The sequence below is a fragment of the Gallinula chloropus genome (assembly GCF_964237585.1).
Source record: "Gallinula chloropus genome assembly, chromosome: 4".
NCBI classification, from domain to species: domain Eukaryota; kingdom Metazoa; phylum Chordata; class Aves; order Gruiformes; family Rallidae; genus Gallinula; species Gallinula chloropus.
In genome coordinates, this window is record NC_140088.1 from 91,399,232 (window position 1) to 91,673,337 (window position 274,106).

Below are 274,106 nucleotides of genomic sequence, written 5' to 3' on the forward strand. Positions count from 1 at the left end.
GAGCCCCGTTTTTACCTCATGGTTTTGCTGGCGGCTGCCGGGAGCCCTCTGCGGAGCGGCAGCCGCGGAGGCGATCGGCATGCGGAGGGCCGGCGGCCTGCGGGGCCGCAGGGGCCGTGGCTCAGGTTGGGGGGAGACCTCAGGGGTGCTGCTTGCCCTGCAAGTCGCGGTGAAGAGGAGGTGAGTAAGGGGCTGGGAGGGCGGGAGAGGGAGGTGGCTCCTGGCGAGGCCGGGGGGCTGCGGGGCAGAGCTCCGTGCGTGGCTGGAGCTGCAGCCTCTCCTCACCGGGTCACCCTTGTTTCTCCGCAGGCAGCAGCGCCTTTTCTGGGGAAGCTTTCGGGGAAAAGCCCCCCCCCCCCCATGTGTGTGAGACAGGGGATATGCTGCTGGGCAGCTGAAGCAAGGGTACACAGGTAAATGTCACAAAATGACAGGGTTGGGAAAGCCCTTTAAGCCCCTGGAGTCCAACCGTCCCTGTCCTGTGCTGACCCAGCTCCCTGAGCACCTCATCTCCCCTCTGTTAAACACACCCAGGGGTGGGGACTCAGCCCCTCCCTGGGCAGCCTGTGCCACAGCCCCACAACTCTGCCAGGGAAGAGCTTTTCCCTCCCATCTGAGCTGACCCTGCCCTGGGGCAGCTTGAGCCCATTGCCCCTTGTCCCATCTCCTGTCCCCTGGCTGCAGAGACCATCGCCCACCTCTCTGCACCCTCCAAATGCTGTCAGTCCAGCATTAAAGCCCATCTTCCCTCACACACACCAAAACTCTTCCTGTGCCTGTCCCTGTGTTCGATGGGGAGCAACATGGGACTACCATAAGGGAAAGGTGGATCAGAAAAATGAGCTTTAGATTGGAAGTGGGCTTCGGAGCCATTGAGTCATGGGAACTGGGGTGTGTGTTCCCCACGAGCCTGTATGTCCTTCCCAGGGCCAAAATCCCTGATCCGCAAGCAGCAACCTTGTCTAACAAGCCAGAGGTTCTCAAGGGGAGTCACAGAGGAAGACTGAAAAAGATGCAGGTCCTGACCAGCCCAGACAGAGCAGTCTCGTGGTGAGTCTTGTGTTACATCTGCCACTGCTGTAGGACACATACGTGGCTAATGCCCACCCAAAAAGAACACCTTCCCCAAACCTGCTCTGCCTCTGTGTTTTAAATTCATACTCTTTCAGTCCTCACTGAAACCTTTTAACCAAGGAGGGCTGTTTTAATAGATTCACAGAATGCTTTGGCTTGGAAGGGACCTTAGAAATCACCTTGTTCAAACCCCCTGCCATGGCAGGGACAGCTCTCACCAGCCCAGGTTGCTCAAGGCCCCATACAGCCTGGTCACGAACACTTCCGCAGAGGGGGCAGCCACCACTTGCTTGGGCAGCCTGGAAGGTTTACTGATCCAACCACTGTCTCAGGATAAAATTTCTTCTTTGTATCTAGTCTAAATTTACAGGCATTGCACCTCATCCTGTTATTACATGCCCTTGTAAAAAGGTTTTTTCCCCCTCCTGTCACCCTCACACCTCCCTGAATCAATCCTTTCCTGGGACACTGATGGTACAGCTCTGTTACATGAACACGGTTGCTTGTTGTATGTATTCACTTAGGTCTGATTTACAAATGATGATTCCTTGCTGGGGGGGGGGAATGCCAGGTGAGATTTAAACATCCAGGAGCCGCCCCTGGGCCCTACGCAGGCCCCACACCACCAAATCATCGCACAAACACGCAGCAGCATGGCGAGTTGGGGGGATTTTATAAATATTTGCAGGGAAGCCAACAGTTTTGGAGTGGGAAGGACTTGGTTGAATTTGAGAGAGTATTCTTGGGCTGGGATTCATCGGGGAGGGGGAGAGCGCTGCAGGAGCCAGCGTGTTTCTTGGCAAGAGCACGTCGGTGTGGAACAAACAGGCCCCAGTGAACGGGTGTTCAGCAGCCTTGGGACAGGGAGGCTGCTCCCCGGGCCTGTGGAGCAGGCGGCCTTTCCCCAGCCCGTCTGCAGGGGAACCATAGTGACAGGGAGCAAAAGGGTGGGCAGCCAGGGCTTTCTTCAATTACCTGGGGCTCGCAGCAAAAAATAACCCCCAACCAACGGCCCAAACCACCCCCAACCCACCCCCCAACCCACCCCCCAAACCAGCCCCAACACCAGCCCCCAACCCACCCCCAAAACCAGCCCCCAACCCACCCCCCAACCCACCCCCAAACCAGCCCCCAACCCACCCCCAAAACCAGCCCCCAACCCACCCCAAACCAGCCCCCAAAACCAGCCCCCAACCCACCCCCGCCGTGAGCAAAGCCCAAAGCAGGGCGCGGAACGGCCGAGGTTCGCGCAGGGGGTGTCCCCCCAGCCCGGCCGCTGCCAGCTCTGTTTGGGGGCTGCGGGCACAGCCCGGGTCGCACCGGGCTAGAGGCGACCCCTCAGCCCCGGGCACCCCCGGAGCGGCGGGGGGACGGCGGTACGGGGACACCGCGCGCTGCTTCCGGCCGCTGCCGGACGTACCCGGGCCTGTCCGCTGCCGGAACCTTCCCGCGCGGCCGGAACCTTCTTCCCTGGCCGCCGCGGGAACCTTCCCGCCGGGGAACGCTGCCCGTGCTCGCCGCGGCGGCTCCGCAAGATGGCGGCGCCCGCTGGCCGCTGCCTGTGGAGAGGTGATGAGCCCTCGCCGTCTCTCCCCTGCCCCCGCTGGGGACGCGCGGGGCTTGCCTGCCGGTTGTTCTTTGCCTTCCCCCGCTGAGTTCTCCCTGGTGGGGGGCAGAGGGGGGCCCTGAGGGGCGGGGGGGCCTGGCCGGGAGGCCGGGCGCCTGCCTGAGGCGGTGTCTGCTCTCTCCCTCGCAGCCTTGGCTCCGCGTCGCGGGTGGGTCTTGCCCGGGATCGATCAGCGCCTCGCCGCCGCCCCCACGCTGGTGAGCGCCGTGCCGCCCGCTCGACACTACGCCGAGAAGTGAGTGGTTGAACCGGGTTTGTCCAGCCTGGAGAAGAGGAGGCTGAGGGGAGACCTCATGGGGTCTGTGGCTGCCAGCCCAGGGGAGCGAAGGGGCAGCGCCGATCTCTCTCCTCTCTTTGGGGACCAGGGACAGAACCCCAGGGAACAGCGTGAAGCTGCCAGGGGAGGGTCAGGCTGGGTGTCAGGAAGAGGTTCTGTGCTGAGAGGGGGGTCGGTGCTGGCACAGGCTCCCCAGGGAAGGGGTCCCAGCCCCGAGCTGGGCTGAGGGCAAGAAGCACCTGGACGATGCCCTCAGTGCCACCTCTGACTGGGCTGGGCTGTGTGGAGCCGGGAGTTGGGCTCCATGGCCTGGTGGGGCCCTGCCAGCTCAGGAGGTTCTAGAGTTCTAAGATTCTACAGCTGGGGGAACAGTGGCAGCAGGTGAGCTTATGGAATCGGCTTCAAACCCTCCTTGCCTCAGGTTGCTTTTTGTGGCTAGTGTTTAACTGTGTGCTAAACAATAGAGAGAAGGGAGAGTAAACCCAGTTAGAAAGGTGGGATTGCCCTGTTCCCCTAGAAGGAAAACCATGCAGATATGTGCCCTGATAACCAGGAAGGTGTGTGGGATTGGCTTGATTTAGAAGCAACTCTGGCATGTTACCCACTGCCAGCCCATATGAAGGCAAGAAGGTGGTCTGTTACATTAAACTGATTGTGCTTTGATACAGGAGGAGGTGATTAACTTGATTCCACACTTCACAAAAGCGTTTATGTTGTTTGAGGACCTTAATTGCCTTCAGAGCTTTTGCCTTCTGAGTGTTTGATTTCTGCCTTGGCCATCTGAGACAGTGCAGTTGGGATGAGTTTAAGTGATGCTGTTCATCTTTAGGCATAGAACCTTCCTCGTTAACTAATCGTTACTTAATAACTGACAGATGACAGTATCCATATCTTTCTCCTGGAATATGTGCTGAACATCAGCTGATCTAACAATTTAGAGGCCTTTTTTCTTTTTTTTGGTCTTAGAACTGCAAAAAAAGGTTCACAAAAGACCAAGAAAGAAGAAACAAAGAAGAAACAAGCGCCCAGGAGGCGGCCGCTGCTGAGCAAGCCGGTGGATGATGTGTACCTGACGTGGCTTTACGAGCGGCCAGTCTACAACGTGGAAGAGGCTGTGGGTATGCTGAAGAAATTCCAGCAGCTGGACTTCACCTACCCCAAGCAGTATGTCTATATCAACGTGTTCCTGGATATGGCTCTAGAGAAGAAGGTGGGTTGGGAGCCTGTACATGTTTTGATCCTCCTTTTGTTTTCACCAGGGTAAAAGCACGTGTTGACTGCGGAGCAGGTGCTGCTCTCAGCCTTCTCAGCTGCCTCTTGCAGCTCCTCTGACCATCAGAATAACGTGTGCTTTTCTGGGTGGCTTTGGCTTTTAGACATGTGTGATTATTAAACATCCCTCAGAGTCCTGAGGTGAAGGTAGCTCCATCAAGGATTCTGAAAACAGGCTGTTAGGTGACATGAAATTCATACCTGGACAGAGCTGTTCAAACTCAGCTTCACCTCTGGCCTGGCTTCCCACTTAAAGATGTGTTACCAAAACTGCATGTTTCGTTCTGGACTCATGGTTACAGGCAGAAGTGTTAGAGACGAGCTTCTTCCTGCCTCTGTCTTTCACCTTGGTTTGGCTCACTTTTGGAAGTGAGCTGTTGCTTGTTTGCCTACAGCCTTTGGGTTTAAAGGTGTCTACCCTAGTTTAGTCTTTTCCTTAAAGCCCCCATAAGTAGATAACAGGCCAATTGAGAGTTGGTTTCTTCACATGTGTAACTCGATATCCCTTTAGCATATCAGGGGTCCCTTAGAGCTAGACAGTAAGTTCCTGCTTAAAGACATGCAGAGCTCTTGCCCCTGCTTTCAGAGCCTGGGGGCAGTCTCCAGGCTTGGTGACAGACACGCTCCGTGCTGATGTTGTGCACTGGCTGCTCAGATGAGCGGCAGCACCTCAGTCTGTTGCTGACTGTGCCAGAGCGTGGCAGCAATCCTGCAGTTGCTGAGCCCAGCCCCTTTCTCGTGGGCAAACTGCAGCATCGTTAATTCATGTCTTTTAATTTTAGGTGTGAGTGTGTCCTGGGCATGAGGAAGCAGTCAGAGTTTGTGCATTGTGCTTGTTTGTTACGACCTCAGTGCATGGAAATTGTGGGCAAGGCTACTCCTTAGGGGGCCAGCTCCAAGCAACAGAACAGAACTTACTCTTAAGTCCTGATTTCACGTTTTTGTTTCAATATTTTTCTTTCTTTTCAGAAAAAAGTGGAACCATTTGCAAGCACCGTTCTTCTACCACATCGCTTTACAGAGGAAACAAACAAGGTCTTGGTTTTCACAGAGGTGGGTAGCCTGAATGACTGGCTTTGTGCACGCTGTGTGTCTAGCATGTTCTTACACCACCACCTGTTCCACACCTTTTACTGAGGAGACTGCAAATGCTTTGTACAACTCTTAAGTCTGTCTAGGATTTGTCTTCAGCAGCTTTATCTATCAACACTTCAAGCTTAGAGCAAGACGTGTGCTCCATCCAGTGGATGGTTCGTTGTAGTTTCCAGGGGATGGAGAGAGGAGTGAAAAGGCTTTTGGTAATGCTGCTCAGCAAATGGGATGGGCTGTTTTCCAGTAGAAGTCGACTAAAGACTTGACTGCTGCTTCTTGGGACCTGGAGTGCTCTATATTAAATTACCAGCTGTAGATACCTGTGATCTCAAATTGCCTTAAATGATTCATGTTAGCCTGTAGGTTAATACACAGATACACCATCCATTCGGTGCTGCTGGCAGAGACTGATTGGTAGCACAGATGGTACTAAATTCTTATTTTTTTCTCTCAACAGAATGAACAAGAAGCTGAAATAGCTCGAGAGAGTGGAGCTGCTGTTGTGGGAGGAGTCGAATTAGTCAAATGGGTATTTATTTTTTAATTATTTATGTAGATATCCTAACTTAAACAGTGACTGAGGTGGAGGGAGCGAAAAGCCTCGTGTCCAGTAAACTCCAGCTTGAAGTTAGCAGCCAGTGTAAAGAGTGAGAGGTGGGTTTCTGTGCTCAGAGGTGCTTGTGGGTCAGCTTGTGTGCTGAGGTTATTTATTGTATTACCAAATGTATTAAAACGTTTTTATTGCAGATTTTGGAGGATGAAATCCAAGCAGACTTCTATGTAGCTGTTCCTGCAATAATACCTAAGCTAATACCACTGAGGAACAAACTAAAGCGGAAATACCCAAGCACAAAAAGAAGTAAGAAGCAATTCTTTCTTACAAATCTTGAGTACTGAACAAGACTTAACTCTGGAAGTGTTTTTCTCCTACAAAAGGCAAATGTGGGATTAGAATCACAGTAAGTTTGCCTGCCAGTTGTCCCTGTGCTTGTTAGTGCTGATGAACCATAATAGTTCTGCCAGGTTACCCAGGAAAATGGAAAGAACTTGAAAAAAATGCACTCATTACATTGACTTGCTACTCAACAAGGGAGTTGATTGTGCTTTCCCTTAGTACAGCCTGCTGCCTTACCTGCCCCTCTTTCACAGTGCTGAAGACGTTTTGCCTTCAGGCTGGGTTTTTACAGCAGCAAACCTCAGTCTCTCAAGACTTGTGTTCTCCCTTCCTGGCTTAGTTTGTCTTAGCTATGTGCCAGAAGTCTATCTCAGATGCCAATGAAAGAAGGGAGGCCAGTTACTCAAGCAGGGAGTCTGTGTGGGCTGTGTGAAGCTCTGGGTCTTGAAACAGATCTCTTCCTTCCCTGCCCCAGCTGTCCTAATGTTCCACAAGCTGCCTACAGTGCTTTTAGGCTCCTAAACATCGAAGACAAACCCATTAACCTGTCCAAAGCATTGCAACAAAGAGTACCCCAGCTGCTTTTTGAGACAAATGAGAGCTGTATTACGCTATTAATAGCTCAGTTGCTTTGTAGCTCACCCAGGGCTGACTTTTCCTGGAGCCATCAAAAGCTGTGTGGGAGAAGTAACACTCTCATTTAACGCAGTTGAGCGACGAGTGAGTGTTTGCAGATAGGGAACAGCAGCCTGGGCTTGTGGCAGTGGCTGGGTTGTGTCAGCGTGGCCCAGGTTGTGTGTAACCACTCTGCTATTACGCTCTTGAAGACTTTGTTTTCAAGGAAGACTTGGAGCTTGTTATAAACCTAACTCATTAGGCCTTGGCCTTTCAAGCTGCTTTAATTATATCAGGTAATAAAGCTGTGTTTTACATATACATAAACACTGTCTCTATTTGAAGTGAAGCTTTTGTTACCTTTCCCACTGTAGTACCTGCTTATGTCTGCTGATTAATGAGGAGGAAGGGAAGACAGCAGTGATTTTTACACTCTGTGAGGACACCATTGTCTTGTCCATGAAACTGTGTTTTTCACTGGTGTTTAACTGCCTTGATTGCAAGATCCCGTTCTGTTTTCTAACACTACACTTGGCCACAGTAATAACCATTACCCAGACTAATATTTTGCCTTTTTTTCTTTTTAAATTAGAATCCCTGGGCCATGATATTTCCAAAATGGTGCAACACTTCAGAGAAGGTCTTGAGTACTCGGTAGAAGATGAGTGTGTAATCAAGACAAGAATAGCAAGAGTAAGTTGTATATAGAGTTCTTAAGTTGTTTGTGGCTTTTTCCCGCTGAGCAGAGCTGGAGTTGGTATCAAAAGAGAGTGAAAAACATGTTTTTAATCTGTGATTTCCCAAGATCTTTAATCATGTTCCTTAACTGACCTGTGAACTGAAAGGAACTCTTGCTCTTTGTTGTGTGACATCTTCAGCTGATGGGAGTGAGCCCTGTATGTTGTTAATGGTGATGACAGGAAAATTTAGTTCCACTAAAACCAAGAGTAAGGCATACCTGATGCTAAAAAAATGCAGGGATGTCCATGATGGGATCTGTATTTGACACTATATTGGTGAGGAATCTTAAAGATCAACAAAATAGGATGAAAAAGATGGTATTTCTAGTAATCTCCTTGTGAGTTGACATCTCGACATAGGCTTTACTTTCCTCTTGCCTTTCCTGGCATGCTTCTTTGAGTAAAATAAAGCTTTTTTGATTTTTCTTTTCTTTAAAGTAAATAAACTATGGGGTTTAAGTCCATGGTCAATATGCACAGGTGGATCAAAACCTGTTAACTTTAATTAACTGGTTAAAGAGTCACTTAAGTGTGTTAGCTCTAGTTCTGGACTGGAGCAAGAAGCCAGAACTATTTGCATTGCACCTCAAAAGAAAAAATTAAGCTGTGCTTTGCCATCCTATAAGACATTGGCTTATACAAGAGTATCTTCTTTCTTTTTTAAAACCTTTAATGCTTGCCTTAATTATTTTTTTTAACATGACTATTATTTTTCCTGCTCCAAACTGTGCTTTTGTTATCACTCTGTTTTGTCTTTGGTCTACACGTAGTCCTGCCTGAGTTTGTTTCCCTGCACTAGTGGCACAGGAGGGGAGTGTAGGAGATACCTACCCCTGGAGCTTTGTCTGGCGGTGTTGGTGATAAGGAGCTTTATTGATTCTGGCTAGCTGCTTTGGCTTGTGTGTGCAGATTGCAAGGGCTCGCTCCTCTGTGGCCAGAATGGAGGTTCTTGGGATTATTTTGCTAAAGAGCATTGTACATTACACTTTGATACAGCCAAGGTGTGTCTCTAGCTGTTAGTAAGTCCAGTGGACTGTGGGGAACAGCTGAAATACATACATCAGTTTAAGTGTTGGACTGTATTCTTTAGTTTTTGCTTTGGACTGCTTAAACTTCAGTCGTTTTATACTGTGAATCAGCCTAAAAAATACTTGCCAATTAAACTTGCTCTCAAGTTGTTTGTCTAGTAAAGAAGGAAAATTGTATTTGTATTAAAGGTGAACGAAGAGCTTTGCTGGCTCAGCAGTAGTCAGTGCAGTTGCACTTGGTTCAGCTTAGCCTGGTGTCCTGCAGCTGTGGCTGGAGCTTCTGAAGTTAAAACCATGGCCTGGCACTGGAGTCAGGCGGTGTCAGCAACACCTTCAGTCGCTGCAGTTTGTGTGTGCAGGCTGCTCAGCCCCGCGGTTTCACAGCACTTCAGAGGATGTGCTGCAGCCAGAGGTGGCACTCTGCCGGTAGCTGGTAGTTCCTTCTAATGAACTCTTCCTCTTGGTGAGGGCTTCCTGGCAGGTGGAGTGCATGAAGGTAATGGCCAGTCCGAGGCAGAGGTGCTCCCTCGCTGCACGCACAGGGTGATGTCCTCTGGCAGGCTCCTGTGCGTCGGGTTGTGCGCGGAGGAGCAGCTCGGTGGTTGTGGGTTCTGTGAAGTGTCTCCACCCTCAGTAGCTCCCGCCCTTCAGCTGGCCTAGTTTTCCTGTCCGCATGGTGGTGCTGGAGGGAAATCAGGGAGGCCATGGGAGGCTGAGCACGCCGTGAGTGTTCAGGTGCTATCAGCTCACACCTAAACGAAGGGCTTTTTTGATTTAAATCTTGTCAGGGAGAAAATAATAATAATAATGTACGAATTACAAAGAAGCGTGAAGATCCGTTGCTGTATTCCAAGCGGAATAGATGTTTCTGGGAGTTTGCCAGGCTGGGTTTTGTTCCCTGCAGCACTGCTGCCCCCTCATGTTGCCTGTTAGTTCAGGTACAGCCAGTGGCTCGGTGTAGTGCTGCACAGCCACGTAAACCAGCAGCCTCGGTGGTGTTTCCTTAGTAGTCACTGGGATGGCTTGGAAAAGCTGGAAAAGCTTAGAAGTTGGCAGCAGTTAAGTTTAATTAGTAGATCTCGAGTTGTGAAACTGAGCATATGACATGTTCTTTTAGGACACAGAGATAGTGAGGACGCTTGGGAGAGCTCCTTCAGAACCGGGCTGTCTGCAGAGGGCGGTGCTGGTTTTGACATGAGCCTTGACTGCAGACAGGGTGTGCTGCATGTGACAGCAGGAGGGAATTCCTGGTGCATCTTCCTGCCTTCACACGGCTCTCCGTGGAAAAGAATAAGGTGTTCAGGAGGTGAGACTTCAAGGTTTGTTCAGAAGGATTTAGTTTTTGGGAAGGGATGTGTTTAGAGGAGCAGGGCCAAAGCACTGCATGAGCAGCTGAAGTGTGGTTCTTGGTTAGCTTGCATCAGCATGGCTTTTGTCCTTTGTGTAGCATGTAGCAGAAGTCACTCTTTGGATTTGTCCAGTGGCAAAGTCACTTGCAGCTTGCAGTGGGTGTGTGTGTGTATGGGTTAGTCAATGCATGGCTGAACTTAAGAGCTGTCAGCTTTGGGGTTGGGGTTTTTCTGTTGGTGTTTTGTTTGGTGTTTTTAGGTAGTGAATCCATTTTAAACAGGCTACGAGCTGAAGGAATTGATAGACAAAGCTTTCTTGATAGAAATTTCTATTATCTCGATTTTGATTCTGTCCATTTTTGCAGTCCTCCTTTTTCCTTGTGTAAGTCTCTTATTTGCTCATTCTCAGACCATTGGCGCTTAGTAACCATCCATGTCTCAATCCCACCTCTCACCTGCACCCAGGAACAGGTTTTGGGGTTTGTTTTCTGTTGTAGTGTAGACCTTAGCTTCGTTCTCAAGAGACTTTGCATCTGCAGGGCTTTGCTGTTCTGGAGGAAGCATGTTTGCACTCTTGAATTTGACTGACTGAAGTGCTGGGTTCCTTCCTCTGCATATCCTACTTTACCCCCCATGGTACACATGTTCCATGCCGCTTCTGGAGCTTTGCCATGTCTCCTGTGGGTTTTACTGGCTGGTACCTGGCTTTATTTTCCTGCCTTCTGATTCTTAAAGCATGGAGGTAAACAGCTGGCAGTGATCTTGTTTTCTCAGAGTATTGATAATTTCTCATCTTCTACCAAGTATTTCTGCCCCACGTGACTGCCGTTCACTCCGGGTGTGTTGTGTTGGAACTGCATGGTGGTAGTCCTGATGTCCTCACGTTCTGAAATGGGTCTCGTCTCCTGTTTTGTTGTACTTGTGAATCCTTGTAAGAGGTTGTAACTTGCTTGGAGTAGCTTGCAAATTCTGTGCCTTAGACTTTGTGCCAATAGCTCCCTGAAATTGTACAATTGCAGGTTCGTTCTGAGACCTGAACTGAGCGTGAGGTTTGGAGACAGATGTCATTGAAACCTTACCATGAGGTGTAGTTTCTAGCTCCTTTTATTAGCAGTGAATTACTTCATTTCAGTGGTTCCAGGCTTGCCTTTACTTTGAGTTCAGTACAGCGTGGTGAGTCTCTCAGCCAAGTGGAAGGCTTAGCAGTAACAAGCAGGTTTTTACATCTGTTAATTTACGAATGATTAAGTGCTCTGCAATTGGTGTAACGATAATAAAGACAAATGTGTTCTGCCTGCGTAGCAGAGGAACCACACTTGGATTGTACGTCTGCCAGAAGGGCATAAACAGGTATTAATGGACCAGATCTGGGAGGAGAGTAGTTGGATATAACAGTAATTTGACTGGGGTGTAATGGGTGTGCTGACAGATTAGTGGGATATTAATAAAATGGGAACCAGGGTGTTCAAAAAGGGTAGAGCTGGAACTGGTATATATGTTTAGCGCTCAGTGCTTCCATGTACTTTATGTAAAATGTAGAAACTCCATTAATAGATTATAAAATAACTTTTTTCTCTGAGTCTTTCAGGTAATGCTGTTAATGGGATTTGTAACTCCTTTACAGGGAACACAGAAAAATACCATCTACCCAAACTTAGGATAAATGCACAGCGAGCGTGCTCACGCTGGTTAATCTAGGCTTGAGTAGCACTGTGACTAACCTTGCTTTATCCTTTTTCAGCTGGATATGCCTGCTGAGCAGATAATTGCCAATCTAAAAGCAGTTATCAATGATATGTGCACCTTCAAGCCACTGACTTACGGTAAGTAGCCGTTCTGATGTGGTAGCTGAAGTTACAGCAAACAAAATTAAGAAATGAGCACTTTTTACCAGGTTTCCATTAAATGTCCTCTCTGTTTTGTTGGTCTTGGGACAGGAGGAGGGTGCTGTTGGGCAGCTCTGTAAAATCAAGAACTTGGCAGCCTGTGAGGGTATGAGTAGGATCTGCATCCAGCATCTCAGCTGGAGCATGTCCAGAGGAGGGCGATGAAGCTGGTCTGGAGCACAGGTCCTGTGAGGAATCGCTGAGGAGCTGGGGCTCTTTAGCCTTGAGAAAAGGCGGCTGAGGGGAGACCTCATCACTCTGCAACTACCTGCAAGGTGGCTGTAGTGATGTCGGGGTCGGTCTCTTCTCTTGGGTGACAAAAGGAGGAGAGGGAATGGCTGCAAATTGCCCCAGGGGAGATTCAGGTCGGATATCGGGAAGAATTTCTGCCCTGAAAGGGCTGTCAGGCCCTGGCACAGGCTGCCCAGGGAGGTGGTGCAGTCACCATCCCTGGAGGGGTTCCAAAGCCGTGTGGATGCAGTGCTGAAGGACAGGATCTAGAGGTGGGCTGGGCAGGGTCAGCCTGTGGTTGGACTGATGATCTAAAGGGTCTCTTCCAGCCCAGGCGATTCTGTGATTCCATGTCAGCTGCCCTGTTGGCAGCAATACTGCCACTTGCTTTTATATTATCAAAATACTTTTAAAATTTCTGCTGTTCCAAGGGTTAAAACTGTTTGGTCTTGTTGTTGCTGGTTTCATTCCTTAGTGAAAGGAACAGGTTACAAAGGAGTAAAGGTGTGAATTGTACATGTTGTGCCTGTGGGCTCTGCTGGTCATGCTGAGCAAAGAACAGGAACAGCTAATGTGCAATCTGCTCTTTGTCACAACAAAGTAAACACTGAACAAGTGTCATCTGCTTAGCTGGAGTGGATTAGGAGCAGAGCACGATGGAAGAATAGTCTAGTTAAAGCTAAGAAAACTTATGATGTTTACATCAGCTTAACATCCACAAAAAGAATCATCTTGTGTCTCTTCCAGCGATGCTGTTAACAGTAACCACCATCAGACAGAGAATAGGCTGTCAAAAGCCAAGTACACATGCCCTGTGAAGTGTTTTGTCCCAAGTCAAAAGTATAAGGGCTCCTTTGACTCAAAATAGGAATAGGTAACTATCAGCCAGTCAGACCAGCTAGTTACAGATACCTGTTCCTCAGTTCCTTTCATACTTTCCATATCACAGACTCACAGAGCTGTAGGGGTTGGAAGGGCCCCCCAGAGCCCATGGGGTCCAACCCCCTGCCCAAGCAGGGTCCCTAGGACAGGCCACAGGTCGGTGTCCAGACGGGGCTGGAATCTCTCCAGAGAAGGAGACTCCACACCCCCTGGGCAGCCTGTCCCAGGGCTCCCTGACTGGGAAGAAGTTCTTCTGCATGTGACAGCACGTCTTCTTGCAGTTATGTAGTTACCACTACAGTGGCTTTCCTCTTCAGGTCACTCCATCTAATGCAAGACTAAAAATACCAGCAGGCAAAGATTCTCAGATCTATTTATTTTTCCATAAAGAAATCAGACTATTTCTGTAGTGCTTGTTGTTAGCAGGTTCCCTCAGCATTTCCTGGTAGGATCCTGAATTAGGAATGGTTCTTTTGGTGCCCCTAGTAGGAATACTGGAAGCTTTTCAATAAGGACCATTTCCCAAAGTGAGTTCAGCTGTATTTCAGTTTTTGGAGGAGTGTGTGTAGCTTCACTTGTATGTTCTAAGGCTCGGGGGCCCCAAAGGTCTAAGGTAGCAAGTTAGTAACTTCTATGGCACTGGAGTGTGACCTGTGTTTTGAACCCTGTTGGCCAAGGCAGATGGTGAACTCTCTGTGTGAAGTAGTAAAGTGACTGAATCGGTGGTGGTCTTTGCTTTCTAGGTCCTATTGTGAAGAGGTTGGTTATTAGATCTTCAACCAGTGAAGGCTTGCTGTTGAAGCTTGATGGACTTCTGCCTCAGGTGGAGGAAGCAGAAGAAATAAAAAATGCAGATGATGAAGAAAAAAATGCAGAGGATGAAGAAAAAAATGCAGATGATGAAGAAAAACGTGCCCAAGAATCTGTTAGTACCTGATGGGTTTGGGTTTTTTTGGTAGATATGATGATGATGCTTGAAAAGCAAATGGTGTAATTGAAATCATACCTTATGGAAATAAATCTAACCTGGATTTCGCTGGTGAAGTCTGTGTAACAGGAAACACTGTCACAAAGAGGAGCCTGTTGGCAGAACTGTAAGCACTTACAATTCCCCTTGTTGGGAGCCAACAGCTCCCTAGTTTGAGTGGTGGTTCCTTTGGGTTTCTCCTGTGCATGTAGTAATAGTTCTTCCTTGAGTACAGTTCTGCCCTCTGATTGCCACCGTTGCAGCCGAAAGGCCAGCACATGCTGTACGCCTAGTGCTGGGCTTTTCACTGTTGAAGTGGCAGAGCGTTGATGCTTTTGTTCCCTTGCCTTGGCTTCCCTCAGAGCAACTAACACAGTTACTTGTGGAAAAGCTGCTGTTTCACTCCCTGAGGAAGGAAGCTAGTTTTTATTTGCCATTCTGCTCTGCTGCCGAGTCAGAGGTGGTGTTGCTTGGGGGTTGGTGGGAGGAACGTCTGCATGGTGCTCCTGGTACCTCACTTCCCATTTCAGCTGCTGGAGGGGTGTAAGGATATCTGCTCCATGCCTTGGAGCCCCTGAGTGCCGGTCAGTCTGTGTGACAGACTGTCACTGGTGAGGTGATTTCTGAGGGGAAATGGGGTGTGTTCTGTAGGTGGAGCCTTACGTGCCCTACCTTCCCAGTGCAATGATCTGAACAGGTGAGACGATGCCCCTCAGAGAGTCCAGCCTGTGCTTGGTGTCCACTACCCTTAAAAGAACACCTGCTTAACTTTGTTGCTCTGACTCTTAGTAGCTGTATGCCTCTTAGATTCGGTAGAAAATCTGGAAAACAACCTCTAACTGAAACAGCAGACTCTCTCAGCAATAGCACAGTGCACTATTGCCAGGAAATGCCTTGTACTCCTGTTGGGCTTTGAGCTCTTACACACATCAGAAGGCTCAGCTTGGCTACAGTTCCCTTCTTGGCATGGTTAGTGTTTCCTTCTTTGGGACTGGCTGGTGTGGGTTAAACAGGTGAGAACTGGAACACCAACCCTACTGGCAGCTTCAGTTGTGCTTTCTTGGAATCACTGAATTGGGAAGGGTGGAAAAGACCCAAGATCCTCCTGTCCAACCGCCCCCCTGCCACCCATATGCCTCACTAACCCACGTCCCCAAGTCCCTCCTCCAACCTCTCCTTGAACACCCCGAGGGACGGTGACTCCCCCACCTCCCTGGGCAACCCCTTCCAATGCCCAACTGCTCTTTGGGAGAAGAAATGTCTCCTCATTCCTGACCTGACCCTCCCCTGGCACAGCTCACAGCCATTCCCTCTGTCCTGTCACTGGGTATCTGTGAGAAGGGGCTGAGCCCCAGCTCCCCACAGCCTCCTCTCAGGGAGCTGGAGAGAGCAAGGAGGTCTCCCCTGAGCCTCCCCTCCTCCAGACTGAGCAGTCCCAGCTCCCTCAGTCTCTCCTTATCACTCTTGTGTGCGAGACCCTATCACCACTGTCCCAAGGAGCGTTATCACGAGGTCTCCTCCCCTTCTCCTCAGAGTGTGACACCCTGATACACACAGCCAGGAGCTTTGCCTACTTGGTTTTCCTCCAGTGTGGTTCTTAAACATAAACTGGAGACCAGCAGAAGTTGCCATGCGTCTTTTAACTGGCTGTTGAAAAACAGATGATCAGCTCGGGCTGTTCTTGCTTTGTATCGAGTGAGTGTTTCCCCAGCGCTGGTTCCAGCAGGTGGCATTCTCGTTCCCTTCTGGAGCGCTGTTAGGAGACGGCTCTCACTTGGGCTTGTTTCTGTACCCCGTTGCTGTATGGATGGTTCCGAAAAGGTTGTGGCTATTTACAGAAGGGCTGACCACATCCGGAAGGGTGCTTTGCCTTTGGCCACATCCGGAAGGGTGCTTTGCCTTTGGCCACATCCAGAAGGGTGCTTTGCCTTTGGGGCTTTCAGTCATTCCTGTCTCTGGAGGCAAACCTCCCTTTCCAAAGAGGTTCCCCATCCGTGTCTGCGTGGGGCCTCTTGTATCTCCTGCCTGAGGCATGTGGCTGCTGTCAGGGTGTTGGATGGGTCACTGTTGGGTGCTGCCACCGTGGGTTCTGATTGTGCAGCTGAATCAGGAAATTCCCTCTGGGGTAAGAGAGGCTTTACACTGACTTGGAGGTCACGTGTAGACAGGGCGATGCCATCACAGCATCTTGGTTAGTGCCTCATGGAAAAAAAGGAGATGGAATGTTGCTTTTCAAAGCAACAAGTGGGGCCCTGTGGGGAGTGGGAGAGGGGCTGTCACCAGAGAGTGCAGGGGCAGGACAGGGGCAATGGCTTCAAGCTGGCAGAGGGCAGGGTTGGGTTAGACGTTAGGAAGGAATTCTTCCCTCTGAGGGTGGGGAGGCCCTGGCACAGGGTGCCCAGAGAGGCTGTGGGAGCCCCTGGATCCCTGGCAGGGCTCAAGGCCGGGTTGGATGGGGCTTTGGGCACCCTGGGCTGGTGAGGGTGTCCCTGCCCATGGCAGGGGCTGGAACTAGATGGGCTTTGAGGTTCCTTCCAGCCCAAAGCATCCTGTGATTCTATGTGACTGGCAAAAATACTGTCCAATGTGTTGATTGATGTTAACAGCCCTAAATATCATGTTTGGTCCACATCTGGCAACAACAGGAATTGGTGAGGAGGGGGCTGGCAATGGCAGACAGTTGTGAGTATCTTTAGAGCTGCTGATGTCTCTTTTCTCCTTCCTCTGTTCTGCAGAAGCTCGAGGTGCAGAGTTAGGCTGCTTCAGCACCCTGACACTGATGTCTGTTAATTTCTGGTCTGGAGCACCAGGCAAGTTTCAGAAGAAAGCTGAGCATAGGTAATCAAGAGGAAACAGGGTTTTTTCTCCTCCATCCTGTGCTGTGAGTAATTTGCTTGTAGTGATACCTGACAGTTGTGTCCTGGCTAGTCTAGTCTGTGCCAACATAGACTGGGGTGGCAGCTTAATCAGCCTGCACTTAAAGGCTTGTTTGATTACGACCAGTTTTACCAGGATGGCAAAGAGTGCTTTTATTCCTAAGGAATTACATACACCAAGGCTGTTATAGCAAGGAATGAATTACATATAGAAGGGCTGTTATACCAAGGATTTACATGCCCAAGGGATATTATGAGATACAGTAACAGTTCCGCGCTGTTTGCGACCCGCAAGGAGCACTGTGAAGGTAAGTTACCTGTTGGTGCAGAAACGCAAGGCTGAAGATGCCATATGCCTGAGTTTCTTGGTCTCCTGTATTTATTGTGTTTTCCTTGGCTTTTTTGAGGACATTTTTGTGGGAAAAAGTAGACCCCTGCCTTGCTGAAGATGGGTGGCTTTTGAAAGAAGCCATGCTTAAGCGTGAATAGATGGGTGAACTTAAATCCCAAGCTCCCAGGCTGCTGAGTGTACTTTTGAAAGGTGAACGTGGGGAATAACACGTGTTCCTGCAGAAATCTGTCCTTTGAAATCCTGAGCAGTCAGAACCAGGCAAGGGGGGGGGAAAGGTAGCTCATGTACTTAGAACCTTTTCAGCTGGATTTGTTTGGGTGCAGTGCTGCTGCTGTTGCATGCCTATTAGAAAGCTATTAATTAATGAAGTAAATATGCCCCTGGTCTGGGTAATACCCAAATGCCATCATAGAAGCTGTTGAGTATATTGTGATTCTTATTTTTTATCTTGAAATGTTTAACCGACACGCAGAAGAGATGAAAGGGAGGAAGAGAACATGAGATTATTCCCCTTTAATAAGCTTACTCCCCAAACCTGCAGAGTGGGAATTGTTGGATACGTGGTGTTTGTGCCCATGTGCCTCAGACACACGTCTAATTGTTACACTGAGCATAACTAAAGTGGCAGTGCTGCCTTCTAGAAATGAATACTCGTGTACTCATTGCCAAGCACGGGCTTGTAATGCTTTAGTGGTTTCTGATTAGCTGGAGGAGTTTATAAATAGGTTATTTGTCCTGAATTTGTTCTTGCAATCCTGTAGGGTGAGAGGCACCCATTTTGGCAGAGTTTCTGTTAATCTTTCCTACTCCTTTGGGTGCTAAATGAAGTGCACCTAGTCACCCAGATAGATGGGGAAGTAAGAAAACACATGTTAGCAGGCATTGACTGCTCTGTGTTATTAGCTGCTTTGTGTGGTGATACCTCACTGAGTGGAGACTGGGAATCAGGTAAGTTACTTCATAACTGTCTACTTGCCAGGGTTTATTAATTGTCCCAGAGAGCAGCTGGCTTGGTACAAGTGCAGGACTACAGCTGAGCCCACTTCTACCTGGGAAGGTCCTCTGGGAAGGTCGCTGTCTTCCTTGGAAGGCTTAACCCACAGGTGGCTGAGCACGGGCCACAGGGGCTGAAGTGCAAGGAATTGAGAAGGTCCTGAGAAGAGACATCAGCCAGCAGAGCTGGACTGGGACAGATGCTTTTCAGGAACAGGTTTCTTCAGCTACCTGGTGTAAATCTGTGCCAGCACATGCCCAGCTTTCAGTGAACATAACACACATCACGAGCTCGACTCGCACAAACCCATGACTACTATGCCAATATGAGGAGCGCATCCTTACTTGCCTGGATGATCAACCTCTGCCTAGAGATGGCATAACAGGATGGTTAAGATGGTTTGTTCCTACAGCCTCGGTGACTTTTTGTGGCCACGGGTTCCAGGGCACATGGCTGCAGTTGACAGTTGGATCTCTGCTTTGCAAGATGCACCCTTTGAGCTTTCAGTCGTAGAACCACGGAGCTATAGGGGTCAGAAGGGACCCCCAGAGCCCATGGGGTCCAACCCCCTGCCAGAGCAGGGTCCCTAGGACAGGGCACACAGGGCGATGTCCAGACGGGGCTGGAATCTCTCCAGAGAAGGAGACTCCACACCCCCTGGGCAGCCTGTCCCAGGGCTCCCTCACCCTCACTGGGAAGAAGTTCTTCCCCAGATTGGTGGGGAACTCCCTGTGCTCCAACTTGAGCCCATCACCCCTTGTCCTGTCCCCACAGACACTGAGCAGAGGCTGCCCATGTCCCCCTGGGTCCCACCCTTCAGCTATTGATCCCCATGGATCAGATCCCCTCTCAGGCTGCTTCTCTGCAGGCTGAACAGCCCCAGCTCACTCAGCCTTAGGACAATCTCATATTTCATGAGACAATCTGAAGCTTATTCTGTTATTTCTTCCGCTGCTGTAAATTGACCCAAAATGGTAATGCTGGTTTTGTATTGAATTAGAGAAGCATAAAGAAGGAACTGACTTCAAGCTTTGCTGTTCCTCTGTGTTTGGAGAACATTTGTGTTATGGTCTGAAGTCGCTTTGGGTAGGAACGGATTCCCTCAGGGATCACATGGAATGGCAAAGGCAAGACAACGGCCGAGGGAGTCGGAGCCCATGTATTTATTCCTGTCATAATTCCGGCTGTGTTGAAGTATTTGTTTAGCAAGTGTGTGCACAGAGTAGTTGTTATGTGTCTCTGCTCCTATTTTTATTAAAAGTACCTCCTGCTAATAGCCAATGAGTAATAACTCGGGAAGGCAAATCGCTGTCTGAGTCTTGGATCGGGGCTGTGCTGCACGTTCTGCTTCTCCCATTTATCACTGGATTTATGGCCCAGTAATTATTTAATGGCATATAATCCTGGGGTTGGGGGGGAGAATAAAAAATTGGGAGTTCATCGTGGTAGTGTTCATTAGACAGTGAATCAGAATTGAATAGATTGAGGTACGGTGAGGAATGGCCGTTGTGTTTACTCAGGCAGGCTTTGTCTAAAGCAGATGGGCGAAGGCGGCTGCGGCGTCAGCCTCACACACCTGGCTGGCTGCTGTGTGCCCTTTGGGGTGCTGCTGTGTGCCCTTTGGGGTGCTGCTGTGACGCTGGGGATTTGAAATCAGCTCTAAAAATATAGAAATATTTTGCTCATAGACAGGTTTCATTTGGTGAGCAGCTGTTTTCCACAGTGGTGCCTGGTTGCCTCTATCCTACACAGTGAAGTAACCCCGTTTCTGGCCCAGGGAAGCACAGAGACGTTGGCTCTGGCATCTCCCAGCCAGCGAGCAGCACTGGAGGCAGCAGAGGAGCTTTTAACGACCACCCAGGAGCTGGGAAGCGCCTGAAGCAGGAAAATCTCAGTAATGGGGAGAGCTGAACCCAGACCTCCCCCTGTGCTGGGGTAGTTTTTGGGTGGGTTCTCCCTAGTCCGAGCTGTCCTTGGCAGAGGAAACATACCCAATGCAGGAAGAGCAAGGGAAAGGGACCCGAGGGAAGAAAGGGGAAGACACCTCCCACCACGGACCTGTGGCACAAGAAACCCCTTCTCTCCTGGAACAGAGAGTTCCTTGGATAGTTTTGGGGTTTTTTAGTCTTGCAAAGAGAAGTGCTACCCAAGGAGGAGGCTCAGCATCCCCTCCAGCTCATGACATCTCCCGGGCTGGGGCGCAGGGGGTTGCGATGGGGGTGAAGCTCCCCCCGCTCCCGGTGCCGCCACCGCGGCGGCCTCGCCTCGCGGCAGGACAAGCCCCCCGCCCCATCCAGCACCGGCGGGCGGCAGGTTCACCGCGGGCTGCGCCTTCAGCGGGGCGCGGAGGAGGAGGAGAAGGGGGCGGAGGCGGAGGCTGGGCTCGGCTCCCCTCGTGCCCACCCCCGGGCCGGGCCGCGGCCGGGCGCTGCTGGGACCAGCGCTCGTCTTCCACACCCGCGCTCCGGGAGAGGTGCCGGGGGAGGAGGAGGAGGAGGAGGGCGGCACCGCCCGAGGCGGGGCCGGGCGGGGCGGGGGAGGGCGGGTTGCGGCACGTTTCTTGCGGGACCGCCGCCGCTTTGTCTGCGGGCAAAGTTTGGCGGCGGGGCGGGCGTGAGGTGCTGCCCCGGCACATGCCGAGCGGGCGGCGGGCCGGCCCCGTTCCTCCCGGTGCCCCCGGCGCGGCGCCTCTCCCTCTGTCCCCCTGCGGCCGCCGGAGGGGCGGCGCGGCGGGGCCATGGGCGCCTGGGCGCCGCTGTGTCTCCTCAGCGCGGCGCTGGCCGCCGCCGCCGCCTCAGGTGAGTCCTCGCGCCGGACCCCGGCCCCGGCCCCGGCCCCGTCCCGCGGGCGGTCGGTGCCCCGCGGAGCAGCTGAGCTCCCCCGCCGAGGAGAAATCACCCTCTCGCGGGGGGTTCAGGGGCATCTCCCCCCCCTCCTCCCTCTGCTTTTCCCCGGCCCGGGCGGGGGTCCGCCTCCCGCCATTTTGGCGGCCTCTGCACAGGCGGGGCGAGAGGGAGCGGGGCGAAGCCGCAGCCGCGCCCGGCCCCTCAGCCCTTCCCGCTCGGTGCCGGTGCCCGCGGGCGGCTGAGGGCCGGGGACGGAGGAGCGGGGAAGAGGCGGGAGGGGCGGCCGCGGTGCCGCCGGCCGGGCTGTGGCGCGGGGTTTCCCTCACGCCCGGCACCTTTGCGAGCCAGCGGGCGGGGATGGGGCGGCCCGGGGCGGTGCACAGCCCCGCTGCGAGGCGGGGTCCGGCGCTGCCCACAGCGGCTCTTGCGGGACTTGGTTCCCCAAAGCCACTCGGTGCCGGCCTGTGAGCTGGGCTGAGCTGGCTGGGCGGCGGGGCTGGCTCGCTGTTCCGCGGGTGCTGGGGCCGTGGGGAGGCCGAAGCCACTTGCCGGAGGGGCCGGGAAGCGCTGTGGGTGCGCGGGAGGGCGGCTGGCACGGCGCCCTGAGCGCTCTGGCAGGTGTGGAGCGTTGGGCTCCTTCCCCATGGAAGAGGGGCTCTGGGCAGGCTCCTGAGAGGCGCCAGGTCGTGATCTTACCGGTGCTGTGAGCCCTGAAGTTACTGGTGTTTCCAGCTGGGGAGCGCAGGCCGGCTTCGCTTGCGTGCTGAGGTGGTTCTCCTGCGTTTCTTCTGACCCTCAGACCCCAGGCTGCCAGTTCCCAGAGCGGCAGGTTCCCCGGGTCCTGCTCCCCGGGTCCTGCTCCCCACTCCTGCTCCCCGGGTCCTGCTCCCACCGCAGCCCTGATTCCCCTTTCAGGGAGCAGCCTTACTGAATAGTGGTAGCTAGAAATAGCTCTGTACATGCCAGTTGAGGGATTGTTAGATAGGAATCTGGGGGTATTAAGTTCTTAGGCAGTACTCAGAGGGACTTCTACCAAAAACCCCCCACCCTACAACAGCCAAAAGCCCCCAAACCAGGAAACCACCCTACCAGCCTCCTCCTTCCCAAAAATACTGAGGCAGAAGGTTTGGGACGTACTTCCCAACCTTCTTCCACGTGTGAAAAGCAGTGTGCTGGTTTGAGGAAAGCCTGTTGGGTGAGCCCTGCCAACAGCCCGTGATCCACCCGAGTGACCTGGAGCTGCGTGCGAAGCCGGGGCCCCGCCAGCCTGAGCGATGGCGCTTGATGCGCATCAGGCCACGTCTGGGGCACACGCAGAACCCGGAGTGAAAAGTAACGGGAAGGTGTTTGTAGCTTAAGGGTTTTCCTAATCCTGTAAAGAAGCGCAGCAGAGGCAGTAAATAGTCTGTAGAGACAAGAGAGGTGTTTCTGAAGGCCTGTCTCGTTCCTGGCGTTGCCTTGCCTGGGCTATTCCAGGCAGCTGCTCTGGCCCTGCTGCCCTGGTCCGTACTCTGTGCTCTGGCCCTGAGCTCTGATACTCGACTGTTCTTTTACCATGTGTCTGTAGCGCCTGTCACAAAGGGCTCTGGGTGTAATTACAGCCTCTTGGAGCAACAGTAGGAAACACTGATGTTGTTTTCTCGCTGTTTGTAGATTTCCCCTGCCTCTTTCAAGGTTTTTAAATCCTCACTGGGGGCTCTGATGCCTGTTTCACGTTGTAGGGTGTCTGTGGGGACAGGACAAGGGGCGATGGGCTCAAGTTGGAGCCCAGGGAGTTCCCCACCAATCTGGGGAAGAACTTCTTCCCAGTGAGGGTGAGGGAGCCCTGGGACAGGCTGCCCAGGGGGTGTGGAGTCTCCTTCTCTGGAGAGAGAGATTCCAGCCCCATCTGGACACTGACCTGTGTGCCCTGTCCCAGGGACCCTGCTCTGGCAGGGGGTTGGACCCCATGGGCTCTGGAGGGCCCTTCCAGCCCCTACAGCTCTGTGACTCTGTGAAACCTTAGTTTTAAGGAACTGCAGCTGTTAGTGAGCCAAATAAAGTGCTGCTTTTTTTCAGGAGTAGAACAGTTGAGCCATGCTGGTCTTAACTAACAGGCATTAAGTTGTTTAGATTTTTTCCCACATGCCTTCCAACAATATGTGAGCTTGTGTTTGGCACTGGGTCTTGAGGTGCAGCTGGAATGATCAACCTTGAAATTACCCTCTCTTGCCTATAGGAGAGCGAGCTGTGGGGGGCAGGAGGATAATCAATGTTTGCAAATCAATACAGCAACAGGGAGTCAAGGTATGGGCAAGTGTTTGTGTGGTTTTTCTTGCTGTAAACACAAGTTGCTGTGAAAGTCAAGTAAATAAATGAACAGGTACTTGCTGAGAGTCTGATCTTTGTGGTATTTGAGTAGCACAACATCCCTCTCTCTAAACTGGAGAGATGTGGATTCGATGAGTGGTCTGTTGGGTGGATGGTCACACCCAGAGAATAGTCAGTCAATGGCTCGATGTCCAGATGGAGATCTGTGACAAGTGCTGTCCCTCAGGGGTCCCTGAGGGACCGGTATTATTTAATATCTTCATCAGTGATATCAGTGATGAGGTTGAGTGCGCCCTCAGCAAGTCTGCAGGTGGCACCAAGCTGAGTGGCTGTCCTGGCTCTGGCCAGGCCAGAGGTAACCTCTCCCCAAGCAGCCAGCCCAGGTGAGCTGAGTTACCCTGGGCTGTTTCCACACCCCCTGACACCACTGCCCCATAAAAGCAGCTGGCTGGGGAGGGGCAGGGGCTGGTTGCCTCCAGGACAGTCTGAGCGTGGCTGGGATGTCGGGTCAGTCAGTCAGTCTGTCCTTGCTGTCGGGCAGCACTCTGTCAGGTCAGTAAGGCTCCCTGTGTGAGCACTGGGTGTGAGTTGAACTGGCTGTTCTTGTTCTACATTCACAGTGATTTTTGTCAGTATCTGTCCTTACCCCGCCCCATGGAGGCTCTGTCTGTCTGTCTGTCTGTCTGTCTCCCGTGGGAGGGAGTGAGCAGTGTGTGGTGCTCAGCCACTGTCTGGGGCTGAACCACCACAGCTGACACACCAAAGGATGGGATGTCATCCGGAGGGACCTGGGGCAGTGGGGCCACATGAACCTCACGAGGTCCAGCAAGGACCAGCACAAGGTCCTGCACCAGCTCTTCACTGTGAGGGGGGTGAGGCCCTGGCACAGGGTGCCCAGGGGGGTGGTGGCTGCCCCCTCCCTGGAGGTGTCCCAGGCCGGGTTGGATGGGGCCTTGAGCAGCCTGGGCTGGTGAGAGGTGTCCCTGCCCATGACTTGATGGTCTTTGAGGTCCCTTCCAGCCCTGCCCACGCTGTGACTCTCTGGTTCTGTGATCCCAGTGTGAACGGGCAGAGCTGGCTCGTTAATGTGATTAACCCTGGGGTCATGGGGGTGATGCAGGTGTGGGAGCCAAAGCCAGTGTTAGGACTCTTGGACACTCAGTCTGTGTGTGTGATGGGTCTTGATCTGTTCGCTGCCAGTAGGAGTAGAAAGGTGTCTGCTGAATTGGAGAGAAACACGATTGGGCTCCTGTGGCTCATCTCTGCAAGAGAAAGGAATTCCTGGCGGTGCCTCTGCACTGAAGACTGGCTCCAAGGAGGAGCTTTTGACTCCGAGCAGTGTAGCTCCAAGGGTTGCTGCACAAATTTGTCTAATCGGCATTTTCTGGGAAACACCACTCTTGGATGAGGAAATTCTTCCTTCTCTGGGTGGTCCCTTGAGGCAGCTTTTCCTGTGTCCTCGTTTCATCTTTGGCTTGCTTTGGGTTTCCCATTCTCGTCACGTTCTCAGTGATCAGATATGTGTAGTTGGTGGAGGGTGGCTGTTTCCCAGAAAATCAATGAAAGAACTGCCACTCAACTGATTTGTGGTTTTATTTTCTGACCTCTCCCTTGATCTATTGAAGTAGAGTCTGGAAAGTATGTGTGGATGGGTGTGTGGCTCTCCTGCTTGCTTGGAGAACCTTTCACCTGGCAGTGTCAGGAGTGGGGACTGAGGAGACCCAAGCAGGAGGAGTTGTGTGGGATGGAATGTCACCTGTTGCCCACAGAGGAGCAGCTTAGGAGTGGGGAAGCACACTGGCTCTTCTTGCCATGATTGGCATTTTCATCTGTATATTCCTGTGCTGATTTGTTTCTCTTGTAAACAGCAGGAGGATTTATAGGAGCACCCCCAAGAGACTGCTCCTCAGCCTGCAATTGGCATTTAAATTGTACAGTTTAAATGCAGTGCCAGTGCTGTGTAAGGCTGTGTTCCTAAGGGCCACCTTTTGCCCCTGTGTAGCTGTGGCTTCCCTTTACTTCAGCAGGAGCTCGGGCTGTTGTTTGAAGTTGGAACACAGTTCAGAGCTTCATCTTGGGTGTATGTTGTGAGAATCACTGTCTGATCTGGGGCAACCGTTGTGTCAGCGAGGGGGAGGGTGCCTGTCCCTTGCACGAGTGGCACCAACCTGTCACTTGTCTGGGAGAGGGTGAAGTGGTGGTGGGAGTGGGTTATGATACCAGCCCCCTTCAGAAGTGGGTGGTTGCTGGGGATGGCTCAGTCAGGCCTTTGTGAGGGTGCTGCCCACCCCGTTGTACTCCCTTGCGTTCCCCCAGCCCACTGAGTGCTGTCTGAGAGGGACCTTCTTGCAGGTGCAAGGCTGGGAGGCTTTATCAGTGAGGTGCTGGGGTGCTGCAGAGGCGTGTGCTCACCCTTCTTGAAGACCAGCAGGGCTGTCTTGGCAGGTATCCCCTGTGGGCTCTGCCTTGCTGGTGCCACTCCCCAAGCTCCCAGCCCGTCCTGGCCACAGCCCCTGACACCAGCCCACGGGTTGCCCTGCTAAGCCAAGCCCAAAGCGGCTTGTGAGGCCCTGGCTCGCTGAGGAACGTGCTGGTATCACTCACTTCTCATCTGTTTAATGCTTGCTTTGCTTTCTTTTGTCCCACAGGTGCCTGCATCTACCAGGGCTCCTTGTTTGAGGTAGGTGAGCCTCCATGTCTTTATGCTGGGGAAGGGTTTGAGGAGGTGCTGTTGCGTTTGACTCTAGCTGGTCTTGTACAGGTCACAGAGCTGTGAACCTGCAGCCTGCTGGAAAACAGCAGCAAAATAAACACTGCCCTTGGAGTGGCTAAAAATTCTCCTGGGCCCTTGAACCCAAGCGCTCTCCTTCTGAGCACAGCTCTGCTTGCTTCTAACCGGGGCTCCTCTGTCCAGTGTGTGAAGAGACCTGAGAGATTTCAAGGCTCCTGGAAGCCATATGAATCCCAAACGTGTGGCCCCAGTCAGGATAGGGAGTATGGTTTGTAAAGCATTGCTGTGACACCAGTGGTAATGCTCTGTGGGGTTTTTTCTTGAATTAACTGAACACCTGTTCTTCTCAGTACTGTGTACCCTGACTCATCTTTACAAGCCCCAAGGATTTCTGTTATTGTCCCTCTCTTCACGTGCATGTCATCCATGAGTAGCTTTGCACAAGAATCACAGTTTTTAACCATTTGTAAAGAGTGTTTTGCTCTTGGATGCTTGTCCACCTTGCTGGGGGTACTTTGGGCTGAGCAACTGCAGGTTTCTGGAGTCCTTCCATGGATCCCAGGGCAGACTGGCTCAGGGGGAGCAGCTGGTGGGGAAAGCCTACTGCTTTCTGTCCCTTGGAGCTCTGGAGAAGTGCTCTGGCCTGTGAGCACAGGCTGTCCTGGAAATAACTGCTGGCAGGAGGCTCCTTTGGCTTTCCCATGGGGACTGAGGCCCTCAGAAGGGTTGTCCCTCCAAGAAGGGGACGTGAGGGGAATGGCTGGAGGTGAATGTTTTCAGTGGGTGGCTTGAGAGGAACCTGGAGCAGGTGAAACGTGTTTGCTCCTCTTAGTACCACGCTGTGGAGTATCAGGGTCTTCACAGCTGCTGGGAAGCTGTCTGGAGAAGCTGTCTGGGCTCCAGCTTCAGTGACCTGAGTGACAGGTCACTCTGCACTGAGCCTTGCAGCTCGAGCTGCAGTGAGGGGCTCCATCTCTCACTGATCACTGCTGCCGTGTCACCCACATCTGTTGGGTTTGGGGGGGTTCTTGGCACTCGTGCTGTGCATTTGAAATGCTGGTGCAGGTGTTGATGACACCTTGCTGGAGTATTTGTACTTAAAGGCTGTGGAATATTCTATGTCAGGTGCTTCTTGTTGAAAGAACTTGCTCCTGGTGTCCTTGATTGTTGCCTTTATCCCTGTATTTAGTGCAATTGTTGTGTGTCTATTGACAACTGGCCTGTGTAACTGTAGTAGTTTCCTTTAGCTTTACCAGAGGATTGCTCTGCAGTACAACTGGGAGCAGACACAAAGCTGATGCAGGTGTGCAGCTGGTGTTTGGGATCACGTAACACTTGACCAACTTGACCTTGTTGCTCTCAGAGCAAGGACTTGTCTTCTCTCTTGTTCACTGTCATGTCTGAAGATGTGCCTGCTGTTCCTGTCTGAGGGAAGTTTGGGATGGGAATGTGCTTTTCTGGGAGCGTTTCAGGGTTAGCGCGGCAGAGGGGCTGCATCTCACCTCACTGCTGCAGCTGCTGGGGCACCGGGCTCAGCTTGTGCTCAGGGGGGTCCCCTGAGGGAAAACCCATCCCTGCCTTTGGCTTCCAGCTGTGCTGAGGAGATTTGTGTTCCTCCCTCTGCCTTCGCCTCTCAGGGAGCTTTCAGATCCACACAGCCAGCACAGCGGTTCAACAAGGCCTGGGTGTGCCTGGGTGGGCAGGAAGGCCAAGGGCAGCCTGGCCTGTGCCAGCAATAGTGTGGCCAGCAGATCTGGGGAGGGGATTGTGCCCCTGGACTGGGCACTGGTGAGGCTGCACCTCGAGTGCTGGGTCCAGTTCTGGGCTCCTCACCATCAGAAGGACATGGAGGTCCTGGAGCGAGTGCAGAGAAGGGCAACCAGGCTGGGGAAGGGGCTGGAGGGCAAATCCTCTGAGGAGCAGCTGAGGGAGCTGGGGGTGTTGAGCCTGGAGAAGAGGAGGCTGAGGGGAGACCTTCTCCCCACCTCCCCTGCCCTGCCAGGAGGGTGCAGAGAGGTGGGCGATGGTCTCTGCAGCCAGGGGACAGGAGATGGGACAAGGGGCAATGGGCTCAAGCTGCCCCAGGGCAGGGTCAGCTCAGCTGGGAGGGCAAAGTTCTTCCCTGGCAGAGTTGTGGGGCTGTGGCACAGGCTGCCCAGGGAGGGGCTGAGTCCCCAGCCCTGGGTGTGTTTAACAGAGGGGAGATGAGGTGCTCAGGGATCTGGGTCAGCACAGGACAGGGACAGTTGGACTCCAGGGGCTTAAGGGGCTTTTCCAACCTGGTCACTCTGTGTTTCTTTATATAACAAAGAGGAAAATACATCATTTTTTCTTTCTTTCCTTAGCTGGAGGGTAGCGTGGGTGGGGGTGAGGAGACTTGTGCCACCACAGCACTGAATGTGTGAGAGGTATTGATCAGGTCCATGGCTGCATCTTCCTTCCTGCTGGCTTGTGCCAAGGAGAGCTTTCCTGCCTGGGAGGAAGGAAGCACAGGGCTGTGAAGCAAGGTGGGAGTTGTTTAAATGGAGAGTGTGACTTGATAAATGACAGTTGGTGTCTGGTAGATGCTGCAGTAGGGAAGGACGTGTCCAGCTGAGCCATCTCCATGAAGGTTTTATCTGTGGGAAAGCCTGGAGGCTGGCTGTTGCACCAGCTGCTGGTAATCCATCTGAGGGTCAGTTTCTGGGCTGGCAGATTCCTTGGGAGGCTTCATGAGACCCATATGGGGCTTTAACATTCTAAAGCACCAAACAAGCCAAGGGGCTTGTTTTTAATCTTGGAGCTGGAACAAAAAATTATGAATTGAATAAAAAGTCCTGATTTAATACCCAGTGAAGGGTGTTCTGCTTGTACTTCTACCAAAAGTCTTAGGTTGCTTCCCTTTTTCCTTCTGAAACAGCTTGAAAAAGGATTCAAGTTAATTAAAATGCTTAGTGGACTTGAACATCTTGTTCAGGTTGACTTGAACCAGCTGTTCTTCCAGTTGATTTGAACCTCTGCTGTGAAGCCAGGCTGGGAGAGCTGGGCTGGTTCAGCCTGGAGGGGAGAAGGCTCTGGGGGCACCTTACAGCCCCTTCCAGTCCCTGAAAGGTGCCTGTAGGAAGCTGGGGAAGAACTGTTCCCAAGGGCATGGAGCGACAGGATGAGGGGTGATGGTTTAAACTGGAGAAGGGGAGATTTAGGTTGGGTGTCAGGAAAAAGCTCTTCACTCTGAGGGTGGTGGGTCACTGGCCCAGGGTGCCCAGAGAGGTGGTGGAGGCCCCATCCCTGGAGACATCCAAGGTCAGGCTTGCTGGGGCTCTGAGTGACCTGCTCTAGTGAAGATGTCCCTGCTCACTGCAGGGTGGGACTAGATGGCCTCTGAAGGTCCCTTCCCACCCAATGCATTCTATGATCTTAAAAGGAGAGCCTTTGTGTTTAACAGTCCAGAGCAGCATGCCTCTTCCAGAAAAGGGGGGAAGAGGAACTGTAGTTCTTTGGATAGCTCAGCTCTTCATCCTCCTCTTTGTGCTCTGCAGTCAGTCATGGTAAAAATCACAAAATACTACTAAACAGAGTAACAAATCCTCCTGTTGACAGATAACCACAGCATAATGCACTTTGCATTGGCTGATAGATGTCTGATCACCAGCTTCATGTGTGCACTGCCTGTGGGGTTTATAAGCACTTGCAAGGGGCTGGAGTGGTAGGGCAGAAGGTCAGCCAAAGAGGAGGAGATGGAATGGTGGGGCACGGGGCTGTGTCCTGCTGGAGGGAGCTGCTTGCTCAGCTGCAGAGGTGGTGGGTGCTCAGCTGCAGTGGTGAAGGTGATGACATCCTGCAGTGTTTCCTCTCCATCCTCTGTGCTGGCTGGTGAAGATGAGTGCTTCAGTCACCGCTGTGTGATGTGGCCTCAGCCCTGCTGGGAGATCAGGGTCTTGAGGAGAGCTGCCCTGTTCCACATGTTCCGACTCGGTGCCCCTCCTGGATGGAGGCTGTTCATCCACAGGCACTCACCTAGGTAGATGATTAACACTTAATAACACAGTTATGGGAGCTACGTGCCAGAGCCCTGGCAGGAGAGGTTGGATTGCTCATGGCTTCATTCACCAGGACAACAGTTTAACAATTACCCAGCGTTTATCTAGTTCACAAGTCACCAGCTGCATTTAAAGAGCCTTGCTTGGGAAATAATGCCTGGTAATTCATCACTTACTTTCCCTTTTTAAATTCCCAGCATGGAAAATTCCTTTTTCCTTTGCTAGCTTGCTTCCTCATTCCTTGCCTTTCCTCAGCCCTTCATCAGGCTTCCCATTTGCATGTTCTCTTGAGGGCAGGGGTTGCAGTGCCTGGTTAGTTGGTAAGAGAAATGATCCAAGTCAGACTTTGGCAGGGGGCAGAGCCTCTAACCCATTAAAAGTGGAGACCCATGGGCAGCACAAGGTAATGTAGCTACAGAAAGGGGACAGCTTGTATCACCTGGGCTGGACCTGGCAACAAACCATTGTCACACTGGTGTGTAAAGCAAAGCCCAGGTTAAACTTTCCAGCCCTTGGTTTGGGAGCAAGAGGACTAGCTTGGGGTTGGAAGCAGCGTCCTACGGCCAGTGAAAACAGGAGACAAGAAGATAGCTGTCTCCTTAGTGGCTTAGGTGATAAAAGGAGAAATGGAGCTTGTTGCTCGTGGGATTTGTAGGGTTATTACATTCTGCTGGTGCTGATGAAGGCACAAGCCCACACTGGGCTCTGTGGAGTGGTGAAGTACGTCTGCAGCCTTGGCAAGAGGAGATTTTGGTTGGTAGGGTTAGTCAGGGCAGGTCTGTGGGGGTGTGTGTGTATAGGAGAGCGGCTCCTCACCTGGAGTGCTGGGTCCAGCTCTGGGGTCCCCAGTGCAGGAAAGATGTAGAGCTGTTGGTGAGAGGCCAGAGGAGACATGAAGATGATCAGAGGGCTGGAGCAGCTCTGCTGTGAAGCCAGGATGAGAGGTGGGCTTGTTCAGCCTGGAGAGGAGAAGGCCCCAGGGAGACCTAATGTTGGCCCACCAGTACTTCAAGGGGTCCTAGAGGAGAGTGGGAGAGGGGCTGTCACCAGGGAGTGCAGGGACAGGACAGGGGCAATGGCTTCAAGCTGGCAGAGGGCAGGGTTGGGTTAGACATCAGGAAGGAATTCTTCTCTCTGAGGGTGGGGAGGCCCTGGCACAGGGTGCCCAGAGAGGCTGTGGGAGCCCCTGGATCCCTGGCAGGGTTCAGGGCCGGGTTGGATGGGGCTTTGGGCACCCTGGGCTGGTGAGGGTGTCCCTGCCCATGGCCATGGAACTAGAGGGGCTTTGAGGTCCCTTCCAGCCCAAAGCACTCTGACTCTATGGTGATAAATCATAAACCTTGGGCAAAAATACTGTGTCTGGACACAGGTCCCATGTGGAATTTCTTATCTTCCAGGCTGGCTGGTTTCATGTGTTTCTTTTCCTGTCCCCCTGCCCCAATACCTGCATAACTCACGTTCCCCTCAGAAGTGCCAGTGTGTCACACAGCTGTGGTGGTTGCACAGGCTTGTTAAGTGATTCAGAGCTGCCCAGGGTAAATCATTCTCTGGCCTTTTCAGGAAACATCAGCTCTCCAGTTGTTGCTGTTGGAACTGCTGACTTTCACAAGGAGCACAAGGTACTCCTTGGTGCTTTCAGGAAGACCCATAATAGCTGGGAAATATCCCAAATCTGAAGCTCTTGCAGATGGGTGCATTGATTTTGTGTCGCTGCTCAGATCTGCCAGCCTTGAATGCGGCTGTACAGAGCCATGTGATGCTGTGATGCTCTCAAGCTGGCCATGCCAGGGTGTCTGTGTGTCTGCCATGCATGTTAAATAGCTTCTGGTGGGAACACCTACAGCAGGCTGCCAGGGGAACACTGATTTATTGGGGAGCTGTAGATTAAGGAGACCTGTTAGGATAAAGTCCTGGGTGCTCACTTGATTCTGTAATCGTTGTAGCTACGTCACATCATTCAGTGATGATTCCTTTAACAAGCCCTGTGAGCTCACCACCAGAGGTGTTTATAAACACCAGCTGGGATGCTACTGCTGGGGGAGAGTCCTGGGTGTTTGCAGACAGCCTTACCTGTGTTTCTGAGGATGAGGGAAGGGAAAAAGCTCTCCCTCTCCCCCAAAGGATAAATCACCAGCGTGGCTTCTTCCTGTATTCATTTGATGGATTTTAAACCAGATGTTTCATTCCTCAAGAAAAAGTGAAGAACTGTGATTAACTGCTTCCTGGGAGTTTTTGGGAGTCAGAATTGAACCTTCTGCAGGTTCCAAATGGGGAAATCTTCAGCTTCACACTGAGCCTGGATTTTCAGTGGCATCAACGGGGCTGAGAGGTAGGGTGTTGTGTGAGGGGGGAGAGGTGAGGAATCTTGGACCTTGCAGCTATATACAAACCCTTTTGTTTCTCTGGGTTAGCAAATGAGAACTCTTGTCCCTCAGGGAATGCCACCTGCCTGAGAATTTTACCCTCTTCAGAGTTAAACCCCAGCTGGGCTCAGGGCTGGAGCCGCTGCTGGCCAAGGCCGAGCCCATCAGCACCAGTCACAGGCACTGGGAATCACCCTGAGGAGAAACAACCACAAGCCAGTGAGCCTCTGCCTTGAGGGGTGGCTGTGTGGGTAGGCTGCTCTTCCTGCTGGGGTTAGCACCCTTTGTATTGTCTGCTTACCTGCTTGGCATGGCCCTTCAGCCTGGGAATAGCTGGCTGTGGGTACCTGCTGTGCACCCCTGTCCAGGCTGCCAGAAGCGTTGATTGGTGGTGTGAAGCCCTCTCATCAGCACTTTATAATTAGTGCTGTGCTGTCCATTCCCCTGGTAAAAAATAGGAAGTATTAGTATCAAAAGCAAATTGGGAATGAGTCTTCCTAAGCAGAGTATGTTTTGTGGGGCTTGGACTCCTTGTTGTGAGGTGTCAGTGAGCAGCGCTCGGTGCCTCTGAGAACACGCAGAGTGCTGGTGGCTCTGGCCTAGGGCATGGGCTCTAGCAGTTCTTTGGTAGGTGGAGTGTGCTTTGTTGAGGGCACTGAGGATGGGGAAGGTCTGGAGGGGAAGGCTTAGAAGGAGAGGCTGAAGGCCCTGGGTTTGTCCAGCCTGGAGAAGAGGAGGCTGAGGGGAGACCTCATGGGGTCTGTGGCTGCCAGCCGAGGGGAGCGAAGGGGCAGCGCCGATCTCTCTCCTCTCTTTGGGGACCAGGGACAGAACCCCAGGGAACAGCGTGAAGCTGCCAGGGGAGGGTCAGGCTGGGTGTCAGGAAGAGGTTCTGTGCTGAGAGGGGGGTCGGTGCTGGCACAGGCTCCCCAGGGAAGGGGTCCCAGCCCCGAGCTGGGCTGAGGGCAAGAAGCACCTGGACGATGCCCTCAGTGCAGCTCTGACTGGGCTGGGCTGTTGGTGTTGAACTCAATGGTCCTTATGGGTCAGGAGTTGGACTCGATGGACTTTATGGGTCCTTCCAACTCAGGAGATTCTAGGATTGTAGGATGTTTAGACTCTCCTTGAACACTGAAGCCCAGCACGGTGGGCTGCCTGGAGCAGTTTGTTCAGACGTGATCATTTCCCTGGTCAGGTTTGCACGTGGAGACGTGTTTTGTTCTGCAGGTACCAGCAAGGGGACTGAGCTGATCTTCACGATCCTCTCTTTTACTGGGTGGCCTGGTTAGACAGTTGCCTTCTTTAGCCTCTGCAAACGGGTGATAAATCCACGTGTCCAGACTGAGGAGGTAATTTCTCACATGGCAGCCTCAATAAGTAACCTCCTTGTTAAAATCAGCAGCAGTGCTGTCTGCTAAGAGCTCTGACGGGGTCTCTGCATTTAATCTTTCTAGTGCATTCTGTGCGATGCCAGCACGTTTTTAACCTCACTGAAGTCATTTCATGCTGCTGTAATTCACTGGCTTCTTGGGTATTTATAGAAGCTGTTTTTTCCCAGGCACTGTGATAGAAACGATGAGAGCATCTGGTTAAATCCATCATATCTTGTACAACAGCCTCTCAGTGGTTATTCCCAGGGAGGTGCAATAGGAAAAACCAACCTTGGTAATTGAGCCTTTCCCCCTTTAGATGGCCAGACCAATATGTTCAAGGCCCTAGATGGTTAATATAATTAGAGTGCCGTTAGTGGCACCGCTGCCATGGAGCTGCCCAAGTTAGCTAGGAGAGCTGTGAAGAGAGAGATGGGTTTCAGCTCATGCTCAGTTCCAGGGCCCTCTGCTTATAACCTTCTCTTTTACTCTGACATAATAAAGAAGGCATCTGGGAGCTTGAATTTTCTGCAGGCAGTTTTCTTTCTCTCCTGGAGCTGTCTGGTTTCTGTGGCGTTCCAGGTCAGCCCGTGCGAGAGGATCCACGTGCAGACTGAAGTTAGCACTGCTGTCCAGATGCCTCAGGGGGTCACAGGGGAGGAAAGCAGGTGCCTTTGGGAAGAAAGGGACTTCCCTGCATTTAGGTTAGAGCCATCTAAGGGTCCTACACTAAGCTGAGAGCTGGGGAAGAATTCCTTTCCCCTCCCCGTCTTCATGATATCCCCCCTCCTGCTGCAGCAGCGAATGGGTTGATGCAGATGCTGGCTTCACATTGAAGAACTTGCTGAAGAACAAGGAAATCCCTGAGCTGAGGGGTAGCTGATTCACTGGGAATGTGTCCTTTCCCAATATCCTTGACCAGGAGTTCCCAGATAGTCAGGTTGTAGATGTCAGGTGTTGTTCATAGCCCTGGAAATGAGCGATGCTGGGACTGCATCACTGACCAGAGGGCAGCTGGGGGAACACCATCCTTGCTGCTACGCTTGCAGCAGGAAGCCCATGGTGGGGTAGTGCTGCCTTGTAAGAGGGTAATTTGTAAGGATTTGATTAGCTTAATCCATACAACTCACCTGTTAGAGGTTTGGGTGCCAGATGCCTTTGCAGTGCTGTGTGCGGGGGATGCTGCTGCTATCCGCTCTCCTGGCAGCAGGGAAGCGGTCTGCTCTTGCTACAGCCTTACCCTGCCTCTTGCCTGCAGGCTGAGGTGAGAGCCAGAAAGCTGAGATGTGTTGACATTCGTGTTTGGAAACCTCCCTGGGATGGTGTTGACAAGCAGCATCAGTCCGGAGCGAGAAGCGGGGTTGTGTGAGGATCGCTGGGGCAGGTCTGAACTCTGGGGAGTAACCCACCCTGTGCTGGCATGCAGAGCTGGTGTCTGTCTCTGGAAAGCCATGCTGGAGTGATACACACAGTGACTGTAGCCTTGCCAGGCTGTGGTGCTGCAGAGAAACTGAGGCCAGGGTCGCTTATGGGAATGGGGTGGGTGGATTTCTATTTAGGGAGCCCACATTCCAAACTCTTCAGCTGGAGAGGGCTGGGTCTCAGCTGCTGCAAATGGCTTCAGCTGCTTTGGTGTGGGGAGCTGGGTGTTTGACCCCAGTGCTGCCAGTCAGCCTTCGAGCCACTGGGCTGATTTAACACGGGAAGCAAGGCTCCAGGGTGGCACTGGGTTACCAGTTGGTGTTTTCCAAGGAGAGCACAGGTTTACCTTTCACCTTTGCTTCCAGGAAACTTGTGGTAAACCCAGCTGCTGCTCTATCTCATCCCTCCCTCCCCAGCCCTGGAGCTTTGGCTCCTTTGAACCACACTCACCTGTAGGCATATAAAGAAATAATTTCACTTTGGGTATGAGTAAGGGGTTGTCAAGGAATCTGGCTTTGGAAATGTGCTCAAGTAGATGGTGGAAGTGAGGTACCTGTTCAGCCTGGAGAAGAGGAGGCTGAGGGGAGACCTTCTCCCCACCTCCCCTGCCCTGCCAGGAGGGTGCAGAGAGGTGGGTGATGGTCTCTTCAGCCAGGGGACAGGAGATGGGACAAGGGGCAATGGGCTCAAGCTGCCCCAGGGCAGGGTCAGCTCCAACCCTGTGACTCAGAGATTCACTTGGCCCTCTTCAGCTTCCCCCTAACCTGCTGATACCCCTGTTGGGTTGGGAATGGCAGTTCCCTGTGTTACTCTAGTGCTTATTAACCTTTTTTTGTGGGCTGGTTTGAATTGAGGGATGGTGGCAACTGTTTAGGATTCTTGTGGGGTTTGGTGGGGGTTTTGCCCCAAACAATTATATTTTTATATATATATATATGTTCTATTCATATATGCATATATAAGCACCCTTACTTGGGGGCAGCCAGAGCGACAAGTCCATGAGAGCTGCCCTAGCATGCAGCTGGTGGGAAGAATGAAGTAAGTTACACACTGGCTTGTGCCTTCTCTCTCTGTGCTGTTTGCTGTGCCTGTCCCCAGGGTGAAGCTGCCAGGGGAGGGTCAGGCTGGGTGTCAGGAAGAGGTTCTGTGCTGAGAGGGGGGTCGGTGCTGGCACAGGCTCCCCAGGGAAGGGGTCCCAGCCCCGAGCTGGGCTGAGGGCAAGAAGCGCCTGGACGATGCCCTCAGTGCCACCTCTGACTGGGCTGGGCTGTGTGGAGCCAGGAGTTGGGCTCCATGGGCTGGTGGGGCCCTGCCAGCTCAGGGGGGTCTGTGACCCTGTGACATCCACTGCCTGATGGGCACGAACACTGTGAGGCTGGATTGCCGGAGCTGCAGGGTGCGGTGGCTGTCAGGGGGTGCTAGCACAGCTCAGAGTTCAGGAGCACCAGAGCTGATTCCTGTTCCCAGCTCCTTCGTTGCAACGTGGGATTAGTCCCCAGATAAGCCCTGTCAGAGGGGAGGAGACGTGGAACTCAGCTGTGGGAAAGCTTTCTGACAGGACATGATTTGCAAAACCTCTGCCACGTCTGGACAGCATCACACTCTCAGGGAGGGACCCTGAGCTCTGAGAGTGTGGGTGCTGCCTCTCATCCAGCTTTTACAGGAGGCTCTGGGAAGCTTTTTGCCTGCTTAAAGCTCGATGCAGTTGCCCTCTGTGCACAGGATAAACCTGAGGCCTGTGTGTCCCTTGGGTCTGGAGCCCCGTTCTGGAGATGTGAAGGGCACAGAAAGGTTTCTCATCCTCTGAGCTCCTGGTGTGGCTCCCATCTGGCTGGGTCTGCTGTGAACAAAAGCTCAGGGATAGCCACACCAGCTGGCTTGGGTGGGGGAGAGCACGCACCCCACCCCTCTGAAGTGTTTCAGCAGGTATGTGCACCCTGTGCCAGGTTTTTGAGGTGTGTGTACCCTTTAAAAAGCCCACTTGGAAGCTGATCAGAACGGTGGTCGATGGTGGTTTTGTGCCTGTAGGTTTACTAGAGGTTTCTTTTCTAACAGAGGGCTGACAGAATTTATCAGTCCAAACAAAAGAGGCTGTGTATGAAAGCTTTTGATTTCAAAATGGTTTTTATTTGAAAGGTTTTTGGCTCAAGATTACAGACCAGCTCTGGTAAACACACCACCGGTGCTGGGGCTGCTGGTGAACATACTCCCATGAGAAGCAAACCCTCCTGCTGCCTCCCTGGCTCTGCCATTGCCACCCCCAGTAGCAGAGCAAAGTCCCTGCTCCTCTCCCAGCTCCTTCCTCAGCTTTGGGTTACCTTGGCAGCAGCGATACTGCAAACTGCTCCCTCTGTCTGTGCAGAGCACTGTGGCCGAGGGGACCCTGAGCCAGACTCTGTGACACTGAAGTGATGAGTGAAGGTTGCCCAGGGCACGGTGGGGAGCAGAGCTCTCAGTTTTGTTACTCTCACTTGGAAAGTTTTATTGGAGCTCAGGTTGTCTCTCCACACTTGGAAACGTGTTTGGTTTTGGCTCCCATCGCTGTCTGTGACAGGCAACACCAAGACCCTGAGCTGGGCAAGCCCCTTAGGTGCTTCCCAGCCTTCCAGCCCCTTGCAGGGCTTTCAGAGGGCAGCAGCGTCCCTCTCGGATGGGTCTAGAGAGTCCTGCTCCTCTGTGTAGGAGGGACTGTGCACATAAAGTCAGCTTGCCTCTCAGCCTTCAGGGCTCATTCACAACGAGGATTTATCTGGCCTGGGATCATTTGCCAGCCCCAAGGAGAGGAAATCTCATTTGTTTGAGCAAACAAACTGTGGAGAGGTTCAGAAGCTTCAGGGTTGCTCCACATTATTTGCCTCAAGCAACTGTGTGAACTAGAGATGCAAAGCTGGGTTTGCTCTGGAGAGCAGTGATTTATTGTGTGAGCCAATAAACATGTTTGCACAGGGCTCCTTTGGGCAGGCAGGGTGGTTTATCTTGGGAGCCTACCAGAAAAGCATTCATCTCTTCTGATCTTGCACCAGGGGCCAGGGCCCGTTGCACGGTTCTGTTCCTGTTGCCAAAGACCTGGCTTTGGGCAGAGGTGAGTGAGAGGAGGAGTGCTGGGGGTCTGCAGGCATTCAGCATGTGGCTCTTCCCTCCCTGGACACAAACTCCTCCAGCTTTTTCCTGTAGTTGTTCCCTGGTGAAGGAAGGTAACAACTTCAGGGCCACGTTCATTTTCATTCATTCTGTGGCTTAGGGAGTTCAAGTGCTGCTCAAGAGAAGAGCCTGTGAAAGTGGCCTTGGTAAACCTGCCTCTAAGCCACAGGAGAGAGCAGACTGGAGGAATCCAGGTTTTCAGTGCTTTCTCTTTGCACTTCTGGAGTGGTAAGGGGGGGGATGTAATTCCTCTGTGAATATTCCTGGCTTCCAGCTCAGGAGGAACAGCGTTACTTCAACAGGGTACTTGGCATTGCTCTGATGGCTGTAGGAACACTAGTTCTGGTTTTTCACTCTTCAGTGCCACCAGTTTGAAGGGCCAGGGATGTGGGGTGATGCTTAAGGATGGGGGCATCTGGAGGAGCATTCATCTCACCTGCTTTTTAACAGAGAGGAGGCTGAAGGGCTGTAATTTTGTCTCCACTTTGCTAATGCTCCTGGGCACGAGTGAGTGGCAGGTGAGCCCCAGCCCAGTTCCACCTCTTGCTGATGGAGCTCTGCACAGAGCATATGGAAACAGCCTGCAAAAGTGGGCAAAGCCTTTGTGTGCTGCTTTACTTCTTGCTCTGGGGAAAGAAAAAGGGAAAAGGGGGAAAGGCCTCCTTCCTGCCTGCATCACTGGTAACACCCGAGCTGGTTTCCAGCCTTTTCCTGGGGGTCGTGTTCTCTGTTGGCTGGTGGGACTGGGATGAACCCAGGGAAGTTAATGATGGCACAAACCTGATGTGAGAGCAGAGTTGTGGAGCTTGGAAGCTCGTACCACATTAGAAACACAGCTTGTGGTAACGAGCTGTGCAGCGTTCTAGCTCCTGGGAGGATTAATTACAGATGGGAGCTGTGGCAGCTAAATCAAGCACCTATAATGTTGTGTAAACGTCATTAAACAACTGGGGAGCGGTGCTCTGATCTGTGAGAAATGGGGTGGGGTGATGAGGCTGGGAAAGGAAAATACTCTCTAGGAAGTTAAAAAAAATAAAATCTTGAGGATCTAAATCCACTGCAGCAATATCTTTACCTCTTTAATGGTAGAATTTTAAACCACAAGCTTTTAAACTTCTTATCTGGGAAAGCCTTGCTAGCCTGAATTAATAACAACTCCATGCTAATGGCTGCAGAGCTCCTCTTCAGTCAGCAAGTCCCGTTTTATCTGATACAGTAAATCCTTCCAGATGCTCTGCAGCCACAGAGATTGGATCAATTCTTCCCCACTTGTGGAATTGCAGAGGGAGGAAGCACAGGAGGGGAGCTGCAGCGTGGCTGCTGCTGCGGTTGATCGTGGGACGGAGTTTGTAGGGGGTTGTTTTCAGCTACAAGGTGAGTGTTTCTGTCTGGTGGTACCAGAAGTGATGTTGTCTGATTCAAAGAGCAGTCCCACAAGTGGAAGCCCACCACGTGCCAGCTGTCACCAGAGATGTGAGGATGTATCAGACCCAGCATGGCCAACAGGCACAGGGAGGGGGTTGTGCCCCTGGACTGGGCACTGGTGAGGCTGCACCCCGAGTGCTGGATCCAGTTCTGGGCCCCTCACTCCAAGAAGGACATGGAGGTCCTGGAGCGAGTGCAGAGAAGGGCAACCAGGCTGGGGAAGGAGCTGGAGGGCAAATCCTCTGAGGAGCAGCTGAGGGAGCTGGGGGTGTTCAGCCTGGAGAAGAGGAGGCTGAGGGGAGACCTTCTCCCCACCTCCCCTGCCCTGCCAGGAGGGTGCAGAGAGGTGGGCGATGGTTTCTTCAGCCAGGGGACAGGAGATGGGACAAGGGGCAATGGGAACAGGGCAAAAGGGCCTTTTTCCTTTCCTCTCAAAGACTCTGCTCAAGGGAACCTTCAGTCCTGCTCAAAAAATGCTCTGTGGCCAGCTGCTGTCAGTGGGAAACCAGACAACCACCAAACGGTGCCCGTTCCACCCGTCCCTTGCGCTCTTCTCCTTGGGAAGAGGAGCCCAGGAAACCCATGTGTGTTTTGTTCCTGTGTAGGATTGAACTTCAGTAGTTTTACCGAGCTGAGGAGTTGGAGTAGCAGCAGGATCTCTGTTAGCTGGTTTTTCAGCAGGGAAGTTCTGTCCCGTGGCCCTTTCCCTGGCTCTCTTGCTGTTCTCTGCTTACAGAGCTGTCTGTGTGCTCTGATAGTGTATGGCACGATGGGCTGTGAGACCAGCACGTGGTGTCTCGGTGTGACTGGAGGGACGGGTTGCTCCTGAACAAGGCTCTTACCTGGTGGGGATGGTCCCTTTGTAACCATCACTTCTTGTAAAGCTGCCACAAGATGGGTAACATGCTCCTGAGAGTAACACACAGTAAAATCCTCATTGGCCAGTGCAGGAGATGATAATCATGTCTGAACTCCTGTCTCTTCCCTTTAACTGCTCGCTAGCGCTCGACTTCAGTAGGCATCAATGATGTGAGAGAGAGTGTAAACCTGGCCTCACATCACAGGTGACAGGGGATGGCAAGCTCTGGGAGCGAGACTGCCACGGTAGATGCTTCTTAAACCGCGGCTGTCGCTGCTGTGGGGACATGAAAGTGTGGCTTTCAAGTTCTGAGCTGTTTCTGCAGAGGCTGTAACCCTGGAAAGGTCTTTATCCCGTTAGATTTTACAGAAATACACCCTTCTGGTCACAAAGAGGTACAAGCTGCTGGTCACTGCAGGGGCAGCGGGCGGTTTGCTGCCGAGCTGCAGCCAAGACATCACCCTTTGTGTTAGAGGGTGATGCTGGGTGAGGGTGCCCAGCGGGGTTTACAGGGTCACGGTGTCAGCCTGGGTTAACCTGCTGAACAGAATCTTTTTGGAGAGCCTGTGTGACCCCTGTCCTGTGTGGTGGGAACCCTACGCTGATGGTTCCTAGCTGGAGGAGACTGAGGAGTCTCGGGACCTGTTCTTTCCTCTGTCTGTTGCTCAGGGAGCCAGCAGGAATCCCACCTGGGAGCCTCCTGCTCTCCTCCTGCTCCAGGTTTTCTTCTGGCTCTTGGAGCCAGGTATGTTCACTGCAGGGTGGCCCCAGGAGCAAAGCCCAGCCTTCCCCAGCATTCTGGGTGGTGTATTTTCGTCACGGTTGCAGACCCGGTGTGGGAGTGCAGCTGTAATCACGTATGGGTGACTCTTCTGCTGGGGTAACTGAGCCTCTGTATTTTACAGACTCACCCCCTTTATTTTTCAAACCCCCTTTGTGGGATGCACACTGTGGGGTTGGGGCAGGTAGACACAGTACAGCCTGAGCACGTAACTGGGGTGGGGGCTTTACCAGTGACACCCTGTGTCTGCAGGCGTGGGAGTGGTGCCTGAACTAATCACATGGGGAAGAGTAGTAAAAGAAGGAGTGAAATACCCTGTGTGTTGGCTTGCTTTCAAGCCCAGCGTGCGCCGAGCTAGGCTGCACAGTGCTGCATCTCTGGGGAGGCTCTGCAGATGGTAATGGGATAGGAGGCAGGTTTTCCTCCTGTGGTACATCCCTGTTCCCAAGCACAGGGGGGTTCAGCTGTCTTAATGTCCCAGCCTGGTGCCGGTTGGGGTGGGGAATTTGGGATTTGCCTTGAGCAGTCTGCTTTTTGCAGGGAGAGCCCTGCCTTCCCCCAGGTCTCCATCGCGCATCTTTCATCGGCCGAAGGAAGCTGTGTTGTGTGCAGGCATCCTCCCTTCCCTCAGCTGCACGCTGGGCTTTGTAGACTTCAAAGAGACTTGGGAAGTGTCATGGTTCTGCCCAGGCAGGAGCTGGGCACCAGGCAGCCACTGGCTCTGGGGGGTGGAAGAAGGGGAAGGGGAAAGGCAAACCCAAGGCAAACCTCCCGGGCTGGGCTAAGGACAGGTCACTGGGCTGGCAGAGAAATAACAATGACAGGAATTTATAGCAAAATGTGTGAAACTGGTGATGCACAGTGAGTGTCTCACTGACCCACACAGCTCAGAGCTGCCCCAAAGCTGCACCAGCCCCAAAAACTGTGTGTGTGTGTGTGTGTGTGTGTGTGTCCCCACCATCCCCCCTTTATGCTGAGCATGAGGTAACTGGCATGGGATACCCCATTTGGCCAGTTGGGGTCACCTGTCCTGGCTGGGTCCCCTCCCATCTCCCTGGCTGCCCCCCACCTTCTCATTAGCAGGGCAGGATGAGCAATTGAAAAGCCCTTGTCTGCTGGGCAGCAACTGACCCATCCCTGTGTTACCAGCACAGCTCCCATCCCAGCTCCCAGCCACGGCACCCACCTGCTGTGAGAGAGAACAGGAACCCAGGAGAGGAAGCCAAAGAACTTCTAGTGTGCTGTGTTGGGAAGAGCTGGGTCTGCTTTTGGTTCTGCTTTGCTCCCTGGTTTTTAGGAGCCCCTTGTCAGTCCGGAGCCGCCTGATGTGTGTGTCCAAGGGGACTGTGCTGGATTGGTGCTCCTCAGGCTTCACAGGGGCAGCTCCCACGTGGCCTCCCCTCTGTTTTAACACCTTTGTCCTGGGAAGGTGCTAATGGAACCGCTTCCCCCTCGCCTGTCGCAGTCCTGGTGTGAGGAGGGTTGTGTGTATTCCCACAGCCCCTTGTAACTGCCTGTGCCAGGCTGCTCCATCCTTGCAGCTTTCCTTGTGCAGAGGCAGAGAGGCTTACAGTAAATCCAACCCCTAGGATGCTACGTGGTGGGCTTTGGGGGATTTGTGTAGACAGAGACTGTTGCTGCAGCAAAGGGCTGGTGGTGGGGAGAGTGCCCTGCCCAGGAACGCCCTTGTTCAGGGCGCTGCTGGGTGTTGGGTGGGGGCTGTGTTTACCATCGTTTCTTTCAGGCTTTCTTGGCTGGCAGAATAAACCCATAAACCTGTTCTTTGGGCCCCAGAACTTGAAAGGGAGATGAATAGCAGGACTTAAACACCTATCAGGTGGATTTAAGGCGCAGTATTTACCGCAGTGTAGGAGGGGAGCGCTGCAGTGCGTGCTGTGCTCGAGCCGGGCTGTCTCACCCTGGCTGTGCTCCTGCCAGAGCCTGGAACATCACCTCTCCTGGTGCTGAGCGGGGAGCCCGAGGCCAGACTCAGCGCTGTGACTTGGGATGTGCTTTCCAGTGCTGCTCCATTTACTCTGGGCAGCTCCAGAGAAGATAAGATTTCTTGCAAAGAACGGGCTCTGGAGAATGTGACCTGGCCCCCTGGTAATGGGCACAGCTGCCACCACCACAGCCAGCTCCTCCTCCAGCTGAGGGCTGGGCTGCCTCAGGTAAGGTGGGAGGCTTCTGAGCCTTGAGGGAGTTTGGGCTGGCTCAGCCTGGAGAGGAGAAGGCTCTGGGGGCACCTTATAGCCCCTTCCAGCCCCTGAAAGGTGCCTGTAGGAAGCTGGGGAAGAACTGTTCCCAAGGGCATGGAGCGATAGGACGACAGTGATGGTTTAAACTGGAACAGGGGAGATTTAGGTTGGGTGTCAGGAAAAAGCTCTTCAAAAAAACCCAGCAGCCTTCCAGTCCCTGAAGGGGCTCCAGGAAAGCAGAGGAAGGACTTTTCAGAAGGGCCTGGAGTGGCAGGATGAGGGGGAATGGTTTCTTATGACAATCTTCCTAAATCTTTTCGTTCTTCAGGAAAGCTGTGAATCATTTTGGGTACAGGCAGATGTTGAGCCTGGAATTCTTCCCAGACTTTCTCAAAGTCGATGCAGATGAAGGTAAAATAAAAACCTGATCAGTATCCTGCAGGAACCTGGAATGAAAAGCATTGTGGGGGTGTTTCCTAAGCCCTGGCAAACTGCCTGAGCCAAATCTTGAAAAATTAATTAAAAATACCTGGAGTCTCTCACAGTTAATCTGCTGCTTATCTTCTTTAAGAGGTAAGAGAAATAGAACACCCCCCCTCTGAAATTGGAAGCGAATAAACCCGCAGAGCAGAGCTGTGCCATATCCCAGGCTCAGTAAGCTGCAGGGAGGCAGCATGTCCTTTGGCTCAGTGTGCAGCAGCACGGCCAGAACCAGCTCACCCCGTGCCTGAGCGATCACCGGGCTGGGAAACACCCCCAGCAGCGCGGAGAGGGGCCCTGCTGGACCCTCCCTCTCAGGCTCTGGTCTCTGTGCGTGGCCAGGGGCTTCGTGCACCCCAGAGCTGCTTTGGAGAACAGCCTGAGCGAGCACCCATCCCTTTACTGACAGAGTTCAGGTGTTGAATGGAAGCAGATGCCCAGGTGATTGTTTCAGGAGTACTCAGCCCATTCTTGCTTGCTGGAGGATGGAGGGACGCTGCCTTGTCCTTCCTGCTCAGCCTGAACTCAGGGGCTGTGTGTATTGGCTCTGCTAAATATTGCATAGAGTCTCTCTTGTAGATGAAGCCAGCACTGCAGTGAAGGAGCAAAGTGCTGTGATTTATCACCATCCCCTTTTTTCTTTCAATCCATGAGTGTTGCAGAGGCTTTAGGACCATCGTGCCGGGTGGGTTTTGTCCCCCCTTCCCAGCAGCACAGTGCAGGCTTCAGTTCTCCACAAGTGAGATGCTTCTGCCCTCCTTCCTCCTTTCTCCTCTGCTGCTTCTGGTGCTGAGTTTAGAACTGGGTTAAAAGTTCCTGGTTTTTACAGCAGAACCATAAACATAATTTAAAATTACTGCCCCCATGGCAGAGATCAGAGTCACCAGGTTGGGAAAGGCCATTGAGCCCCTGGAGTCCAACCATCCCTGTCCTGTGCTGACCCAGATCCCTGAGCACCTCATCTCCCCTCTGTTAAACACACCCAGGGCTGGGACTCAGATGAAATGCAAAATGTAATAGCTGCAAAAATTAAGGCCTCAGATGTTGCTTAGGGTTTGGGTGTAAGTGCAGAAGGAAGGAATGCCTGGGTGAGAGAGAGAGAGAGTGAGAGAGAGCATCAGTGTCCTCTCCCAAGTACCCGCTATGTTTCGGTGGGAGTGGTGAACGTGGCTAACTTGCTGCCTGGCTGTGCAAGCTGGTGCCATGTATCACAGTCAGAGCTGTAGGGGTTGGAAGGGACCCCCAGAGCCCATGGGGTCCAACCCCCTGCCAAAACAGGGTCCCTAGGACAGGGCACACAGGTCGGTGTCCAGACGGGGCTGGAATCTCTCCAGAGAAGGAGACTCCACACCCCCTGGGCAGCCTGTCCCAGGGCTCCCTCACCCTCACTGGGAAGAAGTTCTTCCCCATGTTGGTGGGGAACTCCCTGTGCTCCAGCTTGAGCCCATCACCCCTTGTCCTGTCCCCACAGACACTGAGCAGAGGCTGCCCATGTCCCCTGTGTCCCACCCTTCAGCTATTGATAAACACTGATCAGATCCCCTCTCAGGCTGCTTCTCTTCCAGGACAATCTCTGTGTGTGAATCAAAAAAGGATTTTAAAGTGGAATTGGAGCGGGAGACTCGTAACTTAAAAGATACCAGGTGGGAACAGCTCTCTATTTCATTCCAGTTAGGAAAGCCTTTGGGGATTTCAGCAGCCCAGAGGAAGGTTTTAAAACCCATGTAGGTGTGAGGGAGGAAACCAAGTGGGATGCACTGAGCCCTTTCCACAGAGTCCACCTGGGGAGCTGCCCCGGTGTCTGCAATGAGTGTGGAACAAGCACAGCGTGGATGTGCTTCTGGAGTGGGTCACCCCCTCTGCAGGGACCAGGCAAGTGCAGGTTTCAGTGTGTTGGAGCAGTTTGTCCTTTCTCCTTTAATGCTCAGGGTTAAAGCAGGTGGAAACCCCCTCTGCCCTTCCCTGATACAACCTGGGTGGGTGTCTGCCAGCTCTGAACACTCCGTGGGATGCAGCTACCTTACCTTAATTATTGCTTTGTGATGCCAGATGTTCTCCTACAAGTATTTTCCTTAAACACTCCTGGCAGAGGAGGCTGTTTAACAAAGAAAGATGAGTGCAGAGATAGTGCTGCTGCCCCTGTTTCATTAGCCAGGTGCTGATAGGAATTGATTGGAAAGAGGGAGGAGTGTGGAGGGAGCAGAATAGGAACTCCAGTCCCTGAAGTGATTATTAGGCAGCAGTGTTTCTTCCAGACAGGGAAAACCCAATGTGTGTGGGGTATGTGTATGTATGTATTAATGTATAAAATACATAATTATGTATGCATTTATACATTTGTTCATATATTTATATATATGGGTTTATATTTATATATATCTTATATATGTATCCTCTCTATATACACATATATCCTTTATATGTATAAAATATATATCCTTTATATATATATTAAAATATGTGTATTTAAAATATTTATATAAGGGATACATTTGACTACAGCTGAATCTGACCAAACCTTTAGAGAGGAACACTGCTGCAGGACAGCTGTTGCTGTACACAATGATTTCTGTAGGCTGATTTAAATCATGGGTAGAACTAATGGTTTGAAAACCCCAACAATAATTGGTTTAATTAATCTGCCTTAATTAATTTTCTCTGTGTATTCGATTCGTTGGAGCCCTTTCCTAGTGCCTGTGTTTGTGTCTGTAGGAAAGAGAGGAGAAAGGTGCCTGAGTGATTTAAGAGGATGTCTCAGAACATCAGGGTCTTCCCATCCCTGGAAGAGCTCCTGGGAAGTGGCATTTGTAGGCTCTTGATTCCCACAAGGCTGGTGCAGCTGGTGAAAGACCTGACAGGTGGGGAATGTGGAAGGCACCAGAGCAATGAACCTTCTTGTCTGTAACTTTATGATTCTTAATTCTTTAATTCTTACTGGAGAAGGGGAAAGAACCAGTTGTAGTGTGGTGTCAGTCGAGCCCTGGGACAGGACAAGGGGCGATGGGCTCAAGCTGGAGCACAGGGAGTTCCCCCCAATCTGGGGAAGAACTTCTTCCCAGTGAGGGTGAGGGAGCCCTGGGACAGGCTGCCCAGGGGGTGTGGAGTCTCCTTCTCTGGAGAGATTCCAGCCCCGTCTGGACACCGACCTGTGTGCCCTGTCCCAGGGACCCTGCTGTGGCAGGGGGTTGGACCCCATGGGCTCTGGGGGGCCCTTCCAACCCCTGTGAGTCTGTGCTATGAAAACACCCTCGGTGGCAGCAGCAGCTCCCTGTTGCAGGAGATAAACCACGGAGCCCGGAGGGACACCGGGAATCCTTTCTGAGGCTCTGGGTTCCTTTCATCTCTCCCCCTCTCCGTTCACAGATCCCCTCAGCAGCACTCTCAGCCTCCCTGACGTTTGGGTTTCTTCTGCCAGTTGCCCGTATTGTCGGCTAATTGGGGTGTGAAGGCTGAATGAAAGCTGTCTCCAGAGCTGCCAAGTCTCCTCACTTGGCAGCTGGTGGTGATGCTGGCAATTGTTACCAGAAGTGTAATTGCTCCGGGCTCTGGTTTCACGAAGCAACCGGGTATTCCTCCCCCAGACACCCGATACCCCCTTTCCTCCCCTGGGAGTTACATGCAACCCAGCGCTGGGGCAGGGCGCCCTGGGGCTGCGTGGATCCCAGCTGAGCAGCACCCCTCTCCCCAGGGCATCACCACCCCTCTCCCCAACACAAGGGTGCCACCCCAGCTAAGGGATGGAGCAGCCCCCACACAATGAATTGGGTGAATTCTTCTGGCTTCTCATGGCAGGAAAGGTAATTAGTAGGGGGTGTGCTGAGCAATAACAAGCACCGTGTCCTCAGCATGATGGGGAAAGCCTTGGCTGGGGACTGCTGCCTTCCCCCTGCTTGGGAATCGCAGCAGTGCCACTGGGATGGCTGGCTTCACCAGTGTGACGTGCTACAGAGGGTGCCCCAGCCTCCAGTGACATGTCATGGATTGCCTGGATGTTTCCATGAAGCTGAGGGAGCTGGGCAGGGGGCTGGGGAGGACAGGGGCCAGCTGTTGTGTGCTGCTGATCTCCACGCTCACCCTGCCGGAGCAGAGCCCAGCCTGTTAGCAGCAGGATGGTATCCCACGGGAAGCGGCTGCCGATCCAGTTACTGGAGCTGCTCCTGTATTCGTAGTGGACTCTGATTATTTTTGGCTTGTTGAGTGGATGTTTCTTTGCTGAGGTAGCAGAGGAGCAGGTGCAGGCACATGACATTACAATAGGCAGCTGAAAAGTCATGGTGAAAGCTTTAGGCCTTTCTCTGCTCCAGTTAACACGATGGCAGCGTGACAGTGGCAAGCGCTGAGTGCTGCCAGCTGCTCTGGGCTCCCTCTGCCACACTGCCTGCTCCCAGTGGTGTCCCCCAGGGGTCTGTACTGGGACCAGTTCTGCTTAATACTTTCACCAGTGACACTGACATGAGGTTGAATGCAGCTTGGCAGATGACACCAAGCTGAGTGGGGCAGCAGACACACCAAAGGATGGGATGTCATCCGGAGGGACCTGGGGCAGTGGGGCCATGTGAACCTCACGAGGTCCAGCAAGGACCAGCACAAGGTCCTGCACCAGCTCTTCACTGTGAGGGGGGTGAGGCCCTGGCACAGGGTGCCCAGGGGGGTGGTGGCTGCCCCCTCCCTGGAGGTGTCCCAGGCTGGGTTGGATGGGCCTTGAGCAGCCTGGGCTGGTGAGAGGTGTCCCTGCCCATGGCTTGATGGTCTTTGAGGTCCCTTCCAGCCCTGCCCACGCTGTGACTCCCTGAGCCCATCTGTTCACCTTATTCCTTGTCTCAGTCCTCCTTGGCCATTACTGCTGGTTGCTTCCCCGCCCCTGCTCACGCTCTGCTCCCGTCTCTTGGGGTCTGTTTGACTTCATTCTGTGCCCTGTGATCTCTAAAGGCCTGTGAGCACATCTGACTCTCTTTGGCCCAGTTCCCCAAACCAGCCAATTAACACAGATACCTCTTTCCAGTTCAGTGGCAGTAGGTTCCCTCCCTGCTTTTGATGGAGGCAAATCCAGAGAATTAACAGATTCCAGAGGCACTGCTGGGCGGTTGAGGAATGCTTGCCCTCCTCAGAGTGCTCTGTCTGCTGTGTTCCATTAGTTAGACTGTTAATTCTGTTAGTACTTGGAAGGGAGAAAAGCCCCCTGAATTGTAAGTGATAAAAGTTCCCTCTTAACAGGGTGAGAATTTGGTGCTTGAACTGTAGCTGGTGGTTCATCCGCTGAGGGACAGTGCTGGGGAAGCGTAAGGTGGGTTTGCAGCACGTGGGTGTGAATGTCAGGAGGAGCTTTGTCACTGTGAGGGTGAGGGAGCCCTGGGACAGGCTGCCCAGGGGGTGTGGAGTCTCCTTCTCTGGAGAGATTCCAGCCCCATCTGGACACCAACCTGTGTGCCCTGTCCCAGGGACCCTGCTTTGGCAGGGGGTTGGACCCCATGGGCTCTGGGGGGCCCTTCCAACCCCACAGCTCTGTGAGTCTGTGACTTGCTTTATGCTTTGGACAGTAATGCCTGGGAGCTTTGAAGTGCCTTTGTAAGTGCTGGTGTACAGGGCAGGTAGGTGAGACCCTCATTTGGCAGCTGGGTCATTAGTATCTCATCAGCAGAGTGACTGAGCAGCCTTTCTTCTAGTACAGGGGCTTCTGTGTCCCTTCGACTGTGTTACCCCAGCTGGGGCAGACCCAGATCTCACACTGGCTAAGGGCAAAGCTGGGAAGAGCATTCCTGTGCTGCTGGCCCATATTTTGCTGCCTCGGTCATGTTTGAAGTGAAAAAGCCAAAAAGAACAATGAAAACACCAGTGGTCTGTGTTCTCCAGGTTGTAAGAGCTCTGTGCAGGCACTGAGAGCCTTATGCCTTTCTGTGTGCACAGCTGTTGGCCACACGCTTCTGTGTGACCCAGGAGCAGAGTTGGTTTGAAACACGGTCCCAAAACAGCTGGCACCCAGCAAGGCCACCGAAATGTGGGTGGACCCCTCCCTACAGGGCAGCATGGAGGTCCTGGAGCGTGTCTGCAGAAGGACAGCCAGGCTGGGGAGACCACCCAGTCCATCCCAGTAAGGTTCTGGAGGAGTGAGCACCCCAGTGGCTTCTGCGTAGGCGCTGAGCGCGTGGCCAGATCCCTCCGGGCTGATGTTCCTGGCACTCCCCAGGCAGCCTAACGAGCCTGCGGAGCCCGCGGCGCTCTCATCCCTACGCTCAGCAGTGAGAGCAGCTGTCAGCCCTTAGTGTGTTCTGAGGAGTAAACTCTGAGTCCTCCTTTTGTATCTTAATTTGCCCGTGGCTGTTCTGTGCGCTGTGAGTAAATTAAGTGCTCGGAGTAAATCACTACCTGGTGGAAAGGGGTAGTAAAGCCTGGTCTTTCCTCAAATCCATGAAAAATGCAGCTTAACAGCTCAGGTTGTGGCTGTCGGTGCCACACAGGAGAACTCCCTGCATGGTTTAAATTCAGAGGGGGGTGTGTGCACAGTGTTTGCCTCATGGAACAGTCCTCCAACAGCCATCTTCCTCTTCCCATTTTCTCTTGGTGGATTTAACTGGAGTGTTTAAAGCCCAGAGTTAAATAGGAACATAGTGCTCGTACCCTGCAGATTACCTCAGGCTGGAGTTACTGCCTGATTTATTTCCAGCTGCTGGAGAAAGGGCGAAGGGACACTGCTGAGGAGCTGAGCACAGGCAAGGTGTTTGCATACAGAACGGGGTGCAGGCGCAGGGGGAAGCCTGACAGGCAGACGTGGCCGCTTCCCTGGGATGCTGCTGATGCTGTTGGATGTCAGGATGGCTGGGAATCGCTCTTCTGGAGGTAAATAGAAGGAAGGCTTTGTTTTCCAAGCATCCTACCAAAAGTAATGAGTCCCAAGTGGCTGCTGAGACCTTGGAGAAGCTGGTGGGGGAGAAGAAGTAGTCTGGCAAGTATCCAGGCTGCTGGATGGAGGCCGGAGTCGCATCTCCAGGGCGCGGTGGCGGCGTGGGATCACGACCTCGGAGCGGGCAGCATGGGAAGGGGCCAGGGCGGGGTGGTGAGACCCCTGTGAATTAGCTGAGCCTGTTCCGGGCGGCTGCACTGATCGAGTGGTGATGACAGCGAGTTCCAGGCCCGTCCGATGCGCTGCTCTGGGTCAGAGTCCCCTTCACGTGGGAATAAACACCACCAGGATGGTCTGTTTCCATGATCCTGCAGACTGGACAGCTTTTCCTGGTGAGGGTGAGGGAGCCCTGGGACAGGCTGCCCAGGGGGTGTGGAGTCTCCTTCTCTGGAGAGATTCCAGCCCCGTCTGGACACCGATCTGTGTGCCCTGTCCCAGGGACCCTGCTTGGGCAGGGGGTTGGACCCCATGGGCTCTGGGAGTCCCTTCTGACCCCTGTGATTCTGTGAATCTGTGATCTTGAATGTTATAGTCAACAGCTTGTTTGGATTCAAGCATGACAGCATTTAGCTGCATCCCCCTTCAGCTCCTGGGGTGCTGTGTGGTGCTCAGCTCTGGCCTTGGAGCGGGTTACCCGTCAAGCAAGCTCAGCACAAGCTGGGATCATACCAGCACCTGCTGTTTGGACAGTCTGCACCACATTAGAGAGTTTTCCAGAGCTTTTATCACCCTGAGGTTACCAGAGGTTGTGTCCTATGGATTATCTTGCTGTTGGAGTTGATTATTTGCCATGCATGGCCTTGCCTTTCCACTGTGTGTCTGAGTTACTGAACAGATAGGCCCCAAGGTGTGCGTGACAAGCCTGTGGGAGGGAGGGGTGCTCTGCTGCAGGCTCTACTCTTCCAGTCTGGCTTGAGGCAGTTGAGCCACTTGCTGTTGTGTAAAACAGCGTGTGCCTTGTGCTGCCTGAGCCTCCACTGAAACCTTCTGTTGATCTGCAGAACAACACCCTGTGGAAGCCGGACTCCTGCCGAGACTGCCGTTGCCGTGGTGGTGTTGTCACCTGCGAGCCCGTCGCCTGCCAGCGCCCTGGGTGTGACTTCCAGAAGGTAAGGGGCTGGACTGTCCAGCGCTGGCTGGCCCGGCACTGTGGGGTCACTCCCCAGTCCCCAGCCTTCCCCTGCTCTAACCCCCTGCAATTAACGCGCTCGTTTGGGTCTGCTACGCTGCGTTCCCTTGGGGTGATGGGTCCTGCAGTCCTGTGGAAGCAAAGCTGCTCCCGTGGGAAGAGGGACACAGAAAGAGGAGTCAGTGGGAGGTGTTTCCCTGGAGGAACTGGGGCAGGTGAGCTGGTCGCTTATCTTTGTGACAGCCCCTGTACCAACCTTCTGGGCTCAGCTGCCTCTCCCTGCAGCCCCTTCTTAACCCCAGGCTCTGATTCACAGCAAGATTTGGGGGAAGCAGACAGGAGGAGTGAAATCCCTCTTCGCCTCCTGGGGCGTGTGTGGCTGCCCAGGGTCAGGCGCAGTCGCTGTGCCCTTCGCTTCTCATCGCCGCACGCGACGCACGGGCAAAGCCCAGCACGTGAAGCCTTTGTCTCCCTCACCATGCTACAGCCAGGGGCTTGGTGCTGGGACAGCTTGCAGCCTGCCTCTGCTCCAGGGGCGGTCTGGTCCCCAAGGGAACCTTCTGAGCTGGGTTCAGACCTCCCAGCATGAGTCCTTTGCTGGAATGCAGAGCTGGGTCTCCCTCAAACATGCGGATGGACGCTTTCCACTCTGTTGGGCAACAACAGAGCTGAGCTTGTCTTGTCTTGGGGCTTCTTCTGCCTCACCATGGTTGTTGGGCTTTCATTGTCTCCTGTTTATCTTTCTCTGGCCAAGCCTTCATTAATGGCTGGAGCTAATTGGCCGTGGAATTGGTCTTGCATTAGCATCTGGATTACTGGGGTAGCACGCCTGAACGGCAGTGAGTGTTGTAAAGAGCCTCTGCCAACAGCATTATGTGGCCTTATGAAGCAGGTTAAACTCTGTCCTCATATGGCAGCATTAACAAGGAAATCATTTTGATTCTTAGCAGTTTCCCCCATTATTATCACTGTACTGATTAAGGTGAGGCTGAAATGGGAACATTTTTCTGTGCTCAAGAGGAGAGGAATCAACAGTGTGCTGCTGTGCCACACCTGACCTGGAACCTGATGGCAGTGAAGGAAAATGGATTTCCAGCCTGAAATGAGTCCTTGGGACGCTTTGACATGGGCAGGCTGCAAGACAAAGAGTTTAAGTGTTCCATAAAGCTCTGGCCATTGAAATGCTGGAAAGGATCACTGAGGATCTTGGAAGGAAAAAATCCAGCCAGCCTTCAAGCATGAACAGAGCTGAGCAAGGTCAGAAATCACCATTCCTCTCCATGCTGTAGTTCTTAGCTGCTTATGATGAGCTTGACACTGATATCACTGATGTAGGTGTAAGCAACACCCAGCAGCCTTTGCAAACAGTGTAGGTACTCGGTGGTGTTGTAACCATCTGTACGTGAAGCTTGCTGCTGGGTGTGCTGGGTGCTCAGGCAGCTGGGGAATGGGCAAACTAAACCCCCTTTCTGGTGTGTGAACCCACACGAGCCAGCGACCAAGAAGGGTTTCTGCACCACAGGATCACTGCTGAGCAGGGCTTGGTGCTTCAGGCTACAGGAAAGGATTCATTTTGTTTCCCATCTCCTAAAAACCACGGCGCTGAAGGACACCTTGAAGTGAGAGACTTCATTTGGTTTGAAATGATTCTGGTCACTGCCACCATTCAAATAAAGGGGTGAAAGGTGGAGGGCAGCGTTTTGGCACCTCAGTGTCTTCATTTCTTACCAGAACCTGGCAAACGATGACTCCCTTCTGAGCAGGAAGCTCAGAGGCTGGCTGTAGCCTTTCAAAGAGGAAAGGACGTGGTCCATCTCCTGAGAAGCACCTTGGCAGTACTGTGAGGAAAAGGACCTTGTGGATAAAACTCCCTACATCTCACTACCTGAACCTGACGTGCTCTCCTCTGGTTTGGCTTTGCTGCTTTCCCCTCTCCAGCTCCTGTGCTCCCATCAGCAACACTGTTTGATCCTGATTTGTTACTCTCTGTGGGAGGAAAACACCCCGATCGTGCCTCAGGTGGTACCAGGGGCACTCAGACCTGGTCACCATCAGCAGCAACGCCCTTGCACAGCAAGAAGCTCCAGCAGCTGATGCTGTCCTGTCTGTGGGATGCTTCACCAGGCCTGCAGTGTTTCACGTGCAGCTGGGAGGAACGTGAGGACACTGCTTTGGGGAGCCAGTGGAGACATTTCCAATGACTGGAGTCCACCATCCTTCCCTGTGTCAGCTGGTGTCTGTACTGGCACGCTTTCCCCATCGCCTGATGAGTGGCTTCCATCAGCCTCTCCTCCTTCCCTGCTGCCAAACAGCACGTGGCAAGTGGTCAGCTTGCTCAGCCCCTGGAATGTGCAGAGGAAAGTGGTAGTAGTATCCCCTGACTGTGTTGGGCTTGGAAGGGCATACCTTTTTTCCTGGTGTAAAACAGACAGGGATCTCCTGGAGAGAGTCCAGCAGAGGGTACGGAGGGGATGAAGGGCCTGGAGCATCTCCCCTGCGAGGAAAGGCTGAGTGAGCTGGGGCTGTTCAGCCTGGAGAGAAGCAGCCTGAGAGGGGATCTGATCAATGGGGATCAATAGCTGAAGGGTGGGACACAGGGGGACATGGGCAGCCTCTGCTCAGTGTCTATGGGGACAGGACAAGGGGTGATGGGCTCAAGTTGGAGCACAGGGAGTTCCCCACCAATCTGGGGAAGAACTTCTTCCCAGTGAGGGTGAGGGAGCCCTGGGACAGGCTGCCCAGGGGGTGTGGAGTCTCCTTCTCTGGAGAGATTCCAGCCCCATCTGATCACCTGTGTGCCCTGTCCCAGGGACCCTGCTTGGGCAGGGGGTTGGACCCCATGGGTTCTGGAGGTCCCTTCCAACCCCTTCAGCTCTGTGAGTCTGTGTGTGATTGCCTTGGAGTCTCTATTTCATGTCAGCCACTCATGGGATCCTTGTATCTTTCTAGGGAGAAGTGCTCCAAATACCCCCCAACAAGTGCTGCCCCGAGTGCGTGTCTGGAGCTGAAGGATTCTGCCAGCACGAAGGACAGGTTCACAGTGTGAGTGCTCTGCCATGGTCCTCTCCATGTCAGTCCTCTCTGTTTGATCCAGGTCATGAAGGATGCTCTGCTGACCTGTGGGAGAGGGACAGACCCCTGGGCTTGTGCTCTGTCCCTGTCAGATACCTTAACACAGCAGGACTTTGCTCAGCAGGGTTTGCAGCAAAGGGAATGTCACTGAGTAATAGTGACAGTTAATTAATAGTGACATTTCAGGGGAGAAAGTTTCACACTCATTCATTCACTTTGCTGATTCTGGGGGTGATTGAGACCATGTAGTCCCATTCAGGAGGGGAGGAAAGCCCTTGAACTTGGCCTAGCAGCTATCCCTCAGAAGGCTTTCCTGTCAGCAGCCATCTGTGCCAGCAGATTGACAGCTGTGGCACGACCTGGGGTCTGTACTTTGTAACCCTAAAGCATTCAGGAGGCAGGGTCAGGATGCAGCTCCACCTGAGGGGCTGGAAGGCCAAGGCAATGAAGTGAAGTGCCTCCAGATAAGCAATAAAGAAAGATTGATGGTTAGTAGTTAATGAATGATGTCAGACAATAGGCAAGTGTAGAACAGGGGCTTAAGGGTGGCTGGCATGGATCTGTTGTGAGCCCAGCAAGGACTGGAGTCAGAGGGGTAGCACACCCATCCTCCTCTCATTTTTCAGGGTACACCTGGGTTGGGTGATGCTGTGGTAAATCAGATCACACCCTGGTTTATCTTCCTGCTGCATTTTGCTGTGTTATATTCCTGCTGCAGCTGTTGTCCTGTGGCTCTCTCAGCCTTGGGATACAGAGTCAGGTGAATACATGGGCATCCCCACACGTTCCAATATATGGGCATGGTGGTGCCTGTAGTACACTGGCACACCCCAGTGCCACTGACAGGTGTTCTGGTCAGTGCCAAGTCTCACCCTGATGGTTGGCACGGGTTCCCTGTGGGAAGAAGTCCTCATGGCTGTCAGTAAGCTGCTGTGGTCCTTTCTCACTTGCCTTTCATCCTGCAGGTATCTAGCTAGCGACCCTGCTGTAGTGATAGCTCCAGCAAAGACAGTCTCTAGCCTCTATCCAGCAAAAGTTTTTTCATCCCCTGCCTAATTCAGGTCAAAATTACTGTTCTCTGTTTGTCAGGGAGTGTTGCAGTACCCCAACGTGATTCTTCTTGGGGCCAGTTCCTCCTCACTGTGCCTCAGGGCAGAGATACTGGTTTCTACATTAACGAATACACAACTCTGAGTGAAATCTCATCAGATTTAAGCGTGTTAAGTATGTGGGGTGGGTGGTGTTCACCAGGCTCCCTCACAGTCAGGTGTGTGTTGGGGCCCACACTGAAGAACTCCTGTAACCTTAGCAGCTTGCCCTGAGGACGCTGGGGTGGAGGGGGGATGTATCCAGCAGCCTGGCTCTGTTGCCACCCTGCAACAGGAAAGCAGATGAAGCTGATCTTCAGGTTTGCTACTCTGCCCCAGCGCTGCAACCAGGAGTAAGGGCTACAACAGGCCTGGAAAAAGGCCAAGTTGATGGTAACGCAGGAGGGGGGTGAAGGGTAGAGGATCTATTCACAGCTCTCGTTGGCAGCTGGGCTCATGCCTGTGTTTCCTGTGCCTTTGGCTGTGTTGTGCACTGCAGCATGGCACGCAGTGGACCAGCTCTGGATGTGTCCGGTGTTCCTGCGCCCATGGCAACGTGAGCTGCACCCCAACCGCCTGCCCAGCCCTCACCTGTGGACCAGGGGAGCTGCAGTACACCCCCCAGGGATCCTGCTGCCCCAAATGTGTGGGCAGGGGTGGTGAGTATCACCTGTGCAGCGGGCAGTGTCTGCCTTCATTGATCTGAGCAGTAGGTCACTGGAGATCTCCTGTCAGTCCCAAATCTGGAAAGGTTTTTGGGTCTGTTGGGGTCAGGTGTGTCCCTTAATTCTCTTTCTGTCCTGCTGCCACATCTACATGTTTAACAGCTTCACTGGCAGGCCAAGAGGAAGCGATGAGCTTCCAGCACTGAGCAGAGGTGCTTCAGATGTCCTTAGTTTGTAGAGTAAAATCTGGAAGAACACAAGACGTGGGTATTTCCTACGTATGGAGGGAGCCTGTGGCTCTCACAGACTCGGACTGCGCGTTCCCAACGTGCCTGAGCTATTGGGTGCCTCTCTCACTGAAGTCCCGGGGCTGAAGTGCAGCCAGGGCAGAACTGGGAGTTCTGGGAACACAAAGATCTGTGTCTCAGTGGTGGCTGGAGGAAAAGGGAGCCAGGGGCGTTGGGAAAGCAACTCACCTGTTGTGCTTGTGTCTCTCAGAGCCTTGCTCCTTCGACGGGCGCTGGTTCCGGAGCGGAGAGGACTGGCGCCTGGGCCGGTGCGCCAGGTGTGTCTGCAGGGATGGCGCAGCCCAGTGCTTCACAGCGTCCTGCCAGCCCCTGCTGTGCGGCCAGGTCAGCGCCCACCCGCCTGCCAGGATCGCTGCCCGTGGCTCTCTGCCCTGGCAAGGTCCATTTCTTGTGCAGATGGACGAACCAGGGTGTGAATCTTCTGTGTGGCAAGGGGGAGGTTTGGAAACCTCCCACGAGTGGAGTTGTGATGTGTGGAGGTGGGAATGAGCATTAAGTCTGTCTGTACCCGGGCTGTGCTGCGCTCTCTCTCCCCTAACACCTTCTTTTCACCTCCACGTTACTCTCTGGATGCTCCCACTGGCTGTGAAGCACTGACAGCCTCTAAAGAAAGAGCTTTTTGGATCATATTGGAAAAATTATGTAGGGTCGATCAGGAAACATTTGTATTGCTGTGGGGGAAGGGATGAGGACACAGGATTTCTACAGGCAGCTCAACACTTCCTCCCAGCTCAGTGTCATCATTGATAATTTTTCTACAAAGCCTTCCACTCTCTTGGAAAGCTCCTGATCCCACTAGAGGAGGTAGCAGGGCTTGGCATTTCTGCTCTGCTTTCAGGCCAGAATTCGGTCCTGGGTCATCCTGGCATGGCTGGAGGGAGGGAGGTGCTGGTGAAGAACAGTGTTCTGTAGCAGGGGAATTACAGGAACGTTTGGGATGGGTGGAACAGAGCCAGGCAGGAGCTGTTACATTGATGGGAAGTGCCAACCTATCCCAACATGATTTAAATCAGTCAGGAAGGGGTTGAAATTGGGGTGATCCAGTGTCAGAGCATCATGTAACACCCCTACAGGCAGCTGCACTGGGTGGGTTTACAACAGTGCAGGTGCCTGAGAGACCAGGAGTGGAAATCACGTATCCACAGCCTCAAAATGTGGTGCCAGGGAAAAAGAAACCCTGCCCAAGCCCTGTGCTCTCCATCTCTTGCTTTCGTCTGCTCCTCTGCACAGCCTTGTGTATGCTCCTGTCTCCTGCATGCACCCCTGTGCCTGGATAGATGCACTTCATCTCCTGTGTGTGTGTGTGTGTGTGTGTGTGTGTCTGTCTGTCTGTCTGTGTCTGTGTGTGTGTCTGTGTGTGTCTGTGTGTGTGTGTGTGTGTCTGTGTCTGTGTGTGTCTGTGTGTGTGTGTGTGTCTGCATTCATGTGCCTGCCTGTGCACTCAGACCTCAGCTGCCACCCAAAGCAGCCCAGACAACAGGCTGAAGGAAACACCTTCCCAGGTTCCTACGCTGCCCTTGTGCTGTGAAGCCTGCTGCTGGGTATCAGAGCCTAACAGGGCAGTGCCTGGGGCAATCACACAGATCCTGGCCGTGATGCTGAGCCCCAGGTTGGCTTTCCATGCTCCTGTTTCACTTGTCTCTCCTGCTGTCTCTTCAGGATGAAGTTGTGTTCCTGCCTCCTGGAAGATGCTGCCCGGGATGTGTTCCGAAGCCCTGCTCGGTGTCAGGAACAGTGTACCAGGTACCCTCTGATGAGACACACTGGGAGGTGGCTGTTCACAGCAAGTTCTGGTGCATCTCTCTCTCCCTTCTCCATGACACCTGACTTTCTGCCAGTGCTGATAGCTTAGTCCAACTGTTGCTTTTATTTTCCTTCCAGGAGAGCCAAAAGCTTTGAAGGAAATCAGGACTAGCTAGGGTCTGCTGGCAAGAGAAGGGAAGTGTGCAGGGTGGAGCAGGTTAGGCACTCTCTTTCCACACTTCTTTGAAGGAGGAAAGCACAAAGCACTGCTGAAGATCAAATCATTAATTCTGAGATTAATTTTCATCCCATCAGCTGAAGTTAATTCAGTGCATTGTTTTGTGTCCAGAAGGATGGGGGGTTTTCTCCTAGTTATTCTGGTTTGCTAACAATAGTAATTAATATCTCACCAATGGCACTGGCTGGCAGTTAATGAGACATAACATAACCCACCATGGTGTCATCTAGACCTCGTGCCTCTTCCTCCTGCTTGATGATCACATAAAGATAAGCCCTTTTTATGAAGCCTTTATTATCAGATACAGACACAGGGAAGGAGCCATCGGATTCCATAAGCAGCAGAGAGTTCTGGAAAGAATTTGCTTGGTCATGAGGAGTGTGTAACAGCTGTGTGTGTGCTCTGCCCCAACAGCTCTGTGTGTGCTCTGCCCCAACAGCTGTGTGTGTGTGCTCTGCCCCAACAGCTGTGTGTGTGTGCTCTGCCCCAACAGCTGTGTGTGTGTGTGCTCTGCCCCAACAGCATGGTGAGCAGTGGAAAGAAAATGCCTGCACCACGTGTGTGTGTCACAGAGGAGAGGTCAGATGTCTGAGGGAGACCTGCGACGCTGCCGCCTGTGCGAAGGTGGGTAGGAATCACAGTCACAGGGGGTGGAAGGGCCCCCCAGAGCCCATGGGGTCCAACCCCCTGCCCAAGCAGGGTCCCTAGGACAGTGCACACAGGGCGGTGTCCAGACAGGGCTGGAATCTCTCCAGAGAAGGAGACTCCACACCCCCTGGGCAGCCTGTCCCAGGGCTCCCTCACCCTCACTGGGAAGAAGTTCTTCCCCACATTGGGGGGGAACTCCCTGGGCTCCAACTTGAGCCCATCGCCCCTTGTCCTGTCCCCACAGACACTGAGCAGAGGCTGCCCATGTCCCCTGTGTCCCACCCTTCAGCTATTGATCCCCATGGATCAGATCCCCTCTCAGGCTGCTTCTCTCCAGGCTGAACAGCCCCAGGTCACTCAGCCTTTCCTCACAGGGGAGATGCTCCAGGCCCTTCATCCCCTCCGTACCCTCTGCTGGGCTCTCTCCAGGAGATCCCTGGCTGTTTTGTCCCAGGGAGCCCAGCACTGGACACAACACTCCAGGTGGGGCCTGAGCAGGGCAGAGCAGAGTTGGGGGATCCCCTCCTTTGACCCGCTGGCCATGATCCTTTTGATCATTCCCCTCTGACCCCCTCCCTGGCTGCAGGAGTCACTGTGCTGGTGCCAGCGGGTTCCCTCAGGCCTGCTGAGTCCCTGCTGGTGTTTTGCAGGGGGAGAGCAAAGTGCAGCGCCTTGGGAAGTGCTGTGAGGAGTGTGTGTCTTCCAAGGGAAGCTGCCTGCACGGCGGCACGGCCAGGTACCACGGTGAGATGTGGCACAGTGCTGGCTGTGACTTCTGCCTGTGCGACGAGGGGCGAGTGTCGTGCCGGGAAGCAGAGTGTGCTGCTCTGCAGTGTGCCAAGGTAAGGGAGGTGTTCTTCTTCCTCTCAAGTCTTGTGGAAAGGAGAGCAGTAGACTGTGGGGTTTCCAAGCTTGGTTTGCTGCTCAGAGTGCTTGCACTGGGAGCAGGCTGGGGTGACTCCTTTCCCTCAGCTTCCCTCCCGCTGTTGTCTGCCTGGTATGAAGCAGGGGCAGACACCCAGAGGCTTTGGTGACTGCTGGCTGTACCAGGAGCTCAGCGTGGGGAGGTGTGTGTGGGTCAGAGACAGTTCAGAGCTAAAGAGGCATTCCTTTTATCCTCATCCCACGTGGTGCAGGTGGCTTCAGTAAGGCAGTTAAACGTGGAAGTTGGTGTTCTACTTCTGTCCCTTTTTTCTGTGCTATTCCTGGCACAGAGGTGAAGCTGATAAGGTATTTTATTCCCAGTGTGTCTACTCCAAACCTGGGTCCTCCCCCCTCAGGTTATGTTTTATTTGCTCTATAGTAGTTAGACTGGTCTGGGTTGGAAGGGACCCCAAGGGTCCCAGAGCTCCAACCCCCTGCCACAGGCAGGGACACCAACCTCCAGGCCTGGAGCTACACAAGGTTGCCCAGGGCCCCAGCCAACCTGGCCATGAACACCCCCAGGGATGGGGCACCCACCCCCCTCTCTGGGCAGCCCATTCCAGCCCCTCACCACTCTCTCTGCAAAGAACTTCCCCCCCAGTCTCTCCTCTCCCCCTTCCCTCCTCCAGCTTCACTCCATCCCCCTTGTCCTGCCAGTCTCTGCCCTTTAACAAGCCCATTCCCCTCCTGTTCCTGGGGTCCCTTCAGGGACTGGGAGGCTGCAGTGAGGTCCCCCCACAGCCTTCTCTTCTCCAGGCTGACCCAGCCCAGCTCCCTCAGCCTCTCTCCATAGGGAGCTGCTCCAGCCCTCTGAGCATCTCTGTGGCTCCTCTGACCCCTCTCCAACAGCCCCACATCTTCCTTGTCCTGGGGCCCCAGCTCTGGACACAGGACTCCAGCTGGGGAGGGCAGAGCAGAGAGGGACAATCCCCTCCCTGTGCAAAATGCTTTAGAATGGGTTGAACACTTCACACCCAGACACACAGGTGGGTGCAGGTTGGTCTTTTCCAGCTGTCAGGATGCTGTGAGTGTGGGACCCACGCTCGTGTCACTGGGGCAGCGCTGCTGATGGCCCCTGACCTCAGGCTGCACAGAGACTGGAGGGTTGCAGTGTCCTGGCTCTCATACATCTGTTCCAGTCAGCATCCTGTGTGATGCTGCTGGCAGCTGGATGGTTACGCTGTCACAGCTCACTGGGAGGGTTATCTCAGATTCACATCTCTATCCTGGGTACAGACAGAGAGCCCATTACTCAGGAGAGCCCAGGGGTATTTCACAGTACAGTGGCCAAAGCTATTAACGTGTAGGGGTCAAAACTGGGGGGTTCAAAAGTCTGCAGCACTGTCAGATCATCTGTCCCAGGGACCCTGCTTTGGCAGGGGGTTGGACCTGATGAGCTCTGGAGGTCCCTTCCAATCCCTACGGGTCTGTGAGTCTCTGATCAGTTACTCAAACCTCTAAGAGTCTGAGCATCTGACAGAGCAGCATCCTCTGTCAGAGTGTGAACCACTTTGAATTGTGATTGCCAGGAGGACAGAAGGGGAAGACAGTGTCTTCTGTTGTAGACAAGAGCTATGGTCCCACCTGAGGACAGATATTTACCCAAGGATTTATTTTCTGCCTGGCTTCCCTTAAGCTAAACCTGCTCCCTCGAGTCACGTTCACTCTTAGTTTCCCTCAGTAGCACGGGGTGTGCATTAATTAACCACAATACAATACTTACTCAGAAAGCACATAAAACACTTCCTCTTCCCTCTCTGGTAGGTGCAGCTGGGGTTTGTTCAGGCACTGCAGCAATAAATCAGTGCTGGAGGGAGGCTGGGAGCTCTGGCCTCCTCTCCTCGTTAAGCTGCTGTTCCTTTGCTGCCCACAGCCTCCTGCTTAAAGCCTGACGAGGCCACAGGTGGGAACCACAAGCCCCAGGCAGCGTCACGGGAGGGGAGGGGAGAGGTTGGGTTTGGAAACCCCCTCAAATGAGCCTGTCCAGTGGCTGCCAGATGAAAGTGTGTGGGGGGATTCTGACCACATCCTCAAGAAGCTGTTTGGGGCAGGTTTCTGATGGGCTGGGAACACGAGCTGCGTGGCAGGAGGGGATACCTGGGGGTGTCGGTGTGCTCAGACCTTCAGAGCACCAAGTGATCCTGCTGGAGCATCTAGAGCACCCCACAAAAGTACACACACTCCTGATGATGTTAGGAAGAGGATGGGGCATGGGTGCTGCCAGGGGATGGATGCTGCAGCCCACCTGAGCAGGCACAGGGAGGGGATTGTGCCCTGCACTGGGCACTGGTGAGGCTGCACCTCGAGTGCTGGGTCCAGTTCTGGGCCCCTCACTCCAAGAAGGACAGGGAGGTGCTCTTTTGTGGTGGTTTGGCCCTGGCTGGAGGCCAGACACCCCACAAAGCTGCTCTGTCCCTGCCCTGCTCAGCTGGGCAGGGGAGGCAATAGGCTGTTTCTGCTCAGGGTGATTCCCAGGGCCTGTGCCCGGCGCTGATGGGCTTGGGGTTGGCTCTGTGGGGCTGGGGGAAGCTTCTCCCTGCCCCTGCAGCCCCCACCTTCTCCACCAGAGCCCCACCACCCAAAACTGCAGCTTTGCTTCCTCCCAGTCCATTGCTGACTGTTAACGTTCTCAGCCTGGGCTGTGATGGCTCTGCCCAGCAAAGCAGGAGTCCTGTCACACAGCCTCTCCCTTTCCCCACTCCTGGCTGTCCCCACAAAGGCAGGAGTCCTGTCACACAGGCTCTGCCTTTCCCCACTCCTGGCTGTCCCCACAAAGGCAGGAGTCCTGTCACACAGGCTCTGCCTTTCCCCACTCCTGGCTGTCCCCACAAAGGCAGGAGTCCTGTCACACAGGCTCTGCCTTTCCCCACTCCTGGCTGTCCCCACAAAGGCAGGAGTCCTGTCACACAGGCTCTGCCTTTCCCCACTCCTGGCTGTCCCCACAAAGGCAGGAGTCCTGTCACACAGGCTCTGCCTTTCCCCACTCCTGGCTGTCCCCACAAAGGCAGGAGTCCTGTCACACAGGCTCTGCCTTTCCCCACTCCTGGCTGTCCCCACAAAGGCAGGAGTCCTGTCACACAGCCTCTCCCTTTCCCTACTCCTGGCTGTCCCCACAAAGGCAGGAGTCCTGTCACACAGCCTCTCCCTTTCCCCACTCCTGGCTGAGCAGCACAGCTGCATTTTTTCTTGGCCAGGTTGAATGGTTTGTGTTCTGAGCTTTCCTCTGGCACATGGTGATGTGTGTGGGTGGGGATGTGGGCAGGGATGGGGATGGGGAGTTACAGTGCACAGCAGTGACATGCTCCAGCCACTGCCAGGGGGGGTTGAGGGAATGATTTAAGAGCCAGCAGAGAGGGATTTGGGCTGTGTGTGGTCCTTGGTGACTCAGCACCATGAGGGTTCTGCCCTCACTCCGAAGTGTGTGAGTGTTGCTGGCGTGTGGCCTGGCTTAGTCCTTCTGCCTTGGTGAATCTCACACTGTCTGGTGCTGTTACTGCCCTGGCTGTGCCTAAAGTCACAGAATCACAGGGTGTGCTGGGTGGGAAGGGACCTTCAGAGGCCACCTAGTCCCACCCTGCAGTGAGCAGGGACATCCTCACTAGAGCAGGTCGCTCGGAGCCCCAGCAAGCCTGACCTTGGGTGTCTCCAGGGATGGGGCCTCCAGCAGCTCTCTGGGCACCCTGTGTTAGATCATGACTGGAGGTTGGTGTCCCTGCCTGTGGCAGGGGGTTGGAGCTCTGTGACCCTTGGGGTCCCTCCCAGCCCAGCCCAGTCTGGGGTTCTCTGGTAGGAAGGTAGGCTTCCACACATTGGAATCCTGACAGCACTCCAGTGAAATCCTGGTGATCCCCAGTAAAAACGTGGTGTTCTGTTCTCTCTGCTTGTGGTGATTATACAGGAGGTGGCAGGGTGTGTGTGTTGGGGGAGTGTCTTTCCCTGTGGGGTTTAGGGGTGCAGTCATGGCCTTATCACTGAATTCCTTGGCCTTTGCTGAGGTGTGTTCTGCAGCTGCAGTAACCCCTTTTCAAAGGGAACCCCCAGGGAGGAAGGAGGATGGAGAGGAGATAAGGTGAAATGAGATATGGGCGATTGCATTCCAGGGCAGGAGCTGCTCTGCCTCTGCATTCCACAGGATTTCTCCTGAGCTCTGCTCCATCTGTGTTGCTGCACCCTGTCTCTTCACAGGGCCAGGAGCTGGTTCACGTGGATGGGAAGTGCTGTGCTGAGTGTATTTCACCTAACGGGTCCTGTGTTTACAGAGGACATACCAAAGCGGTGAGTACCCTGCGACTGTGGAGCACCGAAGAGGGAGTTGTGCTCCTGCAGGCTTGGAGGAGTTGGCTCTCCCTCTCCTTTGGAGGTAGGGCAGTGAAACCCCCCATTAACAGTGCCTGCAGGTTGCTTCTCAGCTCACAGAACACACTGGTTTGAGCGTGTGTGCCTGGTGCAGAGTTTAAGCTTGTTTATATCAACTTTATACCATTAATATTAATACATAGAAATAAAATATACATATAAAACTCAATATTTCCTATTTAACACCCATGCTTCTCAGTCTCCCTCCTGTGCATCTCATGGAGTTAAAGGTGCCCTACTTTAATCCCACAGAGACCACTGAGCTGCCCTGATGTGCAGCTTCTGCCTGTGTAGCCCAGCGATCCGAGTCCTTATTTGGGTGGCCCTGTGAGCAGACCTGGGGATGCAGATGGTGGGAGGGGGACGGTGGGGGCAAGATCCCCTCCCTCTGTCCACCTGTAAAGTGGGTGGGTGTTGGGTGGGTAGTTACCAAGAAAGCTGGTGCTACCTCTTTGTCTCCATGCCTGTCCTCAGTCATGGAAGACGTGGCAGGAGAGGAGGGATGGGGAGGAAATAAAACCCTGTGAGGGTTGGAAAGGGATTTAAAGTGTGACAAAAGGGTCGTTATGCAAAGATAGAGGTTGAGGAGGAGGATGGGTTACGGGTCTCCATCTCTTCTGACACAGAGCAGGTTCAAACACCTGGCACCAGGCTGTGGAAGAGGGCAAGGAAAATTGGAGACAGGAGAAATGCTTTGGAGTCAGAGAAGACAGAGGGGGGGATGAAGAAGTAGAAAGAACTTGGGGCTGACTCCAAAACACCGAGCTTTGGAGGGAGTGCCAAGAGGGGAGGGTTCAAGTGTTGTCAGGCCAAGGGCCCTTCTCAGCAGGTGCTTCCCAGGGCGAAGAGGGCAGGAGGGTTAATGGTGCAGAGGCCCCCATGTTGGCAGAACCTCAGAGCTGAAACAGCCCCAGAAACGGTTCATTCATTACTAGCAGTTGTACTCTCTCCCTCCCTGCCTCCCTCCCTGCCTCCCTCCCCCCTGATGCTGTTCTGTCCCTCCTGCAGAACGGGGAGCAGTGGGAAGAGGGGCCGTGCGGAGCCTGTGAGTGCCGGGACGCGGAGGTGATCTGCTTCCAGCCCTCCTGCCCGCCCTGCCCGCCGGGCAGCCTGGCTGTGGAGAGGAAGGGGCACTGCTGCCCACACTGCCAGACAGGTACACACCCGGGCCCCCCCTTCCTCAGAGCCAGGGACACACCCGGGCCCCCCTCCTCAGAGCCAGGGACACACCCGGGCCCCCCTCCTCAGAGCCAGGGACACACCCGGGCCCCCCTCCTCAGAGCCAGGGACACACCCCAGGTCCCTCCTTCCTCAGAGCCAGGGACACACCCCGGTCCCTCCTTCCTCACCGTCACTCCTGGGGGTTACACCCACCTCTGGCACGGGGGTTGCTCTGGCATCCCTGAGCCTCTCACTTCCCCAGGACCAGTCAGGTACCTCTGTTGGATTATCATAGAGTCACCTGGGCTGGGAGAGACCCTTTGGGTCATCAAGTCCAACCACAGCCTGACCCTGCCCAGCCCACCTCTAGATCCTGTCCTTAAGGACTTCATCTACCATCACAGAATGGTTTCAGTTGGAAATGACCTTCCAGATCATCAAGTCCAACTGTCTATCCGGCCCTACTAGGTTCAGCACTAGACCATGTCACCAAGTACAACATCTACACTTCTTTTAACCCCCTCCAGGGATGGTGACTGCACCACCTCCCTGGGCAGCCTGTGCCAGGGCCTGACAGCCCTTTCAGTACAGAAAGGGTTTCACTTGTCTTCAGGCTTTGATTGCTAATTAGCTGTTTTCCATATAATTTCATTAGGGTTCTTGGAGAGATTTAGGGCTCCATCCACTGATTTCCCCTGCTTTAAAATACAGCTTTCTTCAACAGCATCCTGGCCTGTGTCAGGAACAGTGTGGCCAGCAGGACCAGGGGGTGACCATCCCCCTGTGCTCAGCTCTGGTGAGGCCCCACCTCGAATATTGGGTTCAGTTTGGGTCCCTGGCTACATGACAGACACTGAGGCCCTGGAGTGTGTCCAGAGAAGGGCAACCAGGCTGGGGAAGGGTCTGGGACACAAGTGTGATGGGGAGGGCAGAGGAAATACCTGCTGTCAGGTTGCTGTGGTGCTGTGACATGAAGCTGTGGACTGGAGGGGAAGTGGTCTGCCACCTGTACTCCAACCTGGCATGGGCAGTCTTGGCTCGTCCTGGGGTTTGACTGAAGGAAGCTCTGATTCAGGCCGTTCCAGACCATTCATTCCCCATGACTTCAGGATTCTTACTCGTGATGAAACCACATGGCCGATGAGCAGCCTTATTACCAATAGCCTAGAGATTCTGAGCCTGGGCAATAACTTCTCAGGTACCAGAAGGGTGATACAACATCTGCCCCCTTCCTTGCAGTCTGGGCAAAACCCCTCCCCACAGCTCCAGACTGCCAAAGAGACAGGGGAGGAATTGGCTTTGGGAGCACATGTTGTTCTGTGCCTCCCTGGTTGCAAGCACTGCTTTGTGTCTTCTCCCTGTGCCAGCTGAGTGCCACCCAGACTGCCTGAGCTGCTCGGGGTCCTGGGATCGCTGCAGCGCCTGCCGAGACCCCAGGATGCTGCTGCAGGACGGCCGCTGCCTGGACGCCTGCGGGTCGGGCTTCTACCAGGACGCGGGGACTTGCTTGGGTAATGCCTGCAGGGGTTGTACCTCTCTGTCTGCCCCGTGGCTCCCTGTGCTTCTGTTCCTGAGAGCCCCCAGGCCTCTTCCCAAGAGGATTCCCAGGCTTTGCTTGGAAAAGCCTCCGGGCGGGTGCTGCGCAGGAGCCCTGAGCTGGGGGCTTGGGGCTGCCTCGGGGGGAGGGGTGCCCGGGAAACACAAACTCCCAGCCTCTTCTGCCCGAATGAGCCAAACCTGTCCCCGTGGATCAGAGCAGCGAGTCCTGCTGACTCGTGGGCTGAACAGGGCTTCTCCTCTGCTCTCTGCCCTGGAAGCCTGCAGTGGCACCTGCTCCAGCTGCAGCAGCGGGCTGCAGTGCTCCTCCTGCCAGCCCTCCCTGCTGCTGAGGGACGGGCAGTGCCTGACGCGCTGCGGGAAGGGGCACTTCCAGGACCAGCTCCTCTGCCCCGGTAAGCTCCAGGCACAGAGACCCTGCCACCTGTGTGACAGGCACAGCAGGCAGGGCTGTGCTTGGGCTATCAGGGTGAGGGATCTGCTGTTGACAGAGGTGTTAATGTTCACCCTAGAGTAAAGGAAGGAGGCAACAGGGGAACAAAGTGGTACAGGCTGCTCAGGGGGGTGTGGAGTCTCCTTTTGATGCCCCCAGGATCCCATCAGCCTTCTCATCCCCCAGGGCACACGGCTGGCTCATGGCCACCCTGTCACCCACCAGGACCCCCAGGACCTTCTCCACAGAGCCCCTCTCCAGCAGCTCACCCCCAAAGACCCAAACCAAAAGAATTTATAGACTCCAGTATCACATAATCAGGTTCATTTGGGTTTACTTTACCATTCCCTCTCCACCTGCTCCTGGGGCTGTAGCTGGCACTGCCCGTGTGCTGCTGAAGCAGTTGGGAGAGGCTGATGTTTCATTTCATTTGCACCTTCCTTCCAAATTTGCAGCCACACGTGCTTGGGGCTGAAAGTCATTGGGAAAATTTGTTCCTCAAGGGAATGAAACCAATGAGCTTTAGTCCTGCCTTGCTGCACCTTCTTGCATGGAGTCAAACCTGTGGAGAAAGTCCCACACATCAGACGTGGCCTGTAGCTCGTTGCCATTTGTTCTTTCTTTCTTTTTTTTACAAATCTCTCATCTGATTGTCCTGGCTGTTCAGAAAGCTGTTCAGAAGTATTTTTTCTCAGAATGGCTTTAGGATTCTCACTCCAAGAAGGACATGGAGGTCCTGGAGCAAGTCCAGAGAAGGGCAACCAGGCTGGGGAAGGGGCTGGAGGGCAAATCCTCTGAGGAGGAGCTGAGGGAGCTGGGGGTGCTGAGCCTGGAGAAGAGGAGGCTGAGGGGAGACCTTCTCCCCACCTCCCCTGCCCTGCCAGGAGGGTGCAGAGAGGTGGGCGATGGTCTCTGCAGCCAGGGGACAGGAGATGGGACAAGGGGCAATGGGCTCAAGCTGCCCCAGGGCAGGGTCAGCTCAGCTGGGAGGGCAAAGTTCTTCCCTGTCAGAGTTGTGGGGCTGTGGCACAGGCTGCCCAGGGAGGGGGCTGAATCACCCCCTCCTGCTCCTGCTCTGGAGCAGCAAATGTCTGTGAATTTGAGGAACAAAACTGCAATAAAAGAGCACAAATTCTACAAGCTCTTCATTTTCAAGAGATGACTGAAGTTAACTGCTGGTTAATCTTGCCCCTTTCTTTCCTGCAGCTTGTCATGAGTCCTGTTCTACATGCTGGGGTGCTGCTGAAAACAACTGCTTGTCCTGCAAAGACACATCACGGGTGCTAAAAGCTGGGCTCTGCGTGGCCAGCTGTGGGCAGGGGTTTTACCCAAAGGATGGAACCTGCAGCCGTAAGTGTCTGATTTCCTGGCTGCTGGCAAGGGGTTGAGAGGTGCTCTGCAAGGAAAGGAAGGGATATTTCTGGGGGGCATTAAAAGGAGTGTGGCCAGCAGCTCACAGGAGGGGATCCTCCCCCTCTGCTCTGCCCTGCTCAGGCCCCACCTGGAGTGTTGTGTCCAGTGCTGGGCTCCCTGGGATCAAACAGCCAGGGATCTCCTGGAGAGAGCCCAGCAGAGGGTACGGAGGGGATGAAGGGCCTGGAGCATCTCCCCTGTGATTTTATTCCTGTCTCTGAAGCCAGATGCACCCCAAACATCAGTACCAGAGGAGGAAAGCTGCTGGTCATTTGGAAGACTATTAATTTATTGAAGCTAATCAGATGCTGAAAGCTTTAAGGTTGTTTTTTCCCCCTTACTGAGCAGCTTGAGAGCCTGACTGAGCTCTTTCTGAGGGCCTGACAAATCCATTTCTCTGCAGCAAGGGAAGTGCCCTGTGCCAGCAGGTTCCTGGGAGTTTGAGTGGGGTTGAGGATCATGGTCATGAATTACCTGAGCAACAGGCAGGACTCGGGATGGTTTCCTGAGGCCAGGGGGAAGAGATGGCTGGAGGGAGTTAAAACACCTCAGTCAGAGCATGGAGGTGGTGGGGGGGACAAATACATCTCAAAGAAAGAAGGAATTTAGAACAGCTGTTTAGGTCAGGGCTGGGTCTCTGCTGGCAGCCCCCTCCAGCTGCCTCAGAGCGCTGTCAGGAGGTCAGAGAAGTGAGGCAGGGGCTGTCCATCTTGCTGCAGGTCTGTGAGCTGTGGCTAGCTAGAGAGCCCTTACCACCCCAGGGGTGTGGGTGGAACTGCCATGGGTTTGGCCAGTTGGGGATGAATTGTGCTTTGCCCGGGGTCAGTTCGGTTGGTGCCTGTCCCAGTAAGTGTTGCTCCTCTGTGTTTTGAAGTGGGCAGGCTGGAAACCTTACCCTCCAGCTGGAAACCTTACCCTCCAGCTGGAAACCTTACCCTCCAGCTGGAAACCTTACCCTCCAGCTGGAAACCAGTTAAGTGCAAAAGGAAATCTAATCAAGGGTGCAGCTTGGCCATCGTGCTGGGGTTTTATTCCCAGTGATTTCTCAAAGCTGCATAGCTGCTCCTCACAGCTTCCAGGCCTTTCATCTGCCAGCCAACCCTGCAGCTACCCAAACCCTTCATCTCCTACCCAAACCATGATGCCCAGCTGGAGAGCTGTAAGCTGGTTTAAGGGGAGGCTGGCTGGTGAAAAGAAAGACCCCAGGCAGCGCTGCAGGCTGGGGGCAGGGGACTGGGAGGCTGCCCAGAGGACAAGGACCTGGGGGTGTTGGGTGACACCCCCCTGAACACGAGCCAGCAGGTGCCCAGGTGGCCGAGAAGGCCAACAGCATCCTGGCCTGTGTCAGGAACAGTGTGGCCAGCAGGACCAGGGGGTGACCATCCCCCTGTGCTCAGCTCTGGTGAGGCCCCACCTCGAATACTGGGTTCAGTTTGGGCCCCTGGCTGCAAGACAGACCCCGAGGCCCTGGAGTGTGTCCAGAGAAGGGCAACCAGGCTGGGGAAGGGTCTGGGACACAAGGGTGATAGGAGAGACTGAGGGAGCTGGGACTGCTCAGTCTGGAGGAGGGGAGGCTCAGGGGAGACCTCCTTGCTCTCTCCAGCTCCCTGAGAGGAGGCTGTGGGGAGCTGGGGCTCAGCCCCTTCTCACAGATACCCAGTGACAGGACAGAGGGAATGGCTGTGAGCTGTGCCAGGGGAGGGTCAGGACAGGACAGGGGGTGATGGACTTTGTTTCATCTGCCTGGCCAGGTTGGTGGCTCTGGGCTGGTTTGTTAATGAGTGCATTTCATTCACGTGCTGTTCTCTGTGGCAGCCTGTGACCCCACCTGTGAGACGTGTCACCCAGACCAGCCTGGGTGTGTGACCTGCTCTCCAGAGAGGCTCTTACACGAGGGGAAGTGCCTGTTGGAGTGCCCAGAGGGGTATTTCCCAGCTGCCACTGGAAGGTGCAGGGGTAAGAGCTGTGTTTACAAGACCTTTTTGAAGGCTCTCAAGGCACCCTTGGCACGTTGTCATCTTCTCCCCAGGTGTTTACCTGTGGGGACGGAACGTTAAGAGCACAGGAGTGCCGGTGGGAATGGAGAATTTGGTTATACTGCTTTGGCTTTGAGGTTTAACAAGGGCAGAGTCCTGCACATGGGACACAACAAGCTACAGGCTGGGGCAGAGCGGCCGGAGAGCTGCTGGGGAGACTGATGACTGAACACGAGCCAGCAGTGTGCCTGGGTGGGCAGGAAGGCCAAGGGCATCCTGGCCTGTGTCAGGAATAGTGTGGCCAGTAGGTCTGGTGAAGGGATTGTGCCCCTGGACTGGGCACTGGTGAGGCTGCACCTCGAGTGCTGGGTCCAGTTCTGGGCCCCTCACTCCAAGAAGGACATGGAGGTCCTGGAGTGAGTCCAGAGAAGGGCAACCAGGCTGGGGAAGGGGCTGGAGGGCAAATCCTCTGAGGAGCAGCTGAGGGAGCTGGGGGTGTTCAGCCTGGAGAAGAGGAGGCTGAGGGGAGACCTTCTCCCCAGCTCCCCTGCCCTGCCAGGAGGGTGCAGAGAGGTGGGTGATGGTCTCTTCAGCCAGGGGACAGGAGATGGGACAAGGGGCAGTGGGCTCAAGCTGCCCCAGGGCAGGGTCAGCTCAGCTGGGAGGGAAAAGTTCTTCCCTGGCAGAGTTGTGGGGCTGTGGCACAGGCTGCCCAGGGAGGGGCTGAGTCCCCACCCCTGGGGGTGTTTAACAGAGGGGAGATGAGGTGCTCAGGGATCTGGGTCAGCACAGGGCAGGGATGGTTGGACTCCAGGGGCTTAAAGGGCTTTTCCAACCTGGTCACTCTGTGGTTCTGTTTTCTGTGCTTCACTCATGACAGATTGTTTTAAATAAGCCTCTTTGCCTTGTGCAGCACATTAGGACGTGCTGAGACACAGAGTCTGAACGCTGTGTGAGTGAGAGTTGCTGCTCTCAGCACTTCTGAACACACACACACACACACACACACACACCCCTGCTCCTGCTCCTCTGCGTAGCGGAGGGTCCTGCTGGCTGGAGCTTTCACTGCTGGCTGCAGGAGGCTTCGGTCAGCAGCACCCTCACAGGGAGATCAAACCAGGATGCTTTAGTTCCTCATGCTCTGTTTCTTTACCAGCCTGTCATGCTTCGTGCTCCACCTGCGAGGGACCCCTGGCCACTCACTGCACCTCCTGCTCCCCCCCCCTGGCACTGCGCCGGGGCCAGTGTCTGCGGGACTGCGGGGAGGGCCTGTACCGGGATCACACTGTCTGCAAGGGTAAGCTCTGTGCTCAGGGTAACCTGTGTGCTCAGGGTGAGCTCTGTGCTCAGGGTAAGCTGTGTGCTCAGGGTAACCTGTGTGCTCAGGGTGAGCTCTGTGCTCAGGGTAAGCTGTGTGCTCAGGGTAACCTGTGTGCTCAGGGTGAGCTCTGTGCTCAGGGTAAGCTGTGTGCTCAGGGTGAGCTGTGTGCTCAGGGTAAGCTGTGTGCTCAGGGTAAGCTGTGTGCTCAGGGTAAGCTCTGTGCTCAGGGTATGCTCTGTGCTCAGGGTAAGCTCTGTGCTCAGGGTAACCAAGCTCTGTGCTCAGGGTAAGCTGTGTGCTCAGGGTATGCTCTGTGCTCAGGGTAAGCTCTGTGCTCAGGGTATGCTCTGTGCTCAGGGTAACCTGTGTGCTCAGGGTAAGCTGTGTGCTCAGGGTAAGCTCTGTGCTCAGGGTAACCTGTGTGCTCAGGGTAAGCTGTGTGCTCAGGGTAAGCTGTGTGCTCAGGGTATGCTCTGTGCTCAGGGTAAGCTCTGTGCTCAGGGTATGCTCTGTGCTCAGGGTAACCAAGCTCTGTGCTCAGGGTAAGCTCTGTGCTCAGGGTATGCTCTGTGCTCAGGGTATGCTCTGTGCTCAGGGTAACCAAGCTCTGTGCTCAGGGTAAGCTCTGTGCTCAGGGTAAGCTCTGTGCTTCCAGTAAACTCCCCAGCTCCCCTAAACCAGCAGAGCTATCTGGGCCTCCCTTGGGCCAGCTCTGAGTACCCAGCTATGATCCTCATGCTTTACTCTGTGCTGAACTGGGCAGTGAGTAATTCCATGGTTGCCTGCTTGAAAAAAAGGCCAGTTTTCCCAAATACTTTCCTCAGGGAGTAGTGATCTCTGGGAGCTTTCCCCCCTGTGCTATTGAAATAAAGGTAACCCTGCTCCCAAGCTTTTCTCAACCCGATTTAAGAGGCGGGTGAAACACTGTGCACACCAAGTAGATTTGCTAAGCCTGAGGTCATGTTCTTTTTGGCTATGAAAGGCCTGAAAGTTGAGAAGATGAATTTATGCTTCTTGTGAGCCCTTAGGACTGTTGTTTCTCCCTGTCTCCTGGTGAGACCGTGCTCACCACTGCCATTCCAGAAACTAAAGGAAAATCGACTGCTTGTTCCCCAAAGTTATTTGTTCATCAGCTTTATCCAAGAAGAAGAGCTGGTTTTGGGGGCAGGGGAAAAGAGGGCAAAGGATTTTCCTAAAATCCCTCTTCTGTTATAGGAAACCTGTCTATTAGACAGGTGTCTTAGCTAAGAGTCTGCTCTTTGCCAGCTCTCGGAGCATCAGGCTGCCTACAGCAACCTGACGCTGGAAGGATGGGTGAGCAAGGGGGCCCAAGGCAGTGTTTCCACCCCTTCCTTTCTCACGTTTACAACCAGACTCCCAGGTTGTTGGACTGGCCTTGCTCTTCTCTTTGGGAAAGCTCTGGCCAGAGCTGTGCCTCTCACTGTCCTTCTCCCCTGCGCAGGTTGCCACCCGTCCTGCCGCAGCTGCGCTGGCCCCGGGGCCTCCGGCTGCCTGCAGTGCAGGGCGCCAGAGCACGTCCTGCAGCCTCAGCAGCCCACCCAGGGAGCTGCCCACGGAGCTCTACACGGCCTCTGCCTCTCCCACTGCCCAGCTGGGTTCTATGTGAGCAGCACAGGAGTCTGCAGGCGTGAGTAGGGGTGGGCACGGGCCCTCAGAGCCTGTGGCACGGGGCTGCGCTGCGTCTTCGGGGGACCTTGTGCTCTGGTTGAGTCTCGCCTGTGCTGGGTGTTTGCTGCCTGCCAGTCAGCAATGCTTCAACTCCACAACTTCCAGGCTGACAAATGCCAGTGCTTTTGAAGGGAAACATGTAATTTGTGACTAAAGAATTCAGGTGCTTTTTGAAAAACGACCGTGTTGGGGTCCCTGTGGCTGAGCTTGCTCTTCAGTGAGGCTGAGAACGTGGTTTTTAACCACCTGACTCATTTCCAAGCAGGATCAACCCTTAAATCCTTTTCAGAAAAGACTAAGCTGTCTTTCTATCAGCCCGTGGAGCAGATCAAGTCATCCCACAGCAGCCTTTTCTTTTGAGGAGCCTCTTCTGATACGTGCCCTGCAGCACATGTGCCACCACATAGGGAGCGTTTCCCTGAAGGGGGAGGGTTGGAAACGGGGTGATGTGCTGTGCTTTGGGGATAAATGTGGCTTCCCAGTGCTTGGAGAGGAAACAGCTGTGGGTTTGAAGTGAAGGATGGGTCAACAGGCCAGTCTGTCTGTACAGGGCTTGTGGCAGCTGGTGTGGGTGTCTGTATGACAGAAGCATCACGATACCTTGAACCCAGAGCAGAAGGAGGCAGGCTGAGGGGTTAAGCTGAATGGGCCAGCACAGCCCACCTGAGCCTAAGGGAAATGCTACCTGCACATGTGGCAGTGGTGGAAAGACCAGTCTTAGAGACTTCAGTCCTTAAGTAAAATACTTGTAATTACAGTGCCAACAATGTTACTGATGGCTGTTGTTGGGGTTGGGGATCTGCAGAGCTCATCGAGTCCAACCCCCTGCCAAAGCAGGGTCCCCAGGACAGAGAAAAGGGTTTCTAGAAGCAGACATTACTGAAAATCATTGATTTTGATCTCTTATCTCAACTTGATGGAAAGAGTCTGTGCAAGCTCATTTTTTTGCCTTAGGGGCCTTAAAAAAGGAAGAATCATTGGTGGAATGATTCCCTCTCCAACCATGACCTCCACAGACCATAAGGTATCCATCCCATGCCTTGGGTTGGTCCCAGAAGGCACTAGTGTAGAGCCTCTCCAGTCCCCACAGCCGCCGTTCCTTGGCAAGCAATGGGTTTTCTTGGCTGAGTTCAGGTTGTGCCCTAGAAATGGAGTGAGGAATCCATACACCACTGCCTCAGGTGGGTGACAGACAGGCCTGAGCAGAGCTCTGCAGCAGTGCTGAGCCACGTCACAGGGCAGGAATGCTGGCACAGCCCCACAGCCCCAGCTCTGCTGCAGTAGTGATGGCAGTAGGATAGTAGTCTGAAGTGTTGCAGAAGGCTGTGGAGGTGCAGGATCTCCAACTCAGAGCTGCTGCTGTAAAATGCTCCTAGAATGTTTGTGGATGCACCTTCCTGAAGCAGTGACCCACAGTGGCTGTGTACCACGCCTGTGTTATCTGGGCAGGACAGGAGCACGTTAAATGCTGGTTAAAACGCTGGTTAAAGTCAGGGGTTTACTGCTCTGCTCACACATTTCTCACCAAGCCACAGAAATACCTTGGTATTTTTCTAATGCTTGAGATCTCCCTGATGAGACTGTAGGGAACTGCTGCAGCGTGCCCAGCAGCCAGGAGGCCAACTGCACCCTGGGGTGCATCCAGCCCCCATGGCCAGTGCAGGGAGGGGATTGTCCCACTCTGCCCTGTGCTTGGTCGGCCTCACCTCCAGTCCTGGGGGCAGGTTTGGGTGCCACAGGACAAGAATCAGCCTTGCAGTGAGCGTTCCCCAGCTCTAAAGCCAGGTGGCCAGCCCACCTCTACCTGTGGTGGCTCTCACAGCTCCAGAGTGGCTGATGATAACGCTGCAGTGACACTGGGTAGAAAATCCTCCCCAGAGTGACTGTAGGGTGGCAGTGCAAAAGGTGGTTGCACAGTGTGGTGAGCTTGCACAACCGCCGAGCTCTCACAGGGAGAAGAACAGTGTTCCATGGAGTGATGCATCTCAGCTTTCCATTCCTGTAATGAGCTCTGGGACTGCAAAGAAAGATTAAATACACAGCTATCTCTGGTTGCTCCTTGTCTTCAAGAAACGTGCTCCACAGCCTTTGTACTCCTGCCCTTTCTGCCTTCCACAGGCAGAGGGCCCTGTAAAGGAAATACCTTCCTGTCCTCACTGGGGAGACAGCCTTCTACCCCTGCTCCAGGATGGGAACGACCAAGATAAGCTCAGGCTCATTTGGCTCTCTCTTGTCTTGTGCTTTTCTCCCCTTCCCTGCAGAGTGCCACTCCTCCTGTGCGGGCTGCGTGGGGAACACTTCCCAGGACTGTACGGCTTGCCCGCCTTCCCACGTCCTCCTGGAAGGCAGGTGCCTCTCTGAGTGCCCAGAGGGGCTGTTCAGCCACAAAGATCACTGCCAGGGTGAGTGCACCTCCAGCCTACACTGCTGAATGTCACTGTCATGCCTTCCTCAGTGGGATTGGAGATGCTGTCCGATGTAGAGGAGGCTGTTTAAGTATTTCCAGGGGAGGAGAGCCCAGTTTCAGGAAATGGGATCTCCTCTTAATGGGAGAGAGACATACACATAAATAACACCTCATCAGTTTTTGCTCCTCTGGACTGTTTCCCTGAAGATACTTGGCCTCTCCTTTCAGTAGGCTTGGGTGATGCTGCTGGCAGGAGAGGGCTGTCCTGGGCAGCGCTGAAGCGAGGGCTGCACATCGTGCCTATGACTTAGCTTGATTTTTAATCCACCCCTGGCTGCAGGGCTGGGCTTAGGAAGAAGGAATTCCTCAGACAGGCAAGAAATCCACACCTTCTGTGAACAGGCCTGATGGGGAGTGAGGACAGTGTGTTTTATTTGTCCCTCAGCCTTGGCCACCCGTCAGCGAGCGGGCTCTGTCTCAGCTTGTTTGAGCTCGTCTCAGCAGATGACAGTGACTGCTGCCCTTGGGGGGTCAGGACGATCAGATCCTGTTTGCCACAGGCAGAAACCAGCAGCCTTTGGGGCAGGCTGTGCACTGCGAGCTGCTGGGGACAGCAGGAGAGGGAATGCAGGCGTTTGAAAGCGGGTCAGTCCCTCTGTGGCTGTGGAAAGCTGCCTGTGCCCTCAGAACGGGCTCCTCGCGTCAGGCGCTGTGTGTCTGCTCAGCAGGAGGAGAGTTTGCTGCTCTCTGCCCTAGGGCGCCCTGAGTTTAGAGAGATGCCTCTTCTGAGCTCCATTGCTGGGCTGATTCCATTCATCCACTCAAGGAACAGCTCTATAAATAGGTTTGGAAGCCAGGCTGAGAGAGCTGGGGTGGTTCAGCCCGGAGAGGAGAAGGCTGAGGGGGGATCTTCCAGCACCTTCCAGTACCTGAGGGGGCTGCAGGAAAGCTGGGGAGGGACTTCTTAGAAGGGCCTGGAGGGACAGGACGAGTGGGATGGTTTTAAATTGGAAGGGGGTAGGTTTAGGTTGGATCATAGGAAGAAATTCTTCTCTGTGAGGGGGGTGAGGCCCTGGCACAGGGTGCCCAGGGAGGTGCTGGCTGCCCCCTCCCTGCAGGTGTCCCAGGCCGGTTGGATGGGGCCGTGAGCAGCCTGGGCTGGTGAGAGGTGTCCCTGCCCATGGCAGGGGGTGGGATTGGTGACCTTCAAGGCCCCTTCCAGCCCTGCCCATGCTGTGGGTCTGTGATTTGTTTGCCAGGCCCTTGTAAAGGTTCATCCATTTTGAGGTCGAGTGCTGCTGCCTTGGAGCTGTGGCTGAGCTGCCTTAGGCCCTTCCAGGCCTATGGAGATGTTTGGGGGATTAAAAAGAACAACTCAGAGTCAGGCAAGTGGCATCTCTGTGTGCTGCCAGCTTAGGCCTCCTGCAGCTTCTGAGCAGCGACACTGGCTTGATACAGGTGTGTGTAGCAAAGGGATCCTGTCTGTTGAGCTTTGGGCAGCAGAGCAGCCCATGAGCTGGCATGGCTCTCAGGTTTTAGAGGTTGGGGGGCTTTGGGCAGAAATCCTTCTGGATTTGCCACTCCTGAGTGTCAAACTCACGCCACTGTGATGCTCCTATAAGCCCAGAATGTTTCATGTATCACCCACTCTGTGATGTGCAGTAGCACACACTGGAGGGAGGAGTAGAAGGGCCAGTCTCTTTGGGTTGTATTTCCTGTAGATCTACACCTTGATTCATGTGGAGAACACATCCCATTTTAAACTGACAACTCATTTCTCAATGTGTTTATTCCAGATGAGCATTTCAGAGCCTTCCAAACCACAACTCTGCAGTCACTGATGCTATTGGATAGTTTTATATACTTATTATTTTATACATTTTGTAGAAGCAAATGATGATTACAGGGGCTGGGGAGGGAAGAGTGTAAGGTGGGCCACACCAAGAGCATAACGAGCATGGATTTTCTTCTCCAGCCTGTCATCCATCCTGCAAGACCTGCCGTGGCCCTTCTGATGGGGAGTGCTTAACCTGCCATCCCCATGCAGCTCTGGCTGGTGGGAAGTGCAGGACAAGCTGCAAGGAAGAACAGTACCTCAACCTGGTGGGGTATTGTGTGGGTAAGTGGGAGCTGTGGGTCGCACAGCGCGGTGGGCTCTGGGCTGTGAACTTGAGCAGCAGGAAATGGGATTGCCCCTGTGCTGGGCACTGGTGAGGCTGGTGGTGCTGGAGGACGTCTGCATGCTGGCACACCTGTGCACTGTCCTGATGGGAAGCCTCACACCTCACCTTAGAGCACGGTACGAAACTCCTTACAGCAGGAAATCTCCTTCTGAAGGGCCCCTAAGAGGGGAGGTGTGTGTGCACATCACGGGCAGTCGATTGCTTAGCAAATGGTGGGAACCAGAGGCAGAAATCCTGCTGGTTTCCTTTACCAGCATTGACAACACTTGGGAGAGACGTTTGGCTCCCCAGACGGCCCCCTGTGTCTCGGCAGGCAAGGCAGCAGCCTGTAAGGTGCAGGGAGGGCACTTTGCTGTGAGAAAGCTGGAGAGGGCACGGATGTCAAGGAAGTCCAGCGATGGAAATGTGTGTAGGGACCATCATACATGATGGTGAAGCGGCTTTAGAGGAAGGTCAGAGCCAGCACCCCCCTTGGCACCCTGTGCCAGGGCCTCACCCCCCTCACAGTGAAGAATTTCTTCCTAAGATCCAATCTAAATCTCCTCTTTCCAATTTAAAGCCATGCCCCTCATCTTATCACTATATGCTCTTTTAAGAAGTCCCTCCCCAGCTTTCCTGCAGCCCCTTCAGGGACTGGAAGGCGCTCTAAGATCTCCCCACAGCCTTCTCCTCTCCGGGCTGAACCACCCCAGCTCTCCCAGCCTGGCTTCACAGCAGAGCTGCTCCAGCCCTTTGATCGTCTTCATGGCCTCCTCTGGACACATTCCAACAGCTCCATGTCCTTCTTGTTTTGGGGACCCCAGAGCTGGACCCAGCACCCCAGAGGGGTCTCAGAGTGGAGTAGGGGTGCAGAATCCCCTCCCTCGTCCTGCTGCCCACTCTCCTTTCAGATGTGGGGTACATTTGGTTGGCATTTTGTTGGTTACTGAGGAGCATAAAGAAACCAGGCTGCTTTGCTCAGCCCTTGCTTCAAAGGGAGCCTGCTGTGAGAAATTTAAATAATCTTTTCCAAAACAAAGCACTTGCTTCTTCCTTTACTCCCCCAGCCCCTCAAACTCGCCATGAGCTCAGCTCTGGTTTTTCCTTTGGTGCCACGTGCTCTTTGATCTCCAGGCTTGCAAAGGAAGAGGAGAGTGACAGGGCTGATGTATCCTACAACAGTAGCTGAGGAAAGAGAGCTCTCCAATACACAGGAGGCTGCAAAGAGAAAACTGTAGTGCAGCAGCCCACGATTTTGTAGGTACTCAGCTTTTTTAACATAAGTTTGGGAGAGTCTAGTTATTTACAGGAGGTTGTTTAGACACCCAGAGTTTCCTGTCTCACTGTTATGCCTGTATAGAGTGAGTTCAGGCACTGAGGATGTCCAGCCAAAGCTCTCTGCTACAGTCTGGTGGCTCTGGCAAGAGTCTTTTCTGGAGGAGTATGATTTTTAACAATAAAGGGAGTAGACATATTGCCAGGTAAAGGTGGAAATGTGAGAATTTAATTGGATTTCTGTTAATTTTATTGCATATAAGGGCATAAAGCTCCTCACCCCACCTCTGACCCCAGGGGTACAAGTTCTTTATGGTGCTTGGGGCCTGGTTGAGTCCTTGCTCTCTACAGTGAGCTGCCTGGGGTCCTTCCTGACTGCAGTGAGGCTGCAGGTCGATGGCAGGTCTCTCCAGTCCCTGCTCGGTGCGGGGGTAGGGTTTGGCTGTCGGGGTTTATGGGGTGATGCCTTGGGTATTGAGTTGCTCTCCTGTGCAGTCAGAAGCTGCGGTGTCCTAACCCCAGTAAGCTGGGACCCCAGTAAGCTGGGAGCCCTCTAAGGAGGTGATACAGCTTGTCACTGAGCTTGGGAGTGTGACCTCACACGCTGCTTTTCCTATCCCTGCCTTCTCAACCACGGGCTGAGAGCCTCCAGAGCCACGATCCCAAACACTCTTACCTCCCCTGAGGCTTGTTAACCAACCACCTGTGATGCTGAGAGCGTGGGGCAGAAGCTAGGTAGGTTTTATACCCTGTCAGGCCAGGGGGTGAAGGAGAACTCCTGCTTTAAGCAGCCCGAATCCCTCATGCAGTCAGAACCGGGTGGTTTCTGAGCTGCCTCTGTGCTCCTGGCAGGAGTGTGGCCAACACCTTCCCTGCAGGAGGAGCAGGCCTGGGCTGGGCTCTGCTTGCTGCTGTGCTCTTGTGACTGTGGGTGCAGAATCCCCCCAGACCCCTGAGCTTGTCTTCAGCTGTGAAGTGAGGTTGCCTGGTGATGTGTAGTAATGCTGTCAGGAGAGGCAAACCTTCCCTTGGACCTTCCCTGGAAACCCCAGCAGCAGCAGGGACTCTGGCCCAGCCTGCTTATTACATGTCTTTCAAGACAGTTGCCCTTTCCTGTGTAATTCTCTGAATTAGCATAACGAGGATTAATTTGGCTTCCAGGTTGCCTTACCCCGGGCCTTGCACATACAAAAGGCTCCCTGTTCAACCTTGTCAAGCGCCTCAGTTCAGGCAGAGGTCAGGAGACACAAGCTTGTGTGCTGCCACGGGCTTGAGAGGGGGAGATGGCAACAGGGGAAGGTTCTGAGGCATTCTCAACATTAAACGCTGCTCAGCTTGGCTCTGAGCTCGGCAGCGGCCTCCTCAGGCTGTGGATGTCTCCTTTGTGTGGGAACCTGAACAGTGGGAGTTCCAGGAGGTTGTACCTACACCTGTACGGGTGCTCTTCGACTGTCAGCGCTGGGAGCAGAGGGAGGGGAGTGCCTGCTGCTGCCAGCTAGGTTGTGAAGGGTAGTGAACCTGCAGGTAGAAGCACCTAGAATCAGAGAAGGGTGTGGGGAAAGCAAAGGGCTTTGGGCTGTGAGGGATGGGGGAAGCAAAGGGCTTTGGGCTGTGAGGGATGGGGAAAGCAAAGGGCTTTGGGCTGTGAGGGATGGGGAAGAGGATGGCTGGGGCAGGAGAGGTGCAGGGAATGTGGTTGCTGAGGTCAAAGTGAAAACGTGATGCTGAGGAGGAGCACGAGATGGGAATGAGGGCAAGAGGGGAGGGAATGCTGCTCCTATACCATCATTTCTGGTCGTGGCTCTTGTCAGACATCAGGAGGTGGAGGTTCAGCACCTGATCCCAGCCCTTGTGCAGCAGGTAGCAGGAAGGGGCTTCAAAAGCTCCGTTCCCTAATGCCTTCCTGAGTCCTGAGCTGTGTGGTTCCCCTTCACGGTTCTGTTTTGTCCATCTGTGGCCACAGTGTCTGTTATTCCCTGCTCTCTGCCCTGACTATTCCCTGCTGTGTCCCTGCTGTGTCCCTGCTGTGTGCTTACTCCTGCTGTGTCCCTGCTGTGTGCAGACTGCCACCCGCGGTGCCGGGGCTGCGTGGCCAACCTGCGGGACAGCGGCAGCCTGTGCCTGCAGTGCCAGAACGCCCGTCACTTGCTGCTGGGGGATCGCTGCGTCCCTGACTGTCCCCTGGGGTACTACGTGGAGAACGGCGCCTGCAAAAGTGAGTACTCCCTACACACGCCTCCAGTAACTGCTGAGGGCCCGTGTGAGACAGTCTGTGAAGAGGTCCTGTTGAGCAGAGCAGCTTTGTGCAGCTGGCAGGACGCTGCACGGGGAGCTAGAGAGCTCCTTCCTGGCTGCTAACCCACCCAGCTGGCTGGGAGCGCCCTCTCCCTGCTCCCCTGATCTCTGTCTGCTTCCAGACCGAGTCCCTTGGGGCAGACAGTGCTGAGCTGTCCTGAGCACACGCCCAGGGCACTGGGACCCGGCCCGCTCACAGCGCGATTAGGAGTTGGACTTGCTGATCCTTTGGGGTCCCTCCCAACTCAGGAGATTCTATTCCATGGTAACACCGTCTGAGGAGGAGGGGAAAGTGAGTTTTGCTTTCTCTGGCAAATGCCATCCCTCAAAGGTGGTGGCACAGAGGTGCCAGTACACCCTGTTCTGCATAGGGTGGTTACTCCGAGGAAGAGAAGGGCTCGAGCACGAGGAGCAGCAGCTTCAGACAGGGGCTTTCCCTGTGCCCATGACCAGGTCTCCCATTTGTGTGGTACCAGCACGGTTCTGGGATGCTTACACTTGAAAATGCTGTCTGGAGAGCTGCATTATAGGGCCATGCCACCTCTGCTCTAGCTGGTAGCAGCTTCTTGGGGAGTTTTCAGCCAGAGATGGAACATCATCCCAACTAAGGTCTGTCACTGAGACTTGTCTTGCTGCAGTAATGGTCCAGAATGTGACTATCCACAGCTGCTGCTAAAGCAGAAAGCCCATTTCATTCAGCCTTCTCAGCTGGTGTGATAGATGTGCTGCTCCAGCAGCATGGGGGAAGCTGCTCTGACAGCACCTTCTGTTCTCCTGTGCCTTCACCTGGCCCTGCATCTCCTCCAGCTTTGGCTGTTGATGCAGTTTTGGATTCTGATCACTGTCTGAGCTGCTCTGTATCTATTGGATCCCTAGAGGGAAATGGGTTGCTTTCCCTGTTAGGTGGCCAAGAGAGACACGTGAAAGCCCCGAGCCAAGGGCACTGAGGTTTATTTTGAGAGAAAGAAACAGAGGAGGAACTCTGCACGTTGGGATTCAGATGTGGGTGCTCCTTCTGCAGGGAATGGCATTCCCTCCTCCAGTGTACCCACTGGAGGGGAATGCTTCCAGGCAGCTCTCCAGCACTCCAGGAGCTGTGTGTTCACAGACCTGGGTTTGGTTTTGACAAAGGAAATCTCATTTAATTGGAGAGACCCCTGAGAGGGGGATTTCCCCTTCATGGAAATGGAAGCCTAGGGGTAAGGTTTCTCCCCTTTGGTAGAAAGGTTTCATTTAAAAGAGGTTTTGCCATGTTCAGGCTCTGTCAGAGCTCATGTTACCCTTGGTGCTGGCTCTGAAGGTCCCCAGCACAGCAGAATGCAGTCACTTCTCTGATTTCTTTGCCTGCTCATCGTTAATTTGGTCTGGTAGGTGTGATGATGGTATCAACCTTTAGGTAAAGGCCTGTCAAGAACTAAACCACACTAAGGATTTTGTGAGTGGGTGCCCCCTTTGGAATAAAATCTGCAGGGAAAGAAAAAGATAGTCATTGTCTTCCACACTGGAGGCAGTCAGAGGGATGGCTGCCTGTGAAGAACTGCACAAGGTCTTGTAGGATGGAGTGTCCAGGCAGGAAAGAGCTGGAGGTTTGGTATAGCAGATGAAATGATGCCCATGGGTACCTGGTGCTGACCTCACGTGCAGAATGGGGCATCCTTGATGGCATCAATCAGTGTGTGAAACAGCATCCCAGCTGGGCAGCATTGGAAAGGCAAGTGAAGTGTTTGGGGCCTTTAATCTGCCTGTCACAAGCTGGGCTGGCTGCACCTCAGCTCCTGGCTGCCCTGCACCAGCATGGGCTTTGTCTGGGGAGCAACCCTTGGTGCTCTGTGTCACCATGCTCGCTGAGAGGGCTTCTGCTGAACCTTGTGAAACTTGCTCAAGTGCCCCTGGGCTGGTGAGGCTGCACCTCGAGTGCTGGGTCCAGTTCTGGGCTCCTCACCATCAGAAGGACATGGAGGTGCTGGAGCGAGTCCAGAGAAGGGCAACCAGGCTGGGGAAGGGGCTGGAGGGCAAATCCTCTGAGGAGCAGCTGAGGGAGCTGGGGGTGTTGAGCCTGGAGAAGAGGAGGCTGAGGGGAGACCTTCTCCCCACCTCCCCTGCCCTGCCAGGAGGGTGCAGAGAGGTGGGCGATGGTCTCTGCAGCCAGGGGACAGGAGATGGGACAAGGGGCAATGGGCTCAAGCTGCCCCAGGGCAGGGTCAGCTCAGCTGGGAGGGCAAAGTTCTTCCCTGGCAGAGTTGTGGGGCTGTGGCACAGGCTGCCCAGGGAGGGGCTGAGTCCCCAGCCCTGGGGGTGTTTAACAGAGGGGAGATGAGGTGCTCAGGGATCTGGGTCAGCACAGGACAGGGATGGTTGGACTCCAGGGGCTTAAAGGGCTTCTCCAACTGTGTCATTCTGTGATCTTGCTTTTCTTTGAACAGCAACACTTGTTCTCTCTGTCTCTGCAGGGTGTCACCCCTCCTGTAAAACCTGCACCAGTGGGGGTCCCCTGGCCTGCTCCTCCTGCAACAGCAGCCTGGTTCTCTCCCACACCAGCATGTGTGTGCCAGTCTGTTCCCAGGGATACTACAGGGACGACAGGCAGACCTGCAGACGTGAGTGTCTCTCCACAGAGCATTTCCCCTTTCCACAGTGCATTCACCAACATGTCTTTTCTTGTTCCTTCCTCTTGCCCTGAAAGGAAAGATTTCAAGTGCCTGCACCTCCGATGTGAGCTGACAGGGGTGATTAACTGCCTTAGAAACACAGCCTCCAGCCTGGTGTCAATTTAAACACAGTTGCAGCTTTGGTTTAGAGTAAAAAATCTGTGGGAGGAGAGTTTGCATAGGCTTCCTTGTGCAGCTGTCTGGGTGGTGTGCAGAGGAGTGACCTGGTGGGTGCTTAGGGAGGCAAGCCCCCTCCCTCCCTGCTGCACGACCTGCCAGTACCTGCTGTGGAAGCTGAGGCTGTAGCATTTATGGGGTGTTCTGCCCTGTGAAACCTCTGGTAGAAACAAGGTTGGTAGGCACGGCCCTGACTGATGCTGTGGTGTTTTTACCTCTCTCTGCTGTCCAGTGATGTTCTCTGCTGCTCCCACCACCCCTCCTGATCCCACAGGGCCCCTCTTTTCCTTTACTGTTCTGTGTTCACTCCTGCCCTGACATCAGGTTACTCCTCACATAATCACTGGGCAAAACTATACAGCCAGGAGATGTAACCATGGACAAAACCTGCTGGGATTGACCCCCTGTAGTACACACACACCTTAAATGTGAGAGAGGCCCTAAGCAGCTCGGTTGCTGTGAGCTGAAACACTAGATCTGTTAAGCCCTGTGTTACCCTGACTTGAAGTACCCTGATTGATGTGAAAATGCCTCTGTTGTGCTGCACTGACCGTGGGTGACTGTGTCACCCTGTCCAGAACCAGTGTTGTCACTGGAGGAAGCCCATGTGGTTGTCAGGCTCTGCCTGCCCTGTGGTGAAATACAGTTCTCCTGAAGCTGTTCTTCCCGCTGTGTCAGCAGAACCAGAGACACCCTGTGCAAGTGCAGGGAAACAGGAGGGAGGCTTTGTACTGTTCTGCTGCTGACAGGAAAAAAGAAAGGAAAGAGGTAAAAAAGATGAATAAAACTGAGGAATCATGGGATTCTCATTGCCTGGCTGGGTTCCTGCAGGCTTTGTAAGATACTCACTGTTCTCTCCTCCAGTAGGAGTTCTGTTGCTGCTAACGACGGCAGAATAACTCCCTTCCTGAAGACAGACCCTCTTTCTAAGGAAAACTTTTCCTATTTGATAGCTCCTTGTCCATGGGCTGCGAGGGGACACCCGCTCCACCAGGGTCTTCTCCACAGGCTGCAGGGGAATCTCTCTCTGGCACCTGGAGTGCCTCATTCCTCCCCCTTCTTCCCTGGCCTTGGTGCCCGCACAGCTCCTCACACCTTCTCACTCCCTTCTCTGGGGGCAAAATGCAGCTGCCTGCGTTTTTTTCTCCTAAATGTGACTCCCAGAGGCTCTGTGACCATCACTGATGGGCTGGGCCTTGGTCAGCAGCAACTCTGGCCTTGAATGGGCCGATGTTTGCTCTGGGTGGCCTGCAGAGAGCTTCTAGCTGCCTCTCACAGCGGCCACCCCTACAGCCCCCCCTGCTCTACCAGCACCCAGCCACCCAAACCTGCGACCCTGAGGACGTGTACCCTTCCCCTTCCTGAATTTGGTTCAGTAGCTCAAATGCAAATAGGCTTTTTGTGAGCAAATTCAACCCCCTCTTAATCCATTTACCCCAAGTGGCTTTTGAAGGAGGCTCCAGGCAAAGTCTGCTGGATTTTTGTCATTCCAAAGTGTCACTTGGTGCCTTTTCCAGTGAAGTGCTGCTGATAAAGCTGTGTGGGTACAGACTGTCCCAGGCTGCCAGAAAACTTAGGGCTTAGAGGCAGTGGAACTTGGATAAATGGTTGTTGGCTGGCAGGCTGAGGAAATTTGGTCTCTCCTTGACGTTTGTTTCAGTCACATTGCACTTCTGAGGTACTGTGGTTTGGAATGGAGCTGAGGGGGATGCTGAGTGCCTGTGGGGCACGTTTGAGGCACTTGGGGTCGGGGTGGAGCTCAGAGGGATGCTCAGTGCCTGAGTGGACCCTCAGAGATATTTTTAAACTGGGTGACTTCCAGGGCTGAGGAAGGGCACAGAGCTTACTGAGCTCTAGGTGGGTTTAATGATGCAGATGGGGAGTCGTGCTGATAAAACGAGCAGGTAGGATCGCTTCCAACCACCATCTTTGCTTGCTGCTCTGGCATGCCTCTGTGGGAGACCTGATTCCCATAGATTTCGACCTCATGCAGAACATTTTACCTTTAAAATGCTTAATAGTTGGCTTTTCATGGCACTTACAGCTAGTCATTTTTCCATGCTGTAATCTTAAGTGAAATCAGAGCACCTGAAAACAGCTTCAGGAGAATGTTTTGTTAGAAATCGTTTGTACCTCAGCAAAACACAGACCTGCAGAGGGTCTTTCCAGGTGACCTAAACTGAGTACCACTCAGGGTGCTGGGGTCTTGCTTCCAGCAGAGCAACATGGGCATTTCCACCTTTACTTCTGTGTTCTGAGGTTGGTGATGATGAAACGCTGCCTTGAATTAAAAGCACCTTAAGTGGGTTTCCACAATTAGCATGTCACTAAATGAGCATTCCCTAAACAGCTTGGCACCCCAGCTGTCTTTGTGCTGGATACTGTGAGAGGCTTTGTTTGCACAGAATAACCAGGGACCTGGTGTGAGGAGGTCCCAGATGTGGTTCAGCCGACCCTCCCTCCCCTCCCTTGTCTGCCATTGCCTCTGGATCCACCTCAGCAGAGATCACTGCCCTGCTGGAGATGCCTGCCCAGCTCGGGCAGGTCTCCTGTTGAGCGCCTGAAATCCCTGAGTGTATTCCCTTGGGAGTGATTTGCCTCTTGGAGCCCCCATGCTTTGGGCACGCCCTGCATCCCTGCTGACCTCAGCTTAGTTGCTTTATCCATCTACACCTCTGTCAATGAGCCCTCTGTTATGCAAATTTTACTCAGTTTACTTGGTAAATGAAACCAAATAACACATTTATTTGTGCTAATGAGTAATGACTTGAGATATTGCTTCTATGATGGGAGGGAATGGCTGTGAGCTGTGCCAGGGGAGGGTCAGGTCAGGAATGAGGAGACATTTCTTCTCCCAAAGAGCGGTTGGGCATTGGAAGGGGTTGCCCAGGGAGGTGGGGGAGTCACTGTCCCTTGGGGTGTTCAAGGAGAGGCTGGATGAGGGACTTGGGGACGTGGGTTAGTGGGTGGTAGGGGGATGGTTGGACTAGATGAGCTTGGAGGCCTTTTCCACCCTTCATGAGTCTGTGATTCAATGAACTGGGGTTTGGTTTGTTTAGGGGTTTTCCTGGGCTTTTTGGCAACGTATTTAAATACCCCACACAGAGTGGCTGCTCTGTGGCCTCTTCTCTGGAGTGAGACTCTCAGCCTTGGGGCAAAGGGCTAGGGAATGGGTTTTGGTCTTTCCTAACACATTCTACTAAATCTTCTGGGAATTAGCCCAGAGCTCTGACATCAGCACTGAGTCCACTTGGCTGTTACTGCAGTCTCCTGAGAAGTTTATGCCCCAAACATCAAAGAGGTGAGTTGAAACAGGCTTAATTTCTGGGCTTTGATCCTGGATTCGCTCAGTCCCACATTTATTCTTTCCTGGCAGCTTTATTTGCTCCCTGCAGCTCCAGACTTTCACTCTGTGTGCAAACACCAAGTGGAATTCAGTGGCACTATAGTCCCACTAAGGTTTGCTGCCTGGATTGCAGGAGGCTCCTGTGGTCTCCAGATGTGTCTGCTTATGAGTTAAGTCTGGAGGGAGATGACACTCAGGTTGCTTCAGGAAAATGAGAAGAACAGGGACAGTGAAAGCTCCTGCTTGGGAATTTGGATTCAAGGTCAGTGTTTTACCCTGACCTGGCAGAGGGGTGGAAGAAGCAGTGTGAGGAGACACAGCAGTCTGTTCTGAATGGCAGGAGGCTTTTTGTGGTTTGGAGGCTGTGAAGAGGAATGTAATAAGGGACAAAACAACTCCAAAGTCTCTGCAGGTGTGTCCCAGAGCGGAGCTGCAGGGTGGTCCCACTCGTGCAGTCGGCTGGCAGGTGGGTGATGATGGTTACTTGCTCTCCTTGTCTCCCCCCAGCTTGCAGCAGCCAGTGCCTGAGCTGCGAGTCAGCGGCTGGCTGCACGTCCTGCCGGGACCCAGCCAAGGTCCTGTCCTTTGGGGAGTGCCAGTACGAGAGCTGTGCTCAGCAGTACTACCTGGACTTCTCCAGCATGACCTGCAGAGGTGAGGAACACCTCGGGGGCGGAAAGGAAAGGAAAAGTGGGAGTGCCTCAGCTTTAGCAGGCCTGAGTGCTGGTCACGAGCGGAGCCTGCCCAAATCTGACGCAGGGCGTTTCAAGTCCCAGTTGGTGGGGAATCCCACCTGTATCTTGAGTTATAACAAGTCACTTGGTACAAATCCTGCTTGTTTTCTTATTGTTGTGACTCTGGTCCCAGGGCCTCTGTTCCCACAGCCCATGGGCAGGTGGGCTGCCCAGCATTGACTGTTTCTTCTTGCAGAGTGTGACTGGAGCTGTAACGCCTGTAAAGGTCCCCGGAGGACCGACTGCCTGCAGTGCATGGAGGGCTACGTCCTCCACGAAGGGGCTTGTGTGGAGCAGTGCCCTGCAGCTTTCTACAGGGAGTCAGACACGTGTCAGAGTGAGTTCCTCCTGAGTGTCACTCAGCACCGCTGCCCAGCAGCTTCCCAGCTCTGTGCACATCCTCCATCCTGACAGCAGGCTCTGGTTCAGGATCTCTCAGCCCCGCTCAGCACACACACCCAGGACAGAGCTGTGGTTGCTGTGGTGGGGGAGCACAGCACAGGGAGCAGCCCAGAGCAGCACTGAGCTAACACTCCCCTTCTCTGGCTTCCAGGGTGTGACCAGCACTGCCTTGAGTGTCGCCAGCCAGGGGAGTGCAGCCGGTGCCAGGCCCCCTTCTTCCTCCTGGGCACGGGGTGTGTTCACGCCTGTGGGCAGCGGTACTACACCCACCACGCGGAGCGGCAGTGCAGGGGTAAGCACAGGGAGCCGCGGGTGGCGGAGAGGGGCCGGGGCACGCGCTGTGTTCTGTGTGCTCCTTTTTACCCACGAGGCTGAAAAGTGCCTAGGTGCCTGTCCTGGGTTCAGCCAGGATGGAGTTAATCTCTCTCTCACAGCAGGTGGGTGCCGTGGCTGGGAGCTGGGATGGGAGCTGTGCTGGTAGCACAGGGATGGGTCAGTTGCTGCCCAGCAGCCAAGGGCTTTTCAGCTGCTCATCCTGCCCTGCTAATGAGAAGGTGGGGGCAGCCAGGGAGCTGGGAGGGGACCCAGCCAGGACAGGTGACCCAAACTGGCCAGAGAGGGTATCCCATGCCAGTTACCTCATGCTCAGCATAAAGGGGGCTGGGGGTGAGGAGCAGGTAGCTTGGTTCTGGGGACAGTCTGGTTTTGGGACAGCTCTGAGCTGTCCCTGAGCAGTGTGGGTCAGTGAGACACTGCACTGTGTGTCACCAGTTTCACACATTTTGCTATAAAGTCCTGTTACTGGTATTATCTCTCTCTGCTATCCCAGTATAAACTCTCCTTATCCCAGCCCCCGAGTTTGGTTCCTGGGGTTTTCTTCTCCCTGCCTTTCCCCCTCCCTCAATTCCTCCCCCATCTCTGCAGCTGCATGGTGCCCAGCTCTCAGCTGGGGCCAAACCAGGACAGTGCTGGATTAAACGTGCTGTTGAGGTGATACATTCACCTGAGAATCTGGAAACAGGCTGTATCTTCGTGTAGACATACCTAATTCAGAAGAAATGAGGTTCAGGGGAGATGGCTCCTGAGGTCTGGGGGTGTGTGTGTACACACCCAGTATAGGAAAACAGGTGTTAAAACCCCACATTTAAAAAGGTTTCAGTTGTTTCAGGGGGTTGGACTCGATGATCTCTGGAGGTCCCTTCCAACCCCTACAGCTCTGTGAGTCTGTACTTGTGGGTTAACAGACTGTATGGGACCTGAATGTGTATGTGGAGTGTTTTTGTCCAAGTGGTGTAACACTTAGCTTCTTGACAACTCTTTTTATCTCAGCCCCTTCTTTTCTCTTGCTTGTGTTGGGCAGGTGAGGCACAGACTGTGGTGGTGGCTCTGTCCCGACCCCACGACAGCTCTCTGCTCCAGCAGTGCATTGTTTTGGCAGTGTCTCAGTGGGGTTGTGCTTTCCATCCCATACAGCTTGTCCTCCTGGGTGCCTGGAGTGTGACAGTGCCAGCCTGTGCCACCTCTGTGACAGCACCACGTTTCTGAAGAACAGGATCTGCGTTCCTGCCTGCGGCCAGGGCTTCCATGGCAATACGGGGACCAGAGAGTGTGAAGAAGGTGAGCATCTCAGAACAGAGCAAGTGAGCTGTCAGGCTTCCAGCACTTTCTAAGGTTCTACATGAAGCTCTGCTAGTCCCTCTGCAGGGCAGGCCAGTGTCTCCTGGCTTTTGGGGAACTTGGATAGGAGCTGACTTGCCCAGGCCTCTCAGAGTGTGTCCAGAGAAGGGCAAGGAAGCCAGGGAAGGGTCTGGCACACAAGTGTGGTGGGAGAGACTGAGGGAGCTGGGACTGCTCAGTCTGGAGGAGGGGAGGCTCAGGGGAGACCTCCTTGCTCTCTCCAGCTCCCTGAGAGGAGGCTGTGGGGAGCTGGGGCTCAGCCCCTTCTCACAGATACCCAGTGACAGGGCAGAGGGAATGGCTGTGAGCTGTGCCAGGGGAGGGTCAGGTCAGGAATGAGGAGACATTTCTTCTCCCAAAGAGCGGTTGGGCATTGGAAGGGGTTGCCCAGGGAGGTGGGGGAGTCACCGTCCCCCAGGGTGTTCAAGGAGAGGCTGGATGAGGTACTGGGGACGTGGGTTAGTGGGTGGCAGGGGGATGGTTGTACAAGATGATCTTGGAGGCCTTTGCAAATCTTCATGATTCTCTGTTGACAATGGAGGGTGTTATCAGGCTCTGCTCTGTTAGCCCAGGCTGGTGGTGCCAGGTGAGATGCTAACCCAGCCCATCACTCATTCAGTAAGGCTTTCCTTCCTTTTCAGCCAGCAAGCCTGCCTTGAGCTTGCCCCTGAACAGCACCCTCACAGTGGGCATTGGTGGGGTAGAGCCCCTGGACCTGTCCCTGCTGGGTGTGTGTGACCTGGCTGGGGACACCGGGCAGCTCTTGCTCCACGTCCACAGCGCTCCCTCCAACGGGCGGCTGGTGCTGGCGGCCGGGGGCAAGGAGGTGCAGCTGGGTGCAGGGACCCACTTCAGCTGTGAGGACGTGAAGGAGAGGAGAGTGCGCTTTGTGCACAGCAAGGAGGAGCCCAGGTGAGTGTGGGGAAATGGCCTTACCCTCAGCAGGTAAGGCCATAAGGGAGTCCCCTCCTTCCTTGGGAACATTCTCACTGCTGCTCACTGCTGCTCACTGCTGCTCACTGCGGCTCACTGCAGCTCACTGCAGCTCACTGCTGCTCACTGCTGCTCACTGCTGCTCCCTGCTCACTGCTGCTCACTGCAGCTCACTGCTGCTCACTGCTGCTCACTGCTGCTCACTGCTGCTCACTGCGGCTCACTGCAGCTCACTGCTGCTCACTGCTGCTCACTGCTGCTCACTGCAGCTCACTGCTGCTCACTGCAGCTCACTGCTGCTCACTGCTGCTCACTGCTGCTCACTGCTGCTCACTGCAGCTCACTGCTGCTCACTGCTGCTCACTGCTGCTCACTGCAGCTCACTGCTGCTCACTGCAGCTCACTGCTGCACACTGCAGCTCACTGCAGCTCACTGCAGCTCACTGCAGCTCACTGCTGCTCACTGCTGCTCACTGCAGCTCACTGCAGCTCACTGCTGCTCACTGCAGCTCACTGCTGCTCAAGGGGTTCCCAGCACACTTACACTGTGCCACAGAACAGTGGTGCAAAAGCCCAACTCCCGGCTGGGCAGGGAACGGATGGAGAGCAGCCCTGAGGAGAAGCACTTGGGGGTGCTGGTTCCTGACCAGCTCAGTGTAAGCTGGCATATTGCACTGGCAGCTCAAAAGGCCAACTGTGTCCTGGGCTGCAGCAAGGACAGCGTGGGCAGCAGGTCAAGGGAGGGGATTCTGCCCCTCTGCTCTGCCCTGGGGAGACCCCACCTGCAGTGCTGGGTCCAGCTCTGGGGTCTCCAGTGCAGGAAAGATGTAGAGCTGTTGGGGCGAGTCCAGAGGAGACATGAAGATGATCAGAGGGCTGGAGCAGCTCTGCTGTGAAGCCAGGATGAGAGAGATGGGCTGGTTCAGCCTGGAGAAGAGAAGGCCCCAGGGAGACCTAATGTTGGCCCACCAGTACTTCAAGGGGTCCTAGAAGAGAGTGGGAGAGGGGCTGTCACCAGGGAGTGCAGGGACAGGACGGGGGCAATGGCTTCAAGCTGGCAGAGGGCAGGGTTGGGTTAGACATTAGGAAGGAATTCTTCCCTCTGAGGGTGGGGAGGCCCTGGCACAGGGTGCCCAGAGAGGCTGTGGGAGCCCCTGGATCCCTGGCAGGGTTCAGGGTCGGGTTGGATGGGGCTTTGGGCACCCTGGGCTGGTGAGGGTGTCCCTGCCCATGGCAGGGGGTTGGAACTGGGTGATCTCTGAGGTCCCTTCCAGCCCAAAGCACTCTGATTCTATGAAACTTCTCTGCTTATGGTGTAAGAGGCCACTGGGATCCAGCTACAAAACCTGCTGTGCTTTGGGGATGCAGAAGCCTGTCTCATCCTTAGGGGACTCTTCAGGGGTCTTGTGCTTACAACAGCTGATGCTGTCAGGAAGATGCTTCCATGATGTCACCACTGTCCTCTGCAGCACAACCTGTGTTCAGCCATTGCTTCTCTGCCTGCAATATGAGCTCTGTTAGTGTCCTGGGATAATTAGTGGTGATTAGTAGCTGGCAGCCTGTTGCAAGGAAGCAGGTTTTTCCTGCTGCCAGGCAATAAGCCACCCTGCCAAGTTTTACACCTGATTGACATCCCCATAAAGCCTGGGAACTGCACTGGCCTCTGTGGGATTGTTCTGCATTCCTGCCTGTGGATACCAGGGCACTCTATGATGTGTTGTTTTCAGTGTCCCTCTGATGCCAAGGCTTAGCTCAAGCTCACCAGATGTAAAGCACGTGGTTCTGTACCAGGCTTTCCTTCCCCTCTGCCTGCAACTCCCAGAAGAATGTTGGGATCTTGTCTGGAGACACGCAGCTGCTCCACATCCAGGGTTAGTGGGTGTGTTACTGAGACACAAATGGGAAGTGCAAGTGCTGAGCAATGGGAGCTGCTGGTCCCAAGCCACTTTTTTCTCTAGCAGTGAAATAACTGAGGTTTAGAATCGATGTGTTACCTTGGAGACACCATCCCACATGGGAAAGGGAAATGAGGGTGTGTCACTGCTTAGCTAAAGGTATTTATTGTGTGTTTTGACTCTTGGGAATCTTAAGAAAAAGATACTCTGAGAAAGTAATTGAAGAGCCTTGAGCTGGAGCTCCTCTCCCTAAGCTGGTCCTTTCTCCCTAACATGGGATATAGTAATTGTTACTGAGTCCTGCAGGATGCATCATTAATTCCTGTTATCCTCTGTTTTGGCTTCTTGGTGACTTGTTTAGGCAAGGACAGCTCTCCTTGAAGGTCAGCGACCCGCAGCTCTTCTCCCACCCTCAGGTCATCAACATCCAGGCATTTTCAACCCAGGTAATGTGACCAGGCTTGGAAACAGCCACACCTTTTGCACTGCTCAGAGCCCTGGTTCTGCTGGAGCCAGGCAGAACTTGCTCCCTGGAGTTCAGGTGGGGCAGATGAGACTCAGCTCACGCTTAGTTGAGAGGCAGCTGAGAGTCTTGGGGGAGAACTGGACCTGGGGCGCTCGGGCAGGGTGGATCCCTGTGTAGGATGCTGTGGCAGTCTGGGAGAGTTGGGACTTAAATCAGCATGAGCTGTTCAAAGCGTCTCTCAAACTGCTCAGCCCTTCTGGGTGAGTTGGTGGTACGGTCCAGTGTCTGTGCTTCTCGTGCTGCTGTTGTGGAAACAATAACTGTTGTTACTTTTCTGACAGGAATAGTGTGGCCAGCAGGTCTGGGGAGGGGGTTGTGCCCCTGGGCTGGGCACTGGTGAGGCTGCACCTCGAGTGCTGGGTTCAGTTCTGGGCTCCTCACTCCAGGAAGGACATTGAGGTCCTGGAGCGAGTCCAGAGAAGGGCAACCAGGCTGGGGAAGGGGCTGGAGGGCAAATCCTCTGAGGAGCAGCTGAGGGAGCTGGGGGTGTTGAGCCTGGAGAAGAGGAGGCTGAGGGGAGACCTTCTCCCCCACCTCCCCTGCCCTGCCAGGAGGGTGCAGAGAGGTGGGCGATGGTCTCTGCAGCCAGGGGACAGGAGATGGGACAAGGGGAGTGCCCCAGGGGAGATTTGGGTGGGATCTCAGGAAGAATTTCTGCCCTGAAAGGGCTGTCAGGCCCTGGCACAGGCTGCCCAGGGAGGTGGTGCAGTCACCGTCCCTGGAGGGGTTCCAAAGCCGTGTGGATGCAGTGCTGAAGGACAGGGTCTAGAGGTGGGCTGGGCAGGGTCAGCCTGTGGTTGGACTGATGATCTAAAGGGTCTCTTCCAGCCCAGTGGTTCGATGACTGTGGGTCACTGCAGGGGTGGGTGGCTGTGCCTGAGGGTGCAGGTGCTGTCGGGTGCTGCCTGCAGTGGGAATGTGGCAGCAGCTCAGTCGGGGTGAGCTGCTGGCTGCTCACTGGGTACCACCCTGGGGGCCTGGGGGGGCTCCTGTTGAATGTCATTAGTGTTCCTGGGGGGAAACAGCTCCTCCTGAGACACGTAACTGATGTGGCTCTGAGGATCGTGGGACGTGTCACTGCTTGTGCATTTCAGGGTCAGGCTCCTGGGGAGGGGCTGGCTGCAGAGCCAGGAGTTCCTGTGGGGTTTGCAATCACACTTGGGTTGTCTGTACTCTATTCCATATGAGTCATCCCCTGACTCCTGGGAAGGAGAAGTGCTCCAGTTTGTCCTCTACTCTAAGGCACACTGGGCAGCTTTGATCCCACTGTGGGAGGATTGATTCTGGCTGGTGCCAGGATCTCTGCTGGGTCTGATCTCTTGTTTACCTCAGTAGGACACTGGCCTAAGTAAGAGCTGCAGTCGCTGCCCCAGAATACATAAGTGGGGTCTAATGACAGGAATTTTGCCTGCCAGCCCTCAATAGCCCTGAGGAGTTGTTCACAGGTGAGGTGGCAGCAGTTAGTGTGCTGATGAGCACTCCCTGGGCCTTGACTTTGCCTCTGTGGGATGGCTTCCCCCTGAGGCAGGGCACTGCCTGCAGCAGAGGATGTTGATTTGGATCGATAGAGACCCAGATCTAAACTTTCTCCAAATAGCTAAAGAACTCATTTCAAGAGCTAAAGAACTCTTTCAAAGGAGCAGGAACCTGGGCTCCAGCTGAGCTTTGTCCTGGGGGGATGAGTCTGTGGAGTCTTTGCAGATGGTGGTGCTGAGGACACCCTGTTTTGCTGTCTCTGAGGTGGCCCTCCTGGGTTTGAGAGCAGCAAAAGCAGGTCCTTCAGTGCCAGCTGAGTGACTCAGTTCCAAGTGGAAGCCTTGAGGGCAGTTCTGCCTCTGGGTCTGGCTCGCTGCTGTCGCTGTCCTGTGTAGGCCCTTCTCCCTGCTCCTGGTGCTCTGCCTTGCTTCCCTTTCCCTCTCTCTGTCACTCATTCTGAGCAGGTTTAAGCACCAGCACTCAGATATGTCTGAAGTTCTCAAAGCTGTAGGTGATTCTCAGGGTGTGTCTGCATCCCCAGCCCACCCCAGACCCGTTACCCACAGGCATAACTCTTCAGCATCAACACTGGGTCATCCAGCAGAGCTGTTGTGCATGGACCTTCCTTCCTCTCCTCTCCCAAGCTTGCCATGGCACAACTCTTCTTTCAGTAACTGAATGCTCTGAATTGATAGATATTGTTAGGTCTGCCTGCTGAGGGGGGGAAGGAGTTTCCCTGCTGCTTAGAGCCAGATCTCCAGGGATGAAGGGAGCTGATTTCCTTAACCCCACATGTTTCCTTCTGTCCTTCAATCGTGAGCAGATTTCTAAGCCTGAGCAAGCACCTGAGAGCTGCCTTCGTGTTTCAGGCCCCGTATGTGTTCCGAAACGAGCCCCTGCTTGTCCACAGAGGGGAAACCGGAGCTATAACAGAGCAGTTGCTTGGCGTGAGAGACAGTGACAACCCTGAGGACCTGGTGCTGAGGGTCTTGGAGCCCCCACGCCACGGGAGGCTGCTCACCCCTGCGGGGGGGCACTCAGCTGCTGCCGGCCGCGTGTTCCGCCTGCATGGCCTTGCTGCCAGGCCGCTGCGCTACGCTCACGACGGCTCCGACTCCCAGGAGGATGCAGCTGTGCTGCAAGTGAGCGATGGGCACCACGTCCAGAACGTCCTGTTCCGCGTCCGGATCGCGCCCGAGGTACGCACGCCCGCCCACGGGAGCCCTCACAGGCAGAGCCACGGGCTGCAGAGCTCACACAGAGTCATAGGGTGTGCTGGGTGGAAAGGGACCTTCAGAGGCCATCTAGTCCCACCCTGCAGTGAGCAGGGACATCCTCACTAGAGCAGGGCGCTCAGAGCCCCAGCAAGCCTGACCTTGGGTGTCTCCAGGGATGGGGCCTCCACCACCTCTCTGGGCAGCCTGTGCCAGTGATTTGGACCTGAGGTGACCCTCGGTGTTAAATTTTCTAGTGGTTATAGCAGGAACAGTAGGAAAAAGCCCTGCTTTGCCCTGTGTTAGCAAACAAACCCCAGCCAAAGGTGTGAAATATGTACCATACTTGTGGTGGAAGTTCTACAACAATGTCATAGACAATATCACCACACCAGAACCAAACTGCTTGGAAGCACTGGTGCTCCCTCACCCTCACTGGGAAGACGTTCTTCCACAGGTTGTGTAAGAAACTCCATAATATTCTGCTTGATCCTCTTCACTTGTAAGTCTCCATCAGTTCAGCCCTGTCCTGCTGTCCCCTGCACAGAGTGACAGAAGCCCTCAGCTGGTGACAAACTCCTTGGTGTGGGTGCCCCAGGGAGGCATGCTGCAGCTCTCCAGGACAATCCTGCACGCCCAGCTCCCTGGAGCCCGTGACTCCGAGATAACCTACAGCATCGCCCAGCACCCGCCGAGACACGGTAAAGATCTCTGGGGGCTGGCTGGCCAAAAGCAGCTTTTTCACCCCACGTGGGGTCCAGAGACAGAAAATGGTGAGTTGGTGTCTCCAGAACCCTTCTGAGAGGTTCTGGTCTCATCTCTCAGAGTAGCGGCTTCCACCAGCAACCCCACACCTAGGGCTGCGCTTTATAGCTCGTGTCTCCTCCAGAGGGACCTGGGCAGGCTGGAGAGGTGGGTCTGGGTGAACCTAATGAGGTTCAACACTGCAGAGTGTGGGGTGTTGCACTGGGGCCAGAGGCATCCCAGACATAGGTACAGACTGGGAGAAGAGCTCCTGGGGAGCAGCCCTGCTGAGAAGGGCCTGGGGGCTCTGCTGGGGGAGAGACTTCCCATGAGCAGCAGTGGCTCCTGCAGCTGGGAAGGGCGATGGGATCCTGGGCTCCATCAGCAGAGGGGTGGCAGCAGGGACAGGGAGGGGATTGTCCCTCTCTGCTCTGCCCTCCCCAGCTGGAGTCCTGTGTCCAGAGCTGGGGCCCAACACAAGGAAGTTGTGGGGCTGTTGGAGAGGGGTCAGAGGAGCCACGAAGGTGATCAGAGGGCTGGAGCAGCTCCCCTAGGGATAGAGGCTGAGGGAGTTGGGCTGGGTCAGCCTGGATGCAGCAGCTAGTTCTGAAGTGGTTTGCTGTCACAGAATCATAGGGGTTGGAAGGGACCTCAGAAGATCGTCGAGTCCAACCCCCCTTTCCTATCTAAAAATCAAATTAGCTCTTTTCTGCAGGTGTGAATACCTTTCCCTTCAGTCAGATACTGAGACAGGCAGACAAGGCCCCAGCTCTTGATTCAGGACCCGCTTTCTACATCCCCATGTCTTATTTTCCCCTCCCCCCTTTCTGTGAAACACCATTTTAGACAAAATTTTGAAGATCATCCATTCCTCTTGCTTCTTCCTCACCTGCAGCTATAAACCCATTAGTGTTATTGCAGTTAATTACAGGAGAGATAATTAAGGCGACGCAGGATTAAAGATGCTGTTTAGGGTTAGACAGCAGGAGACAAGCTCCTCAGGGGAAAATAAAGCTTGTTTTCATGTAAATGCTTATTAAAAAGGAGAAGACAGCCCTTCATCTGCAGAAAACTGAAGGGGGGGGATACAAATTAATTACTTCTTAATTGCAAAAGGAACATAATCTATGTTTCCATCAGGTGCTGGCAGCTGTCAGGGAAACCAGGCTCCTTCTGGCAAAAGGCAGACACCAGTGCTGGTGTTGGTCCAGGGATCCTCTCGTTTCAGCCAGCTCAGCTAATTAAAAGTGAAGCTGTAATTGTGTAGAAGCACAAATACCTGTTTTCTTTAAGTCACAGTTCTGGTGAGGAAACCGGTGATGCTGAGCATCACCTTCCTGTCTGTGCTCCTGTTCCTTCCACACATGATGTCTTCCCTTCTCCACCTGGTTTCTCTCTGGTTTTATATCCCCATGAACCCCCAGTACCTCCCACACTCCTTGGCCAGGTCGAGGAGCCGGTGACAAGCGCTGCAGGTGTCCCCTCCTCTTCAAACCAATGGGACAGCAGAGCTGGAATGTGCCAGGCTGCTCTGGAAGGCAGCTGTGTGGCCCTCAGAGTGCAGTAAATGGCCTGAGCGTGCCCAAGCTGCACCTCAGTGTGTGTAACCCATCCAGGGGTGCTGCCTGCTCAGAAAATACATGTGCAACGTTCATCACAGACTCTGGGGGTAGAACATCCCCGAGCTGTCCCTGCTGAGGGCCTTGGGTATTCATTTCTGAGAAGACACTTCTGCTTTCTGATGCTGGGGTGTGGGAAAGGGCAGAGGGTCCTGGGAAAGGGCTGCAAAAGCCAGAGGAAAAGCAGGACAGGGGGTTGTGTGGAGAGGTAAATCTGTGCCTCTTTTAGAGGGAGGTGGCATGGTGGAAAGACCCTGCACAGCAGGAGTCCCCCAGGTGGGACAACCTTTTGTAGAGGAATGCTGTGGTTCTTGTAGTAATGAAAAGTCCTGGAGCCTGGCTGGAGGCTGCTGCCTCGGCCATGGGAGGGCAGGAAGGTTCGCTCAGTTACTAAAGCTGCCTTGGATCCACCAGGATCAGAGCCCGTGCCTTTCAGCACCCCACACTGAGTCTGTACCTTTGAGGGGAGGGCAGACAGTCTGCTGTGCTGCTCTTGGCCCCTGACTGTGTCCCTCCTCACGGGAGCTCCACAGAGTGAGGCAGGTCTTTGCCTCTCAGTTCCCACTCAGTCTGTCAACCAGGCACCTTGAGAGGTTGAAGGGGGCTGCTCAGTGGGCAGAACGACATTTGGGGGGTTGAAGTTGCCTCTCCTGTTCCTTACTCGACCACGTGTTTCTTCTGTGTTCTGCCCAGAGTGCCTTGATCTGCCCTTGGCCAGGGGCTGGTGAGAAGGCACCTCTTGCTCTCTGTTCCCTCACAAGCTGAGCCCCGGCTGCTCTTCGTTGTTGTTTGCAGGTGAAGTGGTGCTTCTGGTCCCAATGCCAGCAGATGGCCCAGCAGACTCGTGGCAGCGTCTGCCTGATGGAAGAGCAGCCTCACCCACAACCTCTTTTACCCAGCAAGACATCAACGAGGGCGTTGTGTGGTACAGGCACTCTGGGTCTGAAGTAGAGAGCGACTCTTTCCAGTTCCAGGTACTCCTCATTGTATCCTTATCACCATGTCGACCTTCTCCCCACCTCCCCTGCCCTGCCAGGAGGGTGCAGAGAGGTGGGCGATGGTCTCTGCAGCCAGGGGACAGGAGATGGGACAAGGGGCAATGGGCTCAAGCTGCCCCAGGGCAGGGTCAGCTCAGCTGGGAGGGCAAAGCTCTTCCCTGGCAGAGTTGTGGGGCTGTGGCACAGGCTGCCCAGGGAGGGGCTGAGTCCCCAGCCCTGGGTGTGTTTAACAGAGGGGAGATGAGGTGCTCAGGGATCTGGGTCAGCACAGGACAGGGATGGTTGGACTCGATGATCATACAGGTCCTTTCCAACCCTGTGATTGTGTGACTCTGCAAGCCCCTAAACCCAGCAACCCTCCTAATAATTTAATTGTGGCCATACATTATTCCTTCCAAACACACAAAAGCCACAAATACTCCCCAAAAGATGTGACTCTAAAAGAAATCCCAGCTCCCCACGGGTTCAGCAGCCACAAAATCCCTCAGCCAGGTCTGTGCTGTGTGCTTGGGAGGTTCAAGGCCTCTGTAATGCGAAGCCAGGTGAACACGCACGCGCCGTGCGCGTTCCAGCCGGTTCCCCAGCCAGCAGCATCACCACAGCTCCAGAGAGGCAATTAAGGGAATTTCTAAAGCAATTACCATAAGTGATAACGAGGAATTTGTGAGTGTCTGTGTTGAACAAGCTGATCTTTAGCTTAATTGCTGTATTCCTCTTACAGAGCATGCATTTTCCATGAGTTAAATGTTTGGGTTCAGCATCTTGGAGTGGTGGCAGGATCTGCAGGGAGAACCCCACTGAGAAAGGAAGCAGCAGTTGCCTGGGGCACACCAGCAGAGCATAACACCTCTGTCTGGGCCTCCAGCCCTGGACTGGGACATCGTGGAGAGGGGCTGTTTCCATCCCTGCTTTGGCTGTTACCGCTCAGATGGCAGCAGCTCAGAATGGGTCCAGCAAACTAATTCCATCCAGTTTCCAACAGTGTGCATTTGCATGCATTCAGATGCCTTTCCCTGAAGCTAAGCTGTGCTGCAGTCCTTCCCCACTGAACTCAAGGGCAGACTCCCAGCCCTGCTGGAAGATGAAGCTGTAACTTCAGCTGTATTTCAGATGTGTTTGGTTGGGTGTTCACCTTATCCCAGCACTGGTGTGAACACTGGCAGGCTTATCTCCAGGGGCTGGTTTTGGGGGGTTACATTTTGAAAATTGAACATGTTTTGCTTTCCATGTCCATTTTCAGTGGAAGATTTGTATGGGGTCTCTGTGAAACACAAGTGCAGGCTGTCATGGCAGCTGTTGGGCTGGCAGGCAGTCACTGCCAAGGCAGTACCATTATTAAAGCACTGGTTATTTTCACCTTGAAGCACAACCCATGGTCGCTTGGAGTGTGGGAGGAGAAGCTTTCAAAACCCCTTATTTTTCTTCTGTGCCTGTGATGAAAAGTCCCACTAAGCTGTAGAATTCAGCAGAACTGTGGTGGTCACTGGGGGAGGCTGGAATGATCAGCAGGGAGGGAAATGACACCCAGGTATCTCTGAATGTCAGTGAAGAGCGAAATCACTCCTACAGCAACCAGTCTAGGAACACAGTGGTGTCCTCTGACAGGTACCTGTTCTTCCCTTCCCAGGTGTCCAGCTCTGCCAGCCCACAAACCAGCCTGAAAAGCCACGTGTTCAATGTTGCTGTCCTCCCACAGACACCCAGAGCCCCTCAGCTCTCCCTCGGCTCCTCGCTGCACATGGCTGTAAGTGTGAACTCACACCACACACCAAGGGTTTCCTGGGGTGCTTTGTCCCTGGCTGGAGGGCAGACACCCCCCAAAGCTGCTCTCACTGCCCTGCTCAGCTGGGCAGGGGAGGCAAGAGATGCTGAGAGGCTCAGGAGTGGAGATCAGGGCAGGAGAGACCATCCCACAGTCAGCGTCACGGGCAGGACAGACTCAGCACGGGGCAGAGGACAGGAACTCTGGCTGGTGGCACTGCACCCCCAGTGACACCAGAGCCAGGGAATGAGAGGTGCCACCAGCCCTTAAAGCACCTTCCCCCAGCTCTCCCTCCTTCCCAGACCCAACTTGACCCAGCATTTCTCTCCCTTCTCCCCCAGTGTGGCACAGGGAGGGGCAGGGACTGGGGAACGGGGGTTTGGGTCAGTCCCTCACCAGTTGGTTTCCTTCTTAGGCAGGGTGGGGGCCATTCCTCACCCCTTCCCCTGCTGCACCACAGCAGACAGCCCTCCACCAGCTGCTCCAGCTGGAGTCAGAGCAGTGTGACCTTGTTGTCACAGCGTTGCTGTGGGCTGTGAGGCCTGTGGTGGGGGACACCAGCACATCCTCCACTGAGCAGCAGTCCTGAGCTGAACATGACAGGGCAGGCAGAGGTGAGGACCTGCAGGAGAGCTGGGCCTACAAAGCTGAGTGTGGCATGCAGTCATCTTTGGCATTGCTCCTTCCTGATGATTTCTTTAGAGCCTGTGAGGTGCCAGCAGTGTGCTGGGTGTTGCCAAACAGAAATCCTGTGCCCTTGGGCGCTCCCTGACACACAAAAGCACACTGTGGGGTGTGAGAGTAGATATGGCAGAGCCCTGAGGGGAATGGGTCCTTGGGGGGCAGTGTCCTGAGGGGAGGCAGGAGGCTCCTGAGCCAGCACAGCCAGAAGCAGCTGGGTGTAGGACCAGGAGAGACCAGAGGAAGCAATGGGAGAGGGATCAGTGAAGTGTCCGTGATGCAGCAGCCTTGTCAGGGCTTGAAATAGTGGTGACCTTTCCCAGGCAACAATAAAACATGCTCAGGCTGCCACTGGGAGCAGCAGCAGCAATGGATCTTTCTGCTCCTGACTGCTGGTTGTCATTATTGACAGAATTGATGGGAGGGATGCCTGGAGCTGGGCAGGGCTGGGTTTATGGCTAATTACACACCACAAACTTCAACAGTGCCATAAAATACCTTTTACTGAGGGGCACCTCACAACCTGCAGGTCCTGCCTCTGGGAGAGACAAATGGGCCTTGGAGGCAACTATGAAGCAACCATAACCTTAAATCTTTCCATGGTGAAATTGCACTTCCCTGGATCAGCAAGATTGAGCTCTGCTCACCGGCCTTCAGGCTCCCTTGGAATTAGCCTGGCTCTTCTTGCCTGAAGAGCAAGCACAAAATGTGATGTCTCCCCACACTTCTAGCCTTGTTTTGACCTTTCTCAGTGGGGCACTCGAAGTTTGGTGACTCTTTGGTGGTTAAACCTCACCCCTTCCCCTGCTGCACCGTGGGGTCCCACCCACAGCAGACAGCCCTCCACCGGCTGCTCCCAGGGGAGTCCCTTCCCCAGGGGCTTCAGCCCCCCCAGCTGCCCCGGTGTGGGTCAGTGCTGTGGGGCAGCCATAGAACCACAGAGTGTCTCTCAGTCCCTCTGGCCCAGACTGCTGCAGCCTGGGCCCCACGGGGTCACAGGGCCCCTCGGGGTCGCAGGGCCCCTCGGGGTCACAGGGCCCCTCGGGGTCACAGCCCCCCAGCAAACCTGCTCCAGAGGGGGCTTCTCTCCCTCCCCACGGGCTGCAGGTCCTGCCAGGGGCTTGTTCCAGCACAGGTCACAGCCTCTTCCCTATGTCTCCCCTGCTCCAGCGGGGGCTTCTCCAGGTGCTGCAGGAGGGGCCTCTGCTCCCCTTCCTCTTCCCTGGGCTGCAGGGGACACCTGCTCCCCCATGGGCTTCTCCAGGGGCTGCTGGGGCATCTTTCTCTCCTCCTGCCTCCTCCTCCCCTGGCCTTGGTGCCTGCAGAGCTTCTCCCACCTTCTCACCCCCTTCTCTGGGGCACAAAGCGGCCGCTGTTGGTTGTTTCTGCTCAGGGTGATTCCCAGGGCCTGTGCCCGGCGCTGATGGGCTCGGGGTTGGCTCTGTGGGGCTGGGGGAAGCTTCTCACTGCCCCTTGCAGAAGCTGCCCCTGCAGCCCCCTCTGCCACAGCCCCCCATGCAGACCCACCCCATGGGCACACACAGAGGTGCTGTTTGCTCTTCACTCAGGTGACCTGTTAGCAGCTTCTGGGAGCTGCTGGTTCCGCGGGGTTCAGGTTGATGAACACACACAGGGTCACAGCCTTTGTGCACTTCAGTCTGCTCGTGCAGCACTGTCGTTTCATTAACGAGCCTTTGGCTCATGATAACCTTGTCAGGGGGGGATCACAACGTTTTCAGATGGATTTGAAACAAAAATCAAAGCTTTGGAGCTCTGGTTCCTCTGTGTGCCAGTGGAAATGACGGCAAATCTCCTCCTGCCACAGCAGACTGTACCAGAAGAGCCACTCAGGCAATGAATGATAGCTTCATCCTGGGAGGTTTTGATCAAATTTGATTCTCCTGTATCTCTTCTTAGTTGCTGTAGGTCCAAAAATAGAAGCTCCTCGATCTGGGAGGGTGGAAGTTGTGTATCTGCAAGGGAGGACAGAGTGCTCAGAAAACACTGCTGCTTTCCTGGGCAGCCTGAAAGTGGGGTCAGCTCGTGGTTTTATGAAGGAGGAGGTGTTTGTCTCTCTTTCTTAGATTTATAGGCCCCTTCTGATCAAGTCTGAGAGGTTTCCTTCAGCCCAGACAGTTTTAGAATTAAGAACTAGACCTTTCAATTCCACAACTCTCTCAGGTTTAACCACAGCAAAGCAGATTCTCATTCAATGCGTTTTTTGGGTGAAGCCTTCCCATGTCTCTGGCCTTGATGCTCATGGTCTGATGTGTTTATTGAGGTGCTGGAGGACCGTGTGACAGTGATTGAGCCCCATCACCTCTCCTTTGTAGACCCGGAGATTCCCAGTGAGAAAATCCTGTTCAACGTGACTGTCCCTCTGCCTCCTGGCCAAGGCAAGTGAACCTTTCAGAACGTGCTGGCTTGCTGCTCAGTTCATTGCTGTGCTTCCCAGCACCTCGGATTGTTCCCCTCAGTGTCATTGTGCAGAAGCATCTGTTGATCTCTCCACCCTCCTGCACTGGCTTTCAGACACCTGGTTTCCTAACCCCATTTCTTCCTCTTGTTTAGGAGTGAGCTGCAGAGCTGTTTTCTCACTCTTGTCTGGGGTATGCTGAATGTTGCACCTCCTGGCTTTCTGCTTTCCACCTGGCTAGGGAGAGGTGTTTGTAGGAATGCCTGAGGAGGAACCTGTGTTTCATGTCTCATGTCCCAAGAACCTGTTCTCAGTGCAGTTCCAGGCTTGTGGCTCCTCCAGAACCCCCTGAAAATGTGAAAAGGAAGCACGTGGGGAGAGCCAAAGAAACTACAGCCTTTGGTATCTTGTTTTAACCCCCTGTTAATACCCAGCTCTGCCTCTGCAGGGATCGTGGAGCACAGGGACCGGCCTCTCTCCCCAGTCAGGTATTTCACCCAGGCAGATATCAACCACGGCAAGATCGCTTACCGGCCACCGACTGCAGCTCCTCACCTGAGAGAGATCATGGCCTTCTCCTTCGCAGGTAGGGAGCCGCTGTCAGAGCAGCCAGAGGCAGCAGAGGGAGGGTAGGGTGTTGCAGGGGGGAGGTGAGAGGGACACTGCACTCTGGAGAGAGAGCCAGCAATGTGTTTATTGATATAAAGCAAAGGGAGACTTCATGCTTATGCCCATCCTTGTGAGGGCAGGGGCCTCGAATGATCCGAAGGAACCTGCTCGGAGGAGGATAGCAGGAGGTCACCTGCTTCTTGTGACTCCCACAGGGGTTTTCCCTCGTGGTTTGGTCTTGGTGGGTGATGGGGATTGGTTGCACCAGCAGATAGGGCAGCGTTGCCTGCGGCACGTAGCGTGGCCAGTGCTGGATGCTGTGCTGGGCAAAGCGCTGATCTGCTGCTGCCTGGCTGGGACCTGTTGTCCCTGCTGTGCTTCAGACCCTTGCTGCACTGTGGTGTAGTCTGTGAGGCTGCAACTAGAGCCCAGGAACAGAATCCATTTGGCCAGAATACTGGAAGGTTTGTACCATCAGAGGAAAACATTTCTGGAGGAGGAGGTAGAGGGGCAAAACTAGGACAAACCTGAAGCATGTGTGAGCAGTTGATGTGCAGGATGGTGTGGTGAAGGGACAGCTCGTGGCAGGTGCAGGTCTGTGTGTCACCCTGCCTTCCGCTGGCATCGGGGAGTGAAGGCAAGGGAAGAAGGAAGGCTCCTCTCCTGGGGAGGGTGGACTCCAGGCAGGTTGAGTGTCAGCACCTGCTTTCTCCAGAAGTTGTTCAAATCCACATCAGTAAGTGCTTCCTTGTCCTGACTGCAGCTCCTTGTCCTGACAGGTCTGCCAGACTCCGTGAGCTTCCGATTCACAGGTATGTGAAGCACATTCTCTGCCCTGGCCAAAGGGGCTTTTCTCCTTGTGCCCTTCACATTGCCTGTTATTGCTTGGGCTGGGGACAAACAGTCCTCTTGGTGGCTGTGAATTGTGGCTGTATGTCTGCAGACAGATAGAGGCAGGATAAACTCAGCGATGTGGGGGGGTGGTGTCATACAGGCAGGTGAATTTCCCAGGTGAGTCCCAGGAAACACATCCCTGCACTCAGGTGTGGCTTGTCTCTGTGTCTAGTGTCTGGTGGAGAGCACTCAACCCCGGAGATGGCGTTTGTCATTCATTTGCTCTCTGCAGAGCAGCAGCCTCCAGTCTTCCAGATCACAGCTCCGTTCCTGGAGGTCACCCAGGGGGGCAAAGCCACCATTGGTGAGTAGGGTGGAAGGGATGGGTGTGGAGCTCGGCCTGGGGCATGGGGTTTATTGCCAGGAGGCCACATTGATGGAGCAGGAGAGAGCCTTGGCCTCACCTCTACTGGTTGAGCTCAGGAGCTGTGGCTGTGCAGGTGCAGCAGCCACTGGGAAGACTCTGCTGTGGTGCCTCTGAAAAGTGCAGGGGAATCCAGAGGGGCTCCTCTGGCGTATGGCTGCTCTTGTTGGCTGAGGCAGTGGAGAGCAGGGCCAGGGACCTGCTGCTCCTCTGCTTTTACCCTCATAGGCTGCTCTGTGCTTGCTGAACCGTGGGTTACTGGTGTGCTCTGGTACACTGGGTGGTTTAGGATGAGCCACTTTCTGCTTGTGTCAGGGGGTTCTCTGGGGTTTGTGTAGCTCTCCCCCAACTCCATGAACCACTCTCATAGCCTGAGGGTTTGCACAGCTGCCATTTGTGAGCCCTATTGGTGGGAAATTCTCCTTTACAACCTCTCACCTCAGCATCATCAGGGCACTACGTGTTTCCAGGCCACCAGCAAGCTGTGGGGCGAGGGCAGCTCCAGAATTACTTGACTTTTCACGTAGTGACTAAGTCAGGGTGGGTTTCTCTTCACTCCGTTCCCGAGAACACACCACAAAACGCAGGGGCCGTTCCTTGCATAGTGCCTGGGGGTGCTGAAGCCCTGCTCCTCTCCTCCTGGCACAGGGGTCCAGTTAGCCGTGAGCGATGCAGACACGGCTCCTGAGGGTCTGTTCTTTGAGCTGGTGGAGCCTCCCCGGCACGGCGTTGTGCTCAGAGACAGCGCGGGCGTGCAGCAGCGCATGAGAGCGGGTGAGTTGAGCTGAAGGCTTCCTCAGCACAGGAGAGGGGTCAGCACCTGCCCCCCACAGGGGGGTCTAAACCCCCAGGGGTTTCGCTGACCCGGAGGAGGGAGATGCCCCTGGCAGATACAGCTGCCTTAATAAACGTCTCCCTGACTCCCATCCCTGTGAGGATGGGTTTAATGCCAGTTTAGTCCATGGTTCAGCCTGTTGCTGAACTGGGGCGTTAGGTTCTTCTGACTTGTGTGTTTCCTTCCTGGGAAGGTGACACCTTCACCTACGAGGACGTCACTCGGAACGCCCTGCAGTACGTGCACGATGGCTCCTGGGCAGCAGAGGACAGCATGGAAATCTCCGTCACCGACGGTGGCACCACGGTGACCACAGTGCTGAGGGTGGAAGTGGCCCAGCTGGATAGCAGCGGCCCGCAGCTGGCCCCGGGCTGCCTGCTGACAGCCACAGTGGCCAGCAAAGGCTCCGTGACCCTCTCCCGACGGCACCTCGCCTACACGGTAAGCTCACAGCTGGTCCTGAGCCCAGGGAACGCCACCAGCCCCCTCTCCTTGTCCCCCACAGACCCTTGGCTGCACTCTCTTGGCCAAGAGCTTGAGTTTTGGGGATAATGGGCTCTCTCCTCCAGCCAGGCTTTGAAGCTGTCCCTGTAGGACTGAAGCAGAGGTGGGCTGCCTCGCTAAACAGATGTGATGTAATCCCAGAGGGTCTTGTGTTCCCTAAGTGATACCAGCTACTTCCTCTGCCAGCTCTGGCTTTATTTGGAGGCAGAAGCAGCATATCACGTAAACAGTCTGGTCCAGTAGATGTTTAAAGTCATTCAAACCCCAGAATCCCAGGTTCATGTTGGGGAGCCAGTGTTGGTGTGATGCTGGGACACACCCTGAGAGGGAATGAAAATCCATTCTGTGGCAGCTTCTGAGAGCGTCAGCCTCATCGACCCTCCTCTCATCAGTACAGCTGCGGGTCTGACCCAGCTACCTTGATACATTTCCCTAGAAAACATTTTATTCCCCCTTCCCTTTTCAGTGAGGGAGGGAAAGCTCATCTTGTCTTGATTTGGTTTGTTTCTTGGTGCTTAGGACAACAATTCTGCTGACTCAGAGATAAGGATCCAGTTGATCTCTCTGCCTGCATACGGCACGCTCCTACGAGCGCCTGGCTCTCCTGACGAAGGGCTTTCCAAGGTTTATAATTTCACCATGGAAGACATCAACAGCCAGAGGATCAGGTAGCAAAAGAGCTGTCCTCCTTCAAGCCTTGCCAGCTAAAAGCCCAGTGGCCTTTCCACAGGGATCTCTAGGCTACGTTATGTTAGTACAACGTGTCAAAGACTGGGGTTTATTCCTTCCTTGGCTCCAGTATCCCATGAGATGATAACTGAGAGTGTTTCCTGTGTGCAGAATCAAGTGAAACACCAGTAGTTGGCATAGCTTCATATGACAGGGATTTTTTTCTGTGTCTGCAATGTCATGGTGTTGCTTTAGGTCAGCCACACCTAACACCATGATTTAAAAGAACTCAGGGAATGAACATGAAGGTGGGTTGGGAGCTGAGTCCCCCCTCCTCTTTCAGTGTTAGATCGATGTCTTTCAGATGTTAGGAAAAAGTTCTTCCCTGAAAGGGCTGTGGGGCTGTGGCACAGGCTGCCCAGGGAGGGGCTGAGTCCCCATCCCTGGGGGTGTTTAACAGAGGGGAGATGAGGTGCTCAGGGATCTGGGTCAGCACAGTACAGGGACGGTTGGACTCCAGGGGCTTAAAGGGCTTTTCCAACCCTGTGACTCTGTGAAGAGGCACCTTCCCCTCTGAACACAGGGGTGAGGCGTATTTGCCTGTCAGTGAGATGCCCTGACCCACGTTGTGTTCCATCCCTCACAGCTACTCCACTGTATTTGAGACCAGCAATCAGCCCGTCACTGACATCTTCCACTTCTCCGTCTCTGACGCCGATAACAACCGGCTGGACAGGCAGATGTTCACTGTCACCATCACGCCTGCCCAGCCCCTGCCCTCGCTCATCGCTTTTGCTGACCATATCACTGTAAGTGCTGCCCACAGTGCTGGGGACAGTGATGAGAATGTCAGGTGTGAGGAAGGGAACAGCTTTCCTGGGCGGGGGAGGAATCACTGAGGAAACACGGTGTTGCACGTGCCATCCTGTGGGTGCAGAGGGTTAGCAAACTGCTTGGAGGCCAGAGGAGGCAGAGCTGCATCCCTAAAGCTCTTCTGCTGGCATCTGTTCTAGACCAGAGCAGGTTCCTCCCTCGGGTGTCCCCTTGATATCAGTGGAACAAGTCTGACTCACCCCTTTTTAGTGTTTCACCCCTTACTTCACCAGCTTCGTGTAAAAGAAGAGCAGAAGGCAGGTCTGAAAACATCTGGGGCTTTGGCTTGATGTTTCAGATTCTGTATCAGAGCCCTTTGAAGTGATCTCCCTCCTTTCCAGCTTCACATTCCCCTCCCTTGCCTTCAGAAGCCTCTCCTCACCAGGACACACAGCCCTGCCTTCCGAGGGGTCAGCGTGACCCTGCCAGCTCTCCTCCTGCCCTGATAAAACGCACGCAGGCTGCTCCTGGGAGCCAGCCCAGCTTTGTTCTTCCCCTCCCTCCTCACCTCCCAGCTCGCTTCGTGCTTAACGCGCCCAGGGGAGGATGGGGCAAAGACTTCAGAGACTGGGCAGGCCTCTCAGTGGGGGCTGAGGTGCCGCTAGCAGTAGGGCCGGGTGTGTCAGCTGTGTGCTGGGTGTGTCAGCGGCTCCACCACGGGCTTTGGCTCTCCAGGTGGATGAGGGGGGCAGGGTCCCGCTGCTGGCCCATCGCCGCCTGGCTGCCCGTGACGATGCCGCCGCTGAGGAAGACCTGAGGGTCAGGGTTATCGCTTTGCCTGTGTACGGCTGCATTGAGAACACCAGGACAGGTAAACTGCTTGGCCGGCTCATCTCCCCCTTGGCTGGTGAAAGGGAGTGTGGGAATCACCGTGCTGGGGCACGTTGTGACCTGCCCCTCCCTGCTGGGTGGTGTAAGCTGCACATACAGAGCTCGCGGGGTCGGCGTGACGGGATAGACCACCTGCTGAGACCAGCGGGGTGAGGTTCAGCAAGGCCAAGGGCAGAGTCCTGCTCAGGGGACACAACAACCCCGAGCAGCACTACAGGCTGGGGCGGAGCAGCTGTCGGGCAGAGAAGGACCTGGGGGCGTTGGGTGGCTGTGACTGGACACGAGTGTACCGCTCCAAGCTGCAGCAGCGGATGATGCTTTCTACATAGGTCACCTGGTGCATGGCAGGGGACAGGACAAGGGCAGGTGGCCTCAAGCCATGTTGTGGGAGCTGACCTCCTCCTGCACCCCTCAGCACGTGCCAGGCTTCTAATCCTGCTGCTTATATTTGTAGCTTATCAGGGAACAGGGCATCCTCTCACGGGCAGCGTTCTGCTTTGCAGGGGAGAGTTTTGGCCCTCGCAGCGAGTCTGCTGTGGCTGCAGACGCATCCTTTTCCCTTCGAGATGTTCTGGACAACAGCATTTACTACTTCCAGAGTATCCATGAAAGCATTGAGCCAACAGGTGATGTTTTCAGCTTCTACGTGAGCGATGGCTTCAGCCAGTCCGAGGTGCAGAGCATTAACATCACCATCCAGGTACACCCGTGCGCCCCGCCTGCCCCAGCCCTCTCCTGTCACACAGACACCTGGCTATTAAAGAACAAGCTCTGCTCACTCCTTTTTAGTGTCTGGGAAGGGGATTAAAAAGAGTTTACTCTCTCTGATCTGTTTCCTTCCCCTAGTACAGCCAAGGGCAGAGTGCTGCACATGGGACATTACAGCCCTGGGCAGTGCTACAGGCTGGGGCAGAGCGGCTGGAGAGCTGCTGGGGAGAAGGACCGGGGGGTGTTGGGTGACTGAGACAGAACACGAGCCAGCAGTGTGCCTGGGTGGGCAGGAAGGCCAATGGCATCCTGGCTTGTGCCAGACCCAGCATGGCCAGCAGGTCTGGGGAGGTGATTATGCCCCTGCACTGGGCACTGGTGAGGCTGCACCTCAAGTGCTGGGTCCAGTTCTGGGCTCCTCACTCCAAGAAGGACATGGAGGTCCTGGAGCGAGGTGCAGAGAAGGGCAACCAGGCTGGGGAAGGGGCTGGAGGGCAAATCCTCTGAGGAGCAGCTGAGGGAGCTGGGGGTGTTGAGCCTGGAGAAGAGGAGGCTGAGGGGAGCCCTTCTCCCCACCTCCCCTGCCCTGCCAGGAGGGTGCAGAGAGGTGGGCGATGGTCTCTGCAGCCAGGGGACAGGAGATGGGACAAGGGGCAATGGGCTCAAGCTGTGCCAGGGCAGGGTCAGCTCAGCTGGGAGGGCAAAGTTCTTCCCTGGCAGAGTTGTGGGGCTGTGGCACAGGCTGCCCAGGGAGGGGCTGAGTCCCCAGCCCTGGGGGTGTTTAACAGAGGGGAGATGAGGTGCTCAGGGATCTGGGTCAGCACAGGACAGGAATGGTTGGACTTGATGATCTTACAGGTCCTTTCCAACCCTGTGACTCTGTGATACAGGCACATAATTCCCCTGGGATGCCAGAAGGACAGTTGGGTGTTGCAGTATCTTCCCCGAGCTTGTTTCTCAGACGTCTCCTCCCTCTTAGAAGCAGCCATGGTGCTGGGTAGGTTTGGAGACTGGTGTAGCCTGTGATAGATACCAGCACCAGTGCCATCATTTGGGAGCTCGTTTGTCCTTCAGGCAGGCAGTGGTCTTTCCCCCTTGGCCACTTCCCCCTTCTCACTGAGTGCCTTTGGGCCCCGTGCAGCGGCAGAACGACGAGCCCCCGAGGATGGTGCTGGAGCCTGTCAGAGCCCGAGAGGGCTCAGGCCTGGTCATCACTGAGGCCTCCCTCAGCCTGCGGGACCTGGACACCCAGAGCAGCGAGCTTATCATCACGGTCACCAGAAGCCCTGAACATGGTGAGTCCTGGCAAGCTGGGGGGAGAGAGGGAGAGTGTGTGTGTCTTTGGGCATCCATGTGTCTGTGTCTCCCTGCAACGGGAGAGAGCAGCCTGCCCTGTTCTTTGGGGGTTGTCCTCTGCTGTTTGTGGCAGAGGGGAAGGGGATGCTGCATGTGCCCCCCTGGGAAATTCCCGGGTTTGGTACCCCCTTGCCCGTGGCAGGGCTCAGTTCCAAAGAGCTGAGCAGCCAGCACCCCTCTGCAGTGACAGAGCAAGGCAGGGTGGCCCGTGAAGGCCAGTGTCACGTTGAACCAGCGCAAGGGCTCTGCACCCTTTTCAGATCCCACGTATGGAGCCAAACCTCACCAGTTCTGGCAACAAGCAGACAAATTCCTTCCACTTCCCCATTAGTCTCTGTCCATCCCTGTGTCCCACGGAGCCCTCACACCCCCAGAGCCTTCACACCCCCAGAGCCCTGCTGACTGTCACCTCTCTGTTGTCTGTCAGGCCACCTCCGCAAGAGGCAGACGGCCACGGAGCCCCTGGAGCAGGGACAGGCGCTGTCCACGGGCTCATCCTTCTCCTACCAGGACATCCTGGATGAGCTGATCGTTTACACCCGGAGCGGTGCGGCCGCGCGGACGGACGAATTCGGCTTCTCCATCTCGGACGGTCTCCACAGGCAGGCGGGGAGGCTGGAGCTCCTCCTGGAGCTGCCGAAGAAGCAGCTGCCCATAGTAGCTGTCAACAGGGACCTGGAGCTCCCAGTTGGTACGGGGAGAGGGAGGAGAATGGCATTAGAATCATAGCATCCCAGACTGGTCTGGGTTGAAAGGGACCCCAAGGGTCCCAGAGCTCCAACCCCCTGCCACCGGCAGGGACACCAACCTCCAGGCCTGGAGCTACACAAGGTTGCCCAGGGCCCCAGTCAACCTGGCCTTGAACACCCCCAGGGACGGGGCACCCACCCCCTCTCTGGGCAGCCCCTTCCAGCCCCTCACCACTCTCTCTGCAAAGGACTTCCCCCCCAGTCTTTACTCTCACCCTTCCCTCCTCCAGCTTCACTCCAGCCCCTTGTCCTGCCAGTCTCTGCCCTTTGAACAAGCTGATTCCCCTCCTGTTCCTCTGTTCCCTTCAGGGACTGGGAGGCTGCAGTGAGGTCCCCCCACAGCCTTCTCTTCTCCAGGCTGACCCAGCCCAGCTCCCTCAGCCTCTCTCCATAGGGGAGCTGCTCCAGCCCTCTGAGCATCTTTGTGGCTCCTCTGACCCCTCTCCAACAGTTCTATATCTGTAGAGGGCATTGCTTGTTATTGCTGCGTGGTCCAGCCTCAACCAGTTGCTGATCTGGGTTGGCTGAAGCTGTTTGTGGACTTTCTTCCTCTGGCCCAGGCTCTGCTGCCCACCTCACAGATCAGCACCTGAAGGCCACAGCTGGCGGTTCAGACGACGCGGCGATTCGGTTTGTCATGAAGAGGGACCCCAGCGTGGGCCACCTGCAGCTGGCCAGAGTGGGTAACCCTGTCCGGATCTCCGTGGAAGGGCCAGTCAGCAGCTTCACCCAGGACGATGTAAATACAGGTGAGATGAGGGCAGGGAGCAGCAGGCAGTCCTGTGAGGGGCAGGCAGTGGGGCTCTGTGGTTCTGATGGGTCCCTTCCAATTTGAAATGTTCTGAGATCTTTACCTGAGGGGGAGGATGGAGAGGGAAAGAAGGAAGATGAGGCTGTTCTGTTCGAGCAGAAACACGTATCCCAAGTGTGGGACACAGGGGGACATGGGCAGCCTCTTCTCAGTGTCTGTGGGGACAGGACAAGGGGTGATGGGCTCAAGCTGGAGCACAGGGAGTTCCCCCCCCAATGTGGGGAAGAACTTCTTCCCAGTGAGGGTGAGGGAGCCCTGGGACAGGCTGCCCAGGGGGTGTGGAGTCTCCTTCTCTGGAGAGATTCCAGCCCTGTCTGGACACCGACCTGTGTGCCCTGTCCTGGGGACCCTGCTTGGGCAGGGGGTTGGAGCCCATGGGCTCTGGAGGGCCCTTCCAACCCCTGTGACTCTGTGATAATAAACCCCCTCTTCCCTCCTGTCCCTCTGTCCCCAGGGCACGTGCAGTACAGTCACAACAAAGGGGATCCTGGTGGAAATTTCGCCTTCACCTTTGACGTGATCGACGCAGACGGCGACAGACTGATGGACCAGGTGTTTTATGTTCGTGTGTTAGGTAGGAGATTCCCAGCCCTCCTGTGCTGCAAGTTGAGGTGTCATTCTTGAGATGTGGTGTTTGCTCGCTGTTAATTCAAGGGCCTTTGAGGTTTGGGGCAGGGGGAGAGTTCATGGATGTGAGGACTGGCAAACTCACTGAAAAAGAAGGAAAATTTCTCTTAATATCTTCATACTGTCTGGATTGTCTGTAAGGCTTTATTACAGTGTTTCCATCCCCTTGATTAATGTGAGGCCCAGAGTACTTGTGGAATTACCTGTCTGGAAGGCGTGTGTGTTGTCTTTTCCTAGAGCAAGTCTACCTGATTGAAGTAACACCCCAGAATGGAGAGCGACTGTCTCCTAACTCAGCTTTTGTATTTAACCTTTGCAGAGGACAGATTTCCTCCCTCCATCATCACTAATGAAGGGCTGGTCCTGGATGAGAACTCTGCAAAGACCATCACGACCCTCCAGCTCTCCGCCAGTGACCAGGACAGTGAGCCGAGCCAGCTGCAGTACAAGCTGACCAGGCAGCCCACGCTGGGGCACCTGGAGCACACGGCCTCCCCAGGTGAGCAGGGCAGCACGTTACTCACTGGGTACTCCTAGCAGCAAGGTGTTCTCCCCATCCAAATGACCTCAGCATAGGAGGAGAGGGCCCTGCGGTGTTCAAAAGAGAGCACAGATGTCTGAAGCTGGGGAGCTCTGAGGAAACCTTGGCTATTTGTCCTGGGTTTGGCCAGGATGGAGTTAATCTCTCTCTCACAGCAGGTGGATGCTGTGGCTGGGAGCTGGGATGGGAGCTGTGCTGGTAACACAGGGATGGGTCAGTTGCTGCCCAGCAGCCAAGGGCTTTTCAATTGCTCATCCTGCCCTGCTAATGAGAAGGTGGGGTGCAGCCAGGGAGCTGGGAGGGGACCCAAACTGGCCAGAGGGGGTATCCCATGCCAGTTACCTCATGCTCAGCATAAAGGGGGCTGGTGGGGGGAGGAGGAGGCAGCTCCAGGATGTGCAGTTTTGGGGATGGGAACTGGAGCAGAGCAAGCCAAGACTGAGGGCTTATGGCTGCACATGGCCAGCTCTCCCTATTTTTCCCTGCCCCATTCCTGCTGTTGCACGTTGTCCCCTGTTCTGTACCCAGGGAGAAGAATCAGCTCGTTCAGCCAGGCTGACCTGGCCGCGCGCAGCATCCGGTACGTCCACACCAGCGACACTGAAAAGCACAGGGACACCTTCACCTTCTCTGTTTCGGATGGAACCCATGAGGTGGGTCCTGAGGTGTTCCCCCCGTGAGCCAGAGCAGGCTGTTGATCCTGCAGGATGCAGTGGGAGCCAGTTTCCCTCCTGGGTGCTTGCAGGAGATGGTTCCACCTAGCAGAGGAAATGAAACAAGCCACACGTGGGCTTGTCATTTGGCAACGGTGGGTGCTCATGCTTCTGCTTTGAGAGGTCTTATGTACCACTGGGAAGAGAAGGAGGCACCACCTGAGATGTAACCTCATGAGACCTGTTTACCGAGATTTCAGCGTCCTGTTGTTGTCTGCTTACCCCTTGTTCCCAGAGCACAGCTCTGATCCGGTGCACTGACAGCGTACCCAGGAGCAGAGTTAGACCTCGAGAAATGTCTCCTTCCCAGTGCTGGCAAGGGAAGAATCACAGCTGCAAATAGGCAGAGGGAAGGAGGGAGGGAGGGGAAAAGTGGGTCTCCATAAATATCCCAGATAAAGGAAGAGTTAAGTCAGTGGGGAGGGATAGAAGAGCTCATGTTTGCAAGATCTGAGCTTAGAAGCTCTTATTTACCCAACTGAATGAGGCCGAAGTGAAGTGACCCTCACTCTGTGGATCCCCGTGGCCTCCTTAAAGCATCACTGTGGGTGGAGTTGCACCCCTGGTAGGCTGAATTCCTCACAAGAGGCTTTTCCTCCTGCTCCAGGTGAGCCAGACCTTTGCCATCACCATCAACCCTGTAGATGACTCCTTGCCCATAGTGCAGAGCCTCGGGCTGACAGTTCAGGAGGGCGTGAGGAAAACCATCACGGAGCTGGAGCTCAAAGTGACCGATGCTGACACAGAGGTAAGTCAGGGCCCCCCTGGCCTCCTCCCTGCCCTGTTCTGCTGCACGTGGGGGCTCTCAGCAAACCAGGCTGGTGTTCGAAGAGAGTGTAGGGAGTGTCATCTGTCCCTGTGATGGCCTCAGACAAGCAGCTTGTGGCAGGCCTGGGTTGTACAGAGACAGATGAATGAGTGAGCGAAGCGAAGCCCTGACTGGGCTTTGCCTGGGATGTCTCTCAGACACAGAGGACACAAACCTGTGTGGCAGACATGTGGAAGCTGTGATGGGAGCTGAGCCTTCCCCCATGCCACCTTCTCTCTGAGTCTGAGCTGAGCTTACACCCAGCCTGGACACTGAGTTCACCCCTTAGCACAGACAGAAATGATGTTGTCCCTTCCTCCTCCTGGATCTGGCTGGAGGCTGAGAGGGGTCACGTTGGCTCTGCCTTGCTGCGTCACAGTTTCCCTGCACTTCCCTGAGCCAAAGATCCTGCCCCAAAGGCTTATTGCCCAACAGACATGCTGGGGGGGCACGTTGCATCGCATGGCTGCAGAATGGGGGACCGCTCCTGTGTTCAAGGGTCATCATGAAGGCAGAAGCCATCTCAAACCTGCATGCTCTGCCTAGCTTGACTCCCTGCTTGGGGTTGGTTTGTAAATAGCTCCTTGGGAGAGGGACAGGGATGGGACAGGGCTTGGGGTGAATCAGTGCAGTGTGCAGTGCTGCGATTCAGCCCCTGCTCTGAAGCACCAGGCTAGGACAGAGCCCCCCTGCTAGGACAGGGCCCCTCTGCTAGGACAGAGCCCCTCTGCTAGGACAGGGCCCCTCTGCTAGGACAGGGCCCCTCTGCTAGGGCAGGGCCCCTCTGCTAGGACAGGACCCCTCTGCTAAGACAGAGCCCCTCTGCTAGGACAGGGCCCCCCTGCTAGGACAGAGCCCCTCTGCTAGGACAGGACCCCTCTGCTAGGACAGAGCCCCTCTGCTGGGACAGAGCCCCCCTGCTAGGACAGAGCCCCTCTGCGTGCAGCCAGGCCACACGTTCATCTGGGCCGCGCGTGTCTCCTCGCTGCAGGCTGACTCCATCACACTGAGCGTCGTGCAGCCCCCCCGGCACGGCCTGATCGAACGCGCCAGCTCCGGGCAGCGGTACCAGCAAGCCAGCACCTTCACCATGGGTGACATCTACCAGGGCCGCATCAGCTACAGGCACGACGGCGGCGGCTCGCTGCGGGACCGCTTCACCTTCACCGTGTCCGACGGCACCAACCCCTTCTTCGTGATGCAGGATGGGGGCAAGAAGGTGAGGGGGCAGGGGATGGGGGACACATCGGCAGTGGCTAACAGGAGGTTGCCTGCCCTCAGAGGAGGGGAGAGTGAAGGTGAGGGCTGAGGGTTCTCAGTTACACAACACCATTTGCTTCTCCCCTGGTGCTGAAGCCCTGAAAAGCTGGAATCCAAACTCAGTAGCCTGGTGGGTGTCTCTGCAGCAGGGATTCTTTACCCTGGGCACACAGGGATCGCTCCTCCTGGTGTGTGCTGTTTAAAGCCAGATCTCTCATACTGATACAGATTGACTCTACATACTCATTATGATTTCTAGGAAAAGGCAGGGCTGTGCAGATTGCTCCCAGGAAGTCATTTACATTAACTCCTCCCAGATACAGCATGTGCAGTGACGCTCAGGGGGTCTTCAGGGATGAAGGCTGAATGTCTTCCTCTCTCTCAGCACATGCTCTTTATAGTTTTCTCCATAGTCTCAAAACCCCATTCCTGCACAAACTAGTTAGTGACCCTTTCTAGATGAAAACAAGCTACACTCTCTCTTAATTGGTCGTTGGACTCTCTATTTATTACCCCCCTGTCTTCACTTTCTTTGTCTCCAAGGCTGCAGTAAAACAGCTCAAATGGCTTCAGCCGTGTCCTACTAAAATCCAAACCACACAGACACTGCCTGTTCTCCAACCACACAAATTCTCCTTATGTTAAAGCTACATCAATTAATTGTCTCTTGAGCTACATCTCCATCAATCTCCTCAGTGTTACTACGTTTCATGGAATCAGTATCACCAGCCTTTGTGTGTGCAAACTCGTGCCAGGCCCTTGGTCCCAGCAGAGCTGGAGGCAGCAGAGCTGGAGGCAGCAGGGCTGGAGGCAGCAGAGCTGGCAGTGTGGCGGGTCAGGCTCTGGTTCAGAGTCACAGCTGTGTCTCTCCACATCTGGCAGGTGGTGACAGCAGCCCCGCAGCGCTTCAAAGTGGACATCCTCTCTGTCGATAAGGGGACACCCAGAGTGGTCACCAACCTGGGTCTGCAGTGGCTGGAGTACGTGGATGGCAAGGTAACTGCCTCCCTGGGTTCAGCTTAGGTTGGGCCTCTGCTCCAGGAGAAGGAGCTTCCCAGGAGAACATCCTGATCCTCCAGCAGTTGTGGCTCTGTGATGATGAGCAGGTGTCTCTCTGTGCCCATGAAGTGACCTGGAAGAGGCAGAGGTGTTTTTAGGGGGGTGCCTGTGCTGTGGCTCCATTAACTGACCCAGACAGTGTGGCTCCAGGGCACTACATCACTTCCCAGACCACCTCCTTCCCTCACAGCAGCAGGACTGCCAAGCTCTTCTTGGCTCTTAGGTGTATGGTGCAGCCCCTGCCTGCCTCACTGGGCAGACACGTCCTGCCCCTTGTCCCTCCTGCCCATGGGGGGTATGTTTTCAGCTTTGCCCATGGCAGAGGAGCCTCGATGATGTGCCCCAGCTGGCACAGCACAGATAGATGGGTCTGGAAGAAAGGTGGTGGCTGGCTGGGCTCAAATTCCAGGCTTCAGAAGAGTCAGCCCATCAGACTCGTGCTGCTGGAGCTCCAGAGGTTTATTCCCTTGGTTTTGGCTTTAATCCAGGCGACCAATGTGATCACTAAGAAGGAATTACTGACCACAGATCCTGACACAGATGATGGGCAGCTGGTCTACGAGATAACAACTGGTCCCAGAAATGGTTATGTGGAGAACAAGCTGAAACCAGGGACGGTGGTGACCACTTTCACACAGGGTATGGGAGTCGGGCTGCATCCTGTTGCTTTTCCTTCCTTCACCTGCTTCAGTTTGTCAAGATAGCTTGGGAGAAGGGTGGGAGGGGGGAAGACAAGGGGCAGATCTCAAATGGATGTGGAAAAGAAGAACTGGGTTTTGCTCCCAGTTACAGAAATCCCATAGTTTCTTCAGCCACCAACCCATGTCCAGTAGCACCCCAGGTCCTCCAGGCTTCTTAGAGCTGGAGCTTTGACTTGGGACAGGAAAGAGCTGTAGGTGTTGCACACAGATCTGCTCATCACCAGGGCTGTAGGTGTTCAGCCAGCACTGCGGATCAGCAGTGCTTGGAGAGTTCACTTCTGGAAGGCTGAGGGCCTTTGGTTAGGCAGGGAAAGATGGGGGAGTCACCACTGCTCCTGCTCCCTGCTCCTTCCAGGCTCTCCTGGAGAGGCTGAAGTCAGAGCTCTGCCTTGATTTTTAGCCTTTCTGCCTTTTTATTAGCATTTCTGTCCTTTTTTTAGCCTTTCTGCCTTTTTCCCCTAACGTTTCCACCTTGTGCTGCGCTGGGCCCTGTGCAGACACAACCCACAGTCCTGCTGTTCCAGGGCTCAAGTGTGGCAAATGTGACTCTGTGATTCCCTGAAAAGCTGCTGCAGCACCAGGGGCGTGTGGAGCACCCTGTCCCTGCAGCCATGCAGATCTCTCTGCGCTGCTCATCTGTTGCATCCCTGGTTGGCTCAGTGTCCGTCTCCTCCCTGCAGAGGACGTGAACCGGGGCCTCATTCGGTACGTGGTGCACGAGGAGAGGGTTCAGGAGACCATGGACAGCTTCCAGTTCCTGGTGAAGGACAGCAAGCCCAATGTGGTCAGTGGCAACACCTTCCGTGTCCAGTGGTCCCTCCTCAGCTTTATGTACACCAGGTAAGCGGCACGGGGTCTGCAGCGTCTTCTGGAGGGGAAGGGGTGCAGACAGCAGCTGGTGTGGAGTGAGACCCCCTGTCCATGTCAGTGAGGAGAAGTGCTTGCTGGGTGGAACCGTGGCGCAGGGTTTGCACCCCAGCTTGTCATTTCTGTCCCCTTGTTCCAGCTACGAGGTGCAGGAGAGCGCGGGCGCGGTGAGCGTCGGCGTGAGGCGGGTTGGCAGCCTCCACCAGTACGCGATCGTGCTGTGCCGCACCCAGCCCGGCACAGCCACCGCCGGGCCCAGCTCGCAGCCCGGACAGCAGGACTACCAGGAGTACGCGGGGCAGGTGGGTTGGGGCAGGGGGAGAGGGGAGCTCGGACCACACATCCCACCCAGCCTGGGGAAGGAGCTGATAAAAGCTGATAAGGAGCCTCTGTCTCCTTCCCCACCCTTCCTGGCTTGTTTGCTTCCAGCCCAGGGTCTCTTTCTTCATCCTTTTCCTGAGCTGGCAGATAACACTTTGCAGCAGCGTTCTGGCATTCCAGAGATGTCAGGGGTCGTGGGTAGACATGGCATCCCTCCCCAGGCAAAGGGCTGAAGCTGGGGCTGGGATCAGAAAGGGTCAGGGCCTATGCACTGTGCTTGCTGCTGCCTTTCATAGACTCATAGACTGGTCTGGGTTGGAAGGGACCCCAAGGGTCACAGAGCTCCAACCCCCTGCCACAGGAAGAGCAACCTCTCTCCATAGGGGAGCTGCTCCAGCCCTCTGAGCATCTCTGTGGCTCCTCTGACACCTCTCCAACAGCCCCACATCTTCCTTGTGTTGGGCCCCAACTCTGGACACAGGACTGCAGCTGGAGCCTCACGAGGGCAGAGTAGAGAGGAAGGGGCAGAGCAGAGAGGGGAGAGAGTCTTTGACCCCCAGTAGCCATTTTTCCTTGGTTAAGGTTGGTGTGGGTGCCCACTGCAGACAGGGCAGGAGGCTTGGGCACAGGTAAGGCCAGAAAGCTTCAGGCCCTGATCCAAAGTGAGCATCCCACTTGCTGTCTCCCAGGTGCAGTTCGAGGAGCGGGAGGACACCAAGGCCTGCACCATCGTCATTAACGATGACAGTGTCTTTGAAAGCGTGGAGAGCTTCACTGTGGAGCTCAGCATGCCAGCCTACGCGCTGCTGGGGAACGTCACCCGCGCCACCGTCACCATCAGTGACGCCGAGGACGAGCCCACCCTGCAGTTCGTCCGGCAGACGTTCCACGTCAGCGAGAGCGCCGGCTTCCTCTCCGCTCCCGTCGAAAGGAGAGGTGGGTCCGGCTGGGCAGAGCCGCTTCCCGTGCTCCTGGGGGGCTGCTCTGAGGCTCCGAGGTGCAGAGGCTGAACCCTCGCAGCACAGAGGGAGGATGGGCAGCCCGGGAGCTGTGGCCAGCGGGAAGCTGGGAGCAGAGAGACGCGAAGCACCTCTGGGCACACCGCGAGGTGCCCGTGGCTGCCTAGAGCTCGGCTCTGGATCCTGTCCTTCAGAGCTTGGTGCATGGATCCTACAGGTTGTGGGAGCCCCTGGATCTGTTGGTTGGATGGGGCTTTGGGCACCCTGGGCTAGAGGAAGGTGTCCCTGCCCATGGCAGGGGGTTGGAACTGGATGATCTTTGAGGTCCCTTCCAGCCCAAGGCGTTCCATGATTCTATGACTGTACCATGGCAAAGCCGCTGAGGATCTGCAGCATGTACCTTTACCCAGCTCAGGCAAACAACAGGCTCTTGGCTGGCAAATAACGCTGCCCCCAAAGCGAGTGGTGCCCCTTGGGGGTTGCTTGCCTACGATTTTGGGGGGTTTCTTTATTTTCCTGACGTAGCTTTGCAGCACAGCTCAAATCCAAGCAACAACACGGGGCAAATTGATTAATTGTTCCTAATCTTCCCCAGTTCTGCTCTGAGCTCCCCCAGCACAGCTAAAGCTCCCTGCTCTTGGGTTCATTTCTCCTCCTAGCTCGAGCAGGAGCAAACCCTTGTATTTTATTTGCTGCTTCCTCACGATCTAGATCCCATGATTCATGTGGGCCCCAGCAGTTGTCTGGTACGTTCTTTAGGAGACAAGTGGCACCCCTTTCCCAACGGTCCCAACCAGGAGTGCAGCCTGGGAGCCAGCCCTGAGCCAGCTTGGATGGACGTTTAGGAGGAGGGAGTGTGTTCTTCTAACTCCTCACTCTCTTTCCTGCACGCTGCCCTGTTATTTAGGGGAAGGGTGTCTCTGCCACACAGGCCAGAAGAGTTTCTGGAGTTCTGTTTTCTCTGTGCTGTGTCCTAGGGGATGCCAGCAGCACCGTGTCTGCCGTCTGCTACACCGTCCCCAGGTCAGCCAGGGGAAGCGGCCTGTACTCGCTGGGGTCTGGCTCCGACTTCAAGTCCCGGGGCATGGCGGACGACAGCCGCGTGGTGCTCGGCCCGGGCGTCACCGTGGCGACGTGTGACGTCATGCTGATCGATGACAGCGAGTACGAGGAGGAGGAGGAGTTCGAGATCGTTTTGGCCGATGCCTCGGATAACGCCCGCATTGGCAGCCGGGCGTCAGCCAACATCTTCATCGCGGGACCCAACGACGCCTCCACGGTGTTCCTGGGCAACGCCACCTTTACCGTCAGCGAAGCCGCGGGTGAGGGGTGGCAGGGGCTGCCCAGGGCTGCTCTGCACGGGGCGGGGGTGCTTCCACCGGCAGGACTCCGAAGGAGCGATTCTGGGAGCGGCAGCAGAGGGTTTCTGTCCCCCCTGCTCTGCCCCGGGGGGAAGGTTGGGGGTTGTTCTCGGCGGTGGCTGGCGCTGAGCGCAGGGAGGAGGGCGTGCGGAAGGGAGAGGAGGGGTCTGCGGTGTGCAGCTGCTTTCTCAGCTTGGTTCTGTCTCGTGGTGCAGGAAGCATCGAGGTTCCGGTCCTCCGACAGGGACCTGATCTCTCAGCCCCCGTCTCGGTGTGGTGTGCCACCCGGCCCGCAGACCCTCCGTCTGCCAGCCCAGGAACTGACTACATCCCCAGCTCCAGAAAGATAGAGTTCAGGCCCGGCAAGACGGAAGAGGTGAGGAGCCAGTTGGACTCCGGAGTCTGTGGTGCCTGGTGACCCTTCTCTCTCACTTACGTGCACACCCTGTATTTGTACACAAATCACTGTGTATATATACCCGAGTCCCATCTGCTGAGCACTGTGGCCAGGGAAGATGCAGTCAGGCCACCTCTCCCAGGACAGAGACAGCTGCCTGTTCTCTGAAACAATACACCGGGTTCATCTAGAACATTGTTTCCCTTGAGGGATGAGCTCAGGAAAGGCCTGGCATCACGGCTCCTGTGAGACACCGGGACACGAGCGCTGGGCAGGATGAGAGCTTTGCACCTCTGAAGGCAGGGCTTCTGCTTTCCTTCCAGTTCTGCACTCTGACCATCCTGGACGACGCGCAGGACCCGGTGATCGAAGGGCTGGAGACGTTTGTGGTGTATCTCAGCTCGCCCCAGGGCGCTGAGCTGACAAAGCCATCCCAAGCCATCGTGGCCATCAATGACATCTTCCAGGATGGTAAGTTTCCCACTGCAGCTCCCTCGGGTCCATCCTGCCCTCACCCCCCTCTCTCACTGCCGCACGGCCAGAGCCTAGCCCAGGCTCAGCTCGTTCTAGGCTGGATTGAGCCTGTCTTCCTGGGCTCCTCCTGTCCCACCTGGCTGCCCTGTTTCTTTCCATGCTTCCCTGTCCACGAGAGCTTAGCATCTTGGGAGTGCAGAATGAATTTTCACTTCCAGCCATGCCTGGGCCCCTCTGCTCAGAGCTCAGTCCTTGTTTCTTGCTTTGCTGAGGGGCAAAGTCCCCTGTGCTATGCAAGGAAGTCTCACCACACGTTTGCTTTCTCCTGTGTTTGAAGATCTCTCACATTCACTTGCCTGAGGGAAGCACAGACTGTATGATCTGCCTTGGATCATCCATGGCCTGAGTTAGCTCCTGTCTCTCTGCCCAGCTTGAACACTTGACTCTCTTTATTGCCTCTCACAGTCCCAAGCATGCAGTTCACCAAGGATACATACAGGGTGAAGGAGAAAGAGGGTACTCTGCACATCCCCATCTTCCGCACTGGGGACCTGAGCTACGAGTCCTCTGTCAGGTGCTACACACAGAGCCAGACAGCAGAGGTGCTGGAGGACTTTGTGGAGAGGAGGAACGCAGAGGAGTCTCGCATCACTTTCTTCAAAGGGGAGAAGGTGAGCAGAACCCAGCTCTTCACAGGGAGAGCAGAGAACCGTTGGTGGGAGAGGTTTGGATCTCAACTCTTCATGGGCAGGGGGAGCTGACTGAGGCTGTTCAAACTGGTTTCTTAAAGTCACAAAGCCTTCTAGTCCTGGGAATTTGACATTGCTCCTTTGGGGATAAAATGGGTTCAGAGGTGCAACACAGACCCTCTGTGTTAGCAGGACTCAGGACTGTGGAAGCAGAGAGCTGTCACTCTGTGCAAGCAGATGTCTTCAGGGCTGTGTCTCACGATGTCCCTCTGGCTTGTCCGCCCTGAAGCTGCAGCCTTAAAAACAGGGAATCTTCCAGAACCAACAGTGCTCAGGCACTGGACCCTGGCTGGTGATGGGCAGCGTGGCCTGGACGTGCCCGTGGGGGTTTCTGACTGTCTTCTCCTCCTGCCTGTGCTGCAGGTGAAGAACTGCAGTGTTCACATCAGCGACGACTCTGCCTTTGAGCCAGAGGAGCAGTTCCAGCTCTACCTCGGTAGCCCCCTTGGGAACCACTGGAGCGGCGCCAGGCTGGGGAGGACGGACACAGCGACCATAACCATCACCAACGACGAGGATGGTAAGTGAGGACCCTCACCAGGGAGGCCGGGGGTTGCAGTGGGGGATGTGCTCCTGAGGCAGTCGGCACAGACCCCTCAGTGGTTTGTGGTTTAATTTAGTCGACGTGCAGCGCCTTGGGGCACGGTCACAGCTCTGCAGGCTTTGGGCACAGGGCTTATCTTAACGGGGGACTGAGCGACCAGGGCTGGAACCCACCTCTGGTCCCATTTCCCATCCCCATGCTGCTGCACGGGGAGTTGCTGTGCTTCCCCTGGGAGATGCTGCCTTCCCTCTACAGCATCACAGCCCAGGGAGATAGGTGGGGAAGGAGGGGGGCAGCAGGTCCCCCTTGGTGTGGCTGCCAGCACTGGCTGTGGCACCATCGTGTGGGATCTGAGCACACATGGTTCAGTGGGCGGCTGGGGAAGGGAGAGTCATTGACCATCCTCCGGTAGCCCCATGCATGCATTGGCTTTTGCCCCCACCCCTCTGCCCTAGTTCACAGCCAACCCTTATGGCTGCAGTTTTGAGGAGCCTCTTGCTCTGAAGATGGGTAGACAGAGCCTAAGGGGAGCTGAGCTTAGCTCAGCCCCGTTGCTCAACACCCTTCCCCTGTAAACAGCCAACCTGGGGCTTCGTCTTCCTCCTTGTTTCCTTAGCACCCACCATCGAGTTTGAGGAGCCTGCGTACCAAGTGCGGGAGCCGCCCGGCCCGGAGGGCGTTGCTGCTCTAAATATCAAGGTGGTCCGCAGAGGGGACCAGAACAGGACCTCGAAGGTCCGCTGCAGCACCCGCGACGGCTCGGCGCAGGCCGGGCTGGATTACTACCCCAAGAGCCGGGTGCTGAAGTTCAGCCCAGGTAAAGGGTCTGTGGAGGGGAGGCTGGAGGTGGCGGCGTGGCCGGAGATGTTCTGTGTGTGTCAGAAAGGAGCGCGTGTGGGGCACGGTGAGATGTGCCCAGAGCCCCTTTTGGCATGAGGTTTCCCACACACCTGAGCCCTGAGAAGGAGTAACATACCCTCGGGGTTTGGGGATTAGGGGTTAGGTTTGATTTGGAAGTGCCAAGCTGCTGCCCAAGCAGGGAAGCAGTGGAAGGAGGAGGGAACCAAAGCCTGGATGGAGGTGGTGAGCTCTGTACTGAGCAGGTTGTAAAGGCCTAAGTGGACAGAAAGACAGTTGGGACTTAATGCTCACTGGAATTCCTGTCCCTTGGCAAAACAGGAAGGCCGTCCCAAGTCTTGCATGTTTGCTCTTGTGTAGGACATTCCACCCCTTCACAATGCCCACCCCGTATGAGAAGGATCCTGCACTCTGGTCACAACCACCCCAGGCAGCGCTGGGGGCAGGGGACTGGGAAGCTGCCTAGAGGACAAGGACCTGGGGGTGTTGGGTGACACCCTCCTGAACAAGAGCCAGCAGGGTTTTATGAGATCTTCAGAGCAAGATCTGCTGATGAATTGAGTTCTCACTGTTCCTCTTGCATTTCATCTGGCAGGCGTGAACCACGTCATGTTTAAAGTGGAGATCATGTCCAATGAAGACCGGGAGTGGCATGAGTCCTTTTCTCTGGTGCTGGGTCCAGATGACCCGGTGGAAGCTGTTCTTGGAGATACCAGCACTGCCATAGTGACTATTTTGGATCAGGAGGCAGCAGGGAGCCTGATTCTGCCAGCACCTCCTGTGGTGAGTGGCCCGTTGCGGTGGATGCGCTTTAGTGCCCTGTGAGTGTGGGCTGGAAGCCCCAGAGGGGCTCCTGAGACAGAACAAAGAGCTGTAGCAATGAGCTGGCTCGGAGGGCAGGACTGGGCAGGATTGCCTCTCCTGCCCCTCCCCTCAGCCTCCAGCCAAGGCTGCTGGTTTCCATCCCTCCAGGTCGTCAGTCTGGCCGATTACGACCGGGTGGAGGAAGTGACCAAGGATGGTTCTAAGAAGTCCCCTTCCCCGGGCTATCCGCTCGTCTGCGTCACGCCGTGCGACCCCCGCTTCCCCGGGTACCCGCTCACGGAGCGGCGCTGCGGCGAGGCCGGGATCAACCAGTCTGCCCTACAGTTCAGCTGGGAGGTGGCAGCCCCCACGGACGGGAACGGAGCCAGGTCGCCTTTCGAAACCATCACTGACACCACCCCCTTCACCAGCGTCAACCACAAGGTAGGTGGCCAGGCCTGGGGCGCTGGGGCGGCAGCGCGGGGCGTGGGGCAGCGAGCGGCTGGGGCAGCCCGCGCGGTTGGTGTGCTCTGTGAGAGGCAGAGGCGTCCCTCCAGCCACGGGCCGGAAGGAATGGATGCACCAGCAGAAGAGCTCAGCATGTGACGTGACCCGAGTCACCAGGGGTTGGCTGCAGCATTGCCTGCTCACCTTCCATCCTGCTCAAGCTGCAGGGAGAGCAGAGCTTGAACCAGCACCTGCTCTTCCTTCAGACACTCGTTTTGCACAGGGATGTGGTGGTTTGGCCCCGGCTGGAAGCCAGACACCCAACAAATCTGTGTTTCTACACCGTGCCTACTCCTCACCCGTGGTCTGAGGTGGCTTTAGTGGGGAACACACACTTTAGTTCCAGAGGTAGACCCAAAAATCTCTTGGGATCTGCCAGTTGCCCTGAGGGGCTTCTCTGGGGATTAGGTTTTTTCCTTCTGTTTTCCACAAATGTCTCCTCGTTCCCCACTGAGCCTGACAAAGCCCTGCTGTTCCCCACTGAGCCTGACAAAACCCCCATGTGCTGACACAGGAAGGAGCTGCCAGCAGTCAGACCCTTCACTGGGTGAGTGGACAGAGAGCCTGGCAGATCCTCAGAGCTCAGCCCCTCAGCTCTTCCCCTCCCTTTGGGACACGGGCAGAGGTCCCAGGGCACCAGGGCAAAGTGCTTTCACTGGCGCCCTCGGATGGACTTGCTGATCTTAAAGGTCTTTTCCAACCTTGGGATTCTGTGCTGCAATGCTGATGTGTGTGACCTATCCTGGGTTTGGCCAGGACAGAGTGAATCTCTCTCTAGCAGTGGTGGATGCCCTGTTTGGGAGTCAGGATGAGGCAGTGCTGGTAACACAGGGATGTTTCCAGTTGTTCCCAAGCAATCAAGGGCTTTTCAGTTGTTCCTGTTTCCCTGCTAATGAGAAGGGAGGGGACCCAGCCAGGACAGGTGACCTGAACTGGCCAGAGGGGGTATCCCATGCCAGGTACCTCATGCTCAGCATAAAGGGGACTGGGGGTGGGGAGCAGGCAGCTCCAGGACACACAGTGTTTGGGGACAGTCCAGTTTGGGGATGGCTCTGAGCTGTCCCTGAGCTGTGTGGGTCAGTGAGACACTGCACTGTGTGTCACCAGTTTCACACATTTTGCTATAAAGTCCTGTTACTGTTATTCTCTCTCTCTGCTATCCCAGTATAAACTCTCCTTATCCCAGCCCCTGAGTTTTGGTTCCTTGGATTTTCTTCTCCTTCCCTTTCCCCCTCCCTCACTTTCTCCCCTTCACACTCCCCCTTAAAGAGCAAACAGCTGCCTGGTGCCTGGCTCTCAGCTGGGGCAAAACCACGACCGCCCCGCAGGCCGTGCCCTCCCTCCATGCCCTCCCTCCACGCTGTCCCTCGTGGTTCCCCACAGGTGCTGGACAGCATCTACTTCAGCCGCCGGTTCCACGTGCGCTGCGTGGCCAAGGCCGTGGACAGGGCTGGCCGCGTGGGCACGCCGCTGCGCAGCGCTGCCGTCACCATCGGCACGGACACTGCCATCTGCCACACCCCTGTGGCCGCAGGGACAGCCCGAGGGTTCCAGGCACAGTCCTTCCTTGCCACGCTGAAGTACCTGGATGTCAAGCACAAGGAGCATCCCAACAGGTATCAGCCCAGGGAAGGGGTGTAGTCCTTCACCAGCCCCGCTGCTGCGGTGACAGCCGGCTCGGGGCAGGAGGAGGAGGTGTGCCTGAAGCCACATCCCTCCACACAACGCCTCTTAGGGAGCTCAGAGCAGCACTCCCACTCTTCCTCACACCCCGCTCTGCCGAGGGGCCGCCTGGGGAAATGGGGAGTTGGGGTGATGGCTGCAGGAGCAGATGGGGAGATGTAGCTGAAAGGAAGTGTGGGGCTGCCACTAGCCAGGCTCACCCCATCATGAGGGCGTGGGGCGATGCAAGGGGCTCCCCTGCCTGCCAGGGCTGCTCTTTTCTGCACTCTCATCGCCCTGGTTTGTTCCAGAATCCACATCTCGGTGCAGATCCCCCACCAGGATGGCATGCTGCCCCTCATCTCCACCCTGCCGCTGCACAACCTGCATTTCCTCCTCTCCGAGTCCATCTACAGGCACCAGCACGTCTGCTCCAACCTGGTCGCCGTCAGGGACCTCCGAGGCGTCTCGGGTAAGCTCTGAAGCCAGACTTTGCTCCCTCAACTTGGTGGGAGGGAGAAACCAGTAGAAAATAACCACAGAGAAGGTGGCTCTGCCTTCCTCCAGGCTCTCTTGACACGATATAAATAGTAATTAATCTTCCTGCACTAGCAGTGGCCAGGAGGGTCACCCCATCGGAGCTGAGGTGTGGCGTGGGGGGGATGGTTAAGAGATAACAGGGTGAATTGCGCCATTTGAGGAGGGGGGGTCACACTGAGCCAGGGGTTTTCTCCTTTTCAACCTGCCTTGCGATATCCAGGTCCTCAGAGGGGGATCCATGGGAAGCGCATCGCCCTGTCTGTGGCACTGAGGCCTCGGCACGGCCACGGCGAGCGGTGAGAGCTGCTTCACTGCTCAAGGAGATGCTGGAGCAGAAGGAGAAAGGCCGGCTGGTTCTTGGGGTGATGCGGCCCTGGCTTGGGGTGATGCAGTTCCCACTCAGGGTGATGAGGTCCTGGCTCAGGGCAATGCAGTTCCCACTCAGGGTGATGAGGTCCTGGCTCAGGGCGATGAGGTCCTGGCTCAGGGCAATGCAGTTCCCACTCAGGGTGATGAGGTCCTGGCTCAGGGTGATGAGGTCCTGGCTCAGGGCGATGAGGTCCTGGCTCAGGGCAATGCAGTTCCCACTCAGGGTGATGAGGTCCTGGCTCAGGGTGATGAGGTCCTGGCTCAGGGCAATGCAGTTCCCACTCAGGGTGATGAGGTCCCGGCTCAGGGTGATGTGGTCCTGGCTCAGGGTGATGCAGCCCCTGCTTGGGGTGATGTGGTCCCTCCTCGGTCCATGGTAGGCAGAGGGTTGTTGTGCTTCGTTCTGTGCAGTTCGTGTTCTGTGTTTCTTAGAGTTTCGCTTCAACCTTTAATCCACAGGTTTGGGTTTTAGGGGTCCTACCCCGTTCCTCTAACGCTTTCCCCTGTGCAGATCCACTTACAGGGCCCTCCAGGCTAAGGAAGGGAGAGGAGCCTGTTAAGTCCCCGCAGTAACCAATCCCCCTGACATGATGCCAGAGGGAAAACAGCACCTTGGTACTCAGCCTCGAGCTCTTTACACCCTGGAGTGCTGAGTGTCCTTCTGTCTCCTGATCCCAGAGGCGGGCTTTCTGGATGAAGTGCCCTACGACAGCATCACCCTGGGTCCAGGCTACGACCGCCCGTACCAGTTCGACCCAGCGGTGCGGGAGCCGAAGACGATCCAGCTCTACAAACACCTCAACCTCAAGAGCTGCATCTGGACCTTCGACGCCTACTACGACATGACGGAGCTCATCGACGTCTGCGGGGGCTCCGTCACCGCCGACTTCCAGGTGAGGGGCTGCAGCCAGAGCTCTCCCACCTGCTCAGCATGTTCCTTCAGCTGCAGCCAGAGCTCTCCCACCTGCTCAGCATGTTCCTTCAGCTGCAGCCAGAGCTCTCCCGCCTGCTCAGCATGTTCCTTCAGCTGCAGCCAGAGCTCTCCCACCTGCTCAACATGTTCCTTCAGCTGCAGCCAGAGCTCTCCCACCTGCTCAGCATGTTCCTTCAGCTGCAGCCAGAGCTCTCCCACCTGCTCAGCATGTTCCTTCAGCGCTCAGGCTCCGCCACATCTGTTTGTCCCAGTGGTTTCACAGTGGCTTCTCCTTCCTTTTACCTGAAATCAGCTGTGCTCTGTGAAACACAGTTCACTTATTTGCATGGGGGTGACACAGATCTGATTCTCTTCATCTTCAGAGCACCAGTTAAGTGATGGTTTTTCACACGTAGGAATGCCCTGGAAACACAAAACCTCTTCAGCTGTGCTGTCTCCCTGTCCTGACTCCACTCTTTGCCAGTGCACAAGAGCAAAGCACGGTGCAGGGCCACACCAGCTCCTCCTCTGCAGTGGAGGGACACCTGGAAGTTCCTGAGTAACTTAATTAATTCTGGCAGACCAGAAGCCAAAAGTGTTTGTTCTTCTCTAAAAAAAAAGTCTTTCACTAGACATGTCCCACTGGCCTCTCATGGATGGGGTGTACGTGTCCATCCCTCTTGAATGCATCTCTCCTCTTTGTGAGGTGCTTGTATTAAATTCCCAGTGGGAATGTTACAGCCAGCATCATTTCTTTTAACCCCTGCCTATCTGGAACACTTCGTTAGCTTCTCCGTTAGCAGCTGCCATCGCTTGCAGAAACCCAGAGAAGCTGCTTGAGCTGAACCGCTGCCGCATTCCATACACAGAGACGGGCACTGGGCAGACTGGAGTGTGTCTCTGAGCTTCACAGGCTGCAGCTGTGCTCTGCAGACAGTCATAAGTGAGGGATGTGGGGTGTAGTGGGAGAGCTGTGGTGTTCCAGAGACCCTCGGGACAAGCCTCAAGCAAGTGGAATTGCTTCATTCTAATTCACAGGACTGGAGTTGAGGGCCAGCACGAGTGGGGACCAGCACCTGTCCTTTGGGAGGTGCACAACCTCCTTCTCTGGGTTTGATTGGCAGGTACGGGACTCTGCTCAGTCCTTCTTAACGGTCCACGTCCCGCTCTACGTGTCCTATATCTACGTGACGGCGCCGAGAGGTTGGGCTTCTCTTGAGCATCACACAGAGATGGAGTTCTCCTTCTTCTACGATACTGTTCTCTGGAGGACAGGTAGGTCTGAGGCACGGGAAGGGCTACGGGGGGAATTGGCTTCACAGGATCACCGAGTCACAGGGGTTGGAAGGGACCTCCAGAGCCCATGGGGTCCAACCCCCTGCCCAAGCAGGGTCCCTGGGACAGGGCACACAGGTCGGTGTCCAGACGGGGCTGGAATCTCTCCAGAGAAGGAGACTGGGTGCCCCGTCCCTGGGGGTGTTCATGGCCAGGTTGGATGGGGCCCTGGGCAACCTTGTGTAGCTCCAGACCTGGAGGTTGGTGTCCCTGCCTGTGGCAGGGGGTTGGAGCTCTGTGCTCCTTGGGGTCCCTTCCAACCCAGACCAGGCTGGGATTCTGTGATTCTATGAAAAGAATTTACATCAGAGAAGGCTCATCCTAGGGGAGACCTGAGTACATTTACACCCTTTGTGCCCGAGTATGACTCAGGTGGCACACGTGGCTAACAGAGGAAGTGTGCAGCTGACTGGTCAGAGGATGATCCCAATTACACCAATCCCAATTAAACCCTGCCTTTCTGGAGCTCTCCAGTGCCTCTGGAGCTACACAGGGCTGACAGCACCCGCCCAAGGACAGACTGTGCTGTGCAGCCTCCCCAGTGAGCTGGCTCTTGCTGCCCCGTGCAGGCATTCAGACAGACAGCGTCCTCTCGGCCCGGCTGCAGATCATCCGCATCTACATCCGCGAGGACGGGCGGCTGGTGATCGAGTTCAAGACTCAGGCCAAGTTCCGAGGTGAGCACGTTATACCCACGGGGGGAGGAAGCAGACACAGGTCTGTGCAGAGAACACGCTGAGGCGTGGGGCCGCCACGTGCTCTGCCTTACCCCTCCCCTCCTTGTCCTCACCCCAGGGCTTTTTGTCATGGAGCACCACAGCCTGCCCGACGTCAGGTCCTTTCTGATGGCCCCAGACCACCTGGGAGGGATTGAATTTGATCTGCAGCTACTGTGGAGCGCTCAGACCTTCGACTCGCCCTACCAGCTCTGGAGAGCAACCAGCTCCTATAACAGGTGAGGACTGGGGCTTCAGCTGCCCACAGCTCGGGGTTCTTCTGAAGCGATGGGCTTGCACGGCGGTGGCAGCGTTAAGGCAGACACATGGGCTGGGGGGAGCAGCTCAGAGTGGGGTCTGCTGTCTGTTCCCAGGAAGGACTACTCTGGAGAGTACACCATCTTCCTGATCCCCTGCACCGTGCAGCCCACACAGCCCTGGATAGAGCCTGGAGACAAGGCCCTGCCCTGCACAGCTCACGCTCCTGAGCGGTAAGGAGACCCCATCGTCACAGCAGCAGGACGGTTTCAGCCCCTTGGGTTGTTTGTGGGGTCCAGACAGGCGTGGGACGGGCTGCAGGAAGGGAAAAGGGGAGCAGAGGAACCTCCCTTTTGTCTCAGGAATCCCCCTGCGACCATGACCACCTCCCCCCCCCCCCCCCCAGGGTGGTGAAAACTGCTGGGCTGGGGATCAGGATGTGCTGGAGCACCCGTAGCATGGCAGGGGCTGTGCCCCCTGAGCATGATGTGGGGGCACGTTTGGTTCTTTCTTGACAAAGGGACACTTTCCTTTAACCAAACTTTGCCTTCACCTGTGTGCCAGCCTCTCCTCTGCCATGGCAGAGAGGCCAGACCAGGGATACCCAGAACAGGCTCTGTCCCGTGCTGTGGTCCCTCTCACCCAGCAGTTTTCTACCTCAGGGCTGCAGAAGCCTCCACGCAGCCTGTGCTTCTCCCCAGAGAGACAGTGAACCTCTCCTCCTCTCTCCTTCCCTGTCCCAATCCAGGTTCTTGATCCCCATCGCCTTCCAGCAGACGAACCGCCCCGTGCCCGTCGTCTACTCCCTGAACACCGAGTTTCAGCTCTGCAACAACGAGAAGGTGTTCCTCATGGACCCCACCAAATCCGAGATGTCTCTGGCAGAAATGGATTACAAAGGGGCTTTTTCCAAGGGTAGGATTCCTTTTCCTCCCCACTTCCACTCATACCTAACTCTGGTGTCTCCCCAAGTTCCCTTCCCCAAAGAGCAGGGTGAAACTTGGCCCTTTGAGCCTGTGACAGCCCTGTGTGACCACACAGGGCGAGTGTGTTCTCCTCCAGCACCGCATCTCGCCGCCTGCAAGCCAAAGCCCTGAGAAACCCTGAGTAGATGGGTGTTTTCAGCTCTGATGGTGGTTCCCTGGTTACACTGGAGAATGTAACCTGATTGGTTTTTATCCCACCTTCCTCAGGGCAAATCCTGTACGGCCGCGTGCTCTGGAACCCCGACCAGAACCTGAATGCAGCTTACAAACTGCAGCTGGAGAAGGTCTACCTGTGCACAGGCAAGGACGGGTACGTGCCCTTCTTCGACCCCACCGGCACCGTCTACAACGAGGGGCCCCAGTACGGCTGTATCCAGCCCAACAAGCACCTGAAGCACCGATTTCTCCTCTTGGTAAGTGTTGGGTGGTGGGTCGAACCGCTGTGACGGGTGCCATTGCGGCTGGGGAACGGGATGACGGGGGTGGGTTGAGCAGCATGGGGCAGAGCACAATGCCAAGATGAGGTTTCCCACCACGAGCATCTCTTAGGGTGAAAAAACCACCACCAAACCCCCCAGGGCACAAATCAGGAGGAAAAAGAAGTGATGTACCAGGGTCTTAACATCTCCTGTGCTCCCTGGTGATACCGTAGCTCCAGGGGTCTGGACACTGACCTGTGTGACCTGTCCTGGGGACCCTGCTTTGTCAGGGAGTTGGACTTGATCTTGGAGGCCTCTTCCAACCCCAATGATTCTGTGACTCTGTGACTTCTCCTGTGCTCTGTGGTCAGCCTTGGGCAGCACTGGCAGCCCCAGGACTGCTCGCAGGACAAGGGGAACACAGATGGAACCAGTCAGGCACTCATGTGTTGAGCAGGCTGGCTAAACCTCTTCTCATCCTCAGCTCTGCCATCCCAACCAGTGCTAACGCAGAGTCCAAATCCCTCCTGTCTTGTTCCCCAGGACCGGAACCAACCCGAAGTGACAGACAAGTATTTCCACGACGTGCCTTTCGATGCGCGCTTCGCCTCCGAGCTGGCCGAGCTGCACTCGGTGAGCAGCATGCCCGGAGTCGATGGCTTCACCCTCAAGGTGGACGCTCTCTATAAGGTACGTACCGAGCAGCAGCCGTAGCCCAAAACTCACCTGCTCTTGCCCAGGGCGTCACAAATACCTTTGGAGTTGCAGGGCAGTGACCTCTGCCCCCCCCCCAGGAGCTCCTTGGCCAGGCAGGGATCTTGCTGCTGGTTAAGAAGCAAAGTCCAGCACAGAAAAAGGAGCTGAGGAGTTTATTCTGGAGCACGCAGAGAAGACGCCCTTTAAAAGCATGTCATGGGTCTGCCCCAGGCAGGAGCTGGGCACCAGGCAGCTGCTCACTCTGGGGGTGCAAAAAGGGGAAGGGGAAAGGCAAACCCAAGGCAAACCTCCCAGGCCGGGCTAAGGACAGGTCACTGGGCTGGCAGAGAAATAACAATGACAGGGATTTATAGCAAAATGTGTGAACCTGGTGATGCACAGGGAGTGTCTCACTGACCCACACAGCTCAGGGACAGCCAAGAGCTGTCCCAAAACCGGACCAGCCCCAAACACCACATGTCCTGGAGGTGCCTGCTCCTCCCCTCCACCAGCCCTTTATGCTGAGCATGAGGTACCTGGCATGGGATACCCCCTCTGGCCAGTTGGGTCACCTGTCCTGGCTGGGTCCCCTCCCAGCTCCCTGGCTGCCCCCCACCTTCTCATTAGCAGGGCAGGATGAGCAACTGAAAAGCCCTTGGCTGCTGGGCAGCAACTGACCCATCCCTGTGTTACCAGCACAGCTCCCATCCCAGCTCCCAGCCACGGCATCCACCTGCTGTGAGAGAGAGATTAACTCCATCCTGGCTGAACCCAGGACAAAACATACAATTAGCCCTGTAGAATTAATTACTGTGGGTGCTGAAGGCAGATGAGACACCTGACCATCTCCCTGGCGATAGATGTGGTGAAACCAAGGCTCAGCCTGTCGCTGTTTACACGCGTCAGGAAACAGGACAGCAGATGGAACCAGCTCTGGCTCCCCATCCCAAAACTCCCTCCAGCCCGTGTCCACGTGTTCCCTTTCTTAAAGGTGGAGGCTGGACACCAGTGGTACCTTCAGGTCATCTACGTGATCGGCCCCGAGAGCGCGTCGGGGCCGCGCGTGCAGCGCTCCCTCACGCAGCGCTGGCGGCGCGGCCGCAGGGACGTGGGCGATGGCGACCGGAGCCCGATGCTGGACGACTCGCTGATCTACGACAACGAGGGCGACCAGCTGAGGAACGGCACCAACATGAAGTCGCTGCTCCTGGAGAGGGAGGGAGCCGCCGCCGCAGCCTCCGGCTCCCAAACGGGCGCGGCCCTGGGCAGCGCCCTGGCCGCCGTCACGCTGCTGCTGCTGGTGCTGTCTGGGGTCTGTCTCCTGGCCAGGAAGTGCCGAAAGCTGCGGAGGAAGCGAGACGCTGCCAGAGCCACCCCGGAGGAGCATCCTCTGAACACCAAGGTGGAGCTGCCCAGGGCTTCCCACCAGGCGCTGGACGGCCGGTACTGCACCGTGAGGAACATCACCGTGCTGGGGGAGAGCAGGGGAACAGGCAGGAAGGGGAAGCAGGTGAACTTGGAAGTCAAGGCCCACAGCACGCCGCAGGACGGGACGGAGGTTTAAGGGGGGCAGGGGCGTGGGGCTGGGCAAGGCTTTTTATACATTGTGAAGTAAATAAATGCTCAGAGGAGAAAAGCTCAGCCCAGCGCTGCTGGTGTTGCTGCACCCCGGGAGGAGGAGGAGGAGGAGGAGGAGGAGGAGCAGCCTCCATAGCTCCCCTCTGCTCCTGGACAAGGGGCACCGTGGTCCCTGGCTGCACTGCTTGCCCCCGGCGGGGACCCGAGCATCCTTTTCCCCCCCCAGCCCTGTTATTCCCCCGTGGGATGCAGGCTGGGCAGAAGCCCCCCCCCCCCCCCCCCCTTCCTCCCTTCCCTTCCTCCCCCTCTGGGGAACCCGAGCTGTGGGGAGGGGGAACGAGGAGGTTTGGGATGCGCTCGGCATGGGGGGCTGGCCCCTCCTGCAGATCCCTGCTGGGTGGCTGGGAGGGCTTGGATAACTTCTCCAGCTCTGAAGTGCAGGCTGGGGCTCACCAACGCCCCCAAATGCACCTAAAAAATAATGAAGTGACCAAAGTTGCTGTTTAAAAGGCAAAAAAGAAGAAAAAAGATGCTGACAGGCGACTGCAGCTCGTTTAGTGAGAGGGTGAAGCCACCGTGCCTCAGGTGGAGCACTTCACGCCGCATTAACTCCATTCTGCTCCTTGAAGATGTCCAGAGGAGACCTGGAGGGCTTCAGCCAGCATCCCCCTGTGCACATCGTCCTGCTTTCAGAGTCTCCCCCAGCAACCAGAGGATACCAGTGCTATTTAGGCCCCTAAGAGGCTATGAAACCCCCTAAACACGCACTGATGGGGATAGGAGGGTGCGGTAGAATTTTTGGAGCCCCTCCCCAGCAGAGTGTGCCACTCACCTCCTCCTCCTCCTCAGCTTTTGCGGGGGGGGTGGGGGGGGGGGCGGGTCTGTGACTCAGAGATGACATTGGGTGTCATGCCCACCAGCCCAAGCACAAGCACAGCCAAAGCCAGCGGTCCCCTGGCCTCAGTCATCTGCCGCTGCCTCACTTGTGAGAGCTGGAGACCCGCGGCCGTGAGGAGCCAACAGCAACGGGGGGCTCTGGGCTGGCCAGCAGCTCAGCAGCAGGGCCAGAGTCCCCCTCCCCGAGCCTGCACCAAGAGGATGGAGCCCACCCACCATGCTCTGGCACCCATGAGTACCCCAAGCACCCAACCACCAGCAGCCTTCGGCCACGCTGCCCTGTGGGACCCTCCCTCCCTCCCTCCATGGTTGGGCGCAGCACGGGCGCCGCGATGCGGAAAGCAGAGACTGGGCAGCGCTGCTGAGTTTATTTTCCACTCCAAAGCAGGTCACACCGACCCCACAGCCCCCACCATCAAGGCATCCGTTTTGCAAAGGGCCCTCCCCAGCTGTGGCTGCCGGCCCTGGGGCTGCCCTCCCCTGCTCCCTCAGCGCAGGGTCACCAGCTCTTCAGCTGACGTGGGGTGAATGGCGACGGTGTTGTCCAGGTCGGCCTTGGTGGCCCCCATCTTGACGGCCACGGCGAAGCCCTGCAGCATCTCGTCGCAGCCCAGCCCTTGCATGTGCAACCCCACCACCTTTGGGGAGGAAATGAGAGGCTGGATGGGACCCAGCACCGGGATGGACACGGGCCTTGTGCTGGGGGAGCTGGTTCCCAGCCCAGGAACCCGGACCGAGCAGGTCCGAGCCAGCCACGTGGGGACAAGAGAGGACAGCCAGCCGCGGTCCCTGCAGCACCCAGCTGTGCCCCCCGCCCCGAGTCCCCTCCACGCACCTTCTCCTCCTGGCCAGCACACACCAGCTTCATGACACATTTCACCTTCCTCTGGGTGACGGCGTGGTACAGCGGGGTGAAGGACGTGCTGTAGATCTTCACGTTGTCCCTCCCGTGCGCAGCCACCGCTTCCTCTGCAGCAGAAGACACGGCACGTAGGTCAGGGGGACACACTGTGCGCCCAAGGCGCTTACAAAGAGGGACCCAAAGCACATTCTGGGGGGGCTCAGACCGCTCGCTGGAGACCAGATCGTTTCCTCCAGCAGCTCGGAGGGGCCACACTCCCCAGCCCCTGTTTGTCCCCACCTTCGGTGAGGCCCACAGTGCCGATGGGGGGGTGGCTGAAGACGACGGTGGGGATGTTGGAGTAGTCCAGCCGGGAGTCCTGCTTGCCCTCGAAGAGCCTGTGGGCCAGCTTTCGGGCGGCAGCGATGGCCACTGCAGGGAGGGATGGGGAGCCTGAGCCACAGTGCGGCTCCGAGGGATGGGGGGACGGGATGGGGGGCACGGCCACAGTACCTGGGGTGAGGAGGGCTCGCCCACAGACGTCCCCAACGGCGTAGACCCCTTTCCTGGTGGTGTTCTGGTACTCGTCCACCACCACGTGGCCCTTGGCATCGACCTGTACTCCCTGTCACAGGAAACAGCAGCCACCTCAGCACGTGTCCCATGGTGGGGAAGAAGCCCCCCCATGGGTGACCTGCACCAGTGGGTGCTGTGTTCCCAGCTGGGGCCAGGGCACAGTGGGAACACCTTCTTTGGGCAGGCTCTGGAGACCCATGGGACACCCCCCCCCCCCCCCCCCCCCCGAGACCTGCCAGCATCTTCAGCCCTGCGTGGGTGGGTTTTCTGCCATCTCACCACTCGGTCCAGGCACAGCTCCTCAGAGTTGGGCTCCCGCCCCACAGCCCACAGCAGACAATCCACGTCCCGGATCACGCCCTCCGTCGGCTTGTGGCCGGGCGCTGAGGAGGTCACCGTCACCTCCAGAAGCCCACAAGGGGACTTGGTGACTGTCTTAACCTGTGGGGAACGATGGGAACAGTGGGAGGAGAAGGTGCTGACAGCTGTTGCCTTGCAACAGGCGATGGCATCTGCGCTGCAGGACTGGGGATGTCATCGGAGCCGTGGCTGGGCGAGTGGTGCCCAAAATACCGGCTTTCCCCTCAGCCGCTCCGCGTGCCCGTACCTGCGTATGCTTCCAGACATCCACACCCGTGTTCTCCAGCTCCTGGGTGCAGTTTGAGCTGATCATGGAGTCAAAGTTCCTCAGGACCTGGGCAGGGACCCACCAGATGAAGGTCAGCAGCGTGCCTGCGCTTCCCTTCTCACCCCACCTGCTCCACACAGCCCCTCCAGACCCCCATCAGCTCAGCACCAGCATCCTCAGCATCGCCGCTTCCGCCCTCCCGAGCCCGCACGGACTCAGACAGACACCCCCCCACCCCCCTTCACACGGGCCCGTGGACAGGAACCCCCAGTGGGCTGGGCTGCGGCTGGGGATAAGCAGAAGCAGCACCTTGTCCCGGCGGATCAGCAGGGAGGACTTGGAGCCCAGCGTGGAGAGGATCCCCACGATTTCCACCGCGATGTAACCGGCACCGACGATGACGCTGCGCCTGCGGAGACGCGGCGATGACGCGTGCCGGCGTGCGGAGCCACCGGCGATGGTGGCCTGGGGCTGAGGGGGCACGGGGCGGGCGTGTGGGTGATCCCCTGTACCTGGGCAGTTCCTCCAGGTCGAAGAAGCCGTCGCTGGTGATCCCCAGGCTCGCACCTGCAAAGCAGAGCCCCATTCACACCCCTCCCCAGCTCCCCTGCCCGCCCCCCACCACCCAGAACCCGCTTCACCTGGAATCTCACTGTCGGGAGGGACGGCCGGGCGCCCGCCCGTGGCTATGAGGATGTGAGGAGCCGTGTACTTCTTCCCATCCACTTCGATGGTAGGCTGGGGGTCATCGGTGAACTTGCCGTAGCCCCGAATGACATCGATGTGAGCCTTGGGGGAGTGATGGGCCCGTGGTTACCAGCAGGAGGAGGCACGGGAGGCGGCTAACGGGGCACAGGCTCGCAGAATTAGGGAAGGGGATGCCTGTTAAGGCTGGAAGAGCAGCCAGAAATCCCACAGAGCCTCACTCGACTCCCTCAACAATCCTGACCTTCTTCACGTTGCTCTCATAGATGTCGTTCAGGCGCCGCACGTAAGCGTCACGCTTCTCTTTAATGGTTCTGGAACAGAGAGAACGGGGGGAGTTTTACTGTCCCCAACAAAGGAAAACAATTCAATCCCTTTGGCCACAAAAATAAAGCGGCCACTGAGCAACTCAGCAGGCAGCTGCCGTCCCCACCACCACGTGGGGTTTGTGCCTCCCTTCCCCGCATCCGGCGTTTTCCAGAGTCTCTTCCCGGGGCCGGTTTGCCAACCCTCCTTCCCAAAACACAGGGGGACCCCGGCCACATGAACCAGCTCAGCATCCGTCTGTGGGAAGCCATGAAGCAGACAGGGACCCTCCTGGGGGTGGACAGTGAGCCCCAGGACCACGGCACTGACCTGCAGCCGCTCCCAGCAGGACACACACCGGGATACGGCTGGTTTCCAACTGGCTCTTCCCACACTCACCTCCAGTTGAACTTGACCCCGGGTGTTTCAAAGCCGTAGTCAGCGTGATCGTGGATGAACTCTGCGTGCACCGCCGTGTTCCACATCACCTGCCCACAGAAACTGGGATAACTGGTTTGCTTTTGGGAAGCCCACTCCTACCCACCTCCTCCCCCTGCCTCAGCTTCACCGCTGCTCGGCGCAGCCTGTGGGGTGCAGGGCTGGGGGGGGGGGGTGCAGGGGCTGGGGGGGGGTGCAGGGGCTGAGGGGGGGTGCAGGGGCTGAGGGGGGGGTGCAGGGGCTGAGGGGGGGGTGCAGGGGCTGAGGGGGGTGCAGGGCTGAGGGGGGTGCAGGGGCTGAGGGGGGTGCAGGGGTTGAGGGGGGTGCAGGGGCTGAGGGGGGTTGCAGGGGCTAAGGGAGGTGGTGCAGGGGCTGAGGGGGGTGCAGGGGCTGGGGGGGGGGGTGCAGGGGCTGGGGGGGGGGGGTGCAGGGGCTGAGGGGGGTGCAGGGGCTGAGTGTTTCACGACATCCCGATGGCTCAATCTCCTCTCAGCCCGTTTTCTCTCGCTGCTTCCTCCCTATTGCCCCACGCCAGCGCCTCACCCCTGTTTGGCAGGAGCCCAAACCCAACCCAACCCAACCCACGGCTCCGGCGCTGATGAAAGACACCCCACTTACCTTTTTTGGCACACACCCAACATTGACCTAGGGGGAAATAAGAGGAAGTCTCAGCACTGAGGCTCTGTTTGCCAACAGGGATGCTCCAGAGAGCACCCCACGCCAGGCCAGGACCCAAAGAGCACCCCACACCAGACCAGGGCCAAACCCCAGGGCTCTGCCCAGGAAAATAAACCCAGGATTGGAGGTTTTTGGCAAACAAGGGCTGTAACCGCCTTCGCTGCCTCAAGGTCTTGCAGTTTGCCTCGTTTCCCTCACTTCCTTGAAAGAGAACACGGAAGGTGCCCAGTCTTCAACCTCAAGCCCTTCTGCTTCCTTCGTTTGAAAGAGGTTTACTAGGAAAAGGGGGGTTGCTGCCCCTTTCCTGTGCCCCTGGTCCCGGCCCAGTGACCCTTCGGGGGGGGAGGTGGGGGGGTGGCTGCACAGCCAGAGCCTGTCCCCAGCCTGTGGACCCCCCCCAAGTTTCTCTCCTCTTCCCCAGCTTGTACCCGGTAGTTCTGCCTTTGGGTGGGAACCGAGCCCGGCCCCGGGACCCTTCGGCATCCTGAAAGGGCCCCCCAAACCCTCCCTGGCCGGCACCCTCCAAAGGACGAGGGGAACCAGCTCCCTGCCGCTGCCGCAGGGCTCAGCGTGACACGGCAGGGCCGTGGGTGGGATGGGGCCTCCCAGCCTCCGGCTTCCCGCCCCGCAGGACCCAGGGTCAGTGGGGAAGCCCCGGCAGAACCGGGACCAAGCCTGGGGGAAGCGGCACCGCGTCGCTCCCGCTCCCCCCGCCCGCGGCAGCCCCGGGACTCACGCAGGTTCCGCCGAAGCGTCGCGGCTCCACCAGCGCCACGCGGGCACCGAGCTCCGCCGCCCGGCGAGCGCCCGCCAGCCCCCCCGACCCCCCCCCGAGCACCAGCAGCTCGTAAGCGGCCGCCGCCATGGCTCGGGCCTGAAACCGCTCCGCCCAGCCGCGGCACCGCCCCGGTACCGCCCCAGCCCCGTACTGCCCTCAGCCCGCCCCGGTACCGCCCCCTCCCCCCGGGTACCGCCCCATCCCGGTACCGCCCCATCCCCGTTATCGCCCGGGTACCGCCCCCTCCCGCCCGGGGTACGGCCCCATCCCGGTCCCGCCCCGTCACAGCACCAGCAGCTGGGGCTGACAATGGCGAGTTTATTGGTTCAGGTACAGCGAGGAGGATGGCAAGCACTTCCAGGACGAATATACAGAGGGGAGAAGGGAAAATAACAAAAGGAAACAAAACGAAACAACAACCAAACCCAAAAAATAATCAGGGCAGGAGCAGCGGGGGCCGGGAAGCCCCTGGGAGGGACCCCCTGCCGCCCCCTGCCACACGGCCCTGGGCGGGACCTGCCTCCCGGCTCCAGTGAGGGGGGGGGTGTTTCGCGGGACGCAGCGCGCAGGAGGCAGGGAATGTGCCTCTCCCTGGAGACCAGAGCGCTGATTCATGCCAGTTAACCACGGAAGGGAGGGTTCTTACAAAAGAAGCGCCAGAAGAGGTGGGAGTGGTACTGGAGTTTTATCCTCTCCTCTCCCAGCAGTCCGGGAACTCAAACAACGACTACAGGTACAGCAGGCAAACTGACTGTTGGACTGATGGGGACAGGATATATATATATAAATAAATATATATATATATAGTGTCGCTAGGAACTCAGCCTCAAGTTGTGCTAAACACTCTTCGTCCTCTGTATGGCACGTTTTGGTCCATGATGGGGAGCTGTAAGTTGAGACGAACCCCGATTTCTTACAGAAAGGTGGAAATATTGTTGCTCTTTTTAAAATGCCAGGTGTACTTCCCTCTGCAAAGGTCAGGAGAGGTTTATAGGAAGTAGTCTGGGGTACGACGGGTAACATGAGGCTCGCCACGACGAGGCGCCGGGTCAAACTGGAGGCTGCAGGGAAGAAAAAGGCATCATTTTCCCTCCTCTACAAGGTATTTTCCAGTGCTGTAACAAATCCTAGACGTGCTCTCCTGCTGCTAGTGCTTTACTCAGCCTGGCTGCTTCCACATGAAGTGTTCCCAGTCCCAAAACAAGCAGCTGTGGGAGTTGAGGCGTGGAGGATACCCCCACCCAGGCAGCAGTCAGCTCCTTCAGCAGCTGCTTTCACTCCAGCTTTCGGGCTCTCTCACCCACCCTGACACAGCCTTGTGCTGCCAGAAATAACAATAAAGGTATAAAGCAACCTGCCTTTACGCTCCCCACCCAACTGGGGCACTAGAGGGAGTAAGAAAACACAGACACTCCAACTCTCCAGACAGCAGGAAGAGAAGATCACAGAGTGACAAGGCTGGAAAAGCCCTTTAAGACCATCGAGTCCAACCGTCCCTGTCCTGTGCTGACCCAGCTCCCTGAGCACCTCATCTCCCCTCTGTTAAACACCCCCAGGGGTGGGGACTCAGCCCCTCCCTGGGCAGCCTGTGCCAGGTAAAAAGCTGCCCTTTGTTCCTGGGTTAAGAGCGTAACTCACGACTTCAAATCCTGCAGGTAGAACTCACAACGTTCATTGCAGAGTGGGCAGAGGTGAAAAGAACCCCTTGGAAAGGATCAGCCGAGGGCTGGGAGGAGGGAGCAGCCCCGAGGTTACTCACAAGGAATATTTTAAAGTGTCATCTAGTTCCATGATAGCAGCCTGGTTCCCGCAGCGGTAGCAGTAATTGGGCGCGCTGAAAATGGTGACAACGTTTCGGTCGTGGCACCAATTATAACCCTGCCAAGAGAAAGGGGGTGGGTGGGGGGAAGGACAGAAAAACCCAACCAGAGTCATAGTTAAACCTCAAACCTCAGCCCGCCCCAGGTTCCTCTTGGGGCTGGAAACCACCCAAGGCGTTTGCAAAAGTTCTTGTATTCCCAAGAGACTTTTGTCTCGCTGCTGCGTGAGGAAGCGGCGGCTGCGGGGCAGAGACAGCTTCAGCCACGACAGAGAGAGGGGCTCTCTGCCCGTTTCATGCAGGAGGGATGGGCTGTGCCACAAGGAACCCTCAGGATTCAGACAGACAGGCCTTCAGCTTCAGCTGCCAACAGGACCCTGCCTGCCGGGTGCGAGAGGCTCTTGACACCCGGAGCTGCCCAGGGGATCGAGCGGGTGTTAAACCCACAGCTGCTCCACTGACCCACCTGGCGTTTGTCCAGCACAAGAAAAGCCCATCAGGGCTAAAATCGTGGCTTAATCCCAGTCAGGGCTTAATCCCGGTGCCGCCTGACTCTGCCCAGCAGCCCAGGCTGGCCAGGCCAGCGCGGCCGCCGCAGCAGCGCGGGAGGAGATGGTCACTGCCACAGCCGGGGCGGCCGGGGTCCCTCTGGCAGAGGGGGAAGGGCCGAGCGTCCCCGTACCCACACGGCAGGGCACAGCACGCGGGTTCACGCTGATGGGGTTTCCCACGTGCTTTATGCTCCTCTCCGGTATCGCAGCTGCCTGGCAGCTGCCACAGGCCCAGCACAGCAGAGACAGGAACTGGCAAGGGGGAGTCTGGTCACCCCGCCTAGCAGGGTGCCGGCCTTACCTCCATGACGAGCTGGTGAGCACGGGAGACCAGCGTGAGCCCGTTGGCGTGGTTAAAGGTTTCGGAGATGTCCTGCCCGAAGGTGTAGCCGGCGCCGCGCGGGGAGATGCCCCAGCCGCCGCGGTCGTCCGGGTCTGACCACAGCAGATCACACATCGGACCCTGGACAAGGGCATTGCAGGTCACTGGCCAGCTCCTTGTAGAGAGGCAGTTTGCAAACACAGCTACAGCAAAATGCCAGCACGTCCTCCTCACAGGGAGTACTGGCTACTCACTCACTCAGCATCCTTCCCCACGGAGTGGATGCACACAGCTGGCCAAGGAGGAGTCCACACAGCCAGGAAACTGTTCCCACCTCCTCTCCCACACATACCAGTCACCCTTTCACTTCAACTACTCAGGTACCACTCAGAGCAGCTCTGTGCTCTCACTCCTGACTCTCACAGTGAAGTAAGAGGCCACACAAGGACAACACACAGCAGCTTCACCACTGCCAGCAAAGTTGTGATATGAACTCCAGGGAAACGACCCACAGGAGGCTGCAAACCACTCCAGGGATGAACATTAAGCCTTCAGCAGCCTTTCTGGCAGGGTATTAGGCATTTAATTTCCTCTCTGAAACAGTCTGTTGTTGGACTTTGCATATTCAAAGACACCCCAGAATACATCCAACAGCCACCAGTGCAGCTCAGCAGCTTTTCCTGGCAAGCTACTAAGGGGCAGGAAAGGTGCTCAAGTGTTCACCTCTCCTGGGTTTGGCCAGGATGGAGTTAATCTCTCTCTCACAGCAGGTGGATGCCATGGCTGGGAGCTGGGATGGGAGCTGTGCTGGTAACACAGGGATGGGTCAGTTGCTGCCCAGCAGCCAAGGGCTTTTCAATTGCTCATCCTGCCCTGCTAATGAGAAGGTGGGGAGCAGCCAGGGAGCTGGGAGGGGACCCAGCCAGGACAGGTGACCCCAACTGGCCAGAGGGGGTATCCCATGCCAGTTACCTCATGCTCAGCATAAAGGGGGCTGGTGGGGGGACACACACACAGAGTTTTTGGGGCTGGTGCAGCTTTGGGGCAGCTCTGAGCTGTGTGGGTCAGTGAGACACTCCCTGTGCATCACCAGTTTCACACATTTTGCTATAAATCCCTGTTATTGTTATTTCTCTGCCAGCCCAGTGACCTGTCCTTAGCCCAGCCCGGGAGGTTTGCCTTGGGTTTGCCTTTCTCTTTCCCCTTTTTGCACACCCAGAGTGAGCAGCTGCCTGGTGCCCAGCTCCTGCCTGGGGGGCACAACCATGACATCACCCAAGCCTGCCGCTGGCTCCCACCCACTCCACAGGAGCAACCACATGTCCTCAGCACAGCTGGATCTCAGCACAGGGCTGGGAGAACCCTGGAGAGGTTTGTTTCAACCAGGGACCGCTCCAGCCCATCTGTAAGCCCCAACACCAAAGAGTCATACGCTAACCCAGGAGCTCAGAAGTTGGGTTCTTCAGCCCTGATCTCAGGCCCACAGGAAGCAATGCACAAAGTCACACCCCACAGAGGACAGGACTGGCTGGGGAGGGAGGAAGGATGGTGACACAGCACGGCTTGGCCTGTGTCAAGCCTGTGACAAGGCTGAGGGTGGGAGCACCTTCCCCTGCCAAATACTGTTACTCCTGGAGTCAGCATGACAGTCACAAAAATCCTGTGATTGTGCAGGAAAAAGAGCCATGGCAACCCCACAGCTCTCCTTTTGTAGGAAGCTGTAATCAAAGCAGAGTGACCTGCACGTGCTCTGCCCAAACATTCATCTGCTCCAGCTCTTAGGCAACACTCTGCCACGCAACCAGGTGTCCTGCTGTTCACTGGGGGGTCTATGTGAGGCTACATCTGCATTTGCCACCAGCAGGTATCCACAATAACGGTGTGTTTCCACTCCTGTTACCTCATGAGGAACTTCCTGCAGGCGGTCCAGAGCCCTGATATGATCCAGTGTATCTATGGATGGGGAGAGGCCACCATGGAGACAGAATATCTGGTCCGGGGGGAGACAAAAAGGATGAGAAAAGGGAATTAGAGCAATGTGCCCAGTGTGTGCTGCTGTGGGAGCACAGGCCTCCCAAACACTGGGTTTGCATCTGCTGCGACTCTTCCCCAATTACAGCTGTCTCAGCCTTGCAGCAGAGACACCAAGTTCAACTGCCCACAGAAGGAAACTGAACTCAAAGGCTGCACCTCACACAGAGGGATGAGAGGAGCAGCAGAGGCCCCAGCCCTCCTGCTTGTGAAGCACCCTGCTCCTCCGGCACGGCCGGCCCCCCGGTGCCCTGCGCCAGGCCTACCTGGCCGTCCACGAGCGCGGTGAGCGGCAGGTAGTCGAAGAGGTCGGTGAAGTACTTCCAGACGTTGGCGTTGCCGTACTTGCGCAGACACTCGTCGTAGAAGCCGTACACCTGCGTGATCTGCCGGCTCTCGTGGTTGCCCCTCAGGATCGTGATGCGTTCCGGGTACCGCACCTGTCGGGAGGGAGAGCTCTGCTCCAACCAGCAGCACAGCCACCAGCACAGCCACCCAGGGCAGCACAGCCCCCCCAACAAACAACTGCACCACCAGCACAGCCCCCCCGGGCAGCACAGCCCCCCCAACAAACAGCTGCACCACCAGCACAGACACCCAGGGCAGCACAGCCCCCCCAACAAACAGCTGCACCACCAGCACAGACACCCAGGGCAGCACAGCCCCCCCAACAAACAGCTGCACCACCAGCACAGACACCCAGGGCAGCACAGCCCCCCCAACAAACAGCTGCACCACCAGCACAGACACCCAGGGCAGCACAGCCCCCCCAACAAACAGCTGCACCACCAGCACACCCACCCAGGGCAGCACAGCCCCTCCAACAAACAGCTGCACCACCAGCACACCCACCCAGGGCAGCAGGACCTCTCCAACAAACAGCTGCACCACCAGCACACCCACCCAGGGCAGCAGGACCTCTCCAACAAACAGCTGCACCACCAGCACACCCACCCAGGGCAGCAGGACCTCTCCAACAAACAGCTGCACCACCAGCACAGCCACCCAGGGCAGCAGGACCTCTCCAACAGCAGTCAAGCACCCAGCAGCGTTAGGGAACACTTCTCCACTGGTGCCCTTCAATTTACACCCTCCTAGCTCATGCCAGTGGTGGGATCAATGGGAAAAGCCCCTGTCTCAAAGCCCCCCGAGAGCTGTGGTAGAGCAGCTCTCAAACCATACCTTCAATGCTACTAGGAGAGTCACCGTTTCCACTGAGTAGTAGCCTCTGTCCACGTAGTCTCCCATGAACAGGTAGTTTGTGTCTGGCGACTTCCCACCGATCCTGAAGAGTTCCATAAGGTCGTGGAACTGGCCGTGGACATCCCCGCAGACGGTGACGGGGCAGCGCACCTCCTGCACGTTGGATTCCTTGGTAAGAATTTCTTTAGCCTAGGCAAGACAAAACACAGAGTTAGGGGACACAAAGGCAGGAAGCTCCTCCCAAAGCAGGTGCAGAATCACAGAGTCACAGGGGTTGGAAGGGACCCCCAGAGCCCATGGGGTCCAACCCCCTGCCCAAGCAGGGTCCCTGGGACAGGTCACACAGGTGTCCAGACGGGGCTGGAATCTCTCCAGAGAAGGAGACTCCACACCCCCTGGGCAGCCTGTCCCAGGGCTCCCTCACCCTCACTGGGAAGAAGTTCTTCCCCAGGTTGGTGGGGAACTCCCTGTGCTCCTGCTTGAGCCCACTGCCAGGAGCAGATGTTGCCAGCTGCACACCAGTTCAAAGAGGTAACTGAATAGTTCCAGCAGCCTGAACTTCAGGACTGGCACCACTCTCTCTGGAAGCCGTTGGTGGCTCCGTGTCTTCAGATTGCTTCTGACTTCACTTTCCCAGCTGTATGTGACCCATCTTTAGAAGTTGTTGGGCTGTTGTGCTTCAAAGGGGACTGGAAATCTGGCAGGCAAAAAGTACCCCAGGGAGAGGGGCACCTCCTGCCTGTGCAGCTCTGCTTGGCACTAGCTTAGTAAAGCCAAGCTTAGCCAGACCTGCTTTCATTGGTAGCTGACGTGAGAAGCAGAAAGCTGCCCCTCTGCAAGGCAGATGGAGTTGTGAATTCCTGGAGGTGCAGAGGAGGTTCCTCTTCCTCACATGAGACAGCTCTAGCCGTGCTGTGCTCACCATAACACGGTGCCTCCGGAGAGCCGGGGCAGCCCCACCAAACCCGGCACTGGCTGCTGTTTGGCAGAGTAACTCAGCTCATCTGGTGCCGAAGGGTTCCTGCCAGACGAGCTGCTTTGTCATGCACAGCCCTTCTCAACATCAGCTCTGCTCAGCACTGGCAGGATGAGCTGGCTTTGTCAGTACAGTGCTGTTACCATGGCACAGACTGGCTCCTGGGAGAGCCTGGAGCTGTATGGGGGTGCTATGGGGGTGCTATGGGGGTGCTATGGGGGTGCTATCGGGGTGCAGGCAGGGAAGCCTTGGGGATCCCCGAGGAGCAGTTGGGCATTGAAGGGGTTGCCCAGGGAGGTGGGGGAGTCACCGTCCCTCGGGGTGTTCAAGGAGAGGGTGGATGAGGGACCTGGGGACACAGTTTAGTGAGGCATATGGGTGGCAGGGTGGCTGGACAAGATGACTGTGGAGGTCTTTTCCAACCTTCACAATTCTGTAACCCGAGGGATGTGACTCTCAGCCCCAAAGATGTGTCCAGTCCCTGGGCTCAAGGGCACGAGCTCTGCCCTGCAGCCCAAGCAACCTGAAACTGCCGAACGCGTCGCACCTTCCAGTGTGACAGCAGCAGTGCTCAAACTCTGCTCAAGCATCTTTACAAGTGCCTGTGGCACCCTTTGAGAGCTTCTCCCCCCTGGGAAGAGACAAACATGAGCACAGCCACACACAGCTGCTCAGGGTGTTCTTGCTTGCAGGGTTTACTTGTAAGCTGGAGCTCCTTTCACCACAAAAGACGCCTTCTAAGAGAGCCAGTGGGATCCTGGGGGCATCATGAGGAGCGTGGTCAGCAGGTCACAGGAGGGGATCCTCCCTCCCCCTCTGCTCTGCCTTGCTCAGGCCCCACCTGGAGTGTTGTGTCCAGTGCTGGGCTCCCTGGGACAAAACAGACTGGGATCTCCTGGAGAGAGCCCAGCAGAGGGTACGGAGGGGATGAAGGGCCTGGAGCATCTCCCCTGCGAGGAAAGGCTGAGTGACCTGGGGCTGTTCAGCCTGCAGAGAAGCAGCCTGAGAGGGGATCTGATCAATGGGGATCAATAGCTGAAGGGTGGGACACAGAGGACATGGGCAGCCTCTGCTCAGTGTCTGTGGGGACAGGACAAGGGGCGATGGGCTCAAGTTGGAGCACAGGGAGTTCCCCACCAATGTGGGGAAGAACTTCTTCCCAGTGAGGGTGAGGGAGCCCTGGGACAGGCTGCCCAGGGGGTGTGGAGTCTCCTTCTCTGGAGAGATTCCAGCCCCGTCTGGACACCAACCTGTGTGCCCTGTCCTAGGGACCCTGCTTTGGCAGGGGGTTGGACCCCATGGGCTCTGGGGGTCCCTTCCAACTCCTACAGCTCTGTGAGTCTGTGATTCTTTTCCTGTCACACACCCAGCTCCCTTCCCAGCTAGGTAACAGCAAACACACTGCTCTCCAGCCCCTGGGAAGAAGATGCATGGCACCGTACAGATCCCATACACAATTACCAGTTATCTCAACCACATCATCGCTCTGCACCTCTCTGACCTGCCCCCAAACCCATGCACCCACCCTGAGGGCACATCACAGGTACAGGAGGTGAGCAGAGCCCCTTTCTGCACAGCGACAGGCTGTGCACTCACACTAAGTGCATCCAGGGACAGTGAGCAGCCCGAGCCCCTTGTGGTGCTGGGAGAATCTAGAAGTTTCCCCTCAGGAGAGAGGAGGAGCAGCAGCTTCTTGAGCTGCCTGCCAGCTGGAGCTTACTATAAAGACAAACTCCTAGGCACATTAATAGATAAGTCCATTGCATTAGCACCGTGGAGCTGCTTTAACTGAGGCCTGGGAGCTGAGCTCAGCTGGGCACACCACTTTGCCCTCCTGTGACCTTCTAATGCAGCACGAGACCTTTACAGTCTTAAGCACTGTTAAAACCACTCCCACCAGTGGCAGCCAACCAGCCCACTCTGCGGTGCAGGAACGCTCAAGTCACACTGCTGAAAATCACTAGAGCCCCTACAAACCAGGGGTTAGACTCTGACACAGGCAAGCTGCCCTGCACGGGCATGGTTCCCGTAGAGGCTGTTAAACAGCTGGATTCGAGGTCCCCAGGTTAGCAGCTCCCTGAGCGTGCTCGGAGGTGAAGCACACCCAGGGCAGAGCAACGGGGCTCAGCTTTTAGGGAGTTTGATTAAATAAACTCCCTTAACCACAACAGTCACCGTGTCTGTGCTCAGGATGACTCTGAAGAGCAGGCTGTCTGCTGGCTGTGAGCTTCCCCAGGGATGGATCCTGCAGATCCCCTTGGCAAGCAGGAACACGAGCTTGCCTGCTGTCCTCCCACGTGGAGGGAGGCTGGAGAACACACGTCCCAGTCATGTTCCGAGCTGTCCTTGTAAGAGGAAAGACAGGGGTCTTGGGGCTTGAGAACAGCCCATGAAGGCACCGCCCCAAAACCGGAGCTGCTACACTGGCTTTGAGACTACCACCAGGACTGGGATGGCCAGGAGAGCCATCCCCCTGCGAGGGACTTCATGAAACCCACATGGACATCACACCCAGATCTGCCTGTGGTAACTGCATAGGCTGAGTCCTTGGGTGAGGGAATGATGATCCATCCAGGAGGCAGGCTCTCCAGCCTCGTGGCTTCTCCAGGGAAAGCCAAAGGCCCCAAGCACCTAACAAGAACCTCAGACACTCCCTCGGGAAGGTTCACTTACCATGCCACGAGCTCACCCGCAGAGGCTCTTCCTTTGGGAATCACAGGAGCAAGGCATGGAGTCTCTGATCAAAGTTCAGCTCAACTGTCATTCATCAGCTGCAAGGACCAAACTGCTCCCTCAGTGAGCACGCTGACCATGTTAAAAACAGCAAGGAGCTGGTCCTGAGCAAGAACCAGCTAGAATCACAGAATCACAGGGGCTGGAAGGGACCTTGAGAGATCATCGGGTCCAACCCCCTGCTAAAGCAGCTCCCCAGCTCATACTGCACAGGTCTGCATCCAAATGGTCTTAAATCTCTCCAGAGAAGGAGACTCCACACCCCCTGGGCAGCCTGTCCCAGGGCTCCCTCACTGGGAAGAAGTTCTTCCCCACATTGGTGGGGAACTCCCTGTGCTCCAGCTTGAGCCCATCGCCCCTTGTCCTGTCCCCACAGACACTGAGCAGAGGCTGCCCATGGCCCCCTGTGTCCTATACTGAAGATATTCACAAGCATTAATAAGCCCCCCCTTAGTCTTCTCTCCAGGCTGCAGTCCCGCTCACTCAGGCAGGTTCTCCCCAGGGAGATGGAAGGCGATGGGCAGAGCTGCCCAGCCCTGCCCAGCCTGGCAGCAGAGGACAGCCGGGAGCCTCAGGGTGCAGACGTGCAGAGCGTCATCACCCGAGAGACGGGCGCTCCTGGCCAGGACCCAAGGCAGCGCTGGGAATCCCGTGGCTTGAACCCTGTCCAGGGCCACACTTGGCTCCATCACTCCTGCTAATTTCACCAATTAGCAGAGAAGAGCTTGCTAACTCATGCTCCTGGATTTAACTCCAGGTGAAACGACCTTGGAGGACAGAAGGGTCACAGGTAGGTGCCACCAGCAGCACGACTCCCTGCAGCAGCGCCTGGCCCCTGCTGCTCGGGCTGAAGGACCGGCCTACAGTCACCATTCAATGGCCACACCAGAAACACACGCCTTCATCAGCAGTTAGCACCCTTCTCCTCCCACCACTTCACAAAACAGAGCTCTCAAGCTGCTCGGAGCCTGCAACCCTTCCACACATCCAAAGAGGAGGGATAGAAAGAAGAAGCTCCCACGATGGTTATGGCTGGTTGCCTGCCTACCATTAATTTACAGGAGCCTTTCACTTGCCTTCTTTCATACCCCCTTTTCCCTTACCCTGGTGAAAGCCCCTTTTCCCAGCACGGCTCTCAAGTCCCTCAGCCACACCAGCCTCCACTTCCTGACCTGACTTGAACACACAGGTGCTCAGAGATTTCTGCATCCAAACCTGGGAGCGCTTCCTACTAAATGAATCCAACTTCTTGGCCCTTCAGCCTGACTTGAGCTGTCCAGGGTACAGGTTACAAGCCGTCCAAGCTCCAAGGCAGTTCCACACAGCCAGCACTACCCCCACCAACAGTTCCTACGCTAGCACCAGCCCAGAAAGCCGTCCTGGCACCCCGATGACGCAGGGACACAATCCAAGGCAGACCTCCATCGATTTCCACCTCCCACCAGCACAGAAAAAGGCACTAACAACGTCCTGCCAGTCCAAGGCCACGATGTCGAGATGTGAGATGTGAGACACAGGACGTGCATTTCCCCACCGTGCTGGAACCCCCCTCGTGTCCACAGCCTCCAGCAGCGATGGCAATCGTTTGTCCTTCTGTTCTCCCTCAAACACCTGCATGACTCCAGCTGGATTCCATTCTGAAGACCAGCAGAACAGGGGACAGGCGCTCTCAGGTTGTTGCGAGGCGGTACCTCGATTAACCGCATGAAGAGCACAGGGCTGATCAGCTGCCAAAGCCATGTCGATACAGGGCAGGTGAGGACACAACCTGAGCTCCACAGACACAAACTTCAAGAACTTTCAAGAGGCAGAGTAATCTGGCAGACCCTCACCAACCTACGTCCAACCCTCCCCTCAGTACTGCCCGTTATGCCAGTAATTAACGCAAGAGTGACCCACACAGCCCAGTCTGAAGTTCGTTTCTTGGGGTTTTGCCTCCCCCCCATTCTTATTTTAATGTTTTTAATTATTCTTCCACAAACACAAGCCTGAGGCAAGGGGTACTATCGTGCCTGGCCTCTAAGAAATGAGGTCACAGGAGTGTTAAGTGAACCAAGGCCCATAAAGGTTTCTCCAAACATTACCTCAAGGAAACACACTAACCCAGCCTTCAGCTGCCTCACGCCAAAAGCCAGCCTGCTCACCCCAAAGCTTCTGCAAGCTCCTTCCTACAGCTGGGTGATACAACCACTCCCCAAACACCTAAAAATAAGGCAGGTGAGAGCATCGCAGAGCAGCTTCTTCACACCCAGGTCGTTTCAGTCACTGGCTGGCACGCTTGAAGGACAAGGTGCTGCGAGAGATGACGCTCATCTCACGCCCTGCTCCACAGGTTCAGGGTTCCTGCCTGTCATCTGCATGACAAACACCCTCTCTGCCTCCAGCTGCCACTCACCCTGTTCAGCGGGTGAGCCCTGACGTACAGCCACACTCTGCTGGTGGTGTCCTCCAGCTTCCCAAAAGGCAGCAACCACCGCTCCTTAACTGCTAACGACACAACCGGGGAAGAAGGGGAATGGTGCTGTGCCCCAGCCTGCTGCAGAACAGCAGCTCCCAACCAGCAGCACCCGGGGCAGGGAACGGGTCACATGAATAAGTTCCCCCAGGCTGATGAGCTGGGCTTCAGCCTGGGCTGCACACCCACAAGGGACTCGTACTCTTCAAGCTGTGGCTACTCCTGTGCCAGCCCTTCTCAGCACTCCCTCAGAAACTGATCAAGCTCTGGTGAAGGAGTCATACACCAGCCCCAGCACAGAATAAAAACAGGGAAAGGAAACAGAGGCTGTGAAGGGCTAGGCTAGGTGAAAACATCTCCCAGGAAGCCAGAACCTGGAGTCCAGCACTGTCTCTGCCCGTGGCACCCAAACAAACAGCTCCCACCTCTCTGATGAGCACCCCAGGCACGTCCTGAGGTCACAGCACTGACCCTCTCTACTGCTCAGGTCTCACTGCAGCAGTCTACCAAGCATCCAGCCGAAGGAAGGAGCTGCACCTCGTGAAGGTGTTTAGTCACCGAGATGCTCAGTCACTGGCCAACACGTGTTACACGAACAGGCGCCCCAAAACGTGGGTCACCTCTGGGAGCACCGGGTGTGACACACACCCCACCACGTTCCCCTTCAGCAACACGATGCTGAGAGGAACCCCGAACAACCACCTGCACCTCAGAAACCACCGGTCCCCCCAGGGCAGGAAGCCGAGGGCTCCTCCGAGCTGCCTGACACGCGGCAACGTCCCCACCGGTCACCCAGGGAAGCAGCAAACAGGGAGAAGAATTTCTGCAGTCACGTTTGTCACCGTCTCAGGTCTTTAACTGTCCCCTCTCGGAGGCCCAAAGAGAGCCCCACCTTCCCCAGGCCCGGAGGGAACGCTCACACCAGGGATTTACCTGGTCAGGCAGAATCCAGCATCACTCTAGGGATCGGATGGGGCTGCTACCGGGCTGGGGGAAGGAGACAGCTCCTGGCAGCCCGCAGTGAGCGAGCCCGAGCGGGGCTCTGCCAAGGGGCTGTCCAAACCAGCCAGCCGTGCCCTTGACCCAGGTCCCTATTGCAGCCCCCCGTGCGCCTCAGCTCGGGCTGGCGCCGCAGCTTCTCCCCCCGCCCGGCTTTCCCAGATCACACGGCAGCCGCCACCGGGCTCCCTCGGGGACCCGGGCTCGGGGCGTGCGGCTGCCGCAGGCCGGGGAGACGCGCAAGGCCGCCCCCGCCCCGCGCGCCGCGCTCAGCCCCCTGCCCAGCTCAGCCGGGCCCGGCGCCGGGCGAGGGGAGCCCCCGGCGGCTGCGCGTCACAGCCGGTACCCGCGGGACCGGCCGCACACGGGCGGGCTGCCGGCCCCAGCCGCGCCTGGCTGAGCGGGGAGCAGCCGGCCCGGCCCGGCCCGGCCCCCCGCACGGCCCAGCCAGGCCCCCCGCACGGCCCCGCACGGCCGCGGGCGCCAGGGGACGGCGCGGGGGCGGCCCGGGCCCCGCACTCACCTTCTCGCAGAGGCTGCGGACCTGGCTCTCGCTCAGCTGCCGGCACTCGTTCAGCTGCTCGATCCACTGGTCCAGCTCCTTGGCGAAACCCTTCTCCTCCATGGCGGCGCCGTCCGCCGCGCGGGGCCGGGCCGGGCCGGGCCGGGAGGGCAGGGCCGGGCAGGGCCGGGCAGGGCAGGGCAGGGCCCCGCCGCGATCGGGACCCGCGAGGCCCGGGCCCGCCTAAGGGCGGCGGCGCGACAACCGGGAGGCCAGGCCTGGCCCGCTCCGCGTAATGGCGGCGCCCTCCTCCCCTTCCCGCCCCGGCCCTGCGCACATCCGGACACACCCGCTGGGCGGGCAGCCCCCGCGCCGCGCGGGCGGACCCGCCTCCCGCGCCCGGCCCCGGCAGCGCCCGCCCGGCGGGCCGGGGGGAGCGGGACCCGCGGGAGGCCGGGCGGAGGAGGCGGCGGCCCGTCCGCGGGCGGCGGGCGGCGGCTGCCGGCTCGGCTGGGCCGCCCCGGTCACCGCGCGTGAGGAGGTCGGGGCTGCAGCCGGCCCGGCTCGGGCCTCGCCCGTGGCTCCCGGCGGCGGTACCCGGCCGGGGACGGGCCTCCCCCGCGGGGCGCGGGGCGCGGGCGAGGCCGCTGCCGGGGCAGCCCCCGCCGAAGGCCTCACAGCCACAGCGAAGCTGTGACACCGCGGGCACCCTGCTCCGACCGCCCCGGGAGCAGCCGGTGGAGGGCTGTCTGCTGTGGTGCAGCAGGGGAAGGGGTGAGGAATGGCCCCCACCCTGCCTAAGAGGGAAACCAACTGGTGAGGGACTGACCCAAACTCCCGTTCCCCAGTCCCTGCCCCTCCCTGTGCCACACTGGGGGAGAAGGGAGAGAAATGCTGGGTCAGGTTGGGTCTGGGAAGGAGGGAGGGCTGGGGGAAGGTGCTTTAAGGGCTGGTGGCACCTCTCATTGCCCAGTGCCCTGCGGAGGGAGACAAACCACGGAGAACACGCTCCGTGCCCATGGCAGGGACACCTCCCGGTGGGAAGGAGGGTGACAGCCACAGTCACACTCCCTTGAGATCTGTCCCTTTAAAGACAGGTGTGTCTTTAGGGGGTATAAAAAGCCTTCCTGCAGCAGCCGGCAACATCTTTAACCCAAAAACAGCTTTTCGGGGGGGGAGAGGGGGCAGACACGACACCCACCTCAAACCAGGAGAGGCTGGCAGGAGGATTTGTTGGCAGACACACACAGATCTGGGGTGTTTGCTCATTCCTCTCACTGAACCTGCCGGGTGATGGGTTACGTCCCGGGACAGCGATGCACACATGGGTTTCCCAGCCCTCCGAGGGCGCTGCCTTCACGCCGTGCTGACTGGACGCTGACTGCCCAGCTAAGGCCAGAGCAGCAGCCCCAGGAGCTGACTGCCCACCCTTTCGGGTGCTCCTCGCTTTCAGCGAGCTGGGAGCCATAAGTCGGTGTTCCCAGCTGGAGAGCACCGCTGTCGGAAATCACTCACCACGCTGGCAGTTTAATCTTTCACTGAAGCGGGCTGAGCACGGCTGTTCCTGTCACAGGCTCACTGGGTACAAGGGTCTGATGGTGCACGACAGGGGAAAAAGGGACATCAGATTGAAAAGCCTCGGGGAGCTGAATGTGAGGTAACTGGGAGAGGGATGTCTATAGCCTGAGTCTCGGCTGAAATGTTTTCCCCTCCCTGGCAGGGAGATTTCCTTCCTGTCTTCATGGGAAGCACCCAAAGGGTGCTGGGGTGTTGGGCGAGTGCCTGCTGAACACGAGCCAGCAGTGTGCCTGGGTGGCCAGGAAGGCCAACGGCATCCTGGCCTGTGTCAGACCCAGCATGGCCAGCAGGCCCAGGGAGGGGATTGTGCCCCTGGACTGGGCACTGGTGAGGCTGCACCTCGAGTGCTGGGTCCAGTTCTGGGCCCCTCACTCCAAGAAGGACATGGAGGTGCTGGAGTGAGTCCAGAGAAGGGCACCCAGGCTGGGGAAGGGGCTGGAGGGCAAATCCTCTGAGGAGCAGCTGAGGGAGCTGGGGGTGTTCAGCCTGGAGAAGAGGAGGCTGAGGGGAGCCCTTCTCCCCACCTCCCCTGCCCTGCCAGGAGGGTGCAGAGAGGTGGGCGATGGTCTCTGCAGCCAGAGGACAGGAGATGGGACAGGGGCAATGGGCTCAATCTGCCCCAGGGCAGGGCCAGCTCAGCTGGGAGGGAAAAGCTCTTCCCTGGCAGAGTTGTGGGGCTGTGGCACAGGCTGCCCAGGGAGGGGCTGAGTCCCCACCCCTGGGGGTGTTTAACAGAGGGGAGATGAGGTGCTCAGGGATCTGGGTCAGCACAGGACAGGGACGGTTGGACTCCAGGGGCTTAAAGGGCTTTCCCAACCTGGTCACTCTGTGATCCTGTGATGCTGTGGACAGGCAGCACAGGGGCTCCGTGCCGCGGCGATGAACCCGCTTACAGAATCCCAGCAGACAGGTCAGGCTACACGAGTAAGCAAATTTATTTTAAGACAGAACAAATATCGTGGCAAACAACAATATGCAAATTCGGTTGAGAACAGGGGTAAACATCAGACTTTGTTTTCAAATCGATATAAAATATAGTCAGGTTTCATTTTGTCCAAAAAGCAGCTCGCGTCCAGGGAGAGGGGTGGGTGGGCTGGGAGGGGATGGGGCTGTTCGTGCCGCTTCAGGTGCGTGTCACCCGCAAAACCTCAGGCTTGGGAGGCAGCTCCCGTGCCTCCGGAGATGAGCGATGCTGTGAGGAGATGGAGGTGCCTTTGGGAGCCCCAGCCCCCCCCCCCTTGATTTTCTGCCTCTGTTCTCATGAAAAGCCAATTCTTGCCAGAAAGCCAGGGGCAGGCTCATCCCCTCCGAGACCCTCGGTGCCCACCTGCGCACAGATGGGGCGGTCCTGGGGATGTCAGGCAGCTTTGAAGGCACCTGCACCTCCTCTTCCTCACTGGCTTCAATGGATTGACCGCCCAGGGCTGAGCCTGAAAAGCCAGCGAGGAAGCAGCTCACCTCAAATGCCAGGGGAGCTGCCGTGGCGTGAACAGGACGAAATCCCCTCCCAGGTGAAGAAGGTGCCAGCGTGCTGCTTTCTAGAAAAGCCATCCCAAATAAAAGCAGACATAGAAAACATTGGATTGTCAATGATGCTTTGAAACAAATTCAAGTTTATCTTTGTTTTTTTCCCTTTGTTTTTTCCTCCTCATTTTTTCCTGTGAGCACACGTGTGTGCATGGACTTGGTACAAACAGACAAAGACGCCGTGAACTTCAAGCTCTGGATCGGCATGTCATCAGTTAGCATCCCCAGAAGCACCATCAGGATCCCGGAGGGTTAGCACCAGAGTTTGGAGGATCTAACCGATAACATGCCTGGAAAAACCCGGGAGGGGCTGGGAATGGGCAGGGGGGACATGGTACAGTCCTTAGAAACAATACAAGGCAGTTCATGAGTTTTCATACAGTACAATACAGCCACTGATCAATTAACCCTTTCAGTACAGTACATGACAAGTAACACTTTGCACCCTGTTAACACTAGGAAAGGAGGCTTTGGGCTGGAGAGAGGGGGCTGGAAGTTTAACCCTTCGGCTTGTTAATCTCAGGGGGGCTGTGGATCGCTTGGGCTGCTTTTCGGGTGCATGTTTGTCCCACCCCAGCTCAGACAGTCTGTCCTCATCCCCAGCCTGGCTCAGGGGCGGATGCGCTCCTGCCGCATCCTCCTGCGAGCACAGCAGACCAGGATGCTGCCAGTCCATCCGCCCGCAGCAAGGTCCTTGTTTGGACAGGGACTGGAGAGCCACCGCTCTCCTGCCCCTGAACCGATGAGAAAACCCCAGCTCAGACTATTTGAATTCTTCCCTGGCCGATTTCGGAGCCAAAACACATGGAAAGGGGTCCCGAGGTGGAGTCCCGACAGCCCCAAAGCCAAACCCACTTCTCCCCTCGGGTGTAGTGAGAACAGGGTCCATTGGAAAAGTGCTAAATTACAGTACATTGGCATTTCCATATGTCAACTATTGAACAGCAAAACAGATTGTTTGAAAACAGAATCAGTATCGTACAGTAAGCTCACACTTAATTCTTCACCGTTTCTACACTTGTAACACATGCATTTTTATTTCCATTAGTTTAATGCCAGTAGGACCAACATCCTCCAGAACAATGATCTAACATGGACCGAAACTTCCCCAGGAAAATAGTAAGCATCACAGGGAAGTTTCTGAAAATTGAAAGAAAAAAACCCCAAACCAACCCCCAAACCTGTTACTCAGCATCACAAGGTACTCAGGTTCACAGTTAGGAGCGTTCATGCCATGACTTTTAAACACCTTTTGGTTAATACCCTGGGGGATGGAGGGGGGACAAACACACCCAAAATAGCCAACCCAATACACCCCACACTCCCCACGAAAGAGAAGGAGCAGCTGGGGAAATCATCTCTTGATCTCTGTAGACACACAGGCACGTCCAGGCGGATGGGTGTGTGCCCGTCTGGAGAGCGCTCCCTGCACACAGGGATGGGCTCCACTCACTTCCAGGGGCTGAAAAGGCTTTTGAGGGAACAGACTCTAAGCTATCGAAGCAAATTCATAAACCCTCTCCTGGAGAGAAAGGAAAGGCCGATAAAACATGCCCTGTGTGTTGTTACAATGCACATCCCATGAGCTGTCTTCAAACCCAAACGACCAGAACTCCCCACAAGACCTACAAGGTCCTTCCAAAGCCAGGGTGCTGCGCTGGGATTCACTCCCAGGCTCACGCGTGCCGGGCAGGACAAAATGCTTCCTTCTACCTGCCCAAAGCATAAGATACCAATTCCAAAGGGCAAAAAACTAACCCCAAAAAAAAACAACCCAAAAGACAAAGGAAGGACCTGTTTCACATGGCCCCTTCTCACGAGCTTGATTCCCAAGGTCTCCAGGAGACTGGTGATCTGGCTGTGGGGGTGAGTTTTCCAAAGGGTTCGTCTAAATCCTCGTAAGGGCAAGTGGGATGCAGGCCCCAAGGCACCGAGGTGCCTTCTGAAGAGGCTGTCCCCTCAGCCACTATTGTTTTTGGGGAGGGGGCTCAGACACAGCAGCAACATGGCCAGGCGCTATTTCTTTAAAGCTAGATTTGCAGGGTCCAGTTTGGCTGGGGGGGAGAAAGGGGAAAAAACACCCCAAACCCCACCCCAAAACAAACCCAGAAAGAAAGATCTGGATCCTATTTACACTTCTGATCCCAATGATAAGAGCGTAATACTTCAGGCTGCTCAAGCCTGTGGGTTTTAACCACCTTCAGTTCCCACCGAACACCCAAACCCATGAAGGGCTATTGGAGAAGGAAGCTTGAACTGAACCCAAGCACAACCAGCCCCCGAAGCTGGCGTGGGGTCAGGAACAATACTTCACCTCCTGCGACAAGCAAACCCAATGCACCAATCTTTTTTGGTCACTGAAGGTTATTTCCATCACGTCTGCTTGCTGGCAGGGAAAGGGAAGACCTAATTCACCCCTCTCCATTCACGCTGTTAACAGCGGGGTTTATCCAGCAGGTATCACCAGAAACTCCCAGCAAGGAGCGTTGCCAGGGAAGGATTTGGGTTGAGTATCAGCTCCTCAGCGAGGATGAGGAGTCCCAGGTGAGGAAACGCAGCGCTCTCACAGCCAACCCTGGTTTATTCACTGCTACAGAAAACCCACGAGGGCTTTTAGGGCAGAGAAACACCATCGGTTGGGTGAGAGTGGGTGGTGTGGGACATCAAACCCCAGATTATTCTGCACACCAGGGATCATCATCCCCTTTTCAAATCCTAGAGACTGACACCTATGTTTACTACAAACTCTCCCCTACTGAATTATCCCTGGCAAGGGAGCTTTGGTACCCAGCATCCGTACGGGAACACCCGGGAGTCTAACAGGGATAGTGACCCACGGCTGAACTGCCTCCCAACATGAGACCTGACCAGCTCCTCCCTCTGCCTGTCAAACTCAACAGCAAACCCCGTGGTCATTATGCTGCATCTCCTAAATCGTCTCTAAGTCTTTTTTTTTTTCCTTAAAACCCCCTTTTTGTAGCTTAAGCCCACAACTGACCTCCACAGCACTCCAGTACAGGCACAGTGATGGCTTTTATTGCAATGCTCGAGCGCAGCCTTGACTCACACCAGCAGCTCTGACTGGTTCAACTCCCCTGCCCCATGGGCTCGCGGGGCTAACGCACACCAGGGGCCTCACACCGAAACCAAGGGCATACACCCAACACCTCCTCGCTCTGGGTCTGCTTCGTGTCCTGCGCTCTCCTCAGTTCCACCCTGCACCACCCCAGTCCCTTCTGGGGCTTCTGCAACTTTGGTGTATGTAAAAGCCACCTGCGTTGGGTCTCCAGCTGACCTCAAAGTTCACAACAGCCACGTCTGCCTGGACGCCGGCGGTGGGACACGCTCGTTCTGTGGGGTTAGATAAGCTTGGGGGGTTGGTACCCCAGTTTATAAAATTGCTAATGGATGGGGAATGGACGTCAGGCACCAGACAGCGGTTCACAGACACCTCAGAATTATCTCTGATGGGCCCTAAGTAATTAACACCACGCCTAAGGGGCTAAATAGATTGGGGAGGGGGGAAATAAACAGTTCAAACCTCAGTGCTAATAGTACTTACAAAAGTGCAGTGCTCAATACAGTCAGAAGCAAAGTGACTACTAGTACTTAAAGTGCTAGTTTCCCAGTCGGTTTGGTTGGGTGTCCGAAACACGGGTAGGAGGCGGGGGGACAGCTAGGGGCTGAAATCAAAACCAGACAGCACTGCAACTGCACATGCCACACCAAAAGTGCTTCAAACCACAGCCAGGGCTCAGCTGGGGAACACACACGAGCAAACGACACCGGTTAGGGCACGATAACGAACAGCTCCATTAACTCCATCACCACAACCCCATTCAGAAAGCACAGTGGTCACAGCTCACGGAAAACACAACCCCCAAACCACCCCCCAGACAAACCCCAAGCACCCCAAAACCAAGAGTCTCTGGGAACACTGACGAGTCTTTCCAGCAGAAGCCGCCCTGGAGAGCCCGTGCGACAGGCTCCGCCGGTACCCGGCGTGCGCCGTGCAGGGGCAGCGTGCCGCGGCGCCGCCTTTCACAAGCTACCCTACAAACAGCCTGTTCACCCATTTCTCTGCACGTGGCTTGGTCTGTTTGCTTGTGTGTTTGGCTTTCTGACTGGGCACCAAGCTGGGTCTCTTCTTCCCTTAACCACCCTACCAAGGGACAATTAGCGCAAGGACAAGGCAAGGAAGGCGCTCTGGTAAGCACCCTTGTTCCTCACATCCCATCTTCATTGTCAGGAAGGAAAACGCTCCGCAGAAGGACTCTGGATCAGCACGCTCCTGGAAAGAGGCTGGGAAAGCAGGATCCATCCCGATGGATTCCAGGCACTTTCCCTTTCTCTCTCTAAACCCGCTGGCTGCCCCATAACCAATTCCCACTGCCGACATCTGCTTCTCTGCTCCCTTGTGCGGAGCCACAAGCCCAACCCTGCCTTTATACTCACTGGAAACGGGGCAGGAATTCTCCCCATCAAGGTCCACGCTGGTCCCAGTCCTCACGCTGGGCTGGATGGTCCTTGCAAGCTGGGACATGCTCCGGCAGTGTCCTCCAGCCCCTTACCTCAGGAGCTCAGTGCTCATGAAAAATCGGAGTGTTTTCTCACTAGGCAGCACTAATACCCCAGGGAAAGGAAAAGGGCTTAACCCAGGTCGCTCATTTCCATGGCTGCCACAGAGACCTGCACTCAAAGCAGCGATGAAGCAGGAGCACGCAGCCAAGGAGCTGGATGCAGATGCAGATGCACCTTTCCAGATGTAAAGCTGGAGAGACAGGAGCCTGGAGATGTGGGAGCTGGAGAAGGTGCCCTGCAGCAAGGAGGGCTTGTGAATTCTGCAGGTGTGTGATGGGGAAATGCAATTGTCTCTGAAAAGATCTTCCCTGGCAGAGTTGTGGGGCTGTGGCACAGGCTGCCCAGGGAGGGGCTGAGTCCCCAGCCCTGGGGGTGTTTAACAGAGGGGAGATGAGGTGCTCAGGGATCTGGGTCAGCACAGGACAGGGAGGGTTGGACTCCAGGGGCTTAAAGGGCTTTTCCAACCCTGTGACTCTGTGATCCTGTGTGAAGCCAGGCTCAGTGTGGCTGGCTGGCTCCTGATGACACTCCACATTTGCTGCCCTGTCCAGATCCAGATCTGTGATTCTGGGTTTGTTCACATTTCTGTGCGATGCTCTGGAGAGCTGATGCCTTCCTGAGGTGGTTCCTGAAGTACATTAGATTCTCCCAGCACGAATTGCACCCCTAATCTAAGACCAAAACCACCGTTATCCTTCCTAGAGGTCCCAGAAAAGCTATTTTGGACCCTCTGCTGAAGAATCACTAACAGAGTTTAACAGCACCAGCTCTTTAGCCCAAATCAGTTTACCTTTCAGCCAATCTCCTTCAAGTGACTGTAAATTGCATCAAACCCTACCCAGAGAGCAGTCTGGCCTGATCTCCCCTTTCCTGATATTGCAGCTCTCACTTCACAGCAGTTTCTGCATTCCAATTCAGAGGAGAGGGAGAAAGCACCTTCACAGCAAAGGAGGGCTCCAGCTCTCGCTAGCACAGAGCTACCCTACCCATTTCTCTTCCTTGTAGAAAGCAAACTGCTTGGCAAGACTGGTGGGAAGCTCTTGGAAGACTGAAAGCCTGGAGGAGGCTGGTGTTTTGGCTGAGGCATGTAAAAAATACCCCTGTCTTAGCCTCTTGCTTGCTCTTTTCTGCACAGCATCTTCAGCTTCATCAAGAGGAAGAGATTGGCACAGGAGGACATGGAGCTGTTGGAGAGCATCCAGAGGAGGCCACAAACATGATCCGAGGGCTGGAGCAGCTCTGCTGTGAAGCCAGGCTGGGAGAGCTGGGCTGGTTCAGCCTGGGGAGGAGAAGGATCCAGGGGAACCTTACAGCCCCTTCCAGTCCCTGAAAGGTGCCTGTAGGAAGCTGGGGAAGAACTGTTCCCGAGGGCAGTGTTGAGGAGGAGGAGGATGAACTTCACTTTGTGGAGAGCCTGAGGAAGCTAAAAGGATCTCCCAGTTGGCTCTTTCTCCTCCTGTGGCACAGGGGTGCCAAGGAGGCCACATGTCTCTGTGGGAGGGCACGTCACAGCCTATCCCAGGAGGAGGTTCGGAGACAGTCAACGTGGATGGGGGACCAGTCCACTGCAGAGAGCCACCACGCTCTCCAAGCCCAGTCTTGACTCTTACCCCTTGGCTCAGGTCTCAAGAGCTTGCTCCTCTAACTTTCTGTTCCTCTTTGGGATGGGGGGTGGTGCAGAAATCCCTTGGAGGCGACACCTTCTCCTTCACAGGCCAGGCTGCAAATGCCAGGTGTGGAGTTGTGTTCCCTCCCCCTTCTCGGATCATCTCAGAAATGGGAAGAAGCTTTCAGGAACTGCAGGCTGCTGCTGAAGCCTTGTGAGGCCACGGGTTGTCCAAAAAGGGTCTAAAAAAGTTGTCTGTCCCTCTCAAGGAGAGACACCCTCTTTCCCCTGAGAGGAGAAAGGCAACAGGTCAACCCGCGGTTTGGTGCTGCAGGGAGGAGTGAGCAGGCACCACCCCCACATAGTGCTCTGGACTGGGGTTCTCTCAGGGATGCACCCACACACCAGCACCAAGCGGGCCCTGGCAAGGAAATGCAGCAGTTCTAAACGTCTGTAATCCACCTTCACTGGGATAACCCACAGGGAGAAGCTGGCAGCACCCCTGGTGCCGGTTACCGGGTGGCTGCAGCGGGTGGCTCTGCTCCCTCATGGGCAGGACATGCTGCTACAGAGCAGGGGCCAGGCTGCAGCCATGCTGCACACAGGCTGCCTGCTGGCACCTGCCAGTGCCAGGACAGAAACGCTCGCACCACTCCACAGCCTCACTTGAGCGCTGGGTCAGTCTGAAGTGCCCCGGGGCAGCAAAGGAAGGCTGAAATGGATGGGCTCCTGCAGCACCCCGGACAAAGCTGTCCATGCCTTCCCTCTGCAGTTACACTACGATGCGCAACCCGTGCGGCAGCCCCTGGTCCTGCTCACTCCCTGCATCATCACCTGGAGCCGGGTGTAAGAGAGCAGAGGGGATGCTTGGCAGAGGCACAGCTCTCATCTCAGTTCCCCCACACCTGTGGCTACGCTCATCCCACGTACCCGAATTTACTAACACACCTCAAGCCCCTGGGCTGATTCCCAAAGGGACGGGGAAGCGCCTCACCGTTACACACACAGAGAAAAGCCACTCTAATGATGTTCCACAGCTAATTTAGATGTCCCAGGGAGGATGTAATCCTGGCAATGTCTAGCTTAAGGACAGGCACTACTTCCAGGCTGCAGCCTGCCTGCAAAGGAGTGAAATTAAGGCTCCAGGTAGCAAAGGATCCCGGCGCAGCATCGGGGCGTTGCAGAGAAGGAGGAAGAGCCTCAGCTCAGAGTGACACCTGCAGCAGGAGCAGTAAAGCTCAGCCCCAGGGAAGCTGTCACACGCTGAGGACCAGATGCATGGTTAGATAGCCACCCCTTTGCTGCAGCATCACCCCGAGCCCCACAAGAACCTGCCTCAACCTAGAGTCTGCATCTCCCAAAGCCCCAGCACCCACACAATGGCTGCAGAAGCAGGTGGGGGCTGCAGAACACGGTGCCTTTGGCCCCTGGAATGGTTTTAGGCCAAAATGTCCCAAAATAGACAGAGAGGGAAACACCCACCTGGGAAAACCAGACCCAGCGACGCATCCTTCTGTCCTACACCAACCACGGCAGTTTGCAAACACGGGGGATGAGGGAACAGAGGCACTTTTGGGGCTCTGCACAACGTTCCCACAGAGGGTCAGAAGCAAAGGCTTAAAAAAAAGAGGTGGTGACCTTCTGAGGAAAGACCTGATTTAGGGCTCTGGGGCCAGACTGCTAATCCAGTGACCAAACTGGGAAGAGGAACAGCCCAACCAGGACCAGGTCCTCATGAGCACAGTGAGAGGAACCACACCTCGAGCCATAGGAACATCTACAGGGGTTGCTGCCCACTGTGTGACACTGATGTGTTTTGAGTCGGAGCCAGAAATAAAATGCCAGTTTAAGGGGGATGCTCTGAGGTAAGAGGCCTGAGGTTCGGCTCACCCCATGAAACACGGGTCCTGTTCTCAGTTTTACAAGTAAAAGTTGGAGCCAAAAAGACCCCTCTTTTCCTAATTTTACCATTAATTAAAAATGCTTGAATGAAGAAACTTCACCACACCACAGTGATGTGCACACCAACAAAACCCTTTTATCTTGCAGAGAGGAAGGAGACGTGCTGCAGCTCTAAAGGGCTGGAAAGTAAAGTACCTTGTGATGCTTGGGGGGGAACGGGAGGTGGAGGTGTTAAAGTAACACAGGTTGACAAACACCCCTCACCAGAGATCAATCCGACATTAGAAACACAGGAATGGTTTAGCCAAGCTGAGTTTTAGGGCTGAGCCCTCGGGTTTAGCTCTTCCCCTGGTATTTACTGTTGTGAATTTGCAAGAGCATCAGAGCCCCGAGAGACACAGCAGTGTGCCCCCAAATCCCTCCTGGACTGCAGCAGTGCCCCCAAATCCCTCCTGGCTTGCAGCAGTGCTCCCAAATCCCTCCTGGATTGTAGCGGTGTGCCCCCAAATCCCTCCTGGATTGCAGCAGGGTGTCCCCAAATCCCTCCTGGATTGCAGTGGTGTTCCCCCAAATCCCTCCCAGACTGGAGGAGCACACCAGTATGATCCTGCCCCTGCTGCAAAGGGCAAAGAGAGAAGAAAAGCCTCTGAGATGCATCAGGAGTTGCAGGGTCCCAGCTAACTGCTGCCCCAAGAGCTGAATCAGAGCCTGGCCTCTGCCTGTGGCCAGCAATGGTCTCTGCTCATCCCCACTGCGATGCCAAGCTGGGGGAAACGCTTTGCAAGTGGCCCCAGCACAATGCTGCAGTTTTTCAGATCAGAGTTCTGCGGTGGCTCAGCAAAGAGACCAGCCTCAGAGGCAGCCTGGGTCCCTCACAGATCCCTGCTCTGATCAGTGCTACAAAGAGCTGGAGAGCGTTCTGATTCTGGAGGGAAAGAGCGGCTGCCGTGAGAGCATCCCGAACCCCAGCACATCTCCTCACCCAAAAAAGAACCCAAACAAACTGAGCTTCGTTTCATCCAGAGTCCTGCTCCTTCACCTCCCCTCCACGTGAGCCCCGCTGCTGCCTCTGCCCTCCGGTCCCCCTGCCAGCTTCCCAGAGGAGACACAGACGCTCTTTCCCCGTGGCAGGAGGCCCAGTTGGGGTAACTGTGATAAAGGCTTTCAGCAGCCGCTAGCACAGGTCACCCCCCTACACCAGACCTCGGAGTGCCACTGCGGATGCCCAGGGCAACACAGGGAATACAGGCAGCCACCAACTGCAGAGAGTCTTGCTAGAAATGGCACGGGCTCCTTTGCATGGACAGGCGTGGAGTTTGTTCCTTGAAAGCTGCTTGCTTTCCCTCTGACCCCCTCACCAACTCCCTTCTTCCACGATGGAGCGGAGCAGCTGCCCCATCACTGCCCCCGTCGCGGTTAACGCGCCCACCCAACATGACCCTCCATCACACAGCTCCCAGCTAGTTTCTGGAGCAGGAGGCAGGCAGAGCAGCGTGTGTAGCCAGGCTCCAGCGAAAAGCCGGCCTGAGTATCCATAAATTGGGATGGCATGAGCAAACCTGACAGGCCACCAACACCTGGATGCTCCTCAAAGCTTCTGTAGGTATTCCCAGGCAAGCTTCCCAGCACAGGAAGAGCTGAGCTGCTCGAGCCTTCCAGAGCAAGCTGTAAAAGCATTAACTCCATCCTTCAGACCTGCTCAGCCCCAATGGGTTTGTCAGCAAGACTCTGCTTGCAGAGCATGTTACTGCCAGACAGACATGGCCTGAAGAGGAAGGAGAGCCAGCCAAAGCCAGCCACCCTGGTCCCCAAGAGCCACATTAAGATCCAGCCTCTCTGCCTCCTTCCCAGCTCGGTGGGACCCCAGCGCTGACAGTGCCACCTCTTCCTCCCACCACAGACACAACCATCCTCCTGCTCTGCAAATCCCTGGAGCAGGATTCTTGTCCCCGCTTCCCTCCGCCCCCTCCTGCCTTCCTGCTCCTCACAGCCTGGGTGGGAAGCTGCTCACTCCCCCTCTCCATGTGCTGGGAGCAGGGAGCAGATGGAGTGCTGGTGGGAGCCTGGGGCTAGCCCCTGCCTGTTACCCCCTCACTCTGCTGCTTTGCAATGCGGACCCTGCTGCAGGCGATGTGTAGCGTGAGGATGTACCACTCCGAGCAGAGAGTACCTGGATATTGGCAGTGAAATCTCCCTCCCTGCTCTGAACGCCTCAGAGATGGGAGCAGGAGACAGGACAGCTGACACTTCAGCGTCTCACAAGGGAAGGACCGATTGAAACCGGGAAGCATGACGTGTGTACGGATACAGACACGGGTGATGTTCCCCTCTCCCTCCTCTGGATGGGAATTTGCACGTCAGACCTAGAAATTCAGGGGTGTTCCAGCAGCCCTGTGCTTAGTGGGGCTGGGCAGAGAGCCACAGCTTCAGCTGCAGCCACTACAAAGGGCGATCTTCTCCTCTGGCTAATCTCCGCATGGCAAACGCTGCGGGAGGGATTCCCCCAGCACAGGTACAAACCCATCCCACAGCAGGAGCCTTCTCCTTCCCTGCTGAATACCAGCACACAGCGAGGGTCTGAAACACCCAAGAGACACGAGTATGTCTCTTGTATTCCATCTACAGTGGCTCCTCCATCCAGAGCCAGCACCTTCCTCACGCCACTCAGGGCTTCAGGGTGGTCTAGCACTTGGGAAGATCAATCAGCAAATCGTTAATTCCGGTGGCTGCAAAGCACCTCAAGGCCAGGCTGGTACCTCTGGATAGAGCAGGAAGGCAAAACATGTCCCACAAGCATGGAGAGGCCCCAGGGTACCTCCAGCCTACACCTTTCCAGAGTCAAGGTACAGGAGAGCGCCCCAAGGACATGGGTCCTCGGGATGCAGGAGGAGCAATCTAATGACACCCATCACTGAAACACCACAACGACGTTTTGCCGTCTCAGAACCTCCATTCCTGCTTCGGAATTTCTCCAACACCAGCTTTAATCATCCTCCAGGAGTTCCTGGTCTTTTCTTTTACCTTTATGAGGCACAGGCAGGGAACTGAACAACAACATTAGGAAGCAAAACAGCATCAGCCCATGAACGCTGCTGCAGGTCTTGGAGAAACAAAGCAGTGGGGAAAATCTGGCTTTAGCTTTTTCCAAAACACCCCAGTCCAGAAGCACCTTGTCCCCTGGCCGGGGCTTTTTTCCTCTGGTCATGACAGAATCCAGCCAAATTGAGGCAAAACTGGATCATCCCTAAACATCCACAGCCGTGGTACTGGGCAAAGCCATAATGAGCTGTGAGCAGATGGGATGCAGAGGGGGACCCAGACCCTTTGTGCCACCAACAGCCCTGCACAGGCGTCGCTGCCACAGAGATGAGGGGAGCCCAGGGTCTCCAGACGCTCAGACTGGCTTCTTTGTGCACCTGGGCAACAGGAAATCTTAACGGCTCCAGATGACAGTCAGAGGACGGGGGGTCAACACGAGACACCACCACACTGGTGTTAGTAACGTAAAGACAAGGTACCCACTGCCCAGCAGAGCAGCACCTACAGCTGGGAAACAACTCAGGATCGGGGAGGGTGGAGCAGCTCATCTCGTCCAACCATCCCCTGCCACCCACTAAACCACATCCCCAAGTGCCTCATCCAACCTCTCCTTGAACACCCCGAGGGACGGTGACTCCCCCACCTCCCTGGGCAACCCCTTCCAATGCCCAACCGCTCTTTGGGAGAAGAAATGTCTCCTCATTCCTGACCTGACCCTCCCCTGGCACAGCTCACAGCCATTCCCTCTGTCCTGTCACTGGGTATATCAGAGAAGGGGCTGAGCCCCAGCTCCCCACAGCCTCCTCTCAGGGAGCTGGAGAGAGCAAGGAGGTCTCCCCTGAGCCTCCCCTCCTCCAGACTGAGCAGTCCCAGCTCCCTCAGTCTCTCCTTATCTCTCTTGTGTCCCAGACCCTTCCCCAGCCTGGTTGCCCTTCTCTGGACACACTCCAGGCCCTCGGGGTCTGTCTTGCAGCCAGGGGCCACTTGCCTACGTGTCACCCTCCTCGGGTTCAAGGAGGATGTGCCCAACACCAGAGGGCTGTTCTGTCTCGGCAGAGGCTGCGGGGCGACAGCTCCGCTCAGGTTTATGGCAGTGGGTGATGACACACCAAGTGCAGCCTTTGTTCCCACTCTGACTTGCATAAACTCATTAGTTTGGGTGCAACCTCGAAAGGAATGGAGGAGTAGGATGGGAAAGGTGAGGTTCAGACATCACACCACATTGAGTAATTAAAAATAAAGGGCATTTTCATTTTGGAGGAAGCAGCATAGAAAATTAAAAAGAAGGTAGACTTTTCTTTAAGAATTACTCTATAAATCATGTGTGTATATATATATATACTGTATTTACAGCAAAAGTAGGAATGCCAAGGAACTTAACCCACCTCTTAATTCATCTCTGACCTGGTGCAAAATCTGCCCAATAAAAATACACAGGAGTAACCCTTTTTCCACTATAAAAATGACCAGGTTTGGAGCAAAGGGCTGCAATTCAAGGGAGCAGTAGGCTTCCTAGCCACTACCAGCTCCCTCCCCTGTGAGGTTGGGGCACTTCCATAGGTCCTGGGGTGTGTTGGGGTTGGGGGGGGAAGATGCTATCATTGGATTACCACTTCTTTAGCAGGAAAAAGAAGCATCCCAACGTTGGTTTGGGGAGTCACTTGGGTTTAGTTTTGTTTTTTACTACAGGATGGGGTTTTAATGCTTCCCCTTGGGATTTCACAAACAGGGTAGTAGAGATGTACAGAGCCAGGGGCTGTAAATCGGCGCTGAGACACGCCGTGGCCAGCAGCACCTGCACCCCTCTCCCTCACAGCTCTCACCTCACCGGTACCTGAGGAAGCGTTCTGCCTTCGCCCAGCCACCTTTCCCCTCGCAGCCTCACCAACAACCTAGGGCATGAGAGCACTGAAAAGCAACACCTTACAAAGGGCCACGACAAACCAGCTCACAACCAGCTCTCAGCAACAACGAGGCGCTTCTCCAGACCCCAGCAGGAGAGAAACCTCCCCCTCCTTCGACTCCATGCTTCAGATAAGTAAGATGATTTCCCTACCAGCTACTACAGGTACAACACACTGACATAAATACAGCCCTGCCTGTGTGTGAGCATGGGCTTGTAGATATCCACACAGAGAGGGCCCACCAGGAGGAGCAGGTTACCCACTAACCGCCCTCGCTGGGTGCAGTCTGTCACCCAGACTGTGACACGCCAATCCCACCACCGAGGGCGGCTGTTGCCACCCCCTTCAGAGCTGGCCGAGCCTTCGCCAGCACGGCTCTGCCCCCAGACTGGACCCAGCAAGCTGGCTCCACGGGCTGGACTCAACACCAACCCGCCCGGCCAGGGAAGCCCCCGCAGCCCCCTCCACCCGGGATCAGGGTTTCAGGGACCGTCCCAGCCAACAGCAGGGAAAGACAAGTACAGGGGAGCTGCTGGGCTCGGGTTTTGAGGAGACTGTATGGGAGAAGCTGTTTGAGCCTGGGCAGCAGCATCAGGGACCTGATTTGCAGGAACGAGGAGCCGCGGTGCCGGCGGAGCTCGGGGACACCCGGCACCTCTGCAAACCACAACTCAAACCCCCCAAATTCATCCCACTCTTGGCGGTCTGAGAGGATCCTCAATACAGCACCCACCCCCTTCACGTATGAGCGCAGCCAGACCAGACAAGTACAACAGGTCTCTCCAGCAGACACGTGCGTGCAGGAGACGGCTTCTTTCAGCACTAGGACTACACCAGCCAAGCACCCCCTGACCAGAGCGGGAGCAGAAACGGGCTCCTAGTGGCATTTACATAATATAAAGTGCATCACGACTTCATTACTGGACTGACAGACTTTCTGCCGGGACCACACGCGTTTCCAACAGAGGTGAGGGCTCGCACAGGGAACTCTCTCAGGAGAAAAAGGAGGTTCAGACCGGTGCTCTTCACCCTGTCCTCCTAAGGATTGTTTTTGGCCGTTCTTTCTAGTGCAAATAAGCTTGTGTTTTCTCAAGGTTAAGGGACAGGCAGTTTCAGGGCTTAGGGAATGAGTATTTAACAGGCATTTAGGGATTCTGTGTTCCCAAACACCTCCATGGGCCCTTCTGTGTGCCAGCAGCCCGCGCTACGGCCACGCTCGGGACCTGAAGACACGCTGTTCAGACACGACCAAATCTCACTGCTCGAGGCCGGCGCGGCCACGGGTGAGCCCAGGCTCCCTGCCGGCGACACGGGCGCCGCGGCTAGCGGGTCACCCGCGGGCCATCGGCAGCGTCAGCATCCCGAGCCAGGTTTTGGACACTAAGGTGCAGCCGGTGCCGGGGGAATAAATACATGAGTGGGTCCTATGGGATACCTGTGTGCCAGAACCCAGACCGAGCTGGTAGCCAGCAGAGGCTGAATCCCTGGGCAGTATTTACAACAAACCACTGCCATGGGAAGGCCAATTCATCACCAAAAGATAAGGGGAGGGGGCGTGTGTTTAAAAAGAAGGGGCAGCAATAAGGGAAAGCCACTTCCCATCGCCCTTTCTCTTTCCAAAGGGAGCAGGAAACATCCCTTTTCCAGTCGCTTTGCCCGTCCCCAGCAGCTTCCTCAGCAGGAAGCACAGGGGAGGCGTGGGCACTCACCCCACACGCGGTCACTCGGGCTCGTCCCAGCGCAGGAGCTCTGAGGATCCCTCGAGGCAAAGGCAGGCTGGGACGGGGAGACGCCAGGCTCCCTGGGGAGAATGCCAGGTAGGGAAAGGGGAAAGGGAAGGAGAGAGTATAAAGTTTTTACATTCATAGCTCCAGGTGGTTGGAACAGGAGTTAGTTCCTAACTCCAGGCACTGTGACGGGCAGCAGCAGTCGGCGATGCGCTAACGCACGCACGCAGCAAGGACTCCTTCGTTAAACTCTGGTTTCACATTGATAAGAGGACCTAGAGTTATTTAAATATTGGTTTTCTTGGTGTTGGGTTTTCAATTGACCTGTTAAAACCTTTGGGACCAAAGCCCTAAGAGCAGTGACGAACCGGTACCCCCCTTTCACCCCCTGGCTGATCCATCGTGGTCTGACAGATGTTCAAGCGGTGGAGCAAGAACACCTCTCCAAGAGCTGACAAAGCACCTGAAAGAGCCATCTGCACAGACACCAATGGGGCTTCTGGACCCTGAAGCCAGGGTTGCTGTAACTGCTACGTGGGGAATCACCTAAAACAGTGAAATTACCTTTCTTACCTCTTGTCACAACCCTAACACATTTTTCCTCAAGGTTCTTTGGTGACTTTGGTGTGAGCTTTAGAATTATTATTATTATTATTAATTTTTTTTAGCTTTTTTTAAATTTTTTTTCCAAAGTTAAGACAGATCGACTAGTTTTAGTATCCAAACTAAAGTTCCAGGTTATCCTCTTGGTTCCCACCCCTGCCTCCCCAGTGGTTCTCGTTGTTATGGCAGGTGACAGCATTCAGATGGAGCGTGGCCGTGCAGAGTGTGCAGGTGGGGCCAGACTAAAACCAACCAACAGATGGACGTAGATAAATACCTTTCTCAACAGATTAAAAATAAACCCCACCAAAAACCAACAAAAAAAACCCCAAACCACAAACCCCCAACGTGGAGTGGTTGTGTGGAACAACAGCCGGTCCACGTGCACACGAGGCCACTTGGGTAAAGATATTGAAGTGATTATAAATAACTGATTAGACACAATAATGCCCACCTAAATAACATCAGCAGGGTGGAGAATGCGCTCTTGGAAGTACGTGGAGCTCAATCACACTCCCTCTGGTTTCAGGGGGAAAAGAGCCAGGTCGCCCAGCAGCTGGAACAGCCCCTCCTGTTACAGGGGGTTGTGTTTTAGGTCACGCCAAGAGGCTTCCCAAGATCTCCCCTCAACCTCCCAAACTTGTCATCGTAGCAGCTGCTCTCCAGGCAAAGAGTCTGCATCCTGACACCGAAAACTGGTGTTACAGAGACTGTAGCAGGGCGAGGCTGAACCCAGCAGCGAGCGATCGGGGATGGAGCTGCCTGAGGACGGTGCCAGCTCTGAGCCGGGTGGGAGGGGGGATGGCAGGGCATGGATACCCCCTCCTACCGCCAGCAACAACCCCTGTGAGCTCAGCACGGCAGGGAAACCCGACACAGCGTTAACCACGGCTCCCAAAGCACACCCTGAGTAAGGACCAGAGATGCCCTCGTACTTACTACGAGGTGTAAGGAAACCTAATGGTGCACCAACCCCGCCCAAAGGTCTCTCTCACGTGGGTAACATCGTGACCACGCTAACTGCACGTTCAGGAGAGAAGCCAGGAGCCTTCCAGTGATCCCTCCACCTCGCACACCCGCTCTGCAGCTGGCTGCTGGGACCCAGAACGCCCCTGACACGAAAACCCCCACTGAAATTCTGGACAAATGCATTAAAAACAGTAAAACCAAACCCATCAGCCTCTCGTGGGCAGGACACACCGAGGAGGAGTGGGTTATTATTCACCACCACGAGTGCAGGAGGCTCAGCACTTGAGAGCTTCGCTGTCCTGGGGTTGTTCAGCTACAGGACGAGGAGTGGCTCTTCCGCTCTTCCCCGGCACGGGGTGAGGGTCTGACCAGCCACTGAGCGGTTCTACCCACCCCATGGAGCAGCGTTCCAGACTCAGCAACCAGCAGATACCAACTTTAAACCTCTCCCTCTCCTCAAACACGTACCAGCCATTCACATGACCTTGTTTTCATGGGAAATGCCTTGTGGCTACGCTGCTCAGCGAGTACAGGTATTGCTCAGCCTCTGCACCGAGCACAGGCGGACTGCTCAGCCTCTGCACCGAGCACAGGTGCACAGGTACTGCTCAGCCTCTGCACTGAGCACAGGCGGACCCCTCAGCCTCTGCACTGAGCACAGGCGGACTGCTCAGCCTCTGCACCAAGCACAGGCTGACTTCAGTCCCAGAAAGCCCATCACAAGCAGAAAATGATACATGTCAGCATAAGGTTTGGGCTTGTCTGGGTTTTTTTATCACCTCAAAGTGCAAGACAAGCCTTATCTGGACTATTTCAAGGTCAGAGTGCTGGAGTGGTATTTTTGGGGGGTGCTGATACAGGTACTTCCAGAGCCTCCCACACTTGAAGCAGCGACTCTTAGGGCCCTGGGAGGTCGGTGCTTTCATGAGACATACACGTGTGGGGCACAATGTAACGTGATAACCAGACTCCTGTGACACTACGGACTGGAGTTAGCAAGAACAACCCGAAGAGGACTTTACAACAACAACAACAACAAAAGAAAAGGAAAAAAACATAAAAGAAAGGTTAAAAAAAAAGGGGGGCAGCTTGAAATGACTATAGGTCAGTCCCTCTCACCAATTCCTGCTCGGTTTGCGGTGGTTTATTTTGCCAGACAGCCAGTCCAACGCACTCTATTCCAGACCCTCCTGCTCTTCACCACTGTCCCCTCGGGCATCCATTCTTTTTTCTTTATGGCTGTTGTAAATCCTCCTCATCTCTTCTTCGTACTTGATAAAGTTCTCCCCGAACCGTGTCCAGGCCTTGTAGGGCACCGTGATGGTGTTTCGGTAGGGCGGCCTCACCTCACTTACCTTCAGGAAAATGCCGTACCTGTTGGACCCCACGTCGAAGTAGAAGCGCTTGTTGTCCACTCGGAAGGAGGTGCCCTCGGGGAGCTCCGGGGGCTCGTCGCCTGCGCCCCGGCGATCCTCCATGTCCCCTTCGCCGTACTCTTCGATCAGCTGGACCAAAGCATCCCTGAACTCGATCATCCCCTGCGCCGGCAGGACGATCGTCTGCTCCTGTCCCAAGCCGTGGCCGAAATAGCCCATCACGCCAGGTCCCCGGCTCATCGTCTGCCTGATGCGCAAGAAGCGCCCTCGCTGGTTCTCCTTCAGGTCCAGGTAGTACTTCCTGTTGTCCCTCTCGATGTACTCCGTCTTGAGGACGCTGTGAGGGGGCTCTTCAGAGCCCAGGGACGCCGGAGGCGACGGCGGCGGGAGCTGCTGCCGCCTGCGGGGATGCTGCTCTTTGCCATTGCTGTGCTCGTGCCGGTGGCCGTGGCCGCCCTTCAGGCCCAGGTGGGCGTAGTGCTCGATGAAGTCGCCCAGGCAGTCCTTCAGCTCGGCGGCCACGGACAGGGAGAGGGTCAGCTTGCTCTTCCTGATGTTGTCCTGCCTGCCTCTCCCTATCCAGACCTCGGCGATCTTCAGGAAGCGCCCGCGGGAGCTCTGCTTCACGTCCAGGTAAAAGCGCTTCTTCTGGATGTCCACCCTCTTGGAGGCCAGCTCCTGGATCTCCATGCAGCCCCCCTGGGAGGAGCCCGGGTAGTGGTACTGCTGCTGGGACTGGGAATAAATGCTCCTGTGTAGGCCAGAGCCTCCCAGGTTCCTTCCTCCTCCTCCTCTCCCTCTTTCCATCTTTACCAATCAGCTGGAAATAACACAGAACAGAGGCACAGATGACAACACCAGCACCAGGGGCCTGCTCGGCTGCTCGCGGCGTCTCCGCTCGGCGCTGCTCTCCCTACAAAGCCGCCCGCATCCCTCCCGGCTGCCACGGCACGCAGCACCGCAGCCACCGGATCCCGGGCGCCCTTCCCTTCCTCCCCCGCCCCTGCTCTGCCCCCGGAGAACGGAGCCCCCCCTTCCAGCAGCGTGTGGGCCCCAGCACCCTCCTCGGCTGCCTCCCCCCCGGCCACAGCAGCCCCCCCAGCCCTGCAGCCCTCACAGTGCCCTCCCCCCCAGCCCAAACCTGGCAGCCTGTTCCCCCCCAACAACACAGCCCCATCCAGACCCCTCCAGCTGCCCCAGCGTTCGCTCCCTTGCACCCCAACCTGCCCCCCCCCACTCGGGGAGCCCGCTCCCCACGGCTGCACCCCCCCATCACCCTCCTCTGCCCTTCCTTCCCAGAAGTGCTCCCCACTACTGCCCCCCCCCCAGCCCCCAATACCGCCCTCCCAGCGCCACCCCGCGCTGCGCCGCCCGCCCGAGTGCCCCCGGGGCCCCGACTCCTTCCCCCCAGCGCTGCCCTCCCGGCCCCGGCCCCCATCGCCGCGTCCCCTGCCCCGCTGCCCCCCGCGCCGCGGCCCTGCCCCCGGTGCCCCCACACCACCCTCCAGTGCCCCCAGTTACTGCCCCGCTGCCCCCCCGCCTCGCATCCCCGGCCCCGTCGCCGCTCCCCCGCCGCTCCCCCGCTCCCGCCCCGCCCGGTCACTCACCCCGCAGCGCCCATCGCCGCCGCTGCCCTTCAGCCGCCGCCACCGCCCGCAGCCGGCGGCCCCGCCGCCCCCCGCCGCGCAGAGCCACGGGCTGGCGCCCCCCCGCCGCCCGCTCCGCCCCGCCCCGCCCCGCCCCGCCCCGCCGGCCCGGCCCGGCCCGGCCCCGCCCGGCTTAGGACGGCGGCGGCGGCGGCGGCGGTAGCGCGGTGGGCGCCGCCGGCTCGCCAGAGGGTGCGCGGCCCGCCCGGCGCCGGGACTACACTACCCACAACACCCCGCGGCCCGCCGGGCCACCGCCCCATCGCGCATGCGCATCACCTCGGGTAACCTCTCGCCGCCGCTGCTCGGGGAGACGGTCGGCCCGCGGGGGGGACACAGGACGGCGGCGGGCGGGAGGCGGAGCCGTCTGCCTCGATGACGTGTTAAGGGCGCGACGCGCTGCGGCGCTGGAGGAGCGGGGCGGCTGTGGCGCTCGGTGAGCGGCGGCCGTGCGGGCGGCCCCGGGGCTGCCGCCGCCTCCCCGGCCGCTGCGCAGCTTCTCGGCCCCGCCGGGCCCTCGGGACGCCGCCGCGGGCCCTCAGCGCCTTGCGGCACCGCGCGGCGGGGGTAGGTTCGGGGCCGGGCCCGTGGGGCCGCGCGAGGCCGCGGGGCGGCGGGAGGGGGGACGGGGGACGGGGACGGACACACAGAGACACCCCACACAGACACCCCCCCACATACACCACACAGACACCCCCCTACACACCCCCCACACACACAGAGCCCCGCGGGGCGGCGGGAGGGGGTACGGACACCCCCACACACAGACACCCCACACACACCCCACACACACCCCCACACGCCGCGGCCTCGGGCACGGTTTGGCTCCCGCTGTCGGGCTGGGCGGGCGGGGGCGCCGCGGTGGGCGCTGTGCGGCTGGGCTCGGGGTGACTCCGCTCGGGGCGACTCCGCTCGGGGTGACGCCGCTCGGGGTGACGCCGCTCGGGGTGACGCCGCTCGGGGGCCGCTGCTCGGGGTGACGCTGCTCGGGGTGACGCTGCTCGGGGTGACGCTGCTCGGGGTGACGCTGCTCGGGGTGACGCCGCTCGGGGGTCGCTGCTCGGGGGGTCGCTGCTCGGGGTGACGCTGCTCGGGGGTCGCTGCTCGGGGTGACGCCGCTCGGGGTGACGCTGCTCGGGGGCCGCTGCTCGGGGGTCGCTGCTCGGGGTCTCGCCGGCTGCCGCTCGGGCCGTTTCCCGGGGCGGTGCTCCCGGGAGCGGCTCTTGGGGCAGCAGCTGATTTTGGCGCCGCAGGAGCGGGTGGAATTCTCCCCTGATGATGAGTTAGAATCGGAGCGGCGTTGGGAACCGAGGGGCTGACCCGGGGGCTGGGCTGGGAGCTGCCCTGCCTCGGGGGCAGGGGCAGCGGGGAAGCTCCTTCCCAGGCAGCGGTGGCCCCTCTCTGTTGTTGAAGTGCATTAGGCTCCTGGGGCTGAGTGGGAAGAAGCAGCATGAGAAGTTTCTCCTTTGTGAGTTGTTTGACTCTGTCTCCAGCAGGATTCCTCAGTCAGGCAAGAAGCTGGAAGGGCTCTGGTCCAGTCATCGCTTGCTCACGGCCAGGGAATCCCCAGCAGCTGTCAGGGATGAACATCCCCTGTTTGGAGCAGGGCGTCTCCCTAATTTAAACTTCGCTTCTCTGAGTAGCACCTTCCCCTTCCAGGGGATGTGCCCTGCGCCCTGATGCCCTGTGAGCAGGCTGCCTCTGCTTGGTGAGTGCTTTGCTTGGAACCTGGGCGGGCAAGTGTCTCAGTAGCCTCAGCCACCACCCAGCCTTGTCCTGGGTTTGGCCAGGACAGAGTTAATTCCACTCTCACAGCAGGTGGGTGCCGTGGCTGGGAGCTGGGATGGGAGCTGTGCTGGTAACACAGGGATGGGTCAGTTGCTGCCCAGCAGCCAAGGGCTTTTCAGCTGCTCATCCTGCCCTGCTAATGAGAAGGTGGGGGGCAGCCAGGGAGCTGGGAGGGGACCCAGCCAGGACAGGTGACCCAGACTGGCCAGAGGGGGTATCCCATGCCAGTTACCTCATGCTCAGCATAAAGGGGGCTGGTGGGGGGACACACACACAGAGTTTTTGGGGCAGCTCTGAGCTGTGTGGGTCAGTGAGACACTCCCTGTGCATCACCAGTTTCACACGTTTTGCTATAAATTCCTGTCATTTCTCTGCCAGCCCAGTGACCTGTCCTTAGCCCAGCCCGGGAGGTTTGCCTTGGGTTTGCCTTTCCCCTTCCCCTTTTTGCACCCCCAGAGTGAGCAGCTGCCTGGTGCCCAGCTCCTGCCTGGGCAGAACCACAAGAAGCCTGCACTGGAGAGCTTGGCAGCCTGTGCCTTGCGTGGCTGAAGGTGGCCCTAGAAACTTTGCCTGGGGTTGTTTGTTTTTTGCTCTTGGCTTTGTGCTCGCAGCCCTGAGTCCCTGCACAGGGTGTGTGGGCTTTGGGGCCCTATTTGTGTGAGGCTGATAGCTCTTGGGGTGACTTTGGATTGGTTTCTTTCTTTATTGGGTTTGTTAGTGACTGCAGCTGCCAGCTCTGCAGCCAGGTGCCTGGCTCCTGCCACCTGAAACACCAGGGAAGTGTCTCTGCTGAACTGTGGGTGTGTTCAGCAGAGCAGTGATAGGTCTCCATACAAGTGGTCTGAACTTTCCTCCCCAGCAGGACTTGAGGAGGTTTTCTTCTTTTTTCCCTTATGTGTCAGTGGGAACTTGATGCCCAAAGCTCCTCTGCTGCTGGATGTGGGCAGGCCTGTAAGTGGCAGTTCCTGTACACAGGGTGCTCTGAGGTCAGGGTAGCTGTCTCCAGTGACCCCGTGGTGCTGGCAGCTTGTCTCTGTCTGAACTGCTGCCTGTTCTTCCTCCCTGTTCTCTCTCTGTCCTGGAAAAGTCACAGAAATGTGGAAAAAACACCAAAGATGGATTTGCCAACGACTGCTCTGCAGGATAAATACCCACAGTGGATGCTGACACAGAACCAGGAGGGAGCTTTGGCTGATTCCAAGGTATGTCACGACGTGGGGGAGGCTCAGCTGGTCACAGGTTCTGTAATCAAAGGATTTTGGGCACCTTGTGCTGTTAGTTAGACCTGTGCCTCTGGCTGGGAGTGCTTATAACTCTCTTGTCCCTGTGCCTCCAATTAAATGCAGGTACTTCTGTGTTCTTTCCCATGGAACTGGCTTGTTCAAGCCCATATTTGTTAAAAACCCACTGTGCCTCAGCTCTCAGCTCTCTGGACACCTCTCCCTGAGCAGCTCGTGTCTCAGTGCCGAAGCCACACAGGCTGCTGGGTGTGAAGCTCCAGCAGAAGGGCTGTTGCCCTGCAGCATCTGACACTGCTGATGGGCAGGTGGCAGGGGAAAGCTCTTCCCTGGCAGAGCTGTGGGGCTGTGGCACAGGCTGCCCAGGGAGGGGCTGAGTCCCCACCCCTGGGGGTGTTTAACAGAGGGGAGATGAGGTGCTCAAGGATCTGGGTCAGCACAGGACAGGGATGGTTGGACTCCAGGTCCTTTCCAACCCTGTGACTCTGTGTTTGTAATGACAGAAGCAGCAGAGTGACCACTCAGTTCAGCACCTTGCCCCCTATAAGGTGGGAAGGAAAGGATTAGTAGTGTGGGCATTAAAAACCAGCTTAAACCAAGACAGTTTGCATTTGAACTGGGTTGAAGCCTGGCTTTGTGTGGTGTGGCCTCTTTGAATTGACAGCATGTGTTCTCAGGTGTGCTGTGTGGTACTTCAGCTGAGTACCTTGGGTGAGCTGAGTGTCTGGTGGGATGCTGCAGTGCATTTGCTATGGCTTGTGTGTGTTAGATCAGCCTGAAGGCTTTGGGTCAGGTGAATGTGAGCAGGAGTTCTGCAGCTCAGGTGAGCTTATTGGGCAATAACTTGAGTTAAACACGTGTGTGAAGGGAGGGAGCAGTGCCAACTACACCTGAACTCATGTGCTGTTTGTAAAGCAGTGTCCATCACTTGATGGAGGAGGTCTGTCCCTTCAAATACTGCCTGTGTTTGAGGTCCATGGGGGTCCATGCAGAGCTTGGAGGCTCCTCACATGCTGTATCAGGCAGGGTAGAAACATCTCGTGGTGGAAATGGAGCAACAGTTGATGTTGTTACTGAAGTATTGTCCATTTTCATATATTCTTCCTCAGTTTGGGGTGTGGAATGCTGCAGTGTTTGAGCTAGTGAGAGCTGGGTTTGATTCTGTCCAGAACAGATTGTTTCCCCCCCTCCCTGCCTTGTTTTTGGGAACCTCTTCAGTGGGGAGGAATCCAACTAAACCGAGGGGGAATCCTGAGTGGGGGGATTCCAGCTCAGCAGGGGAATGGGTGTGTTTCAGTGAGGGGAGGTTTCAGTGATGCCTGGCTGGGCTCCTGTGGCTGGCAGGTCCCTGGCAGGGCTGGGTGTGCCTGGTGACCAGCTGTTCCCCACGCTGCTGCAGAAGCCTGCTGCTGCTCAGAGGAGCCTCTTGGAAGATGGGCTGCCCTTCCTGGAGTTCCGCGGCTCCATCGTCTACAGCTACGAGGCCAAAGACTGCTCCCTGCTCTCTGAAGATATCAGGTACTAGCTCTCAGGGTGTTTTTGGAGGGCCTTGTCCTTGCTGACAAGGACTTGGCTCTTCTCTGTGTCTCCTGGCTGGCTGTGTGTGTGGTGGTGCAGCCGGTGTGTCCGGAGGCCAGCAGCTCAGCTGGAGAAAACATCTGGTTATGTTGAGTGTCTTGTCCTGTGTGGCAGATGCTGCTCTCTGGTTCCAAGCACAGGCTGAGCCTGTATCTCATGATGGCAAATAGATCCCCAGTCTCCCTGCAGTGGCCACTGGTTTGGAAGTGCCTCTTCCCACTGCACCCTGTGGTTAATAGCTCACCAGTTGGCCCTCAGGAGGTGCCGGTGCTGAAACGTCCAGTCCCATTGAGCAGGAGCAGTTAAGGCTCTACCAAGCTCACTGCCTTTTGCAGTAGAGCTCCCCTGACTCCACAGGGAAGGAGGGGCTGTGGGGATTCCAGGGTGTCTGTTAATGCTTAACTGGGGACTGTCTGCTTGAAGAAAAGGTAGAAAGCTATTTGTGCAAGGAGGCTGTTGTTAATTACTGCTGTTACTGTTTCCCCCTGCGGTGGTTTGACCCTGGCTGGAGGGCAGACACCCCCCAAAGCTGCTCTGTCCCTGCCCTGCTCAGCTGGGCAGGGGAGGCAAGAGATGCTGAGAGGCTCAGGAGTGGAGATCAGGGCAGGAGAGACCATCCCACAGTCAGCATCACGGGCAGGACAGACTCAGCACGGGGCAGAGGACAGGAACTCTGGCTGGTGGCACTGCACACAGTGCAGGGGCATCCTTCTCTCTCTGCTTCTCCCCTGGCCTTGGTGCCTGCAGAGCTTCTCCCACCTTCTCACCCCCTTCTCTGGGGCACAAAGCGGCCGCTGTTGGTTGTTTCTGCTCAGGGTGATTCCCAGGGCCTGTGCCCGGCGCTGATGGGCTCAGGGCTGGCTCTGTGGGGCTGGGGGAAGCTTCTCCCTGCCCCTGCAGCCCCCACCTTCTCCACCAGAGCCCCCCATGCAGAACCTCCACACCCCTCTTTTGGCTGAGCACATCTCATGACTGGGGGGGAAAGATCCACACTAAACTGTCAGCACAGTGGGGTAGAGAAGGAACAAGCTCTCAGGGGAACACAAACCCTTTGGTATCCAGCTGTTTCCTGAGGCTTGTGATGCAGTTATTTGTCTGCAGTAAGATCTGCTGAGCTTTCACAGAACCACAAAGCTCATCTAGTCCAACCCCTGGCAGAGCAGGGTCACCCAGACTGGATCCCACAGGAGCACATCCAGGTGGGTTTGAATGTCTCCAGAGAAGGAGACTCCACACCCCCTGGGCAGCCTGGCCCAGGGCTCCCTCACAGTGACAAGGTTCCTCCTAATGCTCACACAGAGCTTCCTCTGCTCCAGCTTGCACCTGTGAAAACTCGAAGGTGGAAGCTGGTAGAACCAGAAAATTCCATTGGGCACTCTTAGGGCTGCCCCTTCTGCTGGGAAAGGCCTGAGCCCCAGGGTCAGGGGGAAGAGTCAATTCAATCCGTGTCAAGGGTTTCTTTGGGGACCAGCAGGGATTTCTCCTCCTTAAGGTCTGGATTTTCAAACAGTTTCTGTGTCCTGTGTGTATGAAAGGAAAGCTGCTGTGGCTGAGACTCCTGGAGTAGCCTTTGTGTGAGGTGACTTAAAACTGTGGCAGAGGAGTTAAACGGGAGTAATATCTGTGTCTTTCCAGGCAGAGTTTATGGGATGGGGCTGCTGTTGGGTTTGATATTGAGTGGCCACCATCCTATACCAAAGGGAAGATGGCCAAGGTGGCTGTCATCCAGCTGTGTGTGACCCAGGAGAAGTGCTACTTGTTCCACGTGTCCTCAATGGCAGGTACGGTACCTCCCCTCGGGGCTGGGGTGTGACTCTGCTTCATGGGCTCAGGTGCAAGCTGGAGCCTTGGGCAGCAGCTGATACGTCCTGCTGGGCTGGATAGTGACACCCCACCCTTCAGCCCCCTTTCCCACCTCTAATGAGCTCTGTGACCCTTGGGGGCCCTTCCAGCCCAGCCCAGGCTGGGGTTCTCTAGATGCCAGTGTGTGCTCCATGTCTGCACGTGTCCTTGTGATGTATGTGGGACTGACCGGCCTGGGTGCTGGGTGGAGGGGCCCAGTGTGAGCACTGCCCAGGCCTGCACACAACTGCTCTCCTGGTGCTCCCTCCTGCTCAGTGCCTCAGCTGTGCCCCCAGCACGGGCAACAGCAAGAGCTGGGCAGGAATCCTGTGGAAGACACTCAAGGAACACTGCGTTTGGCTCCATGAGCATCCAGCTCTGGGAACTGAGAAGTCTGTTCCAGTTGGAGCTGTTGCCCCTTTTTTATGTGATTTAAGGACAGGTAGGACAGTGCTGTTTAATCTTTTCCCTTGGTTTGATTTCAGAGGCAGAATGAGGTTGCTATCTCAGGTGTTTCATTGCTGCTTGCCTGCAGGTGATCGCTCACAGCCAGCTGGGGGTTCCAGTCATTGCAGAGTGCAAAGGGCCACGTAACCAGGGGAACGTTGGGGATCACTCCCCCCCCAAAAGCCCAGGGTTCTGCAGATGGCCTTTGCTGGAGGGTTCTGTCACTTCAGCCAGACTTCCTGGCATCTTGCAGTATTCAGTTTCTCATGTTTGGGCTTAATCTATTTTAGGTTTCCCCAAGGGACTCAAAAGGCTGCTCGAAGATGAAACAATTAAGAAGGTTGGCGTAGGAATTGAGGGAGATCAATGGAAGCTGCTGAGTGACTTTGAAATCCAGCTGAAGAGCTTTGTGGAGCTGGCTGACGTTGCTAACGAGAAAGTAAAATTTAAAACCTTCTTCTTGCTGTGGGAGGGAATCTTGGGTTTGTGCTGTAACTAAGGAGGTCTCCTTGTCTCCAATTCCAACAGCAAATGTGTTCTGTAGAATGAAGCAGAGATGTTTTGTAACCTGTTAAAAGAACTCAAAATCTCCAGGTTTAAGCACTGGCTTTCAGTGAGCAGCTTCTTCATGAGCACTTGTCCCTCTTCAGGCCTGTTCACCTCTTGCATTTGCAAGGTGTGGTGCTTTAATTCAGCTGGGATGCATTTGAGTCACAGAGCTGTGGGGTTGGAAGGGCCCCCCAGAGCCCATGGGGTCCAACCCCCTGCCAGAGCAGGGTCCCTGGGACAGGGCACACAGGTCAGTGTTCAGACGGGGCTGGAATCTCTCCAGAGAAGGAGACTCCACACCCCCTGGGCAGCCTGTCCCAGGGCTCCCTCACCCTCACTGGGAAGAAGTTCTTCCCCACATTGGTGGGGAACTCCCTGTGCTCCAACTTGAGCCCATCACCCCTGGTCCTGTCCCCACAGACACTGAGCAGAGGCTGCCCATGTCCCCCTGTGTCCCACCCTGTGTAATTAAATCACATCACCTTCTCCTCTCCCTCCCTGTATCACCAGTGTCTGGGGCAGCGCCCTGCACCTCCAGGTTTCAGTCCCAGTGGGTTGGGAGCTGTACAACTCACACAGTTGTGTTGGGGAAACAGGAGCTGTTTCTTTGGAGACTCAGTCTCCCCACTTAACCCTGCTTTTGTTTTAACCCCAGCATCTGCCTCCAGAACAGTTCTGTTACGGAGATGAGCAGTGTGAGCTCCTGTAGCAGCTTTAAAGTCTTCTGCTAAAGAGAAAACAGGCCAAAAATAGACTTGAAAGCAGAACTTGAGAGAACAAAGAATGGAGTTACACATAATGGTGTTACACAGGCAGGTGGCTGGGGAAATGCCAAATGAGGCCCAGGTGGGGTTTTGATACCAAATTTAAGGGGATAAGCTGGTAATGCTGCACCACAGCTGGTGGGTTCAGCAGTCCTGGATCCTGTGTTCCCCAAACTGGCTGTCAGACAATAGCAGGTAGGACAACAAAAGCAGTGGGAAGCAGAGGGGGAAGGGGCTGTTCTCTGGGGGTGGCTTGTAGGGACTGCTGCTGAGCCACTTCCCAGCACGCTGAGCAGTGTCAGTGGGGTCTGTCACTGGGCTCTCCTGCTTGTGCTTGGTGTGGAACCTGCTGAAGGTGACAGATGTTACAGGCAGACTCCAGTGTTCCCATTAGATGAATTCCTGGTGCCTGGTACCCAGTTTGTCTAATCAGGCAGGCAAAAGCCAACAAGGAAGATCCCATAGGAGAGGGGTTGCTGTCTGAGCCTGTGGCTTTGATTTTTATCCATCTGGGGACCACATTATGCAGATAATTCCTGTTCTTTGGTGGTCTGACAGTACCACCTCACACTGCATGGACTCCTCTGGCATCTTTCCAGAGTGGCAGTGTAGGTGTGTCCTCCAAGGAGAGGGTTTCAGGGCAGGGAAACGTGGCTTTTGAATGGTCAGACTGTCTTTGAATGTGATGAGAGCACAGCTAGGCCTGGGGAAGACTTACTGCTTTGAGCAACTGCTTTGTTCCTGGTAACCCAGAGCTCTACTGAGGCGTTAAGCACACTTTGCCACTTGCAGGAAGATGTTCTGTGGGGTCCAGTTGCTTTCCCCTTGTTAAACAAGTCCTCTGTTTGCCTGTGGTTTCGTGTCCTGCTTTTCCCAGCTGAAGTGCAAGGAGATGTGGAGTCTCAATGGTCTGGTAAAGCACCTTTTTGGCAAGCAGCTTTTGAAGGACAAGTCTGTGCGCTGCAGTAACTGGGAAGAGTTTCCCCTCAACGAGGAGCAGAAGCTGTATGCAGCCACAGATGCCTATGTGAGTACAAGAGGAGGTCACTACACCCATAGTTAACTGGTACCTTCACTAATGTGCTGTTGGCTGCTGGTTTGAATGCAGGAAGGCAGTGAGGTCTGCTGTGGGCATGGGTTACTTAACAGTGGAAATACCCCCACGTGGGTTGCTGTTCAGTTCTGTCTCAAAGTGTTTAAAGCTCCGTTTTCACCCAGAGCTTGGTGATACCATCCTGGCTGAAGGTGGTGCTGCTTCTGCCTGACTCAGTAACCTGTCTTCTTGCTGAGATCTCTCGTGGTGAGTGTGTTGTATAGAAAATGGGACAGATGAAGAGAGAAACCCTGTTCCACAGCAGGCTGAGCCTCTCCTGAGGTCCTTGCCTCTCAATGCTTCTCAGTGCTGCAAGCCTTGCCTGCTTAGGGAAGTCTCTTCAGAGAGCTGAGCTGCTGGAAGCTCTGCTGTGCCCAGCACCCCAGGCACCAGCAGCATGCTTGGGGAGTGCCAGTCTGTTTGGACGTGCAGGGAAGTGAGAGAGATTCCCTGGGGCAGTTGGGTGGGTTTGTGCCTGTCTGCTTGGAGGAAGCCTGAACTCTCACAGCAGGATGACCCCACCGTGGTGTAACGTGCCTGGTGTGTGTTTGAGTGCAGTGACCAGTGATGGAAGTGCAGAGTGGACAGCTCTTCCTGCTCCCCTGTCTGCAGATGCTCACTGCAGCTTGTTGGCACTCTTGGGTGTGTCTTCTGCTGAGATTTTTAACCCACTTTGTTGGGCTGCTTGTGAACCAACATCCTGCTAAATGTGATGTGAGAGAGAGAAACTTAATTAGCAGCTGTGAAGAAATAAAATCTCCAGTAGCAAATAGAGCTGGACCAGTCCTGGGTTGCCAGGAGGAGCGATTCTTTGTGGCTCTGTACAAACCTCAGCTGCTTCACTGTTCTGAAGAGAGTGTAGTTGTCCCACAGTTCCCTGAAGGGATTTACCAATATGCTGTTGGGTGCTGCCTGCCTCACAGGAGGGAATTGTTCTTCATGGCAACAAAACAAATCCCCTTCTTAGGCTCTCATTTCTGTGATAACACTAGGCAGAGGAAGGGAGGTGGGACAGCCCTCTGGTTTTGGGCATTTTCTTTGACTTGGGAAATGTTGTGTGTTCTGGTTTAGTTAAACTAATACTGTGGAGAGTTTATCACCTGAAGACCCAAACCAGTAAGGAAAGGAGCTCTGTTTTTCCTGCTGGTGCAGCTGCTATAGCCAGCTCTTTCCATGCAGCATTGCCTCCTTGCTCTGCTCTGTTCCCCCAGCCTGCCTTTTAGAGCCCCACAGGAGGATACCAGGGAGTATCTCCTTTCTTTCTCCTTGCTCTTTAAGATGCTTCATCAGTGTGTAGCCTGATTAGCATATTCCTGGCTTTAGGCTGCATTTTCCTGTTAGAACTTACTGTTCGTGCCAAGGGGCACGTTAAGCACACAGCATCCTAGTTGGTTTGTAGTGAAGCAGCACGTAAAATCCGACTGAGGTGGAGCAGATGGTGAGACTGGGAGCAGAGTACTCAGAGCTCTGTTTGCCACTGGCTTTATAACAGTGCTGGTGGCTACAGAAGAGTATCTACTACCATGTGAAACCCTGGAGTCAGGGCTTTGCTCTCTCTGAAGCGTTCTGTGACATGTAAGGGGTTTGTGGTGCTGAGTGCCACGAGCAGACCTTTGCCTGTTGTATGGGCCACGGGCTCAGGGTTTGATGTGCACCATGGGTTGAGTTAGTTAATTTGGGGGGTGTTTAGTCTAAGATGCTGCTGCTCTCCAGAGTACCATTTTTTCCCTTTATTTTGCAGGCTGGCTTCATCATTTATCAAAAGCTGAATAACATGAACAGCAGTGACCAGAAGTGGTTCTGTGGAAGAGGAGGTGAATTAGGTATTCAAGCCTAAGGAACTGATTCAATACACAATTGAATGTTTTCTTGCCCAATGGGGGGGTTTGTGTCAGGATTGTCCTGGCAATTAGAGATGGCTCCCAGTGAGCAGGTTCTTTGGATGGCTGGGGTTATACTGCCCTGTGTAACTGATTTCCACAGTGATGTAGGAACACAGTCATGTTGTAAGTTGTTTGTTTCCACTGTGTGCAGAGATAGGGTGAATCCCTGCTGTCATTCCAGTTAGCTTAGGGAAACACTTCACTGAGTTCATATCAATTCTGCTGATGCAGGGACCAAAATCCAGCTTAAAAAGAAATAAGACCACAAAGAAGTACATGTTGTGAGGTAACCTCTTTCCCAAGGAGTATAAATAGGACTCAAATATTTTAGAGCAGCTCAGCACTAAACACTTGATTAGGGAAGTGATTCTGAAGTCGTAGATGTGGTTCAGCTCTGTGCTTCCTAGAGGAGAGGAAGTGTTGGCTTATTGGTTGAAAAGAGGTGGAGGGAGTTTGTTTGCTTCTTGAGCTGGCTGAATGTAGCCAAGAGGTGCAGGTTTCTGGGTTAGTCAGCATGTCTGTGTTGGCAGCTCTTCCCTGGAAGCTGGAGGATGTACTGGGGAGGGATGGCTTTGTGATGATGGTCAGTTCTGGATCCTTTTTCCCTGAGCACGTGTAACAGGCCACCGAGGAGAGAGGATCCTGTAGGCCAGGAGGGCTCAGCCTGGTTCCCTGGACATGGCTTCTAAGTGCTGGAAAGAGCTGTGGGGCTTGTAGGAACACAGTTACTTGAATGCAGCGTATTTACATACAGATGTGAGACCTCAGTTAATGTGAAATAACTCTGCTGGCACCTCCTGCAGGTGACGTGTCGCCAGGAGGAGTGAAGGAGCGCTTGACTTCGCTAGCTGCAGACATCACGGCCCTGGCTCGGTGCACCCCGGAGTCTTCTGGGCAGCAGAACGACTGGCAGAGGTTGGATTTTTGTGGCAGAGGTTGGATTTTTGTGGCAGAGGTTGGATTTTTGTGGCAGAGGTTGGATTTTTGTGGCAGAGGTTGGATTTTTGTGGCAGAGGTTGGATTTTTGTGGCAGAGGTCAGACTCTCACCAGCCTGTCTCCACCTGTGAGATCAGCACTTTGTCCTGATCCCTGAAGGTCTCTCCTGACAAGAGAGGAGCAGTAACACCCACCTGTTAGGTGTGTCCTCCTCCCAAGGACAGAAAGCACAGCATGCTCCATGGGGAGGCACTGTCCCTGTACACAGGCTTACCCTGCTTTCACTGCAGTGGGTTTGACGTTGAACTTTGCTGAATCTGGCTTTTTTCTTGCTGAAATGCCCAGCAAGACCTTCTATAAATAATCAGGGCTCTCACATGGCTAACTGCCAGGAGCCTGGAGATGTGATGTGATCAGGGGTGACAGCACAAAGGCTGCTTCCTGCAGAGTCTCTTGGTTTTCCTGGAGAAATGTGACCTCCCCCAGGAGCACAGTGCCAGCAGTGTGAGCGATGAGCCCTTGTGTGCGTGCTCGACAGGCGCTCTCTGGAGAGCCAGAGTGCTTCAGCCTGCTCAGCTCTGCTTGTGGCAGGGGTGTAACTGCTTTATCACCTGATAAAGAACAAGACCTTCCTTGTTCTGCCTCCCAGGGCTGCAGCAATACTAGCTGACCTGTCGGAGAAGGTCTGTGCTCTGAGGAGCACGCTGCTGGGCTCGGGCTCCGCGCCGGCGCAGAGGAGCTGTGGGGCAGCTCCAAGGGGTCTGGAGGCAGAGTCAGCAAATGGAGAAGCACAGGAGGGGGAAATGCCTGAACTGGTGAAACAGCTCAAAGGCGACTTCAACATCTGCTCTGATGCTACGCTGGCTGGCCTCTGGGACGGGGAAGCTGATGAAGAGGCAGAGAGAGGCAGTGCTGCTGTAGAAGATGGGGCTGCAGCAGCCAGCCCTCGGGCCAGAGACAGAGATGACTTCATGTCACCAGACATTACTGAGCAAGAGCTACAGATCCTGGAGTGGCAGGCTGCAAAAGAGCTGGACGACGAAGCTGTGCCTGAGGTAAAGCTCTGGTTAACTGTGGCCATTCAGCAGAGGAAGCAACCTCATCCTTCATTTTTTCCCAAGATTTAGAGAAGTTACAGTCATGAGAGAACATTAAGCTGGGCTGGAAGGGCTGGCTCGGGCTGGAAAACAGTTGTGGAGGGAGCTGAGCGTGGAGCTGCTCTTCAGCTCTGTGCTTTGGAGGATTCAGGCTGAATACAGAAGCTCTATGTGATCTAATTAGTCTTCCTCTTTCAGTTAAGCAGATTACTCTCTCATTAAGGGACCTAAAGAGCAGAGCTAGTGAGTGCTGAATGCGGGCCGATGCCTCTGAGTCACATTATAACTTCCCAGTGTGTTCTGGGCGTGGGGTGATGCTGCTGGTCTTGTCTCTCATTCAGGGCTGTGTTATGTTGTAATGTTTCTGAAGATGTCTTTAAGGGGCAGGCTTCTGAGCTGTGTGTGACCTCAGGTACCGTGGTTAAGAGGTGAAAGCAGGCGCTGCGCGTAGCGTGTGCGCAAGGGCGACAAGGGGTGTGTGGAGCACAGCCCCATGAGAGGTGTCCCTGTCCTCAGGAGGTGTGCTGCACAGACAACGAGCAAAACGTGTCCTGCGTCATCGAAAGCGACGAGGAGCTGGAGAAGGAGATGCTGAAAGTGAGTGCCTGAGGGTTCTGCTGTGGGCTTGGTGCCCTGACCATGCTCTGGGGTCAGAGGGCGGCAGTGGAGTTGAGTGGAGGGAGTCTGAAGCGAACCAGTGCTGCTTACTGTGGTGGTTTGACCTGGGCTGGAGGGCAGACACCCCCCAAAGCTGCTCTCACTGCCCTGCTCAGCTGGGCAGGGGAGGCAAGAGATGCTGAGAGGCTCAGGAGTGGAGATCAGGGCAGGAGAGACCATCCCACAGTCAGCGTCACGGGCAGGACAGACTCAGCACGGGGCAGAGGACAGGAACTCTGACTGGTGGCACTGCACCCCCAGTGACACCAGAGCCAGGGAATGAGAGGTGCCACCAGCCCTTAAAGCACCTTCCCCCAGCCCTCCCTCCTTCCCAGACCCAACCTGACCCAGGATTTCACAGAGTCACAGGGTTGGAAAAGCCCTTTAAGCCCCTGGAGTCCAACTGTCCCTGTCCTGTGCTGACCCAGATCCCCGAGCACCTCATCTCCCCTCTGTTAAACACCCCCAGGGCTGGGGACTCAGCCCCCTCCCTGGGCAGCCTGTGCCACAGCCCCACAACTCTGCCAGGGAAGAACTTTGCCCTCCCAGCTGAGCTGACCCTGCCCTGGGGCAGCTTGAGACCATTAATGTCTGGAGCTAACTGACTGACCAGAGCAGTGCCAGGCGTTCCTGTGCTCTGCAGGTGAAGGTTCAGCCTCTAGCTAAGCAGGAATCAAGACTCAAAGGTCTGGGAAGGGGGGCAAGAAAAAGTGGCCTTTCCTTCTAGGGAAGGAGCGGGTCTCCTTTGGATGGTTCTAAGTGCTGCTTGTCAATCATCTATAGATGAAATTTTGGTCAAAAACCCCCACTTTGAGTAGGAGAGGTTTAGTTGGTACCATGTTTGGCACCAAGGAGCATAATGTGATGTTGGGATTTCAGTCCTGCTGCTTCTGGGCTTTTGTGACTGGCCTCCAAAGTCTCCTCCCAGTGAAACCTGTGGCTTCATCTAGCTGCAAGTCTGAAAGGGACAAAGCTCAACAATTGGTGTTCTAAAGGAACAGATTTTAATGTCTTCAGAACTTCAAAAGCCTTTTTGCAAAGACAGCCCCAAAGCTGGTGTTACAGTACCCAGCAAAGGGCTCTTGGAACTGGAGTGCTACTCAGAGCAGTTTGACCACTGTGCTTTCCTCCATGCTGGGTGTAGATCTAAGCTGTGCCCCACATAGACTGAAATTCAAAGTGTCCCTTTATCATATATTATGTCAGACGTGGATCATATCCACCCTTTCATCCTCAGAAGTAACCTTCTCTCCTGACTTGCCAGTCTCTAGAAGGCGTGGATGATCCCAAAGGAGCTGGAACTGATGGAGGGTCGGGTGAAGACAGGAAAGCTCCTGGCACAGAACCGAACCTGGCCCCGGATGGCCACGAGGATGAAGGTGTTGAGGAAGAAGAGGAGGAGGAATCTTGGGGTATGCTGTAAATTTACAGTGCAGGATTCAATGACACTTCTCTGGTAACAGAAGCAGATGTGGAAGCTCAGTGGTGGTTTGTGCGTGGTTCCCTGAAGCACACAGTCAGAGCTGCCCTGGGTTTTGAAGGGAATACTCGTCTGTGTGTAGAGGTGAAAGCTGGAGGGTGTCCTTGGCAAACAGAGCTGACCTCTGCCACGATCAGTAGATGTTACATGTGCTTCAGGGGAGTAAAAATGCTCTGGGGATGTGGAGGTTGTCATTGAGGACACAGCAGAGGGGGAGCTGGTACCTCTGCTCTGCGGTACAGCTGTCAGGACATCCTGTCTCAGGGCTGATCGTGACCTGATGTTTTGGAGCTGGGCCCATGGAGACAAACCAAGTGGGGAAGAGGAGCTGAGGTGTGAGGTGGAAGACACACTGGTTTGTTCAGGCCTTCACGGTGTGTCAGTGTCCTCTGGCTGTGGACCTTGTCACCAAGGGTACTGCCATCAGCCAGGCATGGAGCTGCTTGCTTCTCTCAAGCAGAACGTGGGCTGCTAAGCTGGGTGGTGTGGTTGATGCAACAGAAGGAAAGGAAGAGTTGTGATTTGCTTGTTTGTGGGTTTTTTTCCCCCCTCTCTCCTGCCAAAGACCCATTGCTGCCAGTGCCTAAGGAAACCCACATCTCCTGTCTCAAGACCTGTTTTGGGCATTCTTCTTTCAAACCGTAAGTGTTCTGTGTTCCTGTACACTCCAGGGCTCACTTCCTTCCCTGCTTTCAGCTGGATGGGGCCTTAGTCCTACTTAACAGTAAAAGCAGCTAACAAACTGGGAGCTGTGCAGAATCCCCAGGGAAAGCAGAGCAGCCTTGCCACAACAAGATGGCAAAGTGAATCTTGGAGGGCAGTAAGTGCAGTACTCTGACAGTAGAGGATGAGTTTCTTGGCTCTGCTGGTGGCATCCCTCCTGCCATCAAAGCTTTGTTGGGCTGGGTCTGGTTCGTGTGTCTTGAACAGTGAGCAGCAAACCACATGGATGGCTTTCTCTGCTTGATGGACTTGCTAAGTCTGGGTAGCTTTGGTGTGGCTCTCGGGAGGGACGGGCTTCTGTCTGGTGGGGCATAATCTCCATGCAGTGTGTGTTTATGTACTCAGGTGTTCTTGCTGTTAAGCTTAAGTTTGGTGGAAATGGGATGAAATCTTCCTGGATGAGTGGTGGTGGAAAGCTTGCTGTGCAAGGTGCTGCTGAAGAGCTCAAAATAGGGAACTTCTAGGAATGGGGGTGGGAGGCTTTCATGCTTTTGTGGTCTTGCAAGTACACATAACCATGGTCCTGCCACCCCAGGATGACAGAAGGATGAAATCTGTTTGTCAAATCCAGGTCCTGCTGGGTATCTCTGGGTTTGAAGGTAGCTGTAGGTGTCACGGTGCTCCTGGGTGGGTTGTTAATGTGTGGGGGGGACAGCTTGTTTTGTGATGTTCTGAGAGTGGCCCCATCAGCTGGTGCTCATCTGAGTCCTGTCAGAGATCCCCCTGCAGTGCTGGTGGGGCTGCCTGCAGCATTTGGGGTGCCTGAGTGGTGTCAACATGTGAGGACAGTGCTCCAAGGCAGCCAGGAGGGTTTCTGTGTCCTGAAGTTCAACTGCATGTGCAGTTCCACAGGATTTACCTGTGATGTGTGGTGCCAAAACTAAAATGCTCCCTTTAATCCAAAGGGTCCAGTGGAAAGTGATCAATTCTGTGTTAGAAGACAGAAGAGATAATCTTGTTGTCATGGCAACTGGTAAGTTACCATTACAGCCAGAGAAGCTGCAAAACCCCTTTTTCCTTTCTGGGGAGAGTGGGACTCCCACCTTGGAGAGTGTGTGTGGGGCTCTGGAGAGCAGGGTGCCCTGATGGAGACTCTGTATGTCTGAGCCAGCTATGCTGGCTGCTCCTGTTTCTGCCCTGGCCTTTGTCACTGACCTTGGTGGAGGGAAGGGTATCCAGTACATGCTGACTGTGTTGATCTTGTGTGTTTGTTTCTTCTCTAGCAGAAAAAGCCTTGATTTTTGTTTTTAGGGCTCAACAAGGTGTTTGAACAGTTTTGTGGCTGCATGTCAGGGCCACACAGAAAGCATGGTGCTTCACTCATGCCCCTTTTCTTTAAGGTTATGGGAAAAGCTTGTGCTACCAGTTTCCTCCTGTTTACACTGGACATACAGGAATTGTCATCTCTCCTCTGATCTCCTTGATGGAGGACCAGGTGCTGCAGCTGACGTGAGTAGCACGGTGGTGGGAAGCTGTGGCTGTGTTTCTGTGGAGACCCAGGGGTTCTGCCTGGGGCATCTCTCGGTGTTTGAGGTCACAGCTTCGTACAGGAGCTGTTCGTGTGCCAGCTGCAGAGCCTGTGTTTCTCAAGCAACACATGTGGGCTGTGGTAAATAGTCATTATCTCTCTGATCCCGTGCCGCTCTAGTTGGGGGATGTGTGGGGGACAGCTTGAGGGGAGTGGAAGAGCTTTTGGAAGAGCTGCTGACCGCTTGTTTTGAAGAGGTTCTTCCCATGGAGAGCCTCTCACCTGGTAGCTTGAACTTCCTTCACAAAGTGCTGGCATAAGCTGCAAGCTGAGGCACAAAGCTCTGAGGGCAAACCTGTTTGTGACCTTTTATCCCCACAGCATGTCAGAGATCCCAGCCTGCCTGCTGGGTTCGGCTCAGTCATCCAGAAACATCACTGAAGGCGTCAAAGCGTAAGTCCCGAGCCCCCTGGGCCTGCTGCTCCGGCACGGGGGGCTGGGCTGGGCTGTCTCCCTGTCTGGCACAGGGGAAAGCCTTGGCTGCTTTCTTTGGCTCTGATGTGGAACGAGGCAGTCAGTGACACTGCTGGCATTCACCCAGGAGGAGCCCACCCCCTTGTCCCTTCGAGCTGGGGCTTCTTGACTCATCTTTGTGGTTTATAGGTGATCTTACCAAGCCCCAGACCTGCATTTATCACCCAGGCATCCCAGCAGTCCCTCCTTGTTCTAAAGGCTAGCAGAACTCTCCACTGTTTCCTTCTGTAATGCTGTGTCCTGCCCTGCTTTCCCACTGTTCAAGATGTGTTCTGTGGTCATCTTCCCTTCTCTTGCCCTTCTCCAGAAGGCTGTACTTGTTCTCACTCTCATCCTCTAGACAGTCACGATCTCGTTTCGTTCAGTCGAGTCCTCTGGGGTCTGTCCCTCTGACTGTGTTTTCCCCATGTTTCAGGGGTCACTACAGAGTCATATACATGACTCCAGAGTTCTGTTCAGGGAACTTACAGCTGCTTCAGGATCTTGACCAGACTGTTGGTAAGTTGGGGATAAGGCTCTGCATGAGTTGTTAGGAGCTGGAACTCATAACTGGGTTTTAACTTCTTGTAATGTTTTTCATGGGTTTCTTGCCACTGGTGAGCTCAGGGGCTCGTGCAGTGCCTGCCAGGCAGTGGTGTCAGAAGGTCCTGTCATACATGAGGAGTGTCCTTAGAGTGGATGTGAGGTGGGAAGGCTGGGCAAGTTACTGGGAACAGAGGTGCTAAAGCACTGGTCTTTAAATCCTGGGAAGTGAAACGTGTTACCAAAGACTGTGTCAGCCTTTTAGGTGTTCTGATCTGATCTTTCTGGAATCTGACAATGAAATTGTGTCTTGGAACACGGGTGCAGCTTAAATACTCTTCTCATTGAACATCCACAGCCAATGAGCCCCTTGTAATAGGGGGAATTCTGCAAGATGTCTTTATGCAGCATCTGTATTTCTAGTGCTGTAGGCAGAGGACCACCTGGGGGGACCACAGAATCTCCAGGTTGGAAAAGACCTTTAGGATCTTTGAGTCCAGCCAGAGATGGTGGTGAAGGGAGCCTCTGAACTCTCTTGTGCCTCCTTACAGAAGAGTTCACTATAAAAGTCCAGCTGGGGGGTCAGTACAGCAGGAGATATTCCCGAAAGGAAAGAAGTGAAGCAGGACTGCTGGTGCCCTCTCAGCAAGCTTGGAATGGAGTGGCTGTTGCTTTCCCATTCGGTTGTGTTGCTGAGGTGCCTGTCCCCTGTCTGTGCCCACAGGTATCACGCTCGTCGCTGTGGATGAAGCTCACTGTGTGTCCGAGTGGGGCCACGACTTCAGGGATTCCTTCAGGCGCCTGGGCTGCCTGAAGAGAGCCCTGCCTTGGGTGAGGGCTGATGCCTTTCCCTGCCAGCACAGGAGAGGGGTGCTGTCTCCTTCTGGGGGGTAGTTTGAGGTATCCCTCTCCTGGTGTTGCTCTCTGGGTGTACTGACTGTGCTGGTTTGGAGTTAGTCCCTGTCAGTGACTGAGCTTTCCACATGCTCAAAGGGTGTTCTAAAACCTGGACTGCTAGAAGCTTCTGGATCCTAATGCTGTAGGAGATGATGGCTCTGGGTTCCTGGTTCAGTATTGAGGGATTTATTTGTTTAAACTGGCTTGTGAGAGCAAACCACTGTGGTCTCTAGAGATTCCACAAGCATTTATCAGGTAAGCTTGAAAATTTAGGCCTGAAGTTTACATGCTGCTCTTGGGAGTCTCATACTGTGCTCCCTGAACTTAGGCAACCACATGAGACAATTACTGTAGACTCACTGAAGATGTACTGAAAGAAAGGACCCATTCAGGATAAACCCCACTGTTTTGCCCCTCTCTGCTTTCCTGAACAGCATAGACCAAAGCTCTGGAAGCCAGGTAGTCTTCAAAGCTGAGCAGATCAGTGATCCTGACCAGATTAACGTGCCTGTTTGTGTGCCATTTGAGCTTACTTTTTTTAGTCAAGAAAACCAAACCCTGAGACTTTTTCCTTCCCCTCTCTTGTGGCAGGTTCCCATCGTTGCTTTAACAGCAACTGCAAGTCCATCCATCAGAGAGGACATAGCAAACTGCCTGGGCCTGAGGAGCCCCCAGGTCACGTGCACGAGCTTTGACAGGCCTAACCTGTACTTGGAAGTGGGGCGACAAAGCGGAGATATCCTCAGGGATTTGAAGCAGTTCCTGACCAGGAAAGGAAGGTAAGGGTTTACCCCTAGCCTTACTGCTCCCTCAGCTGTGCTTGGGTGTTTTGGTAGTGTGTATTAACAGTACTAATATCCATGCATTTCTCATGACTCACCTGCACCACACTGGAAATGTTGGCCTTTCCAAGTGGCAGCTGTCAAAGCATATTTCCTGGTGACTGTAAGGGAATTGGGAGACCTTATCCCTTCTACAGAAACCAAAACCTCCTGCACTTTGCAAAATAACCTCCAGAGCAGCAAACATCCCTCCTGGAAGAACAGGCTTGGCAGTGGACGAGCTGGTATCGGTTTGAGTTTAAGTCATCAAGAAGCGTTGCTGGAAAGCTGCCTTGCCTCTTCAGCTGGTTTGGGTCAGACTTACTGCGGGAAGGCGGCTTCTGGTCTGTGTCTTGACATGTTGCTATTTACAGCAGTTCTGTGTATGAGTTTGAAGGCCCCACTATCATCTACTGCCCTTCAAGAAGGGCCACGGATCAGGTGGTGTCTGAGCTGGGGAAGCTGCGGGTGGCCTGCGGTGCGTACCACGCCGGGATGGGGATCGAGCGGAGGAGGCGAGTCCACCACCAGTTCATGAGGGATGAAATCCAGGTAGGGAGGAAACTACATCCACCTGGTCCTATTTGTAGGAGTTTCTGGGGGGAGAGGGGTTTGGGAACGTCACTGTGTGTTTACTACCTGTCTTCAGTTCTGGGCCAGGAAATTGTTGGTCTGTGCTGACACCGATAGGATTCCTGGCTTGTGCTCCCAGTTCCTTCAAGTCTTTGAGAAGTGCACAGCACCTGAGGAAAGCAGAGGGGCTGGCTGGGGGGAAACACCATTGTCACAAGTTCTGTGAGCTGCTTTCTTCCTCCTGCAGCTGAGCAGGCAGAGAGTTATCCCAGGACTTCTTGTGCTCCTCTTCACTATTGATTTTTGTGCCTGTGGAGCAGAACTGCTTGGAAACACTCTAGCACAAAGCATCGTTCCTCCCATATTTAACATCCTGTGCTCATCCTCTGGCCAAAGCCAGGCTTAACAGGCTGTGTGCAAGCTGAGCCTGAGCTCGGCGCAGTTGTGGTTTAGGCCGATTTTGGAGTCTGTACCATAAAGTGTGTGAGCATTGATCCAGCGTGTCCCTGCTGCTTGGGAAGGGTCAGCTCCTGGTGTCTGTTTTCCAGTGTGTTGTGGCTACAGTGGCGTTCGGCATGGGCATCAATAAGGCAGATATCCGGCTGGTGATTCACTACGGTGCCCCCAAGGACATGGAATCCTATTACCAGGAGATTGGGAGAGCTGGTCGTGATGGGCTCCCTGCTGCCTGCCATGTCTTGTGGACTGCGACAGACTTGGCTTTTAACAGGTAAGAGGCTGTGCAGATGACTGCCTTGGGTAGCCAGAGCGTACCAAAAGAGAGGGTGGGTTTGGTCTGAGGTAACTAAGTTTTCTCAGGGTGCTGCAGAGTCCTCCCTGCACAGGTGCAGAACTCAGCGTGCCATGCTTCCTGAGAAGATGCTCTGTACCTGCACTAGCGTTCTGTTTCCAGTGGTGCTTTCTGAAGATGCGTTGAGGTGGCTGGGCCCAGAGAGTAGTGGTGAATGGAGCTGAGCCCAGCTGGAGACCAGTCACCAGTGGTGATCCTCAGGGCTCCGTGCTGAGCCGCTCTTGTTCAGTGTCTTTATCAATGACCTGGATGGAGGGATCTAATGTTCCCTCAGTAAGTTTGTGGATGACATTAAGCTGGGATCATGAAGTGTCAATCTGCCTGAGGGTAGGGAGGCTCTTCAGAGGGATCTGGACAGGCTGGATCTATGGGCTGAGACCAATGGGATGAGGTGCAGCAAGGCCAAGGGCAGAGTCCTGCCCATGGGACACTGTGTTGTTACCCTGGGCAGCGCTACAGGCTGGGGCAGAGCTGCTGGGGAGAAGGACCTGGGGGTGTTGGGTGACTGAGACAGAACACAAGCCAGGAGTGTGCCCGGGTGCCTTTTGGTGTGGATTCCTGAGGCTTAGTAGCCAGTGAGGTTGGAAGCTTTCTGCCTCTCCTGCCCTGCTTAGCACAGCAGTCAGTGTGAGGAACGTGTTAGGAAGGTGCTTTTCTACGTCTGCCCTGTGCTGTGAGGATCCAGATTGTGGAGGAAGAGGTGAGCAGTTTGGATCTGGCTTTAGGAGGGTGTTTTGTCTGGGTCTCTGACTATTCTGAGCTGGGTGCCTGTTGACTGGGACCGGGGAATAGCAGACAGCACTTCAGGTCTCCCCTCTGCCTCTCGGCTGACAGGCATCTTCTGATGGAGATCAAGTCCGAAAGGTTCCGGCTGTACAAGCTGACCATGCTGGCAAAGATGGAGAAGTACCTGGTGTCCAGCAGCTGCAGGAGGAAGTGAGTACTGGGAGCTGAGCTCCCCTTTGTCTTTCAGCTGGCTTTGAGCAACGTGATTCGGTCACAGCTCCAGGCCACGGGCCCAACACGTCTTGTAACTGCAGCGTGTTCTGCCAGCCTGTGTGGGGCTGCAGAGGGGTATCAGGCACACCCTTCAGTGTGTTTATACAGAGACTTCAAGTATCTCTGGTTACTTTTTTTAAAAAACCCCTTTTTCTGTAGAGGAGTCATGGGCAAATAATTGGCTCCCTGATGAATTAATTAGCCATGCTGATTTCAGATCCCCTTTCTGCAGCAGATTCAGTGTGTGAGGTCTTGGTGTCTGATTTAATTCCCTACATTCCCTTGAGTAGAATCATCCTGTCTCATTTTGAAGACAAACAGCTCCGGAAGGTTTCCTCTGGCATCATGGGCACAGAAGAATGCTGTGATAATTGCAGGTCCAGGTAAGCTTTCTTCCCTGATACAAGAGGTTATGTTCTCACTGGCTGACTTCTGAGACAAGTGGCCTAGAATTGACCTACTCTGCAGATGTTCGTCCTGAGGTTTAGCTTGGCACAACTGCCTCTCCTAAAGAGCTCAGCAAGCCATGAGGCAGCTTCTGATTTCCAAGTCAGGCTATGGGAAGGCCTGTGAGGAAATCAGTGGTCTTAAGCTGGGAAATAAGCTTTTGTTCATCAGTTCACATCCTGGTAGGACTTTCCCACAAGAAAACATTTGGAGGGTAAGTGGTCTGAGCATTAAGGCAGCTGTTCTCCCATTGGAGCATAAGTTGATTCAGCCTTGCTAGTAGTAGCACAGATGGGCTGAAGGGCAGCCAGTGGCTCTGTAGTGATGAGGATGAGGGGAAACACCTTCCTTGGTCTTCCCTGTGCACATGTATGTGCTTCCCCTGAGGTTATGATGAAGGATTCCCTCCTGCTGGCAGCGTGATGCTTCCTGATTGGAGACAATATGCTCATGCTGCCTGGCTTTCTGGAAGTGTGTTGGCCTTGCATATACTCAGGAATTAATAGGTCTTTGCCTGGGCTCTGCTGAAACACAGGAGGAGACTTGGAGAGCTCATTGCAGGCTTTGTTGCTGCGCCAGTGAAGAGCTGTGTAATCAGTGGTGCAGAGCTGCAGGCATTCCAAACAGATCATTGTCCTTTTCCTCCTCCTTCATGGTGATCTCTGCCAGTAACTCTTTCTTTGCCTGATGTAACAAAAGCATTAACAAACCCTAAAAAGTCTTTTAATGGGATTGCTTTTTCCTTCTGGGTTTTCCCAGCAAAACAGGTGGCAGTCTCTTTGCTGATAGGTGCAATTAAAGAAGTGTCACCTATGCCTAAAGCAGTTGTGGTGGTTTGGCCCTGGCTGGAGGCCAGACACCCACCAAAACTACTCTGTCCCTGCCCTGCTCAGCTGGGCAGGGGAGGCAATAGGCTGTTTCTGCTCAGGGTGATTCCCAGGGCCTGTGACCGGCGCTGCTGGGCTCAGCCTTGGCCCTGAGCCCGGCTGGGGTTGGCTCTGTGGGGCTGGGGGAAGCTTCTCACTGCTCCTTGTAGCTCCCTCCTCTGCCACAGCCCCCCACCCCAAAAAAAACCCTGCCACGATCCCTGAATTTAAGAGACTGCTGAGGCAATGTTCTGCCACAGCAGGCACCGTGAGGAGCTGCTTATTGTTGGACTGGGGAGTTGTGATTTGGTCCTTCACTTGGTGTCGTGTTTGCAGGCCTAGTTTGTAATGTTAACATACTCAGCTGTTCACATTCAGGTAACTCAGTGTGTATTATTTAGTTATCACTTGACAGGACACATTTGAAGGCAGGGGATGGGCTGTGGTTTGTGTGTGCATTGAACTTGCTGTTCTGTGTTGCAGAGCCTGTTGCTTTCCTGCCTCCAGCGAAACAGAGGGTGACTTACAGGATTTTGGGAAGCAATCCCATCAGCTGCTCTCTGCAGTCAGTGCCTTGGAAGAGAAGTTTGGAACTAAAATGCCCATCCTGTTTCTCCGAGGGTCTGTAAGTGACACTCAACACTCCTGTGTGAGTGCTGAGAGCGGAGGGGCAGTGGCAGGGTCCCTCTGCATGGCCACACCGTACAGCGGGGAAATGGGGGTGCGTGGGGGTGTGTAGAGAGTTGGTCTAAACCTGAAGCTGCTCATCAGCACTTCCTGTGCAGCAAGCAGGCCACAGCCATAAAACACTGACCCTCCTGAGCACCTTGTATTTTATTTTAAGTGCACACAGCTAGGGGACAGTTCCTGTCTCCCAGCTGTTTGCCATCGTGGTTCTGTGTTCCTGCACAGCACCATGTTCTGCTCTCTGTAGCCCCAGAACCCAGCTTAGAAGTAGTTTCTGTTGTTTGCCTCCTGTGGAGCTGCCCTGTGTTTTGGGGGTGGTTTTGAGTAGGTTTGTGGTAGGTGTCTGTTAAAGCTCTGAATGCCAACCCAGGTATTCAGGGGAGATTCTAAAGCTCTTCTGGCTGAGGCTGGAGCTTTCGTTTCCTCTTCCAACCTTGTCATTCTGTGATCCAAGCTCTTGTGTGGAGCAGTGTTCTGGAGGACATGCTCTGTGCATCTCGGGTGTTGGCTCACTGGTTGTGTTTGGAACTGTCTTTCACAAGGACTGGGGAAATCTGACAGATTGTTTCAATCATTTCAGTATTCCCAGCGCCTGCCAGACAGGTACCGCAAACACCCTCTCTTTGGCAGTGGGAAGGACTGGCCAGAGAACTGGTGGAAGTCGCTCTGCCACCAGTTGGTGTTGGAAGGATTCCTCAGAGAAGTCTCTGGCCATAACAAGTTTGTGACCACGTGTGTGCTTACCCAGAAGGTACTCTTTGATGTGCAACCACCCATCAAACAGAGCTTCTCTGAGTCCTGGCTAAGCCATGGGACTTATTTCTTACAGGGTAGGAATTGGCTGCAAAAGGCTGGATCTGCCTCAAATCCAAGTCTCCTCTTACAGTCCAGTGAAGACCTTAATCTGCAGAAAACTCCTAGGAGGTAATGATAGTGCACACGTTCTCCTGAGGCGTGGTGCCTTTCTGTAGCCTGCTTCTGGAGATGGTGGGGTTGCACAGGAGACTGCCTGGGCTTGGTTTTCCAGCCAAAGCTTTCCCTTAGGCAGGATGGTAACAAAACCCCCAAGTGGGTGCCTGGCTGGACACCTCTGTCCGCTGCTGGTGTGAAAGGCGATGTGTTGTCTGGCTCCCCAGAGAGCATGTGACTCTCAGCTTCAGTCTGACAGTGCCTTGTTACAGTGGAGCTCAGGGGATGGTTGTTTAACTGGGGTATGTAGTGGAGAAGTGCAGTAGAAATGTGGTTCTGACTACCACAGCCAGTCAGAAGAGCATCTCGACTGATTGCGGGTCGCCTGCAAGCACGTGGTGGTGATGCGTCCTCCAGGAGAAAGTCGTCAGCCAAAGGCAAGCCATAGTGCCAGGTCTCTCAAGGCTTCTGTTGCTCCTCATACTGATGAGCTAAACCCTGAGGTTTGATAGAGCAGCTGAGAACTTCCTTGCCCAGTTACACACTGGAGCTGCTCTCTCATAAATTCGAAGCTGAGAATGAAACAGAAGAGGCTCTTTTCAAACAAGAATCGATTGGGCAGTGCTGGGTAGGAGCTGCTGTGTTTCTTGGTGGGAATGTCAATGATTTAAAGTCTCAGTGAATTTGTCTGGGGTGCTTTTTCAGACCTGCTCAGGTATTTGCTGTCAGAGCATGTAGCTCTAAGGGAAAAAAGCATGGGAAGCTCTGCTTGTAATCTTCTGGTTATATTTAATGACAAGTGCTATGTTGGTCTTGACAAAGACTCTCTCTGACCCTTTGCAAGTCAAAGATGCTGAACCAGAGGTTGCAGAGGTTTGTTATGACAAGAAATTCTGTTTGAAAGCTCTTCAGTGCTGGCCTTGGGAGCCTCTGCTGGTGTCTAGATTGCCTTAATGTTGAAAGAAAACCCAGTAAATTGAGTAATGATTAAGTAGCAATTCTCTTTTGTCTTGTAATATCCTGCTGTTGTGGCTCTTTCAGCTGCTGGCTGCAGGTCTGAGAAGGAAGAAAGGTACTTATGAAATGGAAAGCAGCAGCAGCAGGTCTGCACGCTGAGTGTGCAGGGGGAAGTTGGCACTCAGGCTTTGTCCAGTGATCACAGCTTTCAAACTGAACCTTTAGCAAGTGTTGCCACAAATCCCATTCTTGTCAGGCAAAACCTTACTCCCCTTCAGTAAGACAGGGTGGCTGTCTGCTCAGGCTGAGGTTGTCAGACGTTCTGAAGCTCTCGGTGGATTTTCCTGAGAGTGGCAATTATAGTTAAAATTGATGAGAATTTCTGAGTTGCCCAAGACCAGTTTGCTTAGCAAACGGCTTTGAAATGACTTGGTGTGACTGAGCTCCTGGTTTTATCACAGCAGTAGAACCTCTCCTGTGATCTCAACTCAGCATCCCCGAGACGCCAGAGGACCAGCGCAGTCACCGGTCAAGCAGGTCTGTAGAAGCACAGCTCCTCTTGTGTCTGTCATCCATTCTGTGCTCTGTTTGGGGGAAAAAAAAAACACCTTTCTGGCCTATTTAGTGTCCCAAATGAAGGGTTTGCTGCAATGGCAACTTCAGTGGGAAGACTGGTAAATCAGAGCTTGTTTCTTTTCCTGTCCAGATGTCGTTGTACGAGATGTTCTCATGTGAGAGGAAAGTCACGACTCCTCCAAGAAGCAGTAACACACTCAAGAGGTATGGCTTTTGAAATCAGAGTGGAATTACCTCATTTCTGAATAGGGCTGTTGGCTGTAGAACCATCCTTAAAATCAGCCTTCTCCTTGGTGAATCGACCATGAAAATGTGAGATGAAAATACCTCTTGGAAAACCAGGCACTGACCTTGTGGTAGGCTGTGTTATGTACCAAAACACTGGAGTAGCACAACCCTGCACAGGCTTGGTGGTGTTAGAGGCAAGGTGTGTTGAAGTTTCATTGTACTCGTAGTGTGTTGTGGGCAAGTTGTACTGGTTGGTGAAGTGTGGACTTTCTCACTAGTATTTTGGCAGGGGGTTGGACTCAGGGATCTCTTGAGGTCCCTTCCAACCCCTGTGATTCTGTGATTTAATTCAAACTCAATAGCAAGAAAAAAAACTAGCTGGTGCTGATAAAACGAAGCAATAGCAGGGTCAGAGTGGCTGCTTCAGGTCTCTGGTGCTTGCTGTCTCCTGTGTGATGGCTGATACTGGTGGGGTTTGGGCCAGGCAGACGAGTGGGGGTGTTGTGACTCCTCTGAAAGCTGGGGGGAGTGGTGGCATGCCTTGTGCAGGCACTGGCAGCCAGCACGGCTTCTGCCTTTCTGTACTAGTCTGGAGAAGACAGAGATGAAGTGTGAGGCTCCCTGAGGTCAAAAGAAATAAAAGGAGCTCTCTCCAGAAAGCAGACATAAGGAATGTGTGTTCCTGGCTTGAGTGGCACCTCGAATGAAAGCAGTTCCACTTCTCCTTCAGCTGAGCAGCCTGGCGCTGCTGGACACCAGGACAGGCTGTGTCACCTGAGCTGACTAATCACCACTGGGCTGTGTGAGGGAAAGTGATTGTAGGGACAGCTACACTCCTACAGTTACTTCACAGTTCCCTTAGGAGAGGAGGCTTTTACTCCAGCTTGTCTGCTAACAGCTGTTGCAGTGTAGTCAGGGGTCAGTGTCCCTGGATACATGTGCCCCAGGACCGGTGGCTGTGGGGCTGCTGGCAGGGCAGGTGTGCTGAGTGGTAACATCAGCCTTTTCTGCTGGCAGCACAGCAGCTGTGTCCCTGTCACTGCTGCCTGTGAAGTTACTAGTCAGTCCTCTCCCTGGCCTGTGTTAATGTTAGCTGTGGAGGGAAAGCAGGAGGTGTGGTCTTGTGGGATGCTGTCAGAACAGCCGGGATGCAGAGGCGCTCGTAAGAACGCGGTGTCGTGACGAGCTGGGAATCTGGCTCTTGGCAGGCATGTCAGTGGGTTTGTGCCACAGAACAGCACATCTGCTTGAGCTTTGGACGGTCAGAGGCTGTTTTTAAGGTACAGGACCAGGCACAGAGGAATATCTATTGCATGTGGGATACTGCTGATTCTGCCCCAAGCAGCTCATGCACTGTACGAGTGCAGTGCCAGCACAGGGGCCCAGACCACAGCCTGGCTGTGCAGAAGCAGCTGAGCTGCTGCTTTCCCACAGCCTTGTGCAGAGCTCCTGAATAAACAGATTTAACACAGGGCCTGTGTGACCCTTCTTCATTATTTTTTTAGTGTTGCCAAGCGCTCACCTGTGATGACATCTCCTTCAAAGCCCTCAGAACCTGCGGTTCCATCCCGAGAGAAGGAACTAGAGGTAAGCTTTTGGGAAAGGGAGGCTCTTCGTATTGCAGAGATAGCATGAATAAAAGGCCTAGAAGAGGGTTTGAGTGTGCTAAGATGGATTAATAGGTCAGGCTACATCATCTCCTCTTGTTAATTTGACCTGCGTAAAGGATCTAGAGCTGCTTGATGAGAATCTGGCTCTTTCTTCCCAGGCTGCTCTGTACAGCAGGCTGCTGACTGCTCGACAGAAGGTGGCTAATGAGAAGGAAGTTCCTCCAGCTGTCTTGGCAACCAACAAGATCCTGGTGGAGATGGCCCGGGCAAGGTGAAGCCAGCACACACACACGTAGCACGGAGCGGGGCGGCTGCCAGCCGGGCTGTAAATCCCCTTTCTGCTGCTGCTGGGAGATCACACCTCCCTGCAGAGGAGCAGCTCTCCTCCTGGTGTCAGTTATTGACATCAGATTGGCTGCTTCATCCCAGTTTCTGTTCAAAGCCCCCCCTATGCCTACATGGCCTGTCTTGGTAGCCAAAGCTCCTGTCAGATCGACCAGTCAGAGGGTGAAGCTGTGTGGTGGTGTTACTAATCCTTACGTTTCCAGCTGCTTCCCCAGTGTGTGTTAATCATTTCAGTGTGCCTGTCTCCTGGTAAGGATCAGGAGCTGTCCCTGACCTTGCATGGGTGGCTCTGGAGTGTCAAACAATAAGCACAATTTAGCATTGCTGTTGCATCCTATGGAAGGATGGCAGAACCTTGGCATTGGGGTTGTTCTTCCTCACAAGAGAAGGTGGTGTGGGCAGCTCAGTTGGGTAATCCATCTGGAGTGCCTTTCCCAGCTACTAAAAGACAGTAGATGTGGTGTTTGGAATGTGCATTGTGTTGTCCTGTGGATGATACCAGGACTTAACAGCAAGCCAGACAGACGTGGTTAGGTGATCTTCTGTGGCACGAGGCAGCCAAGGTTTTGCTGTGGCCAAGCTTCATGGTAGAGAAGTGCACAGTGATTTTAATTAGTTGCAGAGGTGATGAAGGTAGAGTAATGAGAGTTTGAAGTCCTGCCTGATAGCCCTGGAGTCTAAGTGCCTGTCAGTCAGACTGACGATGTTTCAGAGCACTGGCACAGGACACTTCCATGGTGTGTTATTCTTCATCCTGAACCAGGCCCACGACTGTGGAGAACGTGAAGAGAATTGATGGTGTATCACAAGCAAAGTCTGTAATGTTGGCTCCTCTTCTGGCTGAAATTAAGGACTTCTGCCAAGTGAATGACCTGCAGGTATGGCTGCATGTGGCTGCTGATTTACAAGAGCCTCAAAGACATGGTTTGGTCAGTGCCTGTTGGATTTGTCCTGCAGAGCTGACTGTCCTCACAGCTATTCCATCCCAGGATGGCAGTGTAACTTGCCAGCCTGTGTATGAATGGGTCTGCCAAGTCTGGCTGTGCTACTTGGGGACAGCTTTGGGACCAGGCTGCCCTTCCAGACTGGTGGTGTCACTGGGAAAGCCCAGGATGTCTTTATAAAGGTCAAGCTTCTGGCCAGGCAGAGTATCTGGTGTCTGCTGTGGAGAGGTTGTGGAGCAAGTGGATTAGGGGAAGTATGAAGCAGTTGTGCTTTAAGGATCTTAACTGGAGATTTACATAGTCATTAGAGGGATTTATCTGGTCTAGAGAGCAGGTGCAGCAGCAGTACTACTTCTCTGCAGTGCTTGAGAGGGTTCTGCAGAGCATCTCCCTGCTTCACAGAAAGCTGTTGGAATTCAGCAGTGGGGACCAAAAGCGTTCTGGGGTTTGGCTGGAAGCCCTCTGGTGAAAAAGGCTGGTGTGGCATTAGCTGTGCTGAGCCCCAGTGCCACAGGCAGACCTGATGGGATAGTCTTGTCACAAGCAGCATCTAAGGAGTGGTGACCTGGGCACTGTTGGGGTTGTTTTCTGTGGTGGTTTGGGGTCTTTTGGCAAGTCCCAAGCCCAGCTTGGGATCATCATGATGGCAGAAGGTGGGATATGGACTTGGGGTCAACACTCAGCTCCATGGAGACAAATGACTCCAGTTACCCCAGTATTTCAGGTAACCTTAGTTAAGGGGAAGGAGATGTGTTGGTTGTCACCAGGATGTAATGCTTCTAAACTGCAAGGTCCTGAACCTGGGTCAGGGCCAGCACAGGCTGGGAGAGGAGGTGCTGGAGAGCAGCCCTGCAGAGGAGGACTTGGGGTGCTGGTGGAGGAGAAGCTCCACATGAGCCAACAATGAGCTCACAGCCCTGAAGGCCAAATGTGTCCTGGGCTGCATCCAAAGGAGTGTGGCAGCAGGTCTGGGGAGGGGATTCTGCCCCTCTGCTCTGCCCTGAGACCCTAACTGGGGTGCTGGGTCCAGCTTTGGGGTATGGAAGGACATAAGAAGCACATGGAGCTGTTAGAGTGGGGCCAGAGGAGGCCATTAAGATGATCAGAGGGCTGGAGCAGCTCTGCTGTGAAGCCAGACTGAGATTGCTGGGGTGGTTCAGCCTGGAGAGGAGAAGGCTGAGGGGAGATCTTACAGCACCTTTCAGTCCCTGAAGGGGCTGCAGGAAAGCTGGGGAGGGACTTCTTAGAAGGGCCTGGAGGGACAGGATGAGGGGGATGGTTTTAAATTGGAAGGGGTAGATTTAGATTGGATCTTAGGAAGAAATTCTTCACTGTGAGGGGGGTGAGGCCCTGGCACAGGGTGCCCAGGGGGGTGCTGGCTGCCCCCTCCCTGGAGGTGTCCCAGGCCGGGTTGGATGGGGCCTTGAGCAGCCTGGGCTGGTGAGAGGTGTCCCTGCCCATGGCAGGGGTGGGACTGGATGCTCTTTAAGGTGCCTTCCAGCCCTGCCCGTTCTATGACTACGATAAATCCTCGTTGTCTCACTTAGATGGATGTGTTCCCCACCTCTGGATCTCAAGTCTGGAAAGAAGCATCTCCCTGGAAGCCTGCTAGAGCCCTCTCTCCCTCAGAGCATGTCACGTATATCCTGTTACAAGAGAAGAACCTCTCTGTGGTAAGCTCTTCCCTGGGGTCATCCCTTTCTCTTTGAGAACTACAATACTCTGTCTAGAGGAGGGGAACTTGCAAAGTCTCTTAAATCCTCTGCCCAGTGCTGGAGTGGTCCTCTGCTGTGAAGACAGGCTCAGAGAGGTGGGCTGGTTCAGCCTGGAGAAGGGTCTGGGGGGACTTAATGTTGGCCCACCAGTACTTCAAGGGGTCCTAGAGGAGAGTGGGAGAGGGGCTTTCACCAGGGAGTGCAGGGGCAGGACAGGGGCAATGGCTTCAAGCTGGCAGAGGGCAGGGTTGGGTTAGACATTAGGAAGGAATTCTTCCCTCTGAGGGGGGGAGGCCCTGGCACAGGGTGCCCAGAGCAAGTGGCTACACAGGCACCGTGCCCTGTGAAGATGAGCCTTGGGAGCTGCTTTGCTATCCTTGTCTCTATTGCTTTTTAATTCTGTGATAGGAGATCTGCTTGGAGTATTTCTGTAGGTAACTGTGCCAGGCAGCCCCTGAGGTAGAAGTGTACCTGGGGACTGATTAACAGCTGGAACAGTTGTGCCATTATTAGCGGGTTGCTGGATGCTCTGTATCCATTAATCCTGACGATGATACATACACACAGTGTGTGTATTGTCTGGGGAGGAACTGGAGGAGTTTCTTGGGAGAAACCTGTTCTTTCAAGGAAGACAATCAGTTGGAAGCCTCCCCTTGAAAAGTACAGGTTTAGGTGGGGGAAGGGAGATGTCTGTCTGAGATGAATTCTTCTCTTAAAACATCTGTCTAACAGATGTGAGAATGACTCAGCCCCCTCCCTGGGCAGCCTGTGCCACAGCCCCACAGCTCTGCCAGGGAAGAACTTTGCCCTCCCAGCTGAGCTGACCCTGCCCTGGGGCAGCTTGAGCCCATTGCCCCTTGTCCCATCTCCTCTCAGCTGGCACAGGATGGTGAGGGGATGGCAGTGAGTGTGACACAAGGGGTGTGAGCTGCCAGCACAGCACCCTTCTGGTGTGGAACCTCTCTTCATCTGCAGCAAGCTGAAGCAGAGATGTTGCACTCAAGCTGAGGAGTGGTAGCCTCAAGAGAAGAAAGCTCTTTCCAAGCTGGGAAAGGAATGAGTTGAATGTTAGGAGCAGCAGCCCCGTGTCTCGGAGCACTTTGCCGCACTGCGTGCCGCTATCCCCTGACTGGGTGTGAGGTTTGAGCTTTGGGCTGTGTTTCAGGCCCTCTTGCCATCTGAACTCCTTCTGCCTGTCTCCCTAGAGGTCCATCAGCCAGAGCAGGTCTCTGCCGCTGTCGGAGGTTGGTGCTCACGTGCTGCAGGCGATGCAGGCTGGTTACCCTCTCAGCCTGGAGCGGGCGGGCTTAACCCCCGCGGTCCGACAGCTCATCGCCCGTGTCATCCGGAACCCCCCCATCGACTCGGGTGAGCCCCACAGCCCTGGGAGTGTGTGCAGGCTGGCAGCTCAGCTGCTGCTTCTGGGGACAACCTGCTGTTTCTGGGTGGTGTGCTGCTGTGGCACAGCAGAGCGTGGCCGCGCCGGGGGCACTGCTTTCCTCCCGAGGTCATGTGAAGTGAGGCTGTCGTGGGTCCTGATAGAGCAAGAGAGAGGAGCCCTTGGCAAGCCTTTTCTCTCAACTGTATGCCTGGTGGAAAGGTTCAGGCATCTTAAACCTGCATTTCCCCAAATGCTTTTGGGAACAGTGAGCCTGACAGAGCCTTCCAGTAAGCACTGGTATCAACTGGGAACATGCTGACTAGCAGCTGCAGATTGCCCCTGTGTGACTTCTGTGAGAGGTTGGTTTGAGGAGGCTGAGAAAGGCAGGAGAAGCAGTTCTCCTTCTTACTGCTGTCAGCTGGTGCCCAGGTGAAGCTGAAGAAGCTTCAGAAGCTGAAGACAAGTGTGCTGACTTGTGGCTCTGAGACAGAGTGACCTGAAGTCCAGTCTTGTCCTAGCAGCTTAATTGCTTACGCTGGCAGAGCTGGCTGACTTGCCAGCTTAGTTTCTCTTGTCCTCTCATGGATTAATGAGCCTTTTCAGCAGCAGTTGGGCTCAGCCACACTCTTGGATTGCTTTCTTGAACTCAGTGGCATGCTGGAAGGGAGAACTGGCGTGGCACTGCATTGAAGAAAGCAGAGAGGCCTTTTGGCCAGGACTAAACAGCCTTCCTCTCAAGGGAAGGCAGTTCAAAGGGCATGCAAGTTGCAGGCAATCCTGATGTTCTAGACTAAATTCATGGACAGTCTGTGTGAGTGCTCACGAGGCAGGGATTCACCCCAGGAGCTCATGACCTCTCTTCTTATACAGCATGTGTGTATGTTTTATCACAGGTTTGTTTTTCCATGGCTTAATCCTGTGCTTTAATGAGGGAGAACTGCCATGCTTTGCAACAAGAGAAACCTAAACAAGGGGCAAGAGGATTAAAAAACCCTGTTAATATTGTGCTGCTCTTTTTTTTTCCAAGATACCACCAAAATTCAAGCCATCAGGCAACTTGTTCCTGCAGATATTGAAACATATCTCATCAGGATGACTATTGTGTTACTGGAGAAGGAGGCTAGGGAGAAGCCACAGGATGGCTCTGTCAGGAGGATGTTGGTGTGGCCAGAAGGGCAGCAGGAAAAAGCAGGAGCAGATCAAGCAAGCAGGGAAAATGCCTTGTGGAGTAAAGAAAAGGTTAGTAAAAGAAGCTACAAAACTGTGTTTCTGTGGAAAAGAATGTTTCCTTTTTCTAGGAGCAGACTAAAAGCCCTTTCAGGTCATTGCTGTTCCAAGCAGTGCTTAGTGTCCCATCTCCACAATCCATCTTTCCCTCTGCTTGGAGCAGAACTGCTGCCCCCTCCTCTGAGACCGATGCTTGGAGCAGAACCAGAGGGCTCCCCTCAGGAGGTACTGACCCAGGGAAGGGCTGCCCTGTGCAGCCTCTACCTGTGACCTGTTATGTGTCACCTGAGTCACCTGCTCCATGTTGGACTGTCTGCTTATCTCTGCCATAGCACGCAGAGAGGCTGGGGGAGCCCCTGGGTCCCTGGCAGGGCTCAGGGCCGGGTTGGATGGGGCTTTGGGCACCCTGGGCTGGTGAGGGTGTCCCTGCCCATGGCAGGGGTGGAACTAGATGGGCTTTGAGGTCCCTTCCAACCCAAAGCACTCTGTGATTCCAGGAAGCCCTGGTCAGGGAGCCCAGGAAGGTCAGGTGCACCACTGTGGACAATCAAACTGTGGTGTGATCCTGACCTCAGGAGGGATGAAGGGTGTCTGCTGTTGCCCAGCCCTTCGGGATAGGGATGCAAAAGGCCCTCTGTAAAGTCCTGCATTTCCAGTAACCAGGGCAGTGGAGGAAGAAGCTGAAATTCCAAATCCTGCCTGGTATGAGGTCTGGGAAGCTGGATCCTTTCCAGGCACTGAGCCCATGTTGTGCTCTTGCCCTGATTCACTGTGTTGGTACCTGATGTGGGAAAAGGGATGTTCTTACTGTGATAGCAGAGATGCTGAGAGCATACAACAGCCAGAGGCAATGCCTGCCAGAAACATCTGTCTGCTGCTTGAAACTGCTGGGTGTAGCCTGAGAGGAGTGCCATGAGCCTGACTCACTGGGGAGACTTCTCTGGAAACAAGGGGCTGTTGGGGAGAGGCCAGGCCAGTGTTCTGAGCCCTCCGCTGGCCTCCTGGTGTCTCCCAAGTCCCAGAGCAGCACCTCACAGTAAAAAGCCACCTGGCACTGTGTGGTTCCAGCTGGGATGGTACAAGAAATCCCAGACTCCCAATCCTTCTAAATCTTAACTGCATGCACTAGGATTTCAAACCTTACAGGCTTTGGGGCTGGCTTCCTGAACTGTGGCTCAAACCATTTCTCAAGCCTTGCCTTGTTACCCAGTCGCTTGTTCCTTGTGTCCCTGAGTGCTGTTTTGTTTCAGCAGTGTCTGGATCTGAGCCACCTTTAATTGCATGAGCTCTAATGATGCTGCTCTCCTGCTCCTGCTAGCTGCTGGAGCTATTAACAGCTGTAATGTGATTAGAAATCAAAGTGATATTCCACAAATGAGGGAACTGCACAAGCTAATCCCAGCAGTCCTTCGGAAAGATACCCTGGTTCTAGGAATGCCCTGTAGCAAAGAGCTTTTAGCTCTGCTGATGAAGGTGCTTGGATTCTAACAGCCTGACGTTCTGCTGCTTTCACAGGGTAACTCCACACCTCCCACCTGGAAGGAAGGAGCAGAGCGCCCCGGGCTGCAGGTAGTGCCTTCGGTAAACAGACTTCTTCCTGTAACAGAGCAGGCTCCAGACTCGCTGCTCTGGGCAGCACAGGGGGGCAGCTGATTCCAAACAAGCTCAGCTCTGGGTGTCCCAACGTACAGCCAGCAGGCAGGACACACAAATCAGGAGTTAGTACCTCTGTACCCACTGTGCCATTGCTAACTGTAAAGACAAAACACAAAACCCAAACAAAGAGAACAAGACAGGAACACACACACACACACAGTTGCAAGCTTGGCAGTTGTGGGAGGGCTGGAGGGAGTCTCTTTCTCTGCTACAAAAAAGCCCAAGGTACAAGTTCCAGTTCCCTTGTGTTCAGAATGGACACACTTGACTTGCTCCGATTTTATGGTAAGAAACAGCTAGAGATCTCATTCAGCAGAGGGGTTGGAACTCTAGTTATAAACAGACTCATTTAGTTCCAAAAAACCACCCCAACCCTTCAAAATGCAGCCTTTGCACTGACTGTGGTGTGTGTGGCTGAGGTTTCATGCTGTGGCACATCCAACACCTGCCTTTCCTCACGTGGAAACTCATAGAGCTGGCTTCCTGCACTCAGCCTGCCCCCCTCCTCAGGAGGAGGAGCTGTTTGCTGACTCTCAGCCCGAGGTGAGACTACCTCCAGCTCTGTGCTGGGAGCAGTCAGGTTCTCCTCGGGTGGGGCAGGGGCTGATGCCATCAGCCCTGAGTCCTGCACAGCTTGTGACAGGTGTGAGGAGAGGGAAGGACTGCAGGAAAGGTGCCTTGGGGGCACCCCCTGCTGTGTTTGTGGGGATGGTTTCCTCTGTCTCACTAGCACTGGGGGAAGGCAGCAGCAGCTCCCCCCTCGCCTCTCTGGGGCAGGGCGCTGTCCCCTCAGGCGTGTGCTACAGGGGCAGCAGCCGTGTGTGTTGGGCCTTGGTCCTGATCTTGCTTTTCTCTCCCCAGGCCTCCCACCCCCCTTCGAAGCGGAAGGTGCCGGAGTGGTTCGGCAGCGCCGCGGTGCCCGTTCAGCCCCCGCCCCAGGCGAAGAAACCCAAAGCCGGGCCCAGCCGCGGGATCTTCGGCTGAGCGCGGCCCCGCGCCGCCTCCCCGCTCCGCCCGCGGGCCCCTGCCCCTCGCGCCTGCTCCCTGCGGCCGGCTCCTCCCGCTCTCTCCGCTGCGTGACGCGTTTTCACTGTGTGAAACTCGTTGTTATTAAAACACCCGGAAAGACACCGGACCCAGCGCCGGGAGCCGGCGGCGGCCCCGCCACGGCAGCGGGCCGGGCGGTCGCCATGGCGACGGCCTGCCCACTTCCGGGGTGGGGCGTGGCGCGGGGGCTGCCGGGAAGGCGGTGCGGGCCAATAAGGGGGCGAGGTGGCGCTTGGCCTGTGCCTCGAGCTCCGGCGGGCGGGTGAGCGGCGGCGGGGGGGCGGCCCGGGGGGCGGGGGGGGCAGCGCCGGCCCGGCGCCCTGAGGGGAAGGGGTGCGGGGGGTGGGGAGCGGCGGCGGCCCGTCCCGGCGCCCTGACGGGAAGGGGGGAGCGGCCGCGGTCCGGCCTGGCGCCCCGGGGGGGAGCGGGGCGGGGGGGCAGAGGCGGCGGGCGGCCCGTCCCGGGGCAGGGGAGCGGCGGCCCTGCCTGTGTCCCCGCGGCGCAGCTGCCCGCCCGCCGGGCCGTGCTGGGCGGGGAGGCTCCGGCCCGGGCGCGGGGGCGGCTCCGCCGGGCTCCTGCCCGCCGCGGGCCGGGCGGGCGCTCCCTTGGCTGCCGGAGTTTCCCCCGGCGTGGCCGGTGCGAAGGGGCGCGCTTGGCGGCGGGGGCCGGCGGGCCGGCGCTGGGCAGCGGGCTGCGCTCCCCGCTGCCGGGGGCTGGAGGGCCGCTCGCGAGCCCCGCCCGCCCCCCGGGGTCGCTTTGGGGCGGGGGTCCCGTTCTGGCGCTTGGCATCCTCGGGGGTGCCAGTGCCGGGACGCCCGGGGGGAGAGAGGGGCGCAGGCCCGGCGCTCGCAGCTCCGCGAGCCGGTGTTTCTGCTCCCGAACACCGCGCTGGCTCAGAGACCCGTCTCAGACTCGGTTCGTTGTGGCTCTCGGCAGCACTATGGACCCCAGCCTGCTGAGGGAGCGGGAGCTGTTCAAGAAGCGTGCCCTGTCCACACCCGCAGTAGAGAAACGCCCAGCGCCGCCTTCTGACTCCTCTGCAAAAAAGAAGAAAGCCAAGGTAGAGCAAGGTGCCTCCTCCAGCGCCAAGCAAAACCCAGGTCAGTGGGAGCGGCCCGTGCAGCAGCTGGCCTGGCCTGTCCTGCCTTGCCTGCTGCCTGTCTCTGGGTGTTCGGCTCGGGCTGTCTGAGCTTTGGTCGTGGCTCCTGTCGTTCTTTCTCTGAAACTGCCACTGTTGGTCAGTAACCAGGCTCAGTGCCTCCCGTCCTCACCAGGCCCCATCCTGTGATGTGTTTGCTGTTGCTCAGTCACAGGAATTGCCAGTGCCAGGATGTTATTTCATACGAAGCTGGGCTTTGATCTGTGAGCCTCTGTGCTTGTTGGCCACCTGGAACAAGTCCTAACAGTGGCTTCATTCGTGTTCTCTCATTTGGCTTTCTGGCCAGGAGGTGCCTAAAACTTAAACCTGTTACAGGGTCACAGAGTGTTAGGGGTTGGAAGGGACCTCAAAGGATCCTCCCTCTAGTCCAACTGCCCTGCCAGGCAGGGTCACCCAGACTGAATCCCACAGGAACACATCCAGGTGGGTTGGAATCTCTCCAGAGAAGGAGACTCCACAGCCTCTCTGGGCAGCCTGGCCCAGGGCTCCCTCACCCTCACAGTGACAAGGTTTTTCCCTATGGTTCCATGGAACCTCCTCTGCTCCAGGTCCTACCCATTGCCCTGACTTAAAGTCGTTGGATATCTGTCCATGAGATGGATTTCACAGCCTGCATCTTGCCTGGTTAGCTTATTGTGATCAGCACCCGTTGTCTTACCTGGCAGCTGACCCTTGTTTGTGCACACCAGGGCTTCTGTAGGTTTCCATCTCTCTTGGACAGGAGTTCCCTTGTTTCCCTGGGTTGGCAGCACTGATAATGCATTTCTTGGTGTCAACTCAGCAGCTAAGAAAGCAGCACTAAAACAGTGTGAACAGAGGAGACCTGCAAGCCCAGGAGCAGCAGGGAGAGGGTTTGTGCACACACAGCAGCATGCCCCACGTTCCCTTGTGCTGTGCAAGACACACAACCCACAGGGCCTTTTCACTTCTCTGAGAGCATTTGCCATCCTCCCACGTGCTGTTCAGGTCAAATCAAACATCAGGGGTTGCTAAAGCACAAAGTAGCCTGTTGTGCAAACTCCTGGCACACTTGTGATTCAGATACCGTGTGGGGTCCTCTCCAGAAGGAGCAATAGAACTGAAGCCAGCAGAAGGGTGAGAACAGTCAAGGGAGATGGGAGGAGCAGAGCATCTTCCATCCGAGGGGAAGAGCCTTGGTACTGCCAGCTTCCCAGGGTGCCAAGTAGCGTTGTTAGTCAAGGGAGGCCGGGTTTCCATGGGCCCCCTTGGCACACTCTCTCCTCTAAATAAAATCAGATCCCACGTGGGGTGTCCTAAGCTGAGGACCCTGAGTGAGAGCGGTTTCCTGGGCAGCTCAGACCTGAGTCTGGAGGATCTGAGCAGCGATGTGGCCAAGTGCCAGGGCAGACAGTGACATGTCTTCCTGTGGCTTTGTGGGCTGGCTGTGTCTGTGAGCACTTCTGTGCCTGCCATCTGATTAGCTTACAGAAATAGGAGTGAAGGAATGGGCGCTCTCTGTTGCACTGCTGGCTTTGTTCCAGGCAGTGTCAGAGAGGTTTTGTGGTTCCTATAACGTGTTGGTGCAGAATGAGTTTCCTCTCCTTCCCTTTGCTCCTGGTGAGCATTTACTAACAGCTGCAAAAGCTGCAGGGAAGAAAGGAAAGAGCCAGAGAGTGAGTGGACCAACCTTCACCCCCTTGTTCCTGGAAGCAGCTCAGAACAAGTGCTCAGGCAAGTGGCTGGGTGGGTTAAGCAGCACCAGCAGCACAGCACAGCCTCACAGAGTTGTAGGGCTTGGAAGGGACTCCAGAGATCCTCGAGTCCAACCCCCCACCGTGCTGCCCTGTGATGATGCTGCAGAGTCCAAATCATTCGCCTCAAAATCTGCTCTCCATTCCATTCACCAGGCTGTTGGGCGCCTGGCAGGAGCTGGGCTCAGAACTGGGGTTTGAAGAATCCCTGTCCCACCCCACGAAACAAAAGCTACGCTGATCTGCCCTAGTTCTGCTGTGTAGTGGCTGCACGGGCAGTGGGTAGGTGTTGGCACTGGGTGAGTAGTGCCTGTGGGTTCTCCCTCCTGCTGTGACTCAGAGGACCTGCCCTGGTTGCTTTTTTTTTCAGAGGAGAGGCACTGAGATCATGCTGATCCTCAGAGGACTGTGTAACTCAATCTCCCTGCCTGTGAGGAGGAGTTGTAAGCTTTCCAGTGACACTAGTTATTTCTATAGTTGCTTGGAGTTATTATTCAGACAGGTTATTTGGAAGAATTCACAGCTGCCTTACTTGCATGGTTGAGAATGGGAAAAAGAAATTAAACCAATCACTTCTATTTATTTCTTTTTATTAAGGAGCTGTGGCTGAGGCCTTAGCCTCAGACCTTTGTCCTGATAGTCTTAGCCAACAGTAATCAAGAGATGAAATCTCCAGGAGCTGTTTCTCTGGTCTACAAGTGGGAAAGAATTGTCTTGAGGCTGTAGGGCTGTGCAAGGGGAGATCCTTGTCTTGCAGGCTTAGCCCTGCTCCTTCCTGCGCACCCTTCTCGTGTGCTGTGAGTGGGAAGCAGTCCTACTCCCCTCCAGAGTGTTTGCTCTAGGGAAAGAGACCCGTTAATTTACTGCCTCAGTTAATTCAAAGGCATCCCAATGGGCACTCCTGCCTCTCTTGAGCAGGACACTGGCCTGTCAGGGCACGAGATCAGGAGGCATCTGCTCAGCACCCTGCCAGGGGAAGGCGTTATCACCACTAACACGATCTCCATCCTGTAGCTCAGTGTGAATCCTGAATTGTCTCGGACCTGAGGCATCAGCTTCCCTCCTTGTGCTTATAGTTTGGGCTTTGTAGCTCAAAGGGTTCCCTGCTCGTGGGGTGGGTATGGGGGAGTTTCAGCAGAGGGGATGTATCTGAGATGAGCTGTGGCGTTCCGTGCCTGCAGAAGGGAGGTTGCTTCTTCATATCCACCACTGGGCTGGTCAGTGGTGGCTCGGGCATCTTGTGACTATCATCTCACCAGGCAGGAAGAGAATGAGTCAAATTCACAGAGTCACAGAGCTGTGGGGTTGGAAGGGACCCCCAGAGCCCATGGGGTCCAACCCCCTGCCCGAGCAGGGTCCCTGGGACAGGACACACAGGTTGGTGTCCAGACGGGGCTGGAATCTCTCCAGAGAAGGAGACTCCACACCCCCTGGGCAGCCTGTCCCAGGGCTCCCTCACCCTCACTGGGAAGAAGTTCTTCCCCACATTGGGGGGGAACTCCCTGTGCTCCAGCTTGAGCCCATCGCCCCTTGTCCTGTCCCCACAGACCCTGAGCTGGTTCACAAGTCTTTCATGATGTCCAGGTCTTCTGGAGCGTCGGCATCCTGAGCCTGATGGAGGGTGTTTGTGTATTCACAGACAGTAACAATTACAGGTACTGCCCCAGCACGAAACAACTTCTGATGTGGATGGGCTGGAGATCCGTGCTGTTGGGTTCTGTGTCTCTAAGGGCAGGAATGTTGTCTGGAGTTTGTGGCTCGATATTGTGTCCTGCCTGTAGCTTTGGGGTGGGGTGTTGCTTGCTGCCCTGGGCCTGCTCCTCTCTGGCTTCAGGCGCGTGAAAGACTGGTGGGCGTCGCTGATGGATGGTGCACTGCTGAACGCTGGTGCCGCCGGGTAACGTGTACCCCTGACACTCCTGTGGGTTTGAGAACTACAGGCACAGTGCAGCTGCAGAGTGAAAGGGATGTGGGGAGCTGGAGGTCTGAGTGTAACCCAGGCCCTTCCAGGGAGAGCTGTGAGCTCCCTGGGGTGTGTCAGCAGGAGGGTGAACAAGCTGAGGGTCCTTTCAGCTTGGGTCCAGTTCAGCTTTGGAAAGTTCAGATGGGGATGATAAATCCAGAGTGTCCGACTCCCTGTAGTGCTGTGGATGCCACAGAGGCAGCAGCCTTGGGCTGGAAGAATGCCCCTGTTTCTTCTGGGCTGTGGCACCGCCACGGTGTGCTTCCACGGGCATAGGTGTCCTTCAGGTAGGGCTCTAGTGACGTCTCAACACCAGGAGCTGTGAAACAGGGAGAGCAGTTCTCTGGAACTGGAGAAGGGGAGGGAGAAAGGGTCACATCGTACCACAGGAGGTTAAAAAAGACCTTTTTGAGATACATTTGATGTTGGCTTGCTTTTCATCCCACCACCCTCTCTTCTAAAAGCGAGGACCCGTAAGGGAAGGCAAGGATTCCCTCAAGCCTCTGCTGCCCAGGGGATCTCCTGCCATTCCACCCTGCTCCCATACCTTTTCCTCACCCCTGTGTCTTTCCTGGCTGTGTGGTTGGCCTCGGGGAGGACACTGATGCGTCTTTGTGCTATGTACCATGGGATTGGGGAGCATTTTATAAGTGCTTTCTCTGGTTAAGCAACACTGTTTTACACATTAGGCAACACTTGCTTGTTCAGGTAGACAAAGATCTATGCTAGTCACAAAACAAAAGCTAATTTAAACCCAAAAGTCTTTCCTATGCCCGTAACATTGCTACCAGTCATCCTTCTGCACTCGGAAAGCCTTTTCCAGTCATTCAAGTTCACTTCCAGAGATAAAATGGTAACTGTTGCTAGTATCTTTATGTCCAAAAGACCAAAACAGAGTATGTGACTTGCTCATTTGTAAGGTACAAGAGGCCTCGCTGGGGTTCTCCAGGCGCCCATGACAAGTCCTTCCTACACCACCTCTGTCTCGCGCTTTCTGAAGCTGTTCAGCATGGCTCTGACAGGGTTGGGTTCGTTCTCCAAGTCTTTCACAGTTTTATTCTTCACACAGCAGCAACAGTCTAACAGCTCGTAGAGGAAAGCCAACACCACCAGGGAAACGACAGTAAAGATGAATATGATGAGAATAATGAAGCAGGCGGTGTTCCAGTTGTCATGGAAAGGGTAAATCTTTTGCACTTGGAAGCCCAGATACTGGGAAATGGATGTAGTCTCGTTCCAGTGAGTGGTGTTGAGGGTTGCCATTCTTGAAGAGCTGTCTTGGCCTGTTTCCTGTCACGGATTCAGGGGCTGAAACAGAAGAACAGAGGTGTTGAGGACTCTGGATTGAGGACATACTGTGATTTCTTTATCCCAGCCTGTAAGTGCTTGCACCTCCCACTGACACATTAGCTCACTGAAGCACCAAACCCCAGATGTGCCTTTGAGGCTTCTCTGGAATGTTTATTCCATGTGTGCACCCTGTAGTTGCAGCTGTCCTGGAAGGAGAGAGCTTTGTGTCTTTAGTTCAGCTGCATGCAAAGACAGACAGGTTACAAAGGTAGTTTCCAAGGTACACGATGGTTTGTGACCTGTCAGTCATCAGTCTCCAGGTTGGTAAAGTCACAGACTCGTAGGATCATGTAGGTTGGAAAAGGCCTTTAAGATCATCCAGTCCAACCACTGACCCAGCCCTGCCAAGTCAACCTCTAAACCATGTCCTGAAGTGCCACGTCTGTGTGTCGCAAATACCTCTGGGTTTGGCAGCTCAGCCGCTGCCCTGGGTGAGCCCTTTTGGTGAAGAGTTGGTGCCAGATATCCAATCTAAACCTCTCCAGCACTGGAGGCCGTTTTCTCTTGTGCTGCTTGTCCCCTGGGAGAAGAGGCCACCCCACCTTGCACAGTACTTGCAGGGTGTAGAAGCCCTCGGTGCTCCTTTGGCATTCTTAGAACGGGGGCTCCGTGGGCCACCCTCCCGCACCTGAGTGATGAGAGGAACCTTCACGTCTCCCTGGGCTTTGTTTGCCCCTGTGGGTTTCTCCTCCTCTTTGGGAGAAGGAAAGAAATCACTCTTAAGTCCTGACTATTCAGGGATGTTTCCCAAGAAGGGACCTGAACTTTTGGTTGTTCTAGTACGAAATGGGGTTCTGTCTGTCCCTGAATGTCTCTCTGGGAATTACAGGTAGGCAGGCAGCTGAGGTGTTTGGAGGTTTCCTTCTTTCCCCCTCAGAACTGAGGGAACCTATGGTGCTTTCGCTCTAGGGTCTCATGTAGTTAAAATATATATAGAGAGAGAAAATATATAGAAAATAAATATTAAAATATATTTTTATATATATAAATATATCAAAATATCTATATTTTAACTGCATTATATATATATCTATATTCTGTGGTGCCCCAGAAAATGTGGGATTGTGGAAGGGGAGGAGAGAGACAGGATGGTAACTGTGTAGAACCCTGGGGTCTTATTTCCATGCTTCAGTGGAAGAATTTGTTTGCTTCATCAAAGCAAACCCCCAGCTCTGCCCCTTACAGAAGGGTCCTGGCTGTCGGCGTTGAGTTCCAGTCAGTGATCCAAACCACAGCACAGAGGGGGGAAGGTGGGTGGGTTTGTCGATTTAAACTGTGCTCAGGGATGAGGCCTCACTGAGCTTTGAGTACCCCAGAAATAACTCCACACTCGACCCGTTCAGATGGTGGAACACCCCGAAATGCCTGAGTAAGAAGGAAGCAGCAACGTGTGCTGATGTCTGCTGACAGAGACTAATAAAGCCCTCTGAGCGCCTGTCATCACTTGTGTGTCATCATTCTTTCAAGAAGGTTACCCTGAAAACCAGGATGGTGCAGCCAGGCAATTTGCATCTTATTCTTGTTGCTCAGATATTACGCTTTGTTCTTTATCCTTCTGCCTTTAGCGGAATGAAACTGGAACAGAATGACTGTGGTGTTGGGAAGGTGCCTGGCACTGGTATTTGCCACAGACCCTTTTTGGAGCACTTACTGTTGCCTTTCCTTTGACTCCTTGACTGAACACACAGATCTGTGATTGAATGCACAAAACATGACTGAGATGGATGGAATTAACCAAACTGGTTTGTTTGGGGTTGGTAGTCTTGGTGTTTACAGAGCAAATCCAAGCTAAAAATACTCCTGAGATGAGCTGGGGTCCTGGCTTTGAGAGCCTGGCCTGGTTTGGCCACGGTCTAAGGAGAAAACTCAGCCAGTGTGTTTTATGGGGCTCACAGTCAGGAAGGGTTTTGAACCAGTGGCTTGAAAATCTGTGTCATGAGGAGGGAGGGCTGAAGAAAAGGATTTACCCCTGTGAGGGGTAATTAAAACAAGCAGGATTGAAATGCGTGCCTTAACTGGCAAGAGAATATCCTTGGGAAAGGAGAGGAGGCTTGTTTTAACTTCTTACAGAGTTTTCCAGGACTGAGGATTTGTTGGAGTTGGTTACACCTCAGTTTGCCTGCTCTGTAAACACCAGGCACCAAACAAGCAGTGCTTTGGCTGAGAGGATGTACCATTTCAGTCAGCATTGTGGTCCCAGTCCAGAGAGATCAAGACTCAGGGTCCCTGGAGAGCCAGGACCCTTGGTGCCAGAGAGGAGGGGAGCGTGCTCAGCTCAGCTCCCCAGGCAGGATCCCTGCCCCTGGGCTCAGCTCCCCAGGCAGGATTCCCTGCCCCTGGGCTCAGCTCCCCAGGCAGGATTCCCTGCCCCTGGGCTCAGCTCCCCAGGCAGGATCCCTGCCCCTGGGCTCAGCTCCCCAGGCAGGATTCCCTGCCCCTGGGCTCAGCTCCCCAGGCAGGATTCCCTGTCCTGGGGCTCAGCTCCCCAGGCAGGATTCCCTGCCCCTGGGCTCAGCTCCCCAGGCAGGATTCCCTGCCCCGGGGCTCAGCTCCCCAGGCAGGATTCCCTGTCCTGGGGCTCAGCTCCCCAGGCAGGATTCCCTGCCCCTGGGCTCAGCTCCCCAGGCAGGATTCCCTGCCCCTGGGCTCAGCTCCCCAGGCAGGATCCCTGCCCCTGGGCTCAGCTCCCCAGGCAAGATTCCCTGTCCTGGGGCTCAGCTCCCCAAGCAGGATTCCCTCCCCTCTGCTCAGCTCCCCAGGCAGGATTCCCTGCCCCTGGGCTGCCCCACAGCCATCCCCGTCCCTCTCCACTGGGGCAGGGGTTTGTGTGGTGTGGAGCAGCTCAGCTTTACGCAGGGAGGGGGAATTTAATGCTGCTGCTGGAGGCGGTCCCTGCTTCTCCAGGAGGATGAGGATGATGGCCTTAGATTTGAATGAGGCGAGGCAGATAAATACCAGCTCCTCGTTGGTGTACCTATTCAAACCCAAGCCCGAGGCAGCGGTTGCTGAGCCTCGGGGCTTACCACAGCCCTGCTGAGGCTTACAGCCCTGCCAGCCAGCGTGTGGCTTGGCTATGGCGGGTGTGCATGCCTACAGCACGGCAGCGCTCTGTCTGGTAGGCAAAGCCAGGGTGCAGGGAGCTAAATATTTAATGTGCTGGCTGCTGGACTGCCTGTGTTAGCGGTGCTTTGAAAGGAAAACCTGTCTTTGGGTGCTGCAGAGGGGCAGCTTCATTTGCAATGGTATTCGCGGAGCAGAGGGAAATGACTGGCAAAAACACAAACCCCGCAGCGCAGCGCTCAGGAAGGGAAGTCCTGCTTGAGGAACCCCGAACAGGCATCTGGGGCTAAAAGCATTTTACACATCCCAGGTGGCTTCTGACCTGTCTGTGTGGTATTGATCGGTATTTACAGGGATAACACCGTACAGCAGGAGCGTCTCCCTGCCCGCACCTACCGCGCTCCCCAGGCAGGTCCCTGGGATACCCGGCACCGCAGGCAGCCCCATGGCAGGGTTTGCAGGGCACCTCTGGGGAGGCACCTTTCTTGAAATTGCAGGTTTAGCTGCCTTTGTTGTGAGGAAAAGCCTTTCTGCTGCCGTTCCAGTTGCTGAGGCTGCTGGAAACAGGCTCCCTCCCCAGTAAAGCCTGAAACCCATCTTGTGCGCCGAGCCCCGGCTGTAAGATGGAGCGGGCGTCAGTGTGCCGTGGAAGTGCTGCCTGGGGGTGCCGGGCAGGCTGCTCGGCGCCGGGCGGCGTTACCCCCGCTGCAGCTGGAGAAGAGCCGCCCTCCAAAGGCAGCTTTGAACAGGCTGGCAGGTTACAAGACAAACCCAAGGCAATGTTAGAAAATGGTGCGCACCTACCTCTTGTGTGAGAGGATGCTGGAAGAGCGCTGCTCTGCTCCCTGGTTTTAGTGCAGCCCACGCACAGCTAAGATGGAGCTTCCCAACCATTGGCCAGAGCGCCGTGCTGCTGACAACTTCCTTTGTGCTCATTTGCATCGAACCCTCAACCCCGGGACTCAAATCATTCACAGATTTGACTCTTTCTGTCTCGACTGAGAAGCAACCCCCCTTCCTGCCCTCTCTTTTGGGGTGCTCTTTGTGCTGCACGAGCCGCGTTAGTGGAGCAGCGCCAGGGCGGCCGTGGCTGCGCTTCGCTTCGCTTCGCGCCGGGAAGCGGCCGCGCGGAGCGTGACGTCTGAAGCCCGAGTGTCTGCAGAGCCCCAGCCTTGCGTGGGCTTGGATCCGCTCGGCGTGGGCTGCAGCCAGGGAGATTGAACAGGATAACCCCCTGGATTCGCTTGACAGAACAAATACAGGATAAGTCGCCTGAACTAGTTACTGCTGTAGCTCTGGGTTTATCGCTCGTCGCTTCAGACCCCTCGTTACGGTGATTATTGATTATGAGAGGTCCTGGGTGAGCATTCGTTCTGAGTGGTAAGAGGGGACCCTGAGGGGGAATGCCTGTCGGCTGTGTTTCCAGGGGGAAAGCTGACCTTTGTCTCCCTCCCTTTTCCAGCCTAATTTAGTAACCAGAACAAAACCTTCCTCTCTAGCTGGAGTTACCCTCCTTCTTCTACTGTAGTTTTGGAATTCTCCTGCTATGTGAAGCCTGTAACCCGAAGCCATGTGACAGCTTCCCAGCAATCATCCAGACAGGGATTTGTTTGAAATCCACCCAGAGACCCCAGAGTGTGGTTGCCTTTCCTAGCAGCTCACAGGAGGCTCAGGAAGAGGTTGAGGTGCAGCAGGACAGGCACGAGAAACACTCCTGAAGAAGGGGCTTGGGAGACCTGCTGCAGAGCTCCCTCCAGGGAGGAGAGCTTGGCACAGGCATCTCAGTGTAACGTGGTGAATGTAGCAGGCTTCCTCCCAGCTTGCTCAGTGGAGGCCTTTCTCAGACACCTTGGGTGCATTTTCTGGAGTAAGATGCTTATATTATATTTTATTTTATTAATTTTATTTTATTTATTTTCCCTCCTTCCTACCTTCCCACTCTCCTGCCCTCCTCCCTTCCTGGCCTCCCTTTAACCCTCTCTCCCTTTCACCCTCCGTTCTGCCCTTCCTTCCTTCCTTCCACCCTCCCTTCCACTCCCCCTCCCTCCCTCCCTCCCTCCCCTCCTTTATCACCACTCCCATCTATATCCTCCAGCTGCCCAGCAGAGGAAGGCTTTGCCTGGCACCTCTGCTGCAGCACCCACTGCAACCTCACCCTCACTTAATAAACTAACTTTACTTCTTTTCTCTCTCACAACTGATTTTTTCCCACAGAAATAGTAGGAGCTGAGGGTCTCAGAGATACCTGCTGTCCTGTCAAACAGGATTGCAAATCACCAGTGGGTTAAAAGGAAGAAGAAATGAGGTTTTTCTGCAGTAGCTGAAATTGAGGAAAGTTGTTGCCATGAAGTTTGAGCAGTGTTTCCCTGGTGATGGGCCTGTGGCTTTGCACGGTGGTTTGTGGATGTTTCTCTTTAATCTGCTGTGCTGATAGCTCAAGTTAATGAAGAGAGTCATTAGCAACCTTGCAGAAATGTTTGAAGCAAGCTTTACACAGCAGCAAACCTCACGATGCCTTAAGACAAGAGCCCAACGTGCCACCAGACGGGATTCTGAATGGTTCCAGTGGCTCAATGCAGAGTTGAATTGTGTTGAATTTGGCTCTCACAGCAGCCACACCGCTGCTCTCAGCAGCCACACCGCTGCTCTCACAGCAGCCACACTGCTGCTCTCTCAGCAGCCACACCGCTGCCCTCACAGCAGCCACACCGCTGCTCTCACAGCAGCCACACCGCTGCCCTCACAGCAGCCACACTGCTGCTCTCACAGCAGCCACGCTGCACTTGCTCCTGCTTTCCTAAAGGTCGAGTCCTCAGTAGTGTTACACCCACAGAGCTCTGCCCAGGAGTGTCCCAGAGCCCATCCACAGGTACCCCGTGGGTGCCCCAAGGCTTCCCACTCCCACGGCACACCTTTCTGTTCCCAGCCCTAGTCCTGAACGCTGATGGAAGCAGAGTGAGAAGGAGCTGGAGTGCAGGGCCAGCAGGGTGCTGTGGAAAGTGTCGGTTAACTGTCTGCTCTCTCCTTTCCTAGATCACAGCAATGGATCCTTTAACTTGAAAGCTCTCTCGGGAGGCTCTGGCTACAAGTTCGGGGTCCTCGCTAAAATCGTGAACTATATGAAGGTACGGTGGTTGTGATGTAAAGCTAGAAGGTTTGGAAACACTTGGGTTGTTTCTTCTCCTGGGGAAGGTGCTGAGCATTTCAAACTCTCACATTCCTGTACTGCAGGAGTGAGAATTTCAAAGAACTGCTTGCTAAGCTCAAAATGCTGTCAGTGAGCCAAACAGTCGGCACATCGTTCCGTTGCTGAAATCCTCATCGTTCCAGGTCGCTTTAAAACCAGGAGAATGGGGTTTTTTATTTGCAGTAGAAAGAGGAGCTGCAAGATGCTCTCAGCTTTTAGGATCTGTGAGCCATTTATCAAAATCCCAGGTGCTTTGGTGCTTGACACGTCACTTTCTCATTGCTTTCAGCTGGTACTGGTTTCTATTACTTTTTCATTCCAAAAAACCCAAACTAGAATTCATGTGCTGCACATGCTGTGCCTGTCTTGGCTTTGCAAAAGTTCTTCTGTCATCGCCTCACGCCAGTTGTAGTTACTTGGTGGTAGTTAACTGGCTGAGTAAAGCACGTACTGAACTTTTAAGAGATCCTGTTTACTCTCCCAGACTCGGCACCAGCGTGGTGATACTCATCCCTTAACCCTGGAAGAGATTCTGGATGAAACGCAGCACCTAGACATTGGACTCAAACAGAAGCAATGGTTAATGAGCGAGGTAAGGAGAGCACGTGCTTAGATTTTAATTAGGATGACGATGAATTATACCTGCAAGTGCCTTACGCCTCCTTTCAGAAAGCGCAGCGATTCCCATGTCTGTCCCACGCCTCCTGCTCTTGAGGTGACTGAAGTGAAAGCTGCTCTCACTCTTAGAGTTGTTACACAGAGCGGATGTTTTATCTCAAGTGGATCAATTGATTCCTAATTTTATCTAAACAAGCTGGTTTTCTTAAGGTGTGTCATTAAAAATAAATCCAGTCAGGAAGCTGTTCCAATGTCGAGGGCGTTGAAGTTCCTGAACCGAAGGGATGTGGCACAGAATTCACAGGCTTAGGGCTCTTCATTGCATAGCAAACCAAAGGATTCCAATGTGAAATTTATGTCTGAACTTCTGGGGCAGCAGATCTGCAGCTTCCACTGATTCCACCCCTGGAGTTCCTCAGTCTCACTCTAGACACGAGGTTTCATTCTTAGAGACTCACTGTAACTTGCCACCATACTCAGCTTCACACTCCATTGATCTGAATGCCTTCATAGGAGACATGTCTTCATAAAAGGAATGTCTTCGTAGACATTCATCTCAACATTTATTAATCTAGAGATTAATAAACCTGCAAAGTACCATATTTGGTATCTATACTTGATTGGTCTTCCTGTTTATTCTCAGTCCTCACAATAGAGTAGTAAAGTCTGTTGAGACATGGGGAAAAAGACTCTTTGCCTGGTAAAGCTGGGATGTTTTTACCTTAGGAAGCCCATAGTGTTCATTTGCTCCCGGTGCAGGGATGCTGGGCTGCCAGAGCCTCCAGTCTGGCAGTGCTGGTGGCGATGGAAGCTTTCTGCCCTGAGAGGCTTCGTGGAGCTCCGAGCTCAGAGGCGTTGAGCATCCTTTGGTGCTTTGCGCTTTACGTTGTGGCAAGTCGTGTCTAGGCCAGTGGATCTAGGATCCAGGCATTTCAGATCTCTTTCAAACTCAGATCTCCAGCCTGGCAGCTGTAACGTGCTGTAGCTGCTCAAAAGCACCCCAGGAAGAAAGCATGAGTGTGTGCTCTTTTTCAGGGTTTAAGATGTGTCTCTCTCTTACAGGCTCTAGTCAATAATCCCAAAATAGAAGTTGTAGATGGGAAGTATGCTTTCAAACCCAAGTACAACTTGAAAGACAAAAAGGCTCTGCTCAGGCTCTTGGACAAGCATGACCAGCGAGGGCTGGGAGGAATCCTTTTAGAAGATATTGAGGAAGGGCTGCCCAACGCACAGAAGGCTATAAAGGTGAGTAACACGTGGCCACGATTCAGCAGACCCATTCCTCTCAGCTTCTCACAGGGGAGGCAGAGGCTAAGAAAGAATTTTCTCCTGAGTTGTCCCCATTCTTTTGTTAACTCAGAAGCTGTTTCTGAAGAGCTCATGTTGTAGCTTTCTCTGTGTTTGACCCTTCACTCGCAGGTTTGCCCTGCTGTCCTGGCACAGCTGTCACAGCCCTTGCTCACAGCAGCCTCTCGATCTCCTGCTTTCCAACTGTAGGCATTTAGTTCTGCTCTTGTAGCTTGATCTCAGGCAGATGTTTCTCATCTTTGATGTACTGGTGTGCTTACTGGAAGGCTCTGCTTTGGATGCTTTTCATTGCCAGCTACTTTGCTGCTGCCCTAGTTTGTTGTGCTTTTTGTAGCAGGAGATCTGGGTCTGTTGTTCACGTTGGAATCCTTATTCTTGCAAACAAAGTAATTTTGAATTGTTCTTTTCTGTTTGTTTTTGAGGCTCTAGGGGACCAGATCATCTTCGTTAACCGCCCCGATAAGAAGAAGATTCTCTTCTACAATGACAAGAGCTGTCAGTTTTCTGTAGATGAAGGTTGGTGTTTGCTTAGGGATGTGTCCATGGGAGTGTATCCATGGGAGTGCATCTGAATTCATCTTAAGCATCGATGTGTGTGTGTCACACTACGGGGAGAAACAGGGAACAGTTTGGGGAGAAACATGAACTGCTCTACACAGGACAAAGCATAAAGCTCTTTGTTTCTGTGACCAGCTCACAGAGACTCGGTATTCCCAGTGGTAAATGGGAAGTAGCTTATTTGCTGTGCACCACACTGGTACTCACAGTAGTAATAGCTTTCTTCCACAAGGGTAGCTAAGTAGATGAGACACCTGCAGCATTTAAAAATGTAAAAGTTCTTTCTCAGTATTGAGCTGAATCTGCTTTTAACCCATGCCTTCTGTCACTCCTTGATGGTGGCAGGTGGAGCTTGGTGTGAAATGCAGAATTATAAGCCTTTAGGCTGAATTTCTAACCTCCCAAATCCTGTGAGTTTACCATTAATGCTGTCATCCTGGTCAAGAAGGACGTGGAGGTCCTGGAGCGAGTCCAGAGAAGGGCACCCAGGCTGGGGAAGGGGCTGGGGGGCAAATCCTCTGAGGAGCAGCTGAGGGAGCTGGGGGTGCTGAGCCTGGAGAAGAGGAGGCTGAGGGGAGACCTTCTCCCCACCTCCCCTGCCCTGCCAGGAGGGTGCAGAGAGGTGGGCGATGGTCTCTCCAGCCAGGGGACAGGAGATGGGACAAGGGGCAATGGGCTCAAGCTGCCCCAGGGCAGGGTCAGCTCAGCTGGGAGGGAAAAGTTCTTCCCTGGCAGAGTTGTGGGGCTGTGGCACAGGCTGCCCAGGGAGGGGCTGAGTCCCCACCCCTGGGGGTGTTTAACAGAGGGGAGATGAGGTGCTCAGGGATCTGGGTCAGCACAGGACAGGGACAGTTGGACTCCAGGGGCTTAAAGGGCTTCTCCAACCTGGTGATTCTCTGACCCTGTGATAGGCAGTGTGTTATATTTTCACACACCCAGTGCTGATCAGTATTTAGGTGTGAGTGATGTAGGATAACACTGTGAACGTGGGCAAAAGGTTTAAAACAAATAACTTTTAAACCCCTTGAAACCAAATGTTTAGGCTTTTTGGCTCCATCTCCGGATGAAGGCAGGTGTTCAAGCCTGAAGGAAGGGATGGATGGTGTGTGGTGCCTCTGTCGTTCAGGGTGGCTTTGCTTTCTTTCATCCGCAGGTGGCAGCACCTTTCCATCTGATCAGAAGTCACTTTATTTTTGTTCCCTTCCTGCTGTTTTGGTTTTTCTCTTCCCGGTGATGCTTTGCTCTGAGAGGGCACAGGGATGCTTTCTCCTCTGGGCATTTGTCGGTCTGCCTGCATATGCCACAGCTCTTAGGGCATCGCTGTGTGGGTTCACTTACCATCACAGCTGGGATGAGTCCTTTTTCCATCCTGTGATGAAGCAAACCCAAACCCATCCTTCCCAAGCAGTTCTGCTTTACGATTCTTTGCAGAGCTCCAGAAGCACGTCTCTCAGGGAGTCACTGGCTCCGTTCCCTGTGCACAGGATGAGTTATGACACGCGTTAGCGCTGCTATTGCAGCTCATTATCTGCAGCAGGGCTAGAACCAAGCTTTGAGGAGGCTGCAGAGTGAGCCTTGAAGTGCTGTCAGACGCTTTGATCTAGCAGCTGATGACAGTTCAAAATCTGCTCCTAGTTTCATGTTTATCCTGAAATGAAAGCTCTGTGCTCCTCAGTGTGGGGTTCTGCCATTCAGTCGGCACTCCCCAGCTCCAAATAAGTGCTAGCTGGGATTAGAACCCTGTGAAAGTTGGATGTCCTCTCCCAAAGCTGCCTGAGCTCCACCAGGGGAGAAGGAGGAGCTGCTGGGGAAATTGGGAGGTTGCTGTCTAAAGCGGTGGGAGGAACTGCTTTCTGGTAGTGCCTGTCCCTGCCCTCACTGCAGTCACTCTGATATCTGAACAAGCTCTTGCAATGGAATCCCAGGGAGCTCCTGGAGCAGCACAGTGCCTATATATCCTGATCTCAGGGGCCACCCGAGAAGCTCTGTGCAATAAGGAGCAGCTTTTGTTCTTCCTCCTGCGTGATCAGCCGGGCAGGGTTCAGATTGCATGTGTTCCTGCTCGGCTTCCTGACTAATTAATCTCCTGTCAGGAGTGTAGCTGAAAGCGTTTCTAAAAGCCAGGCCAGATTTCAGGTGCTGCAGCCAAGGAAAGCGCTGCCTCTTTGTGCTGGGGCGAAGCACTCTGCGTGTGACCTGGGCTTTCACCCCTGTGCGCGAGGCCGGTTCCATTGCTGGGCTGCTGGAGACACTGTCTCTCACAGCTGGATCTAAGCTAGGAAGTGTTTTCATGCCTGAAAACTTGGATACGTAATTATCTGGGGTTATGATCCTCTTCCTCAGCACCCCTGAAGATATTTAAAGAACAGCCAAAGCCTCTTGAATTTATGGATATGAACATTGCTTGGGACCAGTGGTGACATACAGCTTTGCTTTTAAATTCCAAGAAGGTCTGGGGGCAGCACTGCCTTACTGCCAAGCACCTCCTCCTTCTGGTATCGATCTAGTACTGTGCTCCCTGGGACTGCTACAAAGCAGAACCCCATCTTCCCCCCGTTTTCTGCAGGGGGTTGGACTCGATGATCTCTTGAGGTCTCTTCCAATCCCTACAAGTCTGTGATTCCCCACTACTCAGTCATTTATTGCCTTGTTGTTGCCTGTTCTTGCCCTGTGCTCAGATTTTTGGCTCTGCTCTGTGAAGATTTTTAAGCTGTTTTTAATCTCTGGCAGATCTTATTACAGGCACGATAGAGCAGTGTATCTGCAGAAGCCATCTCAGCCGTTCTACAAGAGCAGGTGAGGCAGGCAGAAGTGTGGGGTAAGCTGCACCAGAGTCCCTGTGCAGCCAGTTACTCATTACTTTGTTCTCCACATGTAAGCCTGTGTAGAAAGGGAGCATGTTGGGGAATGTCAGCACAACCTGGTTTTGTCTATGAGGGACCCTGTGATGAAGCAAGGTTGAGGTCACTGTGCATCCTTACCCCTTGGGGAATCCAGAGAGAGAAGGTGTTTGTAGAATCTTTGTTAAGCTGCCCTCTGCTTTGCTGTGTGTTGGTCAGAGCTCACTGTTTTAAGTCTGGGCATGCAGGCATCATGATGCTGGAGATGTTTGCAGACGTCTCAGCTGGCCTTTTAGTCAGCTCATGGTCTCATTTCCTCCTCTCGTTACTTGAAAGACCATGATTTAGCTGTTTGGAGGAGCTCGTGAGTAGCGCCAATTCTATCAGGCCTCTGAGTTAAAAGATTTTAATGATCAGAGTGCAAGATACCACATACAGGATTCATCCATAGCCTGGCCAGGACACCAAGCACCTGCCTTGGGAACTGGGATCACAGCGTCCCCTCTTCAGGGGAAAACCCACGGCATTGGCACTGGGGCTTCGCAGCTCTGCTGAAACACGCGTGTCTCCGTGTGGGTTCACAGCACCTGCACTGTTTCAGCCAGAAACTCTGTGGAAACTTCTCCCCAGGGGATTTGTTTCTGGGTTTCATCTTGTCCCAGCAGCCTAAGCAGTAAGAGAAACTGCTGGCTTGTCTGAATGCAGCCTGCTGCCCTCAGGTGAAGCCTTATTGTCTTGGTTGCTGGATTTTATTCCTCTCTTTCCTCCCCACAGCATTATATGCTTGCTCTGGCTAATCTGTCAGTGGTGCTGATGGAAGCCTCTCACCTTTGCTGTGCTCTGATGGTGTAAAGATCACCTAGCTGTGGACAGGACTCGGAGGAGGGAAATTGGGTGTGCTGCGGGGTTGTAACGGTTGCGTGCGCCGCAGCAATGCGTGCAGCTGATCCGTGCTCTGCGCCTGGCTGAAGCAGAGAGGTGTGTGGCGAGCTTTCTGCTCCAGCAATCCCCTTCCTGCTCCTCACACCGGTACTGAGCTCCCTGCGCCCTCTCCTTGCAGAAAAGCAAGTAATTTTTAAAGAAGAGAAGGATTTGGTATATTGAAGCTGTGGTAGGAACAGCTGTCTGCCACCACTGTCTGCTCCTCAGACACCTCTGTTCTTCACAGCGTTTTTCTTCCTGTCTTCCCAGGTGACAGGACAAGGGGCAATGGGCTCAAGCTGCCCCAGGGCAGGGTCAGCTCAGCTGGGAGGGCAAAGTTCTTCCCTGGCAGAGTTGTGGGGCTGTGGCACAGGCTGCCCAGGGAGGGGCTGAGTCCCCAGCCCTGGGGGTGTTTAACAGAGGGGAGATGAGGTGCTCAGGGATCTGGGTCAGCACAGGACAGGGACGGTTGGACTCCAGGGGCTTAAAGGGCTTTTCCAACCTTGTCATTCAGTGATTTCCCCCCCTCCCCAGAGACAGCTGCCCTGCCCATCCTCCTGCCTGGCCTTAGCATGGGTGCTGCTCCAGAGGTGGTGGCAAGCAGCAATCTGGTCGCTGCACGTGCCATTTCCTCCTCCCTGGCCCCTCATGAGCTGCTTTCTACAGGTGGTGGCCTCTTTTGTTGCATGGAGCCACAGCAAAGGCCATGGAGGGGGATGGTATTTCACATTCCCCTCAAAGAAATTGGAGAAATCTGTTCCTATCTGGACTGGAGGGCGTGAGTTGTGAGGCGCAGAACGAACTGCAGCTACTGGCACGGGTGGTTGTTTCTAGAGAGCTGCAGTTATCACCTGCCTTTCCCACAGGTGCCCCTGTTCCAGGGAGGGTGTCACAGTAACTCAGATAGCCTGTTCCCAAGCTCTAAACTTTCACTAGCTGATAGGGGCATAGTCCTCGGAGACTTCTGACAGGTAATGCGGAAATGGTTCGCTGCCAGCCAGCCAGCTGCTCTCTGCACCTTTCCTTCTACACTCCCAGTTCCGAACCAAGCCCTTAACAGGGAGTATTTCCATGCAGGAGGGGGGGACAGGGTCCGTGGTACACAGGAAGGGAGTTCTGCAGTTCCCACAATCAAAGCAAGAGTGCTGAAAGCAGCCTGATTTGTGAAGGGGTTTGTAAACCCGCTTGTGGAGTGCTGTATAGTGACTCTGACCGGGCCAATTAGTGGATTAAATTAGCTGTATGTAAAGTCCATTTTAGCTTTGCTGTTCTGGTTCTTGGTGACTGCTACATTGATACCTCTTGGCTGAGTCTGAAAGGCGACTGTGAAGCTGTGAGGCTGGTGTAACAGCTGCATGACAAGAGGCGCAGAGCGCCGTGGTTAGGTATTAACTGCCACCCGCACTCCGGTGCATGCTGATCCCTGAAAAGCTGACTGGTGATGTTCTAGTGTTTAATTTTTCACTTCTGTTCCCCAGAAGAATGCAGACCAGTTTAACCTTAAGCACCTCTCCTCAGCTTTGTTTGGCACTGGGCCCATTTGTCCTTATATCCTGAGCTCTAACGAGGAGGCGCATCGTCGCTGTTTGTAGCAGAGCATTGCACTAGGATGCTCCACCTAAGAATTGGGAGTTACCAAGTCTCTCATCTGCAGTTGCCTCTTGTACACGTGCCTGTCGTGCATCTCAGAGGACTGACCTCCATCTCCTCAGCTCCCAGGGAACTGCCTGTGCAGAGCCCAAGGCAGTGTAGTGTGGTGCGATGTCAGAGTCTTTCTAACAGGGATCTGTCTGGTACTGATGCAGCCTCGTCCCTTTGTGTGTGAGCTGCAGAAACGTGCTGTTGAAGCACAGGGGAAGTGCCATGCTGCCTTTGCACACCCATCATCTGATTAACCTTCCGAGCACCGTGGAGTTTCGGTGCCTACCCGAGCCCAGCTTGGGTGTCCAGGCCAGGGAAGGGCTGTGAACAGAAAGAAAGCAGCTGGAAAGAGCGTGTTCTGCTCTGTCTGGAGGATGCTACGGGACCCTTCTGCGGTGAAGGCTTAATCTGGGTGCTCATCGCTGAGAAATTCCTCTCTTACGCGTTCGCTTTGATCCCAGCACAGCGTCTCCCCACCCGCCGCAGCAGGATGAGGTGGGAGCTGATCCGTGGCGGCAGCAGCCATGAGCCGTGCCGGAAGCCCACAGCCGCGCTCAGGACTGGGCAGACAGAGTCTGCCTACAGTGTCAGTCCTCACAAGAAGCTACCGCAACACCGCAGCCTCGCCGCGGTGCTGCTGGGCTGCAGTAGCCTGTGTGAGGAACACACAGCACCAAAAGCAGGGTCCTCACAGGGTTTTAGTTCTCTCCAACAAAGCTGCCTTACCAAAGATGAACGTCGTGGTTCCTCCCTGGCCTGATTCCTTTCTCTTGTTTCCTGGAAAGCTCGAACAGCCCCTTACAGTCAGCAACGGAAGGAAAGAAAGACCCAAGACTTAAAAGCCTGTACTTTCATAGTGAAACGAGATGTGGTAGGGAGGGAACCCATCCAAGTGCTGCTTGACTGCAGCGTGTCCTGGAGCCTGTGTTTCTGCGGCGGGACCATCGCTGGAGCGTTTCATCTGGGGTTGTTTTGACGACACTACACTAAATTCATCTGGAAATAAAGGGGGAAATGCAGCCTTGCGTTGCTGTGCGTGCCTCCTGGTTTATTTATAGCTTGTTAGGCAAACCTCACTGACAGGACACATCTCCCAGTGCCTGGGGAATGAAGGGAGGTAGGGCTGTACCAGCCGCCGCCTGGAGAAGGCATTCCAGAGGCTCTGCGGAGCTTCACGGGAGGCACGAGGCGTGCGGGCGGATGGCAGCTGCTCTAATTAAGACTTACTGTCTCTTGTCTTTCTTCCTGCTGCCATAGCTTTTAAGGTATCTCTCTTCTTTTTTAACACCGGAGGAATTTGAGTCATTTATTATCCATACAGCGTGGTGTGTATTAAATTACAGCGATATAAACCCACCCAGGTCCACGTCTCAAACCCTCAGTAAATTGGACCGAGATGACAAGTCTCCTGAGACAACGTCAGCTGAAGACGTGTAAATGAAGCTGCCATTTATGGTTGGTTACAACCCTTCACCGAGCCCTTTTGAGGCTTATAAACCACCTTGACAGCCTGCACAGCCCCAGAGATGCTAGGTGAAAAGACTCTGCAGCAAATTAATATTAAAATCAGATTGCCTGGGGCTGCTCCTGCTGCCAGAGTGCCGTTAGCACAGATGAGAACCAGCTCAGCCCTTCTCCATTAAGGGTGTTCCCTGTTTTGTTTATTGGGATTTGGGGGTTTGGGGCTTTTTGGTGGGGTTTCTTTGGAAGTGGATCTGTTGTTTGGAGTGGGCAGGGGCTGTGGTAATGGTGTGCTTGCTGTCACTGACTGCTCTATCTCTACAGTCACACACTTGACGTGCCAGAATAGTTCAGCATTTGAAATCAAGTCTGTTCCTTGCCTTTCATGCAGGGAGGGGGCTTTGCCTGGAGTTTGTTCATTGGGATATAAACTGAGGGTTCCTTTGGTGTTCCAGAGTTCCAGAAGCTGTGGAGGAGCATTCCCGTGGATTCTATGGATGAGGAGAAAATCGAAGAGTATCTGAAACGACAGGGTATTTCTTCCATGCAAGAAACAGGACCAAAGAAAATAGTAAGAGCTGCAAATCCCAGATCTTCCTGGGAGATTCCCCCTTCCTCACCCTGCAGTGGTCATTCCAGAGCACGTTGGTGAGCCCGTGCACAGCTGCTCTGTGTAGCTCAGGGACGTGTGACTGATTTTAAGGAGTTGCAAAAAAACAATGCTGTAGCCAGCAGTCAGTGTTCTGTGACTTGTTTGAGCCAGTGCAGTCCAGGCAGCCTCGAGGAGAGGGCTGATGCCAGGAATCCCTGGGAGCTCCAAAGTGGAAGCTTCTGCCTCAAGCAGAAGTGCAGTAGGGGAAGAAGAACAGTTATTTTTTGGGAGAAGGATGGTTTTTTTCTTTTTACTTTTCTGCTAAATAGCTTTGAAATGGGGGAGGGGGTGTGACAGGGAGCAGTGTGACGTGCCTCCCACCTCACACACATTCTCCAGACCGGGTACAACACGCTGGTGTTTCACTGTGAGGCCAGAGTAGCTGCAGGCTCACCAAAGCTGCTTCCTTCCTGGCTTCAAATGGCTTCTTTCAACACTGATTTGTACGTGACACAACATGTCTCTTCCACGCTTGGCTTCAAACTGCCCTTTCACAAGAGACCTTCCACGCAGGACTTGTTCCTGGCTTTTACCAGTCCCTACACTAGATTCTGTAATGCCTGTCCCCACGTGGGATCTCCTCATGGATTCTTTATATGCTCAATTCATCTTTGAGCACGTCATCGTGGCTGGCACTCTGGGGCAGGTACCTGCTGCTGTAGCTGTGTGGGCTTGTTTGGAAACTTCCCTTCTAAAGGCCAGGTTCACTGTTGTGCAGGGCAGGATGTGAAGGCACCTCTCTGTCCCCAGGGTCCTCTCCCTGCCTGGAATTTGAATCCAGTGCTGTTGCTTCTTGCAAAAACCAGCGAGCACCTTCCCTGGCTGCCCGCCCCTGGTGCGAGCAGGGTCTGCCACGCAGAGGTCGATGACTAGCGCGGGTCGCAGCTGGAGGGCAGGTCCTTTCACCCTCCCCTCTGTTTTGTCTGTAGGCTCCCATTCAGAGGAGGAAGAAACCCGCCTCTCAGAAGAAACGCCGGTTCAAGACCCACAATGACCACCTGGCTGGAGTACTGAAGGATTACTCGGACGTGGTCCCTGGCAAGCAGTGACAGCCAGCTCGGAGCAGACAGGCGTTTCACCCGCTCCCACCCGGTGGCTGCTCCCAGAGAGACTCACTGTACATAGTAACGAGTTTGCCCCATCCCAGCAGCTGCCCAGATGAAACAGGTCAGTTTAAGAGCAAGTATGAACTATTAAATTTAGAGTTTAATTTAATTAGCTAATGGGGAATTGTGTCTTTCATTAAGAGGGTCTCGCTAGCCGCCTCTTGGCCTGGAGTGGTAAGTGGTGCTCAGCGTGTAACGCAGGAGGTCCTGGTCAGCACTTCACTCTGCTTCGACACTGCTTGCCAGGCGCCTGCCTGGAATTAAGTACAAGGGGCTTCCCAGTAGAGTTGAATCCAGGTTTAGTTGTACCTCTTTCAGGAAACCCTCTTCCTAACATCACTGCAGGCAAGTTGCTTCCATGGTTGGATGATACCCATGGTTTGTAGGCGTCTTCGTGCCTTGGGACTGAGCTTCACTGCACACGTATGTGATAGCTGAGGCTCAGACTCAGCTCTCTCCCAGAGTCTGGCAGGCTGCAGGGTGGCAGAGCAGCTCTGGCTTCCCAGGGCTCATCAGAAACGACCCTCAGCGCGTTCTGCTCACCGTACTGGGTGCATGTGTGTGTTGCACAGTTGTGCTCTGTGGACAGGAGGGACAAATAAAGTGGCAGTGATGTTAGTTGTGGTGTTGGGGTTTTTTTGTAATGCAATAAACTTACAGCACTGGTTTGCCTCCTTAAAGAATGCTGGAATCCACATCTTCCCAATGACTTCATGTTCTGTGCTGATGCTGTCATCCTTTCACCGTTCCCCGCGTGGGAAGGGGGAGGAACCACCTTGAGCAAAGCTCCCTCGCTGCCTGGTGTTCGTGTGGCACAGGCTGACGTGGAATGTGGCCAGACTCTGTCCTCTTGCTGACTTATTTTTATGCACAGCACCAGTCGATCAATGCTGATGGTGTTTCCCTGGCGCTGCGGGAGAGCAGCGGTGCCTCAGCTCTTCTGGAGTTAGGATTGGTGATCAAAGAGGTGCTGGTGGTGTCCTGCTGACAGCAGATTGCTGCTGCCTGCACGTGAGCTGCTGCCTTGCTTGATGGACCTGGGCCTGACGCAGAGGCCGTGGGTCAGGACACACGGACAGGTGACGAGTGAGGCTTTGTGCCTGTGAACAAGCTGTGTCTGCTGGGGGGAGCACAGGAGGAGGAACATGCTTCTGTGAAGTGTGGCATTTATCCTCCTGATTTTAAACACTGCTGCTCTTTGGGAAGCAGACAATGCTTCCAGCATTGCCTGTGTTGGCGTGTAGAGTTGCTAAAGGCCAGTAGGAGGTTTCTTCTATTATTTTTATATTTTAGATAGATAGATAGATAGATAGATAGATAGATAGATTTTATGCTTTTAAAATATACATATATATCTGTACACACGTATAAAAGACCATGCTGCTCTGGCTGGTTTTGAAACTGCTTCTCTTTCCTCTATTTTCCAGGTCAGCACAAACAATTCCTCTTGGAGCTTTTTTGTCTTCTGTTCCTGCTCTGCTTTAGAGCACCTGCAGCATGCTTGCACAACCCTTCATCTCTCTTCCATCATCTCCACTCAAAAAAATACCCAGAGGATGAAATAAAAGGTTCCCTTCCATCTGCTGCATTGCTGAGCAGTGATGGTGTTTGGGGTTTGTTGTGCTGGGCTTGCTCAGACAAAATGGGTTCTGTTTCTCTTATCGAAGACACTCCCAGCACACCTCTTAAAAATCAAAGTTACCTTGGAAAGGGCTCAGACTGTGTCAATGTGAGTCTGTTTGCTGAAGGCATTTAACACCCCTCCAGGCTACTCCAGTCTCTTGGCAGCGTAATGCCCAGACCAGGCTCTTTGCTCAAGTTCAGCTTCCGAGTTCAGGGCTGTTAAAACCTTCAACCGGATTCCTCCTCCTCTGGGGTGCTCCCATGTATTCCCTGTCTGCCAGGGTGGTTCTCCCACCAGCCAAAACCACGATGCCTTCAGCTTGCTTTCTTTGGCAGAACTCCCCTTCCCTCAGCCTGGCAGTGCGGAGGGTCAGCGAGAGGCACCGTGCTCTCTCCTGGGGGCCGTGGGCCTCTTGCTCCGTTCTTCTCTTCCTTGGAAGCATCTTCTGCTGACCAGGAAGATAAAGGGACTCGGGCTGCCCTTGGCCAAGAGAGAACATAGAACAACATATGTCACTTGGAAGGGCCTACAGTGATCTCCTAGCACACAGCAGGCATTTCTCATGCATTTCGGGAAGGCTCCTCGCCAAACCCCTCTCGGCGCGGTCTTTGCCTGTCCCTGCCAGGCGAGGACTTGCCTCTTCCGCTCTCCTGAGGTCATGCGTGTCCTGTCCAGCAAGGACACTGTTCCCTCTGCTCCAGGATTTCCCTGCCTTGATCCTGGCTGGGCTGTCATTTGAGCCTTTCTGACCCCCCAGGGCAACCAAGGAATGCAGGTGCTCATGAGGGGTTTGGTTCTGCTGATGGCACCATCCTTCTCTTCTTCTCTGTCCCTGTCAGCCAGGAGCAGAGAGGCGTTCAGCTCCCACCCTGGTGATGCTGAAGAATGTAGGGACAAGGCCCTGGGGAAAAGGAGGACGCTTTTTCTCAGTGATGTGAGCTCTCTGAGATAGATCTTTGCTGTCTACATCATCCTTTCACTTGCACAATTACATCTTGAGCCTGTGGCTGTGAGGACAGAATCCACAGCAGTCACTGGAGCTCCTCCCAAGGGAACAGGACTCTTTTGAGGTCTGCAAGCAGCCAGAGATGTGCACTCAGTCCTCAGTTTCCCCTTCGCTAGTTCATCTTGCTGGGAGGGACCTGTGCCATTTCCCCTGTGATGAAACTGGAGGAGGAGGAGGAGGAGGAAGTGAGTGGGGTAACCTGGCTCACATGGCTCGTGGCTTTTCCTCTCCAGCCAGGCCGTGCTGGTCTAGGGTTTGCTTCCGAAAAGGGATCTTTTCATGGCAGCATACCTACCCGTGGGCAACAGGGGCTGCCCTGGCCCTTCAGGAGGAGCTTGTTAGGACTTTGTTGTATCTCTGTACACAAATCAGACCCCCAGAATGAGCACACTGTTGGGTTGGGCTTTTTAAGGTACAAGTCGCATAGCCCAGGGGTGTCACAGCTCTCCTAAAAGTTGCTGTAACTGAAGAGTCCCTCCACCTGCCCGTTAGAGTGATCGTTCTGGAAGGGGATGGAAAGCAGCAGGATTTTGTATGGTTGAATGAGAAAACTGCCGTGAGGCAGTGTGTACCAGAGCTGATCTATAATTCATGGTGATCGTTCGAGGCTTTTAGGGAGCGGAGGAGAGCGGGGGGCAGGAGAGCCCTGACAACTGGCGTACAGACCTGCACGTGGATGGAGCCAGCGAGGGCTGTCACTTCACATGAGCACGGGCAGCAGCGCAGGGCCGCCCGGGAGAGCCGGGCTCCTGGTACCTGCTGAGGAGCAGGGGGCTGCGTTTGCAGATGACTAGAAGCAGCCATGGCACTGACATCTCATTATTTCCACCTCTCTTGCTCGCTTTCCGGTCGCTGCTAATGTACCAGCCCCACGTTCCCCTGTGTGTCACTGCCTGGGGGGAGATGCCCAGTACGAGTGCTTACTGTTGGCTGGGTAAAATTCGGCAAGGCTGACGGCAAACAGCCACCAGGGAGAGGAGTGTTTAGACCCTGATCTGCTGGCACTGGCTTCGTACTGCGGCCCAGGTCAGCGACATGGCTGGATCGCCGAGGTTCCCCACTGAGGTGTCACCAAGAGAGGGGTCGATCAACACCTCGCGTAGCTGGTGCTGCTGTAGCCCTGCCCAGCCTTGGCTCTCAGGGTGTTGGCACAAGGTCCCCAGGAGCCCTGGGGCAGCGTTTTGTTGTTGTGTAGAAGCAGGTAAGGAAGGGTGGCAGTTCCCCAGAAGAAAGGGCTTGTCTGGACACAGCAGGGCCCTCGGCAGGTGCGCAGCTTCCCCGGCATGCCTGGGCTGGGGTCAGAGCATCTCGGGAGGAGAGCAGGGAGCTGGGACAGCCTGGAGTGGTGAAGAGACGTCTGGGGACACGTCTCATCACGGCTGCAGTGACATGACAGGCAGTTAGGAAGATGATGGGGTCAAACTCTTTTTGGCAGTCGTGGCAGGTGATGCAATAGGGGAATGTGGGAGGTTTGGCTTGGATATCAGGGTTGGGGGGCAGGATGGACGCCTGGTGAAGAGGTGTCTCCATCCATGGAGGTTTCAAGCATCACCCAGATCTCATTGGCAATGGTCTGATGCAGATGGAGGTTGGCTCAGAGACCTCCTGTGGGCCCGAGCTCTGGCTCCTTCAGTGCCGCCCAGCTTTCCGTATGAGCAGACCCCCTTGTTTCTTGCTGGCTTGCTCTCTGCTGCTTTGCTTTGCGAGTGCATGTGCTGGCCTCCGTGCTGCCTGGCCTGGAAGGAAACCCCAGCCATTCCTCTGAAAGCCCATCAGCACTTCCATGGCTGGGACCCACGTGCAGGACTCTGCCAGCCTCACAGGTTGGACACTGTGCAGAGTGTGAGCGCAGCAGGGGAGAAGGATGGCCAAGGCAGGAGGTTGTCCTTCTATTAAGCTGCTTTTTTGACTCTACCCACACTTCTGGGCTTACATCCAACACGAGGTACTCGTGCGGCTTCCTCCTGCCTCCATCAGCTGCATAGTGTTCGCTGTTCCCATTGAGCCGGTTATTAATTATGGAGACTGCAGGATGAAGCCCAGGCTCAGCTAACGGTTGACTTCCCCGGGTTTCAGAAGGAACATTTCAGAGCTCAGTTAATGTTTCTTAGCTGGGCTCTGGGAGCTCCGCTGTTGCCTTGCTTTCCAGCCCGAGCATGGCAGCGAGCAGCGGGTCCATGTTGGCTGTGTCCATGTTGGCTGTGTCCATGTTGGCTCTCTGGGCAGCCCGCAGTTGCAGGGCACACATCCACAGCGCCCTGCTCTGCTCATCTCCCTGGGTTGAAGTGTCTCCCCGAGGCCGGTACCCGGCCTGGGGACAGCTTCTCTGGCTCCATGGCTGCCGGCACAGCCCCAGGGCAAACTTCAGGCCTTGTGTCCCGCTGTTACCCTGCAGCACTGGGGCAGCTGATGCTCTAACTGTGCTTTCCCAGGCACACAGAGCGTTTGCGTGCCCGTGGGGAGTGCAGGGCAGCCCTGCCATCAGCACAGTGCCTCATGCCAGCCGATGCCACTCCATGTCCCTGAGCGTGGAGAATTGGGGAGCAAATCCCTGGTGAGCGCTGTGCCCTCGCTTCACAAAGCCACCTCTCTGCTCTGAGCCGCCAGTGTCCCTCCCAGCCCATGTCTCAGCTTCCTGGCCAAACCCCAGCGCAATCTCCTCTTTCCTCTCCCAGCCGTTAGTCCTTCTCCCCTCCCCAGAGGAGGAGGCCCAGGCGCCGGGCTCGCTCCTCCTCCCTGCCCGGGCCTTGACTCCGGCTCTGTCTGCCCTTTGCTCTCCCAGCCCTGGCTGGCCTGTCGCCATTCCCGCAGCACCATACCCTGGTCCCTGCTGCAGCAGTGGAGTCCTCTGAGAGACGAAGCTCTCCTCCTCCTCTCTCCTGCCTTGTTCCTGTTTGTCCTCTGCTCAGGTTGTGTCCGTAAGGTGCAGGGAGTTAGTGCTGGCTTTTGCTGTGCAGGCCTTTCCGACCTCTTCCCAGCCTGCCCCCCCGTCTCGGAGCCACAATCCTCTGCACAGTGATCTATAGGAAGGAGCTGCTCACATCCCGCCCCTTCCCTTCCCTGAGCTTGGCCTTGGCACTGGAGGGATGTGGAGAGAAAGACTTGGCAAAGCAGGAACAGAGCATGAAATCTGTGCTTTTTGGTTTTCCCAGCACTGCCTGCTCGTACCCCACCACCCCGGGGACCCATCCCTGGTGTCGAGTGCCAGCACTGACCCAGGAGTCCCCAGTCCCGTGTCGCAATCTCCCGCTGTCAGCCAGCAGCTCAGGCCTTCCTGTAAGCGCCCCGACGGTCACGGAGAAGGAATGTTCTCCCAGCCGTGTGGGGAAAGGTCATGGCGGGCAAAGGGGACGCCGGGGCCTGGCGAGTGGCTCCGCCACTCCTTCCCCTCGCTCAAAGGGGCAGCGCCGCTCAGCACGGAGCCATTTCCATGCTGATCGGAGTTGCCCCCTTGAGCGAGGGGAAGGAGCGTCTGAGCCACTTGAAGGGGAGAATGAAATAAAACCAACCAGCGGCCCAGAGGTTAAGCATGTTGGGCAAGGCCCTGCTTCCCTTCGCAGGGCAGGCCTGGGGGACGCCACTGTGCTGGGGCAGCGCCCAGGGGGAGGTGTGTGTGTGTTTGAATCCACTGCCGAAGGTGCCAGTGTGCCTCCCTGGAGCAGGGCCTGCCACAGCGCCCACCACAGCGCCCGCCATGCCGATGGCGGCCTGGTACTGCCGTTGGGCCTAGCGATATAGGTTGTGGCCTGCTCACAGCTCGCCGCTGCCGTCCCTTCCTACCGAGCTCTGGGATATAAAGCTGTGGGAGGATTAGCATCCAGCTCTTAAGGGCTTAGCTCCTGGACCCCGTCCCTGCCAGCCAAGGGGTTCGAGTAACACCAACACCGTGCCTTTCCCTCCTGCCTGCGGCCTACAACATCCTCTGCACACCCGTCTCCGAGACGGTTCGCCAAGCCAGAGCCCAGGCTGTTGGCTGAGGCTCCCAGGGGACGCTGGTCGCGTTTACCCAGGAGGAGCAGAGGAAGGGAGGAGGAATTTCTAGGTTGAGGGTGTTTTTTTTCCAAAAACCTCAGCGTGTTTTCATAAAAAATACTAATAAATAAATAACACCCCCCCGTGGCCCTTGGTCTCTAGGCTACGTTTGCCTCTGCTGTGGCTGAGCTCATGGAAAATCGGAGCTGAGCTCCTGTGCCAAGATTAGTGGGTTTAAAAAGCTACACTGATAACATCTTCCTGAACATGGGAGGCGTTTCTTCCAAACCTGCTGATCCTTCCAGCCTGCATTTCAGAGCTTTCCTAGAGATCCCAGCAAGCCGAAGAGGGATGGTATCCACCCCAAATATCTACCCTGGGAACTCGCTGTGTCCCGCAGCACCGTCACCTGTTTAAATTCCCGAGGGAGGAAGGAGGCTGCCATCCTGTGCCCCCACAAAGGGCGCCAGGGTGCGTGCTGGGCTCCTCCTCCCCGCTCCCACCCGGGCACGCAGCACACGGTGATGCTCTGCTGGTAACTTACAATAATCACTGGGTTTATTTCTTAAAAAATTACAATAGAAAAGTACCTTGAAACGTTATTTCCAAAAGCCGAGTAGACAACATGGGAGCTTCCCTCTCCTCTCCACAAGATAAAAAGTACGGGAAGTGGTTGGCTAAAGGAGTGAGTCCGTTGCTTGGGAACGCTGGCATGGCTCCCTCCGGAGCAGAGCTCGCAGCTTTGCCTCCCAATCCGTTTCTTCTCAAGCCCGCTTCTTACAGCAGACCCCAGCGGAAGAGTTTCCCATCACACCATCTCCCTACCTCCCCCTTCCTCCTCCCCTGACCCCCCCCCAGGGCTCCAAAATCTCAGCCATCTTGTCTTATTTTGGCCCTTCCCACTGAAGGAAAAGGAGGAGGAAGGAAGAAGTCAGGGTGTTGAACAAGGCAGCGGTCACCCCGTGTCTTCCGTGCGGCTGGAAAGCCGGCGAAGCCTGGGCCGGTGGGCCGGGTGGGAGCGGGAAAGGCAACGAAAGGAGACGTTCCACACCTCCTCTAGCCACAAACTGAAGTCTGCTCCAGGGTTTGCTTTGCTCTTTGGGTTGGGGGGGGGAGTTTTTTCCCCAAATTCCTCCTGGAGCAAGGAGGAGAGACCAGGAAGCCTCTTTGCCAGTGGCAGGTACTGCCCTGCAGGCAGCATCCCTGCCCTCTGCCCGAGGGAAGGCAGGAACCCAAACCTCCATGCTAAAGCCCCGCATCGGCCCAGCGCTTGGGCCCGGCGGTGCCTCGGGCCCTCGGGGCTCAATCCTGGGGAACCCCTGGGCTTCGGTGCGTGCTTGGGGTGTAGGGTTGGGTTTTGTCTCCTGCAGCACTTTACGTTGCCTGTAAGAACTTTGAGCAGGAGGAGGAGGAAGAGGAGGCAAGTCATCACCTGGCTACATGAGCCGGGACTGTGTGCCCATCCCTGATCCGAGCACCGCGCCGCAAGCTACGTACGGAGCCCTGCAGTGAAGAACTACACCAGCAACAACCGAACCCCAACCAACCGCTGCGAGGAAGCTTCCGACTGTCCCGCCTGGCTGTCGCTCCGGTGGGAGCGGCAAGAGGACAGCAGGAACACCGGAAGCACCTACAGACGCCTTGGCAACAACGTGGTCCCTGGCAAACCCGCGTCACCCGTCTCGGCACCCAGAGGCGCATGGGCGCCCCGGGGGTGGGAGGGATAGCGAGACTCCCAGCCATGCTCATTCCCAAGCCAAGCACGGAACTGGCGCTCCAACCCCGGCGTCGGACTGTCCTGTCTCCGAGGCGGGCCCGGCAGCCCTGGCTCCCGGTGCGGGTTGGGGCTGGGGAGTCTCGCTGTCCTGGGGTCCGTTTGAAGAGACTTTTCCAGGCGCCGGTGGCAGCGCCTGGCAGAGGGAGCGTCCCCCAAGGGAACACGCTCCTTCTCACAAATATACAGTGTAAAAAGAGGGAAAATATTATTACTAGCTACACTTCTCAGTTTTCTTCTAGGAGAGCAGATGTGTGATAGAGGCTGTGGGAAAGTCTTGGAGGAATCCAAACTTGTGTGAGGTTTTTGGTTGGTTTTCTTCTTTTTTTGGGTTTTTTTTTGTTGCTGTTTTCTTTTTTTCCTTGTTTTGGTTTTTTTTTTTCAAGCCTGTAACAACAGAGAGAGGTGTTAAAAAACGGGCTGAGGCACCGTGGATGAGGGGCTGTGGTCATCTAATCCCTCTTCCTTCATGGGGACGGTCCCGTGCCAGATCCTGAGGTGGGGAGACAGGGAAGGGGCAAAGGTGGGAGATGCCTGTGGGGAGATGTGGGGCTGCTGGCACCCTGGGGCTGGGCTGAAGGGCAGGATGGCAGAGTTGTAGGGGTTGGAAGGGACCTCAAGAGATCACCGAGCCAAACCCCGCCCTTCCAGTTTGTTTCTCCGCGTGGCTGCGGTCCCGGGAGTTTAACTGGGGAGGCAGCAGATGGGACGCTGAGAGTTCAGTCTGAGTTGAGTTTTGTGCTCGGGAGGAATTCGCTCTCTGTTGATCCAAGGCAGGAAGCGAGGACGCAGCGAGATGCGATTACCTTACCCATTCCAGGGAGTAATTCAGGGCTGAGAGGCATTCCTGGCCTGTCCCAACTCTCGCCCCTGATAAGACCGATACTGCGGGGACGGCGGCAGAGCCCTGGTTCGGGGCCGTGCCGCAGCGGGAGCGGCCGTGCCACCATGCAGGGGTCGACCCCAGGGACGCACTGCCTCGCGTGGCCATCGCCTCGGGGAGCTCGTGTGGCCTTCCTCCTCCAACCCCCTCCCCAAAGCAGCGTGGCCCCGGCGCCGTGCCGCAGCCTTACCAGCACACTGTGGTTTTGCGGGGAGCACGCCAACCCAGTAGCCGCCTTGGAAGAGTCCGTTAATACCCACAAGACTGACTGTAGGCCACCATCACACACCTGAGACCTGCGAGAGGACACGGCCGAGGGTCAGGCACACAGGCAGGGGGGCCGGGAGCGGTTGTTTTGCCTAAGGGGACAGTTCCTGGGCTCCGTGAGGGGAACACAGGGAAGATGGAGGTGGGAGAGCTTGGGTTCTGGCACAGTCCTTGCGGGGGAGCAGGGAGGTCCCCAACTCCATCCTCGCTCCTGGTGCTAACTACCAGGCTTGCTGCGGGCAGGTGGACCCCTTCCCAAGGGGTTGCTCATCTCCCCTTCCCAAGCAGGGCTCTGTTTGCATCCTGGCTGGGAGCGCTGGCACGGTCCATGTTTTGGAAGAACCACCCGCTCCCAAAAGCCTCTCCACTCCCTATTTTTATCTGCTGGGCCCAAAATAGCCAGCAAATGCTTGGCAGATCCAAGGAGTCTCAGATCAGCTGCAGCCAGGGCCGGTCCTCCTGCCCTCCCTGGGTGAATGCGCCTTGTGGCCAGGGCGCAGCGGTGGCACAGGAGCGCAGGCAGCTGATGCCAGAGCCCCTCCACATCCCTGGATGCACTGGGGTTTCTCCACAGGTGGGTGTGGATGTGACTCGGGGTTTCCTGGGAGGCAGCGTGGGGTGGTGGCAGCGGGCTAGGATCACCGGGCAAGCGATGCTTGGAATCCTGTCAGCCCTGTCCTCCTCTCCCATTTGAATCCCCTCTGTTTAGTCACCCACCAGAGGGGCTGAGCGTTACCTTCCCAGCCTCCCTTGCAGGGCTTTACCCATCCGCAGGGGTCCCAGGTGCAATGGATCCAGCCCACCCTCCCTCCTGCTGTGAACACCCCGCTTCTCGTTTCGGCATCCCCACCAGCCTGGGGTGCCAGCAGAGCCAGGAGGTGGAGGGCACCTTTGCCACCACCTGCATTTGGCAGGACCGTGCTGCCCCTACAACCTCCCCCAGGGCACGGGATGGGGTCAGCGAGCCATGGATCTGCCTTGGGGTGTTCTGGAAAGCTCTGGGATGGATGGTGGCTAACACATCCCCCTTCCTGAGGACAAAGACAGGCTTCCTGCCAGCAGGAAGCCTCACCAGCACGGATGGAGGGTCCCACCACCCTCCCCAAGCTGCTGGAGCCCCCAGGAGTGGTGGGGGGGCTGAGGGCAAGGATGGAGACATCCCACCCTGCCGGCGGGGAGCGGAGGGGCGGCACTCACCCGGCATTCAGCAGAACTGACGGGACTTCCAGCCCTGAGAACCAGCCTCGGACGGAGGGAGCCAGCGCATCTGCAAAGACAAGAGGGGCACAGGGTGAGCGGAGCGCCGGCCGCCCACCCAGCCGAGAGCCGCCTGACTCCGCGCTCCCCTTTCCCAGCCCTCCCCGAGTCCGGGGAGCTCCAAACACGAGCAGTACAGCCACGTCTCTGCTCCCGTGCAGCTGCGAAACACCAGCTGGGGCCAGGCATGGCCCCTCCAGCGCCGAGCCGGGCTGGCAGCACCGAGCCGGGCCGGCAGCGCCGAGCCGGGCTGGCAGCACCGAGCCGGGCCGGCAGCACCACCATCTCCCGAGGAGGAGATGGGCTCATCCCCTCTTGAGCCAGGAACATCGGGCACCACAACCTGGCAGCTCTCTCCCCGTGCCCGTGGGTGCTCTCTGCTCCTCCAAGGTAGCACCACCCCGGCCCCGCCATCCCGCCGTTCCCCAGGCTGCCACCGCCACCCTCCCCACCACCCCGGCTCGGGAGCCGCCAGGGATTATTTCTGGTGACGGCATCTCCCCCCGCGTCTCAGCCTGGGTGTTCCTGGGGAGGGGGCTGGCGACGGACCCTGGGAGCCCCCTTGCGCCGGCCGCTTCCCGGCTCCCCAGCCGTGCAGGTGCCGCCTGTTCCTTGTTATTTGACAAGGCCAGGACGGAGCTGCAATAATATTTACCGCCGCCCTTCTATAAACAGCAGGGCCCAGAAACCCGGGGTTCAGTCCAAAGCCTGAGGCTGCTTCGTACGCCCAGTCCTCCCACTCCCCCCGCTCCAGTCAGCCCCCCGGCTGCCTCCGGCGATGGCAGCTCCAGATAACCAGCTCTCCCGGCTCAGGCTCGGTGGGCCGGGGCCAAAAGCCTTTCGGATGCGGCTTATCCGGCAGATCTGGTTTCCGTGCTGCTCATTTCCTCCCGCTCCACCGCCGGGCCGGAGCCGGCAGCGAGGGGCGGCAGCTCCGGGGGCGGCGGCTGCCTCTCCCCCTCCCCGCAGCGGGACTCTCTTCGCTGGCGCCCCCGCCCCGCCCCACGCCCCGTCCTGGGCAGCATCCCGCAGGCTGGCACGGGAAGAAGCGCTCCGCTGCCCCCGTCTCCACTTCTCCTCTCCTTTCCCTCCCCCTGCTCCTCTCCCGGGGGGAAGGTGGTTAATTTTTAACGGCCGCGCGGTGCCACCGGGGCCGCCAGCAGTGGCAAAGTGCTTGTGACGAGCTTGGAGCTCGTCAATAAAGGATGGGGCCGCCGCTTGCGCTTCGCGTGTCCTCTTCTCCCTGTCCAGAGACGCTTCGCTTCACTCCCTGCATCCCGCAAGCCGCATCCCAGGGATGCTGGAGTGGCACACGGGGGGGCCTGGGAGTCGTCCCCAGCCTGTCTCATGTTCTGCACGGGGAGCAGCGGGGATGGTCCAGCCCCAGCGAGCATCCCCAGTCCCTCCCTCCCCGCCTGCCCCTGGCACGGGCGAGAGCGAAGGCAGGAAGGCAGAGAGGTGTTGGGGAAGAGGCGGCCGGTGCTGCCCGCGCGTCCCCCACCAGCGCTCAGCTCGGTTTGGGTGCCCTCCCTAAATCTCAGGGTGGGGGTAGTGGGTGCCTTGTTAGCTGGGCAGAGGTTAGTGGTGCAGCGGGCACCAGAGAAGGGAGGGGTGGAGTGGGTTGGGGAGGGGGGTTCCGGGGCGGGCGGGAGTGTGAGCGCAGTGATGGCGGATGGGTCTGGATTACCTGGGCGTGCAGCGAAGCGGGATAGGTGAAAGCAGGAGGAGGTAGAGCAGGTGCTAACTCCGCTGGGTACAGAGGGTACGGCCCCCACACTTCAGGGCTACTGGGGTAAAGTGCAGGCACTGTGAGCTCATCTGCAAGAAAAGGAGAAGGAGAGTTAACAGCAACCGACGCAGCCCCCGCCGTGCCACGCGCCAGCCAGCAGCGCTGCCAGGCCGGTCCTGCCTTCTTCCCCCCACCCCAAAGCAGGCAGGAGGAGGAGCTTCTCCATCCCCCCTTGCCCCGGAGAAGTGCGGCGTGCCAAGAGCTGACCCGCAAAGCTGACGCCAAGGTCACCCACTGGGAGACACACAGGGCTCGGCCGGTGACAAGCGGTGCCGTGGGGCTGCGTGCGCCGTCTCCAAGGGGCTGAATGGCCCTGGGGATCCAGAGCTGGCGGGCACGAAGCCCACCACGTGCCTCACACCCACGTGGAACCAGACGGAGGGGAGGGACCAGCCTCCACACAAGAGAAGGTCTTCCAGCAGCGGGGAGAGGTACAGTGTGCTCAGGGCCAGACCTCGCCGAGGGCTCTGCTGAGACCCCCTCAGCCACTACTCAGACTCCCAACGCCACGGTCTGCACCGCGCCAGCCATCGCTTGCCCCTGGGTCCGCTCCAGCACCGGCAGCTGCTTTTGGGGACCCCTGGCACGTGCCACCACACTTGCAGCACGCAGGCACCGCTGCTCCCAAACAGACCTGGCGTTCCTCATCACCACCCCCTGCGGCATCCCCGCTCCCTCCCGCATCCTGCGCCAGGGATCCGGCATCGCCGCGTCCGCCCGTGACCTTAGCACGACATCAAATCGCCCAAATGAGGGAAGTTTTCCCAGGGCGAGCGAGGAACGGGGCAGGGAGAGGGGTAGGGGGCACGCCTGGCACCTGCCAGCCCAAAATCCGCTGGCACCGCCGCGGTGGTAGCTTGGTGGGGACGCTGGGGAGAGCCAGGGCCAGTACTTACAGGGCTCCCGGGCGATGAACTGAGGTACGGCGGTGGGGAGAGGGGTGCTGGGGTTGGGGGTCCCCACCAGCTTGTTCTTGGCCATCTTGGTGTTGGCCTTGGCGAACTCCAGCCGCAGCGTCTGGGGGATCTCGGGGTCAAAGCGGATGCCCTGCGGGAGGGAAGGAGGCACGGCGGGTGGGCGAGCACCCGGGGGACAGCCCCTCAGCACACAGGAACTCCCGGGATATTTCATTAATTAACTGATGGATTGATTGACTCTTCTTCCCAACTTCCAGCCTGGAAAAGGAGCTAACTCGCCAGCCCCCGAGGCGGCTCGCATTCCTCCGGCATCTTTAGCATCCACACCATATTTGGCAGTTGGCATCCCCAGCTCTTATCCAGAGGGATTAGTGGAGCCAACAGCAACAAAAATCATTAAATAAAAAAACAACCCCCCCAAAAAAACCCACTTTACATCAAAAACAAAGGCCAGGAGGGAAAAAAATAGATAAATAAACACCAACAACCCTAAATCCTGGGGAGGAACCAGAGAACCAGCTCCACATGGTTCTCCCCATTTTCCTTTGGCAGCTTTGCCCAGGAGATGCTGGGAGAGGCATCTCTCCCCAACTCATGCCTCAGGCTCCCATCCTCTGGGAAAGGTGGGAGGGATGCAGCCCACCCCCTCCCCAAACCATCCCGACCACCCCCAGGAGCCCCAGGGGTGAGCTGGAAGGATGGATGGGGCCACGATGGGGCCAGCTGATGTGGGAGATGCACATCCCCGGGACAGAGGGACCTGGGAAATAACTGGGGATGGGGAAACCAGGAAGAGGGGTGTGGGAAATGCCCCCTCCCCCAAAATGAACCCAGAGAGGCCGAGCGCACTCACGTTCAACGCGTTCTTGGCCGCCTCCGCCTCGGAGCGGCTGTCGAAGCTGACGAAGCCCACGGGCTGCAGGGGAAGGAGGAGAGGGGGCACCATCAGCCAGGCTGCCAGGGAGCAGGGGGAGGAACCCCCCTCCCCAAACACAGCCCCAGGGACTGGTGGTGCTGGGAGAGGGTCGCTCGCCCCGCTTTGAGCAGCTCCTACCTGCTTGGAGGTGAGTTTGATGAGGGACCCTTCGTACCCCTGCAAGGGAAGAACAGAAAAGGGGCATCAGGTGGGCACAGGGAAGGGGGGGCACGGGGCGGGGGGGGGGAGGCTGTTTCCAGGGCTCAGCACTGGCACAGGGACTTGTCACCCATGGATCTTCCTTTGGGATGCTCGGATGCTCTCCTGTTCAAATAGAGCCGGGGTCCGCCCTGCCGCTGCGAGATGGGAGGGGCAATTAAACCCCCCCAGTCAGAGCTCCCTTTGCTACTCTCCTGTGGTTTACTGGGGGGAGAAAGGCCCAGAAACGTGTTTCTGTGACTGAAATGGCTAAATCAGGACTTCTTGGGGGGAACAAGCAGGCTGCCAGATCCCACCATGACCAGTGGGGCCACAGGGATGGGGCAGGGAGCCAGCCCCACACTTCCAGCCCCCCACTCCCTTTTCCCCTCCCCAGTCTGGTACCTTAAAGGGCCTGAAGAGCAGGTAAAGCTCCCGGGGCTTGATGTCCAGAGGCAACCCGCTGACAAAGAGCGTCCTCACCTAGGAGAGAAGAAAGGATGTTCCAGGGGCTGCCTGACTCGGGGCTGCCGTTCTGGGGGGACTCTTTGGGTTGACAACACTGCCAGCATCCCAGCGCCTTCCCACCCCAGCCTGGCAAACAGGATCTCCCCAGGCATCCCCTGCAACAATGCCTATTGTCTCAGTTTAATTGCAAGGAGAGTCATTAGGGAATGGGAGAAGCAAAGCCCTCCAGAGGCTTCTTTGGGGAGGAAGGTCCCTGTTTTGGCGAGGGGCTGGCTCGAAGCAGTGTGCTCCTGGTTGACCAAAGTCACCTTCTAAGGGGTTTGTAACGCTCTTTGGGCTCCCTCAAAGCTGGGGTGGCTTGAGGGAACCCTGCTTCTACCGACCCCAACAGGGGGGGATGTGGGGCTCCTCTGGGATGGGTGAGACCCGTGCTGGCCCCGTTTTGCTTCACAACCAGCTCGTAACTGGGGGAGCAATGCTGGGACAAGGGACTGGCAGCTGGATCTGCTCCCACTCCCCTTCTGCTCTGGATAACAAACCCTCTGGCTCACCAGTGTCTATTCCATAACAAAAGGGCCACTTGCCTATTCCCCTTTGCCCGTACTCATCGCTGGGGGTGGGGGCAAGGGGGCTGCCAGAAAGCAAGCAGCCCGTGAAAGGAAGCTGGGGAAACGAGCTCAGAGCCTTATCCTGGGGGATGCTGAGAGCTCGGGGCCAGGTGGGATCAGGAGGGGCTTGTCCTCATCCCTTCCTGAGCCAGGTCTGCAGGTGGGTACAGCCCGGTAAGCCTGCCTGGGACCATCCAAGGTGGGCTGGAAATCCCACCCACACCCCCCTCAAAAGATGCCTTGGGGGAAGCTTTTTGCCTGTCTCTGGTGAGCAGAGGGTGACACAGCATCCCAAGGTGTTTTAATGCTGCACTATCCCTGCTGGAATTTCTCCCAGAAGGGGCTGGGGAGGGATTCATCCAGAGGAGCTGCCTTTGCATCCATGAAATTCAGTGTAAATAAGGCAAATTTGTCCTTTCCAAGGTGGAGAAAGAAAGACTCTGCTGCAAACGGGTCCAGCTGAGCACCTCAGTGGATATATCCATCCCGGCTGGGTTTGCCTCCCAAAGAGGCTGAGCATCCCAGCACGGTCCCCTCTTGTCTCCATCACCCCTCGAGCTCGCTGGCTCCTCTCCTCCCCATCTCCCTCTCTCTTTCCTCATCTCCCTCTCCCTCTCTCTTTCCCTCTCCCTCTCCCTCTCCCTCTCCCTCTCCCTCTCCCTCTCCCTCTCCCTCTCCCCAGGGAGCTGCTTGAAACCAGAGGCACCGGGGGCGGTTCCTGGTGAGAACCCGCCACCAATTTGCCTGGTCCCTGAAACCCAAACCCCTCTCCAGGTCCTGACTCCGCCAGGTCCTGTCTCCGCCAGACCCCTCGCTCCCCCGGCAGCGGCACAGGCGGAGAGATGGGAGAGATAAAGGGAACCCTGGAAAACCACCCCCCGTCCCCCCACCCCCCCGAAAATTCGGCGGCGCAAAGGAAGCGCTGCTCCTCGGCAGGGACTTGTTTTCTTTAAGAGTTCAAACGGGGGTCGGCCAAGTCCTAAACCGTCAAATTATACGGCGGCGGCAGGAGGGAGGGACGGAGGGAGGGAGAGGGGCAGAGAAGGGTCCGACGGATCCCCCGAGCTGGCTGCCAGCTCCTAAGGGATGCTCGGGGGGGGTGAGGGGAGGAGGAACTACGAGGTTATGGGTGCTCCTGGTCCGTACCCTGCTGAAGGGTACCCAGCCCGAGGCGGTGTTTGGGTAGGTCCTACATAAACAGCGTCCCTTTGGCCGGGCTGGGTAAGGAGCAGGTGGGATGTTCTGGGGCAGGGTGGAAGGAGGTGAGAGGGGCAGGGAAAGGGAGCGTCCCCGGGGATGGTTCCCAGCGGGCTGGACGGATATCCTTTCTGCCAGAGGGGAAGATTTGAGGCGGAAATACTACTCCTGCCCTTAAATGGAAGAGGAGCTGCGGCTGGCGGGGAGCTGCTCCAGGCTTCCCTGCGCACGGATCCCAGCCGCGCGGCTCCATCCTCTACCCAACGTCCTCCCGCCGGGGTGGGGGGGTGCAAATCCTGCCCTCGGGGAAGGATTGATGGTGGGGGGGACAAAGGTTGATCAGAGAAATCCCTGGCTGATAGGCAGGAATGCCCTGTTCCGTGGGGAAAATGACCCTTCTCAGCAGAGGATGGGGTGAGATGCACGTTCCCGAGCGCCTCGTGGGACAGGGCCTGACCCACAGCCCCCTGCCAGGTTTGGCCAAGGGCATTCGAGCACGGTGGTGGGCTCCCTGCAGCCCAACCCCCCCAGGACACACACACACACCCCTCTCCCCAAATGTTTCACTGCAGTTCTGCTGACCAGGCACTTCCCAGCTCTTCCCAGCGCAGAGTTTCCCATCTCTCCTTGCCACAGGTTTGGGTGAAACCAAAGGGCTCTTCCAGGCTGGAAGCACGGATGTTTGATGTTTGCCCTGGGACGGTGCTGGCTACGGGTGCAGGACCCCACCAGCTCCATTTCCTTCAGCAGGGATGACTGCTATGGGACAGCACGAGGAGCACGCGAGGTCCCCGTTCCACAGCCCCCTGCTCCCATCGCTGCACCCCACAGCACTCTGGATCCCACCTCCACCACCTCACTCCTCATCTGTCCACGCCGAGCTTTTGTTATCCCCCCCATGGAAAGACTTTTCCTAGCCTCTCCCAGTTCCCTTTCCCTAGCAAGCCACCCCCATCCCACCCTGCAGCCCACCATCACCTTCTGCTGCCCGTGAAGCACCAGGTGGGACCAGCTCAAGGGACACTGGAGAGGGGACCGGACGCATGTCCATCAGGACTGGGGGCACACAAGAAGAGGTTGGGGACCTGGGACAAGGGGTGGCTGGGGAGGGGGTTCTCCAGACCACGCTAAGATGGCTGCAGCACAGAGAGACCCATAGCAGAGCGCCGGCAGCCTTCCTCCTCTTCCTCCCGCGGAGCTACAAGCCAGGTTCCCCTCCCGAGAGCAAGGAGGCACCGAGGAGCCATTTCCCCGCCTCAGACCCCCGTCAGACATCAGGTGCCCACCCCTGCCCTCACTCACCCCTCCCCACCTCCGCCCCCCTCCACCCCTCGCCCCCCTGCTCCGCTAAACGTTAACAGGCGGGGGCCGGCGGGGAGCGGGGACGGACGGACGGACGGATGGCGTCCGTCCGGGTGATTCATTCACGAGGCATTTAATCGCCTCCTTCACACACACACACACACACAACCCCCCAGCTCCCGTCCCTCCGCCACCCCTCGGCGGGGGCTCCTCGCTTTGATCTCCACCGGCCGCAGAGACGCTTGGCCGCTCTGCGCCGGGCAGGGGGCACCCGGACCCCGGGCTGGGAGGGGGGAGCAGGAAGGTGACCCCAACCGAGCCACGAAACGGGGCAAGCAGAGCTGCCCCCCGCCTGCCCCCAGCCCTGCCCCCCTTCCCCGGCAAAGCGGGTGCCGCTGCCCCGCGTTCCAGCCCCGCGGGGGTGAGTCCCGGGTAAATACTCCCTCTGCTCACGGGGCGTCCTCCTCGGCTGGGTTTAGATGCCGGGGCCGGGCACACGCACGCCATCAGCCCGCAAAACTCCCCGGCGTAAACAAGGCTGAGAGGGGCGAGGGGTGCGGGTTCCGCCCGCCCCGGGGTGCGGGGCAGGGCCCGTCCAGCCGCCGGCCAAGCCGCCCGGAGCCGCCTCACCCCACCGGCAGCCAAAGGTCCGGCGGAGGACGGGGCGGGGGACGAAGAACCCTCGGGGAAGCGCCCGGGAGCTGGAACGAGGAAGCGGCGGAGGGAAAATCAGCGCCAAGCCACGGGAGCGGATGGGGGGATTGCAACAGAGCGCAGGAGCGGCGGGGATGGGCGGGGGTCACGCACGGCTGTGTCCCACCCGGGGGGTGGGGGGTAGGAGGGGGGGCTTCATCCCAAACCGGCCGGGCTGGGCGCTGCAAGGAGGAAAACGAAGCAGGAGTGTGGGGTGGGGATGTGACGCAGTGACCATGGGGGGCAAGACTTATCCATCCCCTGGGCACCTTCCCCCCCTCCCCAGAAACCATCCTTGGGGTCCCCTCCCCACGCCGCGGTCCCCCGGGATGAGGGATCTGGCATGGGATGGGGATGAGGGCTGTGAGCTGGGCTCTCTGGAGCTGCTCCGCTACCAAATAAGGCCTCCGTCGAGCCTTTTACATGCCGTTCTCGCCCGGACGGGGTGACGTGACCTCCTTACAAATCGCTCTGCTCCCCCGCTCCAGGCTCCTCCGTGGGGAAACACTCCCCCATCAGCATGGCCCACAGCTCCGCCGCACGGGGGGGTCTCTCAGGGGTTGGGGGAGGGGGCAAGAGGGATGGGGTGGTCACCCCGTGGTCCCGGGAGCAGGCAGCGGGGCTCCGGCCAGCCCAGGGAGGAAGGAGGCAGGAGGAGCGGGGCCGAAGCGGGGGCTCGTCCCGCCTCGCTGCACCCCACTTGACCTCCCCAGGACGGCAGCCGCTTCTCCCACTTCTACCCCCCGCCCAGGCAGAGCTGTGTCAGCAGATCGGGGGGTCCCCAAGGGCCAGCGGCGCCAAGGCCACCCAGCCGCAGCCCCCCAGCCCCGCCGGATCCAGGCAGGAGCAGGACGAGGGCTGCCCTTCCCTCAGCGCGCCCGCGGGAAAGGCACCGTGGCCGCCTCCCGCTGCCGTGCCCGGCGCGGCCACATCGCCCCATCGCCCGGCGGGGCCACCGGTGGGACAATTCCCGGTTACCGGAGCGCTCTGGGAAACTTGGGGAAGCTTCAGGCCAGAGTCAGCTCTGGGACAGAGCGGTCACGGGAGGAGACGCCAGCAGGGAGCGGCGCGGCGGCGCCCGGCACAGCCCATCGGCCGAAGACCCCCCACCGAAAGCCGGCGGGGACGTGCCCGAGCGCTTCGGCGGGTGAAAGGCCGGGAGGAGATCCTGTCTGCCTACTCTCGCCTCCCCAAAGTCCAAATTCCCATCTCAAGGTCACGGGCAGAACCAGGAACTTGGCGGCTGGGACGGAGAGAGCCTGTCCCCGTCCCCCGGCGCCGCGGGTCTGTCTCCCGTGGGGACCGGACAGCTCCTACCCCATCCTCGGGGGAGGCGCGAAGCCGGCCCCAAGCGGGGTACCCACCGGCACCCCCGCACCCCTCCGCCCGGGCGCCACTCCCGGGGCTGGGGGTGAGCCTGTTTACCCCCCACCACTCCCTGCACTCCCATATCTCGAGCGGGGCTCTCCCGCACCCGTGGGTCCTGCCCCGGGTGTTGGGGGGGAAAGACCCGGGGGGATGCGCTGTGGCCCAGCCGGGGTGGGGGTGGAAGGTGTCCCCGGGAGCGGAGGATGCGATGCCCGCCGCTCGGAGCCTTCTCCCCCCCCGCCCCAGCAGCCCCGGGTACCTGAGGCCGGGGGAACAGACGGGACCCCCCCACCCTCATCCCCCCGGCGCCGACCCGGCGTGGGGTCCGCGGGTCCGGAGGGGGATGCCGGACGCCGGACACCCCCCCACCCGCACAGCCCCCCATCCCCGCGGCGGGGCTACCCCCCCGCTACCTCCTCCTCGGGCAGGCCGGTGTCGGCGGGGCCGCCCTCCCGATCGGCGGGGCCGCTGCTCATGGTGCGTCCGGCCAGGCTCCTCGTCCCGCCGGCGGCAGCCGCGGGCGGTGCTGAAGGCTGGCCGGGCCGGGGAGGGGCAGCCGGCCCGGGGCGGGGCGGCGGAGGCCGGCGGGGCGGGGGAGGGACGGGGCGGGGATGGGGGACGCGGGACGCGGGGGGTGATGCGGGCGGGGAAGGAAGGAGGGGGCAGGGATGGGGGTCGCGGGGGTGATGCGGGGAGGGTGGGGTGGGGAGAAGGGGCATGGCTGGGGACGCGGGACACGGCGCGGGAGGGCGGGAGCGTGACGCGGGGCCGCGGGTCCCGGGCTGGGAGAGGCGGGGGCCGGTCCCAGGGAACGCGGGACATGGCAGCTGCGGCGGCGGCGGGGCGGCGACGGCGCTGGGGACGGAGGCGGGACAGGGAGAGGGGCGCGGGGGGCCTGGCGTGCGGGGGAGGGTCTGACCCACCGCTGCCCACCCTCCCTGCCAAGCGTCCCCCGGAGGGACCGGGCTGAGCCCCACCTGGGGGGGGGGGGAGTCTAAATGCAGCCCCCCGGCCCAGGTTCCCCCTGCATTTTGGCTCTCACCCTGCCTCGGCTGGGCTTTAGGTGAGCCTGAGCTGGCTCTGACACTCGGCTCACTTGACCTCCTCTCTTCTTTCTGGGTTGCCCCCAGCCCCCACCGTGTCCCCGCGGCTCCAGAGCGGCGCGATGGAGACCCTCAGGTGACACCAAGGACATCCCACCCATGGCAGAGGGCTCGTACCAAACAGGCACTGAAGGTCATGACTCGCTTCTCCACGACTCGATGGCCAAACCAGACCCGCGGGCAGCTGCCCACACATCCTGCCCGCTGCCCAGATGGACTCAGCCCCGCTGATGATGCCAGGCAGAGGGTTTCCAGCCTCCCCACAGGGGTGATTTTCAGAGCAGAACCTCTCGTGCTGGGAGGGAGATAGAAACAAGCTGTGCCAGCTGGATTTGGAGCAGCAGGAAGCGTCCAGCCAGGAGTCCAGGTGGTCCCAAGAGGAAATAAAGAGCATTGGGGGGGGGGGCTGATCAGGTTACCTGAGTCTGGGGTAAATTCAGGAAAAAAGAAGATGCCTTATCTTTCAGCAGGGGGAGAAGTTGGAGAGAGAAGAGACGTGTTTCATCTATTGTTTCCCCCCTTTCCGTGGGCATCTCCATGGAAAGCTTCGGCTGGGGCGTGCTGGGGAGGCAGCAGCAGCTGGGATGATAGTCCCAGCCTTTGTTTGGGCTCAGCTTTGGGGGAGTGCTGGACTCTGGATTGGAATGGTAAAGCCAAAACCAACGGTGGGGTTTTGGTATCCCCACAGGTGAATGGGGTGGGGGAAAATTCCCATCAGCTGTGGCAGGCACAGCATCGCTTGGTGCCTTGGCCTGTCCCCAGCTGACACCTACATCCTGCAGCACAGCTGGTACCCGGGGTTTCTGCAGGAGCTGGTGATGCTCTCCCCTCTCTTTCCCACAGGAATTTCCTACAGGAGTTGGTTTCCTCCCATGACAAGGGGGGAAAAAAATAACAGGTTGTGTTGTACAAGGGTAGTTGGGGAAGTTGGGAACATCCCTAAGGATCCTTGGGGGTGGGGGACGCTGGCTGGGAAGCACAGACACGTCCCAAAGCCCCCCAGAAGAATGGCTGATGAACAGAGGAGATTCAGCTCTGCTCCGGACCCTCTGGGAGGGGAACAGAGCAGGAGGCAGCCTGGGGTGGGGGGTCACAGAGAGAGGCCCTGGAGCGTTTCCCCCACCCCCCAGCATGGATTTGGGGTCCGAGGCCAGGACACCCCTTCCCTCCAAGGAGACAGGCTCTCCCTGGTGGTGGGGGCCGACCTGGGGGGCTGTGGGGGGGTGTGAGGGGGCGTGAGTGCTTGTGTAGGAGCCCAGCACCCCGGGACAGAAGAGTGGCTGTCACCCTTTATTCCCACGAGGCAGCACGTACAACCCAGTCACAGCGCCAAGGAGGACGGGTCCCAGGCAGCCCGGCCTGGGGCGCCCAGGGGCCACACAGGACAAGGCAAGTGAGCAGGAGCTGCTGGCTTGGCTAAGCCCAGGCTCAGCTCTTGACGGGGGTGGACGTGGCCTTCAGGGTCTTCTTCAGGTGATGGTAGTTGGGCAGGATCTTCATCAGGAAGTCCAGCTGCAGCGTCTGGGGCTGGGAACAGAGGCAGGGGGCAGGTGAGGGCACGGCGGGGGGGGGGTGATGGGTGTCACCCACCCACCGCACCCACCTGCGGCCGCTCGGTCTGGACACGGCGCAGGCAGTCGGCCCCGTAGATGACGGTGTTCTCGGGGATCACCTCGCAGGTGCTGATGTTACAGCAGGCGCCGATGATGCAGCCGCTCGTCAGGATCACGTTCCTGCCCACGAACGCTGCCGGGGAGAGGGAGGGACCCCCGCCAGAGTCACAGCCCTCCCGCGGCGGGGCCAGCCCCCGGGGCCAGCCCCCGGCAGCACCGCAGCCCCCCCGCCCCACGGTGCAGACACACGCTGGTTCTGGGGGCACGTCACAGCTCCAGGAGGAGCTGCGGTTCGGCCTCAGCCCCATCACCACATCACCCTCCCCGGAGCAAAACCTCACCCACCTTTGGACTCGATGACGTTGTTGTCCCCCACCTTCATCGCCTGCGAGTCTGCGCGCCCGCGGTAAGGAAAACCAAGACCTGGTTTGCTCTCCCTTCAGAGAGTTGAAATCCCAATGGCACCTTCAAACCCCACAACACATCCCAGGCAGCGGGGCTGCCCACCCCCGCGGGGTCCCCGCACGCTCCCCCGTGCCTGGCGCCCGTCACACCACACCCCCAGGATACAACACCCGACTTCGAACACGTTGTTGGTGCCGATGACCATCGGCTTGGGCTCCACCTCCTCGGCCTCTGGTGTGATGTTCTCTGGATACCTGCAGGATGGGAGGACGGGGTTCAGGTTTGGAGGTCACTGTGCCCCCCACCCCAGCTCAGCAGCTCAGTGACGGGCAGCTGTACGTCCAACCCGATCCAGACAGGCTGTCAGGGCCGCCAGACAGCTCACTCTCACATGGGATCCTTCCTGGGATGAGGATCCTGCTCCTCAGCCAGCTGGAGAAGCATTCAGGGAGGGAGGAGGAGAGGAGGAGAACTCCCTTCGTGTCACAGGCACACAAGTGTGGGTTTTGGGGTGGTTCTTTGCCAGGGGGCAGGGAGGGGGGGTTCAGTTCTACGTGGTGGGGGTTGTTTGTAAGCTAAGGCCCCTCTCCCACACGAGCTGTGAGCACAAGCTCACGAGGCCGATACGGGGTCGGTGGTGATAGAGAGACGGGAACACAACAACCCTCTGCCAACCCCCCCGGGAACACCACGGCAGGCTGGGTCCCCGCTCCGGGGGAGGGCGAAGGGCAGCACGGCTGCGTCGGGAGGGACAGCAGCGGCGTCCCCCACCCCGTCCCACCCCATCCCATCCCGCTCAGAGATGCTGGGCTGGGGAACACCCCCCGGGAGAGCCCCGAGTGCCCCCGTCCCGCTTCTCACTGACCCGTTGATGATGAGGGCCTGCTCCTCGATCAGGTTCCCCTCCCCGATGACGATGGGTCCCGCCTCGGCGATGATGCGGGCCTTGGGGTGGATGACGGTCCTGGGCCCTGCCGAGGGACAGCCCGGCGTCAGCCCGGGGCCGGCACCGGCAGCCGCGGGGCGGGGCCGGGGGTGGCGGGGGCCTTACCGATGGTCACGTCCCCGCGGATCTCGCTCTCCACGCACACCACGGCCCCCGGGGCGATCTTCACGCTGCGGGAACGGGTGGGGGTCTGTCGGGGGCGGGGGGAAGGAGGTGCCCGCGCACCCCGGCGCGTGGGGCGGGGCGCGGGGGACGGGGGGGCGGGGGGCGCGGGGGGCGCGGGGGGACGCGGGGGGCGCGGGGCCGCGGGGGTCCGGCACTCACCTCTTCTGCATCTTCTCCGCCATGACGGCGCTACCGGCCGCGGCGCCTGCGCGGAGCGGGCGAAGGGCGTGGGGCCCGGCGCCCCGGCCTCGCGCTCTGCCGTGGGGCTGCCCCCGGCCCCCGCTCCCCCCGCCGCGGCGCCAGGCAAAGGCAGGCGGGGTTTGCCCGCAGCCCCCCGGTGCGCGCAGAGCGGGCGGGCGGCAGGACCCTGCGGCCGAAGGAGCCCCGCCCCACTGAGGGCGCGGCGACACGGGGGCGCATGCGCGGAGGCGCATCTTCCGCTTCCGCTGCAGCGTCCGAGCTGCTGGGTCGCGGTGTCCCGGTCCCGGTCCCGGTGGGCTCAGGGCTCGTTTGGCCCATTCTGGGGCTTAGGAACCGGCCCCGGCACTGCTCTGGAGCCTGGCAGGGCATCCCCGGCGCCCCCCAGCCGTTACCGGGGCGGGCAGAGCCCAGCCTGGCGGGACCGCGGCGCCCCGGGCTGCCCCGCGGGGCGGGGCCGGCGGGTTCGGAGCCGGTCAGGCAGCGCCCGGGCCGCCCGCGCGGCTCGTCACGGCCCTTGCTCGGTGCCCGCGCCCAGCCGCGGGACCCGCTCGGCGACGGCGGCACCGGTAGAGCCGCAGGCAGCACAGGGACAGGCCTGGGGCCTTGGGCGGCCGGTCCCGGCTGCACCCGGCGGGTACCCCCGTCCCGTGTCCCGGCGCCGCCCGACACCTCCGGGCCGCGTCCTGACATCACAGGGGGTGGGTTCGGGGCACGGAGCCCAACGTCCCGGGGGCACAGCCCGACCCGGGCATCTCCCGGTGCCGAGAACGGAGCCCGGGTTCCGGTCGCGTTGGTCCCCATCGTGCCGGGGGCCTGGCGTGCAGCCGGCCGAATTAACCGCCCGGGGAAAGGCCCTTTCCCCCCCGTGTTCCCCGCCCAGCTCGTTATTCGGGGCGCGCACACATCTCCCCTCCCTCCCCCCGCCCGGCTATAACGCCACCGCTCGTGAACGGTGTGACGGTGGCCCCGGGGATGTGCTGGAACCAGCCGGGACTCCCAGCTGGACCTCGGCAGGAGCCACACGGGAGCCGGGGCTGGAGCCAGGGCAGGACCAACCCGGTGCAGCACCACACGGGAGCCGGAGCTGCGCGGGAGGCGCCCGGGGCTGGCCCGGCCCGGCCCGCTGGAGCTGTCCGGCCGCCGGGCTGGAAGCACCCCGCGGCCCGACCCGGCAGCCGGCACAGCCCCAAAGCCCGGCGGGGACCCGAAGCACCGACCCGGGGCCGCGCGGTGCCTCCGGGCGGGCGGCAGCGCTGGCTCCGGCACCTTCCCGGGGCTCCTCCCTCCGCCCGCCCGTGCCCGGGAGGCGCCGCACGACCGCAGCTGCCGGCAGCCCCGCCCGGGAGCGCCCCGCCGCCCGCTCCGCTCCGCTCCGCTCCCGGGCGTGTGCCCGCGGGCGATGCCGGGCGGGGCCGACCCCCAGCGCAAACCGGTTCCCCCAGAGCAGGCCCCGCACTCACCGGTCCGGAGGGCTCTGTCCTGCCGCTGGCCGCTCCCGACAAGGGCTGGGGAGGAGGAGCCGGCGGTGCCCGCGCCGGGAGGAAGGAGCCCGGCGGCAGCGGGACGAAGGGGCTCCGGGAGCACCCCCGGGCCCTGCCGGGTGCCCATCTCCGAGCTGCAGCCGCTGACCCGGAGAGGGGACCCCACGGGTGGGTGCCGGAGCCCGGCCCGGCCCCCGCGGGGGCGTCCCGCTCCGCACCGGGGGTTAGAAGGGAGCGGCAGCTCCTACCGCTGGGAAACCCGCCGGGCCGCAGCAAGCCGGTGCCCGCCCAGGGTCTCTCCCGTACCCCGGCGAGAGCCCCGGGCCGAGACCCTGGGGGTCCGGCCCCGGCAGGAGCCCGCACCACCACCGCCCCCGCTCCCGCACCGCATCCCGCCGACGTAGGGAGAGGAGAGGGATCGGCTGCAGTTCTGCCCCGTTTTCTCCCGGTTTCCCCGTTTCTCTCGTCCGGCCCAGAGCCCCGGGGGCAGCCGGCGTCGGTCCCGGTTCCCACCCGTCGGCTGCGCCCGCCCCGGCACTATCCCGGTGAGACGGGACACGGCGGCACCCCCGGCCCGTGCCCGAAAACACCGGTGTCCGCTCCGCCCCGGGAACGGTCCCCGAGCCCCGCAGAGCCCCCGCGGACCCGCATCCCCGCTCCCGGGGGGCGCAGCTCCGCGCCCGGGTGTCCCCGGAGCGGTAGCGCAGCCGGGCGGTCCCGGGGCGGTCCCTGTGAGAGCTTTCCGTGCCCCAAGAGCCCGGTGCCGGGGCACGCGGCATGGCGGGGAAAGGACGCTGGTGCGGGATGGGCGGCGGGTGGGGACTTGGGGAGCGAGGGACCCCCGCCGGTGGCGGCTGGTGGCGAGAGGGGGCCGTAAGGACCGTGGGGACACGCGGCCGTCTTTCCGTCACCCCTTTATTCAAGCTGTTGTAAGGTTTGAGCCTTTTGCCAGCCGGTGCCGCCGTCCGGGACCCGCCTGCAGGTACCTGGAGCTCCTGCCGGGACAGCGGAGGGGGTTTGGCCTCAGCGGGCACCCCCGGACAAAGGGGGTCTCCTGTCACCCCGTGCCTGGCGCCCAGCCCAGCCCACACACCCTCACGCGATGCCTGTCTCCAGCACGTCCTCGCTTTTGGAAGGCAGATTCTTGTTCAAGGTCTCCATCTCTTCTGCCTTTCTCTTCCTGCGCTGCTTCCGACAGTGGCTTGAGGGGAGGGAAAGTCATTAAACCCATGGCAACGGAACAGAACAAGATGTCCCAGTGATGCTGCTCCCCGTCCCCCCTCCCTACCCCTCCCTTCACCTTGCAGAAGTTCTGGATGGGATTGCACGTGGTTTCTGGGCCCTAAATGATGCCTCGCGCCCCTCCCAGCACCCTCCTGAACCAGGCAGCCCAAATTCAAGGTGCCCCAGCTGGCAGAGGTGTGCAGGATTCACTCACAGTACAGGGATGCCCATTCCCACCCCTCACCCCGAATCCCCCCACCACATACTGGCTGCAGAGGCAGGCGCAGATGATGAGGATGATGAGGGTAATGATGCAGGCAATCAAGGAGATGACCACGATCTGGCCCCGGTCGCCTCGCAGGTAGAAGATGTCCACTCTCTCGCAGCGAGCCCCTGTGTAGCCCCGCTCACACCTGCCCCGCGGCACAGGGAGAGGCAGAGTGGTCCGAAAAACCGCCACGCCCCCCCTGCCCCTCTCCTCACGCTTCCCTGGGGAGGATGGGCACGGCTCCCCCCCACAACCCCCCTTGCCACCACACCCCCTTACACGCAAGCGGGTGTCTGCTCGGCCACGAGGAAGCGGCATCTCCCTTTGACGCAGTAGTGCTTGTACTCCTCTGGGCACCTGGAGAAGTGACCGTGCCGCCTCAGCTGCGTCCTGTTCCCTGGGGGTGACAAGGACAAAGAAATCCCACCCCCCACCCCGGGGGTTACGGTTCTGCCCAGACATCGCAGCATCCCAGAGCTGGTCCGTCCCCACGGCAGGTCCGAGCCCGGCCAGCTGCAAAGAGCATCGGCATGCGTGTCCTTGGCTGTGATGTGCTGGCCCTGGCTGCCTCCCAGCTCGGTGGATGCTGTGCAGCTCAGCTAGACAAAACACCCCGCTGTCCTCTCCTCCGCACCGCCCAGCTGCTGGCCAGAGCCACCGGCTCCCCCGAGCATCCCCACGCCGCCCTTACCGCCTTACCCGCGCAGCTCTGGGCCGTGCTACAGGCCAGCCCCTCCGTGCCATGGCCGGCGGTGACGTTGGCGTCGGCACCCGCACAGCTGAACACCACCAAGCCTGAAACACAACGGAGGCGGCTCAGTGGGGAGGCCCAGCCAGAACCCCAGCATCACCCCCCCACCACAGCTGCTCTCCCAGCCCCTTCTGCAGGGAAGGGCCCAGCAGAGTCCTGCAGCTGCACCCATGCCCCTTACCCCCCACTTCCTTGACAGCATCACCTTTTCCCCGGGGGCAAGGAGAAAGGACAGCCGGTCCCTGTCTTCCTCCTTCACCCACCCAATGCCCCAGCACAGTGCTCTGGGAGCCAGTGGGACAGGTTTTGGGGGGCACAGACCTGCCTGCAGGCAGCCAGCAGCCCCTTTTCCCAGGGAAGGATCCCCAGGGAGGTCTGACTCGCCTCACTGCCCTTTTGGAAGAGTCTGGGTTCCAGCAGCCGTGGGAAGAACACAGCGGCCGTGGGCGCGAGGTGATGGGGCAGCGCTGGGATCCAGCACCCACCAAAGCCCAGCCCTGGGTGTTAAACCCCCACTGCACGGGGCCATAGGTGCCCGGCACGAAGTGAGCTGCAAGAGGGGCGACCGTGCTGGCCGTAGCCATGGGCTGAAGCGGAGGGCTGGCTCAGCCCTGGCACGTCACGGCAGCAGTAACCGGATCGCTGGCATACCAGCACTGACTCAGCAGGGCCCTGCGCCCAGCCCGGCCCTCCCGAGGGATTCACCCCTCTGCAGTGGCACCCAGGGGCGCGGGGACAGGTCCTGCCTGATGGGGCAGGGTGCTGGGTGGCTCCCGCGGGGGTGGCACACCAAGGGGGGTGTGGGGGTGGGTGGGTGTGTTTCCATCCAGTTGGGTGCTGCCTGGCTGCGTGAGGCCTCGTCAAGGGGAGGGAATTCAGGCAGCCGAGCCTGGGCAGCCTTTTCCCCAGTACCCGTTACCTCATCTGTCCCTTATGCACCTTGGCAGCAGTTGTGGGGGGCATGAGGGGGGCTGTTTGACCAGCCTCCAGCTTCCCCCCATCCCACGGCAGAGATGTTCCCAGCACACGCTTTCCTCCTGGCTATATATAGCCACCATCCATCCTGCCGACGTGCTCTGGGTAACAGAGCTGCGGGACAGTGAGGGCTGAGCCTCTGCTGGGGCTTCCCTCAGCGAGCATCCCCTCCCCGGCCGAAAGAGCCTGGCGGGGAGGGAGCGGATCCCAGCGCCCGCTCCTGGCCCAGGCAGCAGGGTGGAAACTATCCCGGCGGGAGCCAAGGGATGAGCCATGGGGCGGCTGCTCCCCCGGGGCCCAGCTGCAGGCGGCACAGGCACGTGGTGGTGCAGGGAGGGAGGGTGACTTCACCCCCAGCGACCGAGTTCGCAGCTCAGCACGGAAAGGTCCCCACCAAGATGAGGTCCCCACCCTTATTGCAACCAGATGCGGAGCTTTGGCATCCTCTGGGCCCGCAGCCTCTTGGCAAGGACCGTCCCAGCGGCACTGCCAGCTCGGGGGGGGGCTGTGGGGGTGCCCCTGACACCCAGATCTCAGCACCCAGGAGCTGTGAGTGCAAACAGCCTCATCTCTTTGATGCACAGAGAGCCTGGCTCTGCTATCTAAGGTTGCACCCTTTCCTGAGCAGCCAGAGATAACCCAGGAAAGCATCCCAAACACCGGATTATTTTGCCATAACACCCCCCATGTTCTCCTGAGACAGCCTGAATTGCAAGAGAAGCACCCCCCCCCCCCCCCTCCGGGATATCACCTTGCTCTGAGGGGCACCCCAGCCCCAAAACGCATCAGCCACCCTTGATTTCCTCCTGCCAGCGCAGGTTTGGCAGGTTTAGCAGAGCCCTGCCAAAGGGCCAAACCCAAACTGCTCCCGGCAGAGGGGAAGGCTCCCCCGAAACCCCGGGGCTGGCACTCTCTGCTGGGGGGCAGAGGGGGGCTGGCATGTGTGTATCACCAAGCCCCAGCCCTACCTGAGGTTATCTCCTGCCAACCCTGCGCAGGCAGCTCCCTGCTTTGCCCCTTTACCACAGGCTTAGGAACTAACACAGGGGCACTCACACACTTCTTGAATAGGTACCGGCTCCCCCCCAGCACCACCCCCCTCCCAGCCCCCAGCCCCCCGCATCCCACATCCCCAGTGCTGTCAGGGATGGCAGGTATTTGGGCAACCATGAGCTGTGCCCCTTCAAGAGGTGGTAGAACATCCCAGCTCCACTCCCGGGTCAAGCCAGGACACCCCACCCTGTGCTGATCCCACAGGATTCAGGGATCCAGGATGGCCAAACCATCCATGCCAGGGTGGCACGGGGGAGCACCGGGGTTGGGTGGTGGGGAGTACCCCAGGAACCTGGGGTGCACATGGGAGGGCACTGGGATGGGCGCAGGGAAGCGAGGGGAGAGCACCGGGACGCCTGACTGGGCTTGGGGGGAGGAGCGGGATGGGATTGTGCAGAGGACACGGGGGGTCACTGGGACGGGGCTGGGGAAACACCAGGGACGGGAGACAGGGAGTCAGCAGGGTGTGATCGGAGCGGGGGAGCAGTGGGGTGGGACGGGGGAGCCCCGGGACAGCCGCGGGGGAAGCACCGGCACGGGGCGGGACGGGACGGGACGGGACGGGAGGCAGGTGCAGGACCACCAGCGTGGGACCGGGAAGCAGCGGGACGGGACAGGGACGGGATCGGGACCAGCCCGGGCTGGGACGGACTGAGGCCGGGGCCGGGACGCGGCGGTGTCGCCGGGCCGTGCGGGGGGAGCATCCAGCCCGGCAGGGACAGCCCGGGACCGGCCCGTGTGGCGCAGCGGGGGATCCCCAGCCCCGCGCCGAGCCCCGCCGCCTCGAGTTGCCCCGTGCTTACCGGAGGCGAGGGCCAGGCAGAGCAGCAGGGTACCGGGGCCGCTGCCCGGGGCCGGGGCCGCCGCCGCCTCCATGTGCGCCGCCGCCGCCTGCCCGGTGCCCGACGGCTGCGGCGGGGCGGGACGGGGGCGGCCGCTGCCGGCACCGCCGCCCTCCTCCTCCTCCTCCTCCTCCTCCTCCTCCTCCACCTCCTCCGCCTCCGCCTCCTCCTCATCCAGCTGCGGGGCTCCTACCCCGCCGGAGCCATCCCTCGGCGGCCCGGGGGTCCCCCCGCCCCTGTGTGTCCCCCCGCCCCGCATCGGCCCCGCCCGCCCGCCCTGCCCAGCGCAGCGAGCTCAGGAGGCGTCGAGCGGATACCTCACCCCGGCATCCCTGGGGATTCGGGGAGCGAGAGCGACCCCCTACCCTACCCCACCCCACCATCCCGGACTCCCGTGGGGGCTCCGGGCGTTCCCCTCCCCGGAGGGACGGAGGGCGTGCGGCCGGAGCCCAGCCTCACCTCCCCACCGCTGCTTGTCCCTGCCGGCCAGGAGATTTATTCATAGCGAGCTGCTAATAAAACACCCTCCCGGAGCCCTTGGCAGGGGATGACGGCAGCTAGGAATTATTTTGGAGGGGCTGTGCCTTGGCACCAGCCTTCTGCATGCCGGCCTCGGCGTGGGATGGGGTTTTTTTTGGTGGCTGGAGGTTGTTTCTCATCCCTCGAGCAACTTCCCGAGGAGGAGGAGAGCCCCACGGGGATGAAGGTGCCCCCCAGGATGCTGGCACGTCCCCTCCTGGTATCCGGGGCTGTTCTGCAGGGATGTGGTGCCATGAGGTGATGCTGTCCTGGCCCCAAGAAAAGCACAAGGGTTCTGCCCGGGACAGAGGAGTGCAGGCAGGGAGGGGTGGCAGGGCTGCTGCTTGCGTGGGCATGAAATAAGGGGGTGGGGGGGTGAAGAGAGGGGGGGGCAGGAAATGAAAGACTGGAAAGAACGGGTGACCTCAAACGGCAAGCTGGCAGCTATTAATGCAAGTGCTGGCGGCCACCCAGCCGTGCCATTTGGCCACCAGCCAGTGGGTGAGTGAGGTCCCGTGGCCCTCAGCCAGCCAAAAAAACCCAGCCCCAAGCTCCAGCACACCCGTGTCACCAGCCCCTCAGCTCACAGCTACCCCGGCTCCTGGACGGTGGAGCGGGAGAGCCCAGACCCGGTTCCCCCCAACCCAAAGCAGGCAGGACACGCTACACCACCAGAGGAACGTTGCGAAGCTCTGGTGGGGACAGTGAGGGCTTGGGCAAGACCAGGGAAACCAGCAGCTGGCACCTGGATGTGGCCAGGGAGAAGGCGGCTTCACCCCGGTGGGGTGGGCAGAGGCAGGGGGTGGGCAGCAGAAGTCTTTGTGCCCTCCAACCTGCCCCCCCCCCCCACCCCCGGTCTCTCTTCAGCATCCTCTGTAGCTGGATAAAACTGGGAGGAAAAGCAGGTTTTAGGGAGATTGTAAAAGAGCTGGAGCCCCAAGGCAGATGTCACCAGGGGCAACAGTAGCCACCCTGCCAGCAAACCTGCTCAGGCAGGGGCCTCTCTCCCCACGGGCTGCAGGAGGGGTCTCTGCTCCCCGTCCCCTTCCCTGGGCTGCGGGGGGGCACCCGCTCCACCACGGGCTTCTCTGGGGGCTGTGGGGGAATCCCTGCTCTGGCACCTGGAGCATCTCCTGTGGTGCCTGCAGAACTGTCCCTCCCACACCTCGCTCCCCTCTGGCTGCTCTTGGCAGCTGGGTTCTTCCCCTTCCCCTTCCCCAACTCTGTCACCCCCGAGGTGCCGCCACCGCCGGGCTCAGC

At 56.2% G+C, this 274,106-nt stretch overlaps 11 protein-coding genes across 13 annotated transcripts; 4 read left to right on the forward strand and 7 right to left on the reverse strand.

Moving 5' to 3' along the window:
- Positions 1 to 2,560: 2,560 nt before the first annotated feature.
- On the forward strand, positions 2,561 to 13,999 carry MRPL1 (mitochondrial ribosomal protein L1). Its single transcript, XM_084263909.1, has 9 exons — positions 2,561 to 2,643; positions 2,831 to 2,936; positions 3,945 to 4,188; positions 5,220 to 5,303; positions 5,800 to 5,871; positions 6,090 to 6,201; positions 7,445 to 7,545; positions 11,711 to 11,792; positions 13,712 to 13,999. Exons 1-9 carry the CDS (start codon positions 2,610 to 2,612, stop codon positions 13,903 to 13,905), a joined length of 1,029 nt encoding a protein of 342 aa, XP_084120035.1. The 5' UTR covers positions 2,561 to 2,609; the 3' UTR covers positions 13,906 to 13,999.
- A 6,895-nt stretch (positions 14,000 to 20,894) lies between these two features.
- FRAS1 (Fraser extracellular matrix complex subunit 1) lies at positions 20,895 to 138,319 on the forward strand (the record flags this gene model as incomplete). Its single annotated transcript, XM_084264163.1, has 73 exons — positions 20,895 to 20,955; positions 25,962 to 25,993; positions 52,002 to 52,109; positions 55,079 to 55,171; positions 56,789 to 56,948; positions 57,453 to 57,586; positions 58,922 to 59,005; positions 59,766 to 59,867; positions 60,542 to 60,733; positions 65,001 to 65,090; positions 66,180 to 66,327; positions 67,700 to 67,843; positions 68,150 to 68,284; positions 69,529 to 69,672; positions 71,551 to 71,691; positions 72,868 to 73,008; positions 74,495 to 74,680; positions 76,983 to 77,123; positions 79,104 to 79,247; positions 82,628 to 82,780; positions 85,311 to 85,457; positions 89,539 to 89,685; positions 89,962 to 90,102; positions 90,319 to 90,459; positions 91,641 to 91,784; positions 92,486 to 92,756; positions 95,034 to 95,118; positions 97,544 to 97,873; positions 98,436 to 98,589; positions 101,047 to 101,225; positions 102,877 to 102,993; positions 105,974 to 106,088; positions 106,557 to 106,694; positions 107,497 to 107,529; positions 107,784 to 107,915; positions 108,624 to 108,749; positions 109,004 to 109,251; positions 109,834 to 109,982; positions 110,630 to 110,792; positions 111,532 to 111,667; positions 112,191 to 112,387; positions 113,537 to 113,690; positions 114,179 to 114,442; positions 115,061 to 115,249; positions 115,766 to 115,885; positions 116,258 to 116,437; positions 117,008 to 117,132; positions 117,800 to 117,940; positions 118,992 to 119,219; positions 120,143 to 120,256; positions 120,808 to 120,958; positions 121,701 to 121,860; positions 122,027 to 122,189; positions 122,898 to 123,144; positions 124,145 to 124,489; positions 124,744 to 124,904; positions 125,249 to 125,396; positions 125,865 to 126,070; positions 126,512 to 126,668; positions 127,309 to 127,509; positions 128,146 to 128,333; positions 128,523 to 128,798; positions 130,245 to 130,477; positions 130,835 to 130,995; positions 132,111 to 132,325; positions 133,470 to 133,620; positions 134,250 to 134,357; positions 134,476 to 134,635; positions 134,771 to 134,887; positions 135,403 to 135,569; positions 135,848 to 136,053; positions 136,603 to 136,749; positions 137,747 to 138,319. 73 exons carry the CDS (start codon positions 20,895 to 20,897, stop codon positions 138,317 to 138,319), a joined length of 11,982 nt encoding a protein of 3,993 aa, XP_084120289.1.
- A 1,260-nt stretch (positions 138,320 to 139,579) lies between these two features.
- On the reverse strand, positions 139,580 to 144,270 carry GSR (glutathione-disulfide reductase). The gene is made up of 13 exons (XM_084263420.1): positions 144,139 to 144,270; positions 143,343 to 143,369; positions 142,686 to 142,774; positions 142,225 to 142,294; positions 141,917 to 142,064; positions 141,788 to 141,842; positions 141,585 to 141,684; positions 141,255 to 141,341; positions 140,927 to 141,088; positions 140,585 to 140,696; positions 140,372 to 140,503; positions 140,066 to 140,199; positions 139,580 to 139,868 (listed from the first exon to the last, which is right to left on the reverse strand). Exons 1-13 carry the CDS (start codon positions 144,265 to 144,267, stop codon positions 139,719 to 139,721), a joined length of 1,395 nt encoding a protein of 464 aa, XP_084119546.1. The 5' UTR covers positions 144,268 to 144,270; the 3' UTR covers positions 139,580 to 139,718.
- Positions 144,271 to 144,478: 208 nt separating this feature from the next.
- Positions 144,479 to 158,043, reverse strand: PPP2CB (protein phosphatase 2 catalytic subunit beta). Its single transcript, XM_084262848.1, has 7 exons — positions 157,793 to 158,043; positions 150,086 to 150,295; positions 149,170 to 149,343; positions 148,773 to 148,862; positions 146,852 to 147,013; positions 145,940 to 146,058; positions 144,479 to 145,241 (listed from the first exon to the last, which is right to left on the reverse strand). The coding sequence occupies exons 1-7, from the start codon at positions 157,892 to 157,894 to the stop codon at positions 145,169 to 145,171; spliced, it is 930 nt and encodes a 309-aa protein (XP_084118974.1). The 5' UTR covers positions 157,895 to 158,043; the 3' UTR covers positions 144,479 to 145,168.
- A 20,119-nt stretch (positions 158,044 to 178,162) lies between these two features.
- Positions 178,163 to 180,287, reverse strand: PURG (purine rich element binding protein G). The gene is made up of 2 exons (XM_084264129.1): positions 180,191 to 180,287; positions 178,163 to 179,403 (listed from the first exon to the last, which is right to left on the reverse strand). The coding sequence occupies exon 2, from the start codon at positions 179,388 to 179,390 to the stop codon at positions 178,383 to 178,385; it is 1,008 nt and encodes a 335-aa protein (XP_084120255.1). The 5' UTR covers positions 179,391 to 179,403; positions 180,191 to 180,287; the 3' UTR covers positions 178,163 to 178,382.
- Positions 180,288 to 183,132: 2,845 nt separating this feature from the next.
- WRN (WRN RecQ like helicase) lies at positions 183,133 to 217,608 on the forward strand (the record flags this gene model as incomplete). The annotated part of the gene is made up of 34 exons (XM_084263294.1): positions 183,133 to 183,219; positions 184,655 to 184,773; positions 186,469 to 186,614; positions 187,413 to 187,561; positions 189,313 to 189,462; positions 191,270 to 191,351; positions 192,215 to 192,326; positions 192,998 to 193,403; positions 193,962 to 194,042; positions 195,367 to 195,514; positions 196,148 to 196,223; positions 197,211 to 197,278; positions 197,646 to 197,754; positions 198,155 to 198,226; positions 198,723 to 198,805; positions 199,554 to 199,660; positions 200,318 to 200,505; positions 200,922 to 201,099; positions 201,669 to 201,850; positions 202,766 to 202,867; positions 203,221 to 203,313; positions 204,727 to 204,868; positions 205,511 to 205,681; positions 205,760 to 205,854; positions 207,258 to 207,333; positions 207,503 to 207,576; positions 209,106 to 209,187; positions 209,369 to 209,481; positions 210,319 to 210,433; positions 212,047 to 212,172; positions 213,420 to 213,582; positions 214,623 to 214,834; positions 216,338 to 216,403; positions 217,340 to 217,608. 34 exons carry the CDS (start codon positions 183,133 to 183,135, stop codon positions 217,460 to 217,462), a joined length of 4,296 nt encoding a protein of 1,431 aa, XP_084119420.1. The 3' UTR covers positions 217,463 to 217,608.
- An 857-nt stretch (positions 217,609 to 218,465) lies between these two features.
- GTF2E2 (general transcription factor IIE subunit 2) lies at positions 218,466 to 241,679 on the forward strand (the record flags this gene model as incomplete). The annotated part of the gene is made up of 7 exons (XM_084264130.1): positions 218,466 to 218,625; positions 229,803 to 229,894; positions 230,441 to 230,548; positions 231,637 to 231,819; positions 232,305 to 232,398; positions 239,759 to 239,874; positions 240,885 to 241,679. The coding sequence occupies 7 exons, from the start codon at positions 218,466 to 218,468 to the stop codon at positions 241,002 to 241,004; spliced, it is 873 nt and encodes a 290-aa protein (XP_084120256.1). The 3' UTR covers positions 241,005 to 241,679.
- Positions 223,329 to 223,622, reverse strand: SMIM18 (small integral membrane protein 18; the record flags this gene model as incomplete). Its single annotated transcript, XM_084264135.1, has 1 exon — positions 223,329 to 223,622. The coding sequence occupies one exon, from the start codon at positions 223,620 to 223,622 to the stop codon at positions 223,329 to 223,331; it is 294 nt and encodes a 97-aa protein (XP_084120261.1).
- Positions 241,680 to 249,751: 8,072 nt separating the features above from the next.
- RBPMS (RNA binding protein, mRNA processing factor) lies at positions 249,752 to 261,813 on the reverse strand. 3 transcript variants are annotated; one of them, XR_014617309.1, is made up of 9 exons: positions 261,714 to 261,813; positions 256,070 to 256,147; positions 255,605 to 255,643; positions 255,404 to 255,466; positions 254,530 to 254,680; positions 253,532 to 253,662; positions 251,785 to 251,854; positions 250,511 to 250,616; positions 249,752 to 249,824 (listed from the first exon to the last, which is right to left on the reverse strand). XR_014617309.1 is itself a non-coding variant. In XM_084264133.1 (8 exons), exons 1-8 carry the CDS (start codon positions 261,774 to 261,776, stop codon positions 249,819 to 249,821), a joined length of 576 nt encoding a protein of 191 aa, XP_084120259.1. In that variant the 5' UTR covers positions 261,777 to 261,813; the 3' UTR covers positions 249,752 to 249,818. The 3 variants fall into 3 exon arrangements, 2 of the variants coding, with proteins under 2 accessions (XP_084120259.1, XP_084120258.1); XM_084264133.1 differs by lacking the exon at positions 253,532 to 253,662; XM_084264132.1 differs by lacking the exon at positions 249,752 to 249,824 and having other exon boundaries at positions 250,509 to 250,616.
- Positions 261,814 to 263,680: 1,867 nt separating this feature from the next.
- Positions 263,681 to 265,981, reverse strand: DCTN6 (dynactin subunit 6). Its single transcript, XM_084264131.1, has 7 exons — positions 265,692 to 265,981; positions 265,473 to 265,537; positions 265,287 to 265,392; positions 264,587 to 264,675; positions 264,362 to 264,409; positions 264,007 to 264,149; positions 263,681 to 263,930 (listed from the first exon to the last, which is right to left on the reverse strand). Exons 1-7 carry the CDS (start codon positions 265,964 to 265,966, stop codon positions 263,832 to 263,834), a joined length of 825 nt encoding a protein of 274 aa, XP_084120257.1. The 5' UTR covers positions 265,967 to 265,981; the 3' UTR covers positions 263,681 to 263,831.
- A 2,181-nt stretch (positions 265,982 to 268,162) lies between these two features.
- Positions 268,163 to 272,376, reverse strand: BTC (betacellulin). Its single transcript, XM_084264134.1, has 6 exons — positions 272,289 to 272,376; positions 269,406 to 269,501; positions 268,986 to 269,103; positions 268,705 to 268,851; positions 268,308 to 268,415; positions 268,163 to 268,209 (listed from the first exon to the last, which is right to left on the reverse strand). Exons 1-5 carry the CDS (start codon positions 272,359 to 272,361, stop codon positions 268,310 to 268,312), a joined length of 540 nt encoding a protein of 179 aa, XP_084120260.1. The 5' UTR covers positions 272,362 to 272,376; the 3' UTR covers positions 268,163 to 268,209; positions 268,308 to 268,309.
- Between the last annotated feature and the right edge of the window lie 1,730 nt (positions 272,377 to 274,106).

Excerpts from the sequence above, each read along its gene's own strand:
- PURG (XM_084264129.1), bottom strand. The coding sequence starts at position 179,390 with ATGGAAAGAGGGAGAGGAGGAGGAGGAAGGAACCTGGGAGGCTCTGGC.
- MRPL1 (XM_084263909.1), top strand. The coding sequence starts at position 2,610 with ATGGCGGCGCCCGCTGGCCGCTGCCTGTGGAGAG. Across the intron at positions 2,644-2,830 it reads TGGCCGCTGCCTGTGGAGAG|CCTTGGCTCCGCGTCGCGGG; the intron begins GTGATGAGCCCT and ends TCTCCCTCGCAG. Across the intron at positions 5,872-6,089 it reads GAGTCGAATTAGTCAAATGG|ATTTTGGAGGATGAAATCCA; the intron begins GTATTTATTTTT and ends TTTTTATTGCAG.
- BTC (XM_084264134.1), bottom strand. The coding sequence starts at position 272,361 with ATGGAGGCGGCGGCGGCCCCGGCCCCGGGCAGCGGCCCCGGTACCCTG. Across the intron at positions 268,852-268,985 it reads GAGCAGACACCCGCTTGCGT|GTGTGAGCGGGGCTACACAG; the intron begins GTAAGGGGGTGT and ends GCCGCGGGGCAG. Across the intron at positions 268,416-268,704 it reads TGCGCCTGCCTCTGCAGCCA|CCACTGTCGGAAGCAGCGCA; the intron begins GTATGTGGTGGG and ends CCTCCCCTCAAG.
- PPP2CB (XM_084262848.1), bottom strand. The coding sequence starts at position 157,894 with ATGGAGGAGAAGGGTTTCGCCAAGGAGCTGGACCAGTGGATCGAGCAG. Across the intron at positions 147,014-148,772 it reads TGCAGGAAGTTCCTCATGAG|GGTCCGATGTGTGATCTGCT; the intron begins GTAACAGGAGTG and ends GCCCTTGTCCAG. Across the intron at positions 145,242-145,939 it reads GACACTTTAAAATATTCCTT|CCTCCAGTTTGACCCGGCGC; the intron begins GTGAGTAACCTC and ends TCTTCCCTGCAG.
- RBPMS (XM_084264132.1), bottom strand. The coding sequence starts at position 261,776 with ATGAGCAGCGGCCCCGCCGATCGGGAGGGCGGCCCCGCCGACACCGGC. Across the intron at positions 254,681-255,403 it reads CGGCCAAGAACGCGTTGAAC|GGCATCCGCTTTGACCCCGA; the intron begins GTGAGTGCGCTC and ends TCCCTCCCGCAG. Across the intron at positions 251,855-253,531 it reads CCGCTTCGCTGCACGCCCAG|ATGCGCTGGCTCCCTCCGTC; the intron begins GTAATCCAGACC and ends TTGTCTTTGCAG.
- DCTN6 (XM_084264131.1), bottom strand. The coding sequence starts at position 265,966 with ATGCGCCTCCGCGCATGCGCCCCCGTGTCGCCGCGCCCTCAGTGGGGC. Across the intron at positions 265,538-265,691 it reads GCGGAGAAGATGCAGAAGAG|CGTGAAGATCGCCCCGGGGG; the intron begins GTGAGTGCCGGA and ends CCGTTCCCGCAG. Across the intron at positions 264,676-265,286 it reads CAGGCCCTCATCATCAACGG|GTATCCAGAGAACATCACAC; the intron begins GTCAGTGAGAAG and ends CCCATCCTGCAG.
- GSR (XM_084263420.1), bottom strand. The coding sequence starts at position 144,267 with ATGGCGGCGGCCGCTTACGAGCTGCTGGTGCTCGGGGGGGGGTCGGGG. Across the intron at positions 143,370-144,138 it reads GACGCTTCGGCGGAACCTGC|GTCAATGTTGGGTGTGTGCC; the intron begins GTGAGTCCCGGG and ends ATTTCCCCCTAG. Across the intron at positions 141,685-141,787 it reads GACCTGGAGGAACTGCCCAG|GCGCAGCGTCATCGTCGGTG; the intron begins GTACAGGGGATC and ends GCGTCTCCGCAG.